Below are 288,358 nucleotides of genomic sequence, written 5' to 3'. Positions count from 1 at the left end.
TCGCAGATAGCCTAGCTAGCCTGGAATATGCGCTCCTGGAAGCCAGAGGTTCCAAGTTCGAAACTTGTCAGGAATTGGGTTATCCCTTCACCACTTGACCACCGTTCACTCTCATCGTCGCGATTAACACAAGAAGTAGTTGAAAAGCAACGTAAAGTAACCAAAATTGAAAAAGAATAACCAGTCTCGATCTTCAAATGAGTGGCATGGTCTAAAGCCCGCATTAGACGAAAGCATTTTCCTTAGCATGTTTCTTAACATTTTCGCCATGACCACAATGTTACCGTGTAAAATGAGAAATGTTATGGCATTTCTCAAGAATAGGATCGGTCCTATTTCCGTAGCATAGCCAATCAGAAGCGACTTCTAGGTCACGTGTGAATATGTAATGGCGCCCGAGTGAGATGTAAATAACGTATCACTTCACGTTTTTAAAAGCCGATAACTATTCAACCGTGAGGAATATGGTTTCCTATTAAAGGGTATTAGGTACAAAAGCAATGGCACTGCTTAAATACATGCTTTACAATGTTTATTGTACACGTATGGAAGAATATTTCAATTGTTTCAATTGTAAACATCGTGAACTCCCCACAGATGGCGTAACTCGACGTGCCATTCGTGCTGTGTATATTATACATTGTGCTTCCGTGTAAAAGTACCATCTGCTATAAGATTTTTGTAAGCATTTACGTAGCATTTATGCTAGCAAAAATGTTAAAGGAAATGCTTCTGTCTAAAGCAGGTCTAAGCCACGTCTCGGTGCCTCTCCATAGCGTAAGATAAAATAACCACATTACGAGGCACGTAAACGCTCCATTCATTGTGCACGTATGACGTTCATTTAACTTATTCACCAGCACAAGAACCCTGGCGGTTCAAGAGTCGCCCAACTCTACCCGCAAAACTGCTGCAAACGGTTTAATTGCATGCATGTGGCGTACATCAACTATGTGATAGCTCCCAACACTTCCTCCCCCACCCCCTTCCCCCTTCCTCTCCGCATGAAGTTATCCTCAAAACGGCTCCCAAATTCTACACTCTTCATCTGTACAGAGTTCTGCATTCCAACCCTCCTCTCCGCTCCTGTTTCGCCTCATCTTGAAGCTTCATTTACATAACAGCGACCGCGGCCCAACACAACGATCATAGCGCCAAATGCGTAGAGAAACAATGGTTGTTTTTTTCGGAACTAATGGAATCCTCCATTAAACCACGCTACTTTATATTGACGTGCCTTTGTGGACAAGAATTCGTTCCGGAGCTGCGTAGAAATCGCCTCATTTATCTGGAAATCTGGAGATGGGATCCAAGATTGAGGAGGGGGAGCAAGGGGGGAGGGACGTACATGAAGAGGAAGGGACTAGATAATCAGTAAATAGAAATGGAATGAAGTTAAGGTGGTGGAATGGGACGAAGAAGGAAGGAGATAGATTGCGGATATGATGAGAGGGAAAAGAAGACACACACTCAGCGAAAAGGGGAATGGCAAAATATAAGATCTCGAGGATGCAGAGGAAGGGAAGAGATGAAGATTGGGACAGGACAGTCGGTTCTGATGTGTTGGATTTCTGGGCCAAGTATTGCGACAGAAGCAGGGATGAGAATTTGAAGGACCTCTTTAGATATTGATGGATATTATTGGAGGAGTGAATTGAAGGAAGTTCGTAGAGGTTGAGTAGAACCAAGGGAGAAAATACGATGCAAGCAAAATGAACAGAGAGATGGAAGAGTATCGAAGATACAAGAGGAGAAAAGGAGGTGAAAGAAGAGGAGAGAAGAGCATACGATATAGGAGAAAGGCGCGAAGAGAGAATGCAAGCAGAGCAAGCAAAGAGATGAGGGTAAGAAGAGACAAGAAAAGGCTAGAAAATAGAATACAACAGAAAATTTTAAAGAAAAGTAAGAAAAAGATAAAACAGCATGATAAAATAGAGCTGATCAGAATGAAAGGATAAGCAAAGAAGACAAAAACCAAAGGAAAATAAACGAGAAGAAGAAAAGAGAAGAAACGGAGAAGAAAGTGAATTGAACGAGGTTCATGTAAGTTACGTGAGTCTGTACGAAGAGACAGAATGCAACGCAAGGAAAACGAACAGAAAGGATGGAAGATTATAGAAGATAAGAGGAGAAAGGGAGGAGAAGGAAAATTAAGATGAGAGAAGTGAAGAGCGCACGGTAGAAGAGAGGCGAGAAGAGAAAAAGAATGGAAAAGACTAACAATGCGAAAACAAGAGGATAAATGAGGGAGAAACAAATGATAGTATGGTAAAATGGAAATGATCAGAAAGAGAAAGAATAGAGGGGAAGGGAGTAATGGGCCTCTCCGACGGCGCAGCAGTGGTGAAAATTTAAACTTTTCTTTCACCAGCATTCACTTCCTCTATACCAAGTTTCACCACAATCCGTTGTTTGGAACGGGCTCCGAGTAGGGGAAATTTAGTTTCAAGCGCCACATTTCCACCTGGTGGTGAAAATTTCAACTAATTTTTTCGTCAGCATTCGCTTCCCCATGGTCTCTATAGCCTTTATACCAAGTTTCACCACAATCCGTTGCTTGGAACGGGCTCCGAGTAAGGGAAATTTAGTTCTAAGCGCCACATTTCCACCTGGTGGTGAAAATTTCAACTTTTTTCGTTAGTATTCGCTTCTCCATGGTCTCTATAGCCTCTATACCAAGTTTCACCACAATCCGTTGCTTCGAACGGGCTCTGAGTAAGGGGAATTTAGTTCTAAGCGCCACATTTCCACCTGGTGGTGAAAATTTCAACTATTTTTTTTTCGTCAGCATTCGCTTCCCCATGGTCTCCATAGCCTCTATACCAAGTTTCACCACAATCCGTTGCTTCGAACGGCCTCCAGAGAGCTCTGACAACTTTAAATGGGGCCACCCGGAATGTTTTATTTTGCATTGTAAAAGGGTGGGTGGGTGTTTCGTAGCTGCCGCTACTCCTCTTTTGAGTGGAGTGTTACCCACCCCACACAAGCACACAATACGAAATGCCAAGAGAAACATTTTCGAAAACTCTTACCTTAAAATACTGAGAAAAATCAATTAAACATGGGTTCACAACAGTCTGTGCTAAAATCTCTAAGAAACGGTTACGAAAACACACATGTCTCAGTGGTATAACGGTTAGAGAAACGCATTGCGAGTTTCACGTACACATACACTGATATAAACAGAAGGACGTTTACTGCAGACCACATCAAAATATCGAGATGGCTAGCCTCTAGATTTGAACATGCGACCCTCACATGAAATTCGAGGGATTGTTGAAGTCCATCCGCAATTCTGGATTGTATTGAGTTGGTGTTTTATGTCCACTTCATGCACAGTAAGGGTAATCGGTACTAGGCCTACAGTTTAAAGTGCCTCCACCGGGTATCGAACCCAGGACCACTTGTTTACAAGTCAACGTCGCTACCACAGCGCCATCGGGAAGGCCCTCCATCCGCATTTGAAACTTCAGTATGGGACATAACGCAAGGAACATAATGGCTATTGCCCCAGTCGCCAGAGCCTCGCCAGATCTCGTTTTCCCAGTTCTGAGTGTTTACTTCGAACCATTATTGCACGCGATCTCGAAATCCTATGCTGTGCATGTACAAATTCTTGTGCGTGTGCTAGATATTTCCATAGATATAATTTTCTTTTCAAAACCAGTTTCCCGGTTTAGATATAATTGCACATGTCAAATAAGATTATGCTATTTTCTTTTCAACATCTAAAACCTTGTACGGTCCCGAGTAAAGAACAAACATCTGTATTTTTTGACATTCTGTGACGGACGGTACACCTGGTCACTTCCCAGCCCGTCATGATTAACAGCCCTAATTCAATTTCAATTAAAAATTTATAAAGAGAAGCGAGTCAGCTGCAAGCTTTCTTTTAATTGCTCAACCTGGATCGAAGAACCTTGCACGGAATAACTCTCCATCCTCAATATCCAATCCAACTCTAACAACCCCCCCCCCCAGTTTCTTAAATTAGCTATAAAATGTTCATTTCCCTGCACTCGGATATACCGAAGGGAAAAATTATAAGATTGATAGACGAAGAGTCATGCTCAAATGTGAAATTTCAATCTAAGCGAAATTATGGAGAGAATTAATCTTTCGAAACGTCTATTCCGGGCATTTTATGGGACTATTACTTGTCTCGAGAAGTTTAACAGTTATAAAGTTGATATATTTACTAATATATATATATCACCAGCGCAACAAATGGTAATGCTTCTTCGACAACATGGTAAAGTTCACAGACAATAAATCATCGCTTTTGTTTTCCTTTACATTATTTGTTACTGTAGGACCAAAACCTTCAGATATGCAACAGCCTCTCTACGTATATACATCTATTTGTATCAAGGTGGATTTAATTAAAGCGAGATTTAAATCACACGATTTTTTTAAAAAATTCGCCGATTTAAATTACTTTAAATAAGTAATTTATAGAATAATGTGTATAAGGATTTTGTAGATATCACAATCACTTTTGGTGAATGTACATTAATCTCGTAATCATTTAATAGTGTTTATTAGGCTCTAAGAAAGGAAAGGAAGGAAACAAAATATGTGTACTGATGGGGTAAAGCTCATACGAAAGAAACTGTGATATGTAAACTGCAAACACACTCAAATTCTTGATTTAAAATTCAATAATTTTTATAAGCAAAAATAGCAAACATTTTGTGTAAAAAAATATAAAAAATAGTAATAAGTAGGGATAGGATATTTACGACCTAAAAACCACCAAAATATGCAAAATAAAATATGCTCTTATGACCTAAAATTTTACAAAATATGCACTATAATTTGAAAAATATGCCCTTATAACTGGACTGTTCCAAACATCAATATCTAACTTATGCTGAAATATTTTCAGATTCGTACTATTTTTATTTCACTTTACGGGCCCTGAGTTAAAATGCACAATGAATACTTTCCCTAAATTTTCAAGTAGAAATTAAAAAAAATTGCTACAGTGGAAAGAAAGAAAAACTCTCAAGTAAACATGGGAATAACAACGAATCCACTTGGAAAATGACTGTATATTTCTTGAAAATGCAAAAATATGATGAATATGACCGAAAATCCACCAAAATATGCAAAAATGGCCAAATATGTCAAAATATGCCCTTAAAAAGTGCCTTAAGTTAAGTAGTTTCTTTATAATATGAATTTATACATATTTAGGGAACACATCACCCTTGCCAAAATAAATATGCTAAGTCATGAAAATCCTACCTCTACTAATCATGTTAAATAGTGTCATTATCATTAAACTATAAATAAACATGATTGCTGATATTTTGCAAACCATCATTTAAAAAATTGCCAAAATTAGGCTTCAAAGATGATAAAAAAGTATTTTAAGTTCAATTATAGAGTACAGCCAGAATGCTTTATTTTCACTGGAAGAAAAGTTACTGCAATTATGTATTATAGTTTCATTAACACACTCAACAAACATTTCGATAGATGTTCATATACACAATATCAGATACAAAGAAATGTATATTTACAAATATTTTTTTCATTTGCTTTAATCAAACTGTTCAAATATTTTACAGGGCCGTTGTTTACTAGAAAAAGCCCATCTATAAAAAGAACATATCTATATGTATGGTGCCAAATACCATACCAGCAATTTTAAGAAAAATTTTAAATGATCGATTTAAATTTTTAAAAAATCCAATTTAAATAAACAATATCATAAAAAATGATTTTTTAAAATACAAGTCACGATTTTTATGCACTCTGATTTGTATGCAGGGGGGATTTGTCATGAGAAGCTGAAGGGGCAGATGTTACAAAGACCATCGACTATTAAAATTATGATAATGACAAAATAAAATCACATGTCAAGTCCTGTTGCTTGCATATTTCATGAATGAAGGTAGAATGGAGTTTCTAGCATTTTAATAACTTCTTACATCATAATTCTAATAATTGTTAATCATATGTGACTGTATTTTAAAGTATACAAGCATTAATAACACAGAGCATGGTAACAAGACTGTAAATAATAATAATAGTAGGCCAATGATGTTGTCAGGGCCCAAAACAAAGAATAGCTTAGAGACCCAAATTTTATAAATCTCCCCCTGTGTATTTGAATTGTACTTTTATTATTTAGAGTCACTTTTCTTCCATTTTTGTCTAACAGAGACGACGACTCATTAGATTTATTAGTGATTAATTTAGCCTAATAAATGTAACTTTATTAATTCGATTTTGTAAATATATATATTTGAGATACTAAATATGCTGACCAAGGCAGTAATTTATTTTATAAAAACATAAACTAACGTTGTATCTGGTTACTTTTGTACTTGATACAGAGTCTGATGAAGACCTTGCTAGAAGGTTGAAACGTTACGTTAGTTTATGTTTTTAATAAAATAAATTACTGCCTTGATCAGCATATTTAGTTTTTCATAATCATGGAAACAAGGCTTAATGGAGTTATATTTGAGATGGGCAAAACTACAATCTATAATCATTATCCACATTCAGAAAAGATAGAACATTCAAATTTAATATTGAAAATTATTTTTCTTATATGTTCAATGCATACTACATTCCTATATTTATACATAACATTTATTGAATATGTGTTTAGGTTTAACGCTAATCAACGCCATCTCTACTTCTTATTTTAAGCAGAGCACTGAGAAGTGACGACATGAAAGTCTGCGTTTACAAAAAAAAAACAACTGTTTTGTAAATCAAAGGTCAGACTTAAATTTTAATGATAGAATGTAAATTCTACGGTAACTTTTAATCAGTGCTAGTCCGAAATTTTCACTGGGTAAACTTCGTAAAACTTGGAAACCATGTTCCCATTGACTTTGTATTTCCATGAATACATGGCTGAAATCATTTAACTCCTTCAAAACATGCCATGTCAATCTGTGCTTATATTGAATTACCTTGCAGTTTACACAGTCTACGTGTTCTATAAGTGTGTAAACGTCTGTTTAAGATAAACGCAGATGGAAAAATACAAGTCATGCATCTTGATTCAAGATGGCGGCTTCAACTTCATTTCTTAAATGGAGAGACTAGAAAAATGGGCTAGAATTTCGCGAAGAAACACGTTGGTTACACATAAAATTGTGATTTCAAAATAAAATTAACCCTTATGCTGGTGAAGCCATAATGTTTTTCGTTGTCCCTTAGGGTAGAAACATCCGTTAGAGCAAATGTTGATGAGAGAAAACGAATAATGAAGATGGAGTCCGATGCTCACTTGTCAACATTTCTGCAACCAGTTCTGAATCTTTCAATTCCTTCGTAGGCACTCCATTGCAACAAATCAACGTTCCCGTACTGTGCTAAAGGTTTTTGATGGATTTCGGCTTATGACACACCTTCAACACACGGACATGAAACCACGCCTGGTAATGTAAGTGGAAAAACAACATTGTTGTCCGCAATGACTCAAATATAACCACATTGCGTTTAACTACTGACTCACCCTCGTATTTGGAAAATACACTAAAATAGCTTCTCCCAAAATAACGTAAATACATCAGTGCCCCTTCAAACTTTCTACATTACTGAGTAAACGCGACTCCTTGTCTTCTCAACTTACGACGCCAGTGCTCTCTATAATTTCTCTTTTCATCAATCTTGGAAAAACTGCGAAATTGTTGCACGGCGATTCGCCACCAGAAACTGCAGGTACAGACGAAATTTACTGCCGTTATATGAACGTGAAGGCTGTACATCATTCCTTCTGATGATAACTTGCGCACGCAGAAACACACCTTACGTCACGCTGAGACGAGACTAAAACCACAATCGGAACCAAGGCTCCACCAATTAAACGGCACTCTTTTCCCTCGTGTGATCCGTTGCTGCTTTCGTCTACGATTAAACAGCAATTTAATCATTGTGTGCATAGTTTCTTGAGTTTCTCACGGTTTTTGTGGGTCTTCCTTTTCATTGGAGCCCGAGGCAAGGAGAAAGTTCAATTGTTCGTTGATTATAAAAGTTGAGGGGAGATGGCGCCACGTTTGAGATATTGTGAAAGGTGTTAATTTTGAGGCCATCGTTGAGGATACAAGGATCATGTTAATTGGTGAAGTTTTAGAATTATGATGCATGCATTGGTAACCTACAATGTTGTATTTACACTCGATTTTTTTACAGATGCTATCCGGTTTATGAAAACTGCTAGGATAGTTTCAAATCATTATTCTTAAGATGGAAATGACAAGAACCTTCTTGCAACTCATCCATGTGCATAAATGGTGACAGGTCGAGTGTTTATTCCTAAGCAGTGTACGGGGAACTTCCAAATATGTGTGTGTGAGGGGGGGGGGGTCCCAAAGAGCCATATAGTAGCGAACAGAGGGTAAAATTCCACCTTTCAAATACCACCTTAGGAATCATTGTTCTAACAATAGGTAATTTTGTGTTTTTAAAGACCCACATTTTTTAAAAAAAATGGCGAAAGTTTCCATAAAGAGCAACATTTTCATCATACAAATTGCCCCATACGAAGCCTGTTTCTGTTTATATAAAATATAAAAAATTAATATCGAACATCATCGAAGTAATATTTCGATTATTCTCTTTTCCCTACAAAGAAGACACACGTTGATATTTTTTTGTAGACATCATTTCTGTTACAATTTGCGCCGCCACTCGCCATATTTTTGAACTAGCGCAATATTGCCAGTCTATAAAGAAACTTCCACATTTAACAACTTATTTCTCATCACAGACAATTTGTATTTCAATTTTATTTCTTTAGTCTGAAGTTGTCTACTTCATTTGTGTACACCCTGTACATGCATGACTAAACTATTGACCAATATGACTAAACATAAGATAACCTATCCTAAGGCTATTGGATATTATATTACCGTTATGTATATTTTTATAAATATATTGCATTCTGTAAATATACACAATTCATCTTTCATTTCAACTTTCCTCGTGTTTACGTTCATCATCATGTTACATGAATGACTTACACAGAAAAACCTTGTGGTGTATTTTATGTAACATTGAAGTAAAAACAAAGAAAACTTCATTAGCACTTAATTGCTTTTATCCCTTTGCTTCAATAATTTTCTGGAGGAAAAATAAATTTACCACGATAAATTATTTAATGCATTGCCAAACATTTCAGCTAATATTGTACTTTTCCATTGACTGTATATTCAATTTTAATTAGAAGAACGGTTCCGTTCCGTTCTTTTGTAAATTAACAGGCAGACTGTTAAATTTTAACGGTATAATATTGTAAAATTGACGGTAGGTTCTACGTAATAATGTACGGAAAATAGATAAGATTTTTTAAGTAATAAAACGGGACATTTTCCTTATTTTCTTGAAGGAAAATGGGACGGCAAAATGTACACATTTTAATACAAGTTCGTCATAATTACTTATGTTTGAAAAACTAATTAAATAAATACTGTAACTTTCATAATAAATAAATAATAAATAAGATCCTTAGAAAAATATTTGAACCTAAAAGGGATGAGGAGACAGGTGAGTGGAGAAGGTTACATAATTTAGAACTACATAATTTGTATTCATGTTCAGATATTATTAGAATAATTAAATCAACAAGACTTAGGTGGGCAGGCCATGTGGCACGAATGGGAGAGGAAAGAGGAGTTTACAGGATTCTTTTTGGGAAACCTGATGGTAAGAGACCAGTAGGAAGACCAAGACGAAGATGGAGGGATAATGTTGAGATGGACCTAAAGGAAATCGGTAGGGATGTAAAAGAGTATATATATCATGCTCAGGATAGGGACAGATGTAAGGCCTGTGTTGCTGCAGCCATGAACCTTCTGGTTTAAGAAGGCTAAAGGGTTAGTTAGTTAACTTTCATAATATGGTGATATGCACTGCACTGCAACTAAACAGTCCTTTAGAATTAGGAGTCATTCATTTTGTCGATGACCAGATCTTCTTCAGTCCATCCTTCTTTTCAAATAACATTTTGTAAAAGTTTACACACGTGTGACTAAAGTTCACCTTATTAATCAACATAGCTTTCAAAGTTTGCACTGAAAGAGCGTTCTTGACACTTGCCCACAAACCATTCACGAAATGTACGAAAGCACTTCAGTGGGGTTGAAGAAAGAGAAAACTCCAATGTTTTAAGATAATTTGAATATGGCACATTGTTGACATTGACATGAGAAATAATTTCAACCCAATAATGCCACAGTTCATGGTAATAGTAGAGAAGGTGTATTGTTGCAGTAATTCTATGGCGATAAGTCACTGTCATAAATAGAGCTCGGAAGTTGAAGACCTTTAAAAAGACCTAACAATATAAAAAAAGGACCTAAAAAAGGACGTATGAATGTGATCCAAATTAATTAAAACTTCAGTTTTAATTACATATTTAATGAATAAGAAAATAAAAAAAATTCTGGTGGTATGGAACACACAGTACGAAAAAACTGAAAGCTTCAAAACAAGAGAAAGTTGCCACTTCCAGACAACTTAGGTTTAAGGACCTTGTACCGTACCTGCTTCAGTCACCCAAAAATGTATTTATTTATTTAGTACAGAAAGGATGTTTAAGAGGTGATGAAGTGATGATGATTCGAATTGAGCATGGGCATAAAAACGTAGTCGAAAGAAAGTGAAGTTGCAAAAAAAAGCCGTTAAGACCTTAAAAAAAGGCTAATAAAGAACCAATAAGCCAAAAAACGCCGAAAAAGGGAAAAAAAAGGACAAATAAAACCCAACTTTTTCTGGCCCACAATGACCCAAAATGAACATATATTATGTTGGTCCTAGTCTTCGGACACTAGGGGAAAAAAAGACTTTTCCTCAACTTCCGAGGTCATAAATAAAGGGGGCCTCCTCGATGGCACAGTGGTAGCGTCGTCGCCTTGTAATCAAGGGGTCCCTGTGGAGGCACATAGTGGTTCGGAACCCACTTTAAACTGTAGGTCCAGTCCCGATTAGACTTACTGTGCATAAAGTGGACACCAATGATCAAATCAATCAATCAATCAAGACGAACACACACACAAACATATAAACTGAGAAATTAATTACAGGGTGTGAAAGGGTGGAGGACAATATTTTTGGTAGACAATCGTAAAGTAAAAACAGGAAAGCTGAAAAGGAGAAAGAGGTTTGTTCGTCCTCGGAAAAGAATGTCAATAGATGTCGCCAGCGCAGCATCCCGTTCGCCCAGCAATTATCCACGGTGTCCTGTTTCAGGGTTCAGGGACCCACAGAGTGTTCCCGTGCAATAAGGCCATCCAACGCCATGAGCCCACATCCGCCACAAGATATGAGACGTGCCGACGAGATGGGAGAAGAAGAACCTCCGAGGCCCTCCCACCACACCTTGCCTCTCTCTCTCCCTCTCTCTCTCTCGCACCAACATTTATTGCCGAGGCGGCATCTTCACCTCTGATAGAGTTCGGGCCGTTGTGTTATTTGATTTCCCTGCTCTTATCCAGCAATTATGTTTGTTTACGGGGCAGACACCCTTACGGAGAGCCTAATTATACTTCTCCTTCGTGCCCCCTCATCCCCCCCCCCTCAGATGACGGCAGATATCGAGGAACATCCTCGGGCTCCACGATTTCTCCCTCTATTGAGACATGGAAGAACTATAATTATAACATTGTAATTATTATTCCTTTTGATGGGTAATTTTGTACAATTACCTCCCCCCATAACCTCGGTCCCGCCAGACAATGATGGCCTCGTAGCAATGGCGGATAAAAGACCGCTGCAAGATGTTCCACGGAGGAGGACGCGGGGGAGGGTACTGCAGATGTATCTTCACGATCACTCACCTTTACGGTTGTGAAATGGCAGAATTACTCAATACATTTTTCGGCTTTGTTCGTCTGCCACAAGAGAGCTTCCAGCAAGTAGCGGTTTCCTTTGCATCGTGTTGCGATTGTTTCCGTGCTTGTTGTTTGTGCGAGTTAATGAAAGCCTTCGATGAACTCTCGTAATTACTTCGCCCAACAAACGCACCTTTATATATTCCGTTGCTGTTCGCCAGTTACTTCCTTCGGAGGTTCGTATTCCGTTACAATACTCTGACGGACACAGTTATGAACCTTCTACAAAGGATACACCGATTATGAGCTAGTTACCCACGCCACATTTCGCTATCAGTACTTAATTCACCTCTTCGTTTTGCATTCGTACTTACAAAGAGTCATCGTTGTTAGAAAAAAAGTTAATTTTCCCCTTCAGTTGTTCTTTTCAGTTCCTGCACACCTTCCGCGTTACTGACAAGTGTTCATCCACACTTACTGATCTGTTATTGGTGTCAGACCAGTTGTCAAAGGTTCGTCCACACTATCAGTGTCAGGCCAGTTGATGTCAAATGTTCATCCACATTATCAGTGTCAGGTCAGCTGATGTCAAAGGTTCATCCACACTATCAGTGTCAGACCAGGTGATGTCAAAGGTTCATCCACACTATCAGTGTCAGGTCAGTTGATGTCAAAGGTTCATCCACACTATCAGTGTCAGGTCAGTTGATGTTAAAGGTTCTTCCAAACTATCAGTGTCAGGTCAGTTGATGTCAAAGGTTCATCCACACTATCAATGTCAGGCCAGTTAATGCCAAAGGTTCATACACACAATCGGTGTCAGGCAAGTTGATGTTAAAGGTTCATCCAAATTATCAGTGTCACACCAGTTGATGTCAAAGGTTCATCCACACTATCAGTGTCAGGCCAGGTGATGTCAAAGGTTCATCCAAATTATCAGTGTCAGGCTAGTTGATGTCAACGGTTCATACACACTATCAGTGCCAGGCCAGTGGCTGGCAATGACTTATCCGCACTTACCGATCTGTTATCTGTGTCTGTCAGTTGCTGTCAAGGGTTCATCCACAGTTACCGATCTGCCATGGCTATCCGACCAACCAGTTAATGGCAATGGTTCATGCACGCTTACGATATGTTATCAGTGCCATAACACTCACTGACCAAGGCTGCACGTTCACTGATCTGTTATCGGTATTAGACCGGTCGCTGTCAAAGGTTCACCAACAGTATCTGTGTAAGGTTAGTGGCGGAAATGGTTTCTGCACACTTACCGACGTGTTATATTTATTAGGGCAGTTGCTGTCAAGGTTCATGCATACTCACCGATTTGCCAGGCCAGTTGCGGTAACTGTTCATGCGCGCTTAGTCAAAATAGTCACTGACAAGAGTTCATGCATACTTACAGATATGTTATCTGTGTCAAGCCAGTTGCTGTCAAGGCTCGTACACTCTTACTAGTCACTTACCTGTGTCAGGCCAGTAGCGGTAAAGGATTAACGCATACTCACCAATCTGTTGTCTGTGTAGGCCAGTGACTGCCAAGGTTTCATGTACACATCATACACACTTACCGATATGCTATATGCCAGTGGTTCTCAAACGGTGGTACGCGTAACCCCAGGGGTACATGAACGACTTGAAGGGGGTACGCGATCAGCTCGGAAGAAAAATGTCGAGAATATCCACACGACAACATTTTTGCCGAATTTGGAACCGAATCTCAGCTTAACTAGAACTCAAGAAGTGTGTCAGGCTATGCAGGGACATCCTTCTCACTAGAAATTCTGAGGATTTACAAAACTCCAAAATCGTGCTTGACAGCTTGTTTACAAACTTATTTTTGTTCTTTACTTTTTTTTCATAACTCTGGAAGAAACATGAAAATTAAAGTTTTTTTACATACATCTTAGCATACATGTGTTTCACATTTTTATTTTTGTAACTAATCATGAAGATTGTAAACGAAGGAACACTCAATCTTATAATAAACGTAGGATTTTAATGTTTATTTGTTTGGCATCTTTCCACATGCAGTCCAATGTCATTTTGGTCTATTGCAGATACACGCCTCCAACATATTGAAAACGCCTCACCAATGTGGCAGCCAAAAAAGTTCCCCAAAACCCACTATTCAGAGAAAACCTTTGGTGGGTGTACATTAGGCGTAACGACTAAAGGGTGCAATGAGAAAAAGGTTTGAGAATCTCTGCTATATGCATCAGGCCAGTCGCTGACAATGGTTCATGTACACAGTCATGTGACAAAATAGTCAGTAACAAGGGTTAATGTACATTTACCGATCTGTGCAAGGCCAGTTGCTGTCAACAGTTCATGCGCACTTAGTTCAGTCACTGACAAGGGTTCATACCAGTGGCGTATACTGGGTCCAAGATCTGGGCTATCTCACAATGTCATGTGGTCCTAGGGTATGAATAGAAATCAGGTTGCCAACTCATAAGATATCAGGTTGCCAACTCATAAGAAATCAGGTTGCCAACTCATAAGAAATGAGGTTGCCAACTCATAAGAAATGAGGTTGCCAACTCATAAGAAATCAGGTTGCCAACTCATAGGAAATCAGGTTGCAAACTCATAGGAAATCAGGTTGCCAACTCATAGGAAATCAGGTTGCCAACTCATAGGAAATCAGGTTGCCAACTCATAGGAAATCGGGTTGCCAACTCATAAGAAATCGGGTTGCCAACTCATAAGAAATCGGGTTGCCAACTCATAGGAAATCACGTTGCCAACTCATAAGAAATCGGGTTGCCAAATCATAGGAAATCAGGTTGCCAACTCATAGGAAATCAGGTTGCCAACTCATAGGAAATCAGGTTGCCAACTCATAGGAAATCAGGTTGCCAACTCATAGGAAATCAGGTTGCCAACTCCAGAATCAGCATCATCTCACTGATATGAATAATATTATTTACAATTTCTGATCGATTTTTCTCCTGTATTTTATTCTCTAGACTCCAGGCTTCGCACGTAGCCTAGCTAGCCTAGAATATAGGCTCCTGGTTCATACACTTTACAATCTGTGTCAGGTCCGTTACTGACAATGGTTCAGGCACGCTTACAGATGCCTCAGGCCAGTTGCTGACAGTTTCCAATGTCTTATCGGTCTCGTGACCATTGTTGAGAGTCAATTTTGCTCACTTATCATATTTTGACGTTGTCACTACCGTGCAAGCAGTTATAGACAAATGTGAATTTCTATAATTTGTACCTCATTTATATAATCTTACTTCTTGAGTGAAAGTCTACCGACAAGTCGATGAAATAAACTTCGTGAGCATGTTTGATTTACAATATTAAAATATCTGGGAATATTATTTTCAAAATTATTCTCGTCGTATTATTTTTCCTTGATAACGTATTGTTTTTACTCAGTAGCTATTTCACATACTTGGTCATCATATAGATAGAGGCTGGGTGGAACCCAGAGTTGCGCTATGCGGGTGTATTATCGGAATAATTTCACTTCAGTTCACTCACTCCAAGTATAGAGAACGGGTCTCGAAGCGTATTTTTGAGATGCCATACCAAGTGGACCCTACAGGTTATTTTGCGATGAATATTGCAGTCCCCAAATTCCAAATGGTATTTTTTGGCAGCAGAATGCAACATGTAGCTAAAAACATGGTAACAAGACTGAATACTTGAACAGGGAAACGTCACTCCGTTCTTATGTTTGTACATTGTGTAAGTTTTGAAGAAATCAGGAGGAACTGTTCACCGAACTGTGTCATCTTCTCAGATTAACTCCTCATTATTCGATTCAGTGAACTAAAAGTTTTCTGAAGACTGTTTCCCCAGCCAATAAAGTCCCTTACCCATCAGTATCTTCAGCTGTACCATACAAATTCGTCGCTGAGGATGTACACTCAGAAGTAAAAGTGGATTTTTTGCTTTTTCTTTAAGTTGTTTTTCTGCCCCTTCCCCTATAAAGGAGAGTGATTAATTGAATTGATCACGTGACACACTGAAAACAACTTGGACTTGAATCCGAAACTTTTGATGCTGAGATCGTGAATCCAAACCCGTTCGACGCCGAGAAGACACAAGTGATGCGAGCCAACGAGCGTTGAATAAGGCTTAGAGCGGATTAAAGTGGAAACAACGCCTTCTTTTGTTGACGGAAAGTGAATGCGGAGTCGCAGCGCATGCGCCGTCTGGTGAGGTAACTGCAAGTTTCGCTTCACCCTCGTATATTTACGATCAGTGATAAATTCAAGGGTGGCCCAGGGGCGAATTTTCATTTTTCCAGTCAACTTGTGAATGCGGATTCATTTCTTGCTCTATGATTGGCTGTTGGAAAGTTACGGTGCTGTGATTGTGAGAATGTCTTATTTCCTATTTTTAGCGCAAATTTGCTGCTTTCTAATCTAATCAAACCTTACCTAACCTAACCTAACCTACAGCGCAAACAAGGTATTCTCACAATCACAGCACCGTAACTTTCCAACAGCCAATCAGAGAGCAAGAAATGAAACCGCATTCACAAGTTGACTGGAAAAAGAAAATGCGCGGCCCAGGGCCCCGAAAATTTCAATAACCTGTCAGAGCATTCGGATAATAGCTGACAAATTTGGCAAACATGTTCACTTAGGTTCTCATTCATTCACTTTAACTTTCCGGCGCTCGCGCTTATTTCTGTCACATGAGTACTCGCGCCTTGTATTTTTTACAACACTCACAATTTTCAGTCATACAATTGTAATTCTTCAATAAAGTGTTTTTTTCTTAATATTTAAGCCTATTAATGCTTTATACACTAATTCTATCAATCATGAATACTAGTAATCATTGAATTAAAAGGTGAAACAAAATATGGGGATGGAATTGAAAAAAGAACACAAGAGTACAACAGAGACACATTCACTGCTTCATTCTTCTGTTGCAACTAAACGAGTGACTAAAAGAACTACATATTTAGCAGTAACTATGAGGAAGGTCCAACAAACGAATACGTTGGTGGAATCCATTGTTGGTGCCCAAGCATTTCATTTTACTTTTAAAAATTATACATTGTTGTAGTTTTTACAACAGTGCGAGTGCCGGAAGGCGTACTTTTTCTGGCTTCTTTGTAATAATAAGAACCGATTCAGTCCTCTTCATTAGTAAAAGTCAAAATAATGAACGAATTAAAATAATCGCCCGTTTTAATAACTGTTAGCGCCTCCGCAATGGCGCCATTGTAGGGTCGATACCAGGTGGAGGCACATAGTGGTTCAGATTCCACTTTATACTGTAGGTCCAGTCCCGATTAGCCTTACTGTGCATAAAGTGGACTTAAAACATCAAACCAAACGAAGCTCAATGATGGACACGTGGTGGACACGGTCAGGCTGGTGCAATGTAAGCTTCCATTGTTGTAACGAATTTCAATTGTTGCAGCTATTTTAGCGGTTAGTCAGTCAACAGTTTGATGTGGAATGGTTGTGAGGTGCTTGTGAAGTCATCGACATTTACACGTACAGTAAAACCTCGTTAATCCATACTAATGAGGAGATAAGTTGACCGGTTTAACGTAACTCCGGATTAACTGAAATAACCTAAAAGAACAGTGGAAAGTGCATTAAAACTCCGTTTATAGCAACAAAACACGTTTATTATGGTGTATTTAAAGGGCATAGGCCTAAATACACTATACAGTACAGTACAAAGTCAGCAGGAAACAGAATTTCATCAGTGGTTGACTGCCTCTTCTTCGGGAAGTTCTCTTCTTGACTTCTAGCCACATTTAAATCCTTGCATTCTGCTTTTCTTCGGAGCCACATGAAAGACTTAGTTTACAAGACACCGGTAAACTCGCAAGAAGAGCTCAGGGAGAGGATCTTAACAGCTGGTCAACACATCAAAGACACCATCACATCACGAGTTAAGAGAACGAATGTCCGTAAAAATCTGGGTGCCTGCATTCGTAACGGGAGGTGCCCACTTTGAGCAAGACGTGCAATGTTCTTTAATTGTATTGTTCATTTATTCCATTCACATGAAGATGAATGAAGTATTATTTCTTGTACACAAATGTGAATGTTACCAACATTTGTACCTTGTTGGATAGCTGATGACACAAGGAAGTAATTTAAGTAATTTGTACGTATCGTGTCATACCATTTTTGTTATTAATATGTTGCCAAGTAAACTAAGATTGGATTTTTTTATCACCACTTGTAAGTTTAGATCCACCCGTTACTTACATGTGATTGTTATTTGGGACAAACATTTTTTTAACAAACCACTTATTTGATAGCTATAACAAAACGCTGAAATATGTGCCATACAATGAGCTGTTTTTTCTCAATTCGTACTTTTATGTAGAAAATTGTTATTTAAGGGAAAAAAATAGAAATTCGATTATCTCGAAAACTACTATGGTCAAATTTATTGCAAATTGCCTCTACTTTAACCCATTTCAGGGAATACATCTAATTACAGGTCACCCTGTATATGTGTACACGTAATCTCTGCACAGTTTACATATCCTACACAGACAGTGAAAACTGCAGACAAAAGAATTGTGAAATACCGTTTTGAAGAAAAAGTGTCCAAAGGAGCATTGCCATGGCGGAGAAGCTACACTCTAAAAAATATGCAACTGAATTGCCATTGCCATCAAATGTGGTGTTCACAAAACACTCCTTTTCATTACCAAGCCCATTTTGCCATGTAAGCTCTCCAGTACCGGGTCATTTTTTTAGCAAAATGCAGAGTTTCATTTAGATGACTGTAGATCGGAGACTAATTACCCTAGACAGACGAATGATATATCGTTCTACTCGGAATGAACCATAGATTCAGACTACATACACACATTGAGTGTATATATGGATGCGGGGGGAGGGGAGGAACCCGAAAATTCCAAAATCTCTGAAGAGAAATGCCCCTTCTCCCCTCCGCCCCTGGACAACAAAGTGCAGAACATTGTCAAAATACACATGGAAATGATCGCAGGCATATTTGGAACAAGAAAATAATTGCAATATTATTATACGAGCAATAAAACACGACTTGTACCCCCAAGAGACATGTCTATGCGCCACTGACTCAGTTTCAAAGGAAGCCGCCATTTTCCCCCCTTTTTATGGAAGAACAAGACATGCAAGAGTCTTTACGGTGCAGTATATGTGTTAACAATAATATAAATTAAGTAAATTAATTATATTAATATAAATTCCAGCAAAAAATAGCGACATTATGACGTAAGAACAACGAACATGACAAGGAATCTTTTAAAATATAGTGGTATCCCGGGGGTTACAGGAACCTATCTTTTAAAAAATAGGTGGTAAACAAGAGTTTAAAGGCCTCCATACTTGGTGTGGTGTGGAGGACACCAAAATTGTGTTAATGCTGAATTGGCGTAGTTTAACACCATTTTTGTGGTCCTCCTCACCACACCAAGTATGGAGGCCTTTAACGCCTGATTAGGTGTTGCGCCACACCAAATACGGTGTTTTGATACACCAATTACGGTGTTACACAACTTTTGGTCTTTTCAGAGTGTAGACACCACATGCACTCAGAGAACTAAATTCATCATATCGATTGATGCACCAGAATGCATCGATTGATGCACTAAAGTGTGTTTTATGGCTTCTTCAAAGAATCAGACTCACATTTGATACATTTGGGTGCATTTTTGTATGTCGTGAAAGAAACACCAAAGTACATCATTTGGTTCAAGTGAGGATTTATTTCAGTCGAGATGCACTTCAATGCATCAGTTGATGCGTTTTGATGCAGCAGAATTCATCTTTTTTGATGATGCACTTAAACGTTTCGTCTGAGCTATATACACTCTGTAGCTCAGGCCAAACATTTAAGTGCATCATCATCCAAAAAGATACAGGAAGGTGCATCAAGGAACATCAACTGATGCATTGAAGTGCATCTCGACTGAAAGGATTGATTGATTGATTGATTTAGTTTATTTTACTTCGCGTTTTGTGCCTCTTGGCAAATTTGCGAAGATGGGGATGAGTGATGAAATGATGAAATTGACCTTGGCGTCGCAGCGCGATGTGCTAACCACTCGGCCACAGGGTCCGGCTCGACTGAAAGGAATCCTCAGTTGAATCAGCACTTTGGTGTTTCTCTCACGACATACAAAAATGAATCCAAATGCATCAAATGTGAATCGGACTCTTTGAAGAAGCCATAAAACACACTTTAGTGTATCAATCGATGCATATCGATGGATGTAGTTTTCTGTGTGTACTGATTGAGTTAGGTTATTTTAAGTGCCTTTCCTGCCACTTTTGGCTAATCGCGACTATGAGTGATGATGAGTGATGATCCGGGACCCTTGGTACTTGTTCTAACTACTACGCCACGGAGGTCGGCTGGGACAGTCCCTGTAAAAATAAGATAAACACAAACATACGCTAAAACACAACAACAGTCTTGCCTGCAAAAACCACAAGAGTTGAAGCCAACCTAGAAGGACAACCAAGAAACCCAGCTCTCCAATGTTTCTCGTACAAGGCTACGACCGGGTCGGCGAAAACAGAGCATCATCGCAGTCTGCATTCAAGTTGGCCAAGTATTAAAGCTTTAATTAGGGAGTAATCATGAGGCACCGACGATCATATTTCTACCTGCTCTCTTGGTAATTACTACTAAGCAACATAGTCGGCGGTAATCACAGGTAATTGTAAGCTAGCCGAGTCGGCCCTCGCTGTGGGCCCTCGCACGATCGTGCAGAAAGGTCTTTGTCTGTCTTTCCTTCATTTCTCATGGCCCAAAGTTCTCCCATTACAGGTGATTTTTGTCGGGAATAAAGCTGGGGAACAAGACTGTACAGTAACGGGACGAACTAATTTTGATTCCATGGAGGAGAGTCGTGGAAATTCTGGTCTTGGTTTCTATTTCCGGTTGACCTAATTGGCTGGAGAGTTCGAGCATTGAAGTTTCCTGTTAATTTCGGGCCAATCAAATTAATTGCTTTTGTGTTCGTGGCTATAATGCGAATTCTGCCTTGGGATACCTTGCATGACTACACTTGGGGCAGGATTTGGTGTCGCTGATAGCAGACCAGTGTAAAAATACGAAAGTCCACTTTATGCACAGATAATCTAATCGGGACTGGGCCTACAGTTTAAGGTGGGATCCGAACCACCGGGTATCGAACCCGGGACCAACAAGGCGACGACGTTACTTCCAGATTAAAGCGCCAAGCAACACGATGTGACTGGTCCAAAACGATATTCATTTATTTAATTTATTATTTACTGTTTAATTTTTGCTCAACACATATTTTGTCATATTTCGCGAATATATTAATATAAAATGTCCTGCATTTGGTCGAGAAGTCTCAGACGTCAGGCTTTGTACTTGGACTACGCAAAGCGCGCTGGTACGACTCTTCTGAGGGGAAGCTAACCACTTATCTTCCGAGATGTCGGTCTGTGTCGGCCACCGTGAGGAAATTCGGGAGCTCCGAATGAGTAGAATGATCCGATCATAGAAAACCTACAACAACAACAACAACTAGGGGTTCGTCGTGCTGACCGTACGTCGGGATTTGTTTGAGTTTGTTGTTAAGTCCACTTTATGCACAGAAAGGCCAACCGGGACTGTACAAACAAGTGGGATCCGAAGCACTGTGCCTCCACCGAGTATCAAACCCGAGACCTCTTGATTACAAGCGAACGACGTTTCAAAAGCGAGTGAGAGATAAAAAAATGGAAGAGAGAAAATGGAGAAGGGAATAGAGTGATAATGAGAGAAGTAGAGAGAAGACAAGAATAGGAAGATAAAATGATAGAGAGTTGGAAGAGTTAGATGGAGAAAGGAGAGATGGAAGGAGAGAAAGAGAGAGAGAGATAAAGAGAGAAAGAGAGAAAAGGAGAGAGAGATAAAGAGAGAGAGAGAAACAGAGAGAGATAAAGAGAAAGAGAGAGAGAGAAAGAGAGAGAGAGAAAGAGAAAGAGAGAGAAAAAGAGAAAGAAAGAGAGAGAAAGAAAGAGAGAGATAAAGAGAGAAAGAGAGAAAAGGAGAGAGAGATAAAGAGAGAGAGAGAGAAACAGAGAGAGATAAAGAGAAAGAGAGAGAGAGAAAGAGAGAGAGAGAAAGAGAAAGAGAGAGAAAAAGAGAAAGAAAGAGAGAGAAAGAAAGAGAGAGCCGAGAGAGAACAACACCCCTACCACAACGACATTAAACTTTCCTCCTCACACTCATATTCGCCTAACAGTTAAAAACGTGACAGAATCTGATTGGCTAACACCATGTAATGTTTCCTTAATATCCACACAAAAGTTATTCCTTGTTAAGAACAGAAAAAGAAACTGTGTACAATCAGTGGCGTTTCCCGACAATCAATATCAGCTTATCTATTTATATGCGATAGGAAAGCCTTCCGTTGTTTAACAGTTTCGTTGTTGCCGACTTGGGGGGAAAATGAATTTGCTTCATTTCAAGACAAAGGGACTCTGCAAACAAAAGAATAATCTCTCATTCAACATCGTAGGCTTAGAAATAAAATGTATTCATCACACAGCAATCATTGTCCGATTTCAAAGATTGTTTCTTTTCGGAATCTTATTATGAAAGACGTCTTTTCGAAGATAACGTTTCATTATTCATTAAACATCGATTGTATTACTCCTTTTTTTGTATTATTTTGTAAAGTTGTTTTCACTGACAGTGCCAGGAAATAAAAAAGAAGAGGAAGACGAATGACAGCGCCATCTAGCAGGGAATTCTGCAAACAGTTTCGTTGTTCTTTTGTTTTTTCTTCTTCTTCCGAGGCTGATTCACAAAGGGACAAAATGGCGTGCATTATTAAAACGTGTACATCAACCTAGTTGTTGGATTTGATAAATAACGAACGGAACTCGGATTAAAAAGAAAACAAAAGACATAAGATCTTTCCCTGAACACCTGAAAGATAGTGTTTGTCAAAATCTTCCCTGGCAGGAATAAGATTCATAAATCATTCACGACATAACCAAAGTACATGCTGCAAGGAGAGTAATGAGGTGGTTTCAACATGAGGCTGGGGAAAGGGATTTCGTAATATCTATTCTTTTAAAATTGTGCACTTTCTTCCTTAACTACTTCTTTAACATTAAGTCTACGTGGCGTTTATTTCTGCACCTTTCAAGAAAGCCTAAATGTGTTGTCACGTCAGAGCAGAATCGTTACCTCTAGAATTTAAACATATTTAACCGCCATTTCTGGGATCATGTGCAAACGCAGGAATTTTGTAAAACATGAACGGGATTAACTACCAAACACACTCTTTTAAATTTAATTATGAACAGGGAAAATGGAGTGGTTCGTTGCCCCATTTGCTCTAGGAAATGAAAGTCAAGAGAATATGGGGGAGGAAGGCTTCATCCTCGTATATGAGTTTCTGCTCAGGATTATGCTACAGTACTTTTTAACACAATATCAGGCCTCCCCGAAGGCGCAGTGGTAGCGTCGTCGCCTTGTAATCAAGGGGCCACCGGTTCGATACCTGGTGGAGGCACATAGTAGTGGTTCGGATCCCACTTTAAACTGTAGGTCCAGTCCCTATTAGCCTTACTGTGCATAAAGTGGACTTAAAATAACAAAACAATCAATCAATTTTAACACAATATCAGTGACAACAGCAAGGATGAAGTGAGTCTAATGTATTTGTGTAGGCCAAATTTGCGTGCGTGTGTATACGTACACACACACACAGGTAACTTTGAGTTGTTATTTTAAGTCCACTTTATGCACAGACAGGCTAATCGGGACGCGCATTTTTTTTCCAGACAACTTGTGAATGCGGTTTCATTTCTTGCTCTCTGATTGGCTGTTGGAAAGTTACGGTGCTGTGATTGTGAGAATATCTTCTGTGCGCTGTACGTTAGGTTAGGTTAGGTTAGATTAGATTAGAAACCAGCAAATTTGCGCTGAAAAATAGGAAATAAGACATTCTCACAATCACAACACCGTAACTTTCCAACAGCCAATCAGAGCGCAAGAAATGAAACCGCATACTCAAGTTGACTCGAAAAAAAAATCGCAATCGGGACTGGACCTTCAGTTTCAAGTGGAAACCGAACCACTGTGCAATATCCCTCTATCGGGTATCGAACCAGGGACCTCTTTATTACAAGGCGACAACGTTACCACTACGCCATCGGGGAGGTCCCACAAGGAACTATATGTATACATATATACCGGTTTCTATAGTATTTACTACATCATGCACTTATCGTTGATGTACCATATTAAATTTTACTGTAGTTAGGCTATATAGTAGCAGTTTATAAGATATCCTATGTACAGTCAGCGGCAAAAAAATGGAACACTTAGATCCTGAAATACTCGCTTCCCTGGAAGGTAGGCAGCACACATAACACCTTGCAGGGAAGCTACTATTTCAGGATATAGGTGTCCCATTTTTATTGGCGGTGACTGTACTTATATACAGGGTGTTTCTGTGACCGTGTTACAGACTTGCAGGGATGATGGAAGGGAAGAAACGCAACAAAATGGGATAGGGAACCCTGGTCCGGAAATGCCTCAGTCAAAAGTTACAAGCCAGAACCTTCGAAGGGTAGGCAACCACGCACAACGCGGAGGGGAACCATAAAAGATGTCTGGGGAAGTGGAAAACACACACAGAAGAATCACTGTAGTGGCTTTAATGAGTAGTAACTGCAGCCATCATTACACCAGTTGTTCAAAGTGACGACCCCCTGCCTCGATACAGGCATGACAGCATCGCAATAAGCTCTGTCGCATCAGCTCTAATATCCCAGGAGTCGTTCGGACCAGATCACAGGCTGCAGGGATTCGTTCTTGCCAAGAGTTCCTCTACATTACTCACAGGTGTCTCGTAGATAACACCTTTGACATGTCATCACAAAAAAAATCAAGTGGGGTCAGATCAGGAGAACGGGCGGGCCATGAAACAGGTCAGCCTCTCCCTATCCACCGCTGTGGGAAGGTTTGCGTCAGAATATCACGAGCACCAGCTACGAAGTGGGCTGGGGCCCCATCATGCTGAAACCACATGCGTTGACGAACGAGAAGTGGGACATGTTCCAATACCTCGGGGAGGATCTCTCTCAGAAACACAGTGTACGCTGGTCCAGTTAATCGTGGCGGTAAAGGACACGGACTCCAGGGCATGCGCGGATTCTTTCCCCCTTTCTTTTATGGTTCCTCTCCGCGTTGTGCGTGGTTGCCTGCTCTTCGAAGGCTTTGGCTTGTAACTTTTGACTGGGGCATTTCTGGACCAGTGTTCCCTATCTCGTTTTGTTGCGTTTGTTCCCTTCCATCATCCCTGCAAGTCTGTAACACGGTTACAGAAACACCATGTACAATTAAGTGTGGAGTCACGGGTCAAACATTATGAGACCACCCTGATGGCCTAGTGTTAACGTCGTCCAATTGTAACCAAGAGGTATCGGGTGGAAGCACATAGTGACTCAGATCCCACTTTAAACTTAGGCCTATTTGTGCATAAAGTCGGTTTAAAGGAAGCTCAAACTTTATGAAAAATGTTCAAAGTACTCATTTACTATTTACAAATGCAAACATTTTAACATCACTGATGTTACACGTTGACCAAAATGTGCTGTGGATTCCTTTGGACAGCTACGTATCTGTGCCAACATTGTTACAGTTCGTTATATCGGAGACACTTTTCTTCAAATTTACAGGAGAAACTACTTACGGAAACCAGTTTCTGTAGCATTGTCGAAGTTCTTCAAGGTACTTTCTTTCATCTTTCAATCTTTCAGCCGGAAATCAATTCCCGTTGCTTCAATTTAAGCGAAAACGTAACCACGCCGTTTTTTAACTATCTTTGCCTAACCTAACTGAACTTAAACTAACCTTCTGTGAATGGTCCGTGGGGCTATCCGGGAATGGTTTTTGGGACTATTCGTGGATGGTTATACGATTCCAAATGGTTTTGGGGGCTATTCGTGGATGGTTATACGATCCCAAATGGTTTTTGGGGCTATTAGTGGATGGTTATACGATCCCAAATGGTTTTTGGGGCTATACGTGAATGGTTATACGATCCCAAATGGTTTTGGGGGCTATTAATGAATGGTTATACGATCCCAAATGGTTTTTGGGGCTCTGCGTGAATGGTTATACGATCCCAAATGGTTTTGGGGCTATTCGTGGATGGTTATACGATCCCAAATGGTTTTTGGGGCTATTCGTGGATGGTTATACGATCCCAAATGGTTTTTGGGGTTATGCGTGCATGGTTATACGATCCCAAATGGTTTTGGGGGCTATTCGTGGATGGTTATACGATTCCAAATAGTTTTTGGTGCTATTCGTGGATGGTTATACGATCCCAAATGGTTTTTGGGGCTATGCGTGAATGGTTATACGATCCCAAATGGTTTTTGGGGCTATGCGTGAATGGTTATACGATCTCAAATGGTTTTTGGGGCTATGCGTGAATGGTTATACGATCCCAAATGGTTTTGGGGGCTATTCGTGGATGGTTATACGATCCACAATGGTTTTTGGTGTTATGCGTGAATGGTTATAGGATCCCAAATGGTTTTTGGGGCTATTCGTGGATGGTTATACGATTCCAAATGGTTTTTGGGGCTATTCGTGGATGGTTATACGACCCCAAATGGTTTTGGGGGCTATTCGTGGATGGTTATACGATCCCAAATGGTTTTTGGGGCTATGCGTGAATGGTTATACGATCCCAAATGGTTTTTGGGGCTATGCGTGAATGGTTATACGATCCCAAATGGTTTTGGGGGCTATTAATGAATGGTTATACGATCCCAAATGGTTTTTGGGGCTCTGCGTGAATGGTTATACGATCCCAAATGGTTTTGGGGCTATTCGTGGATGGTTATACGATCCCAAATGGTTTTTGGGGCTATTCGTGGATGGTTATACGATCCCAAATGGTTTTTGGGGTTATGCGTGCATGGTTATACGATCCCAAATGGTTTTGGGGGCTATTCGTGGATGGTTATACGATTCCAAATGGTTTTTGGTGCTATTCGTGGATGGTTATACGATCCCAAATGGTTTTGGGGGCTATTCGTGGATGGTTATACGATTCCAAATGGTTTTTGGTGCTATTCGTGGATGGTTATACGATCCCAAATGGTTTTTGGTGCTATTCGTGGATGGTTATACGATCCCAAATGGTTTTGGGGCTATGCGTGAATGGTTATACGATCCCAAATGGTTTTTGGGGCTATGCGTGAATGGTTATACGATCCCAAATGGTTTTGGGGGCTATTCGTGGATGGTTATACGATCCCAAATGGTTTTTGGTGTTATGCGTGAATGGTTATAGGATCCCAAATGGTTTTTGGGGCTATTCGTGAATGGTTATACGATCCCAAATGGTTTTTGGGGCTATTCGTGGATGGTTATACGATCCCAAATGGTTTTTGGGGCTATGCGTGAATGGTTTGTGGGGCTCGCACCATGACGTGCGTTCCGTAACACTTCGAGAAATGGCTTATTTTAATGCAAAAATTGTTTCTAATCGTGTGAAAACCATAATGGCACCTTCAAATATGTTCCGCAATACACAATTGGTAAGTACGAACCATACAAAATATCCGATTTTAAAGTGTCTCCGATATAACGAACTGGCACCTTTTTCTCTTTTTACAATACTCCCTCATCTCTTTGGAAAAATCAGCAAAAACGCAAGACTTGAACAGTAAGGACGGACATTGGAAGAACACAGGTCAGCACCAAAATTTACAAATAAGTTTTCTTTGTCACAGAATGTGGCAGGGAGAAAGGGACGTATAAAAATTGGCATGCTAATACAAGAATTGATGAATGTGTGTTTTCCAGAATGGAAAATATGGAAAGGTAAAAGTGTGGGGGAAGGAAAGCTGGGCGGAGGTCCGGAAGAAACACAACACGACATGGGAGGGCTGTCGTAATCGAACCTGAGGATGAGTCCTGCATAGCAGAACTGTTAGGGGGAAACAGAGGAGTCGTAAATGGTACGACCAACTTGGTTGCAGTATAGCAATAAGAAAGAGGGGTCACGTTGATAGATTGGACGGATTTGGAAGTTGCGGACAGAGTGGAGGAGACGAGAATTGAGGCGCACCCTGTTTTTTTTTTCTTTTTACACTCAGCACAAGGGAAGAACGATAGGGAGTGGGTATCCCGAAAAGGGAAAAACCTAAGGATTTACGCAAATGACTTATTTGCAAAGCGATCGCTGCGCCACTGTTTGGGGAAAGTTAAAAACAGGAACAATCAGCCCAGGATTTCGCCTTCCCGTTTATCTCTCGGGCGCTGAGAAACTTCCCCGTTTCATCTTCTTGTCTCCTTTTTTAACTTACAAGGGAAAGGAGGGTGGAGGGGGGGGGGCGTTTTTTTTTTGGATTATGGAAAGCCTTTCTCACCGTGAAGGCCATCGGAAGAAATTGCGCCCTACTCTTCGGTCGGTGAAAAATTGTCTCCTCCTTTTCTCTCTTTTTTTTTGTACTTTCTTCCACGGGCCAATAATTTGCGTCATTCTGATCCGAAAGCTAGTGAGCGGCGGGGTAACGGGGGGGTGGGGGCGAATCTCTGTAAATGCTAAGAGAGAAAAAAAATTGGGAAATTTGGGAGTATTGTCGAAATTTCATTCACTCCCCCCCCCGCCCCCAACATACGCCTTGATCACAGTATCGCACTAGCTTCGGGATAGAGCTATGAAAATTTACAGGGTGTGAATCAGGAGCGTATATTCTAGGCTAGCTAGGCTATCTGCGAAGCCTGAAATCTAGAGAATAAAATTCGGGAGAAAAATCAATCAGAAATTGTAAATGTTTTTATTCATATCAGTGAAATGATGATGCTGATTCTGGAGTTGGCAACCTGATTTCCTATGGGTTGGCAACCTGATTTTCTATGTGTTGGCAACCTCATTTCTTATGAGTTGGCAACCTAATTTCTTATGAGTTGGCAACCTGATTTCTTATGAGTTGGCAACCTGATTTCTTATGGGTTGGCAAACCTGATTTTCTATGGGTTGGCAACCTGATTTCTTATGAGTTGGCAACCTAATTTCTTATGAGTTGGCAACCTGATTTCTTATGAGTTGCCAAACTGATTTCTTATGGGTTGGCAACCCGATTTTCTATGGGTTGGCAACCTGATTTCTTATGAGTTGGCAACCTAATTTCTTATGAGTTGGCAACCTGATTTCTTATGAGTTGGCTACCTGATTTCTTATGAGTTGGCAACCTGATTTCTTATGGGTTGGCAACCTGATTTCTTATGAGTTGGCAACCTGATTTCTTATGGGTTGGCAACCTAATTTCTTATGAGTTGGCAACCTGATTTCTTATGGGTTGGCAACCTGATTTCTTATGAGTTGGCAACCTGATTTCTTATGGGTTGGCAACCTAATTTCTTATGAGTTGGCAACCTGATTTCTTATGAGTTGGCAACCTGATTTCTTATGAGTTGGCAACCTGATTTTCAATGGGTTGGCAACCTGATTTCTTTTGAGTTGGCAACCTAATTTCTTATGAGTTGGCAACCTGATTTCTTATTGGTTGGCAACCTGATTTTCAATGGGTTAGCAACCTGATTTCTTATGAGCTGGCAACCTGATGTCTTATGAGTTGGCAACCTGATTTCTTATGGGTTGGCAACCTGATTTTCAATGGGTTGGCAACCTGATTTTCAATGGGTTAGCAACCTGATTTTCAATGGGTTGGCAACCTGATGTCTTATGAGTTGGCAACCTGATTTCTTATGGGTTTGCAACCTGATTTCCTATGGGTTGGCAACCTGATTTCTTATGAGTTGGCAACCTAATTTCTTATGAGTAGGCAACCTGATTTCCTATGGGTTGGCAACCTGATTTTCAATGGGTTGGCAACCTAATTTTCAATGGGTTAGCAACCTGATTTCTTATGAGTTGGCAACCTGATGTCTTATGAGTTGGCAACCTGATTTCTTATTTGTTGGCAACCTGATTTTCAATGGATTAGCAACCTGATTTCTTATGAGTTGGCAACCTGATGTCTTATGAGTTGGCAACCTGATTTCTTATGGGTTGGCAACCTGATTTTCAATGGGTTGGCAACCTGATTTCTTATGAGTTGGCAACCTAATTTCTTATGTGTTGGCAACCTGATTTCTTATGGGTTGGCAACCTGATTTTCATTGGGTTGGCAACCTGATTTTCAATGGGTTAGCAACCTGATTTCTTATGGGTTGGCAACCTGATTTCTTATGGGTTGGCAACCTGATTTCTTATGGGTTGGCAACCTGATTTCCTATGGGTTGGCAACCTGATTTTCAATGGGTTGGCAACCTGATTTTCAATGGGTTGGCAACCTGATTTCTTATGAGTTGGCAACCTAATTTCTTATGTGTTGGCAACCTGATTTCTTATGGTTTGGCAACCTGATTTTCAATGGGTTAGCAACCTGATTTCTTATGAGTTGGCAACCTGATTTCTTATGGGTTGGGAACCTGATTTCTTATGGGTTGGCTACCTGATTTTCAATGGGTTGGCAACCTGATTTTTAATGGGTTTTCAACCTGATGTCTTATGAGTTGGCAACCTGATTTCTTATGGGTTGGCAACTTGATTTCCTATGGGTTGGCAACCTGATTTTCAATGGGTTAGCAACCTGATTTCTTATGAGTTGGCAACCTGATGTCTTATGAGTTGGCAACCTGATTTCTTATGGGTTGGCAACCTGATTTTCAATGGGTTGGCAACCTGATTTCTTATGAGTTGGCAACCTAATTTTTTATGTGTTGGCAACCTGATTTCTTATGGGTTGGCAATCTGATTTTCAATGGGTTAGCAACCTGATTTCTTATGGGTTGGCAACCTGATTTCTTATGGGTTGGCAACCTGATTTCTTATGAGTTGGCAACCTGTTTTCTTATGGGTTGGCAACCTGATTTGTTATGAGTTGGCAACCTGATTTCTTATGAGTTGGTAAATTTAATTCTACCAGTATTCATAGAATAGGGCCACGTGACATAGTGAGATAGCTCAGATCTCAGTATACGCCACTGGTGCAAATTAATCAGAGGGGTGGGCAAGGGTTGAACTCTTCCGCTGGTCCAACCCTGCGAGGGTTGAAAATTTGCTTTCATGGCCATCATGTTGAAGTCACTCACTATATTTAGTTGATGTAGGCATGAGAATTTTGGAGACTTTTGATATGTTACTCGCGGCAAAAATACTTGGGTACATTAATTAACTCGGCAACAATTTTCTAATTTACGTTATTTCTTTGCAAGGTGCACTTAAAATGACTGGTCTACACCATCAAAGATCCGAACGATAGTAGATGCACCGGTTTGAGTTTTAAAGTCCACTTATGCACGGAAAGGCTAATCGGAACTGGACCTACACACAGAAAACTAAATGCATCATATCGATTGATGCACTAAAGTGTGTTTTATGGCTTCTTCAAAGAATCAGATTCACATTTGATGCAGTTGGGTGAATTTTTGTGTGTCGTGAAAGAAACACCAAAGTGCATCATTTGATTCAAGTGAGGATTTATCTCAGTCGAGATGCACTTCAATGCATCAGTTGATGCGTTTTAATGCACCAGGATGCATCTTTTTTGATGATGCACTTAAACGTTTCGTCTGAGCTACATAAACTCTGCAGCTCAGACCAAACGTGTAAGTGCATCATCCAAGCAGGAAGGTGCATCAAGGAACACCAACTGATGCATTGAAGTGAATCCCGACTGAAATAAATCCTGTTTCTTTCACGGCATACAAAAATGCACCCGAATGCATCAAATGTGAATCTGATTCTTTGAAGAAGCCATAAAACACACTGTAGTGCATCAATCGATGCATTCTGATGCATCAAATATGATGCATTTAGTTCTCTGAGCATGGAGTTAAGTGCCTCCACCGGGGTATCGACGCTTTGATTGCAAGGCGAAGACGTTACCACTATGCCATCGGGGAGGCCTGAGAGTAGTTGCGTATACGAACGTAACGAACTAAAATTAACTTTAAAAAAATGTGTTTTTATTTTTGTTATTTTTCGACGCATTTCTTCCACTTTTGGCTAATCGTGACAATGAGTGATGATTAGCTTAAATTAATGAGGGGATACTCACAAAGAACGAATAGCTTATATCCGCGCTAGTGGATGTTGCTGTTTAATATTCATAACTAATTTTCATGTAATTAGAATCTATTTGCATGTATTTAGAATAAATTTGCATATCATTAGAAAAATTTACATTTATGTATTTGCATATTTATAACTTTTATGAATATATAATTACTTATTTTATGAAAAATATGTATATAGAAGGTAATTAGTGGTACTAAATGTTATGCATATGATTTTATATTCATTACTACAAAGTATGTAATGTATGAAACGATAATAATTAATGTTTATAATATTGAAAATAGGTTTTTATGGTTTATGAACCGCTATGAAGAGTGGCAATAAGTGTAGGTCCGATTTAAGTTATGGTCCCGGTACTGTAATGGTAATAATTATAGTGTACTAAGGAATAATAATAAATGGTTATAGTGTACTAAGGAATAATGTTAAATGGTATGAAAGACGGGGATCTGAGACCCTAGACGGGAGAGGGTGATCTCTGCTCTGAGGGTAGACAGAGGAATTTGGGAGATGTGCGGTCAAGGTCAAATGACATCAGAACGCCAGAACAAAGAAAGAATCTGTTTGATAACTAGAGCTCGGATAGTTATGCACTAAAAAAACGCAAAATATGCACTAAAAAGTGTAAAATATGCACTTAAATATGCACTTTAAAAACCAGTTTAATTTATAAATGATGTATACGTTGTATTATAAACTATGAAAGATTACATGCCGGGCAATGAATAGCTATGCATTATTCTGAATGCTCATTCGCTACACAGATTTGTTTCAATTAATATGGTTCTGCGTTAAATGAAACACAATACATTACAGATCATGATTGCATTTGATAACAACATGATGTCTCAAATTTTCGAACTTGAAACTCCTTCTGTATATTCAGAAAACACACTTCCCAGAATTTTGCCAACCTTCACCATTGTTGCAAACCCACTGTTCGTTTTCACCTACTGCATCCAATTTCGGTACATACACAGGATGTTCAACCTGGGCGAGGACCTCTTTAACGTCTTCTATAATTTTGATGCTTGTTTCAAGTTGTTGAAAGAAGAATGACAGATAAAAGTTAAAGAGAAGAGAAGCGAGGAGAAGAAAAATAAATACAGTATATGCTCGGTGTTGGTTGTGGATACAAAAATATGCACATCAACTTATTTTCATACAAATATGCACCTGCATATGAAATATGCATTTTTAGTTAAAAATCCTTAAATATGCATTTGCATATGCAAAATGCATAATTATCCGAGCCCTAATGATAACAATGCTCAAGATGAAGAGAGACAGAAGAAGAAACCAGAACAAGAGCTAAAGAAAGGATGAGGCAAGTGACGATAGAGGAGTGGATGGCGAGACGAGAACTAAGTCACCTTGGTAGAAACAGCTCTTAGGACTTAACTTTGGCGTTTGTTGCAAGCTGTGTGTAAATAATATTATTCATATCAGTGAGATGAAGATGCTGATTTCCTATGAGTTGGCAACCTGATTTTTTATGAGTTGGCAACCTGATTTCTTATAAGTTGGTATATTTTTTTCTATTCATAGCCTAGGACCACGTAACATTGTGAGATAGCCCATATCTTGGAGTCAGTATACGCCCCTGAAGTAAATGATAGAAAATGATTATGGAAAGGACGACATAAGACATAAGTGGCAAAGATAAGAAGTGATAAAAACAAATAAGAATAATAATGCTTAATAGTCCTTTTATTAAACTACTAAGCATTATTATTCTTATTTGCTTTAACCCCTTCTTATGTTTGCCACTTACAGTATGTCTTATCTCGTCCCTTCGATAATAATTTTCAATCACTTACTTTCTTCTTCCTGGGTGTACTGTGCACGATATTACAATCCTCATGACTACTTGTATCAACAGAATAACTACGAAAAAATAAGTAAGAGAGTAGAATATATGCTAAATAAAAAAATGCGAAAGCAATGAGTGCAAGAATATATTAACAAAACTAGAGATATGCAATAAATGAGTAAGAACTAGAGGAATTATAAAGGAAATAATAGGTAGAAAATGTACTCGAACGTAGGGAAATAACAGCAGCGCCATCTCTACGCAGCCCGGAAATACAACACTAAGATTTGGTGATTCTGATTCGACATGAAGAAAGCAATATTTCGTGTGCGGTAGGGCAGGGAATCTCCAATTCTCCTCTTGCCGCGTCGACAGACAGTGAAAAGGAGATCCCTCGCTCCTTCCGTTCCTTGTTTGGTCATCTGTCAGTTGTCAAGCTGCGACAAATGCTACAAAACACTTGTTTGTGCTTCGAGTGTCGGTGCCGCGCCAACAGACCGCCAAATAAAACGGCTCTTTCATCAATTCTCTTCGGGTGCTTCGAGTGGCTGACACGGCAACAGGGGCTATACTATACACCCGCGGTATTCATCCATGACAGCAATAACCTGGGGGATGGTAGAGGAGGGTTATGTCCGTAACATCACTGACTGTTGTGCAACAGCTTGGAAGCGAGTCATACTTACTGAAACATCCAATCAACAAGCGAGCCGCTGACGTCATCTCAGCCAAGGACCTATCGCTCACCCCGTTGCTCATGCTGTGCGCTGTTGGTAGGCTCACTAGCTGTAAATGCGCAGTAACTGGGGATGTTACGAATGTAATCTGACTCTATTTCCAGTGAACAGTGGAGCATTTACGATTTTAATGTTGAAAAATCAAAAGTTGTGCCAGTGTATCCAAGTGCCTTTAAAGGGAATTGCCCGAGGGATTTAAAAAATGTAAATAGGTAAAAGAGTTACCAGGTGCCTCGTTTGATACGTAAAACAAAAGTCCATGAAAACGCAAAGGACAGGTCGACCAGTGGTGTTTTAAAAATTCCTGGCACCCCGCGAGTTTGCCTGAGAGGTTAAGTGAAAGTTACGTTGTTAGAAAGGAAGCTTAATTTCAAGGAAATTCTTGTGTGTGGGGGGGGGGGGGTTACCATCTTATACAAAACTGACAGATTTCTTTGCATCCTTATTTGTTACCAGAGGAAAATAAATAAATTATCATACATTTTCCGTTTTCTATACTTTATCCCGAGAATCATTGGAGCAAACGAACGAAAGCAAGTTTCTGCGTAAGTAGTGACTCGAGAGCGCTTGACCAATGAACACGTACGAGGGAAGGAATTGCGTGGAGGGGGGAAGGGACTGCAGCTACCAGTCGTATGCAACGGCGTGTATTGTCTCGCTTTCTCCCCTTTTCTATCTTTATGCTCGACCTTGCTCCAAAGATTCCCGGCATAGAGTATAGTCACAATGATTTTCCGTCTATGATTTTACAATTGTATGAACAAAATTAAAACAACCTGAATAATGAAAAATAATTTTGCCACCCATTCGTAAACCGTTGACGAAACCACACACAATATTTGCTGCAAAGGTGGTTCGTAACTAAAAGACATCAAATTAGGTATCACTCGAACCCCTTTCACACTTAAAATTTTTGCAGGACCCCACCGTGGACCACTCTCATCCTAGCTGGGCACCACATACTACTTCTGGGCAATTTATTATCCTTTTCTTAAAAATCTTAGCCTGTTAAGAAGTTGGAGACTCATCCTTCATATAGGCACCATCCCAAATAAATAAGGTGTTAGGCAGATGAACCAAAGGTGGGCCTAGTTAAGCTTGTAGGGTAATTTACAAATCTCTAATGAGAGATGAATTTCTGAAATTAAAATAAATAACTCTTATAACTATGTGTACCAAATGGATAATTTGTAACAATGCTTCTAACTTTAAATAAAGTATTTACAAAACCGTTATATATGTTACCATAGGCGTAACTTACCGGGGACAATGGGGGCCTTGCTCCCCTCCCCAATTTTCGGGTTTATTAAAATTTACAAGTTAAGCGACCTGAGGATAAAAGTAATATAGATTAGTATTTGAAATTTGGTAAACGTCAAAGTTATCTAGCAAATATACCTGGACGCTTTTCTTATGCTATGGAAACCTTTTAGAGTCTCTTCCCCCCCAAGTGAAGCCCCACTTTTGATTCTACTCCCTCAAAATTAGGCCCACGTTTAAATCTGTCCCCTCAAAATTAGGCGAGGTTTAATTTTGCCCCCTCAAAATTAGGCTCACTTTTATTTCTTCCCCTCAAAATTAGGCCCACGTTTAATTGTTCCCCTCAAAATTAGGCCCACGTTTAAATCTGCCCCCTCAAAATTAGGCCTAGTTTAATTGCGTCCCCTGAATATTAGGCCCACGTTTATTCTTCCCCTCAAAATTAGGCCAAGTTTAATTTTGCACCCTCAAAATTAGGCCCACGTTTATTCATCCCCTCAAAATTAGGCCCACGTTTATTCTTCCCCTCAAAATTATGCCCACGTTTTATTCTGCCCCCTCAAAATTAGGCTCTTTTATTTTTTCCCCTCAAAATTAGGCCCACGTTTATTCTTCCCCTCAAAATTAGGCCCACGTTTATTCTTCCCCTCAAAATTTGGTTCACTTTTATTTCTTCCCCTCAAAATTAGGCCCACGTTTTATTCTGCCCCCTCAAAATTAGGCTCTTTTATTTCTTCCCCTCAAAATTAAACCCACGTTTAATTGTTCCCCTCAAAATTAGGCCCACGTTTATTCTTCCCCTCAAAATTAGGCGTAGTTTAATTTTGCCCCTCAAAATTAGGCTCACTTTTATTTCTTCCCCTCAAAATTAGGCCCACGTTTAATTGTTCCCCTCAAAACTAGGCGCACGTTTATTTTTCCCCTCAAAATTAGGCCCACGTTTTATTCTGCCCACTCAAAATTAGGCATAGTTTAATTCAGTCCCCTCAAAATTAGGCTCTTTTATTTCTTCCCCTCAAAATCAGGCCCACGTTTAATTGTTCCCCTCAAAATTAGGCCCACATTTATTCTTCCCCTCAAAATTAGGCCCACGTTTAATTCTGCCCCCTCAAAATTAGGCCCACGTTTAATTTTGCCCCCTCAAAATTAGGCCCACGTTTATTCTTCCCCTCAAAATTAGGTCCACGTTTTATTCTGCCCCCTCAAAATTGGGCTCACTTTTATTTCTTCCCCTCAAAATTAGGCCCACGTTTATTCTTCCCCTCAAAATTAGGCCTAGTTTAATTTTGCCCCCTCAAAATTAGGCCTAGTTTAATTTTGCCCCCTCAAAATTAGGCCTAGTTTAATTTTGTCCCCTCAAAATTAGGCCCAGTTTAATTCTACCCCCCCAAAGTTAGGTCCCAAGTTACGCCCATGTATGTTACCAAGGTGGTCCATGGATTCCAAGGGTGGCCCAAAGCTAATAGTTGCTTAGAAAATTATGCTTGTGCCCAAGAAAACATAATTATTCATGTTTATTCACGTTTCTACATCTTATTAGAGAACATTATTGATTATTATAATCAAACTTTTGATTATTGATATGCATTATATACAGTAACGACGAATAGCCGACCTCCGTGGAGGAGTGGTGTGCACAGTCCCTACGATGACAAGGGGTCCACAATAATTTAAATAAAATGGCTGCTGACAGCCCGAGACAGCTCGTTTTCTGCATGGTGCACCTGAGGGGGACTGGGTATGCTAAAATAGTGCCATCTGTTAGCTTTGTTAAATACTAATACGATTCTCGTAAAGTGGGCCACCTTGGGAACACGGGCTACCTTTGGCTCACCTACCTTGTTACCAAAGCTTCAATATGTTCTCATGATGATCTTCGATTTTGGAAGGATACGCTAACACTGTGGTATAATTGTTGAGCAAACATTGCACAGAAATGTTTAATAGTTGCAAAAAAGCGAATGTCGTCATAGAAACTAAAAAAAATATCAAAACTGTTTTTGTAGTTGGTAAGTCCTTCATAAAACCAAAAAGTCCTTGATGGGTAAATCTCGAGCTTGCAGAATTTAAAGCTGTAAGGAGAAATGAACGCCGACTTCCCTTTCGCCTAATGGCTGGAGTTGAGTCCCTAGACAAGGCATACGATCATTTGCACAAGTGTACAGCCGATAATCGTATCAGCAAGAAGCAAGCAGTGCAATCAAGTTGCCAAAAACAGTTGACCATCAATTAAGATGGCAAGCATTTCTATAACTTTCTAATATCTAGTCTAGCTCCGTAGACAACTGACATTGTTCTTATCTCTGGGATTACTGATCTAGGTCTGCTAGATGTAAGATCTAGGTTTTGCTTTCTTGAACAGCTAGTATATTATTGAAACTGCAACCTCCGAAACCTTAATAGCAAGCAAAGGAGACAATAAGGGTCTGCCGTGCGTTGTATAAAAGATATAGAGACATAAAACAGAACTGGAGAAAAGGTTTGGAAGGGTAGGGGGTAAGTGGGGGTGGGGGGGCAATGCTGACACGCAGTACATGAAGACACGGCCCATCTGTGCCGAGGTGTGGAGCAAGATTGTACCTGGCTGCCAGGAACCGAAGTTGGAAAGGGGAGATTGCAACCCCCCTTTCGAAAGGGAGGCGGAGAACCCCCCCCCCCCTTCCGCCCGCTCAAAACTCATAGAGCCCGCGGATCATGCACGTGGGACAATCGGATTTAGCTGGGAAATGAAAAGTGGAGACCCCGTCCAAGGATCCTCCGAGCTAATGTCTCAGGAATGATTCCTTTTCTCGTCCTCCTTTTCCATTCTCTTTCCAGTTTTCGTTTTTTTCGTCTTCTTCTTCTTCCGTTTTCATGTGGGACGCGAAGGGTGTCCAATGTCGATAGTGTCCCCTTTCCATCCCCTTTGCTCCATACATGCTTCCCCCCCGTCTTTCCTCTTCCCCCCACGGTTCCAAACCTGGTTCAATAATCCCGAAGGAACGGCGTTGGCCGGGATGAGAAGCAAATGGGATGCGGATGAAGAAGGTACACATAGATGGCGGTAGCTCCCGACCCGAATAAGATACCGGGAATCTTTCTGGATGCTTCATCGGAGTGTGACATAAACCAAGTCAAAAAATAAGAAAGAAAAAAAGCGAAGCAAGAACAGGGAGCGTTTCGACAACAATAGACCAGAAGAACTCAATCTTTCCCATTTTCTGCATATGTTGGTCTGTTTTTGTGGGATGAGTAGTTGAAATGGTTTGAATAGATTGGGACCTGAATGATAAACCTACTTTATCAAAGTTGAGAGAAATCCGAGTTATTTCTCTTTTTTATTAATAATTTCATTTATTTATTATTTGTAAAATTTAATAATATTTTAATATTAAAATTTAAAAAAATCATAACAAATACCCAACCCTTACAATCTGAGAAGTTCCATGCACTTTACACGGGGGGATTTTAGTATTTAATATAATGCAAATCAATATGTCTCAAGGGCGGTTTTGCAGTCTGCCTATTTTTTATGGTAAAACCAATATAAAAATTTACATTTCGTTTACCCGAAATTATTACAAATACATACAAAACTAAATTATAATACATGGTGATTCAAAAAGGACTTTATAACTTTGAAAGCATATAGAATTTTTAATTAAGATAACTTAAAGTCGGTTGAGGTGAAATTGAAAAGCAAAACACATCAAGTTTTGACTCACGTAGTCCATTAGTACCGAACTCACCCACCAGTAGCGCTGTCAGCATTGTTCTTGAAAATGGCTACTTTTACTGGTGCGGGACGTGCTCGCTGTGTGTTTTAGTTTCACGAGACGCAATCAGCAACTGCTGTGCAGCGTAAATTTCGTACGGAGTATCGTAAGGCGCATCCTAGTATGCCTACAATTTACTCTTGGCACCAAACCTTCGTTGAGACTGGTTGCATGGCCACCTCGCTCCCCAGATTTACTGGTTGCATGGCCTCCTCGCTCCCCAGATTTGTACCGCTAGATTTTTTCTTGTGGGGTGTCATTAAAGATGGGGTTTTTGTACCACCTTTACCTGCTGATCTTGCTGAGTTGAGACTTCGAATTAACGACGCTTCTGCAGAAGTGACGCCTGACTTACTGGTGAAAGTCTGGAATGAAATCGACTTCATGTGGGATGTATGCCGCATTACAAATGGTAGCCACATCGACCCAACATGAATGTTGTATGCCAAACTTGATGTGTTTTGATTTTATCAAATAGGATTATTACATATCGTGAATTACAAATTATAAAAAAAAATTATTATATAGGGTGGCCCTAGAAAGAGTAACTTAATTTGGTGCCACTTTATACTACTTCTTGTACAAATGGGATCCATGAAGTAGTTCGAAGTGGTTCGACCAATGAACACGTGAGAGGGGAAGTGATTGCTTGGAGGGGGAACACTACTGCAACTATTATACCAGTCGTTTGCAACAGCGCGCACGCCAACTCGCTTTTCCGCCTTCTCTACCATTATGCGCGGCCTAGCTCCACAGACCCTTGGGACAGATTGTAGGCTGTCTGGAGGGTGAGGAAAAGTGTTCTTGAGTTTTAGTGGACATTCTGGAGGTTTGGGAATTGAACTCATCTCCCCTTTACTGTAATTGTTGTCCGCATTCAGTATGCTTTCCGCACACCCCACATCAGCCCAGCGCTTACTCAGCCTATGAAGGAAATCCCATACAGCAAACAAGAAAAATACGATATATTCCGATTCAGGGCTTCCCAACTCAGGAATTCTGAGAATTTCAGTGAAAACAGTGCCATTTCAGGAACTGAAATGCGTAACAGCAACGTGTTACTCTTACAAGCAAAGTAACGGTGCGTAAATTACCTAGCTCTGATTACAATTAACGTTATTTTCGCAATATGTCATATTATTCTTGAACGTGCAGATTTTAATATTCATGGACGTAGCTTGGGGCCAAACGTTTGCGACTCAGAATTAAAAAAAAATTCCATCCCATAAAAATGGCGTCTGCTACATAATTTCTACATTTCCTTCTTTCTCAGCTTGCAAATGTTAATCAACCTGAAAATTTTTGGGGGGAACAGATGCCCCCTTGCCCCCGCCAAGATACGCCTATGCTCGGAGATCATTTTTATCTTTCCAACTGAAATTAGCGATATCTCAGCCCTCACCTTGTTCTTGAAGTCATCCATTTCCCCAGTAATGGACCTACAGTTTAAAATGGGATCCCTTCAGTAAACGAATATCTCTCACCAGCAAGGGCGTCGCAACTGGGTGGACGAGGGTGGGCTCTAGCCCACCCTTCTGTCCACCCAAATAGAATAAATATATGCAAACTGGTAAAGAATTATAGTGTACAGGACACAAAGCGCCCTTAATAATTGGCTAACATAAGTCAGTTTCACTTCAAAAATGAAGAACGTCTCTAGATTCTCCATTTCCATTTGTTGAAATATAAACATGTAAAGAAAACCCGAAGTTGTTTTCGTCAATCGGTTTGTAGTATTCTTGCGATTGTTGTTTTCTTCTCTTGTGCTTCTTAAATTAACGTTGACCGTAATTTTAACTTTGCCCTTGTGCAGGGGCGCCGACTTGTCAAAATTATTGGGGTGGGCTCTGATCACTGAAATAAATGAATGAATGACTCATTCCCTCCTTTTTTTAAAAATAAAAATTACGTCTTCGTATAGGAGTTTTTAAGCAGCTATTATATTCCTCATGCAAATGAAATGTAACATGAAAAATGTTTAGAAAATGTTTCAAAGTCTCTTTATGTCTTTTGTGTCTGCTCATTTGTTTTTTTAGATAATTAACATTTTTATTGAAAAGTATGTATTTACATTACCCCATTGTAGATCTCAAATATGTCTTTAGTTGGCGAATAGCACTGAATGACCTTTCGGCTGTGGCTGTCGTCACTGGCATAGTGCGGAGGACCATCATGAATTTGGCAACTTCAGGCAGAAGCTCCTGGAGGGTGCTGTCTTCCAAAAGAAACTTCCTTATGTCACGCATGGTAGTTAGAACCACTTTCTTCTGTTTGGCGATATCACCAAGCATGGACATGTGTAAGGAGAGCCTATCGGCATCCAAATCTTGGCGAAAGAATTCTCGCGTTTGCTGAAAGTTTGTTGTGCAACTGTTCACAGCTGAGATGCATTCTTTGTCTACGGCTGTTACGTTTTGTAGTCCTGTAGATTCATGTCCTTGTTTAACACATGATTTTGCTGTGTCACAGACGTCAGTGTATATCGATTTATAATGCTATTTTGGAGTGTAGAACTTGTGAGTTTTGGCAGCATCAGGATTTTCACGTCTCTTAGGAACGTGACGTTGCCGGGGCAATTCTGGCTCATCAACGAGGCTGGGTTTGCCCTTTGTGCATTTCTGCCACAACTGTTCAAAACTCATTCGCTTTTCTTGAAATATGTCAGTCAAGTATTTTAATTTTGATTCCACTTCTTTAGCACCAATCCGTGGAAACTGAATCTTACAGTTTACCTCTTCTATTGGACCCATCACATGGCAGTAGAGGGAGAGAAAGAAAAATGTATTGAAGTGAAGCATTGTCTCCAGGTATCCAGCACATTTTGATGCTGCGTCAGTAGAATCTTCTTCAGAAAATTTCTCAAAAAAATTGAGAAGGTTTTCATAGTTCCTTAAGATCTGTTGCATACTGGAGGCTCTCAACGTCCACCGACGAGGGCAAAGTGGTCGCAGTCCAGTACGGCCAGTCTTCTCATTCACATCAATAATATTCCTAAATATTTACATTCTTTTAGGGGATTCCCAAACAGTCTTTAACAAGTCGTTGGCTAAATTCATTATGTCTCTGATTAATATATATATATATATATAATAGTAAATAATAATTATATACTTAGTATATAGAAATAAGTCATGTGTTTTGCTGTCTCCAGTCATAGCCCCCTCAAAGTTGATGGTTTAGCGGTCTCAGCCCCCCAAAGTTGATGGTCTAGAACATTTCAAATGTGTATTTAAAGTTAAATTCATGTGGCACAATTCAGAGTAAACTTTACAAGAGAAGCAAAATAATACATTAGATCCAAAAAAAAAATAACTCCCTAGCCTTCTTAAACCCGAAGGTTCATGGCTGCAGCAACACAGGCCTCCCATCTGTCCCTATCTTGAGCAAGTTCTATATACTCTTTTCCATCCCTACCGATTTCCCTTAGGTCCATCTCAACGTTGTCCCTCCATCTTCGTCTTGGCCTTCCTACAGGTCTCTTACCATCAGGTTTCCCAACAAGAATCCTGTAAACTCCTCTTTCCTCTCTCATTCGTGCCACATGGCCTGCCCACCTAAGTCTTCTTGATTTAATTATTCTAATAATATCTGGACATGAATACAAATTATGTAGTTCTAAATTATGTAACCTTCTCCACTCGCCTGTCTCCTCATCCCTTTTAGGTCCAAAGATTTTTCTAAGGATCTTATTTTCAAATACTCTTAATTTATGTTCCTCTTTCAATGTAAGGGACCAAGTTTCACATCCATATAATATTACAGGCAAAATTACTGTTTTGTATATTTTAACTTTTAGTTTCTTAGATATTAAACGAGAAGACAAAAGTTTATGAAGAGAGAAGTAACATGCATTTCCTGAATTAAGCCTACTTTTTATTTCCTCTTTAATATAATTTTCATTTGTTAATATTACTCCTAAGTATTTGAATTTGGAAACTGGTTCAAACGAGTTGTTATCAATAATTAGATTTTGATTATTACCTAACACTTGGTTTCGGCCTGTAAGCATATATTTAGTTTTCTCTTTGTTAACTTCCAAACCTATCTCTTTAGCAGTTTTGAAAAATATTTTAGCATTATTCTTAATTGTATTCACATCATCCCCCAGTAAGTCTACATCATCTGCATATGTTAACAACTGAGTCACACCATTTAATTTTAGTCCTTCGTTAGTTTCTTTTACCTTCCTTACAGTATATTCTAAGGCAAAATTAAAGAGCAATGGAGATAATGCATCTCCTTGTTTTAACCCATCATGAATTGTAAATTTGTCAGACATATTAATACCCACACGAATTTTACTTTCTGTTTCACTGGTGCATATTTTTATCATACTAACAAGCTTCTTAGGTATTCCAAACTAGACTAACATATTATATAATTTATCTCTTTTGACCAAATCATATGCTTTTTTGAAATCAATGAATAGCTGATGGACATTTTGATTATATTTCCACTTTTTTTCAAGTGTCTGTCTGATGTGAAAAATTTGATCTGTAGTTGATCTGTTACGTTTAAATCCACATTGATAATCACCTATAATTTCATTAGGATATGGGGTTAGTCTTGTTAAAATAATGTTAGATAATATTTTATATGTTGTTGAGAGTAGAGAAATTCCACGGTAATTATTGCAGTTCATTTTATCACCTTTTTTAAACACAGGAACAATTATGGATTCTTTCCACTGTTGAGGGATTTCTTCTTTATTCCATATTAAACCAATCAATTTATGAATTTGACATATTAATGAATTTCCACCATGTTTAATTAACTCAGCTGGTATTAAATCAATGCCAGGTGCTTTGTTATTCTTTAGCCTTTTAATAGCATCTTTAACTTCAGTCAAGTTAGGTTCTGGAACTAAAGGTTCTGCTGTGTGTACTTCATTTACTTCTGATTTATCTCCTACATGGACATTTAAAAGGTCATTAAAGTAGTTCTTCCATCTATTTAGAATATCGTTTGGGTCAGCTAGAAAATCACCGTCTTTATCTTTTATCAAGTTTACTTTAGGTTGCCACCCCTTTCTAAACTCATTTACACCTTTATATAAATCTCTGATATTTTTGTTTTTGCTGTTTGTTTCAATTTCGTTAATTTTGCTTTTCAAGTAATCTCTTTTTTTACTTCTAAAGGTGCGGTTAACTTCTCGCTTTATTCTATTATAATTGCTTAGATTTGTATCATCAGAGTTATTTAATCACCTAAGTCTAGCCTGATTTCTTATTTCTATTAGATTATGACATTCATTATCAAACCATGGCTTATTTTTTCTCGGTTTATGGTATCCTATACTTTCTTTAGCTGCTGATTCTATTGCATTACGTATGTGCTCCCAATTCTTATTTAGGCTACTTCTGTTTCATTTATATTTTCATCATCATTTAAATCCTGCAAAACATCAAATCTATTTGACAGTTTAATTTGGTAATCTTTCTTAATTGTTTCATCAGTAAACTTTCCTGTATCAAATTTTATAACTTTTAGATTTTGTTGTTTGTGATTTATCACTGAGAGTCTTTCTCTTAATTTAGCAATTACTAAATAATGGTCACTGGCACAGTCAGCACCTCTATGTGTACGAACGTTAATTATACTAGTATGTCTTCTCTTATCAATGAGAATATGAATATGATCTATCTGATTATGAGTTTTACCATCTGGAGAAGATCAGGTATATTTATGGATATCTTTATGTTTAAAAGTGGTACTTTTCACAATTAAATTCTTTGAGGTTGCAAAAGTAATCAATCTTATATCATTATCATTACTTAATTCATAATTCTTTACCAATCGTGGGTTTAAATGTCTCTTCTTTGCCAATCTGTGCATTACAGTCACCTAACAGAATTTTCATATCATACTGAGAAAATTTATCAAAGACCTGTTCTAACTCTGTATAAAAATCATCTTTAGTATTATCATCTTTATCTTCCGTTGGTGCATGTATGTTTATTAAAATAATTTTACACCACCTACCCTGTAAAACTGCATATGATATCCTATCATTAATAAATTCTATTGTTTTAAGAGCCGAGATAATTCTATTATATATGAAAAAGCCTGTTCCAAAATTATGATTTTCAGTACCACCATAGAAAAAAGTATAATTTTTAGTTTTACAATTCCCTTCTCCTGGCCACCTACATTAGATCCTCTTAAGCAAAATTATTTGGGGGGCTCTGCCCCCACATCGTTAACATTGGGGGGGCTGGAGCCCCCCAAGCCCCATGGAGTCGGCGCCTATGCCCTTGGGTGGAGCAAGCGGAGGGACTGCGCTGGGAGCAGTCTTCTGGGAGCAACATCAAATTAAACTTTTAACACACGTAAAAACAATGAGAAAACCTATAAAAATAAGAAAAAAATATTATTCCAGATTTTTATTTAGCCTACTATTCCAGTAACTATGACTAAATGAATTTTGGTATTTTTTTTTTAATGTCATCAGTTGAAAATGATTTCAAACCTCGTTTGTCTTGTACAAGCACAGAGAAACTTTTCTATAACTTATGATAGCTTATTGCTCGTTATTTATATAATATTCCTTTTTTTTTTTTTTACAAAATACAGGAAATTTATATGCCGAATTTTTTAACACTAATAAAAACTGGATTGGATTGGTTTGGTGTTTTAAGTCCACTTTATGCACAGTAAGGCTAATCGGGACTGGACCTACAGTTTAAAGTGGGATCCAAACCACTATGTGCCTCCACACTAATACTAAAAAACTGCAAAAAAAATTTGTAATAATTGAATTGTATTTGTAATAATTGGCCGCGGTGGCTCAGGCTGTCAGCCTATGTGGAGGAGTGGTTAGCACATCGCGCTACGACGCCAGGGGTCCCGGGTTCGAATCCTGGCTCGGACATGAATGTTTGTAACTGTCTGTCCTGAAAAGTCCTAACGCGTCTGACTACCATGTTAAAGGTCCCGGGTTCGATCCCCGGCCGGTTCATATCCGGGAACTTTTCTAACGTTGGAAGCGGCCCCGGCGCCCACCCAGCCTCGAATGACATGGGTACTTGTGGGAAACCCTGAGGGGGTAAAGGCGGTCAGGGGCGTGATGCTGATCACATCACCCCCACTCACGACCGAATCAAGAAAGTGTGGGGCGTTACCCCCACACCCCCTATACGCCTTCATGGAGTGGTGCTAAGCACAGGGGACCACTTTACCTTTACCTTTTAATTGAATTGTAGATATGAATTTAAGGCATGAATAAGAATAATACAGTACAGGACAACGTTGATTGGGGGCCTCATGAAACGTCGCTCCATCTAGAAAAATTCATAGCGCCGGTCCTGGCCATGACCACTGAACCAGAGCACACCTAAAGATATTTTATCCACCCTTCAGACCACCCTAAGAGAAATTTCTGGCGATACAACTGCTCTCCACAGTCTGGTCCATGGCATGTCCTACTCAGCTCTCTATACCCTGTCCCAGCTGAGTGTGAAGCAAGGCCGTCAGAGAAGGGGGGGGGGGTCTAGTGGCCAGAGCAAAGCAGTGCACGCCGCTCGAAGGCTGGTAACTGCAGTCGCTTCTCCCCTCTCCATGTAATTCTGTCCCTCTCACTTGTTCATTGGTGGAGCAGTCTTGCATCACTATTTGCGCAGAGACCGGTTTCCGTTCGCCTGCTCCAGAGTTAACTGGTACAGAGTATAGAATCGTCTCTGTCCTTCACTTAAGCTCTAGTTCGTTACAGGGTTCCCTCATTGCACACTTTTTCAACACCGTATCTTTTGTCCTTTGTAAACTTACATAACATCATCGCCGTTTGTTGAATGATTTCAATTATCTATTCATGGAAAATGCAACACACTCCTTCAGGTATTCCCCTTTGAAGTGCCTATCGGCACAATACGTAACACAAACCTATTTTACCCAGAAAACCCTAGAATAGAAATTCAAAAAGGATCCATCTTCTACATCCCACCCAATATAAAGACCTCCCATCAAGTGTTGACATATTCTCCTCAGGGTACGCTTTTTGCTTTTCCATCAGATTAAATGTTCGTAAATAATATCAAATAGCTTTTTTGTGTTAAATTCTGAGTGATCATTTTTTCTTCTGTTCATGATTTCAGCGTAAAATGGTCACTTTCTCAAAATAAACCCCCATGCTGGGAACGAAATGAGAGTGTTTTGGCAAACAGTGTTTGTCAAACACTATCATATTTTTGAGAAAAACAGGTCTTATATTGTCTCAATGAATACATACGTATATATATTAGAGCCTCCATAGGCGCAGACTCCATGGGGCTTGGGGGGGGGGCTCGAGCCCCCCAATATTAACGATGTGCGGGCAGAGTCCCCCAAATAATTTTGCTTAAGAGGATCTAATGTATTATTTTGCTTCTCTTGTAAAGTTTACTCTGAACTGTGCCACATGAACTTAACTTTAAATAAACATTTAACATTTTCTAGACCATCAACTTTGGGGGACTGAAACCGCTAAACCATCAACATTGGGGAGGCTATGACCAGAGACAGCAAAACACATGTATACTAAGTATGTAATTATGAGTATTGTTAAAATGTTTACTAAAAAGAGTTTCAAAAGAAGATGTGCATGAACTAGGGTAGTGGATGGGACGTTCGGGCTACAAATGGCTCTCACATGGCATGCAGAACGAGATCATTGATATACAAGGGTCGTTCAAGGTTGACCGGGACTTTTATTTCTGCAGAGGAAATATGTAGCAGAAGAAACACCATACTATGTCAGTTTTTCAAAGTATTCTCCGTGCGCGCCGAAGCACCGTTGCCATCGTTCTGGCAGCTCCCGAATTTCTTTGGCGTAGAAAGAACTTGGTTGTTGTCGTAGCCACTGGAGGACATCGCTCCGCAGTGCTTCTTCGTCTGTCGTGAATTTCATCCCTCGCAGATGGTCTTTAAGGGGTGCAAACAAATGATAATCACTGGGGGCTAAATCCGAACTGTGGGGGGGGGGGGGTGGAGCAGAACTTCCCAGCGCATGGCGGCCAAAGTTGTTGTTGTCACATTGGCCGTGTGAGGGCGGGCATTGTCATGGAGAAGAATGACATTTGCAGACAACATCCCAGGTCTTTTCTTGCGAATGGACTTTCGTACAGCACCACTCAACAATGTGGAGTAATACTGGGCATTAATCGTGCTCCATTTGTCCAGAAAATCCACATGGATAACGCCCTTCATGTCCCAGAAGACACTTGCCATGATCTTTCCAGCGGACGGCTGCGTTTTGCTTTTCTTTGGGGGCGGGGAACCTTCATGCCGCCACTCCATGCTGCGTCTTTTGATCTCTGGGGTTGAATTGTGCAACCATGTTTCATCACACGTGATGATGAAATGCAACAATTCATCACCTTCTACTCGAAACCGATTCAGAAGCTGTTCACAGACCGTCCTGCGTGTCCACTTCTGATCGAATGTCAGCTAGCGGGGAACCCACCTTGCACAGATTTTGCGGAAGCGTAAGTGGTCGTGAATGATTGTCTTAACACTACCGACACTGATATTCAACTCGGCAGCAATATCCCGCACTGTTACTCGCCGGTTCTTAAGAATCATTTGCTCAACACTTGCGATATTCACTGGTGTGACTGCAGTCGGGCGAATGTGTCCATGCGCTTCATTTGTCACCAGCTCCCGTCCTTCGCGAAACTGCTCACACCATTCGTACACTTGTCCGCGACATCGTTTGTTCACCATACTGTGCTTGCAATCGTCTGAAAATCTCAGCTGGTTTTATTTATTATTATTAAAGTAGGGTTACAATTAAGCTTACATTTTTTTTACATTGATTCCGAACAACAAAAACAGCTTTTTGCCCTACATGAATTAATATACAGTTGTGCTATTTGTTTATAAGTATACATACAATGGAATATTATAAATTTATATAATTGAAAAATATAAGAAATAGACTAGAATAAACATTTTTTGCAGCTACGTTTTATGAAGGAAGAAATGAGGTAGAATAGGCACAGTGTCAGTATTCATAAATTAATGTCCTAATCTGTTGTTTAAATGTGGCCAAATTTCTCTCCTTTCTACAATTTACAGGCAGTTGATTCCACGCTTTACTTGCCAGTGATGACAGGGATTTTGATCCGTATCTTGCCTTGTTACATTTTGGTACTCGGATACTGTTGGTGTTGTTGGATCGCAGATTGGGATAATTTATATTACTAGATATCATTACTTTGTCCTTTAATAAGTGGTGGTGCTTGTTAATTGCCTGGTGAATTTTTAGTAGAAATGCATATTTTCGTCTGGATTCCAGCGTGGGTAATTGGAGTTCTTCTCTGCTTGCACGTGAGGTCGTGTGCGTTGTATTTCTTATGCTACGAATAGCCCAAATTTGCATTTTCTCTAGTTTCGTGGTGTTATTTCTATTAATCCCATAAAGTACAGAGGAACAGTATTCAAGTAACGGCCTAATAAATGCTTTGTAGAACGCTAATTTGTGGGCAAGGTGTACATATTTGCAGACAAATTGAAACTGCTTGATTTTAGGTGCTGCGCGTGAACACATTCTTTTTACATGTTGTGAAAAGGATAAACTTTTATCTAGGTGCATACCGAGATATTTTAGAGATTCACATGGTTTTATATTGAAATTTCCTATTTTAATGTTGTCAATTAGCGTATTGTTATTATTTTCACTGGATAGTATTAATACTTGCGTCTTAGACTCGTTCACTTTCAACATGTTAGATTGATACCACTCAAGAACTTCGGGCATATTTTCCTCAATATTTGCAATTACTTTTTCTAATTTTTCACTTTCTCCTTCACGAGAAATTTGATTACACACCGCTGCTCCACAGCCACAGACACTGCTTGCCGCCATGTTCGCTGCAACTGCTGCGCATGCGCGAAATACGTCATGCCGAGCGCTAGTTACTCGCGAAGGAATACATTACGTCACCCGCACGTTTCATTATGATCCCGCTATTCATCGATTTTTTACGTACGAAAATCCCGGTCAACCTCGAACGACCTTTGTATTAGGGAGATCTGTTTTGCGCTCCGTGGTATCAGATATTAAAAGTCGGGAATATTTTGCTATTATGGTTGATGAAACTTGCGACATATCCATCCGTGGACAATTAATATTCTGCATTCGAACTGTGAATAAAAAATTTGATATTTTTGAGGAATTCATGGGTTTTTATTAGGGGTGTGCGGGACGAGATCCGGACGGGAAAAATCTTCAATTTCCCGACTAAGTCGGGAAATTTTCGAGACGCAAAATGTTCGAAATTTCCCGAAGCTCTGAAAATCTCGAATTCTAGACGTCATTTTCACTTTAAGTGATTTCTGGATTAAAAACTAACAATTTAAGATAAGTTCCAGAAATTGACAATGCAGAAAACGTCGAGAAATGACGACATTTTTAAATGAGCATTCGGCATTTTCCGACTGCTCGGGATCCCGAAAAGTCGGGAAATCATTTCCCGAAGTCTGGATCGGGACGGGAAATTCTTTTGCCGATCCCGGTCCCGACTTCGGGATCCCGCACACCCCTAGCTTTTATGAGATTCCGAACACTGAGGCCAAAACTTATGAAAGGGAGAGAGTGAATCATTCATTAATTTATTTCAGTGATCAGAGCCCCCCCCCCAATAATTTTGACAAGTCGGCGCCCCCGAGAGCCTCCTTATATTTTAAGTGTATTCGTCCTCTACATGTCCTTTCTCAACATTGTGATTCTAATACTGTAGCTGATGCAGTCAACGATTTTTAAATTATAATTCAAGAACTGTGTTGCGATCCCCACAACAATGGTGCAAAACGTGATAGTACAGAAACTTTATTAATGCTTTGCTGTAAAAAGTGTGGTGTAAATTAACACCAAGCGTGGTCTAACAAATACCCAGGCTCTGTGTAACAGAACACTTCTTGCGGTGTTAATGCAAAATTTACATTATTCAGCGCCATCTATGATGTTCTGTTATACCATTGGCTGGCTACCTTATACCAAGTATAGAGGCTTCAATATTGACAGGTATTGTGGAAGTCAATAAGTTGCACATTTTGTTATATAAGAGCCAACACATGCAATAAATTTAGTTTCTCTATTAGACAGATTTTCACGGAGTTTCTTCACTTGTATTTTGTTATGACGGCTTTCCACAGGGGAAAAAATCCTATGTATTTCTTATTGGTTTTTCCTCGAGGTTTCGAATATTTATTATGCTGATGGATTTTGTACTTTTTTCGCTCGTGAAGAGCAAACAAATGTGATTGGATAGTTGTCACGTGAAAAAAAGATGGCAGCACATTCGACACCAACTGAAGTGGAGGCCAAACACAGCTTGTCCAAACAACAAATAATATTTAAATTGCAAAGTAATGGGCACAGTAATATCGAAAGATGTCTACCTTTTTGGGAATAGGGGAATAAAAGCTTTGCAAGTAATGATAAGTGCTGGAAAGGCGGCTCGCCAGGTTTGTTAATGGCGGGAGCTGCTCAACTTTGATTGGTCCACGCCGCTGGTCGATGATGTTTGTACAAAATTCCCCACTTTGACAATCCTTTTGTCTACCGTATGTGTTTGACGGGAGAGGCTTGCATTTAACAAAAAAAGAGGGCTCTGTGTACTGGTGCGTGCAATGTTTGCCCGCCAATAGGAGAAGCATTCGTCGACAAGAAGATTTCGACAAGTTGTAGGAGAAATGTCAACAGACCGGAAGGCTTGGTCACACACTCCTCGTGCATCTCATTGGTCGAAAGGGTTGTGACGTATCAACATGTGACATCTGCCATCATTGAATATGCATTACTAGAGGGACATTAGGCGAAAGGCATTTTGAAAAGATTTTTTTTTTTCTCACTGACTAATCACTTTGCCCAACGTAGCAAACATAGGGAAACAATTATGATAATTCACGATCGTCAATTGTTCCTCATGTCAAGAATAATAATGCGCCATAATTTCGTAATCAGCTCAAAGGGAGGACATATGGGATAAACTAAATGAGATGATTTTTTTTAATAATTCATGCATTTTGAAGAATGGTTTTAAGACAAGGTGTGATTGTTGTTTTGAAACGGGAAGTTACAAGGGCGTAGCAAGTTTGGATTGGTAAATGTTAGTAAATAGGAGATTTCCTATTGTGAAAAGACAGATGATTTTAAAATATAGAGAAAACATGACCTTATGGCATAATTGTTGATAGACTATGTGCTGTGCATGTGTCTTCCCGATTCGCCTAATTCCCTTTAGCCCAATGGCCCAGAGGCGCATTGTATCAGATTTCACATCTGAGCAAAATTTTCGGCAAAAGGGGAATTCCCGTTTGGCCAAATCCCCTTTCGCCGATAATATTTTGAAGGGAGTGAATTTTTCCTCCGCTGCCTATCACCTACATTTAAGTATACTTAAGAATTAGTAAAAAGCTGATTCCAGAATAAGGAGGGATAATAATGCATGGGTTTGGATGTCTCGCAGATGACTGTTGTCTCTGAATAATTTCAGAATACTGATTTCAAAAATGAAACCCATTTTTACCCATCACATTTAGTTTTTTTTTTTTTTTCAGAAAATAGCAAAAACTGCCTTAATTTCACAATAAAATGTGTAGTTTTATCATTTCCTCAATAGATGGCACTGTCTAGGTGGTGGTAAAATATTGGTTTTCTACAATACAAATCCTCCAATTTTGAACTATAAATGGACATAGAATAGTAAGCATTTAATCCACTTTCAATCTTTGCAAGAAACATTGACATGAAAATTGTAAACTTTGGTTACGTAAGTTTTATTTTCAAAATCCCTCATGAAAATTTCATTTACAAAATGTCTAAAATGTAATGTTATAATGTGGTGCAGTGGTTCTCAAACTTTCTTGCCTGCCTGATTGGTGGGGTCTATCTGCACGTAATGCATTTATATGTAATTCGGTGTTACACGTACTAATTTTCATTATATACAGTTGAATTGTACGTAACCACGCTACAACAATGTCACAGAAGTATACATTGCATGTCGCTACAAAAGCACAAGGTGAGCTTCAAATACGAAATAGAATAGCTGATAGCTGACGTTTGCCGTGTTCCATAATAATAATAAAAGAACAGTTCTTCCTTCATTGAATATTTTCAGTTGCTACTGATCCACCGTGGAGAACAGGAAGAGGAAAAGTTGCACGCTTGACCAGAAAATAAAATTTATGCGTGAAGTGGACGTTAATCCACATAAAACTAAATCTCAAATAGCTGCAGATTTAGGCATCGCTTACACCACACTTTCCACAGTCATAAGAAAAAGACAATTTTTAAAATTGGCTGGTAAAACAAAAAAACTATAGTGTGTACTGTAGTATTTTTGCATCAAAGTGTTCACTAATAAAGTGGCGAATGTTTTTTTTTTTAAGAATCAAACTTTTAGATTCGTTAATTTACCACTTCATGACAGAAATATCCTTATATTACATATATCTTGTTCCTCAAAATGTATACAATTACAGTATTTTAATAATGATATGACATGGTATCTCAATCTCATTTGTAAATAATTCTCAGTTAGACGTATTATTTATTCGTCACCTTGACATACGTACAACTCAGGTTCAACTGTATAAATGTATATTTTTGGGTATTGAACGTCACTTTTATACCTACCTAGCAGTGGCGTATGCTTAGTCCAAAACCTCGACTATCTCACAATGGCACGTGGTCCTAAGCTATGGAGGAAGAGAGAAGACTAGGCTCGCATGAACCCCCGAAATTATTAGACGTGGTTACACACAGTGATGTGCGTCTACGTGTAAACAACGGTAGTCTACATTCTACACATAGACTATTTTATACACATAGATTACGTAATCTATGTAAACAACATGGCGAAAGGTGATAACTTAGCAAAGGGCGCCGTGGAATTAAAAGAAAATTATACTGCGTATCAGTGGCTGATGTGTGAAGAGAACTTTTCATACTCTTTCTTCCAAGTTCGAACAATTTCTCACCTAGGAAGAAACCTAATATAGGAAATATTCTAGTGTTTTATGGTGAAAAGACCACTCTTGCCTCACAACTGCCATCTGTTGTTGATTTTTGCATACTATTTATCTTCTTCCATAGTTGATAATAGAAGAGAAGATAAATTTTGTTGAAAATAGGATTCTTTTCATTTCGTTAGGAACTAATCTAGTTGAATATGTCACTTTTCCTTCATGAAACCCTTGAAAATTAATTTTAATGCACTTTAGATTGTCTACGTAGTCTATGTAAACTACGACCCAATGTAATCTACGCGTAGATTACGTGTAGACAACGCATGTAGACGTAAACTTATAGTCTACTGCACATCACTGGTTACACACCAATTTTGATCGCTGTTTACTTCTTCAAGGAATCCACGTTGCCATCCCAACGGCAATCAGGTTGCCAACTTCTAAGAATTCAGGTTGCCAACTTCTAATAATTCAGGTTGCCAACTATCAAGAATTCAGGTTGCCAACTTCTAATAATTCAGGTTGCCAACTTCTAATAATTCAGGTTGCCAACTATCAAGAATTCAGGTTGCCAACTCTCAAGAATTCAGGTTGCCAACTCTCAAGAATTCAGGTTTCCAACTCCCAAGAATTCAGGTTTCAAACTTCAGAATCGGCATTATTTTCTTATTGAAATGGGTAAATTTGTTCAAAGTTTCTAATCGATTTTTCTTCTGCATTATACTCTCTAGGCTTCAGGCTTCGCAGATATCCTAGCGAGCCTAGAATATACGCTCCTGCTACCTAGATTAATCGTGACGAAACAGTTTTATCCGGCTGCATTTTCACTGAAATTAGATACACGTCCAGTCACAGATCTTCTTTAAGCATAGAAGGTTCAGCCAGGGCGCAAGAATGGAAGCAGAAGCATTTTCGAAGGCCCACAAACACGCTAATAAGAGAATGCAATTTCGTATGCAAATTATGGCGCAACAATAAAAGTAGTCGATGTAGCTCGAAGCAGCAATTTCCATTGTTGGCACTCGGCGATTTTAACTCGGGCACAGTGTAAATGTTATTTCAGATACTGCTCGCCCAGAACCCTATAATTACATAATTTGCTTCGTTTTACGATATGATTTATCGTGTTCAAGTACAACCTGTTTCTCTTTCCAAAAGCTCATCCGATGGGGATTTTATGTCAGTCATAGAAATTATTTTAACGACATTCAAGCCTTTGGACTCATTTATGAGGACCTATGCCGCGCATTGATTATGTGTAAACGCTCCCTGCTAGGAAATTGAAGTGAGGCTTTATCCCAAGTTAACCTCAATGTTCTAGGATGTTTTAGCTTTTTTCTAAGCAGGGCTATGCTTCTAATAGTAGATGAGCATTGCAGAAGCGGGTCTTCTTTTTATGAGTGCCTCCCCCCCTTGCAGGAAAGAACGGCTATGTTGGTCTTCTTCTATTACTTGTTACAATGAATTAGCACGTTACGAGTAAGAGAGAGTTTTTTATGTTCATTTTACGGGCCGAAGCTAATGAGTGTGTGCCTGAAGGTTTCGGTGTGCAATTAGTGCCTTTGCACAGAATCGATCTGAAACCTTCCGCCTAAAGGTCGCTCACAAGAATGGGTGTTCCATGCGCTCGGTAACAATGACCACGTTCTGTGCTCTTCGGACACAGGGAAAGGATTGAATTGTTGTAAGCAGTGGCGGCGATTAGGGGGGGCGTCCCCCCACTTTTTATCACTTTTGCTCCCACACTATGCTAATCCTTATGTACAAGGAGAAGTAAACTGTTCTTGCCCCTCTCCCCAGTTTTGGAACCCAATCGCCGACACTGGTTTTAAGTGATACCATGCTCCATCGTGCCAAAAGACGGAGGAGTTGAACTAGTTTTGTTGTTGTTGTTGTTGTTGGTTTTTGTTATTCAGCGTCACTACTTCGCTTCTAAACTGATAAGAATTAAGTTTTCGCTACTGATCAAAATATAGCATAGAAGTATCAAATGCGTGACAAAAGTTAAAGTTCCCCTGCACATAACACCGTGCCATGAAGGCACTTTAGGGAATGTGGAGGTACGGCCCCACACGTTCCCGATCTCGGCCATTTTGGAGGTGATGTGATCAACACCACGCTCCGGGTTGCTTCCAGGTACCCATTGATTTGAGGCTGGGTAGGTCCTAGAGCCACTTTATCCAGGGACAAAGCCGGAACACTTCCCACCTTAGATCATCCACCCCGGGAATCGAACCCAGGTCTCTCGCATGGCAGTCAGACACCCTACCGACTACAAGACCGCGGCTCTCTTAGTGCGTGATGTATACGAATATTTCTGGAGACAACAATAGACATTTTTTTAAAAAAAATGTTATTCTTGTATCAAGTTTCACCCAGGAATTATGCAGATCAGTAAATTATTGTTTATAAAAGGTCAATTTTGTTTCAATTCCACTTTTAGTTCAGATAGCTAAGCGGGGCTGTACCTGTAAGATGGAATCCAAAACACTGTGCAGTGCATCTCCATCAAGAATGGAACAGGTGATCCCTTGATTTCAAGGCGACACTATACTATCGGCTAGGCCCCACATCATCATTGAACAGTTATTCTCTATCAGCTGTAGGAACGAATTCGACGTAAATAAACGCACGTGGCTCCTGAGAAATCCTATTGGTTCTCCGACTGTGTAGGGATCTTGCGCTTAGGAATATACGAGGACGTATCAAAAAGTTTGGAGACTAGTGCTGTAACACGCCAACAGATGGCAGTGTAAGGCTGCACGCACAGGCACAGGGAACATCGTCCTGTGTACATCGTGAGCTGTGCAGCTGGCGCTCTTCTGACCACGTGCGTTACCACGTCTGCGATTTCATGCGTATGATAAAGCCATATCGCTCAACGTAGCTGCTATATTGAAGTTGTGGAACCTTATATTATGAGCTGTATAGATACGGAACACATAAGAAAAAGACTATTTCGCAGAAATCACATTGTTTTGTTTACATTAACTTCAATTTTGCAGTGGACTGAGAATAGTTATTTTACGATGTCATTCAACATACAACCTCTTGATTGCAAGACGACTCTCACTGTTCCATCTTTACATTAGAGCATTTTCCTTAACATTTATGCCATGACAGATTTCTAGGTTCTAAAAAGTGTGCTTTTAGGTTCCTAAAATAGGCTCTAAAAATCCTAAAAAAGGTCCTAAAAATTCTAAAATAGGTCCTAAAAATCCTAAAATATGCTCTAAAAATTCTAAAATAGGTCCTAAAAATCCTAAAATAGGTCCTAAAATTCTAAAATAGGTCCTAAAAATCCTAAAATAGGCTCTAAAATCCTAAAATAGGTCCTAAAATCCTAAAATAGGCTCTAAAATCCTAAAATAGGTCCTAAAATTCTAAAATAGGTCCTAAAATCCTAAAATAGGCTCTAAAATCCTAAAATAGGTCCTAAAATCCTAAAATAGGCTCTAAAAATCTTAAACTAGGTCCTAAAATCCTAAAATAGGTCCTACAAATCTTCAGCTAGGCTCGAAAAATCTTGAAGTAGGTTCAAAAAACTTAAAATAGTTCAAAATTCCTGAAAAATGCTGATTAGGTATAGTCACAGGCAATGAAAATACGCACTATCTTGCATAAAGTTATGTGTGTTGCCTAACCCTACGGCGATGGCAGAACTTACCTTGGAAATTTGATATTAAAATCCACTCTTCGCGGTATAGTTAGGCAACAATCATTTTTCGTGTTATCCACAGTCAAACTCCGCAATTATTTCTGTGAGGATCATCTTGTGTACTGAAAATAATCTTTCAACAAAAACATAGTCAGTGGTGCAAACATCAATGCTGTAATGTTAGTTTGCAAGGCGTGAAAAACACAAAACACCGAAGTGACGCGAAAGTGAGAAAGACCACACAGATCAGACCACTTTGGATTGTACAGGTAACAGTGACACCAGACATTTTGCTTTGTTTAGAGCTTTCAAAAATCACCATGGACTTGGAGGAAAGCAAATCGGCAGAGAGTAGGTTTCAAACACGTTCGTCATTGAATTTTTTCATGACCTAACAAAGCAAATGTCTCTTGTGTGACACAAAAATCCTGTAAAACCTTTAAAAATATATAAAAACTAAAAAAATACTTGATTTAGTAGCAAAAACCTAAAATAAGTTCTAACAAGCAAAATAGTTTTTTAGCCCTATAAAACTTCATCAGTCGTTGCGTTTTTTTAACGAAACGCTGACATAACTTATTATTTCTTACATACCTGCAAGGGAAAAAATAGGTAAGAAACCTAGAATCCGAGATATAGCCATGACCAAAAAGTTACCGTGTAAAGTGAAAAATCTTATGGCATTTCAGATGCCATGGCATATTTCATGGCATTTCTCAAGGATAGGCTCGGTCCGTAGCATTTTTCGTAGCGTAACCAATCAGAAGCGACCTCTAGGTCACGAGTGCAGTTGTAATGGCGGCCGCATGAGATGTAAACAGTGTATCACTTCACATTTTTAAAAGCCAATAACTAGCCAACCGAGAGGAATAACGTTTCCGATAAAAAGACATTAGGTACAAATCAATGGCACTGCTTAAATACATACTTTATAACGTATACAACACACGTATGGAAGAATATTTTAGTTATTTCAATCGTACACGTCGTGCACTAACCATAGATGGTTTAACTCGGTGTACCTTTCGTGCTGTACATATTATACATTCGCAAAAGTTGACGGAAATGTTACATAAATTCCTTCCGTGTAAAATATTATATGCTATAAGAGTTTTGGAAGCATTTGCATAGTATTTATGCTAGCAAAAATGTTAAAGTAAACGCTTCCATGTATAGCAGGCCTTATTCTGTTCAATTGGTCCGCGCCTGCGCACTTAGTGCTTTCTTCCACAACGCATTTCGAAATCTCGTTACCAGATCGCCACGGATCCATAAATTAAAAGCTAATGCGAATCATGCAACATAAATGCAGCGCACGTTCGCAAAGGAGCCTCTACATTCGAAATCATTGCAATGCAATTTGTCATTGATACGTACATGTGGAGTTTCTCCGCTGATATATATTAACCCGCTACACCTTCAGATGCTTCTGCGTGGCTAAAAATGTCGCTGGCAAAGATCGTAGCAGCAATTGTCCACGTCGAGAAAGACGTTTGAGAATGTCCAGACTAATTGACCAGGAACGTGAATGAGACCATAAATACGCGGAACGAATATCTGGTGTCGGCATGCTTATTTTTATTTTCCGCTATCTGCATAGTCTTTTGCAACGGTTAAAATTAATTACAAGATAGGGTAAAATAGGGGGACTGGAAGAATCTTGAACCGATGCAGGAACTCAGGTTATCGCAAGTTTTGCGCTGACTGGCTGATTGTATCGTTTCGTCTGCGAGAGCTATAACGATGCTAGCGGCATCTTGTGAGGAATCGAGAAGTCGTGGGTCTGTATGTTCAAGGTGAACTTCACTGTCTCTTGTTCAAGAGACAAATGGTTGTCCGGGGCAATTTCTTTCTATGCTTGCCCTGGTCATGAGTTGCAGGTAGGAAATGGCAATCAAGTTTAACTCAATTTTACGAGAGGACCGTTTAAATCGAAACTCCTGTAAGCAATAATGCAGTTTTCCATGTTATTATACATAGGTAAGTCAGTAAGTAAGTCACAAACGGTTATTAAAAAAATACTAAGTGAGTTACTGACTTGAAGACCGTTTTTATTTTTCAATATAATCTCCACCAACATTGATACATTTATCCTATCGATTTATCAATGCCCCTTAAAGTCTTTGGGTTGCTGTCCCAGTCCCAGTCACACCTCACCAACATCTTCATCATGCTCGAAACGTTTACCACCAACGTGCGCACACTTTCCGAAAATTCTAATGATAATGCATTATACTGTAGGTTAAACTATGAGAACACCAGTTGCTATGACGTCTATCGTCACTCGCCTGTTAGCTCGAATCATCTCCTCCACCCGTATAGTCCTCGAGAACGGTCGCCATTTTTAAACTGAGCTGCCCCTGCGTGCGTCTGCTATTTAGTGACTGATAACTGAATATCATCAAGCTGGATTGTGCTGCCACCTAATGACATCTTTAGAAACTACTCGCTACTATTTTTTAGCTATCCCATATCAGATTGTGACCTATTTAATGACTTCCCCTCGTATAAATTTGAAAAGGTCTTTGGGCTTTCGATGTCCTTTCAACAGTTACTTTAGTATTTGTAACATCTTCAGAGAACTAAATACACGAACCCCTGAGCGAGTTATGTATGCAAGACCCTAATCCAGCTGTACATGCGAGACCCTGGGCGAATTGAGGGAGCTTTCAGACCGAAGCGATAGGCGGCAAGCGGAAAGCGAGATGAAAATTTGAGAGAGCTTACAGACCGAAGCGATAAGTGACACGGGCCCTTTGAGTTTAAATGAAAAAGTTCCGCCGTTCATGCGCGAACAACAAACCGAGGACACACGATTCGGTACTGAGAAACCGGTTCAGTGAGAACGACAAGCGACACGTGCCGCTTGTCGCGTCGTTTAGTTCAAAGGGTTGCATTCATTAATGAAATGGATGATATTTAGCGAACAACTTCCCCCACAATTCATTGCGCGAAATCACGCCCTCTGCCATGATTCCGGCCAGCGTTTCAGAGCGTGTTGTAAAAACAGTTGATAAACATTGCGCTACAGTGATTGTGGCATTGATTCAGGCTACAAATATAACGACTACATGCTAAATGTAGTCCTTCGTATTTTGCTTAGTCTCGTAACAATGACCAAAGTGTCTAAAAAGATGTTATTTGCCACAAAACAACACTGTATAAAGGTATGTAACATCCGAAAGACATGTAGGACTAGGGAGCCTGTTTCTCATGGAAGTAATCGGGATATACCATAACGTAAGGCGGGTAATGCTGTCCCCTTACAATCGAAGGATCCAAAATTCTATTCCCGGTGCAGGCACATTTTTAACGATACTAGTCCATCTGAGTATAAATTAAATTAAAAACAAACTTTGTGTCGTGAAAATGATAATTAATATATATAACACCATTAAGCCTTGTTTCCATGATATGAAAAACTCAATATGCTGACCAAGGCAGAAATTTATTTTATTATAAAACATAAACTAAACGTAACGTTTCAACCTTCTAGCAAGGTCTTCTTCAGACTCTGCACCAAGTACAAATGTAACAAGGTACAAAACAGGACGATATATATACACAAACATTACTCCCCTCCAGACTATTAGAAAGTTGTTATGGAACATTCTAGCAGGTGGCTTTCCCTTGTCAACTGTACTTTCACATAAAAGGCTAAACATATTTTCTTCCATTAAACTGTGGTTGGACTCTTTATCTTACGCCCTTTTTCCTTCATTCTTCTTCCTTCTTCTCTCCTCTTTCTCTCTTGTCCTTTCCACTCTTTCTAACACCTTCTTCCATTCATTGTTTATCTTCAGTCCCCCATTCCAGTTCATTGTGTCTTCTTCCCCTGTCTTCTCTATTTCCTTGGCCTCCTTCCATTTTCTCACTAGGATTCTCTTCTCCCTTCCTATCTGCTTAGCCTCATCCCACTCTATGTCATGTACTGTTTCTCTCGTGTGTTTAAATATTGCATTTCTCTCTCTCTTAAGTCGAACATCATCCCTATGTTGTTTCAACCTGTCTTTCAGTCTCTTTTTCGTTTCTCCTACGTACACACTCTGACATTCTTTACATTTCACTTCGTAGATAATCCCTTTCTATTCCTCTTCTCTGTTTTCCTTTTTCTTGTTTGCATTCTTCGCTATTCTTAAGATGCTTCTCCCTCCCTTCCTGTAAGTTTTAATGCCCGCTTTCCTAAGCACTTTGCATATCTTTTCTGTGGTCTTCCCCATACTCCTTATTCCAAACCTCCTCTCTTCCTCTATTTCTTTCTCTTCCAAGTCTCCCCTGCCACTTTTCTTCCTTCTTCTGTTTATGTCCAGTCTATAAAGAGATAAAGAGTCCAACCACATTCCATATGGAAGTTAATATTTTTAGCCTTTCAGGTGAAAGTACAGTTGACAAGGGAAAGCCACCTGCTAGAATGTTCCATAACAACTTTCTAATAGTCTGGAGGGGAGTAATGTTTGTGTATATATATCGTCCTGTTTTGTACCTTGTTACATTTGTACTTGGTGCAGAGTCTGAAGAAGACCTTGCTAGAAGGTTGAAACGTTACGTTTAGTTTATATTTTATAATAAAATAAATTTCTGCCTTGGTCACTTTTCCGAAGTTAAAAATTGTGTACTATTTTTTTTAAGGCAGTAACATATCATTGTCACTTCTTGTTTCTGTATTGAGACAGATATGCTGAAAAGTGTATACAAATATGTGCATACTGCGAACGCATCCGCTGATTGATAAACAACATTTCAACTTTTATTTTTGTGAACACCATTTTAAGTTAAACTCTAAAGTCAAACTGTAAGAAAATTACATTAGTCAAATGAATGCACGAGATAAATGAGACTCACTGCAGGTTCTGTTGGTAGATTTTGGATTGGATTCACAAGGTCCTTGAGTGAGATGGGAATGTTTGAATGATTTATTTGGTTTATTTTACTTCGCATTTCTGCCACTTTTGGCTAATTGCGAAGATGAGGATGAGTGATGATATGATGAAATTGACGGACACTCACAAATAACACCCATGCCAGGGCCGGGATTCGAACCTGGGACCTCTTGCGTCATAGCGCGCTTGCTAACCCCTCCGCCACGGAGGCCGGCGAGGTGGGAATGTGTTTTGGATTTTCTTTGTAGATGCGAAAATCTTTAACTGTGACGCGCCCATGCTTTTGCTTATATTAAAGTTTACCTTTTCACATAAACGAGAAATTGACATGTCACTCTAAAACACACGCATGTATCTGCATTTAATACCACTACAGGCTAAACGAAAAAAACAACCTTGGTCGGTCTTCTTCACATTGTCCACCAAAGATTGAAGAGAAAAAAAACTTTTGAGCGTATGGCTTTCCTTGCTTCCTCTGAGATCTGAAGAATTTCGTTTTTGTATATGCAATGATAGTACTTTCAGTGCTTGAAGAGTGCCATTATGTACAGCTAATTACATAACAAGTAAATGCTTTGTCAAATGTTTCACAAATATTTCAAAGTTTGACTTCCTACGAGTTGATCGGGAACCATCTCAACTCAGTCTCTTTTATTTTTTAATACCACGCCCTATAGATGTCTGAGAAAATACCAAATACATGGCTTCTAAAAGGCATTGGATGTGGTACACATCTGTCATAAATTATTTAAAGATATTTTTATGCGTAGCTATGGGACTTTAATAACAGAATGAACTGGAACTCTATTAAGTATGATATATTCAATAATGTGGTTTCTATATCGAGTGGGTGGGAGATGACTGGGTTGGGGTGGCTCAAGATCCTCCTATCACCCTTTAATCTCAACCTGCATTAAAATGAATCTATCTTTGTTCGCAATTTTTATATTTCGAACTCCTGATTTTCCGTTCTGTTAAATCCAAATAAACCCAGAACGAGGTCCAGAGCTTTATATGTTTCAGAATTGTTATCTGGTTTTAAAATATGTTAAAAAAATTAAAAATTATAAGAATAGAATAGTAAAAAAAAATACGCAAATTTTACATTAAATAACAGGACATTCGTGTGTTTCTCGTTTTTATGCAAATCTTGACGATATTAACTACACGTAATGCTAGATAATGAAAGCGTGCTGTAATATCTCTATTCATTTACTATATTTTACCTATTTATGTAATAATATCAATACAATATCAATTAATTTACATATTTAATTAATAATTTGATTTAATATAAGTATTCTAATTATTATTATTTATTATGATTATTATTGCGACACTTGGTTGGACCCTCCCTAAATGTATTTCTAGATGCGTACCTGCTAGGTATATATATATATATATATATATATATATATATATATATATATATATATATATATAATATAGGAGGCCATGTGCTTCCCAGGTGAAAAGTCAATAACAGGAGCTCATGTGCCTCTCTGGTGAAAATGCAATACAGTAACAGGAGTTCATATGCTTTCTAGGTGAAAAGTCAATACAACAGGAGCTCATGTGCCTCTCTGGTGAAAATGTAATCAACAGGAGCTCATGTGCCTCCCTGGTGAAAATGCAATACAGTAACAGGAGTTCATAGGCTTTGTAGGTGAAAAGTCAATACAACAGGAGCTCATGTGCCTCTCTGGTGAAAATGTAATCAACAGGAGCTCATGTGCCTCCCTGGTGAAAATGCAATACAGTAACAGGAGTTCATAGGCTTTGTAGGTGAAAAGTCAATACAACAGGAGCTCATGCGCCTCTCTGGTGAAAATGTAATCAACAGGAGCTCATGTGCCTCCCTGGTGAAAATGCAATACAGTAACAGGAGTTCATAGGCTTTGTAGGTGAAAAGTCAATACAACAGGAGCTCATGCGCCTCTCTGGTGAAAATGTAATCAACAGGAGCTCATGTGCCTCCCTGGTGAAAATGCAATACAGTAACAAGAGTTCATAGGCTTTCTAGGTGAAAAGTCAATACAACAGGAGCTCATGTGCCTCTCTGGTGAAAATGTAATCAACAGGAGCTCATGTGCCTCCCTGGTGAAAATGCAATACAGTAACAGGAGTTCATAGGCTTTGTAGGTGAAAAGTCAATACAACAAGAGCTCATGTGCTTCTCTGGTGAAAATGTAATCAACAGGAGCTCATGTGCCTCCCTGGTGAAAATGCAATACAGTAACAGGAGTTCATAGGCTTTGTAGGTGAAAAGTGAATACAACAGGAGCTCATGTGCCTCTCTGGTGAAAATGTAATCAACAGGAGCTCATGTGCCTCCCTGGTGAAAATGCAATACAGTAACAGGAGTTCATAGGCTTTGTAGGTGAAAAGTCAATACAACAAGAGCTCATGTGCCTCTCTGGTGAAAATGTAATCAACAGGAGCTCATGTGCCTCCCTGGTGAAAATGCAATACAGTAACAGGAGTTCATAGGCTTTGTAGGTGAAAAGTCAATACAACAAGAGCTCATGTGCCTCTCTGGTGAAAATGTAATCAACAGGAGCTCATGTGCCTCTCTGGTGAAAATGCAATACAGTAACAGGACTTCATAGGCTTTCTAGGTGAAAAGTCAATACAACAGGAGCTCATGTGCCTCTCTGGTGAAAATGTAATCAACAGGAGCTCATGTGCCTCCCTGGTGAAAATGCAATACAGTAACAGGAGTTCATAGGCTTTGTAGGTGAAAAGTCAATACAACAAGAGCTCATGTGCCTCTCTGGTGAAAATGTAATCAACAGGAGCTCATGTGCCTCCCTGGTGAAAATGCAATACAGTAACAGGAGTTCATAGGCTTTGTAGGTGAAAAGTCAATACAACAGGAGCTCATGCGCCTCTCTGGTGAAAATGTAATCAACAGGAGCTCATGTGCCTCCCTGGTGAAAATGCAATACAGTAACAGGAGTTCATAGCCTTTGTAGGTTAAAAGTCAATACAACAAGAGCTCATGTGCCTCTCTGGTGAAAATGTAATCAACAGGAGCTCATGTGCATCCCTGGTGAAAATGCAATACAGTAACAGGAGTTCATAGGCTTTGTAGGTGAAAAGTCAATACAACAGGAGCTCATGTGCCTCTCTGGTGAAAATGTAATCAACAGGAGCTCATGTGCGTCCCTGGTGAAAATGCAATACAGTAACAGGAGTTCATAGGCTTTGTAGGTGAAAAGTCAATACAACAAGAGCTCATGTGCCTCTCTGGTGAAAATGTAATCAACAGGAGCTCATGTGCCTCCCTGGTGAAAATGCAATACAGTAACAGGAGTTCATAGGCTTTGTAGGTGAAAAGTCAATACAACAGGAGCTCATGTGCCTCTCTGGTGAAAATGTAATCAACAGGAGCTCATGTGCCTCCCTGGTGAAAATGCAATACAGTAACAGGAGTTCATAGGCTTTGTAGGTGAAAAGTCATGCGCCTCTCTGGTGAAAATGTAATCAACAGGAGCTCATGTGCCTCCCTGGTGAAAATGCAATACAGTAACAGGAGTTCATAGGCTTTGTAGGTGAAAAGTCAATACAACAGGAGCTCATGTGCCTCTCTGGTGAAAATGTAATCAACAAGAGCTCATGTTCCTCCCTGGTGAAAATGCAATACAGTAACAGGAGTTCATAGGCTTTGTAGGTGAAAAGTCAATACAACAGGAGCTCATGTGCCTCTCTGGTGAAAATGTAATCAACAGGAGCTCATGTGCCTCCCTGGTGAAAATGCAATACAGTAACAGGAGTTCATAGGCTTTGTAGGTGAAAAGTCAATACAACAGGAGCTCATGTGCCTCTCTGGTGAAAATGTAATCAACAGGAGCTCAAGTGCCTTCCTGGTGAAAATGCAATACAGTAACAGGAGTTCATAGGCTTTGTAGGTGAAAAGTCAATACAACAGGAGCTCATGTGCCTCTCTGGTGAAAATGTAATCAACAGGAGCTCAAGTGCCTCCCTGGTGAAAATGCAATACAGTAACAGGAGTTCATAGGCTTTGTAGGTGAAAAGTCAATACAACAAGAGCTCATGTGCCTCTCTGGTGAAAATGTAATCAACAGGAGCTCATGTGCCTCCCTGGTGAAAATGCAATACAGTAACAGGAGTTCATAGGCTTTGTAGGTGAAAAGTCAATACAACAGGAGCTCTTGTGCCTCTCTGGTGAAAATGTAATCAACAGGAGCTCATGTGCCTCCCTGGTGAAAATGCAATACAGTATCAGAGTTCATAGGCTTTGTAGGTGAAAAGTCAATACAACAGGAGCTCATGCGCCTCTCTGGTGAAAATGTAATCAACAGGAGCTCATGTGCCTCCCTGGTGAAAATGCAATACAGTAACAGGAGTTCATGTGCTTGCTAGGTGAAAATGCATTACAATAACATGAGTTAATGTGCCTTACACGTGAAAATGTAATACAGTAATAGGAGTCCATATGACTCCGTGGTGAAAATGCAATGCATTAACAAGAGTTAATGCGCCTTTAAGGAGATAGTTGCCCTCAGTTTAGAAAATGGGTTAGCAGAGAAAGAAGTAAAGCCAGCGAGAATCCAAAGCAGGAAACAGAAGACGGCATTGCCTCTTGGCTTTCCGGCATTGTCTTTCCTCGACGAGGAATGATCAATGGGAGTTGAGAATGTTGTTTTATTATTCCTATTCCCCACAGTGCTGCGGTGGATTTTGCCCGCTATTGGGGATCTATGACGCATATTCATCACAGGCATAAGCACAGGTGGTGTTCTCCTGCGCGCTGCTTGTTTGGCCGGGAACATCCATCATGGGGTGTTTTGTAATTGAATATATCGGCCAGGAACCTGCTCCCGAGGGACCAGGCAACAGGGGCGTTCTTCTCGTCGTACGCAGGGGTAATTTGCTTTTCAGCGTGCACGCCAAGGGAGGGGAGGAGGAAGGATGAGCCCCTTAAACATCACTGAAGGAATTTAGTATATTAAGAAAGATAATTCCCAAAGGACGAATACTGGGTCGCTTTGCATTCGGGAATTTCAATCAAAATTAAGTGGATACCGCACACTTAATCTTTGTCTTACTTAGCCTTGTTTCAATCTCGGTACGGATTCTTAGAATTGATTGTAATGTTGGAGCTGCGAATAGAGCACCAAGTGACCGATCGCGATATAGTAGAGGTATCGAACTAAGAGACTACTACAGGGTGTTTCACTCGCTTTAGGTCCCAGATTTTCGCTTATAATGTAATTTGGTACGGACGTGTATGAGAAGCATGGTGACGTCATTGGAGATGGCGCCACAATCTCTCTAGTCCTTGCGTCTGGGCAATTCTGCCGTTAAATACTAATCGTACGGACGTGTGCTTTCAGTCTGAGTTCTTGGCCCCAGTCAGATTCAAAGAAACAAGGAGCATTAGATAATCTTGTGCCAAATCACGGATACAAAGAAACAAAAATTAGATAATATTGTACAAAGTATCGGATACAAAGAGACAAAGAGCATCACATAATCTTGCACTAAGAGGTTGAAACAAAGCTAATCAAACAAGTGAGTGTCACAAAGAATCAAATATAATCAAGTGCATTTGGATGAAGTGTCAACAAAAGATGAAAGAGTGACAATGATAATGAAACACAGAGAAAATAAGATACAAGAGTTAAAGAGGGAAGGAATAGATAGAATAATGAAGGTAAAAAAGCGGAAGACGGAAAGATCAAGGCAGAAACAAGAAAATAAGATGGAGAAGAAACGTGAGAAGAATAGTGAGAGAGGGAGAGAAAGCAGGGCTCGAAAATTTATTTTTTAATAAGTTTTATTGAAACAAAGTATTGAGGATATGCATTTAATTCAAAAAATGTCCACTTTTGGACCATTCACGAATTTCGTCTGTTAAAATTTAAATTTAAAAAAAAAAAAATTCCTGAAACACTTGTCCAATGTATTTTACATTATTGCATGTTTATGTAAATACTTTAATATTAAATATTATTCATTTTAATACAGCGCGTCCTTGCACTAGTCGTTAATCTCGTCACTGTACTGATTAGAGACAAAATATTTCAACTCCATGTTAAGGCTGTACTAAAGATGATTTTACGGTAAAGTTTTGATAACAGATGGCAGAACCGGTGTCATGACAACCGAGTGCCATGTTGTCAGATCTACGCGCATAATCAAGATAAATGCAAACAGGTTGGTCGATCAGGGTATTTACTGATGGAAAATGACGTCAGGTTGATTAGTGTGCAGCAATGTTATTGATTTTTAAGAGATCAGTTAGATACTCTTATCAGAAAAAGAACAAGTGTATCAGAAATGAAAAGTAAAGCGTTCCGTTTCGTGAAAATTGGAACGCTGAGAGAAAGTGAGAGAAGAAAATGATAAACCAAAGAAATATAGAGAAAGATACATACACGCACACGTACGGAGTGAGAATAAGAAAGGAAAGATGGATAAGATAGGCAGGGAATAAAGATCGGGAAAGCAAGGGAAGAAAAATAAGAAAAAATAAGGCGGCAGTCATATAATACCCGGGAAGAAACTACGAATGCCGTCGCGAAATTTGCAGAGACGATATCAATATTCAAAGGCTGGGAGTCCGCGTGTGTGTAGAGAGAAAGAGAGCTGCAGACGATTCGCAGGTCCAGCGTTGCCTAGGCAACCGGCAGCTGCCAACTTAAGACTCCTCTCTTAACGGGGGGAGAAACTGACTTTGCAATATAGCGAGGGAAATATGCATAGCAGCCGCTCGTCGCGTGGGATGCTTGTTTGTCCACGGTTGGCGGTTGTATGGGATTACATTGGCTACTGCAGAACCAATAGAAAACGTGGAAACTAATTAATACGAGGATGAGTCAAATAAAAACCTTAAAAATCCGATAAAAAATTATATGACAGACTGTATACATCAGGTATCAACTGTCATTTACAAAACGACCTGAAGAGTGCAACACTGATCCAGTGAGTTTCACAACACCGTCTTCAAGATGGCGCCTCCTTCACACACTTGCACCAGTTGCCCTCCGAAAAGCCTAAAACTTATAGAAATTCTCTGGCAAATGAAAATTCAATATATTTATGCATGATTATCACGCCAGCAAGTGGTAATGCGACAATAGCCTCAGTTCGCTGGCAGATGGGTTATAAAGAACTTCGCAATGGATCATAAAGTCACTGCGTGCGCATCCCAAAGATTCTTCTTCCTGAGAATGGAGGTCCGGAAGGGGAAGGGGGGCAAGAGCGGGCCGCGGCCATCCCCTGGAAAATGAATGTCCACCTGAAAATTATATATTTCACACATAATTTTATTTCAGACACAGTAATTTATGTTAATTGTTAAAAAAAGCGTTGAACATGATAGTTTCAGACTGAAATAGTGTTTTTTGAGGAGGCATCACTATTATGGGGGAAAAAATATGCCTCCTTTGCCCCCCCCCCCTTTGCTCCTCCCTGGAAAAATCCTGCGTACGTCCATGCTCCTGAGAATAAACAGGCACTAATTCAAGACTTGAAAATATATGTGGATCAGAAATGGATATACATACTAAAATTCAACAAGCTTGTGCAACTCTACATGCAAAAACCTACTAGATAAGAAACGAAAACAAATGAAGGTTTTCGTTTCACTATCCCTTGTACGTATGTATATCTTGCACACTGCAGAAATGACTGTCTAAGACAGTGGCCCACCATGTGTGCATTTCTTTCAATGTCGTCGGAACGGGCAATGCTATTAAATAAAAATCTGGGCGTACGTAAGAGTATTAATTTCTTTCCATGTCGCAAGTGGAAGCGTTTTTCTATATCTATTATTAAGCTAGACACGATACTTGAAAAATATGATGAGTGAGAATTTTCAGCGCACCATGGAGGAAAAAGAAAATTAACTTCAAGTTGCAGCTAATCAAATGGAAGTTTCGACTTTTCCGCTGGTCAAAAGCTTCATCAAACTGCCCTCTTTCCGTTGATATCATTTTCTATGCCATCGGAAGATTGATATTCCCAAGAGAACAAATAAAATAATACTCCTATAAGTGCAATGCATTTCTCCTTGCCTCCTACGGCCATCCTGGCAGTGTTGCCAAACCTGATGCGTATAAAAGAGCTAAATTTCAGCTGAAACGGAGTTAAAACTGACTTTCAAGGAGCTAGATTTCCAAGGGGTGGGGTGCTTCTATTACCGTTAACTTTAAAATGATGACAATTTATTCTTAGTTTTCACCATCTAGATCCGGCGACATCACCCATCTCATGGTCGTATGAAATCGAAGATAAAGAATTCCTTAATAACAATATTATGCCAATTTCACGTCAACACGGAGCTATAAAAAAAACGTGCAAAATGTATAATCATGGTACAAGTTGGTCTATGTGAGCCGGAACCAGTGATTGCATCATAGTGGGGCAAGGGTGAGACGCCCCAATTCCCAGTCCAACGAGTACACGAAAGAGCCAGATCTGACTCAAATAGAGCTAAGCTGGCAACACTGCCAAGGAGAAGAACTTTGGAAGAGCCCCGCGGAGACTGTTCCGCATGCCCTTAAGCCAACAATTGTGACCAGCAAGGGTACCTGAAAGTAGGTTTCAAGCAGTTTTTCAAGTTTGCTGGAGAAAAATAAATTTACTATAATTATTTAATACATTGTAAAAGATTAATAATAATAAAGTTAATAATAATATTGCGCTCTTGTATTGACCATATTTTCGATTCATGGCATAGTCTACTTGCTAAAAGACCAAAGTAGAAAATTTAAATGTAAATTACGCAAGAAAATACATATGTAATTCACGAAGCAGCGAGGAAGGAACAAGACGAAACTTCAAAAATGATAAAGAAATGAAGCAAAAACTGGAAAAAATACAAAAAAATGTCCTAAAAGTAAAAAAGGGCTGGAAAACGCTGAAAAAAAAAAAATTTTCTGATTCTAACTGAAGTGAAACAGAGTACTATAAGATTTAGCATTGTCTTCAAGGCCCAGAAAAAAATATGAATTTTCATTGTGTAAGTACTGCAATTCTCTCATCTTACTTACAGATGGCGCTTTAAATCTTTTCAGCGTGTTGTCCCACGACCATGACAGATAGCCTTTGTAATGTATCAACGGCTTCAACATAATTAGCGGTAATTAATTTATGTTAATCATACAGTTTAGGAAAATATATTTTTGTAGAAGTTTGACTTGACTTGAGGTTGTATTGAATGAGCCCCATGTAAAAGACAGAACAATGTTCTTATTTCTATTCCCCGCAACAATTGACATCGTGCTGTAAAGGCTTTTATCATTAGATACCATAATTTTCTCTGTTCATTTATTGTTTTACCACAAGTATTTTTTTCAAGTTTTTCATTTTTGGTGTATTGAGCAGTAGCTACAAAGTGAAAATTCACAAAAGCATTATCAACAAGAAACAGTGGCGGCGATTGGGTTCCAAAACTGGGGGGCAAAGTTTATTTTCCCTCGTAGATGTGGTTTAGCATATTCCGGGGGCAAATTGGCAAAAAGTGGGGGGCAACTGCCCCCCTAATCCCCACCACTGACAATAAAATAAAATACAATAGCCCGCTCCAATCATTAATAACTGTATTTCATATTTTTTCTAAATGTTAAAACGCTTTCTCTATTGTACGTAATATGCAGGGAACAGATTTATATGTAAATACATATTTATGCTTGAAGCTGAAATCAGTTTTGTTTGTATTATTTTTGCACATCAAGGCATGTAGACTAGAAAAATCCAGTTTTTATTTTCTATATTTATACGTTAGGTTTTGGCTCATATTTTATTTCTCAACGTTAGCCTGACAAGTTAAGTCCCGATATGCGCAGATCGCTGCGGAGCAGTTCCTATTAGGTCATCCTCCCCACCACTCTTCTACGTACTAGTCTGGCCTTGAGAGTACCAGTGGTGCCAACTCAGCAAAATTAAGCTAAAACATATATGACAAACGATTTTTACTGTGTAGATTGTCGGTGCTGGCTCATATCAGTTTATCAGTGGTTCATTTGATTTAATCCGGTCTTTGAAAATGCGTGCGGTGCGCGGATTGTAAACTGTAGTATTACGCACGCGCGTTAACGTTTATAACGAAGAGAAACTACTGGGCGAATGACTTCATTTTCTGAATGCGACATCGAGCAGTGGCTTGGTTGTTTTGTTTTTTTTAAGCCGAGTGGGGTGGGGGTTATTTTGTTTATCGTACAACAATCGCTACGAGAAGGCAATCTGATAACACGCTTGCCTGTGTTCTTTTTTAAAGCACTGAAATGTTCTTGCTCTTTACTCTTGGCTGCATATTTTTGAAATGCAAAAATCAAATCATGCCGGGTCCAACGAAATCCACAATCTGCTCTGGAAAGCCCCTTAGAGGACAGGCCAGATAAATTGTTTACAATGTTGCAACATATTTGCGAAATCAGATGGAGTTACATAAACTTAAGTATAATGTTGTTGAGTCCACAAGCGCCGCCACGGCAGTATCTAAATGGATGGTTTCTCAAGTTTTAAAATAATTGGATTGGATTGATTTGTTGTTTTAAGTCCACTTTATGCACAGTAAGGCTAATCGGGTCTGGACGTACAGTTTAAAGTGGGATCCGAGACACTATGTGCCTCCACCGGGAATCGAACTCGGGACCCCTTGATTACAAGGCGACGACGCTACCACTCCTCCATCGGGGAGGCAAAGTTTTAAAAGAAGGAAAAGAGTCGTTGGCGAAAGGTGAGCTGAATTTCTGTACTCCGACAGGTAGAAAACAACCCAGGAAAATGCGAATACAAATTTCGTTGAAAATCCACAGAGCATTCCGCTCCCTCCAGGTTGCAACACTGCGAACCAACGTCGCTGCGAAGAATGGAGTGTGAGATGCGCAACAGCTATTTGCAGCGTCTTGTTTTTAAACTTGTCAAGTTATACTCGATCAAGAAAGTACATATCCCCCTGTGACCGAAAGAGTTGGATCAATTTCTTGTGAATAACTGAAAAATTTGAAATATAATACTCCCATTACTTCTTGTGATATACGAGGCTTATTCTTTAAGTAAGGTCCGTTTTGCAATAAAAACGAATTAAGTAAATGTTTTTCAGAAAAAAAACACATTTATTTTCTGAATTTACATACACTTCTCTATGTTTTTACATAATTTCCTTGCCGGTTTAAACATTTATCGTAACGAATTCCGAGTTTTTGGATACCCTCCTCATAGAACTCTGCCGCCTGTGATGATAGCCAGTTACTCACGGTCGTTTTCACTTCTTCATCAGTGTCTAAACGCTTGCCACTCAGGAAGGTCTTCAGATTGCGAAATAGGTGGTAGTCGCTAGGCGCAAGGTCGGAACTGTATGGCGGATAACCGAATACCTTACAGCCAAAAGATTCGATGAAATCTTGACTTTGAGCCGCAGCATGTGGCCTTGCATTGTCATGAATCAGCACGACACCAGCTGACAGCATTCCACGCCGTTTGTTCTGGATTGCTCGACGAAGTTTCCTTAGGGTCTCACAGTAGGAAGCTGAGTTAATTGTTGTTCCTTGCGGCAAAAAGTCCCAAAACACAGTTGCCATAATCTTGCGCCTTGAAAGTGTCTGTTTTGCTTTCACTTTGACAGGCGATGATGTGTTGACCATCCGCCATACAGTCCAGACCTAGCGACTACCACCTCTTCCGCCATCTGAAGACCTTCTTGGGCGGCAAGCGTTTAGACACTGATGAAGAAGGCTTGTTGGATTTTGGTCTTTTAACATAAATACACTGTAATTTTTCGGGACTTGACCAAAAAAAGGTACTATACATGTTTATGTCAGGCTTATGTCGCATGATAATGCAACTTTTTAGTTACAGGCATTCAATGATAACATAGATTTTCACGTTTTTTTCTGTTACAGAAAGAAAACCAGCTGTTTCTTACCGAAATTGACCTCCTGAACACGAATAGGCACCTCACTTTCTAAGATTGGCTCTTAATTTGATGTTACGGCATAATTCATGTTACCCATAAGCAATCCATTCGCGCTTATTTTCAAGATAAGCCTAATTCATGTTACATAACAATTAATCATAAACAATGTGGGCATAATTTGAGAAATATATCCAGGGCGCTCGCAGAGGTGCAGGAGGGCATCTGCCTCCCAAAGATATCTGGGAAGACTTAATACAATTTCAATTTTGAAATTATGGGGTGAAAACGTAGACGTGAAATGCCTTGAAAGGTAAATTAAACGCCTATGCAAATTATTCTAGTGCTAGAGTGCTTTATGAGAATTCTCTTAAAGATACTTCGCTGGCATGTCACAATGTAGTGCTGATATTGGGATTGGTACGTTGCCAAAGAGCCAACAGTGTTGCCACGTCGCTGCATATACTGTATATACGAAATACAGCGTGTCCACAAAAAACATTCCGTGATTATAAATGACCACAACATTTTAATTATGTATATTACGAAATTTATACCGATCCCATTCGAAAGAACAGCTCAAAGAATTTTAGCGGATGTGTAATTGTTGGCGTTAACTACAACAATACATGGCATAACAATGAAATAATGAAAAAAGGAAAAAGTAGCAGAAAAATACATTTTAGGATGTAAGAGAAAAATTAATGAAAATAGTCATGGACAATTTAATACTCGTGGATCACAATCTATGAATGAGTGTTCCAAAGAAACTTTAAATAATAATATTAAGAAGAAACGTAATGGTCGACAAGAGAGAACACACCAAAAGACCTTTCGATTGTTAATGTCTAATTGTAAATTGCATTGTTGTTAGAAGCAAGTTGTGTTACTGTTCATGTTTACTGGATGTTTATGTTTGTACAGTGGTATCTATGAGTATTACCGTGCAAATTGTCCACTTCAATAATTTTCTCTACTTTTGGATAATCTTTTTCCTTTCTTTCATTCTTTTATTGTTATGTAATCTATTGTTGTAGTTAGCGCCAACAATTACACATCCGCTAAAATTCTTTGAGCTGTTCTTTCGAATGGGATCGGTACAAATTTCGTAATATATATAATTAAAATTTTGTGGTCGTTTATAATCACGGAATGTTTTTGTGTATAACACTGAGACACTGCAAAACTGAATGTAAACTGGAATATGTTTCGGGGATCTGAAACTGCAAAGGGTGGCGTGATATATTGGAATTCGAGTCTAGTCTTGCCACCATATATACTCGAGTTGAAGTGGGTCGCTTGAATGTGCCCCCGCCCCCAATTTCCGTTACACCAAAACGATAGCCAATGGAACTTTTTTAATGCCATTTCCGCGTTCAGCATCTTCAGATTAGTAAAGAATGGGTGCTTACATTTCTTTAACAAAATATGTGTTACAGTGTGTAAAGTTACAACCAAACTGGGAAAGCAAATTACATTTTATACTCACGAATCCACACAATTATGCATTGGTATTTTGGTACTCTTATAATTTCACTGGTGAAGAGCAGGGAGTGTTAAACGGTCGGTTTAGAAACCGATAATTTATTTTATTACAGAAAAATACCTAAGCTTTAAGTTGAAACACATTCAGTAAATTCCTATTCTAGCAGAATAATCGCTCGAAAGAAATGAGTATTCTCAAAAAAGTAAGAGTGTATACTCTGTCCCAACTATCTCTGGAGGAAGCGAACGAAAACAAATCTCTGCGCAAGTAGTGACGCGAAACGACTCCAACAATGAACACGCGAGAGGGAATGGGATTGCGTGGAGGGGGACAAGCGACTGCGGTTACCAGCCTTCGCAGCAGCGTACACTGCTTCGCTCTGCCCACTCGATTTCCTCCCCTTCTCTGCCGCTACGCGCGGCCTTGCTCCAGATATAACCGAGACAGAGTAGCAAAAACTCGGACAAAACTTGACGTTTTCCCTCCTGATCCAAAAATGAATGTTTGCATAAAATTTATTAAATTTGAGAATTTTTTTCAACGTAAATTTTGTGACAAATTCCTTCTTAACTTTCAAAAACTTTCCTTGATTCGGGGTGCTAAGCGTTATAAAAAAAATATACGAATGATTCTGTTTTCAGTGTATTAATGGTTTGAAATCTGCAAAAAATAAACACCCACTAAAGAAAGTAGACTGGGAAAATAACGGTTTAAAACCGTCAATTCCTTCCAACCAACTACCGTAACATATTATCACGACCGTTTTTTTTAAAGTAAGACGAGGCAACACTGATGTTACGCAGGTAATATTGTTCGTTCGTTTGTTGCAGATTGCTACCCCCCCCCCCCCCGGATTATTACTTGTGTAGACCAGGGTGCAAAATCCTGGGGGAGACAGGTAGGATTTACCCCCACCAAAAAATTCAGGGGGGACAGTGTTTGTTATAAAAACAAAAGGCGGGCAATTATTTTTTATTCCAAATATACTTTACTAAGTTTTAGCGAAAACACACACAAACTAATGCGTTTGTGAGTGTTGCATACTTTCTCTCTCTCTCAGTCAAGAGACTATTTATAGATCTTACACCAAAAACAAATGTTATATTGATATAATATAGGGTAAAGAGGGGTAAGTTGGCGACGTTAAGGAAAAGGTTGATTTTTAACCACTTTTATTTCATCAAAACGCATAATTTTTGGCAGTGCCATAATATGGTATCTTGTCATAAAGATGACCAAGTTTCGATGTGTAAACTCATAAAGTGTCCGGACTACAATAAATGTAAGCAAGGGTTACGTTTTCGTCAACTTACCCCACCCGCTGGGTAAGATGACGAGGCATTTAAGTAATAGTTTCAATTTATTCTACTTTAAATACTTGACACGCCATTACCTTTTTCTTATGACTTTCTGTTCGATTCTAATCATTAGGAACTTTTATTGTTTAGCTTTCATTGTTGTCATTTCTTCGCTTAACAATGGGGTAAGTGACGAATTCCGATATTGCGTTGTCTTTCACTCATCTTACCCCACACCATAACACTCGTATTTTCCCCTTAACACCGTGAAAAGGCATAACGACAACAATAATGCAATACGTATGTCGAACGCTACAATCACTAAGATAGTGAAACAATACAAGCAGCAAGTGAACCTAACCGCTCCACAGGATGACCCCAGAACCTACTTGAACTTAACACTAGCACCTAACACAAACAACTATCTCTTGTTACCTCCTCTCAGTAACTACCATAGGGATGGTTAGGCTTCCAGTATATCATGCTTGTACACGTCACCACATGAGACTCTCAGCTGCTGCCATCTATGATTTTTTGGGCCAAATTCGCGACTTCGTCATCTTACCCGCTTCGCCAACTTACCCCTCTTTCCATTATTCATAATAAAGGTAAAATAACAATGCAAGGCAAATATAACTATGAAATATAATTGATTTATACTTATAGAAAGCAAAAAACTAGACAAAAACTTAAAAGATAATAAAAATAATTAAACTATTTTGTCATTTATTGATATCCTTAACCAGTCAGTATAGGAATTAGTTTGCTACTTTTTAAATATCTAATATATGTAAAAGTATTTGAATATACTTAATAATAATAATAATAATAATAATAATGTATTTTAAATCTTAATTTACTTGTATATTTATTATTATAAATATGTAGTATACGTATAAATATTTATATATTTGTATATATATATATGTGTGTGTGTGTGTGTGTGTGTGTGTGTGTGTGTGTGTGTGTGTGTGTGTGTGTGTGTGTGTGTGTGTGTGTAGCTTAAGATCTCCCTTCCCCCACCAATCTTCAATGATTTCGCACCCTGGTGTAGACACTTAAGAACCTGAACCATTTCAAAGAAAGGATCACAAGCACCATCTTTCAAATCACACCCAAACGTTCTACGCAAATGAGAGCGTCGAATTGAAGCATGCATTCAATCAGATTAGTGCTGCATGAAGAAGATTTCGCTCGAGCGTCAAATAGTTCGTGCGGACGACGCTAGATAGCGTAAGGAATTGAGAGCTTCTTCGCTCGAGCGAATAACGCTCGAACAGACAAAACGAGCGGTACACACTCGAAGCCCAGTAGTACACGTGTAACCGTAATTTGTCTGTGATATTGTGCCCTTAAATATGGATCGTGAAGTGAAAGACGCAGTGAAATTTAAACTGAAGTCAATACAGTCACTATCTCCATGTTAAAATGTAGTTTAGTCTATCTTACCAATACACAGTGATGTATGAAAATGAAATAGATGATTGTAGGCTGAAACTACCAAAGTGGACAGTGGCGGCGATTAGGGGTGGCATTTGCTCTACTTTCGCTTTGCTCCCGCCCTATGCTAAACCTTATCTACCAAGGGAAAGTAAACTGTCCTTACCCCCCCCCCCCCAGGTTTAGGCACCTTGCAACCCTAGTTTTGGAACCCAATCGCTGTCACATGAAGTCGAGCGTGGGAAACGCGAACAACTGCGAGCTAGCGAAAGTGATCCCATGCAGTACTCTAGTGCATACATTAAAAAATATATTTACAGTGCGCACAACTGCAATGTATAATCATTATCTATCAATTAATTGAAGACAAAATATCCTAATCTAAATTTAGAAGCTTCTTGCTTATATACCTCATTGTTTTTCTATACATATAGAACTATACAACCATATGTAACATGTATGAGTGCGTATATGTGTTTAATATTCCAAGCTGCAACTAGCTCCATCTTTACTTCTCATTCTAAGCTCAGCAGAGAGTAAGCAGGACGGCCAGAGACATGAAGAAACTTATGGTGGAAGAGTAAGGTCATTAATGAGATGAATGATAAGCAAGGGAAGAAGAGGTCAAGAGAAGGAAGAAAAAAATGACACACAGGAAAATCAAAAAGAGAAAGAAACAGTGACCCAGGGGAAAGAAAGAGAGAAAGCTAAAAAGAGAACTAAAGGAAGAAAAAAGAAGGAAACGCAGGACTAAATAAACTGGTACATGTGTGTGTGTCTGTGTGTGTTGACAGACTGCTTGTTTTGAAGAACTGCGCTAGAATACACACCTTTGTACCGGGGAATCAGATCGGCTGGAGAACTTTCCTTGGGTCCTTAGAAAATATTCATTCAAAATCTAGCAGAAATTAAGAAATAATGGCCAGTACAAATTTGAGATAATTATGGAAAGTTCCCAGATTGTGGACAATTTTCATAAGCATTGTGTGAAAAGTGTGTGAATTAGTTCCCATTAAGCACTCCAGGTGGCAGCACAAATGCAAAAGTGTGAAAGAAATTTTAAAATTTCGCAAACCGGTGTATGTGTGTGTGCAGAGAGAGAAAAAGAGAGATGAAAGATAGGAGTTGAGAAACTTAAGAACAAATTTATGAAGATTGAGAAAGACAGAGAATTTAATCTTGAGCACAAACTCTGCTGCAGCCCATCCGAACGAATTGGCGCCACTCACGACAAACGCCGAAAATAACCGAAGAACTTCGTTTAAAAGTATATACGGTGTATAGTCAAGAACTGAAATGAATGTAAATGTTTATAAATATAAATTGAAGCCTCGACTTCCAAACGAGACGAATACGAGATCGAGGTTAGTCTAAATTCAATGCAAAGATAAGAAACAGTTGACTGTGGAAAGTATTCTACGGGTCTCAGAGCTATGAGGAGGGAATCTTTTTTGACTGAGAGGCAGTGCATGCAATATGAGGGGATTGTGTTTGTCCTGGATGGGGTGGGGGGAGCTAGATGCGTACCACGAGCACCAGGACCGATCCGTTTGAAGCGGAACGGAATAACTTTAAACCCATGAAGAAAGCAATGGATTGCAAGAAATGCAGAAGAGAGGGGAAAGTGTTTGAAGGAGGTAGAGGGAGGGAGGATGAAGGGTGGTAGGGAGGAATCTGACTTCTCGGCTCCTCATTTCGGGGCGAGGTCAACTCAGAGACCTGAGGGGACGGATATATTCCTCTTCCGAGAACTTTTTAATATCTGACCAAACGTCTTTCGTATTTACCCTGCGTTTGTGATGAGGGATCCACAAGCGGTCTGGAAGAATTGGCCAAACGGTATTTTTCTTCATCCCATTTTCTCTTTTCTCTTATACTCTTTTCCTTGGGAGTTCTGGTGGGAGGAAAGAAACGTAGGGAGAGAGAGAATACGGAGAAGGAATCAACCTCATATTAAAATGAATGTCTAGGAAGAGTGTAATGAAACGTAGATGAATGAATAGCCGAAAGGGGAAGAGGGGAGAGAGAGAGAATTTTCTTTCTTAGAAGACGGAGGGTGTGTTTTATTCTTACTTTCTTAGCTTCTCTTTTTTCTCTTCCCTTGACGAAATCTACTAAAGAAACGAGGAGGGGGAGAAATCTAGACGGGAGAAACTAGGAACAAGGGCTGGCACTTTGAATTGGATGCTGATCGGACGGATCCTAGCCCAGAGGATGAAGGAATGCCGATATTGAATACTAAAAGAGGGCGATAGGATATGGCGGTAGCCGGGGGGGGGATGTACCGGGGGGGGGAGAAGGCACGCCTTATCCAAATATTAGCATCGCCAGTGGCGGACGGGTGGGGTTGGGGGGAGGGTTGAGATGAGGAAGCCTATCGATAAACAAAGGATGGACTGGACATGGTCGAGGACCAGGAAACAGACAATGGGAGCGAGTGTTGGGCCAAATTAAACATTCTTGGCCTCTGCGGAAGAAATGGGGGTTGCGGAGGGTTGGATGCTGGGAGGGGGGTTGTTGCTCAGGGAGGGAATTCGCGAACTTGGAAACCGGTCTCCCCGATTCAAATTTCGAGTTGGCAATCGTTCCTGTTCCACACTGGCTGTGGCTGTCAGGTGAAGGTTTGCACTTCTCTAGGTTTGAGTCCCGGGTTCGGCTTGGGCAAGGGTATTCTCTGAGAGTCTCTCTTCATCAACTTCATCATATCTTCGCGATTAGTCAAAAGTGGCAGAAAAAGCGAAGTAAGATAAGCCGATTCAATAAATACATTCTCTACACTCTGTCCCAGATATCTGTGAAGCAGGCGAACGAAAGGACGTCTCTGCGCAAGTAGACTGCTCCACCAATGAACACGTGAGAGGAACGGGATTGCATGGAGGGCCTTCCCAGCAGCGTGTGCTGCTTCGCTCTGCCCACTCGATTTCCACCCCTTCTCTGCCGCTATGCGCGACCTGGCTCCAGAGATATCTGGGACAGGGTATAGGCTTGAAATCTGGACTGAGAGAAAGTACCTTTCGTTGATTGATGGATTTCAGTTGTCTGACGTCGCATTTCTGCCACCTTTGGTAAATCGCAATGATGAGGCTGCTCACCAAACAAAAAATGTGTCAACTGACATCATGAGCGTCGGGACGGGGGGTCGCCCACTCCCAGAAATTTGCATAGTTTATTTCGTTACAAAAAAACAGAAAACTTGTTATTTTTATTGTTAATAACAGATACAAGAGTTCAGTTAGGCAGTATTCGAACAAAAAAACCTAAGTAAAAACTTCCTTAGATCGAAAAAATTAAGTGTAAAATTTAAGAACCAATATGTGCTTTCATATTCTATCATTTCATTCAAAGAATAAATAGTTCCACAGTTTTCAAAATTCCAAAAATAAGAATTTTGAGCGAGAGGTCACGCAATAAACTTTGTGATTAAAATCTACCTCTAACTTTTTAGAGCTCTTTCTTGAACGATGTTGTAAAAGTTAATAACAAAACAGAATTCATTTCACAGTTGTGCTGTGTATTCAATCGTCTGATGGATCGAGTAGAAAAATCTCATCGAGGATATAATAATAATAATTATTATTATTATATAATGTAATAATAATAATTTGGAAAAAAATTGTTGTTTTGTTATATTATAATAGTTGCTATAGTGGCCGCGGTGGCTCAGTCGGTAACGCGTCTGACTACCATGCTCAAGGTCCCGGGTTCGATCCCCGGCCGGTTCAAATCCGGGAACTTTTCTAACTTTGGAAGCGGCCCCGGAAGCGTCGAATGACATGGGTACCTGGGGAAAACCTTGGGGCGTAAAGGCGGTCAGGGGCGTGATGCTGATCACATCACCCCCACTCACGACCGGATCAAGAAAGTGTGGGGCGTTACCCCCACACCCCCTATACGCCTTCATGGCGTGGTGCTAAGCACAGGGGAGCACTTTACCTTTTTAATAGTTGTTATTGTATAATAATAATCATCACCATGACAATAACTATTATTATTGTTATTATTTTTATTATTCAGAATTTATCAATGACATTACCACCCCTATAAATATTTTTGACAGTGCTCATGACTGACGCAAGCATGTTGACTCCAGTGCGAAAACTGGTAATGATGTACTTTGGGCACATCAAATTACACACAGAAATGCATAAAAGGGTATGGGTGTTTTTTGTGAATGTATCTTCATCATGTCATCACTCATGTTCGAGATTAGCTAAAAGTAGCAGAAAAGCGAAAAAAAATGAACCAATCAAACCAAGAAACGTAGATTTACTTGTAGCTGTTTTGCCAGATATGTTTTTATACGAACAGTTTTTTTTTTTTTTTACATATTTATTGTTCAAAATAATCGAAAGATAAATAAAAGGTGTAGAATGAAAAGTATTGCATTAAAATGTTTAAATATATTAATGTTGTTTTTTCTTTTGTGGTTGAATGCTTCTCTCGTAAAAATGTACTGTTTTAGAGTTTCACTCACCGTGTATCAATAATATAGTACACAGTAGTACACAGTACTTACATGGCATTAATGTCAGTGCCACAATTCCACTCTGCAAGTCGAAAAAAATATACTCAAAAATGAAAAACTAAATATGCTGACCAAGGCAGTAATTTATTTTATTAAAAACATAAACTAACGTAACGTTTCAACCTTCTAGCAAGGTCTTCTTCAGACTCTGTATCAAGTACAAAAGTCTTTATACAGAGTCTGAAGAAGACCTTGCTAGAAGGTTGAAACGTTACGTTAGTTTATGTTTTTAATAAAATAAATTACTGCCTTGGTCAGCATATTTAGTTTTTCATAATCATGGAAACAAGGCTTAATGGAGTTCAAAAATGAAACATAATTTCTGTAACGTAGTTTGTATGTGCACTTTATCAAGTATTGCTGTTTTTTAATACCATTGCAGAACTAAATACAATGCAAGTTATGTTAATATTGGCGATATTTAAAGATAATTACAAATACTAACCTTAAAACGTATCTTTATTTCGAAAAGGATGTATTTCTTAAAATATTAATTTCATATTTTGGTTTCGCAAGAGCTGTAAAATTGTCATCGTCATGTTGATCTGACTACTATAATATCACAGTGCCATCTATTTGTCATATCCAAATCAAGATATGATAAGTGAATCTAGCACTAATTCTCTCCGCCACAGTAGTTGGTTGTCAGAAATTTATGCATTGATTGCTTGATATCAAGCAAAAATACTGTTTTTGAATTTCATTCACTGTTTATCAATAATATCGACTTCGCTTGTTCTTCACAAAAGTGCATATGAGTTCATTTTACACAATACTACATGGTATTAATGTGAGTGCGACAATTACGCTCTGCAAGTCAAAAGAATATATTCAGTAATGAAATCACGTCTGTATAATCTGTATTAAAGTATTTTCCTGATATATGGGGTGTTTATTTTTAGAGTGATAGAACTTTGAATTGAAATAAAAAATTAAGTTTGAAGCCAATTGTGTTTACATTTGAAAGATAACTTTCTGACATTTACTTTTTGAAAATAATTTCCGGCATATGTCCACCACGACTAGCTGTGATGAACCGGATTCGATGAGTCCAATTTTGAACCACTTTTTCAAGTAATTGGGGACGTATGTCGTTAATGACACGAGTTATGTTGGCTTCCAAAGAGTCAATTGTTGCTGGTTTATCAGCATAAACCAGAGACTTTACATATCCCCAAAGAAAATAATGCAGTGGCGTTAGGTCACATGATCTTGGAGGCCAATTCACTGGACCATTTCTGGAAATAATTTTGTCGCCAAATTATTATTTCAATAAATCGATTGTTGCGGTAGCAGTATGAGGTGTAGCACCATCTTCTTGAAACCAAAACTGTTGCAGGTCGATGTCATGCAAATTTGGAAACAAATAATCACTGATCATTGATCTGTAACGACAACCATTGACAGTAACATGCGAGCCGGCCTCATTTTTAAAGAAATAAGGACCGACGATGCCTCCAGCATGTAACCCACACCAGACAGTGCATTTTTCAGGATGCAATGGAGCCTCGTGTGGTTCCTGAGGATTGGTATTACTCCATATACGGCAATTGTGTTTGTTGACATCACCATTTAACGAGAATGAGCTTCGTCACTAAACACAATTTGTCGATAAAAAAGTGGATCAGTTTCTAATTGATTTAGGCACCATTCACCAAACAAACGACGCTTCTTATGGTCTTGCGGCTTCAGTTCTTGCACCAATTGGATCTTGTATGGGTGTAGACCAAGGTCTTTACGTAAAAATTTCCATGTAGTGGATGGACACAGTCCAAGTTGTTGAGAACGGCGACGAATAGACAAATTCGGATCTTCTTCAACACTATCACTGACAGTACCGATATTTTCTTCCGTACGTACACTTCTTTGTATTGTTGTTGGTGTTTCATCGAGTAGAGTAAATGTAGTTCGAAATTTATCAATAGTTCGACGAATGGACGATTATGTGCACCATACAAATTCCGAAGTGCTCTATACGTTTGGCGAACAGAACATTGATTTTGGAAATATATTTCCACAATTTGTAAACGTTGTTGCGGCGTCAGTCTTTCCATGATCATTTGCCAATGCTCACTCATCAAAACAAAACAAATGACAGCTATCACTCTAAATAGAATGCAGAATGACACATTTTCTCTCCACACGCATTTAGCATTGCTGTTTCCTTAGTACAATTGCAGAACTAAATACAATGCAAGTTATGCTAATATTGGCGATATTTAAAGATAATTTACAAATACTAACCTTAAAATGTATTTTAATTTGGAAGAGAATATAAATTTTTTATATTCATTTGATTTTTTGGTTTCACATGAGTTGTAAAACTGTCATAATTATGTTGACCTGACTACTTTTATATCACAGCGCCATCTATTCTTCATATTCAAATCAAAGTATGATAAGTGAATCTAGCACTAATTCTCACCGCCACAGTAGGAGTAGTTGGTTGTCAGAAATTTAAGGGTTGATTATTTCATATCGAAGCAAATAAAGTCAGCCAGAGTAATCGTGGCTGACTGCACAGGAGGGGAAATTCTGTGGAACAGTAGTACAGTGACGGCGCAAAAGGGGGACCTTCCCCAGCCCCCCTCGTTTCTAACTTTTCGAGTCACTAATTATGAGTGATTAATCTAATTGACATGGCTTGTCTCTTGGTAGCCGAGATTCTTCTTCAAGGACAAAGTCTTAGCTGTGGCAAGATGGAGTAATACATTCGGTACAGAAACATTCATGGACGTCCGCAGGATTTTTTCCAGGGAGGGGCAAGGAAGGTATTTTTTCCAGGGGGGGCAAACGAAGGCAAATTTTCCCCCAAAATAGTGTTGTTCCCTAAAAAACATTGCTTAAATTTGAATTTATGGTGTTCATGCAATAATTAACACATATTATTGTGGCTAAAATGAAATTATGTGTGTGAAATACATATTTTTTGGTTGACTTTCATTTTCCAGGGGGGGCTCGGACCCCCCTTACCCCCCCCCTTCCGGACGCCCATGGAAACATTACGAGTTCTTAAATAGTACCAACAGTGCTCACAGGATGGACCAAAAGGGGTAACCAGATCCCTCCAGAATAAGTAGAAATTACCTATTTATTGTTTATTGTCACTTTTGTGGTTTTTTTCTTTCCTGTTTACTTCTTCTTCGTTCTAGCTCTCGATATTTCCTTTCACTTTGCTTTGTCTTTGTTCACACTAAATTCCTCTCTCCATTTCTTTTTCAATGATTTTCCTCCTTTTCCTGTCTTATTTTCTTCGTTATAGTGTCTCTGATTCCGTTCTCTCTCCGTCTTGCATCTTTATTACTATTCATTCTCCCAAACCTCGTAGCGGAATGGTTAGCACAGGGCGCTACGATGCCAGGGGTCCCGGGTTCGAATCCCGAGCCTGGGTATGTGTTTTCTTTGTGATTGTACCTTCATCAATTTGATGTATCATCATTCATCCTCATCTTCGCGATTAGCCAAAAGCGGCAGGAATGCGAAGTAAAATAAACCAAATTAATCTCCTTTCTCTCTCTCTCTCTCTCGCTGCTTGATTTCATTTCTCTTTCACTTCCTTATTTCTATATTCTTTTCTCTATTATTTTCATATTATAGAACTTACCAAAAGAATAAATGATTCCATAGCATTCAAAATTCCAAAAAATAGTTTTTTTCGTGATGTAATGGCTAAAACTTTCGCTCTAAGTTTTCAAGCTTTTTTCTCTTGGAAGAAGCATGTAAAAGTTAATAACAAAACAGAATAACTATGCATTTCAGTGCACTAACTGTATAACATGTAAAAAGATAATGATACTGCTGATAGAAGTGTCCAGCAAGGATATAATAATAATAATAATAATTTGAAATTGGTTTGGTTTATTTTTATTAGATCATAATAGTTATTATTGTATAATTATAATCATAATTGTGAAAGTATACTCTTATTGTTTCTACTATTTAAGTTCAATAAATGGCTACCGAGTTATATCAGTTTTAATTTCGAGATTTCAAATTTGCCTTTAAAAGTTCTCGACCACTGACCATGACGTCATGGTTACTGGATTTGGGCGTAAACTTCTCTAAACCTATCACCCCCATATTCATCCCAAACCTGTGTCCGCACTTAGAATAATGGTGACATTCTTCGGAAGTTTGCAACAGCACATTAGAAGACAACACCGAACGAGACCTTGCTACACTGCAAGTCTTCTCACCTTCACTCATCCAGAATGATTGAAGCAATTACCGAAAGCATTCTTCTTTTTAATTTTTTTCTCCTCCTTGCGTAGTTCTGTGGTAAACAGATTCTCCCTCATTTTCCTATTCACTCTGCCGAGTCCATTATGACTTTCATTTTTCTTTAATTCCTGGTTTTGTTGGGATACGGCCGTGTAATTCGTTCTTCTTTTGTTTCAGTGCCAGGTGGACAAAGAACCGAGTGACAGCCAATGGGCAGCGAGATTCTGGGTCCCGGATTCACACATTCCCTCCGTATCGAAGAGTTCCTTGTAACAAAGTCGATATGCATCATTCTGAGCTAATTACTCATTAAAATAACTTCGATTTTTGTCCGCCAGGGGGCATCCATGTTGAATAGCAACAATTGCACAAAGGACGAAGTACAGTTTCTTCATTTTGAGCGTTGACTTTGAGGAAGTGCTGCTATTAGCTGCTGAAGAGGGGAAAGTCTTTGTTTTGAGGGTCATTGGTTCCACTCAAACGGCATGTTGTTGCTTTGTAATACTGTATAGCCGAATTGGTCCAACTGTAATAAGGGAATGAGTGCAAGAAGAGTAACGTAGGAAGATAACAGCAGTGAAAGTTCATGAGGTTCCGTTCCGGAAGTCTGAAACTGAAAGGTCACACCAGGCAAGAGTAGAGCGATTTGAATATTTGTGTATTTTGAATTCTGACTTTGAATTTGGTGGAGGCACATAGTGGTTCGGATCCCACTTTAAACTGTACGTCCAGTTCCGATAAATTTGATTGATTGATTTGTTGTTTTAAGTCCACTTTATGCACAGAAAAGCTAATCGAACCCAGGACCCCTTGATTACAAGGCGATGACGCTACCACTGCGCCATCGGGGAGGCCCCGATTAATTTGATTTCCTTTATTTTACTTCGCTTCTTGTGACACTTTTGGCTAATTTGCGAAGATGGGGATGAGTAATGATATGATGAAATTGATGAATGGACACTCACAAACATGCATGCCCAGGCCAGGACTCGAACCCGGAACATCGTAGCGCGATGTTCTAACCACTGCGCCACAGGGACCCAGCCTTACTGTGCATAACCTTACTTACGATTAGCCTTACTGTGCATAAAGTGGACTTAAAACATTAACTCAATCAATCAATCATTAATCCATAAGACCACATATGCATACGTAGGTGTTTGAAGTGTTCAGGACTACGCGTGTGTAGGTATTGTATAAAATTTACATTTTATGTAATATACAGATCAAAATAGACAATAAAAATCTACAAATTTGCATGTTTCTTAATCCTAACTCATATGTATTTGTCCACTGCTGCTACATTACTAAGCATCCATCAACTAAGATATTACGTCACTTCCGCCCGCTAATGGTTAAACGTTCAAGATGTTGCAGTCGACTTGAAGCTTTGTATGGTTCTCCGAACTCGGGGTGAGTTGAAATTTCCCTATCTTGGTTGTTAATTAAATATACGGTAGAAATAGAATGTCAATACGGGAGCCGTATTTAAAAATAAAAAAAAGTGCCCCATACGTGAGATCCAGGAAATCGTTTGCTACAAAGCAGTATTGTTCATTGCTAGAATGTCTATAGTTCACAATCTAAATATTCATTTACGCTATGATATCCCTGGTTCATTGACAGCTTTCTTTTGGTTTATTTTTAACCTCGTACATTTTTCTGCTCATATAATTCTTTAGATGGTTGGCTATTTTGATCATCATACTTTCTTGTCCTTGTTGGACTAGTGACACTGTGGTGACGTATGACTTGGTTAGTTTCATCTAATGTGTTATATTTGTTCATTCTTCACAGCAACTGACTATTTCATTCCCCCATCAGAAACGACCTTCTGTGTTCCTTCTTTTAAACGTGAGGAAATTAGTTTTAAGAAGGTTGTTTATGTTCGTTCTGTTATTAATGAATTATACATTTTCTCTGTTCGTCAATCGAGTCAACAACATACACTTCGTGATCGACATTTCAAGAAGTATAGTTACATAACGTATAGAAATTGATACTGCTGCCACCTTGTGGAGTAAATTTTACTTCTACTATGCCTCTATGGGGATTTGAATCTATCGCCTGTGGAATGATAACAACTACCACAGCTAAACTGGGATCATAATCTTATCATTGTGCCTAAAGCAGGCATTATGGTAGGGCTGGATATGAATAAAATGAACTCAGATAAATGAGTATGGATATTTATTATGATGTCCTAACCTGACATGTTTTCAAGCACTTTGTCACACTGGGTACAGACAATTAGAAGCATGTTCCGCGAATAGTTCAGTCTTAACCATTTATGAAAACTCCTATTATGAATTTATTGGGAAGCTATTTACTTGTGAGAATTGGAATTAAACTGTAAATTGTTACTTACAAAAATATAATGCAATTTGTTACATTAGATCAGAAATGGTATAACTGTATTACATTTTTCAAAGAATTATCTAAATATTATATCACTCTATTGGCTTTAGTGGTTTTAGGATTAAAGATTTGATCATGTATCTGTGCTGCCATCTATGAACAAAAATACAAGTCGTTAGAAACGAGCCGCTAGCAATAACTACAGCAATTTGGAGGTATATGCTAACAGCACTAAACTTGATCTGCCTAACCTACTCGAGTGTCAGCGGCGGCGCTTGAATTAATCACCTAGGGGTGCTGAAGGGATGCGGAATTAAATTTAGGGCGTGCGATGTTGAAAATAAAGAAAACATGCATTAAATTAAATACCAATCAACTTTTAGTAGGCATCTATGATAATATAGCCACCAATGAAATTGTAGAATACTATCGACTTGCTTATTTTTTGGTTGATTTTAGCAGAACAACGACGTGACTGGAAATTTGAAAGTAACCGCTTGTTCAAAGGGGCTCATGACCGGAGGATTTTTTCCAGGGAGAAGCAAGCAAGGTTTTTTTTCCTGCAAGGGTAGGATAGTGCAAAAGAGACATGTTAGTGCATGTTTTCATGTCCCCCCTAACAATGTTGCTCTCTTGAAGATAGAAAAGAAACATGAGTTTGATAGTACCATGTTCTTGCAACGCTTTTATAATAACGTAAACTACTGTGAAATGAAATTACATGTGTGAAATATATAATTTTAGATTGACATCCATTTTTCAGGGAGGGTCGTGGGGCACCTTGCCCTCTCCCCTTCTGGATTTCCATGATGACAACCCCCCTTGATTCCGCCCCTGTCGAGCCATAGTAGAATTAAACTAATCTTAACCAGCCTAACCTATTCACATGTTCATCTCTGCTATTACATAGAGGCACATAATGCTTCGGATCGTACTTCAAACTGTAGGTCCGCTCCCAATTAACCGATCTGTGCATACACTGAACTTAAATCGTGAAACGTCCAAAGGTCTATCTATAATAGCGTACATTCTTCACTCTGCTAATGGCACTTTCCTTCCTTGAAACTCCCATGTAGCCAATAGAAATTCCGCGCATGCGCATGAACCGCAGGAAGGAGACTGAATAGTCTAATTGAGGGACACCGGAGAGCGAATCGAGAGCGCGTCCCCCGGTGAGGTTCCAAAATGAGTGTTTTTCGATGAGGCCCGAGAATGCCCCCCCGCGGATCTCAACCTGCTTCTTGTTTATCGACGAGGCAGGATTCTTCCCTTAATGAAGTCCACTGGATGAGCGGGCGATCCGAGCGCTCCTGGTGGTGGAGGGGAATGTCAACCAGAAGATGCTTCTTCGTTTACATAGGGAACTTGTCACCATGACCGTAGTCGGGAAAAGTTTTCGGCGGAGGGAGGGGGGGGTCACTCATAATTGTTCTCATATGGGTCGCCAAAAATTTGATTAATAGAAATAATAACAATAATTATATAATTAAAATGCCATAATAATAAACCAATTTTATTGCAAAATAATAATTATTATCATTATTGCTATTGTTATATCCTTGAGGATATAACTCAATATAACTCTACCCTAGAACCCCCGCCTCCTCTAAATACGGACATGCTTGTCACTAAATGCATCATACCCAGGGGGCGGATTTAACATGTCACCGTCCCTGGACCAACATAAGTCCATTCTGATGATTGTGGATATGTTACAATATTAACAAGTAGGGACTATATATTTTTGAAATTACATATTTTCTTATTTGTTCGTAGCCAAATAGAGAAGACATATGTAGGTCAGTGACGTGTCCAAGATTTTCGACGTTCTTCTTTACGAATACTGAGCCAAAGGGTTTTACCCCCACCAGCCCCCTTTGCCATTGATGTCGGTATATTCACAGGCGTAACTTGGGAAAGGGCAAACGGGCACTTGTCAACCCCAAATATTAAAATTAATCAAATTAAGGGGTATTTTTGTTAACCTCTCAGACCAGAGGTCCATATTTTGAAATTTTAAGTCCACGTTAGGCACACATTGGCTACTCGAGACTGGACCTACAGTTTGATTGATTTGGTTAATTTTACTTTGCTTGTCTTCGCAAATCGCGAAGAGTACCCATGTCAATGGCAGGATTCGAACCTGGGACCCATGGCGTCTTATCGCGCTGTGCTAACCACGAAGGTCGGTGACTTGCATTTTAATTGACCTTGATTTGATTCTAATTTTGTCATTTAGCGTCGCTTATCTATCACTTTTGGCTAATCGCGAAGATGAGGATGAGTGATGATATGATGAAATTGACGAAGGGACACTCACAAAGCCCAGGCTTGGATTCGAACCCGTTACCTTGACGTCGTAGCGCGCTCTGCTAACCATTCAGCTACGGAGGCAGGCAGTTTAAAGTGGAACTATGTGCCTTTGCCGAGTATCGAACCCGAGGCTAGGTTCGCTTTCTGCCTCCCTCAAAGTTAGGTCCTAAAGTTAAGCTGCTGGGGGCATTACAATGTTAGGAATGATACGCGTGGATTTCGTGTAACCATGGAGACGAGAACGATACCAAACTCTTTGAGAGACTACCGAAACCTACTGTACGAGAATGAGACAGCAGGCACGTGTCTAGAAATATATTTCGGGAGGTGTCGAAACTTAAGTGTCTCAAAGAAAGAAAAGTTTAAATTTAAATAATTAAAATCATATTAAATTAATTTAAATAATTATAATTAATAATAGTATTAATTAAAATATTCAAATTAATTAATTAATATTATATTTGTATTGCATGAATAGGTAAAAAGACTTTATGAGGATAGTGATATAACAGCATGTATAAGGTCAGCAAAATTTGTAAAAAAGTAAAAAAAAACTGCTTTGGCAAGGAAATTAATGTAAAGTAATAATTGTATGTATTGAAAAGAATTGAATATTTATTGTACGTAAAGTTCCTGGTAATGTTTTATACATTATCGATTGATTGATTGATTTGTTGTTTTAAGTCCACTTTATGCACAGAAAGGCTAATCGGGACTGGACCTACAGTTTAAAGTGGGATCCGAACCACTTTGCATGTGCCTCCACCGGGTATCGAACCTGGGACCCCTTGATTACAAGGCGACGACGCTACCACTGCCCCATTGGGGAGGCTATTATTATTATTAATAGATCTTTCATAAATCACCTTTGGTATTGTCTTTCTAAGTCGTAGACTATGATTCCAATTAGTTCGGCGGAAATGAACAAACCTCGATTAAACAAGAAGTATATTTTAATTACTTAATTTTAGTTATTTTTATTTTATTTAGTTATTAATTACTTAATTTAGTTATTTTATTATCTCATTATATTCATTATTTAATTTTAGTACTTAGTAAATCTTTAGGGGGGATCCTGACCCCCCATGACCCCCCTAAATACGTCCTTGCGGGACGGGTGTTTTTAAATCTCTTCTCGATAGTACTCATAAAAGTCCACACACGCACGATAGAGTTTAAAGGCAAGAGAGCTTGGTTGGGCACCGTCAATCTCAGAAACGCTGTGCTGTGACGTGGCGTCATGGGAACGGGAGACAGCCCATGTGGGCCACAGGTCGAGCAATCTTTCGTTATTAGCTCCCCCCGCTTTTGTTCTTCAATTAAAGGCAATTGGGAAGCTAAAGAGCTTTAATGGATGACCGTTTCGACCAATTACTCATGGATTAAATACGTAGGGTGTGTTCCATCTCGCCTGTTGGGGAATGGCCACTGCCTTCACTTCAATAACCGAAAGATTTGAAGAAATGGACAACGTTGGTTTCGATTTGGGAGAATTTTCAGCCCTGCTTCTACTTTGGTTTAGTCACTTTTCTAGTTTCAGGTTAATCGCGACGATGAAGATGCGACGGGCCTCCGTGGCAAAGTTGTCAGCACAACACCGAGACTCGGTGATTGGGACGATTTCACTTTTGTTCGAGTCACTTTTATAACACTTTCGTGTGTGTGATGACGTGATGGAATTGTTCTCACAGAGAACATCCGGGTTCGAATCCAGGGCACTGGCGTCGTGGGGTGCGCCGTGCTAACCACTCCGCCACGGTGATCGGCACTCTCGGTCTCGTTCGAGATTTCGGTGCGATATCAAAAGATTTGCACTTTTCAGACAAATTTTCAAGGCGTACAATATGGATTGATGGATTTGGAGCGATTTTACAATACCGGACCATTCTCCAATTTCGTCCATATGTCGCATACTCACTAATTTAGGGCTCCTAATCACGAATCTGAAGTTAAAATTTGGCGCTCACGTGTTGAATTTGCAAAAATCCGTGATCGCAACCGACAATGCACGATTGCTCATTATTGTAACTATGTTAGCCTAACCTAACCTAACCTCACCGTGAATGGTTTGTGGGGCTATGCGTGAATGATTTGTGGGGCACCGTAAAAAAATGTCAGTAAATAATGAGCAATCGTGCATTGTCACGGACCACCTTTTTTAAAAAAAAGTTCCTACTCTCTAAAATGGCTTTGGGGGGTCATTTTAAGGGGGTTTTGAATTTAACACATTGGGTTTTCCCAAGTTCTTCACAGCTTTTATTACAATTTTTTTTGTACCCTCATGTTCCTGGGCCAATGCTATTGCATCAAGAACGTAAGTATTACAATGAAACTTAAAATGTTACAACAAATTCCACATAGTCAATAGGTAAGCAAAATTCCAATATGAACGAACAAAACTGGGTTTGTCCCAATCTGATTACACTATTAGGCAACGTTATTCTTAAAAACGTACAGTAATAACAATAAAAGAGTACTCACCACAACCAATCATCGACAGATGTTTTCTGGGGGGGGGGGGAGCGGATGCACTGTGAACCGACGAACCACGTCTTACTGTTTCTAGCTATTTATAGTCTTGGTTATTTTACGTCACGTTTCTACCGATCTAGTTTAATGGAACGTTGAACTGATTAAGAAACTCAATAATATATCGAGTTCTTATGAATGATTCGAACTTAGGTCCTTACGAAACTCGCACCACAATATTACAAAACTAATCTCTCGTTACTTCACGTAACGTCTGGTAATTCTGGAATGAAGGACTTCTTCTGTGTCAATCACTGCACAAGCTTATCAGTTCCAGTGTCAAAGAAAACTGGTTCTTTTTCTTCATCCAAATAACATTTGCAGCCCCATTCACTCGGTGCACACTTTCTTAGCGCCAAGGACAACGCAGCAGGCAGCAACTTGACGCACAACATCAGGAGTAGCGTGAACAAAATAACGTTAAACACTGCACCTCTACAGCGTGAGGCAAGAAAATAAAAGAATAACGTCTTTCGTTGATTGTGAGAGTTAACCTCTTTCTTACGACCATTACAAGTTTATCGAATACCGAGCACTTCCCTATGACAGGAAGGAGATACGTTGAAATGAGTCAACGTATTTCTCACTCAATGATTTCAACCTAATGTTTTGGATCACTAATAGATGGCACTACTTTGACTTTGCCAATTAACACGACAATAGTTCCTTAGTTTTAATCCTATTTCCTATAGCCCTTTGCAGAAAGTGTCATGTATTAGAAGCAGCTTGTACGATCGCAATCTTTCAGATTTGTATCAACACAACCACGAACTTTACCTACAAACACTCAAACTTGTACAGCAATGTAAACATCTGTTTGTGCCAAGTGAAAAGGTTCTAGTCTACAAGTTATGAAGAAATTATTTGCTATTTGGGGCAGTCATTACATTTTTCAGTCGGAACCACTGGTGTACGCTGAGGGAAGATGATGGGGCTACAGCCCCTTCCAAAATATTGAGAAATATGTTTTAAAAAGTTATATGAAAGCAGTAAAGAACTCGGGGGAAAAACATAGAGGTAAATGCGAACCCCCTTAAATGATCCCTGATCATTTTTGACCAGGATTGCTAAAGGTCCAGGAATTTTAAATAAATTCCGGTCCATGAGAGAAAATCAGCAAGCGTAAATGGGTTCTGGGCCGTAAAGAACCTCTATATCTTTAAAGTATTTCAATTCGGTCCAGGAACTTTTTTCCCGATCAATTTAAATACTGTCCAGGAACCTTTTTTGCGAATCAGTTTAAATAGGGTCCAAGTTCCATATTGAATTGAAACAATACGCAACTTGGATCGAATACGGACCTGACGATGAACAATTATCCACTTGTGAGCATGAAAGACTAATCCAGGTGCTGGCTGTCTCTAGAATCTAAGGTACAAGGTGGAAATGGGCGAAACGCAAAAGCTGCAGTCACGTTGCCCCATGTAGCCCCATTCTCTCGGGCGCGTTCTTTCACTTGGTTGTAGCAGCACTGCCTGCCCGTCCCTGTTGTGATATCTGCTGGGAACACAGCAGCCTCACGATACCTCATAGACGGCTCTTATTGGCTGCGGTTCCTGGATCGGACGCCGGATCAAGGCATGACGGGTTTGTTTGAACTCAATGTGACGTCACAGTAATATAGTCCATTGCGTTATGTACAGTAACTCTTCGACAAGCGAGTTTTTGAACCTGGCCCACGAGAAAACAACAGCGTTTTGATTTATTCCCAGCGCTGTTTTCTACAACCGCAGTGTCATTCCAGTGTAAACGTAATCGCGGACATTTTTAGAAGGCAACTTTTGATCGGTCAACCCTGGTCCAGGAATTGTAAATAAATTCAATCCCGGACTGGGAGAGAAAATCAGCAAACGTAAATGAGTTCTAGACAGTGCAGAACCTTTTCATATTTAAAGCATTTCAATTAGGTCCAGGAACCCTTTTTCCGGATCAATTTAAAAACGGGCCAGGAACGTTTGCTGATTTTCTCTCCTAGTCAGGGATTGAATTTATTTACAATTCTTGAATGGGTTGACCGATTAAAAGTTGCCTTCTAGAAATGTCCGCGAGTATGTTTTACATTGGAATGTCACACTGCGGTTGTAGAAAACGTGGTGCAGGTAATAAATCTCTCGTGGTATAGGTTCAAAAAGTCACTTGTCGAAGAGTTACTGTACATAACGCAATGGACTATCTTACTGTAACGTCACATTGAGTTCAAACAAACCCGTCACGTGTTTCTCCGGCATCCGATCCAGGAACCGCAGCCAATAAGAGCCGTTGATGTGGTAACGTGAGGCTGCTGTGTTCCCAGCAGATATCACAACAGGGAAGGGCAGTGTTGCTACGCGCGAGAGAGACTGCAGCGTTTGCGTCTCGCCCATTTCTACCTTGTACCTTAGATTCTAGAGACAGCCAGCACCTGGATTAGTCTTTCATGCTCACAAGTGGATAATTGTTTATCGTCAGGTCCGTATTCGATCCAAGTTGCGTATTGTTTCATTTCAATACGGAACTCGGACCCTATTTAAAATGATTCGGAAAAAAGGTTCCTGGACCGAATTGAAATACTTTACACATAAAAAGGTTCTTTACGGTCCAGAAGCCATTTACGCTTGCTGATTTTCTCTCATGGACCGGAATTGTGCTGATACATACACACACACACCTTCAGATCCTCGCCGATGGCGTTATGGTAATGATATTGTATTGTAAGTAAAGGGTTCCGGATTCGATCTCGTTCTGATTTCTTTCTCTCACTTTATTTCTACCTCTGCCTGTCTCTCTTTTGTGTTTCCCATGCAGTTTTCTTTCTCTCCTTCTCTTCATATCTATCCTTCATTTCTATTTCTCTCTCTGTCTGTCTGTTTCTCTTTTTTCTGTCTCGCTCTGTTTTCTTTCTCTCCTTCTCTTCATATCTCTTGCTATATTTCTACCCCTCTCTGTCTCTCTCTCTTTTTATACTCTCGCTATGTTTTCTTTCTCTCATTCTTTTCATATACATTGCTCTATTTCCTCCCCCTCTTTCTCTCTCTCTCTATGCCTGTCTCTCTACTATATTTCCCAATCTCTTTTCTTTCACTCCTTCATTTCATATTTCTTGCTCTATTTCTATTCCTCCCTCTCTGTCACTCTTTTATCTCTCTCACTCTGTTTTCTTTCTCTCCTTCTCTTTACATCTCTGCTTTATTTCTATTTTCTCTCTGTCTATATTTCTCTTATCTTTCTCATTCTGATCTCTTTCTCTACTTTTCATATTTATCTTGTATTATTTCTTTCTCTTTTATCTTTCTCTCTCTCTCTATTATCTTTCCCACTTTCTTTTCTTTCACTCCTTCTTTTCATATTTCTAGCTCTATTTCTATTCCTCTCTCTCTGTCACTCTTTTATCTCTCTCACTATGTTTTCTTTCTCTCATTCTTTTCATATATATTGCTCTATTTCCTCCCCCTTCTTTCTTTCTCTCTCTCTCTCTCTATGCCTGTCTATTATCTTCCCCCTCTCTTTTCTTTCACTCCTTCTTTTCATATTTCTTGCTCTATTTCTATTCCTCCCTCTCTGTCACTCTTTTATCTCTCTCACTCTGTTTTCTTTCTCTCCTTCTCTTTACATCTCTCCTTTATTTCTATTTTCTCTCTGTCTATATTTCTCTTATCTTTCTCATTCTGATCTCTTTCTCTACTTTTCATATTTATCTTGTATTATTTCTTTCTCTTTTATCTTTCTCTCTCTCTCTATTATCTTTCCCACTTTCTTTTCTTTCACTCCTTCTTTTCATATTTCTAGCTCTATTTCTATTCCTCTCTCTCTGTCACTCTTTTATCTCTCTCACTATGTTTTCTTTCTCTCATTCTTTTCATATATATTGCTCTATTTCCTCCCCCTTCTTTCTCTCTCTCTCTCTCTATGCCTGTCTATTATCTTTCCCCCTCTCTTTTCTTTCACTCCTTCTTTTCATATTTCTTGCTCTATTTCTATTCCTCCCTCTCTGTCACTCTTTTATCTCTCTCACTCTGTTTTCTTTCTCTCCTTCTCTTTACATCTTTGCTTTATTTCTATTTTCTCTCTGTGTATATTTCTTTTATCTTTCTCACTCTGTTCTCTTTCTCTACTTTTCATATATCTTGTTTTATTTCTCCCTCTTTTATCTTTCTCACTCTGCTTTCTCTCTCCTTTTCATATTTCTTGCTTTATTTGTTTGTGTGTGTGTGTGTGTGTGTGTGTGTGCTTGAGTGTACGTATGTGTACACCTCTCTCATTTGTCATTTCTCTCACTGCTATATCTCTCGATTTAATTATAAGACAATACCATTATTTCAATGTTTTTCTTCCATGTGTAGAGAAAAGTGTCATGCAAAACTCATTACACAGAATTCGATGTTGAAGTTTGCGGGAAAGAAAATCAATCTATTGAAGAAGAAGAAGTATGCAGGACCTAAGGAAAAGAAAAAAACAGTGAAAAGAGGTGATTTCAGAGATTTTTGTCGTACCGGAGTATTTCTCATCTCTCTCTCTCTTTTCTCCAGAAGAGGGGAGGGGTCGAGAGGGGAGGTGGAGATGGAAAAAGTGAGGGAGGGGGTGTCTCAGGAGATGCATCTGCGAGCACCTCCTCCGCTCTTCATCTCCATGTTGTGAGATAAGCCGGGAAGGAGGAGAATTTGATAAACAGATGGGACTTGCGACCATTCAGGCCTCGCAGCCGAGCTCTGGACCTGACAGGGTGCGCGTCATTAAGAAAATTGAATGCGGCAGTAAGCACCAGCGCGCCGCCATCTTGGTAAAAGGTCTACCGTTGTGGAGGATGGGAAATAGAATTATAAATAAAATATATTTTACTATAATCGCCCTGATGTTGATGAAGGGGAGTGGTAAAAGGAATTCGGCGGAAGGCAAGGGTGTTTCGATGCCTTAATTTGCACTGCGCGAGAATTTTGAGGTTACTGCGCCTCAACTAGCGTAAATACAGAAAAATATGTTTATCTTCTGTGAATAAACATAAATATTTTGTCACACCAAAAGTTGTCAATTCTTTTAAATAATAAAGTTCCCTCTTGTGTAAGGTACTTAAGGGTTCTGGAGGTAAGGCTTCACACGTCATTGAGCTCATGTCGGCATCAGTAACGTGTGGCAATTATCTCACTACAGGCGCAGTAATATCTAATTGCTCAATGTGAAACAGTGTTGCCACACGAAGGGAAATTTCCCACGATGAAGGAAAATTCAGGCAGAATTTTCTGCGCAAAGGGAAAGGAAGTTACTAAATAAAAAATGTCAAAATCACAAGAAATTGCGTGTATGTGTGATTAGCCAAAAGTGGTAGAAATGCGAAGTGAAAAAAATCAGTAAATGAACCAATTCCAAGCGGTGTCACAACACAGGGATGTGACGTCATGAAATAAAGGCCGTGTCCCGTTTTTGTGCATTAACAGTTTGTGCAAATTTCACAGTTTAACGTGGAAAACTGTGTTTGAATTATTGTGGCACTTACAGCGTTTATCAATTTTAGTCTTCAATTACGTGCTGGAAGGAACATGTTGTGTGCCCTTTTTCCATAGACACATTATGAAACGTAAAAAAAACCTGGGTGAGAGTAATCCAAAACACTATAGAAGTAACGATATGTATTGGAATGTACGAAAATACGCTGTAATTAACCTGAGAGTTTAAGGTTTTATATTTGTAAGAAGTTAAGATTTTAAAAATGTTTGTTACTTCAAATAATGTGCAAGTTGTCACAGACAACTATAGTTAGATTGATACAGTTGTGTTTGGAACTTGTATATATGTTTATAAATACGTCATAATCTGTTCGTGTTGACGTCACTTTCTCATCTCAGCAGAGGAAGTGAACCCACCTGAATGTTTTTCACCTGACGACAGACTCAGTTAGAAAACAGGTGAAGGTGAGAAATCAACAGAAACGTGATAACGGTTAATGGAATGCCCTAGTAGTGTAATTGGTAATTATTTTCGTTTCATTCTGGCTATACTCGGAAATAATAATTAAGTACAGAAACTTTCGTGTATTTACGTTTGTCTTGTCCAACGTTAATTCTATATGCAAGTGTGTTTAGTGATTGTGATGTGATTTAATATGCTATAGAATTGTTCCTCTTCAGGCAGAAACGTGAGCAAATCTGTACCTTGCTTGTAAGTCCACATACGATAGGAAATATAAGTGATTATAAAACTGCGTTTAACTTTGAATACTGTGTTGTGTTTCTTTTCTACCCAGCAAGCCCTGATGATTTGCAAAGAATCTCATGTCCCCGACTAAAGGAGTAGCGGACTAACTTTCTGACGACTGGTGTACACCGGGGGACGTTGCAACACCTTATACTGCTTTATTGTCTTGTATTTTTTTTTCTTCCTTGATTTGAAAAAAAAAATCTGTCAGAAAATGAATGACATGAAATGAAAGTATATGTAGCGGCATGACAATGAGATACACAAACCGGACACTGATATTACAGCGATCAAATAAATGTTCAATCCACTGCTTGTCTTCATCCACCAAAATATTGTAGAGCGATCGAACATCGTCTACTTTAGCACGATTGACTTCTGGGAACACTGCACTCTCTAGCCGAAGGGTTATCTGCTGCGATCTTTCGCGCCAAAATCGAAATGGTTTGTAAAGAGGGTTATATGTATCAGAACATAGCAAAGCTCCATCTGCTTTGATTTTGGTTAGGACGTACTTCATGATCGTAAACTGATGGACTGGAGATACAGGTTTGGGCAGGAACAAATTTTCTTCCCTTTTCTCATTTTTCCGCTGAATATATGTTTTCTTACCAGCAAATTCACTATTTTCACCACCGCTTGTACACTCCATGATGTTGTTAACGTCTAGGTGCTCCAACAAATGCCAGGAACTCAAGTAACGAGCTACTCCAACCGAAAATCAACTCCGCAAGCGTGCAAACAAACAGGTGTATCGTGTTCAAATTTTCAGCATTTCTTCTTCACACTTCTGGACATCACATAAACTGTTCTCCGGAAAAAGGGCATATACTGTAGTACCTATATGCTCAATTTCTGTAGACCGTCTCAATTGTAAAATGAGTTTCAGTTGTATATTTGTTATTCCATAATGTAATTTTGTTACATTATCCAATCAAAACTATTGAGAGACTTTAATATTTATGCCATGAAGATAACAAATAAGGACAAACGTACTTATTCTTATAACTGCTTCATAGTACTATTTGGCCTTCTTACTGCAATGACGGTATCCTCGCCAGTACGTCGTCTGGCACAGTGTTACCATTTGATGAAAAATTCCCTCAGAGAAGGGAAATTGAAGCAGAATTTCAGGTGAAAAGGGAAAAAGAGGGAAATGTTACGAAAAATATCGTAATTGTAGGAAATTTGAAGATAGCAGGACCGACGGGGAATGACAGTGACAGGATTCTTCTACCAGATCTGCATTTGACTGAGAATCGGTCAACGCATTTCAAGATGGCGGACTTTAAACTTTGTTTTATGGTACTTTCTTGTCATTTACTTTTCTTTTACCTGAAAGTTTTCGCTTCCTTTTTGGTATTATCTTTCCCTTCTTTTCTTCGATTCTCTCTCACTCTCTCTCGCAGAATGAATGCACTTCTCCTTCACTTTTCAATTTTCAATATTTTCTTGATGTTTTATTCATTCTTTCCGCCCCCATCGTCTTTTCCCTTTTACTCGACAATTTGGTGAAGTGCAAAAGAAAGAGGGAAGGAGTGGGGAGAAGAGAGAGAGAGAGAGAGAGAGAAGAAAGAGGGTGACAATGGTCGAGACAGATTATCAAAGGAAGACACGGCCGCCGTTCGCAAGGGACTGAGTGCACGGAAACTTTTCCCCCCTCCCCTCCTTCAGCCCCCCACCTTTTTTCATTATTATCCATGGATCGCTCGGAGATTCCATCCCACCAAAATTTGATCTCGATTCCTGGATCTTTCCAATACTTATTCCCTGGCAGGAACCTTTGTCTGCCGGCGATTCTTTGATCATCTTCAGACCTAGAGACCCGTTGCTTCTCCTAGCAAGAAAAGAAGGGGGGGGGGGGGGGGAAACTTATTTTGCAGAGGCATTCTGTACAAAATGGCGTTTATGCAGCCGCATTAGGACCGAAGAGGGTAAAATGAACGTGCAGCTCCGTCCCCACTTCGAACGCCGAATTTCCGTCCTACATGGTGTTCATGAAGTAAATCGCAACGGCGTGAGAACGCGCATCGTCATGGCAAAAAAACGCCGTGGATAGTTTTTTTATATATACACATTTCTGCCCCGCGCTTGCCGTAAAGTGTGCGTGGAGGGGTAAGTTATTAAATATTGTACAAAAGCCGCCAGAACAATTAAAATCAATTTGTGAATTTTGATTTCTTCAAATTTTATTACAAATTATGCGTCTAAAATAGAATGACATGCTCATTTCCACATTCACAATACTACAAGTCACAAATGTTTGTTACTTTGAATATGTAAACAACGTTATACCGTTATCAATGCCTAAATAGATTTTCATCGAATTTCCTATGTAAATTTTCAATATCTTAAAAGTAGTTGTGAATTACAAAAATAAAAATAAAATAAATGGGCCTCGTGAGAGGAAATTTTAGTTTGCTCAATTGTTCACATCAAATAAACAAGAATATCGAGCTATAACATAGTTTTCAATCATGTCTTCTTCAATGGAGGCCATTTTGTCAAAGTATTAAAAATGGTGGGTGAATAGTTTGACATTAAACAATTAAAATATACTGCGTTAACAACCGCATTTGGGCACGCCACTGGATAAAATGATGTGGGTAAAGCAGCATGGTTTGATCAGCATCCTCATGGGGAAACTCACATGGAGAAGCACGTGGGAAAGTAGTTAATATGTGTCCCCCATCCGTCACATCCATTATTATAGTTCAGAGAGATGGTGTAACTTTCTCATTCGTTTCCACCGAAACCCCCTGTTCGGGCCAGAGCGCGTGAAATCGTATGACGTCACGTTCGGAAGTTGGGAAGACAAGACCCGCTTTCCGAGGCTCTGGCTGGAATTGCAGCTTAAATTCAGATTGTTTGCTTTTCATCAGCGCGGATCTTTTTTCCAGGTCGTGTTTTCAAAACAGCACGGCAGGGAGGAGCTGAAGGGAAGAGGGGGGCTGTTGGCAAAAAAAGGGGGGATAAGGGAGGATATGTGCGCGTGTGTGCTTGCCTGCGAGGCGTCTTATCTCCTTCCAATAGATTTAGATTTGCCACTTCCGTTAGTCAACTGTCACCCCCAGGACGAGAGAGGTTCTCAAAGACGTGCGAGGCTCAATTCAAGTTTGAACATGGCCGCCGTGTAAACAATGGCTGCTTCGTGGTAATAACCTCTCACCGCAGTTTCCTTGTAATTGGTATTGTGGTAACAAGGAAGCCAGAATCAGCCTGAGAGCTATTTCAAATGTTTATCGAATATCTCAGAGTACCCCCAACCTAGTTCACCTAATATAAGGTGACCAGATGTCTCTTATTAGCCTGGACAGTCTCTCTCTCTCTATTTTTTTGTCTGTCCCGATTTTTTTCGAACGGAAAACGGGACGCCAAAATGCCCTTTCTTGTAATAATGACTTATCGACATAGAATGTTGGGTATAAATTATTTCACATTTCCATGTCAACAATGTGCCATATTCCAATTTTTTTCAAAAAATTGGAGTTTCCTCTTTGTTGACCTGGAACGAATGCCCTCACTGAAGGAACATGAATTGTTTGTGGACAAGTGACAAGAAAGCTCATTCAGTACAAACTTTGAAAGCTATGCTGCTTAATGCGGTGAACTTTAATCACACATGTGTACATTTTTTCAAAATGTTGTTTGAAAAGAAGGATGTACTGAAGAAGATCCAGTCATCGTTTCTAATTCTAAAGGACTGTTTCGTTGCAGTGCAGTGCATATCACCATATTATGTAAGTTACTTATATAGTATTTATTTATTTAATAAGTTTTCAAACATAAGTATTTATGACAAAAAAGTTTTTATAGTAAAATGTGTGCATTTTGAAATCCCATTTTGTCCCGTTTTTCCTTCAGGAAAATGTGAACAATGTCCCGTTTTGTCATTTTAAGAAATTTGGTCATGTTAACCTAGTATGAATCGGCTAGCCCAAACGATAGCCTCAAAAGTCAAGCATTTAACAGAGCTATGTCATGGTTACAAGTAAGAACATTGGTATCTTTCTGTACAACGAATTTCCATGGCTATTGTCTAAATGTGCACGAAAGTAGTGATGAACTACAGGTTCACCTTTGAGGTTTTGGAGACCCTGAAATTTTGTATAATTCCATATACGTATTTAACAGAAAGTGTGGTTCTCAGTAAGGAACTACCACTAAAGTGACTTTGTGACGACACATTTGTAATTTGTAACTTGGCGAGTGCAATAATGGTCCCACAGACATTACGTTACACTCTACCTCTCCGTTGACGTCAGTTACGTAACGCAGTAAGTAAACCTAGTGGTTCTGGAACTTCAACACTAACGCCGTTGAAAACGAACAAATTCTTCCAGTATATTTAATCCCCCCAAAACAATCGATTAATTTTCATAATTAAACAAATGAAATAATCTCTACAGCACCATTCACTGGGTCTACACGTTCCTGCCACCAGGACACTCAGCATTCAACAAACACTGCACTTCTATACATCCAATCGTAAAAGTAATAGTAAGCGAAATATTCATTACCATTTTCATTCAGTCTGTTTCCCATAATGTGATGATCATGAAAAGGAAACCCTCAATAAGCAGAGGGGTACAACTGCTTTGAATCAACAGAATTCAATTTCTTAAAACAACACAGGATGTAGAATAAAAAAGAATGAAAAAAGTGAAGGACAATTTGCCTACTTTTAAGTCTACTTTCATCGTTGATTGTACAGTGGATCCATGAGTATTACCGTGCAAATTGTCCATGACTATTTTCATTAATTCTTCTCTTACAGCCTATGTTTTTAAGCTATGGATTTTTATGTATGCTGGTGCAGAAGTTGTCAACAGCTTGTTTTGAGTTTTCTCTTACTTACTTGAAGCTCTTATTGGATGAAATAAAGTGCACGGATATGGTTATGTACAATTTTCACGGAAATACTCATGGATCCCACTGTACTACGTGTAGCAAACTAGAAACAGTTAAGTTACCGTCTGTTAAAGAGTAGCTGGTGTTCTTTGCTCAAATACCATGCAACAAAAAAAAAAAGTTAGGATGACCACCCACTACATATACGTAAGATAGTTGTTCACATTTGAGTTATATGCATAGGGTTTATCAGGTAAACTTAGTTCAATTTCTAGGACTACAAGCGAGCCTAGGTTTGAGCGATATAACCCACCTAGCTAGAAGCAGATAATAATAATTGTAACCTTCATAGCCTTTCCATGTGTTTGTTGCTTTATACCAATACACCAAATTGACATTCTCACACCGATAACCACATGGCTTTGGAAACAATTATAATATTCGTAATATCACCATCTCAGATAATCAAAAGTACCTTCCGAAAACCCTGTAAATGTTCAAGATGCCAATATTTCAAATATATCTTTAATTAACAAGTATAAGCATCTTGAGCGTATAGACACATACACACACACCTAAGCATGGTCCCATGTTCATTTTTTTTTATCTCGAACATATGTAAGCTGTTCTGGAACTCACCCAACCTCTTACCAGCGGGTACCTAGCAGAGGATACGCCAGGTGCTGATCATTCAATATGTGTAGCTCTATTTCCACATCTTCAACATCCATCATCTTGAACTGTTTGTCACGGAGCTTATCAAATATCTACTGTCAAACAATACACCGCATTAATTTGACGGTTCGGGTGGACCTTTGACCGAAGCCAGCCAAGCCACTGTCAAAATTTCGCCCCCCTTTTTCGAAAAAAACATGACATTCCAAAATCTGAAAAAAAAAATCGCTTAGAATTTCATCCAGAGAATTCAAGTAAATTTTCATGTGGCTTGCTCTAACTGTTGTATAGATATTCGCAATTGTTTATAGCTACGTAAACCTATTTCATGTCCTCCTCCATAGCCGTGCGGTCTAAGGATTTGGGCTCCGACAGCGGGGGTTCGAGTCCGCCTTGGTTCTCGGCCTGCGAGGACCTGTGGCAGGACGTGCTGACCCCAAGCCACACCATTACCGGTTGAGGATCTACACACCTCTAGGTAGGATTGTGGGAGGGAGACTGGCAGTCGGGGGATAGCCCAAGGCCCTTATGGGCTTTAGAGCCACAGGTTATAAGCCTATTTTATATAACAGCGAAAGCAAGCTACATGAAAATTCACGAATTCTAAACACATGTAATTTTTCAGAACTTGAAATATCATGGCGGTTTTTCGAAAACGGTTTCGCTGGAGTCGGCCAAAGTATCAAAATATTACTAAGGAAAAAAGATACAAACCTCATCTGTATTTTGCAATAATAATAATAATAATTGAAAAACATGTTCAGGGGACGCTCAGAATACACGTCTTATTTGGTCTTCTACTGCAAAAATTTGCAGATCTTCAAATTTATTACTTTCCAATACATCTGATGTACTCACAACCTAGGTTCTAGGTTGTGTCCCAGTCTGTGTAGATCATCAATTTCATCTCTTCATCGTTGGAATTAGTCAATAGTGAAAGAAAAGTGACGTTGAAATACAAAATTTACACAGAGACGGAAAGATTTAATTAAACTAAGTTGCATTGAGGTATACCAATCCATCATATTTCATCTTTGTGGTTCTGGCCGTTTCTGAGAAGTAACATGTTGATGTGATGGTATACATGTTACTTTTTTAAGTTTAGGTTTATTAGTATCCGATAAACAAAACTCACGCTAGTAAGTTTCCCATCACAACTTTCATCTACTTATTTTTAAATCTTATGTATTTATACTGGATGGTCATGTACTGGTGGAGTTTCAGAGAGCATCCCCTTGCTCTCCTGTTGAGTTTAGTTTCAATAACTAAACCTCACATTGTTCAAACAAAGTGAATGAATATGATGATGTACAATTTGAGAGTGCAGATATCTTTGTGCATGACTGTTTTAGATCAATGTGCGATGATGATATTCTAATTTTTCTGAATGGCATATGCATATTTGTTGTAATTCGCAAACAACATATATGTGCCATCATCTTCTAGAATGGAAATAAATTTGAGAAAAAAAAAAACAGGAACATACTACAGAAACATTTAAAATGGCTCATTCCTTTAGTTAAATTTTTAGTCCAATTTTATAGTTTTACTCATGATTCTATCTTACTTCGGATCAAATAGAAATGGTTGGAAATTTCAAGGATTTTTCTGCACAAGTCTGTTATGGCTTTACACTGAAAAAAAAAAATGTTTTATGTCTTCACTGTTTCTGTACTCATGTAATACGATATGGAACCACTGTGTTAAACATTATTGGAAAGGGATTCTGTACATAGAGAATTTGGATTTTAAATTCTAGCTTGTTTTGTTCCCAAACACGTATTCCTGGGCTTCCTTCACAATACTTTTATTGGTCATCAAGCAGACTACATGTGGCATGTAGTATAAACCTAAATTTAACTTATATACCAAAAATAGAACTGCACATATGTATTATATAAAACAATGTCTACAACTAGATAAAGTTATGGTGGTTCTTCTTATTTATTGTTCAGGTAAAAGTTTTGTGATGTGCTGATTAAGATGACTTGGACAACAACTAAGAAAAGATATAGTGTGAAAATTCACATTGAAATGTGAAACAGTAATAAGACTGAACCAACACTGAGCATTAACAAAGACAAAGGGCAACAATGAGCTAGCGCCAGTACTGATTATCTTTGGTCACAATTAGCCACAAAAAATATTATCATGCTTAAATACTACATTTCACTTTTATTTTTATAAAGAATGTTGAAATACAATACTGCTACTGCTCTTAGAAACTGATTACTGCTCTTTGTCTTTGAGGAAATTGAATATTTCTCTTTGCTGTCTCTACAACACTAACTATACAAAACCTGTTTTACAGGTTTTTCTCTTTGCTATATCACTTACAATATACATTTATAAGAGAATCAAAGAATGTGACAAGAAGAAACATATGTCTAACTGGGCCCTAAGCTTTTATATTATTATTTAATGAATTAGGAACTTCATGTGTTGAGGTAGAAACACTGAGTCAAACATGCTTGGGCCACAGCATTTGTTCGCACAACAACAGCCACAACTAAACTGGCATAACTTGAAAATCTTGAGACACTTGTTTCATTCCATTCAGTTCTAGGGTGTGTGTTTGGGTGAAAGACTGAAACAGTTTAGCGGAAAGAAAGAAAACAAGTGAACAGAATTATAGCTTAAGACTCTAGATATTGGCCAAACATGTTAACTTAATCATACTATAAATATGTTATATATATGTGTATGTATATATATATAAAACTGACATTATTTCTGATAAACTAGCAGTTTATTACCATTTACAATGTTGAGTCCAAACTGATACAATTTGGGTGTGTGAATAGTTTTATACGTGAGCCATGAAAAAATGGCATTAATTTGACCAGTGAGATTTTTTTATGAGATAAAACATACCTGTACCAGTCTCTTCCAAACATTAAAACATTCATACATATTTCCTATCGCAAAATCACAATCATCAGCAAGTACTCCCACATGTTCTCCCTCTCATTCTTACATTCTCTCTCTCATACACACAACCACACAAAAACAATATACACAAGAAATCACACGCTCATTCTCTCACACTCACATATACTCACAGGTCAGAATTTCACATGTCCTCAATGTCATGGGCCTTTACACAATAATAATAATTAATAATAATAATATATACATCACAACAGTTTTATCATGGGAAAAATAAATAATGTTCGACATTAAAAAAAATCACCCATCCAGCTATTCTACTGGTACAATGATTCAGATTTACCTTCATACAGTCTTCAGAAACTGGTGACAATTTCAAAATATTTATTATGCAGTTCGAGATACTAATTTCTGCTATTGTCACATCACTATCTTGAGGTATACTGGCTATGAAATATGCACAATAAATAAAATACACATAATGAAATAATACATGCATACCATGAAAGTGATGTAGAGCATACCAACAAAAAAATCTTTGAAAATAACATTAAATACAGATCGATTGTTCAATGAAAAATTGTACAAAAAAGTGATAAATCAGATTACGTGAAAGTATACACAAAAAGTATTTCGACAGGGATGAATACATTGCTTTGCACCTCTTATGCAGTATTCCTCAGATCTAAGTGGAGAGTCCAGCTCTTCTTTGAAAGACAACGTAGTCGCATTTATGCACAACAGAATACGGCTGGACTTCGTGATAAAGGAAATCAATGTTTATTCACGGTCCTTAGCACTCAGGACTGACCATGTGAAAAAAAATAATAAAATGCAGCAGCAACAGCAGCAATTCCTGTAAGGCAGTGAACACGTGTGTGTATGTATGTCAGTATATTTAAGGCCATCTTATAATCATTCTTGTTTAGGAACTTTACCTGTGCATATGTCCTGTAGAAGTGGGTGTATGATCAGAGCAAACGCATCCTGATGACTGCTCCATCTTCATCTATTTGAGCAGTACATCAGATTGAGTTGCACTGTACCCGAGGAGTGTTAACGTTTACATACCTTAGAGTAAAATATATCGCAGATATAGCTACAAAAGAAAAATTATATGCATGCTGTAAGAACGAAGAACAGTTGTTATGTGCGTGAATAATCACTGACATCTACATAAGCAGCCAAGCATCAAGTTGAAACCTACTGGTTATAACTGCATGCCAGAGTAGTTAAAAGTTAATTGGTAAGCCAAAAGCAGTACAAGCAAGAGCTCTCCCATATCCCTGCACAGTGTTAGTAGTTAGCAAAGCAAGTGGCGAAACTTCGGAAGTATATAAGCTGCGAATAAATTAAGCATCAGTACACATGACAGAAGAAAGGGGGAATGCTAGTCCTATTTAATAACTGTTGTATTTTGTAGTAAGTTCAGTTCATGAATTTTATACTTATTTTTCTTTTCTTTCAGTTTAAAACCTTGGAGAACACTCACAACAACAACTTTGAGAGAGGAAGAGAAAGGGGGGGGGGGGGGTTTCTACCTGCGGTGTCTATAATTCTTCTTGCCAAATAGATTTCAATCACTATATGCTTTTGCTTTTTTAATGCACTGTACCTCTTATATTTAATGTCATCTTTTTATAACATGTGAAAACTGTGAGGAAGTAGTGACCTAAATGCCCATTACTTCAACCATGTAACTGTGACACTAATGTGATGTACGAGCTCAGCTTGAAATATAACTATTAAAGATCATCAAATTATTTTCATGAATGTCAAATTCCTACACTGGCCAAACTACCTGGTAACTGGATTTGGACAATGGAAAGAAAAGAAAAATAAAACATGATAGTTATATTTTTTCCAAAACATTTATGCAAAGAAAAGTATGCTTACAAGAAGTGACTTAGCAGAAATTTGTAACTCTGATTGACAAAATATGTAACAAATCTATAAGAAATCTACATGAGATGTAAATATTTTCAAATTGAAATGTTTCAGTATGTAAAATTATTTGTTTCTGAAACAAAACAAAAAAACAAATAATACCCATGATATGATCTTCATTTACAGCTCTGTTAACTGTCCATTTTTTCATGACAACAAATGCACTGCATAGCATGGGCAAGTTTTCAACAGCGGTGCAATATAAAGAGGTAGTGTTGGTGATGGCAGTGCCCCCTGCACAATAAGTTATCTTTAAAGATATGAAATCTACTAGGAACCATAATTATCAGCATCATCATCACCCTCACACCTTCATTTACAAAAAGAACAACGAAAAAATGAAATGTTATTCACATACGTACACTACTACAATATTACTTGGGCGAGGTTTCATAATTTGTACGTTATTATTATATAGTAATAATATTATTATTATATTTGCTGTTACCACAGTCCAAGGATTCTTTTAATATATACTTGGCATTTGTCAGCTTTCCATTTTCTTATTCTAGCAGAAGAATGCAGAATAACTATAGTCATCACAACACTTCCATAGAACTATCACTGCTATTAGGAATGATATACTCACTCGGTACATCTGATACTTGACAGCAGTATTGATGGGCACTTGGTTACAACGGCTTTTCAAAGCTAGGAACCAATTTGTTGGATGAAGTCCAGTAGGATTCTTTTATAGTTTTTTTCTTTAAAACATTTTCTTGTGCATTTTCTAGGGCAAGACAGTTGCTGTATATATTACATTTATCTATATATAATTTTTTTAAGAAAGCCTTATTTTTACAATAAGAATTTCTACCAAAAATGGCACCAACATGAAGATCTTTTTTTCTTTAAAGCTTAACTCTTTTTCTTTTTAAAACTCTTTTCTAATATAAACACTTTTTCAAAAAATGAAAAAAGGAAAGGACATAGCATTGAGGAACAGTTGTAGTGATAGTCATGTGTGCTTTGGTTAGTGAGCCAACCGAGAACAGAGTTCGGGAGTCATCCAAGCTAATGTATTCTCTCACATCGTCATTTATTAAAAATTATAGAAGTGATGGTGCAAAATTTATATATGAAGGGGAGCCGTTAGTACCTACTTGTATGTTAGTGAATTAAGTACCTGAAACTCCCAAACTTACCAAACCTAATTTTTTTTACTAAGTGGGCTAACTCCCAGCATAAACAAACTAACATTTCTCCAAAACATATCACAAAAATTTATATTATGAAGTTCTTTCAAATTGCACCATTTTACTTACCAAAAGAAGAAAAAAACTACCACCGCTTGGACTCTCCCTTCCCCCACCCTCCACACACCCCAGTATTGTTAAGATGTACACCAACAACGTACCCGGCACACTTAACTAATAATACAATTAATTTCTTATTATAGAAAAGCATTCATAAACAGGAACCTTAGTAATGTTAGCTAAGATAGGAACCTTGGATGCTGGGACATGTACCTTCGCAGCATGTTGTGAAGTAATGTCTATCGTGTTCATTTTCCCACCCTTGAAATATTCCATCTAAACATAGCAGATGGCACTGTACCTGCAACAGCTTTCAAAACATGTGCTACATACCAGTGCTTCTCTTTTAAAAAAACTAACATTTCTCAATGGCAATGCACATCATCAGCATGTGGAGCCTGGCAGTCGAATTGAGCACGCCAAACCCCATGCTTTTTCACATTCTAGTTGTCCCCCACGTTAAGGTATAATTCCCTTAAAACACTACACCATAGATATAACCCACACAATCACACTGGACAGTATATGATGGATAATCATTATCATTGCCATTGATTTTCATAGCCATCATTATGATTATCATCACTTCACCTGCTCTTACTTCAGTACTATTTTTTTAACAGCCTGTTCCTGTCCCAGCAGCAGAGAACAGACTGGTGGAGTGACTTCCCTTTCTTCCCCCTTTGGAAGAACAAGGCAGACACTCCTAGGATAAAGAGTGGTCACGGAGGGAACCACCCATGCGAGGTTTAGCACACATTAAAATTATTTCTTTTGGGAGGGGTACAGTCAAGGTTTGCAGAATTCATATAACCTCGCAACCTATCCATGCTTTTTTTTTACTTCCCTCCGCACCGTACTCAAAAAACACACATTCTTACATATTGGACCCTAGCAATAGCTCTAAACAGAAAAACTCTTCTGTGGAATAACATGGCATTACAACCAGCGAAAAAGGACATATACACAAACAAAGCTAATCACTGTTATGACTTTCTACATGCCAAAAATTACAGAAAAGCAGCGAGGTGTTTCGACAGCCAGCTCTTCACTCTTCTATACTTTATAATAATAATAATAATTATAATAATAATCATATATACAGGTAGCCCTAGTTATCAAAAAGGACACTCCAACATACGAAAAATGACATACTACGTGATTTTTTCCCATTTTGTGTATGCTTAATCTGGTAGCAATAATAGCAGCACAGTTTTACCAAGTTCATACCTTTTATACATTGTAAAACGAAATTTATAGGAATATTTGATTCGGCTGCGGTGCGGAACTTGAGTGTGCACATATTAATCACCGAGCCGAGATATTGTATACACACACACGCACGCATACACACACATTCCAATAACAACAAATTTACTACACATGCTGCTGATGGGAGAAAGGGGAGGGGGAAGCTTCTTAGTTTTATCTTCTGAGCACGACGTCACAAGTCTCAACATGCCTAGCTTGGCTGGCGGTTTTTTTGTGTATAATTACAAGACTAACACATACACACATCTACACTCAATATACTATGATTCGAATTCACATCATGTAAATCTTTTTCATTAAAACACAAGATTCTTTTAAATATCTTTCTTTTTCTGCTACTAATTAATCAGTTCATAGGAATTCTTTTAAGAAATAGGAGAGTTTTTTCAGTCATGATGCCTATTGACCGGTGACAGTGGTGGCAGGTGATGCAACCTCGCATTGACGATCCAGTTTTGGGCTGTTGCTTTGGGTGCTAGCGATGGTCTTCGATGAAATGTTGGCGTTGGAGTCCGTATTCTCCGCTGCAGCTTTGGCGAGGGCCGTTATCTGGTTCACGACATCCTCCATCTCGTCCGACAGCCCCATCGACGGCGACTCGGAAGAAGGTGGCGGCGCGGACGACGCCGGGGGTTGCGGGGGTGGCGGCGGGGGTGGCAGAGCGGGACTAGGGTTGGTCTTGGTCAGCCTGGGGTGATGCTCGGCTTCGCAGTGCATCTTGAACTCCAGCAGCGTCAACATCGTCTCGCTGCAGGTCTTGCACTCGTACTGCACCTGAACCAAACGGATGGTGCCCCTGCTGTCGGATTTGCCCTGGTAGCACACCACTCGCTGGTGGCCCAAGAGGGCCGCCTCTGTTGGGAATGCGAGCTGGCACTTCTTGCATACGAAACCTGCCTCCTTGTCCACTTCTCGACAGAGTGGAAGGTCACTGGGCCGAAGCACATCAGATGGTTGTTTGGCGTCTACCGTGACCCGCACCGTGGCGACCCCCGGCTCCCCGAGCGTCGCGTTCGCTGCAACTTCCTGCAACGCCGACGGGGGGAGGTGGAGTAGAGCAATGGGAGTTCCACCGCCACCTCCGAATCCTGGCTCGAAAAGCACACCGCTTCTTCCTCCAGCTGCTGCAACGAAAAATAAGAATACGGACATATAAAACCATTGCCAACAACACAACAGTTCACAGTTTAAAACAAATGAACAAACATGTTACGAGATTCATCAGAATGACTTGTTACCCAGTGCAGTTCTACGATTAGTGTTTCTAAGAAGTAAGAGAGTAGGATAATCCACTTGTATCTTGAAGACGTGGCCATCACGTTCGCCAGATTACTTGGCCATCGTGTTCGCCAGATTACTTGGCCATCATGTTTGCCAGATTTAACTCTGAACATTCCTGCATTTGGCATACTTGTACTGTGTTCACTCAGTGCATGATTTCAGTACATTTTCAAGACATAAAACAATATGTGTGCATACTAACGGATAGGCTTTTACTATAAAGACATTCATGATTTATGTATGTTTGAAGAACTCACAGGAATATCATTACCGAATTCTCGGTACCATCCCCACTAGGGTTGCTGGGCCTCCAAGTTATGTTTAATGACCTGTGTAGGAATCGCAGTATTTGAAATATATACTCTACTGTAATGGATTTGGCAGGGCTATATTATTTGTGAAATCAACAAGGGCCTGACGTACGCAAGGTAGGGGGGTAATAGGGCTACAACCCCTCCCAAAATGGAGAAAATCAAAATCTTCAAGTGAAATCAGTAAAGAACTCTGGAAAAACAGAATTGGTAAATTCATCCCTCCCCCTAAAATTACCCTATTCCTGTCTTTGAAAAATTTTTAAAAGTAAAAGGAAGATTAAAAATGTTAATGAAATATTTTTTAACGTGTCTTGCCAGCAGAACACAGCTATGTAATATTCACCTTTACAATTCCAGCCCCCCCACACAAAAAAATGCGTACTTTAGTGAACACGGGAGAATGTTAAGTCAACCGATTTGATTGATTTATTGACTGAGTTGGTGTTTATACTTTATGCACAGTAAGGCTAATCGGGACTGGACCCACAGTTTAAGGTCGGATCCGAACCACTATGTGCCTCCAACGGGTGTTAAGTGAACCGAGCTCAAAAACGTAACAGTTGCTTCAGTCGTCCGACACAAGGGAGAACACATTCATCAATACAGCGAATTAAAAACCTTCTCAACATCTGAAATTCCAACTTACAACACTATCTGTGGAGGTTCAACGATCAAAACTCCTTCTAGCCACCACCTGCCAACCACATCCAACATTCACGTCACGCTCAAATCTCCCCCTCAAAAACCACGATGAACAGTAATTAATGCATCAAAACATGACGTCACATCCGCGTTCGTCTTGATGGTACATCCGATCCTTTTCTTCCTGTGCACAACACTTAGTGAAAAAAAATGGGGAGTGGAAGCACAGTAGGGACAATAACTTTGCTTCTGGAGTGCAAATTGCGTCAGCCTAATTCCCCCCATGTAGCCAGGCCTCTCGCGCCCTATTGCCTTCATTAATTAGGCCTTCCCTCCTCCTCCCCGCAGTTGCGTCGCGAGGAAGTGTCATTCGGAGCAAATTACTGCTAATTACAAGTTCAATTAACTATTCTAACGTAATCGCCAGTTTCCTGCTTTAAGCCCAACTGACAGTTCTCGTGATGGTCTCCTGCCAAGACCATTTCCATGGGAGAACGAAGGGAAGTGGTAGGTTTGGACTGCCTTGTTTTGGAACAAAGTTTCTTTGCGTAGAATTAATAGGAATTACAGTCTCCGTGCTACAAAACAAAATTTCCTGGAAGGTTATTGGATATTGGGACTCTCAAATCAATATACTGTTACTACTTCGGCTCTTGCCACTCTCTTTGATGACATGGTTAGCGTAGTATGATGTAAAGCCATGGCGTGCTAAGTTGGAAATCTGACTAAGGCACGTACATACATTTCATCACCATTTATGATCACTGTTACGATTCCATGGACAGCGCGTTTTAAATCTACTTTATGTTCAGATGGGCCAATTGGGACTGGAACCCGAGACAGGTAACATCGGCGCTACTTCTTCGCTTCAAGTAGTCCTCGCGATGCTCCAGCTCTGAAATTATGGGGCCAACATCAAGGACCGAACCTAGGACCTCTAGCACAAAACGGAGGGCAATACGCAATTCAGCTACACGTCTTCAACAGCTTCGATGAGATGGCACCGCGATAGCTTAGCGGCCAACGCTGTCACCTTGTAACAACGGGTCCAGGACAGTGTTGTCACAATCGGAAATAGGAATTTTGCTTTTAAGGATTCAAAATTTTCCACCTTTTCATCTAATTTTCGCTTCATCTTTAAAAACTGAAATTAATAGTTGCTATAATCAGTAGTAGCAGAACTGCTAATAAACACTCACTGTCTCACAGAAAGCATTATTTCTAAGAAACAATAGGATTTACTGAATGGATGAAGTTAGCAAATTGAAAACTTTCGAAAATCATACGAAATATTACAATTTTTCATAAAAATATGTATTTGTTGAGTTAATAAAATAATTTTAAAATATGGTAACTGGAAGGTATTAATTGTGTTCCCAAGCTGAATTTTTACACATTTTAAAATTTCCGTACGTTTTGAAGGGATAAAGAAAGGTACTTCAATCACCTTGGCCTTAATAGTGATCCGGATATCATCAATTTTGAAATTTTTACTCGAAGTTCTGTGCGCCTAGGGAAATTTTCCCTTATATGGCAACATTGCTCCAGGGTTCGATTCCTGGTGGAGGCACACTGAACACTGGTTCAGATCCTACTTAAAAACGCCAGTCCAGTCCATGTTAGTCAATACACATACACAGTACTTGAAAAACAAACAAAACATCCTGAGATCACGTTTACAAAGATTGGAAGCGAGTCAACCATTCAGCACATTACCATATACATCGAACGATTGTTTATTCCGTTTCCTATTTAGGCTACTCTTTCGCCATCTGTTATTTATAAACTACATCTCACGTTTTTCCGATGTTCCGGAGAACATTTCACTCCGAACAATAATCACGAAGTCCATGAATAGACCCTGCCGTGATATTACTGTCAAGCACGAATTGCGATCGCATATGTAAATTAAATGATGCTATCTCCGAGACAATAAAACAGGGGAAGGTGTTGATGTTGGTCTCCAAGGACAAGCGGAATATTAACGCGCAGAGGAAAGGAGCGATTGGCCTCGATAAACTCTTATTGACGCAATCGTGGGAAAGTTCTCTCTGGCTCGAGATGGATACGAGAGAAAGGTACGGTGCTCAGTGAGTGCAGTGCTAATGATCGTCTTATCTTTTTCAAGTATGGGGCAGAGACGAGACTAGACACGATCTAGCCTCGAGTTAATAATGCTTGTCTTCTTCTCGGTCTCGAGTTACAATTGATTGTCTCGTTCTCGGTCTTGAGTTACAATTGCTTGTCTCTTTCTCGGTCTCGAGTTACAATTAATTGTCTCCTTCTCCGTCTCGAGCTACAATTGATTGCATCGTTCTCCGTCTCGAGTTACAATTGCTTGTCTCTTTCTCGGTCTCGAGTTACAATTGTTTGTTTCGTTATCCGTATCGAGTTACAATTAATTGTCTCCTTCTCGAGTTACAATTGATTGCATCGTTCTCCGTCTCGAGTTACAATTGCTTGTCTCTTTCTCGGTCTCGAGTTACAATTGTTTGTTTCGTTATCCGTATCGAGTTACAATTAATTGTCTCGAGTTACAATTGATTGCATCGTTCTCCGTCTCGAGTTACAATTGCTTGTCTCTTTCTCTGTCTCGAGTTACAATTGTTTGTTTCGTTATACGTATCGATTTACAATTAATTGTCTCCTCCTTCTCGAGTTACAATTGCTTGTCTCTTTCTCGGTCTCGAGTTACAATTGTTTGTTTCTCTATCCGTATCGGGTTACAATAATTGTCTCCTTCTCCGTCTCGAGTTACAATTGATTGTTTCGTGCTCCGTCTCGAGTTAAAATTGATTGCCTGGTTCTCATGTTACAATTGCTTCTTTCGTTGTCGGTCTCGAGTTACAATTGATTGCCTCGTTCTCATGTTACAATTGTTCTCCTCCCGCCTCGGATTTACCATTACCATATTTTGTATTGTGTTATTTTGCGTAATATTTCTATCCACTTTTGACTAATCGCGACGACGAGAATGAATGATGCTGTGATGAACGAACACTCACAAACTAACACCCATTTCCAGAGCCACGAATCTGTGGTACGTGAGCTAACCATTCCACACGCTCAGTTACAGAGATAGCATCTGGCGAAAATTGTGCTGAAGAGCGAGTTGCCACTTTCAGCAGTGTAACGGCACGGTAATGGGCTGCGAGATGAGAGGCCCTGGGTTTGATTTCCGGAAAAAATTCGCAGAAGATGCAAATACAATGGCGAGGCCTAGGATGTCATAGTCATGTCAGTTTGACGGATGGCACGTGACCTCAAGACACACTAAGAGTTCTGAAAAACAGTTCAGAATATCGCTCAATGTTATACAGTAAATTCGCTGATCGAGATCTGAACCAATGACACACTGAGTTGAGCAATATCATCAGTCGCCAGAGCATCGTTAGCCTACAGTGATGCAATGTACGGGAAGGTGCTGAAGTTCTGTTTGAAACGGTACACTACAGCAGCGACCTCGGAAAATATGAGAAGTGCATGCTTCCAACTGATTTGAACATGCGACACTAGGGCCATTACAAATTGACGGGAAAATTGTGTCCGGTTGCGAACTTTTCGAACGCCCCTCGTACAAAAAATTTACAAATGCAAAGAATGCTTCAAGGAAGTACACCGACAGATCTGTATCCATAAAACTAAACATATAAATGTTAACTGGGCGACAACATCTGGGCGTGGAGACAGGACAGTAAAGAATTTAGGAGAATAGTAATTTGGGACGAAGCTGGAAGGGGGGGGGGCGCTCCACCGACGATTAGAACATCCCCCTGAGTTTACAGAAGTTCGTTGCCGTTTTTTATCTGCGAGGTCATCACGGTATAAGCTGCAGCTCATCAGAATTCTAAAGGATGCTGCGACTTGGAGTTCCATGTCACGTATACAAATCTGTCAACTTCAAATAAATGTCCATGGGATATTGTTGTCTCGCATAGACAAACATATACGTCACGGGGGCAGGTCAAGGACAGCGGCACCTTAAACAGCTACAAAAGGAAACGCCACGACACAAAAACAGTTTAGAAAAAAAAAGAACATCGCAGGCTGGTTCATTTGCATCTGTCTAGAAAGGTTGGTAATTTGCCATTATGATCTCTGTGGCAAGTGTACCCGGACACTTAATGTGGTTGCCACAAAGAGACTTAATCTTGCACCCCCATACCGCATCTCGCAAGATGTGTCACAACCCTGCAACATGCCGTTAAGGGGGGTGGGGTATGGAGGTAGACACACCTTTACAATCTCTGTCATTTTATGGAGGTGACGTGACCACCACCACGCTCTGGTCGCCTTCAACCCTCTCCGCCCAACAACGTTATCACCAGGTACCCATTATATGAGAGATTGACTGAGCCTCAGACTCGCTCTATGCAGGGATGTTGCCGAAAAAAATCCCATCCAAAATCACACGCACTGGGAATCGAACCCGGGTCTCCCACATGGTATTCAGAAGCCCTGCAGACTCGACCACCGCGGCTCCGCAAACAACACACCACACACACACACACACACACACACACATATTATATATATATATATATATATATATATATATATATATATATATATATATACACACACACACACACACACACACACACTAGTGCCGAGACGATACAGGCTGTTACTTTCCGTCGTTTTGAACATTCGCGGTGTCCGCAAAAATGGCGCGCCACATTTAGTGGACAAATTACCCTGTAAGTTAAGCAAAATTCGAAGTTCAATTGATTGTGTAACAATATTATGTGAAAAAAAACTGTATTTTGTGATTACATAGCAGGTATGTACAATATATTTCACAAACATTAATTGTTCCAATTTTCTAGCATCGGTATCGGTGTGAGTTATATATACAGGGTGTATCAGAAGTCCCTTACCACCCCTTGTAAAATCAGCAGTGATGTATTTTCACATTCAGTTGCCAATAACTTTTCACCAAATGACGTTACATGGAATCTGATTTCAGATTTGACATCCTGACGAAATTCTAGCCTATGGTCATGTATCACATGACCCACCTATGATTTTAAATAAAAAAGTTGAATTCAAGATGGCGGCCGTTCGCGTGACATACTCCACAAGGTGTCCCCCTAGGCCTATTATGTATCGCCCATATCAAATTCCATGAAAATACATCACTGCGGATTTTACAAGGGATGGTAAGGGACTTCTGATACATCCTGTATATATATTACTAGTATGTGTGGCAGAGTGGTTAGCACAGCGCCTGCAACGCCAGTGCTCCCGTGTTCGAATCTCGGTCTGGATATCAGTTCTTTGTGAGTGTCCCTTCATTAATTTCACTATCATCTTCACTCATCCTCGCGCCCTAAGTATAAAGGCAACCTAAGCACATGGCCATGAAATTAGGCGGGTGGCAGAAGTTCGCGCTGTTGCCACATCGGAGCACAACCACGTGTGTTCGGAGGTTTAAGAGAATGAGAGATCTCGTTGTAACGCTCGAACTAGGCAACACAGCCAGGTCGACGTTGCCAAACAGTGCGCGGGAACCAGCGACTTTTGTTCCGCTCTCGCTTTGCTTTTCGTACATGTGGCACCAGCGCAATTCTGTCCAGCCGCCTATTTACATGGCCGTGCGTATAGTTCTAATATATTTGATACGAGAACGCATAGGCTTCTCTTTGTCATATAAGCTGGTCTTGTACGACAAGTCAGGTTTATACAACCCCAAGCGCAAGAACCGGCTACAACGATTCCTACATAAACTGTATTAATTCGGCAGACGTCTTTGAGCCAATGACTGAATCCATCAAGGTTTCGACTTGTTCGAGGACTTGATCACGCTGTTTCGGCCGGACCCTTCGTTCTTTGCTTCGATTTTCGTGTTTCATTTCACTTTTCTTTAACTTCTTTCATCCCAGAGGTCCTTTCACGACGTTCTTTCCTTTTTTTTTACTTTTCCGGCGCTGGAAAGTGAAAAGGTGGAGATAGAGAGGAACGAAACTGAGTGGGGGGATGGGGGGACCTCTCCGCATCCATACATCAATAATCCCATAAAGGGATGCGAGGGGGGGAAAAAGGAAAAATGCATTACCCAGGTCGACTTTCAATGTGCAAAGCAAAAGACACCAGCTCCTAATTTCGTGTTCGGATCTTCTCTGAAGGTACTCGATGAATCGATGTTAACAATCTGAGCGAGGGGGATCACAGGGGGGTTCGTTACTACACACACGCTCGTGGGGAGATGAAGTAAAAGAATCATAGGGAAAGGTTTACCTTCCTTGATGCGGGAGCTGAAAAAATCGCCAATAAAGACCAAGAGCGCAAGCTAAGACAAAAATGAAGAGAAGCAGGGAGAGTACCAGGACGGGACAGGAGTCTCGTCTGTTGCCGCCCTCTGTGGAGAAGTGGTTAGCACAACGCGCTTCGATGGCTGGGGTTATGGGTTCGGATCCTAGCCTAGGTATTGGTGTTCCTTGACCGTGTCCTTTGATCAATTTCATCATATAATCACTCATCCTAATCTTCGCGATTAGCCAAAAGTGGCAGAAAAGCGACGTAAAATGAACCAATTAATCTGCGAATAAAGTCGTTTGATTGACTGATTGATTTGGTTTATTTTCCTTCGCTTTTCAGCCACTTTTGGCTAATCGCGAAGAGGGGATGAGTGAGGTTATGATGAAATTGATGAATGGACACTCACAAACATCCATGCCCAGGCCGGGATTCGAACCCGGGACCCCTGGCGTCGTAGCTCGATTCGCTATCCACTCCGGCATTGGGGCAGGCGTGAGTAAAACAAAAATTCAATTTTAATGACTCACAACAAGATATTAGAATAATTTCTTACTTCTGCTGTTCAATTTTTTGTAAAAAGCAACGAATTTGTTAACAAAATTGTATTTATGTTGTTCATGGATTTTTGGGGTTATAGCCCCACCAACTCCTCCTTTGAGTGAGAAGTTCGCATGTTCGAATCCCGGCCTCGGCGTAATTTGTGATCGTCCCTTCATCACTCATCATCGTCGTCGCGATGAGCGAAAGTGTGAGGAACGCGACGCTAAATAACAATACAAATACAAGATATTCCTTTTTGGTGACAGCGGGTTATTACTTATTTACATGTCTTCTAGCTGTAGACCCCCATGTCGGAGTGGTTAGCACAGCGCGCTACGCCGCCAGGTCAGTGTTGCCACAGAAGGGAAATTCGAACCAAATTTTGAACGAAATGGGATGAAAAATACCAAAATTCCATTGAAATTTTAGGACACCAAACTTAAAAATAGTACTGATTATGTACTATTTATTACTATTATTTTTAAAGGTTTTTAGTGAAGGAAAAACAGTGCAAAAAGGGAACTTTTGCCTCTTTGAAAGGGAAATTATGCCCTCAGATTGTGGCAACACTGCGCCAGGTGTCGCCGGCTTCGAACCCAGGCCTGCGCATGGATGTTCTTTGTGAGTGTCCATCATATCATCTCTCGTCGTCGCGATTAGCCAGAAGTATCAGCAAAGCGACGTTCAATAACAAAAATGAAATCAAGTTTTCTAGCTGCAGAATAAATTTCGTTCCGTAAACCTTATTGCTTTGTTAAAGTATGATTGTTGTAGTATAGCTTAGAATTAGTCGCAATATAAATAAATGGGAAAACGGTTATCTAGTCCGTCATATAATCTTTTTGTAAACACCCAAGGAGCAAATCACTGTTAATTTTTCCAGTATTCGTTAATTCTTATCGTCAAGGCTAATTTCACGATAGAAACCTGCAGCTAATGTTTTCAGACAAGCATCTTGGCTTACCAAAAAGCCCACTCGCTTTTCCCTTCCATTTTTCCATTCCCCCCCTTTCCTAAGGGCTCGTTTTCATCCCTATGCGTCTCGAAACCCCCCGCCTGGCGCCAGTTTTGCGTTATTTCCAACGTTATAGCCTATTCCTTTCTCCTAACGGCACGAGTCCAAACTACTTGCATTTTTAACCAACATGCAATCCCTTCCCTCGTATCGTAATTGCAGCTCTTTTAATCATAATGTTCGTCGAGTACTAATTAAAAAATGTTCATCCCGTCCGCTTCCATAAAAATTAAATTGCCTCCCTTAATTCCCTTCTCTTTCTCTCCTTAAGGCTGCGCGACTAGGGGAAGTAGTTGCGAGCTTTTCCGGTAGAGGTCTCTGAGTTTGCTTTGCAGTTTCCGGAAGCGAGCGAGCAAGGGGGGAGAGCGGACGATCAACACTACGAGATGAGGAGAAGGGGAAAGAAACGAAATGCTTCTGGCTGCTCCAGATTTTAATTAAAAATTAGGTGGTAAATTTTCCTTGAGGTGCGAGCAAAGGAAAAGAATTTCGGAGGTGTCGAGGCATTATTAACCGCCCCCACCCCCTTCCCCTCGACCATACCCAGCCGGCCTTTTTAATTTCGCACGAACACATTTCAAATCTTTATTTCTCCATATATAAGTCGAGCGCAGAGCGTGCCCTCATCTCTCCCCTTCTTTTTTGCTTTTTTTTATTCTTGTTTTTTAATGGAGAAAGAAATTGAAAAGCGAAGCTCCCCAAGAGAAACTGTGAAGTCAAGTGCAAAGATGGTAGAGAAGTTTCTCAGAACGCTAGAAGTAAAGACAGGCCGTGATGAAGTAAGAAGTGAACCTCACAGTAAGTCCATTCCCTGCTCGTAACATGGCAGTAAGTCAATCGTGCACTATGTGAAACTATATGCTCGATAATGGGGCTGTTCAGGCAAAGATAATTGCAGATGGCAGCACGATAGTTGTGCTCGTGTGCTCAATTGTCGCACACTTCTATCATCTCCCTGGTCAAGCCCAGCCCTTCGACTCATGACGTCACAAACATTGAAGTGTGATTATGCTAATAGCACTAAACTTAACATACCCAGCCTAACAACGAAAGCAATCCGCCCTTACGTCATAAGACAAAGGCCTGGGTTCACCACGAAAGGTGTTTGAGAAGTGTGCCGTCAGTTATATCCGCTTGAGACAGGCAAATGTTCTATTTAAAAGAACATGGGGAATTTGGTGCCGAGAAATCATGACGTGGTGCGCAGTGCTTTAAAGCTGGATTTTAAAAAAAAGATGACCATCAACGACAGTGAAGATAATATAACTAAAAAAAATCAAAATGTAAACGGGAGTGCGACAACTGGTCTAGTGCAGTTTCGCGTTAGTGGGCACTTCACTTGCCACATGACTCGTGACGCAGGCTTCACACAAAACTAATGCAATGTAGTTGCACCGTTGGACTGTCATAACACCAGGACAGCTAACTAACACTCTAGCCTTCTTAAACCCGAAGGTTTATGGCTGCAGCAACACAAGCCTTCTATCTGTCCCTGAGCAAATTCTATCCAATCTTTTCCATCGTTCCCGATTTCCTTTAGGTCCATCTCAACGTTATCCCTCCATCTTCGTCTTGGCCATCCTACAGGTCTCTTACCATCAGGTTTCCCATCAAGAAACTCTTCTTTCCTGTCCCAATTTTTGAATATAACACTTTTTAAAAGCCAAAACGACAATCATTTATCCGTTCGAGAAAATTTCAAGAGGGGAGTGGAGTAAAGAGTACAGCATGCCTGCAACAAAGACGCCTCACAGCTCACTTCCGAACCAACAACAATTCAATGCGCACAATTTACACGTGCACTCCCTCTGGAGCCTACACAGAAGCGAGCTGCTTCGTTCCACGCGCGAAACTTGTTAGCAGGGAAGTAGAATGAACAAGCTTATTTGCACAGCGTTGTACACCCAACCAATATGGTAAAGAATATTACTTACGAGCACAAAGACAGTGTTACTGTTTATAGACTTTTTACTGTTGTCTGTCGCCTGCGCCTTTTCTTCGCACTGTCTCGAAATCCCATTTCGCCTTCCCAACAGTTAAAAATCCTAATTCTCTACTCGTGACCTCTACAAGGATCTACATCTTACTTAAAATACGTAATTAAATTTAAGATTGCAAACACGTTCGGTGCAGGCATCACAGGCAATTTTATTAGGCGACCTTGAACAAATGAACGGTGGAAAATTTTAGCCTTGGATGCAAAGGAGAGGGGGGGGATCACGTTCCTTTAATTGGCTAATTACCAGAGTTGTGAGCCCAACATTTCACGCGTGGTGACAAGTTTTTGGGTCTTTAGAAGAGTCAAGGTTCCTTTCTTGCTGATGGACACGTTGTATGTTTCAGGTTACTAATCGACGGCTTCTCCGATTATCTCGACCTTCAGTCGATTTCGATTCGAGAGGTTCTGTAAAGTAATGATTATAACACACAACAGATGGCTCTGATCTCATTGCATGGTGTGGATGAACAAACAATTGAATATCCGAGAAAGAAAACAATCTAGCAAGTTGGTAAGCTTTTAGAAGCCAATTATAATCTGTGAACTGATTATGTTGTCCAGTGTTGCCACCTACACATACGGTCAATGCACTGTACACACAGAAAACTAAATGCATCATATCGATTAATGTACTTAAGTGTGTTTTGTAGCTTCTTCAAAGAATCAGATTCACATTTGATGCATTTTAGTATGTCGTGAAAGAAATACCAAAGTGCATCATTTGATTCAAGTGAGGATTTATTTCAGTCGAGATGCACTTTAATGCATCAGTTGATGCACCTTCCTGCATCTTTTTGGATGATGTACTTAAACGTTTGGTCGGAGCTACAGACGAAACGTTTAAGTGCATCATCAAAAAAGATGCATTATGGTGCATCAAAACGCATTAGCTGATGCATTTAAGTGCATCTCGACTGAAAGAAATCCTCACTTGAATCAAATGATGCACTTTGGTATTTCTTTCACGACTAACAAAAATGCACCAAAATGCATCAAATGTGAATCTGATTCTTTGAAGAAGCTACAAAACACACTTTAGTGCATCAATCGATGCATTCTGGTGTATCAATCGATATGATGCATTTAGTTCTCTGAGTGTATGTATGCTCAAGATTGGGAGAGGTTAAATTTCCACTAGCTAAAAGATATAAAAATTGATTTATATTATTGTCATTAATATATATATACAATATTATTATTGGTATATTATTATTATACGATTTAACGTGGTCAAGTCGGTAGAGCGTCTGATTGTCACGCGGGATACCCAAGTTCGATACGCGAGGTGGGTGATTTCAGGCAGGAATTTTCCCAGCAATGTTCCTGTATAGACCGGCTCTGTACCTGGGCAACCCGGGGAAGTAAAGACGATCGGAGTGTGGTGCTGATCATGTCGAATGCACAAATAGCCGCCTCTTAAATATGGAGTCATGATGGTGAGGCCTCCTCGAGGTTAGGTAGATTGCTGGCCGTGATAGACTTTCTTTAAGTTGGTCCGAAGGCAGCTAGGAAGGGATTTAGAACGGATTTCTGTAAAGCGATGGAACAAGATTGTTGTTTTGTGTGAAGCAACAGTTCAAGATTGTTGGTTTCCAAAAAACAACAGACTAAGATTGCCGATTTACGTAAAGCGATGGAATAAGATTTTTGTTTTGCGTAAAGCAACAGAGCAAGATTGTTGATTTCTGTAAAGTTATGGAACAAGATTGTTGTTTTATTGAAAAGCAACAGAACAAGATTGTTGTTTTATTGAAAAGCAACAGAACAAGATTGTTGTTTGGTGTTAAGCAACAGAGCAAGATTGTCGATTTCTGTAAAACAACAGTGCAAGATTGTTTATTTCCGTAAAGCAAATGGATTAAGACAAGATTGTTAAACAATGCCAAATATTAACATGGTCGAGTGCAAAAAAGAAACAACGCAATGTTAAATTTTGCTTCACAGAAACTTGACTTCGGATTCCCCACCCTTGAACCCCTACTGACGATATAATTGAAACGTAAATGGAATGCATTAATTAAAGAATTTCCTCAGCGGAGAAGGGAGCTCCGTGTGTTTGTCCAATGTCGACTTGAGTGTTGATGAATGATAGAGATTAAGTCGAAGAAGGAGATTAACTGCTCCGGCGGCCTCCAGCTTAGAAGACAATTAAGAGCGCCCCCTGCCTTTCCCCGCACGATAATCAGGGAAAGCGTTTTAAGGCTCTTATTCTAAGGTAACGGAAGTCCCTGAGACAATGACACGAATCAGTTCTGTATCTCAACCATCAATGTCTCTGAAACAATACGGCAAAATGAAGGCCAGAAAACATAAAATGTGGGCATATGTGCGTGATATTATACCAGTTAACGAGGCTCTGGTGCCCTGGAGTTACATCCTGTGGCGGGTTTATTCTCATATGTACTCCATGTCATTATACAACTCCATACTCAATCCTAAACGCAGTAATGTAAATTCGTACATGATAACTAACTAACCAACTCTCTACCCTTCCTAAACCCGAAGGTTTATGGCTACAGCAACACAAGCCCTCCATCTGCCCTATACGGCAAAATCAATCCAATCTTTTCCATTCTTACCGATTTCCTTTGGGTCCATCTCAATGTTATCCCTCCATCGTGACCTTCCTACAGGTCTCTTACCATCAGGTTTCCCAACAAGAATCCTGTAAACTCTTCTTTCCTCTCCCATTCTTACATGCATCAAAACAATTGCTGAATGAATGAAAGAGTTGAAATTTTTGGGTGCGCCGAAATGTAATGCGTTACGAGGAACAAAACCCGTTAAAAAAGGGATGTAAACAAGGGCGCCCTCAGGAAGGAGCCAGGTGTGTCACTTGCCCCCGCTGAGATTTATGGAAAGAGTTAATGTAATTCGAATGCTGAAATTGTAGAGATATTTAATAACAAAAAATTATGTTTTCTGTGACTTATAGGCCGTAATTTACAGCAAGCTTACAGTCTATTTTACACTTATTATGTCAGTATACAGTTATGCAAATTGTATATGGATATTACAAATGTATGTAATTTTTAAAAAAGATATAAGTAGTAGTAGTAGTTATAACAAAAGATAGCAACAATAAAAGCAGTAATAATAGCAATAATAATAGTTTTCTGTGACCCTGCCACCCCTGAGAAAAAATCTACGGGCGCACTTGGATGTAAAGAGCCCTTTAAGAAAGATTATAAAGTGACCAGCACAGGATGTACACAGCACGCTCTTCTCAAAAAGCTTAAAACACACTATCATCATCTTCCAGTATGAATGATGAAACAGTTGGGAAGATTAAAAGTTTCTCTGAGAAAAATGAAATCTGCATATTCAATAAGAAAATGCCGAACACTTGAAATAACGTTTCAAATCAATTAGTACACCGAAACAAATATCTCTGTATTATCGGTCTTCTTCTAGAATTAGAAAAAGTCAAAGGTTAAGGCCACGTCATGCTCAGATAGAATAATAGTGTCCACATGAAATTTCAAGCGAGGTCTTAAGTACTGTGCTCACATGGGGAATCGAACCACGACCTCCTGACTACAAGGCGACAGCGTTAACACTGGGCCGTCGGAACGGCTAGGAGTAAATAGCCTAAGAGTTGGCACACCCATAACAGTTTTAATAATGAACAAACAAACAAAGGACTAAAGGCACAAGATTCGAGACAGCAAATTGCAAGTGAAAACAATAATATTGAAAACTACAATGAAGAGTATCAAAAGATTAAGTTGACGAAAAAGTCAATAAAAAATATAAAAAGAGGGGAAAGAACGAAGGAAGTAAAGAAAAGGAAGTGTAAAGCCAGGCGAAAAAGTAGAATAATGCAGTGGTAAATTATGAAGAAGCAAAAAAAAAGTTAAAAAAGAATGAAAAGAAAGAAAAACCAGAGATTAAATTCGTCTCTAAATTTCCATATTAAATAAGTGTTAATTGGGTGTGCTCAGACAAAGAGAGAGAGAGAGAGAGAGAGAGAGAGAGAGAGAGAGAGAGAGAGAGAGAGAGAGAGAGAGAGAGAGAGAAATGAAACCCTTTTTCCTTTCCGGAAAGCCAAAAAGGGCAAAGGAGCCTGTATTCAGAGGAAACACCGCCTGTTGCTTGGCTAAACGCTCCGTCGCTAATTGTTTGGCTGTTCGCAACCACGCTCTGGTGTCTTCTCGCCTTCGCCGGATTAATTTGACAATTAATTTAAGCCCCATTAAGGGTAATAGGGCGACACAGAGGCACTGCTAAATCTCATGACGTTGTTCCCAACAAGAGCCTCCCATCATTTGCATTGAAACTCCGGAGACAATCATTAAAATGGGCCGGAGCGGCCGTGAATAATTAATATCTCTGTAACCCGTTGAAGTCTCTGCAAATTTACCCCCTTCCCTCTCTCAATATTGATCTTGCCTGTTGAAACAGAGTGGTGGGGGGCAAAGAGCAAAGAGAGCGGAGGATGGGGGCGAGAGAGAGAGGAGAAGGGGGGAGGATTTGTGTCGGCGAAAAGAGAAGGGTTAAACACGGAGGCTTAATAAACTGGTGTAACGAGAGGAGTAATTAACACGCCGCAATGAGGAGGGAGAGGCTTTGCTTGCTTTAAAGGGGTGAGGTTGAAATTCCGCTGCAAATTTTGCGGGAAGTTTAGCGCCATTCATGGAAAGCCACGAGAGACACCCTCTTTTAGAAAACCATTAAGCGGGAAGGAATGAAGAGGAAAAAAGGGCAATCAATGGTAAAATCTGTACTTAAGGCAATTGGAAAACGCCTCAAAAACAAGACGGAAGGAGGTGAAAGGAATTCTCAATGGAGGTGTCGAAGTTAAGTTTTTCCCATTAATGACGGGACGACATGGAAAGATCGTTAATTGCTTCGGTTTGGTGGAAGTACGGAGCAAACTAGGCAGCAGAGGAACATCAAAAGAGGCAGGAGGCTTATAATGTATCATACATACACACGCATGTAAGAGTTTTTAGACTAATCTTATTCTATGCAAGAATGAATGATTTTGATTATTTCACTTCGCGTTTCTTCCACTTTTGGGTAATTGCGAAGATGGTGGTGAATGGTGATACGTTGAAATGGATAGGTAAAGTGTTCCCCTGTGCTTAGCACCACGCCATGAAGGCGTATAGGGGGTGTGGGGGTAACGCCCCACACTTTCTTGATCCGGTTGTGAGTGGGGGTGATGTGATCAGCACCACGCCCCTGGCCGCCTTTACCCCCCAGGGTTTCCCTCAGGTACCCATGTTATTCGACGCTGGGTGGGAGCCGGGGCCGCTTCCAACGTTAGAAAAGTTCCCGGATTTGAACCGGCCGGGGATCGAACCCGGGACCTTGAGCATGGTAGTCAGACGCGTTACTGACTGATGAAGAGACAATCACACACACATACACACCGAAAACTAAATGCATCATATCGATTGATGCACCAGAATGCATGCACTAAAGTGTGTTTTATGGCTTCTTCAGAGAATCAGATTCACATCTGATGCATTTGGGTGCATATTTTTGGATGATGCACTTTTACGTTTGGCCTGAGCTACAGAGTGTATGCAGCTCGGACGAAACATTTAAGTGCAACATCAAAAAATATGCATTCTGGTGCATCAAAACGCATCAACCGATGCATTGAAGTGCATCTTCACTGAAATAAATCCTCAGTTGAGTCAAATGATGCACTTCGGTGTTTCTTTCACGACATACAAAAATGCACCCAAATGCATGAGATGTGAATCTGATTCTCTGAGAAGGGCCTCCCCGATGGCGCATTGGTAGCGCCGTCACCTTGGATTTTTTGCTGAATGTTCTGCTTATCAGAACCAGAAAAAAATCCAAATTTAGCAAATAAAGCATCTAAACCTCTAAACACACAAGAAGCGACAAGAATTGAACAAAAATTCAAGTAATTAAACACGCAGAGGACGTAGATATTGAAAAACATCCTTTAAGACTATTGATTTCCTTAAGAAATGCCCCCGAAAGCCTCCTCTTCACCAAGTCTTTGATCTTTTGTTCAATGCGCCCCCTACGCAACCCTCACGATAATTCAATTACAAAGTTTGATATTTCCTCCTCACAAAAAAAAAAAAAAAAAGATATCGACTGGAGAATGAGACGGCTTAGCCCCGTCCCACAGTGTGTCCCGCTCTTGGGTAATCAAATTATTTTTGTCCACGGCAAGAAAAAGGAGACACAGAAATGCTATGGATGGAAGAACTGCAAGAAAAATAAAAGGAGGAGGATACGAACTGGAAAGAGAAAGATACAAGGCTTATATGTTTTTTTTCTTTTCCGAGAATAATGTGGCGAGCTTTAGAGAGGGGTAGGGGATAAGGGAACGAAACTGATTTTGAGTCTGAACTTGTTAAATGGATGCAAACATGATTTAAAAGTCAACTTCGATGCATGTTAATATATTGTATATACGAGGGCGTGTCAAAAATTCCAGGAATGGCGCTGGTGTGCTCCTACAGGGAGATGTGGCAACAGTGCTTTACCGGTCGCGGCATGTCTCCGACGCGTGTCACGTGTGTATGGTGGAATGTTCCAAGTAGGGTAGAGTGACAGAATATCAATCTTCTGGCTGAGAAACACATACCGCTGGTGTAGCAGGCATCTTACTGGCTTGATCTTGCACTTGCAGAACTTTGGCTCTCTCCTGCGGACCTCCGTGGAAAAAGGTTAGCAAAGTGCGCTACGTCGACTGCTGTTCCGGGTTGGAATCCATGACTTGACATGAATGTTCTTTACTATTGTCCCGTTCACTCATCCTAATCTTCGCGATTAGCCAAAAAGTGGCAGAAAGCAAAGTGAAATTAACCAAATCTATCAATCAAAACCCTACTCCCAAGAAGAGCCTTTGCGGTGAAGTTTCTCCAACAAATACATCGAAGAAAATGCGACAGCTATTTTGCAGTCAATAACAAAGCAGGCGTTTCAGACCCCTACTTCGATAATTTCTGGCGATGATCAAGCCAAACACGGCCTGTTCTACCAAACGGCCGTTCAAGACAGTTTCATCAATGGCGTGTTCAGAATTTTCGAAAGGGGGGGAGGGGGTCGTATACTTTCTTTCAGTAGTCGGTCCTCATTTTGGAAACTTTTCTCCTATCTTTGATATTCTTTTTGAGGGGAAACACTGGGCCAAAGCGTTGGGTTGTGACCCCTACCAACCCCCCTCCCGCCTTGGTCACGTCACTGAGTTTCATACAAAAACCCTTGTACGATTTACAACCACGAATCCATAAACCTCAAACCTAAATGCTATGTTTATGCCCTGTGGCTTGTAGAGGGAGATTATTTCTGTAACATCTTTGGCTGTTATGGATTTGAAGCATCGGAACGAGTCACAACCCTCGAAGCGGCCAATTAACCAAGCGAGACGCTGACGTCATCTGAACCAGAACCTACCGCTAAGCCCCTCGCTCAGGTTCTACACGCCCACTAGGCCCGCTAGACAGACTCGACCAGTCCGCTGAAGATGTTCCGAAAGTAATTCGACTCTACTCTACAAGCAACAATGTCTACAAACACCTATCCTACTAAAATCCGAAAAAAATATAGGTATTACCGTTCCACATACTTAAACTGGTAGATGCTCTTCCGTTATCTTATTGCATGTCAAATGATGACAGGTCCGGGGGCATAACTCCACACAGCTGAGATCTACCATGAAACTATTAGTTAAAACGGATGAGCCAATGAGCACAAAGTACGCAGCTTTCAAATGTTTTGAAAATGCTGCAAATTTTTACCCTAAAGCACTACCCTCGTATATCCGCATCACAGCTGCTTCAAGGGTTGCCTACGGCACAGGCAATTTAATTAGAGGAGTTCCAATTTGTCAACGATTACAACTGAGCAGACAAGTCAGCATCACCAAACAAAATCAACATGGAAGCTCACAGACTCGTGTGCTTCACTGAGGTTAATTTGGAAAGTTCATCTCAAAATACAGTGTCTAGCTTCGTTTCAAAGTACTATCACACAATGGTACCGTGTGAAGTAGAGAGTTCGATATCTGGAGTAGGCAGATGTTCCGTTCTGATCAAATATAACGCTTTGTAACGAGAGATTGTTCATTTCTGTATAGCGATAGAACACGATTGCTTAATTCTGTAAAGCAATGAAACAAGATTGCTGGTTTCTGTAAAGCAATAGAGCAAGATTGTTGGTTTCTGTAAAGCAATAGAGCAAGATTGCTGGTTTCTGTAAAGCAATAGAGCAAGATTGCTGGTTTCTGTAAAGCAATAGAGCAAGATTGCTGGTTTCTGTAAAGCAATAGAGCAAGATTGCTGGTTTCTGTAAAGCAATAGAGCAAGATTGTTGGTTTCTGTAAAGCAATAGAGGAAGATTGTTGGTTTCTGTAAAGCAATAGAGCAAGATTGCTGGTTTCTGTAAAGCAATAGAGCAAGATTGCTGGTTTCTGTAAAGCAATAGAGCAAGATTGTTGGTTTCTGTAAAGCAATAGAGCAAGATTGTTGGTTTCTGTAAAGCAAGAAAACAAGATTGCTGATTTCTGTAAAGCAATAGAGCAAGATTGTTGGTTTCTGAAAAGCAACAGAGCAAGATTGTTGGTTTCTGTTGGTTGTTGGTTTCTTGCTCTATTGCTTTACAGAAATCAGCAATCTTGCTCTATTGCTTTACAGAAACCAGCAATCTTGTTTCATTGCTTTACAGAAACCAACAATCTTGCTCTATTGCTTTACAGAAACCAACAATCTTGCTCTATTGCTTTACAGAAACCAACAATCTTGCTCTATTGCTTTACAGAAACCAGCAATCTTGTTTCATTGCTTTACAGAAACCAGCAATCTTGCTCTATTGCTTTACAGAAATCAGCAACTCTTTCACCTTACTTAAGGTTCTCTCTCTCTCTCTTTCTCTCTCTCTCTCTGAATTATTTCATTATATATCTTATATCTCAATCGAAACGTCAATAATATCTCTTACAATTGCAATATCAGCAAATGTCATGACTTAACATTCTTCCTTTTCATTACACGCATTCATTTGGTTGAAATTTAATTCACATTGTGCGTAAATATATGCTTCTCTTGAACTTGAAGCAGGAGCGGTGGGTTCATTGCATTCATTGTTCTGTTTCATAGTGCGGAGAAACACGGAACAAAGCACATTTAAAGCAGAGGGTCTCGAACCAACGTCCTCAAGTACACTAGACTGGCAACCCAACTTATACTACTTATGCGGAACAGGAACTATGGCGCGTGATGCTACCCACCTCACAGCCTCAGAAAAGAGACGAGAGACAATTATTTTCGAATGCGACCAAGAGGAGGAGGCAGTCGGGTGGTTATGTCGGTATAAATCCATCGTATGAGCCATACGGAAAAGTGTTTACGACGCTTTAAAAACACGTCCAGCCTCCGTTTCCCAAGCGAACAAACTGCGCTGCTGTCGTCTCCACATGCCCAAGGCTTCGTCCCTTGCTTTTTTTTTAGAAGGGCCAAGGGCTAATTCTAAATGCGCAAGGGATACAATTAAGGAAGGAGTTGCTGCAGTTTACCTCAGTAAAAAAACAGTTACTGCATCTTCCTCCTATACTTTCTTCAGGTTGCTGCAACGAGGTTTTGGCATCTGTGTGGCCGTGTTCTTGGTGTCGCTCTATAGCATGGAGATTATAGTTCTCAGATGCTTTAAGTTTTGCTTCGTAAAATTGTAATCAAAACAATTTACAACTTGTTAAGGCTGTTGTGTATTTTGTTGTTACTGGAGAATGTTGCAAGATCAGATTTAGAGATGAAGTTGCTCTGAGACGCGTACTAACAAGGTAAACCCGTGAATATCGTTTTGTCCAGGGAGGATACAGGAGGGTAGACCAGTGTTGCCACATGAAGGGAAATTTGGAGCTAGTTTTAAGTGAAAAGGGAAATTCGATTAAAAATAGCGAATTTTCAGGGAAATTTTAAGACAGAGATTTTTTTTAAAAAAAAAAATTGTCGTATACTTTGTTCTGAGAGGAAGGGTGGAATTTGGGTTGGTCCACATCTGGCTACCGTTTGGGGCTGGAAGTTATTGACCATTCACCCTTATGTTCCGGCTTTGGGAGTGGGTGGCTAGTTGCAAAGATGGGGATGAGTGATGATATGATGAAATTTATAAACGGACACTCATAAACAGCCATCCCAGGCCGGGATTCGAACCCGGGACCACTGGCGTCGTACAATTTCAAAGTTAAATTGTTTAACATTTTATACATACAAAAAGGGCAGAAAACAGACTTAAGATAACATAATTCAATCAATCAAACAAGACAGATACAAATAAATGTGTAACAAAGTCAACAGAACATAATATAAGCACGGGAAACAACGGAACAGAGAAAATAAGGCAAATATGAAATGAACATGGGTGTAGAATTTTAAAAAATGGGTTTCTTTGGGTAAACAAACGTCATGGTAGAAAGAAAAACTGGTTTGTTCCAATTTTAAGAAAGAGGTGATGACGTATCAAGAATTTCAACTTCAACCAATCGATCTGAATCTCCCACTACAGTGCTGGAGGAGACAAACCCCCCCTTCTTTTACTTGTTCCCTTTAGACTTTCTACGCCACTGATTTTCGGCTACGCACGTTGCTTTTTTGTTTCCAATATGATTCCTCCTGTGGACCTGCTACTTGCTTTTGTCACAATTATTATAAACAACTGATGTGGATATGCTATCATTTGTTAGTCACACATGTCAACAAACATTTGTTCACTAGACCTTATTTCTTGCTTGTTCCCAATATGCATTGCTTTCTGTGCAAGGTGTAAAGAAGTTCGAAAACTTTACAGGGATAAATTTGCTACCTGTTTTCGCTCTCGCCTGTTTGAGGCTCGGTGGAGCTTCTGAGAGTCGATGCAAAGAAGAGAGATTAATGATTTTAAAATTTGTCAACAACGTCAGATGAAACTAATCGTTCCTCGGGTTGTTATATTCTGCGTGGTCTTATTTAACGGGCTCTTATAAGGGCTATTTAACGGGCTCTTATAAGGGCCAACAGTGTCAAAATGTTCACTGAACGTTCCGGAGAAAAAACAGTTGAATTTTTTTTTTTTTTACTTTCCTTCTCCTGCACATTACAAGAATTCGTGGAGGTTCACAGATATGCAGGGTGGTATTTGTAGGAGGGATGGAGGGATTTCCCCCCTCTGGGTACTTGTGTCCACCCCTCCGCTTGATAAATTGTATGCATGGGGGGAAATATTATATGGCTTAAATCATTATCTGATGCTGTCCCTAGACAGCCATTAGAATTTCCCCCTCATTGGAAATTTCTTAAATACCACACTGCAGATGTGTGTTCGTGGCTGCATACATTCACGATCTTGGCTAATGTGGAGGTGATGAGGACAGCACCACACTCCAGGTGCCCATTTAACTAGAGGCTAAGTGAACCGCAAAGCCACTTTGTGCGAGAACATTGTCTGGAAAATACTCCATCTGAGATCCCCTACACCAGAAATCAAACTCAGGTAGCCTGCTGAGCGTGATAGGTAAAGTTCCCCGTGCATATAGCACCGTGCCATTAAGGCACATTTAGGGGATGTGATATACATACACACGTACATATATGAATATATAATGGCAATATTTGGAGGAGGTGAGAGGGAATTCCCCTCCCAGCCTGTTTGGGACTTGCGGAGGAAATTGTACGTATATTTGACTGACCGATTGATTTAGTTTATTTTACTTCGCTTTTCTGCCACATTGGGCTAATCGCTACGATGAAAATAATGAAATCAAATTGATGAAATGGAAATCATACACACACGTGGACAGGACACGACACGAGTCCCACAGTGAGTCAAGACGCCAGAATCTCGTTGGCATGCAAGACTGTAGTTACCTAGGTGCAGTACATTTATCCACAATCTTCCATTTGCGGGTGTAAGTTCGTGTTTAGGGGGTGTAAGGATCAATTTAGAGACAAAATGACCATACCTTGGGTCTTCTTGAAAAATTTTAAGGGGGTGTTGGGATTTTTTTTGGGGGGGTGCTTCGTGAAGAAGAGCTTGTCATTTGAGTGTCTTCAAAGGTCACCCCCTTACACTCCTGTATAAATGTGTGTGTGTGGGGGGGTGTGTTTGTGTATATATACAGGGTGTTTTTCAATGACCTTGTTCCAAACTTGCAGGGTGGATGAAGACTGACCCAAGTACCAATATGAGATAAGGAACCTCTGTCCGGAAATGCGCCATTAACAAGTTACGAGCCAATACTATTTGGGGCTTTATACTTGTAGATCTAATATGGACGTTACTACAGTGTATGGTAGCACTCTACAACGAAAACGTTACAGTAGGTGTTCAAAATGGCGGCCTCAAGCGTCGAAGAAGCTCTGTCGCATCTGCTGTAACATCCCCGGTCATTCTGACGATATTACAGGCAGCAAGGGGCAGGAGGCAGTGGCGTATACGGAGTCCAAGATCTGGGCTATCACTACGTCACGTGGTCCTAGGCTATGAATAGAAATAAGGGTAACATTATCGTATGAGGGAAACGGATTCCTTCAAATTTACAGGAGAAAGTACTTACGGAAATCATTTTCTTTAGCGTTGTGGAAGTTCCTGAATGTAGATTTGATCCATTTTAATGTGAATGTGTGTTGTTTTCTGCGAAAATCTCTGTCCGACACGCTGTTTCTGCTGCCGCCATTTGCTTTCTGCACGAGAGTGCAATGTTCCGTGTGTTAAGATGATGCAACCCCGTAGCCAGTGTTTCAGCCTCGCCGTGTTTTCACTAGAACATGACGTGTCGAGTATTTTTTTTCACTATGCTTGCCTAAGCTAACTTAACCTAACCTTACGGAAAATGGTTCTTGGGGCTAACGTGAATGGTTTTTGGGGCTAACATCAATGGTTTGTGAGGCTAACGTCAATGGTTTGCGACGTATTAGCATAATTTCAAATCCGGGCACGAAAGTAGATATTTTCCGGTGAACGAGGTTGCAACACTGCATAAATCGACAAAACACTCTCAGAACGCCCCCTAAACCAGTACGCTATCACGGCCATAATGTGTTACAGATTCGAAACAACAAGTAACAGTAAGTACTAGTAAATCTAAGAAATAGACATTGATATGAATTATCTCACTTAGGAAATGTTCCACATTCGAAAACAACACGTTAGCAATGTAAAGAAGTCCGAAATATATGATTCGTAGGTGTTTCCCTCATACGATAATAGTACCGAAATAAGTTTACCAACTCCTAGGAAATCACGTTGCCAACTCATAGGAAATCAGGTTGCCAACTCATAGGAAATCAGATTGTCAACTTATAGGAAATCAGGTTGCCAACTCATAAGAAATCAGGTTGCCAACTCCAGAATCACCATCATTTCACTGATATGAATAATTTTGTTTACAATTTCTGATCGATTTTCCTCCTGTATTTTACTCTCCAGACTTCAGGCTTCGCCGATAGCCTAGAATATACGCTCCTGCCAGGAGGGGATGCAAAGGGTGTCACTCGGCTCAGCATCCAATCGTCAACCGTTTCAATGAGGACGACCTGTTGGCAAGAATCCTTGCTATATCGTCAGAACGACTCCAGAGCGGATACGACAGAGCTTCTTTCGACGCTGGGGACCGCCATTTTGAACACCTACTGTAACGTTTTCGTTGTAGAGTGCTACGATACACTGTAGTAACGTCCATATTAGATCTACAAGCCGAATCCTTCAGTTGTCTTATTCCACTGTTATATAAAGCCCCAAGTAGTATTGGCTCGTAACTTTTTAATGGTGCATTTCCGGAGAGGTTTCTTATCTCATATTGGTACTTGGGTCAGTCTTCATCCACCCTGCAAGTTTGGAACAAGGTCACGGAAACACCCTGTATATGCGGACACACATTCCCGATAATTGAAGAAAAGGTAGATGCTGGAATTTCTCACTGGAAATTTTATTAATGTCACATTGCATACTCACACATACACAAAAGATCCAAAATTCAATCGTAAATACTAGGCTGCACAGGGTATAACCAAATGCTACGCGGCAGTCGTGGGTCAAAGCGACTTTCAATGATTTCCTGTGCAATATAGGACAGAATATTTAGCAAAGCCCTCACAATCGCCATTTCTGCAGTTTGACGCAGCTGACAAAAATTGCGGAGGAAAAAAGAAACGGGTGGGGGGATGGCGACTGGTTTTGATGCAGAACGGATATGACTAAAAAGGGAGGAAGGCGCGACCATTGCTATGAGCCCGCCGCGACAACCCCCCCCCCTAAACTTCCTTCTTTCATAAGAGGAAGAGAGAGAGAGCAGATCGCGTTAGCTAATTGAATTTCTATTTTTATTAAAATGGCACGATTCAATGGCTGGATGTGGGTTCGAGGCGCCCCCCAGCTGATGCCCTCCGTATAGGCTCGCTCGCTGGCTCTTTTGTTCGCTTGAAAGGATCGCACACATTCGTCCCCCTGAACCCTTTGCACGGTGTGTTTTGCCAATCTCCTGGAATTTGGTCGTCCGCTTGTTCCTGCGCTTTTTCTTGTCTAAGCGAAATCTGGTCTCAACGGTACGGTGTGCGAGCGAGCGAGAAAGACAGAGAGGAACATAATCTGCCACAGCTAACCTTTACCAGAAGTCATTGTCCCCGTGTGTCTACGTATTCCTTCACGAAATGATGGTACCGATCGGGTTAAGGAAGAAATCGCTAAATTAACAATAAAGCACGAAGTCTTCGACGCTACAAATGTGCGAAATTATTATTTATACACTAAAAATATTTAAACCATGTCTTAATCATTAGATATATGCAGGGTCAATGAATTTCATTAATATTTTCACTTTTATACCCCCTGACAAAAACGTGTGGTACAAAGTAGTACCAAGCTTGGTTTGGTGTAATAAAACACACCTTTTGGTGTTACTGGCTTTGTTCAGCACCATATCTGGTGTCTTTTTACACCGTGTAAGGATGCAACTAAAATTAAATCTGACCGGAAAAGTTTAATGAAAATGATACAATTCAAATATTTCAATGCAGACAGTACAATCCGAACAGTTTAATGCAGATAATTCAATTTCGAACAGGTTGATGCAAAAAATACAATCCGAACATTTTAATGAAGACGGTATAATCCGAACAGTTTAATGCAGATAATTCAATTTGGAACAGGTTAATGCAAAAAATACAATCCGAACATTTTAATGAAGACGGTACAATCCGAACAGTTTAAAGCCTGCTTTAGACGAAAGCATTTTTCTTAGCATTTTCCTTAACATTTATGCCACGACCAAAAAGCTACCGTGTAAAGTGAGAAATTTTATGGTATTTCAGATGCCATGGCATATTTCATGGCATTTCTCAAGGATAGGCTCGTTCCGTAGCATTTTTCGTACCGTAACCAATCAGAAGCGACCTCTAGGTCACGAGTGCAGGTGTAATGGCGGCCGCCTGAGCTGTAAACAATGTATCACTTCACATTTTTAAAAACCGATAACTATTCAACCGAGAGGAATAACGTTTCGTATAAAACGTTATTCGATACAAAACAATGGCGCTGTTTAAATACATACTTTACAACGTTTACTGTACACGTATGGAAGAATATTTTAGTTGTTTCAAATGTAAACACCGTGCACTCAGTATAGATGGTGCAACTCGACGTGCCTTTCGTGCTGTATGTATTATACATTGTAATTGAAACAGCTAACCGAAATGTTCCATCAAATGCTTCCGTGTAAAGTACTACCTGTTATAAAATTTTTGGAAGCATTTACGTAGCATTTATGCTAGCAAAAATGTTAAAGGAAATGTTTTCGTCTAAAGCTGGCTTAAGACAGAAAACACAATACTAACAGTTTAATACAATCCGAATAAATTAATGTACGAAGTGCAGGTGAAACAACACCAAGTATAAATACCTTTAACACACGATTATGTGCTGTGTTACACCAGGAGTGATGGCTATTTAAGAGTGGACAATAAGAAAAACGAAATTCAGTAATATGTCTTTCCGCAAATATGGTTTGATTTGATTTGCTTTATTTTACTTCGCTCTTCATGCCACTTCTGGCTAATTTGCGAAGATGGGGATGAGTGATGATATGATGAAACTGATGAATGAACACTCACAAACACCCATGCCCAGGCTAGGATTCGAACCCGGGACCTTTGGCGTCGTAGCGTGATGTGCTAACCACTCCGCCACGGGAACCGGCACAAATATGGAGTGTAGAAAAATATAACTGGAGCAGCTAGGTGAGGTGATTACAAAAACAATAAGCTTTGTACTTTTGTCAAAAAACTAACAGTTGGAAGTGGTAAGCTAAATCTTGTGTATAACTCTCGAACTAAAACAATTAAAGCCTTGTAATCAAGGGGTTCCGGGTTCGATACCCGGTGGAGGCACATAGTGGTTCGGATCCCACTTCAAATTGTAGGTCCAGTCCCGATTAGCCTTATTGTGCATAAAGTGGACTTAAAACACCAACTCAATCAATCAACGTATCCTATAACAATTAAAATATGGCAACTATAATTAATTTTTCGTAGCCGCAGTAATGCTGTAGGCTACCCCATTGTATCCCCACGCCAGTGCTTTGATAACTTTAAAAAAAGGATACGAAAATATTTATATACTTTACTCGAACAATACAGAAAACTAAAATTAACAAATGCAAATTATTTGTTGGTATTTGTTACTAAATAAAATAAACTAAGGCTTGCATCAAAACTAAGTTTTCTCGCAAAGCTTGTTTTTCACAGTACGAACCCGGTAAACCATAGAAGGTATATATAGAGAGGGGATAAAAAAGAAGGGAAAAAGAAGAAAAAAACACTAAATTCCCGTGGGTCCTGTAAAGACGCGTGACTCATCCTCCCCCCACCACCCACCCAGAAAACCCCACGGCTTCCGCCCCCCCCTTCCCCCCATTCTTTCTAACATCCCATCTCGCCGATGCAGCCAAACTTGATACCCAGTAAGAGGAAAAGCCGCCTTCTCCCCATGGGCGAACGACACGACTTGGGCCCTTCTTCCACGCACCTCAGGTCTAGTTATTTTTTATGAGTTCTCCAAGCCGCGGACTCTTGCATATGCATTCGGAGTGGGGTGGATAAATGCAATGGGAACCTTTTGTTCATTACGAACGATATAAAGCTCTACGCGTTACTTCGGCCCGAAGTCATAAATAACCCCGCCCCCCTCCTCTCTCCCCAAAATTTTTAATACCTTACTTAGACGGGCAAAACTTTCCATCCTACTCAATTTACTGGCATCATCCCCCTGTCTCCCTCATCACCACCCTTAAGTAGGGACTGTTTCGTTATTACACCCCTCTATCTTACTGAAGACAAAAAGCAAGTTTTACACAAAAGTGTCCGAGCTCTTTTCAATCTCGCTTTATTCAGTTCAACAATGTTCCTTTAAGAACATCCAGTGAAGATTTTACTTCTTGTCACGTAAACAAACATAGCAACTACAATCCTGCGTGTAAGGATGCATCTACAAATACAATCTGAATATCTTAATGCAGATAATACAATCCGAAAAGTTTAATGCAAACAATTCAGTTTGAACAGCTTAATGCAGGAAATACAATCCGAACAGTTAAATGTACAAAATACAATTCGAACAGTTTAATGCAGTCAGTACAAAATAATATTCGAATAGAGACAGTACAACTCGAATAATTTTATGCAGAAAATTCAATTTGAATAGTTAAATTCAGAAAATACAATCCTGATATTTTAATGCCGTCAGTACAAAATAATATTTTAATGCAGTCAGTACAATAGCATATTGAAATGCAGACAGTACAACCCTAATAATTTTGTGCAGAAAATACAATCTGTATATGTTAATGAAGATAGTACAATCCGAGGAGTTAAATGCAGAAAATATGATCAGAATATTTTAATGCAGACAGTACAATGGGAATAATTTTGTACAGAAAATTCAATTTGAACAAATTAATGCAGAAAAAAAAATCCTAACAGTTTAATGCGCGCAATAGAGTAAAATTGTTTAATGCAGACAGTAACGGTGTAACGCAGAAAATACAATTAGAATAGTTTAAGCAGACATTACTATCCGAACAGTTTACTGCAGGCAACATAATTAGAAACAGTTTAATGCAGACAGTTAAATCCGAATAGCAAAAAATACAGCCCGAACGCTTCTAAAACAAATATGAATGAATCAATTTTTAAACTATGGTGTCATAGAACCAACCAATGCCATCGAGATAATGCAGTCCAACGATATTCTTTAGTAAATGCTATGATCTCTTGTGATGTCATTGGTTGCAAGTTGACCACACCATTGGCACACCCCAGTGGAGGCACATAGCGGTTCGGATTCCACTTTAAACTGTAGGTCCAGTCCCGATTAGCCATACCGTGCATAAAGTGGACTTAAAACACCAAATCACTCTATCAATCAATCATTGGCACACCGTCTCATTAGATTATGAGACTCAACAGAATGTGAAAGGATGCCCAGATAAGACAACCGAACATTTTTTGTCTATTATTATTCCATCACTTGACAATCAATCCACAATCTTTTTCATCTAAAAAACATCCAGTCCGACATAAACCTCTAGGCAACTTTTCAAATCTACACTGAAGTATTAAAATATTACTTTCCTTGTCGCAATTTGAAACCAACTGCAACTTAGATCTAAGGATGGGAATTGTGCCAGCGTCTAGATTACAATAAGTTAAAATAAGTGTCAGAAAAAAAATCTGAAGTAACAGAAGCAGTATAAATGACCAAAAGATTCTGACCCCAACTTTACTTGCTTCTAACGAAGATCACAAGAAGTTAGGCAGTGAATGAAACGCTAATGACCAGAAGAAAAAAAAAACACTTAAGGTTACTCGGTTGGGTAAAAAAAAGCATTACAGACACAGCGACGAATTTACCTACTCTGCCGTAGAATTTGCTGCGTGGGAATGGACATATAGAAGGAGTCACATGAGAATATCAATTAAGGAACATTACCAAGGTACAGTGCAGAAACACAACTTGCACTAATGCGACACTTGTTATCATCAATGGGAGTGATGTGATCTGTGAAGATCTTGTGCTAAGCTACTTTAGGTTCTGTTGGATCCTGGTGTGTACCAGCAATTATATATGGGGAAGATTAATTCGTTTTCCAGGAACCACACACACATTAAAAATTCTGCAACATTTCATGTGTTTGGAATACCATTCGTGTCAAGTTTCTTGTGGATGTTGTCTGTCTACGCACAAACAATCCAAATTTGCCCGTACACGATGTAGACAGTGTTCGAACTGAAGGGGGAAACAGGGAAATCACCTCCTCCCAAAAAAACATCTAAATTCCCAACTGTGGAATGGAAAAATCCTTCCCTTCGATAATAGTAATAATACTATTTTCATTTTAAAAGTTAATTTAAGGCGAGGACGTCATAATTTTAGTGGTGCTACACCAAGTCTTTGCGGAAAGAATCAAAATCCTTACACAGTAGTTATAATTATGCATTTTTTCACTGAATATGATCGCATCATTTCACAAATATAACTTAAATGCAATGTAGTGTTGCTAGTGTTATTGCCATGTCAAAATTTTAAAATTGTTTTCTATTAAAAGGGTCATACGGCATTCTCAAGGAATGCTGAAGGACGTGAAAAAATTCCAACACTACATCTTCTTCAATTCGAATACTGCGTGTGGATTCTGCAGTGTAATTGTATTGTAGTGCCATACGTTGACTATATCAGTCGAGGAAGTGTGAGAAGTAGGCATGTTATTATTTTTTACAATTGCGAACAAGTTTTTGGTATAGCACACGTGGTATATGATATATTCTCGTAACTCATGGAAAATACATACTACTTTAATCTGAAGATTGTCATGTCTCTTATGTTTATAATTTTCTGGCTTTGCAAACGATGGTGCTTGAAAGGGAATACGAGATTTCTTCTTGTTGCGAACAGGATTGTTTTCAGCTGGATTCGAACAAATGTTACTAAATGCAGCACTTGTAGTTTTTGTGCATTTACATTGTCCGAGTACTAGGCAAACTACAAGCCAATTTAATCTGTGAGTAGAATATGTGTACATGACACATTAAGATGCAGATTTATAAAATCTATGATATATGACTGTGGATATTACAAATATCTGCACAACAATTGTTAGCATTTTCACAAGACTTGTCGTGAATGATTTAGAAGGAATTCTAAACACGTGTAGTGTATTAGAATTTAAAATATAAATGTGGTTCTACAAAACGAGTGTCATTTCCCAAGATGTTGCCGTTCAGTCAAGATAAAGCTGTTAACTGAACTGGATATTACAAATATCTGGACAACAACTGATAGCATTTTCACAAGACTTGTCGTGAATGCTCTAGAGGGAATTCTAAGCACGTGTAGTGTTTTAGTATTTAGAATATAAATGTGATTCTACGAAACGAGAGCCATTTCACCAAGATGTTGCCGTTTCAGTTAAGACCAAGCTCCAACAGAACCTGAAAAAAAGTAAAAACTATACATATCTCATGCAAAAAAAAAAGTAAGTTTACTACACACGCGACCCCGGTTTATAATTTACATGAAAAGATTCTCTGTACCAACCTTGACGGCAGAAGAAATCCCGTAGTCGAAGGAGGAGGTAGAGGAATCGCACACTGGAATATGGAACAGAGCAGGGACATGTATCACTCAATATGGCAAACATTAAAAGGGCGTTGCGGTCTGAAACACGGCATTCCTGAAGTCCCTGGATACGAAACCGGGGTCGGTGTGAAGCACAGTAATAATAATTAATAGTAATAAGAAAACAATACAGGCGGGGTGGGGAAAAAATAAGACAACTGGCAAGCACAACACTGAATTGGCTGAAGGCAAGAGTTGTACACGGTTGTGTGAGCGAGAAGATGGTTGGAGAGTGCTCTTTACCTGATTTTTTTTAACGCAATTTAACTGAACTCCTCACACAACTTTACAAATATAAACGACCACCTGTTTTCTTGTCTCCAGTTAGTTTCAGGCCGTGTTTGAGATCCAACTCAATAATATTACAGTACTACTGGCACTATTTGCTTTTTTCTTGAAATAAAACACATGAAAAAAAATCACTTTAGTTGCATGCACATAGGTTTATAAGTATCGGTTGCATAAATTGGGGATATGTTGTGGGAAAGTGTTCCTCCCAAGTACTTGGGAAACACTTAGTGTCTAAAGCCGGCCCCTGTGGCGGAGTGGTTAGCACATCGCGCTAAGACGCCAGGGGTCCCGGGTTCGAATTCTGGCCTGGGCATGGATATTTGTGAGTATCCATTCATCAATTTCATCATATCATCACTCATCCCAATCTTCGTAAATTAGCCAAAACTGGCACAAAGACGAAGTAAAATAAATCAAATCACAAATCACTTAGTGTCAAAAGCGCTTTGGCGAAAAAAAAAAAAGATTGTCCAATTTGCATCCTTTGTAATTTTATTTTTCGTCGCTTTTCTGCCTTTTTTTTTTTCCTAATTGCGATGATGAGGTTGAACAATGATTCGATGAAATTGATGAAAGGACACTCTCAAAGGAACACCCATGTCCAGGTTGCGATTCGAACCCGGAAACCATGAGATCTGAGACAATCATTCAACTCACTTGGCGATCGAGTTTGGCGTTTCCAAATTCAGAGAACAGAAACGAAAAGATTGCTGGAACACGCCCAAGGTCCAGTAAAATATTAACTGTGCTACAATTCACAAACCCAAGAACCTATCACATTTAGTCCGTGATGCCCTATTGAAAGTCATATTAACTGCATGTTAAACCGCGACAGGAGTTCTTAAAACGCAACAGAGGTTGAATGTTGGTCAAGACATAGATGGACAACAACGGTATTCTCTAGATAATTTACAGAGAGAAGACTAAAGTATGCATGGGCAGAAATGCGACCACCAATAGGAAAATCCGAATTGCAGATCTGAAGTTTCAGCTGCGTGTAAATGATGGGAATGAACGGACACGATTGGTTGAAAAGGGGGAGAGAGGGACGGCTTTTGTCCAAAACTGAATTGGAGTGCAGCATATCACCGTGGTATATAGTCTATGCCCTTCCCCGAATCCGTGTAATTCTATATCTTACGAGACTTTTCATTCACCTCTGCATCTTTTGCAGAAAGCGGGCGATTTGGTCCGCGCAGGGGGGAGGGGGGCTAAATAGAGCCCTAAGCATGGCACTCCAGAAGAAAAAGAAAGGGCCCTTTGTGTTTAAGGGCACCAACAACGGTTGGTGAGAACTGAGACAGTGGTTCCATTTCACATTGTTTAGTTTGCTTCAAGGTACCAAAAAAACCAGTAGGGTGCAAGTTTGTGTTGGTTATGAATAACACATGACCTTCTGGCAAAAGGGTTGGCGAATGAACTTAACCAAAGGAGGGGTCGGGGGAATGTTAAACATGCGCACGCGGGTATACAATAATAAAGAAAAAACTGACAAAAATAAATCGATCTCCTTTTTTCTGAAACAATGATAGGAGAGTTGAAAGTTGAGAGGAGATTTTGGTACGGTTCGCTGTTTAAAAGCGATCCATATTTCATTCTTTCGTTTGGGAAAAAGAAGCGTGTGTGACCTCCACTGGCGGGACGAAGCGCGGCCCCGTGGCCGAGAAAGGGACACATATATTCATTAGCCGAAGCGTGCCGAAAAACCAGGACGATATATTCACTCCACAGTGTTTCTGAAATCAGTCTGTGGCACTCCATGTCACAGAACCAATGAATCTCAATTTTTAAAATTAAATAAAATGCTGTAACTTTGTGAGTTAACAATCTAAAAATGTCATTTGGATAAAATTTCAAGTATTATACATTATTAAGTTAGAAGATAGATGGTATTTTGCATATTGTTAGTTTAACTTTTTGACCCGTGACACCAAAAAACAATTAATTTATCCTTTAATTGTTACATTTCCCCTTTAACTCCACTAGAATATTCAAAGGTCAATTACCTTCTCTCTTTGTCTTAAATGATTCATTTTTCATAATTTGAAAATTTCACAAAAATTAAAATAAGTAATATTAAGTAAAGTTGCTAAAATAAGTTTCGTATTAAGCAAAGTTGCTAAAATAAGTTTCCTATTAAGTAAAGCTGCTAAACTAAGTTTCTTATTAAGTAAAGTTGCCGGCCCCCGTGGCGGAGTGGTTAGCACATCGCGCTACGACGCCAGGGGTCCCGGGTTCGAATCCTTGCCTGGGCATGGATGTATGCGAGTGTCCATTCATCAATTTCATCATATCATCCCTCATTCCCATCTTCGCAAATTAGTCAAAAGTGGCATAAAAAAGCGAAGTAAAATAAAGCAAATCAATCAATATTAAGTAAAGTTAAGAGGCAGTGTTTTATCCCACCCGTGACACAAAATTGTTAAGTTACCTATAGCTATAAATCTGGGAAAGTATTTTAAGGGTAGTAATGTTTAATCAACAGTGTTTAATTTCATGATTGATTGACAGAAACTGTACGAAAAAAGTTAATTAAGTGGCAATATAATGCCCCGTGTATTTCGCCTGGTAGGCTGCAACACACTGTGCATTGTCACGTGATTTTTACACAATGACAGAGCATATATACTTGCTGACAATTTAACTTCACAGTGACTTAGGAAGAGAACTTCCAAACCTGGCCTTTCAAAATTTCCATTTTCATCGTAAATATTCCTTCCAGTGGCCATATTCAAGTGTTTAATGACACTTAAAGAGTCTTCACGGTAAATTTTATACATATATAGCCTACTTTAATGAGTGTGTAGAGAATTTATGGGGGGAAACGGTAGACTTTGTAACTACACTCTCATAAGTTACCGTAAAATTCACAGTTTTCACCGTTAAAATTTAACAGTCTGCCTGTTAATATATAAAAACGGGACGCAACCGTTTTTTTCATGAGCGTAGGTGCATTTATAGCGCCACCTCTCTGTGCTGTGACTAGAATGAGAACATCGATAACTGTTTATTTTGAATATTTAAAACAGATACACTCTCCTATTCCTATGTACAGTGGGATGTACAAGTATTACTCGTGTCCATAACTATATATTTTTCTCTTGGATCCTATATGTTTACAATGAATGTATTTTTAAGTATGTTGGTACAGAACAGGTTGTTTAGTGTCTGTTTCAATTTTTTAATCTCTCATTGCGTAAAACAAAGTGAATAAGCATAGCGATAGACAATTTGCTTGGTAATACTTATGTATCCCATTCTACAGTAATAAAACATACAGGAAAGCTTTCAAATTTGAACCAAAAAACAAACAACGAAATCTATAAGTTTTTAAATGAAAGGATCTGACTACTACTGTGTATAGTAGAAAATAAAAAGACCATTCTACTCTACGTTATCTACAAGGCTCCGAAAATATATGATTTTGCTTATCAGGTTCCGAACACTGCCATGAGACTGGGCGTTTTGTAACAACAATCCCTTTCCATTGTTGTTCGATCTAACAATTGAACTTATCAATTAGAAAGATCTCACTATTCGGAGAATTCGAAGTCATGCATGAACTGGGATGCATTTTCCAAGAGCACGAGTTGCAGATTGAAATTTTCACGGAGGTTCCACTACTCCTTCAGCACACTGATGACGCAGTGATGACGCGGATCCCATGAACAAAAAAAAAAATCAATTTGCAGATGATCCGAGCTTCTTGCGTCAATACCTGGCGAAGTCTCCATCCCCTTAATGCCAACCAAGCCCTACCTACCATTTCCACCTCAAATTCATTTGTTGTTTTCTACGGGGCGAAGGTTTTGCTGCAGTCTTATAATGGCGGACCGTGGTGTGATTGGCAAGACGCCCCCCACCCTCATCCTCTCCCCGCCCCTCTTCAAAAACCATCTCACCCTTCCCCTCTTTCCTCAAGCTCTTCGGAATATGCCAGCCCCGATCAGCCACCCCAAGGTCCTATAACGGAGAGCAGTTGACAGAGAACTGGAAATTGAATTCAGGAATAGATTTTTCGGGACAGAGAGGTTGGGTGGGCGCTAATAGATTCCGCAGGCTTGGGGACCGGTATCTTGGCCCTCCCAATCCCTCCTTTCCTCTTCTTCTTTATTGATTGCGAGAGAAAAATATTTTCCTGTGATGAGGTTTGACGTGGAATCTCAGCTCCAAAAGCGGAGCCAGGCTTCTATGTACGACTCTGAAGAAACGATGGTGGTTGAAACGGATGTAATTGAACAACAGTCGTGGAGGTGATGGCAAAGAAGAAAATACTAGTCTTGAAAGCTTCAACGGCTGTAGCACAAGGCGCGTTCGGTTCATACAATTAAGACATGAGAATTTACACTGATTTCTTCAATGAAGACAGTTCGTGTTCAGAGATCTTACTTTGACACCCACACACCTCATGTGTCGAATCTTAAGTACAGAAAGGTCAATTACCTTCTCTGTCTTAAATGATTAATTGTTCATAATTTGAAAATTCACAGAAATTATAATAAGTTTCTTATTAAGTAAAGTTGCTAAAATAAGTTTCTTATTAAGTAAAGTTGCTAAAATAAGTTTCCTATTAAGTAAAGTTGCTAAAATAAGTTTCTTATTAAGTAAAGTTGCCGGCCCCCGTGGTTACCACAACGCGCTGCGACGCCAGGGATCCTGGGTTCGAATCTCTGCCGGGGCATGTGTGTTCTTTGTGAGTGTCCCTTCATCAAATCATCACTCATTCTCGTTTTCACGATTAGCCAAAAGTGTGGCAGAAAAGCAAAGTAAAATAAGCCAAATCAATCAAGAACAGGTCTCTAACACAAAACTCGGGCACTTTATGCACCTCAATCTCGGCTCCAAAGATGAACAAAACTGACTACCTGTTTTTTGCCTAAGTATTTCCCTAGTGTCAATTTGTGTGTGTTTCAAGTGCGCTAACTTCGGGAGTACACTATACGGTACTAAGACCGTGATGTCTAAGGCGGTCTAAGTTCATGACATCGTTTTCAACTTTAGAAATTAGAAATGACAATCATGTTTTTTTTCCCAGTTCCAAAACGTTTCCATTGGAGTAGCCGTAAGGCCCATCGTCCCCTTTAATGCATCAATAATGTTGATGATAATACACTTAAAACAAGCGTGTGCAGTACTGTAAGTTTCTATGCAATTTGGTTTCTTTACAGTTGTAAGATCAAAGTTGTGAAGAAAGAACTAATGCCCAATACGAAGAAGTACTATCTAAATACCATTGCAAATACCAGAAGCTTCATTACAAGCCGTTCTAATATCTGGCTCAACAATAACCAGTCGATCAAACACGCATGATTATTTCATATACTTCACTTACAAAATACCACAAGCATTTACATGGCCTGTGTCAAGCAATTCCATAAAGACAACAGTAATTTTCGAACGGATTATGGCTTATTAACTACCACCCATGAATACTGTGCTCTTCTACCACTTCTTTTTGGAATTTCCTGAGAGACAGAAGAAACAGTACCATTACTACACAGAACGCCACTAAGCATGCCGACATTCCTCATCAAAATCATGCAAATTCACGGAGCCAGAGGATAAAGCAAGATTTTTGGGAGTTTTTGAGAAACCAAAGACCGGAAGTGAGAGAAAATTTGGGATATATTAAAAACGAAACGCTTCCGGTGCTTTTTAGAAAGATACTTTACGAATCCCTCCCGGAAAGAATATTTTGCGTCTTCCGAGGAAGTGGAGGGGCGTGTCTCCCTTGCAAGAGGGTGGAAGGATCACTAGATCCCGAGTAAACAAGATTTGCCATATTGATCAGGGCTTTTCGAAGGAGATGATACCATGGAGGATCTGCCAAGTTATGTAGATTTAGGAAGGGACAGAGACGCATACAGCTGCAAACGAACTCCTATTTGAACTTAATACTAGAGTTACATGGCAATTTTGCCCACACCAAGGATTAGAGTGAGTACAAGAGCAAGACGTGGAACAGCATAGCGGAACTGTGTTTGCGTTTGTAGATCATTTGGGTTTGGCTTTTAGAAGTTGGTGAGGCAAAAAGAGATTTATATTGCAAAATAGTAAAGAATCCAAGCTACTATATGCAATCGTCAGCAAAGATTGTGTTTGATGGATCCTAATCAATATTGTGCAAATTATCCGTTGGAGTTAGTTGGAGAAGAGATGTAGAACTGACTTGTGTTGGGAGGCAGAGTCTGAACCGGTGCTTCTGGTTGCTTGTCTGTCAGCAAAGGTCATAAAAACGGAGGGATTATTGACAATGAGTATAACTCCTCCTTACTCATTATTTGCACCAAGCACAGAATAGCACACAAGACGGTACAACTCAAGATTCTGTTCCACGGTACCTAAAAATCACACACTTCTCTCCAATCTAAACTTTTTTTCCTTTGAATGAAGCTATTTCATTTAGTACTGTTCTGCAACCGTCTTTCTACACACACCAGCACTTCAAAGGGTGCCTTCCACTTCTGATTCAATTGATGCAACAGTTGACCGTAGACCACACACCTAACTTGCCTTTCACCTCGAAGTACATTCTGAACATGCCGTATTTCCACACCTCTGTCAACATTATATATGTCAAAAACAGTGAATTACTTGCAATTAAATAAAGGATCAATGTTTCTTCAATTGTAAATTTCTGCTAGAATTCATGCCTGAGCCTCATTGCAAGCATCTTACCATTTACGACTTTCACATTACAAAGGAACCCTTTCGCTTTACAAGTTTCTTGATTCAGTTATTGTAATGAACTTAAACATCTTTATCGTCTTGGTTATTATTAGTGTATTCGTTTTACTAATTTCTCTAGGGGGATTAATTTTGAAAATAATTTATACAGAGATATGTGGATGGTTTTGTGTATCGTCGACACAGATTAGGTATGAATGAATATCCACAAAAATCAATTTTGAATACGAGATTCTAGTTTACCTTATTCTGAGCTGATAAATAGTTAGCATCCATATATAAACCACTTCTTCTAATCTTGTTTCAACTTTCACACAAGTATAATTCCATTAACTTCTACAGCTGGCACATGGCAACAGATAACAACTGGCATGATTCTTCGATCAGAAAACAATTGATTAGTCAATACAACATACATGATTTGTGTTGCTCTAACAATAACTTCCTCCTAGATGGAAACTACTGCCGTTTCAAAACGTCATTGTTGTGGAGTAAATCACGAACTGTAACTTGCTATGAACTGGTTGAAGAATGCAAGATGTTACATTATGACATTTCGGAGTAAGACATACATAAAGGCCATTATTATCAATATGGACTGAAGCGTACAACTGAAACGAAATATTTGTTTGGGAGGTACCGTAAAAAATCTGTCATATTTTCGATATTTTTCAAGCTCACCTTGACATAGGCTTCGCACATACATTACCATGAACTCTGCCAAGATGTTTCTTGCAGTCTTTCCTTACCTTTCATATTAATGTTACGAAACATCACAATCTTACTTCGGTTTAAACATTTTCATAATACGAAACGAATGAAGTTTCAAAAATTCGATGAATTTCTTACATTTTGATGTTAATTCACGTTCAAATCCTCATGATGCCATCGGGAAGTCAAATTACTTCTTTACAATTTCCTATAACGAATATTTTCCACAACCCAACCTTCAAAGAGAAGGAAAAAAACATACAGCAAGCTGCACCTTTGTAATGGGGTATTCTATTCTGGGCTTCCATACAAGCAAATATGATTTTCTTTGGAACACTGACGGGGGAGGGGGAGATTGCCCCTTTAGAATTCTCCTTTTTGCAGAAACAAGAACGATAGCAAATTATTATTGTGCTCAGTGTATGGTTGTTATTGAAAATCGAACATTCGTCGCAAAGAATAAATGGTAGCTGCCTCCAATTTTGCGATATAATAGGATGTCATGTTATGAAGCTTAGCGAAGGTTGTGTACACTTGCGCAGTTCAGTCCGTGGCATATGTCGCCTGTTAGATTTCAAGACATAATCACACGACGTCCCTTTACCATTAAAATTCTAACATACGGCGTTCTTTCAGATAAACTTAATGATGTTATAGTAACATTTACTTGTGAGGATACACTGTGTAATGTAATTCGAGCTTTCAATTATACTGCGAGTGGAGAGAAGTTGGGCCTAAGACCGACGAAACAGTTATTACACGGTTAGCTTAATTATGTAATTTTAATGGTTCAATTTTTAAAACAGCTCCTAATCTTTGAAAGAACAGTTTTGAGGAAGATATTTGGAGCGAATAAGATGAAAGTTAAAAACTGGACGGCAAGCAAAGGAGAGAAAGCAGTGGCACAATACCGTTGAGTTAGCCAAGACTCACAAAGACTTGTAGCGCCATATAAAGACGTTTAAACAACATATATGTGGTCCACTGCTACTGAAGAAAACAAAACAAGAGAGTATAAATTTCTCCACATGTTGCAAGTGGAGGCGTTTCTTTTTAAAGTTGATTATTAAGCTAGATGAATAAGTATTTACAGAATCCCGTAATGGACAAACAACTTACGGCTAATCAAATGGAAGTTTCAACTTTTCCCAACGCAAACAAAATCTTCAACCTGTCCTCATTCCGTTCATGTATTTTTCTACGCCATCGAATGTTGATATTCCCAAGAGAACAAATAAAATAATACTCCCATAAGCATAAGGCTGGGTTTTCTCCCCTTCCTGCAACCATCCAACGCACAGAGCTCTCTTTCTCTATCTTGCCGCGGGGAGAGGTCTGTGAGGGAAGAGTTCGGGTCCGATTGATCCTCTGTTATGAGGAGAAATTGTCGCACTTGCTGAAGTAATTTTTGCAATTAGAGGAACCCAGGTCGTAAGGTATTCTCGTATCGCAACAGACTAGCATGCAGAGAAGACGCCCATGAAACCACCTCTAAAATTCGCTCCCCACCCTTCCTCTTCAACATCCTTTCTCCACTCTAACTGAAAGCCTCCCGTCGCTTCCCTCAGTCACCCCCGCCCCCTCCCCCAACTCCCACTTTCCATCGCACACAATCTATTCTTGAAACTTCATCTCCCAAGGCAAATATTTGTGCTGCACATGCGGTACCTTCTCGTTATAACTGCCACCGAAAAATATGTACTCGATTACCTCGGTACTGGCGTATCCAGCGGAGGGGGAAGGGGAGTTGAATTCTGTATCAAGCATCTCGGTCTGTCCTTCTCGAATGGTATTCGAAGCGGGTGATTGGAGGAATCAATCTTTTCCGTCGCCATCTTTTTTCTCGTTTCTTCTTCGTAAAATCTTCCACCACTTGTCGAGTTTCTTCTTTTAATCAAATGTGGAGTGACAACGTTATACAACGCAGAACAGGTTATAACTTTGCACATAAGGGTATAAATGTTCTTCAAACATTAAAAAAATCATGTCATGAAAAAATAACATTTGACCATTTCCTACTTGACAAGATATTTTAACAAATTTTCAGTCATATTCAACATATTTTTAGCCTTTTCAAGGTATATATAACTTTCTTTATACGCTAGCTTGCTTTGTTAGTCGAAGTAGAAAGAATATGTTTTCAATGACATTTGAAAAATTTCACAAAGTAGTCAACGTACTCTGAAACTCATTATTCATGATGTGACTACCAAGAAATATGTAAAAATATCACAGCAATTGGTACTGATATTTGGAAGAAAATAAAGAGTCCTACATACTTTAAAATTTCATAGTTTTCTGTTTTTTTTTTAAACTTTGAATAATTTATTAATTAGTAATTTTATTGTTAGTGTATTTTTCAGTGGTTTAGGGCACAATTTTGGAAATTTTAGACCATTAGTGCATATTTGGTTCTCCACATATGATTTCTTAGGTCATAAAACTCTTAGTCCTACAAGGCGTAATTTAGCAAACAATTGAAAGAAACTTTCAGCTAAACATGTAAAATGGCGCAAATATATACTTTGGAAACAATTAATAATTATTTTACATTCGTGGTCTAAATTTCTGGTGAACTTAGTGTTGGAGTTGGGGTGTGGGGAAAGTTGGGATTTTCATATCAAAGCTGTGCATTTCTAAAATCCTCACCAAACGGCGAAAGAAATTTCCTCCATTATGAGAACATCTGTACTCTCACAGTTGTATCTTATTATTCAGCAATAATATTCCACATTAGATGGAAAAATGATAACTTGTCTCTGGAGTGCCAAATATTTGTGAAAAGAATGAAAAGTGTGGACTCTTACAGAAAAATTGTACATTCTGAGTAATTCTGTAGTAAACATCAAATAGTACACTTTGTTACAATCATTTTTATTGTGTGAGATGCCTTTATGACGACTAACATAATGAATTTCTTTTACGTTCGTATTTTATAAATTATATTCACATTCCGGTGTATACATTACATGTACGTGTGTTGTACGAGTTACAGGAATTTTGTAAAGAACGAAGATGAAAAATTTAATATTATGTATTACTTAATCGTAGTTCAGTAAAAATAGATAGTGTGACATCGAATATGATGCACTGTTATTGTATAAAGTTTCGTGATTGTTTTAATTTTAATTATCGTAGCCAATTGAGAACGACATGGGAAGTGGAAATTGTAACAATTTTTCAACTTAGTTCCATTAGGTACGTGATGTTTCGAAAAAATAAAAATGTGGAACAAGAATACTCACAACCTCTATATATTCGTTCAATTCTAGCACTGTACAGTGGGATCCATGAGTATTATCGTGCAAATTGTCCATGACTATTTTCATTAATTTTTCTCTTACATCCTGTGTGTTCTTAAGCGATGGATTTTTATGTATACTGGTGCAGAAGTTCTCAACGCCTTGTTTTAAGTTTTCTTTTAAATCTTGAAGCTCTTATTGGGTCAAATAAAGTGCACGAACATGGGAATGGACAATTTGCACGGTAATACTCATGGATCCCACTGTACATGTATTCAGCAAATGAATTTAAGGGAGTAGTAACTAATGAAACAATTTCTTACACAAAATTACGGATTTTAAAGCATACATGAAGGTTTCTTTTTGAAAAGGCTTTTATTACCACAGTACACGCACGATTAAGCCAAAGTTTGAAGTCAAAGAAAGACTGAAGGTGCACAACGGAAATTTCATTTTCCAATATTCTTATGCCTTTGTCGAGAGGATAAAATTTAGTACATGTCCATCAATCAACTAGACTTTCTTTTTGTATTTTTTGGGGTAAAAAAAGTGGAAGTTATTCGTGTCCCTTCGTCTAACTTTCCAGTTATGATTCTTCCGAGGCCATCAACGACTTCTGCCCCAGTACGAAACGTTGTCTTCCTATCCCATTCCGCTCTCGATGTCTTTGGCGAACTATGATTTACTGATATGGCGCATTTAGTTGGGGAGCTAAGCTTGGCGACGAATTCCTTAGCAGCTTGAGCGAGAGAGAGAGGTGGGGAGACTGCTAGCAATTGATCGTTAGCTCCGGAAAAGGCAGCCAGCAACAAAAATGTATTTCTCCTGCTTCCTATTCTTCTGTTCTTCCTCGTTCAGGACTACTTGTGTTTCATCCGAGCGAAAAGCGAGGATCAGAATTCCATATCCTGATGGGATCAATGGGAGATCAGACAATGAGGGCCAGTTCTGGGTCGCGTTGTTTCGCACTTCCTCCAAAAACTGGTTCCCGTTAATGATTTGAGCAAAATTCGCTTCACAAAAAGGTCTTTAAGAAGACTTGCAAGTTTCCGATCTGAAGAATGGCCTCTCTCTCTCTCTGAAGGGAGAGATGAATGTTAGGAAATAAGAGAAGTATACGCGAAAAACCTGCTCCGCTCCGACATGTTTTGTGAGAAAATGAAGAATGGGGTCTCTTTTCTCGCTGGGGTTATAGTGAACTATGAACAGACTGCATTGTGACACGCTACCCCAACTGACACCTCGCTTAACTGATGGCTCCGACAAGAACAAAATAAGTCCAACTGGGGAAAGCCTCATTGTCTATTTCGCCTTTTCTTCAACGTTCCCTCCTGCCTGTCCACTTCGGCGTTTAAAAAAAGGTATTTACACCGGCTACCATAATTCTATTAATGACCCCAGCCTTGATTTGGCTCCCTTTTCACGACTTCCCGAGGAAGAGGGACACCGTACCTGGACCCTGAAAGACTTTCAACAAAGATCAAGGCTTGGATGACCCTCTGGACTATTCAGATCGCCGACCGGACAACGGAGGAAGGAGAGCGGAGTTGATCCTCAGGACAAACCCTAATTACTTGTTCCAAGGGAACGCGGTTGAAAGTTGAACCAAACAGCGTGAAAAGAAACCAGAATATGTACCCCGACTACCCTCAAAGCCAGAAATTGAAAGAAACGAATATGCACCACCAGGGAGTGGAAACTCGAAACTGGCCAAGATACAAATGAACCAATCAAACCATTACAAACCAGCATTTTGAAAGTGAAACTGTGATTTCAATTTTAAAAGAAACTATTATGTGGCATCAAACATCTTCATAGCTAGGCATGGAACATCTTTCTTATTGAGCACACAAGTAATACTTCATGAAATCAAGAAATATTTTTTTTGCATAAAAACTGTGGTGCATAGCAACATCAAGCATGACCTTAACAATACACTTCTTTTGGTGTTAATGCGGATCTGACATTGTTCAGTGCCGTCTTGGGGTGTCCCGTTACACCATTGGCACAGTCGAACAGCACCACAAGGAGCGTTCTGTTACAGTAAGTGTGGCAATTTTAACACCAAGCTTCACGTTATTTTGCACCACATTTTTTACAGTGTTGCAAAACATTTCATTACAAATATACTACTGACTGGTTTGGTTTATTTTACTTTGCTTTCCTGTAACTTTTGGTTAATCGCGAAGATGAAGTGATGATATGATGAAGTTCATAAAGGGACACAAAGAACACCCATGCCAAAGCTTGGACTCGAACCATGAACCCCTAGCGCAAAAAAAAAAAAACAGTAAGTATTCAACATGTAATCTAAATCCTGTAATTATTATAACCAATATTTCTCATTCGTGTTTACTTATTATAGTGGGAGTCAAGTAGTAAACACCATTTGAATGTCTTTAGCACATTCAAAACAGTGTTACTAATACTAAATTAGGTAACATTACAGTATAGGGGTGACGGATTTCTTCAAATTTACAGGAGAAAGTACTTACGGAAATCATTTTCTGTAGCGTTGTGGAAGTTCGTGAATGTAGTTTTGATCCATTTTAATGCGAATGCATGTTGTTTTCTGCGAAAATCTCTGTCCGACATGCTGTTTCTGCTGCCGCCATTTGCTTTCTGCATGAAAGCACAGTTCCCTGTAGTCAGTGTTTCAAACTCGCCGTGTTTTCACTACAACATGACGTGTCTATTATTTTTGTTTTTTTAACTATGCTTGCCTAACCTAACCTTACGGAAAATGGTTTTTTGGGGCTAACGTCAATGGTTTGTGGGGCTAACGTCAATGGTTTGTGGGGCTAACGTCAATGGTTTGTGGGGCTAACGTCAATGGTTTTCGTGGTATTAGCATAATTTCAAATCCGGGCACGAAAGTAGGTATTTCCCGGTGAACGAGGCTGCAACACTGCATAAATCGACAAAACACTCGTACAACGCGCCCTGAACCAGTACGCTATCGCCCGCCATAATGTGTTACAGAACCGAAATAACAAGTAACAGTAAGTACTCGTAAATGTAAGAAATAGACATGTTAGTTAGAAATGCATTATTTCACCTTAGGAAATGTTCCGCATTCCAAAATAGTACGTTAGCAATGTAAAAAAGTGCGAAATATATGATTTATAGGTGTCACCCCCATACTATAAGAGTACCCTAAATTATTATTGTTAAGTATGCAAGATAATCAACAAATATGGCCAAGGAAACACGAGTCTGGGATTGTTAAAACTACGACTTGCTAAACGTGAGCCCTGCAAATCTAAACCACCCATGAGCGTACCAAATCTGGGCCAAATGAAGGTTGGTGAGACTCGTGATTATTCTAGACTGCCTATACGAATTGCAACCAATTAGTTCAATTGAACCGATATTAAATCATAGGCACTCTTTCCGATAACGAGAGTTAAATGAGCTGCCACTTGACTGACAGTGCTCGAATCACAAAAAGACATTGGAAAATACTCGACTCTCCTTGGTTATCATGGACAATCAATATTACCTGTCAAGTGGCACTCAAGTTCTTGAGTGCGCGGTGCTTGACGGGACAAATCATACGCTTATGGTAAGAGTGAATTCAGCGTGTACATTCTGTACGTTCTGTGACAGAATTACCCTTGCGAGTACGGATAACAGCAGACACTTGCGTCCACATGCTTTTAAAAGGCAAAAGCCATGTTCGCAGACTTTGGGGGGGATGTGGAGCCAAGTCCTCCTTGCATCCCCAATATACAATCGTAACTAATATGTTAGCACATGGTAATATTTTAGAATCCTTAGTGATATATAGAATACAGGGTAATCCAAAATGAATGATGCAACTTTACAAATAATAGAAAATCAAAGCATCAATATACAGAAAAACCCTGGAAGTTTTACTCACATGACTCACATTATAAAGATTCAACATAGGAACCACGTGTAACGTGGAAAAGGTTCAAACAATAATGAAGTACTTGCTATGCACGAGACAGTAAGTTGATGTCAACGGTTTCGAAGGCACTAACAATTCGCAGTTGTAACTTTGGCAAATCTTTCTGAAGGGTAAAACATATGCATTTCTACCGAAAAGCAAGCGGGAATGTTTATGCACCATTGTGATTGAATCAGTTCGACAGCTCCAACACACAATACGCCTTCTAGTAGTCATTAGTCATTTTGCGACACTGGCGATCCTGGTTGAGCATCGGCTAAGCATCTGATTTTCTATCATAAACAGTGACGTCATAATAACTGTGTAAAGTTGAACACTTCATCTTGAATTACCCTGTATTCTATATATATGCAGGGTGTCTCAAAAGTAATAGCGCAAACTGTCACAGGTGAAAGTACACGATAATAGAAGCAAGAAAGTCTCAGTAAACATGGGTCGGCAAACGAGCAGTTTTCGACAAGCCGCCACTGACTTCATTGTTTGTAAACGTCGTCCTAGTTGGTAAAATGCTAATAATATGTGCGAATGTGTGGGTACAAGCCGTACCACCTCTCGGAAATGTTCTGTTTGATTGCAATGCCACCTCTCGGAAATGTTCTGTTTTGTAAACAAAGAGCAAACCTCGAACCGTGCAAGGAGTAAAGCACTCGGTGTTTACAAAATGCAATCAATGACGGCTTGTAACCACACATTCGCACACATTATTAGCATTTTACCAAGTAGGACGAAGTTTACAAACAATGAAGTCAGTAGCGGCTTGTAATCACACATTCGCGATTATCTCGCAAAACGGCTCGTTTGCAGATCCATGTTTACTGAGACTTTTTTGCTTCTATTATCGTGTACTTTCACCTGTGTCAGTTTTGCGCTATTACTTATGAGACACCCTGTACACATCACTAAGGATTGTAGTTTCCTTTACCTTGACTATGTAGTTACTAAGATATTTACATCTGTAATGATATCATTTTTTTAAAAACACACTGTATATTGGTGTGATATTACCATTCCGTCAAACCGAACTGGTTCGGCTGTAGGAGTCGAAACGTAAAGAGTGACAAAACGGAATTCGTCCACATGAGAGAAGCACAGTGTTCTGACAATATATTCTTCCAAGACCAGGCATCTTTACTAATTGATACCTTAGGCAATTAGGCCTAAACAAAGCCCATTTCGCGCATCCCGTAATTACAGCCTTATAGAATCACCTACGACACTCCACGGTCTTGTCGAGAGGTAGGTATCGAGGCGAACTGAACCGTTTAAAATTCTCATCACAAATTAGATTTGCATATCGGTTTCATCGAGAAAAGATGATTACGGGTCATAATGACCGTTCCTCGTGAGTTTTAATTACACGAGGTCGTACATCACGGCGGGGACGAGGGGGAGGAGCCCTACGTCAGGCAGGATGGCACTGATTATCGCACGCCCTCGGATCATATTTTCGGAGGTCAAACATGACGGCAGGTCCATGTTAAGTAAGTGGGCGGATGAAAATTAAGTAACCTGAATGAGTATACATTTTAAGGGGGGACTCATATTGTTCACAGGTGGTGATTAATTGTGTATTAAGGTAGACACGTTGGGATTTTATGACATGTTGGTCGGTAGGGCGTTTAAGGAATAGTCAAATTTGCTTTTAAGACCACTGTGTAATGTCTCTAGCCCGGAAATCGAACCCGGAACCTATCGGTTACAAGGCAGTACCATTAGACTGTACGTTATCGCAGGGTAGTATGGAAATTTTAGATTTCACCTGTCCCCACCTTCTTAACTTTAGGTCGCTTTTCTACAACTGTTGGGTTTGAGTTCAAGTTCTTGTTTTTAGTCCACTTTATGCACAGATAGGCCAATCGGGACTGGACCTACAGTTTAAAGTGGAATCCGAACCACTATGCGTGTCCACCGGGTATCGAACCTAGGACCCTTTGATTTCAAAGCGACAACGTTACCAAAACGCCATCGGGGAGGCCAGGCACGTAGCTAGGGGGAGAGCTTGAGGGGCTGAAGCCACCACCCGAAAACTTTCAAATATCTAATTAAAATAGTGTATGGTGTAAATTAACTTTACGTCCACTTCAGGATTTCTACCCTCACTTTTTCACATTTAGACGGCAGCTGCTGGTAAGAGATGAGCCCCTCCCCAAATATAATTCTGTCTACGGGCCTGGGGGAGGCCCTGCACGTTCGGATAATCGCGACGACGAGGATGGATGATGATTAGATGAAACTGATGAATTCCACATAAAAGATGTTAGTAATAGACATTCAAAGACATTGACGACGTCAGATTTAGGTTCGTTTATACAGAAAGAGTAGGACTGGACCTAAAGTTGAAAGTGAAAATTGGAACCACTATTTGCCTCCACAGGGAACCCGCGACCCGTTGAATAAAAAGCGATGACGTTACCACTACGCCATCGAGGAGGCCCTACCATACTTCTCATGAGAATGGGTACACTATACCTGCCGCAAAATTAGTTTGGTATTGAGAGCTGAAGGAACACGCGTCACGGTGTTGCCATATCATGCAGTGCCCTACGGTACAGTACGGTACGCAGGGCAGCCGTCTGACGCTGTGTCGAGGAAAACGTGTTATGAAAAGGAACAACAATGATGAGATGTGTTATTGTTTTTCGAGGAAAACGGAATAACAACGATGACAACAACAATGATGAAATGTGTTATTGTTTTCCCTCTTCATTTCCATTTCCCTTACAACATGAACGAATTAACGAAACGAGCATTGTTTACAGGTGACCTTTTCAATCCATTCTGACAATACTGAATATATACACTTGCAATAACCATTTCTTTCCGAAGTTGCCGTTAAATTCTGCCCATCTTTCAATTAGACCGCAAATGAATTGCACGAAGTCCAGTTGGTGAGGCGTCTGACTTTCACGCGGGAGACCAGCGGTGGTTTGTGGAACTTTCTCAAATATCCCGAGTGGCTACGGGGTCGATTCAGCCCAAGTGAGTACCTGGGGAAAACCTGGGGTAAAGGCGGTTGGTGAACCACTTCACCTCATCACCTCCATAATATGGTCGAGGTCGAGAATGTGTGGAGCCTACCTCCACATCCCCATATGCCTCCATACTTTACTTTATTTTGCGTCCATTAAGTTTTTTGTATGAGAATCCCAGAGATTTTATGACTGTCCTTAAAGATGTTTCCCCACCTTGAAAAAGTCCCGAATCTTTCAACGAAACGCGCAGTTTCCCTACAGTGGGATGAACTTTCCTCCTATAATAAGAGTAAATATGGCGACGAATAGAGTCTTGCTGAAAGGTATCTAAATTTGTCACGCATTTACTGATATTCCTTTTCTTTCCTGGTTTCCAGTTTTGAAGCCTCGCATTTATTTCTTTATTTCTACCACATTATATTTTTCTTTCCCTATGGTTGTTCTTAGACACGCCGACAGCAACAGCAGTCCTGTCCAGAACTTTATTTACAGAAATGATTGGACCCCCATTGTTTTTCTCTTGCTCAAATTATTTGCGCTCAGAACAAACCATCTCCCGCGTTTGGCCTTTGAGAGGAATTCCATTTTCTTTTAGTGCATGGCCTCTTTGGTACATTGTCATCTCGAGTATTGTCTCCTGTGCTTGACATTCTTCACACAAGCACACCACATACTCAAGCAGAAAATTATGTACAAAAAAATAACACACTAAAACAACACGCTATATACAACAAAGAATACTCTAAATTCAGTAAACACCAAACAAACGGACCGGTTAAAATATCACAGCAACGCAACAAACACACACGTTCTCACCCAACAACATGAAAACTGATCTCAGGAAGAATCGCCCGATAAGCGGCAACACCGAGATAAACGTTTTCTGTTGCTAGGTAACCAGGGCTTGGGTGAAGCACTGGGAAGATTTTGATTGGCTCGCATGCCACAACCCACCCTCCCGCAGTGACGTAGACCCGCTTTTTCCACGTGCTTCGCAAGTGTCAATACCAAACTAATTTTGCGGCAGGTATAGATGCCTGTCTACATCCTCAAATAAAAATAGTGTATTTTCCCAATTCGCATTCTTACGTTTAAATGTTATAGTCAAAACACATTATACAATGTCAAGTCTGGCATTGCAAATTTTAGGTGCACAGCTCCATGGTAGAGGGAATATTAGAGCGCCTTGGAAACCAGAGGTCCAGTGTTCGAATCTTCTACCATGCACCATTATATTAAAAAACACACTAAAATGCTGACTACGGCAAAATTTATTGTAAAAATACATTATAGTAAGGTTTTCTTCAGACTCTAAACCAAATTCAAAATTTGCCTTGGTCATCAGAATTTTAGTGTTTTATTGAACATGGAAACAAGGCTAAAAGTGTTCCTATTATATTCATATTTATTTTTCTTCACTTTCATTTTTTGTGAGGAAATTTTCTTCAATTTAATTTTTTGTGAGGACATTTTCTTCACTTTCATTTTTTTTAGGAAATTTTCTTCGCTTTCATTTTTTGTGAAGAAATTTTCTTCGCTTTCATTTTTTGAGGAAATTTTCTTCGCTTTCACTTTTTGAGGAAATTTTCCTCACTTTCATTTTTTGTGAGGAAATTTCCTTCACTTTCATTTTTTGTCAGGAAATTTGTGAATTACATTTTGAGAGGGTGGGTCCTGGCCCCCCTCTGTTCAAAGCTTGAATTACCTTGGATGAGGGCGGAAGCGCTTTAGTGAAAGTACACGTGCTAGATTTAGTGCCGGGGTAAGAAGTACAAACGAAAAAAAATCTTACATCCGCTAATCGAAAATCGCAGGACAGCATTTGGCTTTCACCCTTTCCCCCAACCGCCTCCCCCAAGTCGCTGTTGACCTGATAGCGCGGAGGGGGCGCGGGGGGGGGGGCACATCCCGGAGAGCAGAGAAATCTATGAGATGCTGGCGAAACCTCCAAGACAAAAAAAAGAAGTCCGAAGGATGCGAGCGGAAGAGGGGGAACACATGTCCACGCATTCTATGACGTCACAGATCTAAACTTCGCCTTTCTCTTCTTTAACCCCTCTCCTTCTTTATTCCCCGCCCGCCCGCCCTTTCCGATCGACCCCGATGGAACTAACGAATGCCGCCATTATAGTCTTGGAGCTCGAATACGAATGACAATGAGATGCGAGGGTGTGCGGATAGACCAGGGTTGTTTCATCTCAGGGAATGATTTCTCCATGCATTAATCTGAACCAAGTGATCTCCTCCCCAGCATCTCTCTCTGATCTTATTGTACTATGCATTTACATTTTCTTATCCTATCTTCGTATCTAGCGCCCCCGTGTAGTTATGGAAAACGATGCAAGATAGTCAAACCATTCACCGTAGAGGCCACAGAAAGGAAGAAACTCGGAATAAAAGAAAGCCGAAGAGAGAAGAGAGAGATATATAAGTCGAATTCTATTTTGAATCTCAAAAGAGACCTCGCCCTTTACCACAGAGGCCTGTCTTTAATCTTGTAAATAAGTTTTAAGTACAAAAGGAAAGAAAGGAGCGGAGATTGGGACCAGGAATTCATTTGCAGCTGCAAAGAAGAGAAAAAGAATTCTTTATCTTTATCCGTTTCCTTTTGCTGTTTCTTCCGTATGAAAAGCAGGCACGAGTGATGAAAGCATAATTATCTGCTGGCGCGAATCAATACCGTCCTGTTCTCCCGGTTACAGAACCCGGACCCGTTGTTCTCTTTCCGCAACAATGACTCCGTGTTTTTGCCCGAAAATCGCATCTCCTCGGTGCGGGGGTCATTAATTTCCGGTGCACAAAAGAACGTTCAAGAACGCAGCATTATTAACCGCTGAAACCGTTAGGAAATGGCAGTTGGCACCACTGACGAGTAGGCTACAGCGCATGCCATTGCGCATCCTCCTCAGAGACCACGCTCCTCCCACTCACCGATATCGCTGTTCTGTGCAGTCGCAGAAGACTAGTGCGCACGTCACTGCGCATCCTTTACCACGCTGTCGTCTGCAAACAGCTCGCTATTTTCCGTCCAGGATAAGAATGTCGTCAATGTACACAAAATCAGGTGACTTGTGCTCCTTATCTATTGGCAACACAGCTCGTCCAGGCTGGGATCGAACCCGGGATCCCTGGCGTCGTAATACAGTGTACTAGCCAGTACGCCATATGAGTGGCTCCAATATGGAAACAGAATTTAGTAGCAATATGAAAGTGGGGTGTAAGGGGTGACCTTCCACGTAGGCGCCCAAAAGTCAACCTCACTTCCACGTTAGTACACCCTGGACTGAAGACTAACGAGGCTCTGGCGACTGGCCCCATGGTCAGTATAATTTTGTTTGTATTGTCCTGTTCTTTTGTCCTTATGTGTGCTGAGTGCCCCTTTACAGCCTCAGCTTTTAACGATAGTTAAACATTTTAATATTTTATGATTTTAGTTCTGCAACGATAGAGTTGTTATTTGTAACGATAAGGGACTGGACCCCGTATAATGTGACGGGTGCAAAATAGCCTTAGTGCTGACGCACCCAAAGTTTTAAATTCAAATTCAATATGGAAGTAAGTTATATCCTTCGTCGGTATGCAATCGGATGTACAGTGCGAACACATTTTGGTCTCAGACCGTACATTCAACGCCTTCAGAGGACAAGCGCTGCGCAGACCTTCCTTAGCATCTTGGACAGAATAAGAAGGGAGGGGGAGGATATGGAAAATAGGAAGTGGAAGAAGGGAGACGGCGTTAGTCAAAGGGGTGGGGATAGGGGGTGAAATGAGAATGTCAGTCACCAGAAAATGTTGAGTCGAGTCTTCATTTCATGCTTCGGCACCCCGCGCCGAGCAGTTGGGGAAAAAAAAGAGAGGAGTGGGGGAGAGAAGACACGGAATGGAAAAAAGACGAGGGGGGGGGGCTCATCGCCACTCCGGAGGAGAATCACGGACAAGAACGTTGTCATCAGGAAGCATGATTTCCCTCAAGCGACACGGGTCATTCTCATATTCGACGCAGGTTCATCTCCGCTGCTTGGTGGCGCATCGCATCAACCCCCGAATCAGCAGGATTGGGCTGCTTCCTTAATACATCTCGGTGCGAAATGAAGGCCAGGGCTTGGATCACACACTTGCGCTTTTACGATGTGTCTCTCCGTGGAGAAAAAAATAGGAGTTTTGTTAGCGCCAGACGCTAACCTATGGACGCTCTCATTACATTGAAATGCCGTGCGGCGATATATCTTTATATTAATCGATATACGTTCTCATAATAATACAGGGTTAGTCAAAATTATGTTAACACTAATGGATTGGTTTGTCCCATTTAATGTTAACATAATTTTGACTAACCCTGTATATACCTTCCGCTTCGGACTTACTTTTTCAACGTTCTCTAGATATTGAGCTTCAGTTTCCGTTTATGTACAGTCAGGCTAATCGACACTGGACGTACAGTTTAAAGAGGAATCCGAACTATAGTGTAACTATACTACTCCCGCGAGGAGGGGAGGGGGAGAGTGGACCATGCTTCCTTATGGCCCGAGCTGAACGGAAGTAGGGAAAGCTGCACGGGGACTTTTCGTCCAAGGTTTTCTTCCTTGTGGTCGCTCTATACTATACCCTGTCTCAGGTATCGCTGGAGCATGTCCGTGCATAGCGGCAGAGAAGGGGAGAAATCGAGTGGGCAGAGCGAAGCAGTACACGCTGCTAGGAACTGAAGTCGCTTCCCCGTCCTCGCAATCCCATTCGATAGATGGGACAGAGTGTATATGCCTCCATCGGGTATCGAACCCAGGACCAATTGTTATTTGGAGTCGCTTTTCTACTACTTTCGACCAATCGCAACGATGAGGATAAGTGATTTGAAACTGATGATTACCACTCCGCTACGGGGAACGGCGGGGCCCCTGATCACAAAGCGATGACGTTACCACTACGCTATCGGAGAGTCCTTCCAGATATTCTTATACCAAAGATTGTTTCAATTGGTTGATTGAGTTGGTGTTGTAAGTCTACTTTATGCACAGTAAGGCTAATTGGGACTGGACCTATAGTTTAAAGTGGGATCCGAACCACTATGCTCTTACACCGGAGATAGAACACAGGCCGCTTTATTGCAATGTTGCACGTTGACCACTACGCTATCAGAGAAGACATTTTCAGAATCCACACCATTCCGTAGTGTTTTAGTCTAATGTTAAAACATACGTTGCAGTCATGAAAGAGAAGCCATATTTTTCATTTTCTTTCCACATGAACACCTACATAACAAATATGGTTTACATACATGCAGGTTATATTAAATACGCTAACCCTGAAGTTACCCAAAATAACTTGCAAGTGTTTCTATACAGCACAATAGACCTCCTAGAACGATATGTAATACGCTAACTAGCAGCGTGATGTGGGTTGCCTAAATGCAAGGAGTTCGCATGAAAAAATCCTATTTAGATCCTAAATGCAGCTCGTGAGTAGTAATTTAGCACTCAACTTACACCACGAGCACGCACGTTCGCATACACTGTAAGGATGCGAGCGATAATGGAGCTGGAGGAGTGATGCGATTAGTAATTATTACCGCAAGAGGCCGCTTCTGATGCCGACTGCACAGTCAGCGGCAATAAAAATGTGACACCTAGATCCTGAAATATTGCCTTCTCTGCAACGCGTTATGCGTGTTGCCTAACATGAGGGGATAAGTGGATTTCAATAGCAAAATTTTCAATGTCACCGCCGTAGGGTTAGGCAACACACATCTCCTTGCAGGGAAGAGAGTATTTCAGCATGTAGGTGTCCCATTATTATTGCCGGTGAGTGTACATCATCCGCCAGTCTGAAATGTATTCAAGAAAGGGGAAAATAACGAAAGAGAGTAGAGCTTGGAGGAAGATGGAAGAAGGGAAATTTAGGAGCGGTACTGAATGTAGGAACTTCAGCAAACAAGAGCTAAGGATCTTTTTTCTGCAAAAGAGAAAAGGGGGGGGGCGTCATTGCAAGGAAAAGATGCACCACGGAGGTGCTTCATTAAAGAACTCAAGAAACCAGCGAAACGTTCACGAAGGAGAACACAAATAATGAAGGGAGGAATAAGAAAAAGTGGGGGGAGGAGAGGGGACTGTCAATTATGGTTGCCATGGGCATCCCGTGTGTCAGAGTGGGTCGATGTCTTCTGATTGGGTCTCCGCCTACTGATTCTCCTCCGCCTGGCACGGGATAGCTAAGATGCCGCGCATGCGCAGTGAGACATGGATCCTCTCACGGGGTCAAAGTAATTTGCATACGTCACGAGGATGACCTGACTGGGGAGAATTCCTTCGCTGCTGCCGATCGCAACGCTACTTCCTTGCATATCGATATGGCGGCGTATGCAAGTAAATATTCAAATCAGGAAGGGGAAGGGGGGAGGTGTACACGGGAGAGGGTAAATGCACGTAGGATGGAGATGGTGAATTGGAGAGGATGGGTTTCCTCGGAGAAGAGAGGGATGTGTTTTCCCTCTGTGCGTTGCTGAAATGAGTCCATATCTCGCTTTCCGGACTAAGCTGCATCCAGACATGTATTTCCTTCAGAATGCAAGGGAGCCCGCGGGTTTTTTCTCAGAACTTTTATTATTATTATTATTATTATTACTACTACTATTATATGGGTGTGAAACTTGGTCCCTTACATTGAATGAGGAACATAAATTGAGAGTATTTGAAAAAAAGATCCTTAGGAAAATATCTGGACCTAAAAGGGATGAGGAGACAGGTGAGTGGAGAAGGTTACATAATTTAGAACTACATAATTTGTATTCATGTCCAGATATTATTAGAATAATTAAATCAAGAAGACTTAGGTGGGCAGGCCATGTGGCACGAATGGGAGAGGAAAGAGGAGTTTACAGGATTCTTTTTGGGAAACCTGATGGTAAGAGACCTGTAGGAAGGCCAAGACGTAGATGGAGGGACAACGTTGAGATGGGATGGAAAAGAGTATATAGATGTTGCTCAAGATAGGGACAGATGGAAGGCCTGTGTTGCTGCAGCCATGAACCTTCGGGTTTAAGAAGGCTAGAGAATTAGTTAGTTAGTTACTATTTATGTTTTGTTTTTTAAATTACATACATTTGTGATTTCCATAATCTGCGTATCTATGGCCAAGTCCGAAAGGTGCAAGACTGTACTTGAAGCGAGCATCCTCCGAGTATGGTCTTGGAGTGCGGTCTTCAAGTCGTGGACTGGAAGTGAAAGTCTTTCGAATTGCACTTCGACTGCAGCGCCAAATACGATCAGTAGATACAACTGAGTATTCGTTGTTTTCCTCGCGTTTTAAAACACTTGTTTTTCACCATAGAAATCACATAGCATTTTCAAATGTTCGTACACATAAATTTCCACACATTAGAAGAACTTTAACAAACAACTTCTTGGCCCATAACGTATATTCAACCTGCGTTGCTGCCTTTCTACCTCCGTGATTTTAAACAAATGAACAACGAGTGCGGAAATCACGTGAACTAGTCAGCTCCTATCTGTACTGCGAGCTGTGCACTTGCGTACTTCTGTTCTTGGCGCTTTCGAACTGTACTATGTGACGTCACTTCCGCCAAGACCATACTTCAAGTCTATACTGTGTACCTTTCGAACAGAGCCTATGTATAATTTGCATAACTGTATACTTAACATTAATTCATGTAGGACAAAAAGCTGTTTCTTTTATAATCAGTGTAAAATAGACTGTAATCTACTTACGGCCTGGTAAGTCTCAGAAAACAATAATATTTTGTTATAAAATATCTACAATTTCGCCATTCGAATTACACTAACTTTTTCCGGAAATCTCATGGGGGGGGGCAATGTCCCCCTTCGGGTGGGCGAAGGGCTTCCATAATTACATCAATGCTACTATAGAGTGGATTATATGCAATAACTTATATGAATTTTTAATTTGCATACATATTATTCGTGGTTTATTTTACTGCGCTTACTGCCACTTTTCGGTTAATCGCGACGATGAGGATGAGTGATCGTATGATGAATTTGATGAAGATACACCCAGGCTGGGATTCGTACTCGTGACCCCTGGTGTCGCAGCACGTTGTGCTAACCACTCCACCAGAGGGACAGTATTAACTACATAAAAAGTGAAAAATTTATATGTGCGTGTGTATCTTAAGCCCAGCCATGTGAAACTTAGTTTTTAAAGGGGCATTACATTATTAAACTATCAACACTAATAATAATAATGTAGTACTAATAATACAACAGCAAAATTAATATCAGTTATGGCAGTATTGAGTACATACACATATTTGTAAAGATTTTAAAAAGGCAAAACTCTCCCTTGTGCATTGTATCCCGCCATAAAGGTTCTTATAACCCCCAAAACACAGGTTCAGTTTAAAATTCCTGCAACGATTTCCGGCAGAATTACTTGTAATTATCGGCCATTTATAATATGTAATTAACGCCAACATCTAAAAGTGAAAAGAAATTCACCAGGTGAAGAAAAGATGAGAATCAATGGATTTTGCTTGTGAAGTGTGGAAAACACAGAAATTTTGTGGGTGAAAAACTATAATGCTTTGACTGTCAAAATAAGGCTCTTAAATTCTCATGAAGCAATCCAAAAATGCTGGGAACACAGTAAACAAAACTTATATAATATTTTTGCTCGGTTCTTGTAATTATCGTCGCGTTATGCACAAAGCCAAAGCACGAAATGCTACGTCTATGTCATGAACGGAGTGATTTAAGACCAAACATAGTTAAAGGTGAAGCCAGTTGGCAACAGTTACACAGCCGCAAAGGCACACAACGGTTTTTTGTGTCACCTCACCTAACAATGCTCATCCACTGGTTTACCTGTGCTCATTGTCGTCCAGTGTTGCCATATAAAGAAAACTTTCCCTCCGAAGGGAAATTCAGGCGGAATTTTTTGGTGAAAATGAAAATTTCATGAAAAATTATAAAATTGCAGGAAAATTTGAAAATATCCGGCTCACACATGAAAGTCAGGCTCATCGAAGTATGCAACTTATATTGCCTTTCTTTTGTTGCGTAATTGATCCCCAAAACAAGCCAAAATTAAAGTAATCAATTTGGATTGGGAAAATAATATCTTCCCAGTTTAGGTTAATGTAATAACGCCGCAAGTATGAACTTAATGTTTGTGAAAACTGCCATATTTCCCATATTATTCACAACGTGCAAAATTTGTTAACCATAATCTTCATTATCATCTGCTCTATGTAGTAAGTCCTAGAACTTGTCAGAAACAATTATTTCTACGAGACAGTGGAAGGGATAGTACAATAATTATATAAATACTACAAACAAGTATTCTTCTACTGTTAATAATAATATACAATAACAACAATAAAGTTTTGTGACCGTGATTTCAATATTTGTAATCAAGGTAAATTATGTGAACAAAGGGAATTTTTCACGTCCTAAAGGGAAATTGAATTTCTGGTTTGGAAACACTGTTGTCATCGTGTGAGTCATTCTGCCCACACATGTAACACACGTTTCTTTCAGAAATTACGGGTTGATGTTCCTTGATGTTTTTCTCTTTGCATAGGTCTTCCTTGTGCACCGTCATGATAGATCATCGGATATATGCTCAAGGTATTAACTTATGTTTTAAGCTCTTTGGCAGCAAGACGTAGATGAAGCGCTGTTATAGCCAAGTTATACAGTAATTTCCAACAGCGGCAATGAACACAACTACTCTGTTCTCGTGGATTAGTGTTACCAAACTTTGTGGATTAGTGTTACCAAACTTTAAGGCCTACTCTCTCAACAATACAAAATTTAACATAATGACTAGGGAAGGGATTTTAAGGTGCAGCACTTTTTCAAAAATATAGCTGTTTTCATATCGATCGTTTGAGGTATGTACTTTAGGGCATGAAATCAAGTAAAATGAACACACACTGTTGCACCTTTTCGTGAGTTTAGCACATTTGTCCCAGTGGCGTATACTGAATCCAAAGTCTGGGCTTTCTCACTATGTCACATGGTCCTAGGCTATGAATAGAAATAACTTTACCAACTCTTAAGAAATCAAATTGCCAACTTATAAGAAATCAGGGTGCCATCTCACAAGAAATCAGGTTGCCAACTCACAAGAAATCAGGTTGCCAACTCACCGGAAATCAGGTTGCCAACTCACAAGAAATCAGGTTGCGAACTCACCGAAAATCAGGTTGCCAACTCAGAAGAAATCAGGTTGCCAACTCCAGAATCACCATCATCATTTCACTAATATGAATATTTGTTACAAACTGGACAGAAAAATAAATGATTTTCACTCTTCTTGAGCAGATATATATAAAATCCCATACTCTCATTTTGTAGAGCAAAATGAGAGCTATAAAAATGGTATAATATAATCATTGCAGCCCCACTAGTTCCAAAGATAATGCAGTTTCTCCACATATAAGGATCTCCTGAGCTCGAAGTGTCAGTGACTTACATTCGAAAAAATAGACATGTTGAGCGTAATCCAGTGTAACAAGTTGGTTGAAACCCAGTAAATACCACGTTTACTTCCTAAATACTGGTTACTTTATGTTATTATTAGACTGATTATGTTATTTGCTACACAGTACTGAGTAAAGAATGTTAATGTAATTTGTTTAGACCTGAATAAAGGCATTTTATTAGCACCTTCTTAAAAGCATTTTCAGAACTTCTATTTCCCTTTTCCGATCATGACTTTGCAGCTTAAAATCATTTCCCTTGTAATGACACCTCGTAGTCATAGGAGAGGAACTTGGCGACTTACAACCAGTACTGGATATCAAGTCGCAAAATAAACTAAAGTCAGTGCCGCATCAACCCACTGCGGGCTGCGAGAAGGCTTTTCATTGCATGACGACGCGTAGCCAGCGCATAGAGTCCCATCGGCGCTGTTGCTTTCAAACAGCTTCCCAATTGTCTTTACGATGCTGTGTCAACGTCGAATTCTTTTTCATAGCTCCCACCGGGGATCGAACCCGAGACCGCTTGCACTAAATGCAACAGAGCTTTACTTTCCGTTAACTAGATATAACATCCTTTTTTAATATTCAATAAATATTCAATTCTTTATTTATTTGACATTAATATCCTTGATTTCTTTTTATACAAATTTCCATGGTCTTGAATACAAGTTAAGCTAGATAATGAATACAATGTACTAATTTAACACTTTATTAAAATTTTAATTATAATTTATTATTATTATCATTATATCTGAGACATTGGTTCCGACCCCCTCCGAAATATATTTCTAGATACTCGCCGGGGGGTATTGTGCAAGACACTTGTTCACACTGTATTGTTTGTGCGAAGAGTTTCAAAAGGGGAGAACGAATTTTTGAGGGTCTGTGGTCACCTTACCGCTAACTCTAAAGCAGAACAGAGGCGAAGTGTGAAAATATTTACTCTCGAAGCATCATCATCTTCCACGCAAGACGCGAGAGAGAAAGAGTACACCTTCGCACGGGAAGGTAGAATGCAAACACGGTAATTACTGCCAATGGTTAATCCAAGAATCCCATTGGCCCAAGGAAGAAGAGGAGAGCCATCGCTTCTTCTTCTAGGCCCAAGTGTTTTCTTTCGGGAGAAGCGTGACCCGGAGTCTCGCCATGTATAATTCATTGTAGCTCATTTGCATCAATATAGGCTGCTGGACAGTGTCAGGGGTCGGTTCGAGAGGATCTACTTTCACCGCAGTGTTGACTGTAATATACGCGGTACATTGTTATTTCCTTTTTAAAAACTGAGGCTTCTTTGGGAAGATGGCACGACGTGGTGTAATTTATGTGCGCGTCTTCGCATAAAACCCTGTGCTTATCCTGCAAGTATGTGTATACAATCATGGCCCCTTTTCCTGTTACAAGGAGGGGAGGGGGGAAGTATCCTTATGGAAAGTGAAAATGAGCGATATTTTACAACGCCGCCATGTTGTGCTTCGGATGGCCGAGGTATAGTTGATCCTTCGAGTCACGACATAATGTGCTGCGTCTGATTCATGGACACGGATCCGTACTTGGGTTGCTCGAAGAGGTCAGATGTCCGGAATTCTTTTCCGGGGCATTTTATTTCTGCCGATTTTCAATCTCCACATAAGACTAACACGCTCGTCGATCCCAACGTTGCATTGCTGGAATCATCATTCTCGCACTTTTTCGCGGTGGCCAAAATGAGATGGTATGGAGACCCGCAAATACGTACATCTCGAAAGGGTGACGAAGATCAATATTCAATAGGAAGATTCACCTTGAGGACAAATCGAAACCTGATAGCAGTCCATTTTCCTTCAGTTAGAACAAGAAAACATTGTCTTTATTTTGCTTTGGGGGGGGGGGGGGGATAGAATTTTCGGCCTTTTTTCTCATTTAGGTCATTTCTCAGTAATTTTGATCGTTTTTGTTGAATTTGTATCATTAATTGTGACATGTGCTTCCCTGACGTATGAACAGACTGTTAAAGTACACCATCCCGCCTGATAGATATGAATCTTGTTGCTGGAAGTTAATGGAAGTGCATGTGATAATTTTTGTTCTGCTGTTAGTGACTTTTAGTGCGTTTCGTTATGATGTACAATTTTCTTAATTGCATAATCAAGATAAATCGATTCTGAATCTATATGTTAAAACGTAAGTCCTGAGTTTTGTTTCTTTTACTGCAAATCTTAATGTTTTCCCGTGCCCTGAGAGGTGTCTCATTTGTATACAAATATAGAGTTTCATGTTGCTCATTCTCAAGTGTGTTGAGATCAATATATTCTTATGGCAATTAATATCCTATGGTTGAACAGGCATGACAGTGTCAATTGAAAATATGGTCAAGGATTTTTAACTGAAATCTTTGGCAATAGATTAAAAATTACTTGTGGTTTATTTTTCCTCCGGTAAACTTAATATACTATAGGTGAAGTCTACCTTGAGGTTCCCTTGCTGGCTTCCATTATCGCTATGATTTGCGGTTTTAAAGTAAACAAACAAGTCGATCGAGAGTGCACATCGAATAATATTAAGTACAGCACCTGGAGGCCTACCTTATGCAGAGACTGGCATATTTGGATTGGACCTACAGCTTAATGTGATATCCCAATTAATGAAACAGTGTAACCATCAAGAATCGAATACGGGACATACTAATTTTAAGCCATGCTCTGTAGGAAATGAAAGCCACTTGAAATACTTGCCTTTCAGCAAGTGGATAATTTTGAAGAGAACTAATACGTTCAGAAAATGTCTGCTAATAACTCAAATTATATCTACAGGGTGAGGCAAAAGTCTGGCACCACCCTTTTAATTTGAAAACGACTTGACGGAGGGCGATGAATTTCGGATATGGGTAATTGGGGTGGGGACACACCAGATGGGGCTAGTGTGTATCATGACGGCCATCTTGAAAGCCGCCATCTTGGAATTACATTCAGATTTTCAAATTGGAAGGGGGTCATGTAGCATATCATTTTACATGTGCGTTTTCTCGGAAATAAGAATATGCAGTTATTTTTCCCATATTTCTGAGAAAACGCACATGTAAAATGATATGCTACATGACCAGCTTCCCATTTGAAAATCTGAATGTAATTCCAAGATGGTGGCTTTCAAGATGGCCGTCATGATACACACTAGCCCCATCTGGTGTGCCCCCACCCAAATTACTCATATCCGAAATTTTTCATCGCCCTCCGTCAAGTCGTTTTCAAATTAAAAGGGTGTGCCGGACTTTTGCCTCACCCTGTATTTCTGATGGTTTTGCTTGTGACTATAATAGATATGTTTTTTTTAAAAAAATATCATGACACACAGTGTGATTTGAATTAAATGTCCAACTGCAGTAGCCAACACTAGCATATTGCCCCGTCCCAAATTTGCAATTTAATTTATTTTTTTATATTTAACGTCGATTTTCTGTCACTTGGCTAATCGCAACGATGAGGATGAGTGATGAAGGGACACTCAACAACAATGCCCAAGCCGAAATTCGAACCCGGGATGCCTGGCGTCGTGGCGCGCTGTGCTAACCACTCCGCTACGCACGTCGGCACTTGTCCGACTTGTTCAGTTTCGTGCGAATCACAGTACAAATGCAGATAAACTCAGTGTACAAGTCCTTCCAAGTTGTGTCGCCCCCCCCGCCCCAAAGTCACCGAAGCCATAAGAAACGGTACCTAGGGGCTCCCATGGGGGCTTCAAGAATGTTATGACAATGCGCCCAGTTGCTTGCCGTGCTGTCAAAATATCTCCAGACCGTTAGGAAAGGGTTCTTTTCCTGCCGTTGACACCAAACAGAAGCATCTCTCGAGTTAGCAGCGTCGCCTGTTGTTCCTGCCATGCGGTGACTTGCAGAACCTCAATCCTCATTCCAGTCTTGGAGTGACAGACAATCTTGCATGAATATGAAACGTCTGAACTACTAAGACCAAACATCCACGACAATACTCGAGCATTCTGGCCAGGCACATAGCTACAAATATATTTCGGGGGTGAGGGTGGTCCGAGCCAAGTACCTCAGAAATAATGATAATAATATTTAAATTAAAATACATTTAATAATATTGCAATCTTATTATAACATGAATACGTAAAGGCCCTCCCCGATGGCGCAATGGTAACGTTGTCGCCTTGTAATCAAGGGGTTTCGGGTTCGGTACCCGGTGGAGGCACATAGTGGTTCGGATCTCACTTTCAACTGTAGGTCCGGTCCCGATTGGTCTTACTGTGCATAAAGTGGACTTAAAACACCAAATCAACCAACCAACCGTGAATACGTAAAAATATGTTATAAGAAAGATACAACAGCACATATTTATTACCTAGCTTGTGTGTACTTAAGATTACCAAAAATGTGTATAAAAACAAAGAAATTAATGTCAAATAGATAAATAATTGAATATTTATTGAATAATAAAAATGGATGTTTGATCCAGTTGATGAAAACTGAAGTCCCTGATTACTATTTATGCATAATATCATAAGTAGTAGTGTGCATAAATCTTCTTAGGTACATTGAGATGCATGAGTATTACTGTGCAAATTTTCCATGACTACAGTATATTTCTGTTGTGTATTGGAACACACATAGATCGCACTCAAGGTGTTGAATAGATTATAAAAGATAGGCATCACATAATCCAACATTATTTAATTGACATCAAATTACCATTTAACAAACTATAACGAACTCCATTTATACAAGACAAAACACAATCTGTTTAATACCCACATATCGATAATTTCAAAGGTCTTATAAACCATACGGTCTGTTTACATAATCAGCGTCACACACATGACATTTTCATTAATTTTTCTCTTACACGGTGAGTGTTTTAAGCGATGGATTTTTATGTATACTGGTGCAGAAGTTGTCAACAGCTTGTTTTGAGTTTTTTTTTAATTCTCGAAGCTCTTATTGGGTCAAATAAAGTGCACGAACATGGTGGTGGACAATTTACACGGTAATACTCATGGATCCCAATCTACTGTCCATCAAAGCAGTATGATCACAATATAATAATCAATAATCCTTGCCTTTTCAGAGGAAATAATAGGGTGCGATAACATTTAAGACTGGTGGGGGGGGGAAAGATCTTAATCTACAACCCCCTCCCCACAAACATACATATAAATTATACGATATACATATTTATAATGTTATTAATAAATTAATAAATTTGCTACTTTTTAAATATATCAGGTATTATATAGCAAACTACATCTTTTACTAACTGGTTAAAGATGTCAATAAATTACGAAATAGTTTAAATGTTTTTTTTTATGTATAAATTATCTTTAGTTTTGGTTTATGTTAATATGAGCAATTAGATTTCATAGTTATTATTGTTTTGCATTCTGGTTTTACTTTTATTGTGCATATTGATGTAGATTTGTTAACGATCTCTTGAGAGAGAAAAAGCATTGAATATTCACAACTCTCGTACACTAATTTGTGTATGTATTGGATATTATTCTTAGTACAGTATATTTGAAATTAAAAGTGTTTATCTTTTGTTTGATGTAACAAAAGCTCCTCCCCCCGAAAATTTTTGGTAGGGGGGATTTTTGAGGCCAAGATTGTTGGTGGGGGGAAATCCCCACGTCCCCCCCCCCCACGATTTCGCACCCTATAAATATAACCATCGATTATAGTACAACAAATGCGAAAAAGTACGTTTACATTATTTTATTTTAGTATTTGGTAAGTTTTTCGAGGGGTCCGGACCCCCCGCTCTAAATACGTCCTTGATTCTGGAGGAACTTATGACATTTTTCTTTTTTCTGGGACGAAGACATTATCTTAGTGGGATGGAAGATTTGTTGAAAGAGTGGTTGGAGATCTGTACAGCAGGGGACGTGAAGAACAGTCCAGAGAAGGAAAAGGAAAAAAGACAAGGAACGCTACAGTGACTTTTATATTCTTAGGTTAATTTATATCCCGAAACCCTGCCTCGCTGGCCGCAAACTTCGCTATAAATGAGCAGTCCCACCTACGTCTCTCCTGGCCAGACTAGAGAGATACTGTTGCCTAAGCATAATAATGGGAGACACGGAGCATAGGCGACTACAGTAATTAATACGGAAAGGATTTTAAGGTGCAAAATTATGCTCGGGAAAGGGGGGAAAAGTTCCGAAAATGTGTTTAAAAAGGTGCTGATGAAATGCCTTTATTCAATGCCATGTTTTTCTGCGCCTTCTGTATATAATGCGCGCGGACCGCAGAGAGAACTGTGGTTCTGCCAAATAGCTTTGGTTGAAGTTTGTGTTTTCTCTCGCGGGTTTTGCTACATTATCTCGGGAGCTATTGGGGCTGCAATGATTATATTACACCATTTTATAGCTCTGGTTCTGCTCTACAAAACGAGACTATAGAATTTTATGTAGCTGCTCAAGAAGAGTGAAAATGATCCGATTTTTAACAAAACATGAAACATTGATTGATTTGCTTTATTTTACTTCACTTTTTGTGCCACTTTTGGCTTTTTGCGAAGATGGGGATGAGTGACCCGGGACCCCTGGAGTCGTAGCGCCATGTGCTAAGCACTCCGCCACGGGGGGCGGCTAAAGCATGAAAGAAAAGGGTGCTCAAGCATCAAAGAAGGAGTGAAAAGAGGATAAATGTGCTAATCTCACGAAAAGATGCAACAAAGTGTGTTCATTTTACTCGATTTCATGTCCAAAAATACATATCGGTACGAAAACAGCTTTTGAAAAGGCGTTGCACCTTAAAATCCGTTCCCCAGTAATTAAACACCACGAGGTGGTAGTGTGACACCGTGCTGGTACGCAGATTTTCAGCGCCTTGGGCGACTAGTGTTGCCTTCACAAAAGATGTCCCATTAGAGCATGCATAGCGCTTCCACCGTTCGAAAGGGGCGGGTTTGTAACCACCTGCGTCCACTTTTTTTTTTTTTTACTTCCAAGACAGTGAGAGCGCTTCCTCTCACCTACACTGCACGCCAGGCACGTATTCAGCGTGGTTTTATATGCGACGTACGGACAATACAAATCTTTCCATTTGCGAAAACAATGGGTCCGGTAACGAGTGCGGGGCATTAATCTGTCCGGGGGCGGCCATAAGTCAAAAGACCCCAAAGAATGTGTCCCTGCCCACCTCCACATTAAGGTCGCCGGACAGGCAAACTGCCGGAATCCAATAAACAAGGTGAAGACCTCCCCAACCTGAACAAAAGGTGAATTATGGCTACTATGCCGAGGAATGCTCGAATGACTCCGAAAAGCCACACTTGGAAGGGGGTTGGAGGAAGACACCGGAGGTAGAGGGAGAGGGAAAACGCTAAACACTCAGCAAAACACTCGTTAAATTTCCTCTGCCGAGCTCGACACAGTTTGAATCCTTAAAAAGAAATAAATATCTTCTTTCAGGTGTGGTGGTTGTGGTATTCAAATGTCAGGCCGTGAGAATACTGGAAAAGATGGCCGTCACTGGGTGTATTCATCTCTTCCTCAGGAAACTTCTCTTTTGTTCGTGTGGGAAACGAAGACCGGGGGGGGTCGCCGAAAAGAACCTGCTCTGAGGAAATTCATGAATGCTACAAATACGTTACTGACTCTGTCTCAGCAGATCGAGGGACGCAGGTGTCCATCTTGAAGGGTTTCACGAACGGTTCACTTTCACGACCTGTTCGTGACAGACCAGTTCACTGCATTCAACAGTTCGCGTCCTATTTGTTTAGAATAACTAGGTTACAACCCTAGAACAACTAGGACCAATTTGCTTATAATTACTAAAAAATGTAAAAAATACCAAATTCAGAAAATGCACAAATAGGCTGACTGAAACTGAGGCTTGACCTACTTGACTTGGAATCCGAACCAATATGTGCTTTACCGGGTATCGAACCCGGAACCAGGGTTGCTAAAGGCCCAGGAACCCATAAATTCTAATGGGTTCTATTGAGTTCCGCTGCAGGATGCGAACCTTTTCTTCTCGCACAATTTAATTTCGGTTGAAGTTGTGTATTGTTTCATTTCAATACCGAACTTTGACCCTATTTAAATTCATCCGAAAAAATGTTCCTGGACCGTATTTAAATACATCCGAAAAAATGTTCCTGGACCGTATTTAAATTCATCCGAAAAAATGTTCCTGGACCGTATTTAAATACATCCGAAAAATGTTCCTGGACCGTATTTAAATTCATCCGAAAAAATGTTCCTGGACCGTATTTAAATACATCCGAAAAAATGTTCCTGGACCGTATTTAAATTCATCCGAAAAAATGTTCCTGGACCGTATTTAAATACATCCGAAAAATGTTCCTGGACCGTATTTAAATACATCCGAAAAAATGTTCCTGGACCGTATTTAAATTCATCCGAAAAAATGTTCCTGGACCGTATTTAAATTCATCCGAAAAAATGTTCCTGGACCGTATTTAAATTCATCCGAAAAAATGTTCCTGGACCGTATTTAAATTCATCCGAAAAAATGTTCCTGGACCGTATTTAAATTCATCCGTAAAAAATGTTCCTGGACCGTATTTAAATACATCCGAAAAAATGTTCCTGGACCGTATTTAAATTCATCCGTAAAAAATGTTCCTGGACCGTATTTAAATACATCCGAAAAATGTTCCTGGACCGTATTTAAATTCATCCGTAAAAAATGTTCCTGGACCGTATTTAAATACATCCGAAAAAATGTTCCTGGACCGTATTTAAATTCATCCGTAAAAAATGTTCCTGGACCGTATTTAAATTCATCCGAAAAAAATGTTCCTGGACCGTATTTAAATTCATCCGTAAAAAATGTTCCTGGACCGTATTTAAATTCATCCGAAAAAAATGTTCCTGGACCGTATTTAAATTCATCCGTAAAAAATGTTCCTGGACCGTATTTAAATACATCCGAAAAAATGTTCCTGGACCGTATTTAAATTCAGCCGAAAAAATGTTCCTGGACCGTATTTAAATTCATCCGAAAAAATGTTCCTGGACCGTATTTAAATTCATCCGTAAAAAATGTTCCTGGACCGTATTTAAATACATCCGAAAAAATGTTCCTGGACCGTATTTAAATTCATCCGAAAAAATGTTCCTGGACCGTATTTAAATTCATCCGAAAAAATGTTCCAGGACCGTATTTAAATTCATCCGTAAAAAATGTTCCTGGACCGTATTTAAATACATCCGAAAAAATGTTCCTGGACCGTATTTAAATTCATCCGTAAAAAATGTTCCTGGACCGTATTTAAATACATCCGAAAAAATGTTCCTGGACCGTATTTAAATTCATCCGAAAAAATGTTCCTGGACCGTATTTAAATTCATCCGTAAAAAATGTTCCTGGACCGTATTTAAATTCATCCGAAAAAATGTTCCTGGACCGTATTTAAATTCATCCGAAAAAATGTTCCTGGACCGTATTTAAACTGATCCGGAAGAAAGGTTCCTCGTCCGAATTGAAATAGCCTACTTTAAACATAAAAAGGTTCTTTACAGGCCAAAAAACATTTACACTTGCTGATTTTCTCCACTGGACCCTGCCTCTGAAGCGCACGATTCGTAGGAACCGGTTCATTCCGAAAACCGTTTCGGTGTTTCGGCCCTGGAGGCATCAGGAAATTCCGTGTTCGAGTCCTGGCGGAGCCCACACATCAGTGCTTCGAATCCAACATTCAAGCTAGAGATTCCACTTTCAATTAGCTTTTCGGACTGTCTCTGAAACACCTTGCGAACTTTTATTTTCAGAGACCTGCATCCACAAACCTCCCCTTGAACACGACACCGATGCACACACATGACTCACTATACTCTGGTGCAACCTATCTTGACAGTGACGTAGTAACAGCATTGCAAACTTCCATCGTTGATACTTTCACTGTCTGCACTAAGAAAAAAGACAAACAAGGGAAAGAATTTCAATAGTTTGAAATGCAAGGGAAGGAAGTCCAACATGTCGCGATGCGAGGTTTCTTTTAGAATGGAATCATGTAAAATAAAGAGCAATTAAAACGAGCACGATGTATAAATACAAGAAAATGAACGGAATCGGATAATGAATACGAGATGGCAACGCGCCTTTGAACGGAAAGTTCGCAAGGCTTGAGCACAAAAATATAGTTCCTTAATGAAAACACGTTACAGCGTATACAGAGCATATAAATGTGTTAAAAATATTAGGTACTTAAAAACTTGTTGAAATGTAGAGTGTTCGGCACGATTATTTTGTTACAAGTCGAAGTTAAAATTATATATACTGCTCAGCAAAGAAGAAAAAAACCTCGGAAAATATGCGAACTAAAATCCACCCCCACTTGTTTCTGTTGCGGTGAACGGCAGCAGACGAGAATATGGGGGAAAAATCTTCTCTTTCTCTGCTCTCAAATGGCACGCTGTTGCCACGATGCCTCACAGCTGTTCTCTGACAGATGAAATTCTGGCGGACCTGCCGCAAAACACGACGTTCAGGAAGGCGCGGTCAGTGGTTGAAGAAGTATGGATAGCGTTCGTGATGATTCCCGATTTAAATAATTAATGACAATAAAATCTATTGTCATGGTTGTGATTCTTACTATGCGAAAAAGTAAATATTACCATCTAAGAAACAGATTTTATCTTCAATTTAATTATTAATTATAATTATATCCTTAGAGACAGTGGCGGCGATTGCAGGTACCAGGTCAGAGGCGCTAACTTGTTTCGCCTTTACTTTTCGCAAGACCTTTTCCATTCTTCTTTGGGAAAGTTCTGAAATTCTTCTCTTGCAACTTCCAGTACTCTGCCCAAATTACGATCCACATTTTGTGATGCAATACGACCCTTTATGATACCCCAAACATACTCAATAGGGTTTAGATCGCAATGATAAGGTGGAAGACGAAGTACGGTGTGGTCGTTTTCTGCTGCAAGAGTGTCGACCCGATATTGCGGGGGATTTTTGTTGGTTTTGATTAGCTGATATAACTAATATATAATACTATATATATTATATACTATATAATATATAATACTATATAATCCTAAGTCATTGCAAATAATGTTGCGAAGAGTTTCACGACTACCCCGAAAATTAATTTCTTTCTTTAATTTCGAAAGCACTTTTTTTTTACTGTTGGCACTTCATGTTCAACCGTATAAAAATTACCAATAGTTCTTCTAATCAAACACTTGTCAAAGTCGTCTACAACAATTCTATGCTTTTCGGCAGACGTAAATTTCGTAAATTTGCCCCCGGAATTTCCTTCCTTTCTAATTTTCTTAATGAAAGTGTCCGACATTTGAACTGCAGCCGCCGCACGCTTTGTAGTTTGATTGACCGGAAACGTGTAACATCCTTCTCTCGCTTCGTTGTCAAGAAATTTAACAACATTCGAAATCACCTCTCGGCTCTCACTATGTACGGTTTTTCCCTTCATTTCGGTACAAACAACAGACGCACTCGAACTCAATTGACCTTTCGTCCATGTAAGTTTGGCAACATTGACAGGGTGTCAGAAGTCGAGCAGTCCTTGCTACCCCCCACCTCCAACCCGACCCAACCCTCGATCAGCTGTACACAAAAACGTTCCGTTCTCCTGTGTGCTTTCTCTGCGGACTCTGAGACACAACTGTGACAGAGAGAATCTTTCATGCTCTGCGCGGAGTGATACAATGGTTTCGCATCAACCTGTAGTGCGGTCCCAGCTGACGTCACTGTCAAGATAGCTTGCACTTTAGTATAGTTCCGTGTGGAAGGAAACGTGCAATTAAAACACACACGCAACCGTAGTTTTCATGCAATTTACCTCCACACTCTGGATGACGAATTTGACATTAAGAGCGATACCGTGAGAAGTTCCGAGCAGAAATCTTGATTTTTGTAGCTTAATAGTAGCTTACAACCCTTTCCAGGGGAGAAAAAGATTGACTGTACGTATTAAAAACCTGAAATGAAGCTACATTGTCACAGCAATTGACAATACCGAAACAGTAATGGATGACGCATAATCACCTAGCAACGTGACTCGGCGATTACTTTTTTGAAAAAGCACCCGTGTTAGAAGTTGTGTGTAAAATCTACAACTATCTGGGCTCATTGGGAGGTAAGTTATCACGAAATCTACATACTTAATTGTTGCAGAGGTAGGCAGATTACAATCGCAACACCTGCTTCAAATCCATCGTTCCTCGCTTTGAAGATGCTATCCTCGATGACAATTATGTCCCACGCGAAAGCGGTTGTTTATGAAGGGAGAGAAGCAAACGGTAATTATGCCAATGGGGCGATAAGGATATTAATGCATGCCGCTCTCGTCGAAACAGACCCAGGCCGGGATATTAGTGTCAAAACCGTGTTAGATTTGCCCGGCTGATGAGCGAAACCTAACACTCTATCCCGTCTTGCGCATGCGCTGGCTGTACCATACGAGGAAAGTCCGATTCGTGCAATTATAATAAGCTTCTCTTGCCGACGTGACATTGTAAGATCGGTATCAGCGAGCTAATCATAGGTGCCGACTAGTAAGAGCTATAAGTTCCTCGTAGAACAGTTTTTGTTGTCTCTAACGCGCAAGCCGGTGCAGCAATTCACTGCTCTGCCCAATAATAATAATATTAGAATGAGTTGGTATGACGTCTGACTGCAATGCTGAAGGATCGGGTTTGATTTTCAAGGTGGCTTATCCCCGGTAGGAATATTTGTTCTGTCCCTGCGCAGACGGTTGCGAGCCTTGCCTGGCCTCAGAGTAATGCTCGAAGTAAAGGGGGTGTAGAGGAAGGTCCCCAGTTAGGAAAATTTACACAAAGCATCCCCCCGCTGCCTCATTGTCACGATGTTAAGAGCATTGGAGAATCTTCAAATGTTTCGAAAAAAAAAAAATCTGGTAACTAAACATTTGTTCAAGTGGCAAGCAAATTATAAGTAAACGTACAATTTTCTTCGTGTTTATGGACATCAAGAAGCTTAAACAAACGTGTTTGCTTGATTCAATTTTATTAATTAAATCAGTCAAATGTTAATGAGATACTGCAAAGAACACCATATTGAAGATAATGTGAGTATCGACAAACATGTTAAATCTACAACGAATCCAATCCGAATTAAATGTAATTGAACTCTAAAACATGTATTCCAACACTAACGTAAACTTTAAGCATTCGTTCATCAATGTTCGCAATATTAAAAAGAGACATCTATCGGGAAATCTGTTATACACAAAAAATACAATGACATTGGAAACTATCAACCTGAAAACAGATTTCGACACAATTATTAAATTATTAAAAGTTTCCGTAAAGTGTACAATACTCTACCCTCAAAATTTAGTAGTCTGTCACTGTCAGTTAATTTACATAAACGAGGGGGTGACCTTTTATTTGTGAGCGCAGGCGCATGAATGTCGTGACTTCTTTGTTCTAGAATGAAAACTTAAAATGGCGTCGATAAAGGTTTGGAATATTAAACACAGACAAACTACACACACCATACATATTGTGTATATATACGTATATACACATAAACACAAACTCTTATAACGAAAACAAAACGTTTCAAATCAGAATTTGAAGATTTCATCTTGCATTAAGACAAATAATGACTAAATTGTAGATGTTGTGTGCATCGTGTTTTTTTAACGGTCACGGTAATTTTTACGGTAGTCTCCGGTCAACTTTTTTTTTATAGCTACGTGTACTTGAAATATACGAGAAACCATGTCCGCCATCTTGGAAATTTCATCTAGAAGGAGAGTGGCTCAAAATTGGAATGTCTACCACAGAAAATTTTGAAGTGCTAATGCTTGCACCATATATATGTACGTATATAAACACATATACATGTATATATATATATTAGGGAGGTATTTTTGTGGATCCTAGTAGGAACTCAATATGGTTCATTCATTACCACAGTTCGCAGTTATGGCTCAATGCCGAGGAAAGTGTGGGGGAGAAAGAGCGCACTAGAAAATAGGAAGATTATACATTCAATTCACAGTCACAGCTACCGCCTCGGCCATTTGTTCTTCGGCTATAAAAAAGAACTGCTAAGAACCACTCACGTCCAATAAGCACTTGGGCCTTATCTTGAATATGAAAAGAGGCCACGCATGGAGTTCAACACGGCCATCCACGTACACCTATGTTTAACGTTGCACTTAGTGTTGTCACCTTCGAGGGTGACAAAACTGGAACCTGTCAATTAGTGTCGCAGGCTGTAACGTCGAGCTAATTGGCTTCTCAGACTCATTTCCAGCGTTGCCAACTGGCGATTTAGTTACTAGCATCCGCTGTTATCTGATATGGTGATATCTTACGTTCATTTTGTATCGTAAAGTTTGCCATCTAAGGTAAAAAAAAAAATGACTATGACCGTTTTAATTACAAAATTCTGTATTAAAAGGACCTCCACGATGGCGTAGTGGTTACGACTTCGATCCCCAGTGATCCCACATTCCCAATTAGCCTACCTGAGCATAAATGAACTTAAAACAAGCCTTTGACTTATAATGACGTAAAGACATCAACAATTATAATTATTACGCGAGTTTATTATTTTTTATTATTTCTGGCTACTGTAGATCCTATGATAAATTAGTTGAGTTGGCGCAGTTTACAGTAAACATCAAATAAATCGAAATTTTAAGAAAAGGGTTGTAAAATCATATCTAGCATGTCTAAAGAGAGTTATTTATGATAAATATTTTAATTCTAATGAAACAAGAGGTGAAGCATTATCCTGCATTGAATCCCGGGCTTAAATACAGAATGGTTCCGCTTCAGAAACTGAAGTAAATGTACTTTCGAATACTTTCATTCAAACAATACTGATAAATATTGCAAATGCGGACCAGCAATTATTAATCTAGTGGGATGGAAACACTGGAAGGAGAGCGGGTGAAACATTGTACGATTGGAGGCCCCCAGCTTTCGAAAAAATTAGCACCCAATTGGACGCTAACATGCTAATTACGTCTTCCTGGCCAGAACGCACTTTTTCCATTCCCCAATTTCATAACAAACACTGTCAACATGGGCGAGTTAAAATGGTTTTTGATTCTACCGTTTAGCGCTGAATAAATTCAGCTACTTAAGATGACACATCACCTTATTCGTTACCTTGGCTGTGTCTTCAAAGTCGTCTTGTGTTCACTGTTTGGGAACAGCGTCACGTTTGTCACGAGACGATGTCAACATTGCATTAGACTTGCTTTAGAAAGTTTTCACAAAGACATTCTCGCATCCTTCTATTCGTATACAAATGCTATTCTCACAAGATACAGTATTTAGTTATAAGTTGAGTACTAAGGATAGGACTTTACTAATATTCAGACTTCCCTTTCGTACTTAAGAAATTTTATAATAGATACACCAATTGATGTATTAGTAAAAACAAGACCACGATTATTAACTCGATACTACATTGATGACACACAAGTAATTACTGAAATATTATTACAAGAGTCAAATTAAAGCCTTAAATGTACAATAAAAATTGTAGGGCATATTGTATACAGTTCAAATTGACATGATGCATCAACTGTTATTTACAAAACGACCTCAAGGCTGCAACACTGATCAAGTGAGCTTCAAAACGCCATTTTTGTTATTTTAAAGATGGCGGTTTCTCTACAACACTTGCACCAGTGAAGAAGAGTGGTTTCTTTCCCTCTGTCAGCCTAAAACGTACAGAAATTTCTCGGCAAATGATAATTCGATGTGCATGCTTAGCACACCAGCAAGTTCACTAATGGAGGAGAAAGTTCGTAGGCAGATGGGTGGAAAGGCCTTCGCGGTGGCTCATAAGTGACTGCACGTGCACCTCAAAGACTTATTCGTCTTAAGGTATACAGGCACTAACTCAAACTTGAAAATATATGGTTAGATCTGTACTAATATGCAGCAAACTTGTGTAACCCTACATACAGAAATGTACTAGATAACAAATAAAAACAAATTAAGGGTTTGCTTTCAATCTCCTTTGTATTTAGTCTTGCTTCGGGAGGGAATCTGTGTTTTTAGGACATAACTTCAGTTCTTGATATTTCACAATGACTGATCAATAATTACAATTGCTGTGTTGTAGTCTGGAGTAGTCTCTGCTACACTAGCAAAATGTAGGATATAGACTGTAGAGAAGATTAAATTATATTAGGTTTAACATTAAATTTAACTTACATAACTGTACATCGAGTTTGTATTGCCATTCCTGTTCCAACCTAATTTCCATCTTTTTTCACAACTCAAGGTACAATAATTGTTCATAACTTTTATCAAATATATTTTCGTATGACGTTCATCCTCCTTCACTTTGTGCCGGATACATGCACCTTCACAAAACAATTTAAATTTCAACGAATGTTGCAGAGAGAACAATGTAACAAAGCCTGTGTTACGACTTTTCTAGCTCAACTTACTGACGCCAACAGAAATTGGAAATCAAGTCTTTGATTGTCACCATGCTGCGCTGTGTGGACATTGTTGACAGAAACGCGTTTGCTAATAATAGAACAATTCGCTTTTATTTATTCTCCACTCAAGATATTGGACAAAAGAAACGGTCTGACATTACAAAAGTTTAGTCTCCTAAAGAGAAATGCCATGGCTGAGAACAACATTCCACACATGAATAGTCAGAATGAAACATGTCGGAGAGAGCGGGAAACAAAATGGCGGCATTTAATAGGTGGGGGAGTCTTTCGAAGCTCTGCACATAAATTTGAAATAATTTCGCGCAAAGGGAGGAAAAAAACTTTGCGGGAACTATTTTAAGCTGTCTCGACACCAAGTTCCGTAGCAATTTATCGCTGCCGACTGCAATTATCAATTTCCGGGAGCGCCCTTCGGTGTGAGTAAGGTCCACGCTCTATATCCATCCTCGGCCAGATTACGGTTACGATTCCCTTATCTGGAATGCATTTGACGAAATAATCTTGAAAATGCGAAAAAACTAGACAGGGTGGGGGGTACTGTCGAGGGAATGCGAAAATTCGCGCGCGGTTACAATGGGATGACTGTGAAAGGAATTCTGGGGTTGGGTCACGAGAATTCTGGTTGGACGAATCTGACACACACACACACACTGCCGCCCCCTTCGCGAACCCTCCCTGCGATGAGAATAATCTTCAGTCCGAGAAAGATTTGTTTGCGCCAACAGTGAGCGCCCCCCCCCCCCACTTTCCCCTGGTCGAGATCCCTCCACGCTTTACAAATTTATAGTACTGCTTCGGAGACATATTAAAATACAGGAGGAAAATTTCTCACCCACCCACCGGCTCCTTCCGCCCCTCCTCATGTGACGCAGTTCCAAAAACGAAAAGAGGTTGCATATAAAACGGGGGAGTGACTTGAAGAAGGGAAAAACAGAGGGGGGGAGCAAAGTTCCGATACCCACGCGGGAGTGCCATTAATGCAAACTGTTTCTATAATTTACAAGAGTTGGCCGTGCCGCTTTATCTATCACAATGATCGTTAAAAAAAAAGAAAGGCAGCGCTCGCGGGGGGGAGGAGGGGGCAGACGAGGCGGCTATAATGGGTCGGATTTGAGAGCGCAGAACGCATTTATCTGGCTTGTAATGAGAAATGTGCTCGTTGGACTTTGTTATCATTGGCCATTTGGAAGGGAACGAACGCTTGGGAGGGAGGAGTGGGATGGAATGGTGATTCTTGTAGCTCCGTTCGGAGGAGCCTCGTCACTGTCCTGGCTCTCATGTCCCTCTCTCGCTCCAATCACCAGTCACCGATGCAAACTAGAGCGTCGCCAGTGTTATTTACTGCAGTGTGCGCCGTCACCTTCCCTCCCCTACTCCGTAGCTACGAATAGGGCACAGCCAGAAACTGGGATATTGCAATATTACCGAAACGTGATGCTGTACACACTGTTTAAAATTCTACGAGCGTTTATTGCCTAGTATACTTATTGCTATTTGTAGGTAATTAGTGGCCCCCGTGGCGGAGTGGTTAGCACATCGCGCTACGACGCCAAGGGCCCGAATCCTAGCCTGGCCATGGACGTTATCATCAATTTCATCATTCACAAGAAGCGAAGTAAAATAAAGCAAATGAACCAATCAATTTGTAGGTAATTAGTGCTTGTAGAACGTGATTGCTGTTTCTGCTTTGTACTTCTAATGTTGTGCCTCCCCGATGACGTAGTGCTAACGTCGCCGCCTTGTAATCAAGGGGTCCCGGGTTCGATACCCGGTGGAGGCACATGGTACGGTGACTTGGATCGCACTTTAAACTGTAGGTCCAGTCCCGATTAGCCTCTCTGTGCAGACTTAAAACAACAATTAAAACAATCAAGTGATTATAAAGTTTTATTACGTCATCATTACCATCCTCATTGTCGGCGTTAAACAAGTAGAAAATTTAAAAAAATAAACAAAATACAAATAGCATACATCTTGAAAAAAAAATACATGTTTATTATGTTTTTCATGGCATAGGTAAAATGAAAAGTACGTTACGATCATTAAAAACTAATTCCACAGCACAAGAGCCCTTTGAAGGACAAGGGCTGCCAAGCACCTTTACACTGGGTGAAGCGTGGACCATCGAGTCGAGGCATTCCATCGTCACGGGTGGAACACGCAGGATACATTTTTTATATTAAAGTAAGAATTTTACTAACAGTTAATCAACATTTTTTTCTTACAGTTTGAAACTTAACAGTACCAACATAACTACCCTTAAAATACTTTCTCAGATTTGTGGCTGCAAGTGAACAATTTTGTGTCGAGGGTGGGACAGCCGAAACACTGCCTCTTTACTTAATATGCGGGCGGGACAGACGAAACACTGCCTCTTTACTTAATATGCGGGTGGGACAGACGAAACACTGCCTCTTTACTTAATATGCGGGTGGGACAGACGAAACACTGCCTCTTTACTCAATATGCGGGTGGGACAGACGAAACACTGCCTCTTTACTCAATATGCGGGTGGGACAGACGAAACACTGCCTCTTTACTTAATATGCGGGTGGGACAGACGAAACACTGCCTCTTTACTTAATATGCGGGTGGGACAGACGAAACACTGCCTCTTTACTTAATATGCGGGTGGGACAGACGAAACACTGCCTCTTTACTTAATATGCGGGTGGGACAGACGAAACACTGCCTCTTTACTTAATAAGACATTAATTTTAATTTCTGGGAATTTTCAAACAATGAAAAATAAATAATTTAAAACAGAGAGAGAAATGTAACAGTTAAAGGAGAAGTTAATTGTTTTTGGTGTTACGGGTGGTCACAATACAAAACAAAACTAAATCAAAAAGTTAAAAATAAAGGAACAATATGTAAAATACATTTTATCCTAATGACAACTTTAGATTGTTCACTCACAAGATAGGATAAGGTTAAAGCATTACATTTAATTTTAAAAATTGAGGTTGCCATGGAATCTCACATGGAATGCCCCAGTTCTATCACCGGAGTCACCAACATCTTTTCACGTAGCTCCTCTAGTTACTGAGATCAAAATGGCTACTTAAAGTGATATAATCCTTATCATGATGTTCAATATTGCTTTAGGAGTGAGGTCTATGATGCGTTGGTCTTATTATTATTATTATAATTATTACAGTTAAGACTGCTTTACACGTAACTCAGTTCGGCATAATTCTGTTTTATACGTAAATTACTAAAGGTCCTGGCAAAATATAATTTAAAAACGTGTTAATTATACCTTATTTGTACGTAATTCGGTGTTATACGTGTGTTATTCGGTGTACGGAACCAAGCGACAACAATGTCACAGAAGTGACAGTTTTCCGTTGCTACTAGTCGGCCATGGAGAACAGAAAGGGGAAAAGTTACACGCTTGACCAGAAAGTAAGTTTACGCGGGAATCTACATAAAACGAAAACTGAAATAGCTGCAGTTTAGGCATCACTTATACCACACTTTGCACAGTCATTAGTAAAATAAATGCTATTTTAGACGATTTTTTTAAAAACTGGGTAGTAAAACTATAGTAAGCCCATCTACTGTAGGATTTCAGCATTAAAGTGTTCACTATTAAAGCGGCAAAGTTGCTCAAAATAGATACAATTACAGTATTTTAATAATGATATGGCATGGTATCTAAATCTGATTTGTAAGTAATTCTCAGTTGTACGTATTATTTTGTCTTCACCTTGACATACGTGTAACTCAGGTTCAACTATATTTAATTTAGTCCTGTTATTATTTTGAAGCTCGAAACGAGAATGTGCTGACTCAGGTCTCGGTACCACCCCTCGCACCTACTAACACCACGTATGATGGATGACCAACTATAAGCTTCGATATAGCTCTATGACATATGGACAATCACTAAAGTTACAATTTTAACTATCATCTGAATATTCTATGAAGTACTGGTGTGCAATCCGAATTCGCAAATTGCAGGAAACTTAAATTCGCATAAGAAACTACGAAGTATCATCTGATATAATCAGAAAAATTATCTTGTGTATGTTTCGACAGTGGGTCGCTATCAACATATCAGAGGTGGTTAAAGTAATCATTCGTTTTCAATCCGTTTTCATTTGAGATGACAAACCGACGCAACTCTCGGATGGTTAGATAAGCAATTCAGCCTTGACTGTCCTTTAAGGTAACCAAAACTGCTGTATAAAGGTTGTGCTAATTTCGACGATTTTGGGAACATCAGCTTAGCTTCAAGTACTGATCAACACGCGTCTGTTGGTTCATTTTTAGCTTCTACACCAGTGGTTCTTAAACTGTGGTACGTGTACCCAGTGCGACTTGATCAGCTCGGAAGAGAAATGTCGAGAATACCCACATGACAATATTTTTGCTGCAGTTGTGTAGAGAAGACTTCATTGTTTCAGACTTCATAGTTTTAACACTCAACAGGAAAATAAGGCTGGTTTTGTCACTGACACTCTTATCTTTGTTTCAATTGTTTTGAAATAAAATACTCGTTCGAAATCTATAATAGACTAAATTTGGAGCCAAATCTCCGCTTGAAAGTTTCAAGTGCACAACCAGACATCAAGACACTGTCGGGCTATGCAGGCATGATCCTTCTCACAAAAAACTCTGAGGATTTACAATAAAAACTAAAAAAAATGTGATTGACAGTGTGTTTACAAACTTATTTTTGTTCTTTACTTTTTTCAATAACTCTGGAAAAATATATGAAAATTAAAGTTTTTTTATATACTTCTTACACATGTTTCACATTTTTATTTTTGTAACTAATCATTAAAATTGTAAACGTGGAATTCCAATGTTTGTTTACCATATTTCCACATACACATGTCGTTTTGCTATATTGAAGATACAAGCCCCCAACACATTAAAAACGACCCACCAATCAGACACACAAAAAATCCACAAAACCACTATTCGTAGGCGTAGACGTTTTGTTACGACCGAAGGGTACAATGAAATAAAAGTCCGAGAACCGCTGTTCTAGACATTATTGTAAACACACCATCAAATATATAAAATTCTTAAATGTCCTACACTCTGGACAGCAGATATTGCAGTGATCACAGTAATGCACCTTTAGCAAGTAGCAGGAACAATGTGTTATTTGTCACCTTTGAAACATTTTCAACAACCCTCCAGGTCCGCCATTTTGATCTGTTCGGCAAAGGGAACTTCCAGATTCGATACCTTCATATTCTGGGGAAGAACCCATTGAGACAGGGAGAAAGAGGACAAAGAAGAGAAGAAAAGGGGGAAGGAACTAAAATGAAAAAGGAATACCAATACGGCTAAGGGGAGGAGAAGAAAGCCGACCGGACACGAATCGAGAAAAATTTGCCTCACGTCCGGAGTCCATATTTACCAAGTTGGTCCCGCGGGGGCTGTAAATAAGGACACAATACCTATTTTTACGATATGAATTCAAATCAAGCGAATTTGGGTCCGTAATAGAAATTACGTGTCCGGGAGGGGGCGGTCTTCTTGGGCGGCATACAAAGCGTCCAGGAAGAAGTTGGAAAAATTACAACTGAGAAGGTGTCGTCCTTTCTCAGAAACTACTAATCCAAGATTTTAAGAATTCATGTCATCGGCCGGTCCGGATGGAACACCCACAACCCTCGGCTGCCGGTATTACTACTATAAAAACGGCGCATCCACCGGAGGGGAGTGTCTCTGGAGATGAGATGCTCGTGATAGGAGGAAGCTGTGTGATCCCGCGAGAAGAATTAACGTCAAACTCAGCCAAGCTTCACGTGTCCATCCCATCTTCAGCGCCCGGGAAACAGGCCTCGTTATCTTTGCAGCCACGTACCATGGCACTCTCGCCGCCGTCTCCTTCCACACACACACACACACGAGACACGGAAGAAGACACATGAACGTATTTCCTCTCTTGGAAAGAACAGTTCTCTGCGAACTGGTTCGTAAGACTCGTTCCGCTCATGTGGTTGGCGCTACTTTGAATATCAGTACGATTCGCTAAGGATGACAAGGGCTTCATAGCTTCAAGTTCACATCAGGAACAACTGGGCACCGCTTCTAAGAGTTTACAACAATGGGTATCGCACCAGAATGCACTTCAGAGTATGTTACAACAATCACTACAACAATTATTTTAGTATCGCGCTTCATAACATTCATTAGTTGAAGCAGAGGCTAGTCTTAAGTCCATTGTATACACAGATCGGGTAATCGCGACTGGGCCAACAGTGCATAGTGAGATCCGAAGCACTATGTGCCTTGACCCGGATATCGAACACGGCACCCCTTGCTTACAAGGCGACGACGTCACAACTACGCCATCGGGAGGTCACTGCCTCCAACTACTTCGTAACAATGTGGCTCTATATCTTGAAATGCATAGCAATGCATTGCATTCGCGAGGATCACAACAATGCTTCATCGCATCACAATGACTGGGCATTGCCTTGAAGTGCATCACAATAATAGCGTATTGCCTCGAAGCTCATTATAACAATAGTCATTGCTTTGACACTTAATACAATAACGACTGGCATTGCCACGACATGCATAATAACAATGATTGGACATTGCCTCGATGAGCATCACAACGATGATAGGGCATTGCCACAAAGGCCATCACAACAATGAACATTGCCTCGAATCGCATCACAACGACGATAGGGCATTGCCACAAAGTGCATCACAACAATGAACATTGCCTCAAAGCGCATCACAACGACGATAGGGCATTGCCACAAAGCGCATCACAACAATGAACATTGTTACAAAGTGCATCACAACAATGAACATTGCCTCGAATCGCATCACAACGACGATAGGGCATTGCCACAAAGCTGATCACAACAATAGCCACTGCCTCGAAGCGCATCACAACAATTTCCATTGCCTCGACACGAATCACAACAGCGATTGGCATTGCCTCCGCGCATCATAGCAATGATTGGTCATTGACTTCACGCGTACCACAACAATGACTGGATATTGCCTCGAAACGCATCAATACAATGAACCATTTCCTCGAGGGACATTAGAACAATGTCTGCTCAAAGTTGGAAATCAGAGGCTGAAACCTTCAAAAATTGTCTCGACTGCTTTCATAGATATGACCTTACAGCATCCCCAATTCGGGACAGTGCTTCAACCCTTCCAGTTGTTACTTCGCTGGAGGTACAAAAAGGGCAAACAAGATTAGGTAACGATACGCAATGGCAGCGCAAGACGATGCTATTATTGTCCGCTGTGGCATGAGGGCTGCGTCGACGTCTGTGATTATATAATTCTTCCCTTTTTCTCCTCTGCGGAGAGAGAGGCGAATTCGTTATTCTTCCTATCCATTCTCTCTATCGATTTCTTCTGTCTTCTTCTCTCAAGTAATTTGTATCCTTTGAGCGAGAGAGAGAAGCGAGGGGAAGGGGGAGAAGATAGGGAAATGTTGGGCGACAAATGCAAAGTGTGCGAGAGAGAGGGAAAAAGACCCTTACGAAGGGAAATATCTTTTCCGTAAGGCCCTTTTTTCCTTTTTTGTCCCTTTGCCTACGTTTCTCTTCTTTTGGAAGAGAGCCCGATACAACAATGTGAAGCCAGTCCACCGATAAATACATAAATGGAAATTACTTGGACTCCGATCGATCAAGTCCAATACCGAGAGTTTTGGGGTAAGGCCGGTCGTTTTCCTTCTCTTTTTTATTCTTTTCGTCAATCACATACGCGAATTTGGCGCATTTGAAATTTTCGCGAGCGCAGAAGGATAATACCCTTATTTGGGGGTGTACACTCGAGGCGTTCCCGGTTACCAACGATGTAACCAGGGTTGCAAGTACGCCCACACCTACCCGAGAGGGTGCAACGGAAAACCGAAATTCTTCGGAGTGTTTGTCAAGACCCCGCCAAAATCAACCCACGGTGGAAAAGACAGCCAGGGAGGGGACGCAGATTTGCTTTACGGTCTGGATCCGCAGCAGGCGACAGAAAGTTTGCGATTTACAAAAGCCCGCGCTTGTTTTAGAGAAACGGAAGCCGAGAGGTGGGGGGATAAAAAAAGGGGGGCTGGATGAGCAAAGGCTTCGCTCACAGACAGTTCAGACCACCTTTAGCGGCGCAGGCATTAAAAAAATAAAGATAGGGGGAAAAAGATGAGGGGTGGAAAGACGAAGAGACTACTCTCATAGGAATTGAACGTGTCAAAACCAGACGAGGCAGACGGACTAGACAGAGTCTTCTCACAACTTGGAAAGATTCCCTAAAAACGTAGTCATTCACGCAGTCCCTCTCTCCCCCAACACTTTTTTCAATCTCATCAAGACTTGAGCACCTCATGCAGTAAGACACTACGGTGCACTCACTCCATGAAGCACTACGATGGAGTTCTGGACCTAAGACATACAATCAATCCTGTAGGAGTACGTATACTCCTTCAGGTCGGCTACTACTTTGATCCTATGAAATATTAGATATAAACTTTGAATTCTCATATCTGTATAATTACTCTTACGAAGATGACAGAGTCGAACAACATCTAAATTATAAGCAAGGTGGTATAACATACCCTGAGACTTGAAGGAACATCGCAAACCGTAACCAACGGAAGACTAGAAATTAAGAAACCACATTGGCAGGCCCATGAGCAAAATGCAGGAAGAAACTGAGAAATGCAAGTAAGAAGAACGTAAACTAGTTCAACAGCCGAACTTCTGTAAATACGTTCATATGGCAAAGAAAACAAAGGAATGAAGAATAATAATAATGGATATCGAGAAGGAAATAACGTCGCTTTGTCAGAATATTGGGTACGAGAGCGTCGCTTTGCCAAAAGACAGGGTAACAGATCGTCGTTTTGCCAGAATACAGGGTAACAGAGAGTCGCTTTGTCAGAATACAGGGTAACAGAGAGTCGCTTTGTCAGAATACAGGGTAACAGAGCGTCGCTTTGTCAGAATACAGGGTAACAGAGCGTCGCTTTGTCAGAATACAGGGTAACAGAGCGTCGCTTTGTCAGAATAGAGGGTAACAGAGCGTTGCATTGTCAGAATACTGGGTAACAGATTGTCGCTTTGTCAGAATACAGGGTAACAGAGCGTCGCTTTGCCAGAATACAGAGTAAGAGAGCATTGTTTCTTCATAATAAAGAGTAGAGGTGGGTCGATCAGCCAAAACAGCTGGTATTGAAGGGTTGATCAGTCAGAAGAAAGGTTACTGGAGCATAGATCACCCACAATATGGAATACAGGAAAGTGGATCAGTTGGAATAAAAAGTATGAGAGCACTATTTCGGCTCCGCTATATTATGAGTACTGCAGAAATAGAAACGTGACCCCATACTATGATGAAAATACAGGTTAGACACACAGTCTTACAATCTACATTTGAACTGAGATCTGCGCTGGTAACTTTACGGAGGAGAATGAATGCACCGTAGTCTTATTGGCTGCGAAGGAACTACAAGTTCACCAACCAACCGGAATCGCAAGAAGCTGTGACGGCTGTCGCACGCACTCCCTCTCAGCATTAATTTTATGTCGCAAGCAACGGCGGAAGTTGTTATAATGCTTTGTTTGTGCCATGGAGTTAACAAGGTCGTTCCACACAATTAACAAACATACGCCTTTTGCAGGCGAACCGCCCTGGCCCGTGACACGGAGTAAATTATCTGCTGGGCGATGCTCCGGAGAAAGTTTGTGCTTCAAGAGTTGAACTCAACGAGAACTTTACATTCTCGATGTGTGGAGCGAAATAAAGCGGGTAGCAACGTTTCAAATGCTTTACACAAGTCGAGCAACGGCGTGATTTTGTTTTCTTTTTTTGCTTGTATAAAATCCATTGTGCGAATTAAGCTTTTTTCCTTTCTAGTATCGAGTTCAAATTTAACATCCATATCACCTCTCTCAAGTTTCTTGTGAATACCTTAATGCATGCAAAATATCAGCACTATGGCATGAAAACTTGAGTGGAAAACAGTCTGCTGTTGCCTCGGCTCGGTGAGGTTGATCAGTTGTCCTTCGGCAGGGAAATCTTTGATGATTTTTTCAATTGTTTTGTTACATACGTAGTTAAGAAATGGTATACTATGTGCTTTCAAATCAATTTTCTTTGAGGGGGTTAAATCCATCCCTGGCAGGGATAAAAATAATTTTCTTTTGCCGGGAATATTTTTTTGGGGTGGGAAAGATCCCCGGCATTCCCCCCGTTAATTCGCACACTGATGAAATGTATCCGATGCTCGATTCAGCCGTAAACAGGAAATGCATATACATTGTCCAAAGACTTCCAACCTTTCCTGTGGTAACAATGGTACAACTATGACATTTAAAAGCATACGTAAAGAATCAATCCTTTCCTACCACGAGTATCTTTCCGGTACATCACCTCTTCCGTGGCCATCTCTGCTTAACTGCATTTTTTTTTTACTTTAATCATTTGAATTCAAGCCCCTTTCTCCCTTTCCGACGACACCAAAATGTGCTAACCACTACGCCACGGAGGTCAGCGAGCCTGCCGAAAAACAGCTCACGGCAACATCAATCATCTCGATCAATGTGTCTAGCCGTGAGAACAACAATCTAAAGCGATTTGTTGTTATCTTAGGAACTAGTACGTGTGAAGATCTAAAACTTTCTAGAGTTACAGATCTTGGAAGTGTAAGTTTAACGCGGCATATTTCATTTCATTGCTCCGCCAGTGTGCCTATTGAAAAGAATAGTTTCATTTCATTTTAAAGTTTTTATATACCGAGAAACTTTCATGGAAAATTCAATTCAGTCTTGGTAGCTCGCCCTGTATTTTCAAACGTGAGACTTAACTCCATCTCTCGAGCGATACTGTCACTTCTGAGCAGGATTCAAGCTTTAGAAAAGTAGTAATTTATGTTCATGTAGCTAAAGTGAGGAGAAATAATTTTCCTCGTGAAATGAGGTGATGTCTTGTTCAGTCCCTTACTTGTATAAGCCGAGAAACCAGGACCTCTGCTACCCCATTAAGATTCATTAGCCCACCTTGATCTTGCTGTTCAGAACACACACACAGAGAAACGTCGGTCCCTTCTCCCCCCATTGTTGCAAACACACGATACAGGATGCCGTGACTAAGATCACCTCATCGCACCTGGCCGATTCGCAATTGTTTCATCTTTACGCACCAGGGGAAGATGTAGTGTATGGAAGGCGTGGCGGGGGGACCCTCCGTGAGAGAGGACCCCGTGAATGGGGGCATCGAAACCGTCCCCAATCTGCAATCCTTTTCAACTCACCCTCCCTACCTCCGACAGTCAAAGGCAATCCAACTCTCCTTCGGACGTACATTCCGATTGAAAAGGGGGGTAAAATATCATATAGTAAAAAAAAAAGGAGAGAAGAAACTGCACAGAAAAAGACCCAAATAACGGTCCACTTCCCTCCTGACTGATGCATCAGGTAATATTTTAAATCATCGACGAATGCCCCGAGCTTCAAATGAATAGTTTTTTTCTACCCATAGGTGAGGGGAGGTGGGGTTGAAGGGGGTTCCGGAAAGAAGGAACGAAATAACGTCTGAAACAATCCATTTCCTAACTACAGCCGGTGACACATTTCTCCACATACTGGCGATTTATTAGCCCCCCTTCTTTTCTGACATTCGTCCCCTTACGGGTGGAGAGTATTTTCAGTGTTAAGTCAGAACAAACTGTTAACACGCCAGAACGGGACCTAAAGCAAGTACCAACTCGGTAATGATACTTGCTTAACGAGCTCACTGTAGAACTTGTGAAACAGTTCCAGTTCCACCCTTTCTCGTTTCAGTACAGGTTCCCTAAAAGCGACTGAATTCCAATACATGTTCCCTAAAAACAACGAATTCCAGCACATGTTCCTTAAAAACCTATGAATTCAGCCACACCCTTTGAAGCTTATGAATTCCAGTACATGTTCTCTAAAAAGGCAATTAATTTCGCATGTTCCGCCAAAATAGAAATGAATTCCAATATATGTTACCGATGAATTTTGACATGTTGCCTTAAACCTTATGAATTCCAGCACACGTTCCTTTAAAAACAATTAATTGCACCGCATGTTTCCTAAAATGAAAATGAATTCCAGCACACGTTTCCTAAAATACAAATTAATTCCAACACATGTTCCCTAAAAGAGAAATGAATTCCAGCAAATGTTCCCTAAAATACAAATGAATTCCAGCACGATCCCTAAAATACAAATTAATTCCAGCACATGTTCCCTAAAGTACAAATGAATTCCAGCACATGTTCCCTAAAATACAAATGAATCCAGCACATGTTCCCTAAAATACAAATGAATTCCAGCACATGTTCCCTAAAATGCAAATGAATTACGGTAAATGTTCCCTAAAATACAAATGAATTCCAGTACACGTTCCCTAAAATACAAATGAATTACGGTATATGTTACCTAAAAAATAATAAATACCAGTACACGTTACCTAAAAAGAAAAATGAATTGCCGTTCATATCCCGTAAGAAAATAACTAAAGATTGTTATTGGAGCTAAATCTGTTTACCGCCACTGCAAGAAATGATAGGACTTTACAATTTTGTCCCCAAATGTTAAAGAGTATGTGCATAAAACATAAAACAGTATCAGACACTGTGGGAACACACAGTGATATACTTTTCTCAATACAGAGCATATTGTTATTATTATTATTAGTGTGTAATATGTGACAATTTCCCTCAGACATACTCAGTGCGTAATGAAATGGGAGGCGGGCAGTGTCCCTTTTTATCTCCGTCACAAAGAGCAACTTACACTCCATAATTTCCAAGAAGGCGTAACAAGATAGGAGGAGGAATAGCGGCCATTTTGAAGTGACGCACTACATCCTTGGAGGAAGAGCGAAGGAACTGGTGCATGTAGGTTCATCTCCCGGTCTCATTGCTCCATAAGCTATGCATGAACCAATTACTACCTCATAAACAATGCAGCATACAATTTTTCTTTTACGTTTCAGTGAAGGGAGGGGAACGGACTGAGCGAGATGATGAATTTATTGTTGTAAGGCAAAAATCTTCACGTGCCATCCCAGTGGACAAAATGGCGGGGGTACATGCATATATTAACAGGGCATGTCATAAAAGTAACTGTAATTATCTCTCCTGAAACAGGTTATGACAAAAGGTCACTCTCCAATGTGATGGTAGAAACAATGGAAGAGTATATGTATACTCTGTGTAAATTGGTGGAATGGTGTAGAACAGGTTATATGTTGGGAAGGTTCATCTTAGGCTGAAGGTTCAAATGATGTAGGAACAGAAATCTCAATCTCTCTCTCTCTCTCCATCTATCTACCTCATCCATTATTTTTTCTTCTCTCTGCCGTCTCTCCTACTTCTCTCTACTCCTATTTCTTTATCCCATTCTACTTTCTCTCTCTCTCCACCTTACATTCCTCTTTTTAGTCTACTCCTATTTTCATATCCCATTCTGTCTTCTATTTCCTCCTTCTACTTTCTCTATTCTTCTTCTATTTTTCCTAATATTTGTTTGCCCCTCTATTTTCGCTAAAATTTTGGTTTATTTTTTCAGTTTTTTTTAAAAAAAAACTCCATCTATCCTCCTTCTATTTCACCCCTATTTATCTTCTCTCTCTCTCTCTCTCTTTCTCTCTCTCTCCTCCCTTGCTTGTTGCCTAAGTATTTGAATTTAGAAACCGATTTACATTAACTGTTATCTATAATTAGGTTTTGATTATCTGACACCTACCTTCGACACATGCTAACTTCCAAAACTTATTTTCGAACCTCATCTTCAAGAAGAAAAATGTGCAAAAAAAATTTAAACTACTACTTTCTTCCATAGAGGACAAAAGAATGTATAAAGTACAAATTTTCTGTTTCAGAAAATAGTAATTCCTAAAAAACTGTTACAAATGTCTGACAAACTCGTTCTGCAAATCATACCAAAGACTACTAACCTTTTCATTTAACATGCAGATGGCGACAAAAAAAGGACCCTTCCTACTGGCAAAATTACATGGCCACGCGTCCCGAACGATTCAATAAGCATATTCACGGGGGTTAAGATTCAAATTAACACAAAAGCAGAGGGTTTAATCTTGTTGCTAAGAAAAGAAGTCTTTAGAACCCACCTAGACTAGCCTCGCGAAACAGCAACCGCGAAACCTTCATTTTATTAATGATGCCGATCCGAAGAAAATGTCGTCTGCATATGAATAACATTGACTTCAGGACAAAAAAAATTGTAAAGAGAGGCTAAGAAGAAGAAAGAAGAGGAGAAAAGGAGGCGATTGAACACAGGGACTTTAGAGCAGAAGTGTTTACCAAAGGTAAAGAGAAGGTTGTCTTGCACACGCGGCTAGTTACGGGTCTCGACCCTATACATGCCACGTGTCTCTCATTTGCATGCTCATCACACATTCATAGTGGATCCCTCAGAAGGGTGTGCGGAACAAGTTTGCAGGTCCCATGCACACGCATGTCAAAACACGTCCGTGCGACTTTTAATTTCCAGCCCCCTGTCCTTTGCTCTGCAGGTTACACACAAGGCTGCGTGTATTCTATAGTCCAATTGAAATATGTATATTCACTCCTCAATTTTTGTGCTGGAGGTAGATTTTGCATGTACTCACATGATAAATTGTACTTAGAATTTCATTTTGAGTGTCATATAACAGATTTCTCAACAGAAATGGTTGACATTATTATTACATATTACGAATGTAATGTTATGCACTGGAATAGGCATGCTACAAAGAAAGACGAGCCCAAATTACTTTGCTCGCATATAATACACAAATAAACATTTGGGGACATGTTGATGGATTCCTCAAACCCAGTAGACTTCTTAACGCGTATACACATCTGTTAGTGATATGATGTATCAGAAAAGTATAGACTCCAATGTACTCGTAATTAACTGTTTTCCCATGCCGATATTTAACAGGAAAATGCTGTACAGAATTCTGTCTGTGTATTATAAATATTATCTTTATTTGTACTTGCACGGAAACAATTTTGACAAATTTATGAAAAGGAATAAGTAGTTATGAAATCGACAATTATCACAAGACGACAAAGCTACGAAAGTTTTTCCCCTTGAAGAAAAGACTAGAACAATGGACTTCATGAAACTTCCCAAAACAATATAAAATTGTTCTTTAGGATCAAAATTTTGGAAGTAAGACATTGAATATCAAATCTCTTCACATATAGATTCCGAGACATTGGATACTTAGAATGTTCGGATTAAAATACAATACTGGACGTCAATTCTAGTTTTTGAAGCAATTCTGTAATTTGACAGTGGTTATAGACTAACCTTTAGGTTTACGGTTACTGAGAGTTTGGTGTTTGGACTTTTAAAATTGTGTGTACCTGGGAATTTTGATATTTAGTGGCATTATTTCGTTTTGTGAAATTTTGACAACTATAACTGAAGAAATACTTTTTTTCGGTATTTCTTCTAAGGGTGTGTTTATGAAACTATTCGTGGTAGCAAGGTTTACAGCTGAACGAGAGAAACAATGTACTGTAGTGTGGATATTTAGAGTGTTGTATCACATTCTCTGTAGTTTTCCTAATGTCTGAGTTGGTCTTGTAATAGGCCGTTTAAGTCTCATTGTTCGCGCTAAGGCATCAAGGGTAATGTATCAAACATTAATGTGCGGCTGCATTGCAAGCAGAACTACATTGCAAAATTTTCAACTACACCTTGCTGAAGTAGAAAAAGCAATGCGATCACGCTTGACAGAGTTCTTGGCGTGGCTTTTATGAATCTGTGAAGACGCTATCCAATTGTTGGGGAGTATAAGAAACGGCCATCAATGTTCACATCACCAAGCACGTTGCACATGGGTCAACGTTCGGCCGTCAGCTATGGAATTTCGTTACATCGGAGAGATGTTGACGTATGTGAAAAGATTCCTCCGAAGTTTCCAGAGTGCCGTGGCTAAGGAAAATACTTTGAACGCAAAAGGTACCCTTTTCTTCAAGAAACTGGCGGGGGAAAAAAGGGCGCTGATTGGTACCAAACAGACGAAACAATGCAGGGCGTGCTTTAAGCCAAGAAAAGGAAACCATTCTGCCTGGGAAATGCACGTCAGAAGGCGAGCAAATCGCTCCATCAAGCCTCACCGAGACAACAGTGTCAAACGGTGGTTCTTCTGGTATAAAGCGACTCGAGCATCCAGCAACAATACAATACAAGGCTTTCAGGCACCTCTATTCATAAACCCTATGCGCTTTTTTTTCGGTCATCTTATCCTTTTTATTCTCTGAAGTCAGATTGCTGGAGCTGAGAAAAAAATCGGTGCTCCACTGGACAACGTTCCCGACGACAAATACGTAATTAACCAGAAGAATGCGGCTTGCTATTACGGGGCTTGGGAGCATAAAGACGTGAAAAATTCAAAATGGAGGAAACGACAAGTGGTAAAAAGAGAGAAAATAAAAATTGAAATTATTTCCGAGAGCGCCAAACAATGGAACGATAGAGTTGTGCTCTCCAAGGGTACTGTAATTCTTTTTTATATTAAAAAAAACTCATTCCTTTGATCACACTGTGAAATTACTAAATCGTTTCTCCGCTACCATCACAGTACTTGGTGAAAGGCGACGAAAAACATTAGCACGTCTCTTTTCACCCGCACAAAAAAAAGGTACAGCAATCTTTTTTATATACACACACAGAGCGATTGCTCATAACTTCACCAACGTGTTCTTGTCATACAGAAGCTCATTTTGAGCAAGTCATTATAAGAAATCGCTCGCATTGTTTTCTCGAGCAAAAAAAAAACAAAAGAAAAACAAGAAAAAAAACGGGAGTTCTCTTGTCGCCAGGCTAATTTCCCCGCATCAAGCTTAATGCAAAAGCTGACTAGGGCGACCAATTTGCAAACGCTTCCTCGTTGTTATTTCTGCACAACATGTGGAGTTGTGAAAATAGGAAGTGATTTGGGAGAAAGACATGACTCAGCAGGCCTAGAGCGACCCAAAAGATAATTAGACGCTCTGTGGAATAGTGGAAGATCTTGGGGGACTTTTTCCCTTCCTTTGCAAACGCATAGAGACAAAGAGGAGTAAATAACGATTTCTACTTGGAGAAGCTCGAGGATGTGAATATATGAAATATCCAAACGACAAAATGCCCTTGGTTAAAAATAAAATGGTGCATCTGCTAGTTATCTTCTTTTCTCCGCCGAACAGCAACCGAGCTTTATCCAATAGATCAATGACACTTCTACAAAAGGGAACAACAAGAATTCCTACCAAAATTAAAAGAGATCTCTGGATTAATCGACAACTCCAAATTATATGATATTTTACAATGATAATGCTTCTATAATCATAAAATATGTTCTTTATACTAGGCATCAAAAACTCAAATGGGTTATGTTACTACACTATCTCACCTGCATGCTCCTAATGTCCCAACGGCCTTGCAAATAGTCCCATACCACATAACCAAAGTTAAATATACAGAGGTGGAACCGTCGGATATTCGTTGTGACGAAGCGCTGTGTAATAATGAATGTTATGCCACATGAAAATTCCACTACCCATAACTTAAACAAACACACCTTTTAATTCAATACCTAAGAGCTGATATTATACATGGTGTGAGCCAGGCAATTCACAAACATTACTTCGAGAATCATCTTAATATACTTAAAGGGGTATCTGAAACACTGAAACGTGCACCTAGATAGAATCGGTTGCAGGATTTCTTGAAAGCAAGTTGACAAACGCACTGCCGTCCTTTCGCAAAGGGTGAGTGTATATGGCGAAATATTGTTCTAGATATTGCGAAAATTTAATACATGAATAAGCAAATTTTTTGTAGTGTCTGAATATTGACTGATATGATAATATTACATATGCAGGCATACATTAAACCATTGTGTTTTACGTGTTGATTGTCGATAATGACATAATGTCAAATGAAAATGACATCACTGCTCTCTATGTTCTATTCGTGTTTTATTATTTGGCCTCTGGAGCCGGGGAATTTTATTTCTATGTTGATGACAAAGTTTCACCAATCTACGTGCTGTAGCTCTGAGTTACCTATCATTGCCCCCACGATACTTGGTGCGAAAAAGCAGGCCTGGCGACTTGGTGGTCATCAAGTAAAACATTTATCAAGAAAACTTTACAAAAATAATTTAAAATAGATTTTTCACTCACCGGCAGCTGAGAGCATCGCAGGATGGAGAAACAGGTTGCCTTGCATCCCACCAGGAAAGCCAGCGAGGCCCAAGCCGTACAGCTGATGAAGGAGAGCCATGTCATCAGCACCAGGAAGCACCGGCGTCGTGGCTGCGTTGCCCATCAACCCTTTGGTATCCTTCGGCTCCACCTTAGTGGTGGCCGCCGCCGCTGCTGCCGCCATCGCAGGCGCCGACAGGGAGTTATGCAACCCGAGACCCGAGGCTGCCATTTGCAACATCTGAAGCTGTGCTAGCTGTTGTTGTTGTTGTTGCTGCTGCTGCTGCTGTTGCTGTGCCGCCTGCTGCTGCTGCTGCAGATGCTGAGCGTGATGTTGTTGTTGTTGCTGCTGCTGCTGCTGCCCGGAGTTGGAAAGCCCAGTCGACATGTCTGCGCTGCTGGACCCTGGTACCGGTGGGACCGTGAAGGAACCGTCCGCCTCGTTCTTCCCATTCTCTATGTGCGCCTTGACGTTGTCGATATGCTTCTTTGTAAAGATATGATCCTGAATGGAGTACTTGTGGGAATACTTGAAATTACAAAGCTTGCATTCTTCCGGCGGTCGTGGGGAGTCTGGCTCCTGCCCGAAAGCCTTCTGCACGGCGAGTTTGTTCTTCTTCTCCTTCGCCCTTGCGTTCTGGAACCACACCTGAACAACCCTCTTGGGAAGTCCGATCTCACGACCCAGCATCTCGCACTCGGCCATCGTCGGCGTCTTGTAGTCCGAGAACAGAGATTTCATCACCTTCACCTGCACACTGCTCATCTGGGTTCTGAATCGCTTTCCGCCACCGGCGTGGTGCCTCTGACTTTGGGTGCTCGAGGCTGGAGAAGTGGGGTTGCTCTCGTGAGAAGCTTCGTCACCATCCATGTTCTCCGTCGTTTCCGACATGCTGTCCGATCTTGCATCGTCACCTCCACTTCTTCCAGACCCTCCGCCTGTCTCTTCGACGCTTCTTTCGCTGAGATCTGTAAGTGGTCCGTCGAATAGAGATCGCTCGTGATCTGTGGATACTTTGACTGGTCGGCTCAGATCAACTGGTTTACTCAGATCTAGAGGGGCATCGTTGCCCTCTGTCACCTCCTGCTTGATCTTCATGCTGAGGTCGGTCGGGCCCTGAGTATCTTTTCCGTTTTGGGCATGAGATTGGAGCTCGTTTATATATCGTTTCATAGATTCTTCATAATATTTCTTCAAAGAATTCTCAACATCTGAATGTGTGCTGAAAGGAGGGAATAAAGGAGGCATCATATTAGGAGCACCAATTGTACCAGTTGTACCAAAAGTAGTAGGAACTTTAGAACTATCACCCATCTGAATAGAGGAATCCATACTGAGTTCCTCATCTGGAAGAGCATCAATGTTGATCTCTCCACGTGAACATTGGTCAGCATGCTTTGTCGCTAGGTGCGACTCTAAAGCGGATTTCACTTTGAATAGCGCTGGACAGAAAGGACAGCGCTTGTTAATTACCTGAGCATGAGCCCTAAACTGGCCTTTTCGTTCTCGAGCTCTCGTGTTCTGAAACCAAACTTGGACCACTCTCTTCTTTAGCCCAACCTCCCGTGCTATGTTCTCCAACATCTTCCTGCTGGGGTTGCTCTCAATTTGATATTTCTGATACAGATAATCAAGCTGTTCGGGCAGGATGGTGGTTCGCAGACGTTTGTCCTTCGGCTGGTCGTCTCGATCATCGTCGTATTCGTCGAACTTCCGCTTTGGTGGTGGGGCCCCAGCGCTCAGCGGCGTGCTTGCTCCGGAGTTTGAAATTTCCGAACAGGGCAGTCCTGGTGTTACGGCCGCCGCTGCACCAAGTTGCTGCTGCTGCATTTGAGCATGTTGCTGCAGAATACCGAAAGGACTATCCGGAGGATACGTTGGAAACAGATTCGGGTTCATGATGTGCACTATTTGATGTTCTCGCCACAGATCGAATCTAGGAAACACAAGATTGCATTTATCACATTGGAAGGTCCCTTCAGGCGATGGGCATGGCTTGTTCTCGCTAGGACTCGGAGATGGAGAAAAGAGAGCAGGATTGTTTGGAGTTGAAGGATTGTTAACAACTGAAGAAACCACTGCAGCTACAGCTGAGGATGAATTAGATTCTGCCATGGTGCTGGAGTTGGAATCTTCCGACGACAGTACCGCGGCAATCTGTGCTGCTGCTGCTTGCGCCTGCGCAGATCTCTTGGCATCCTCTTCCTTGAAACAGTGTGTTTTCTGATGCCTTATAAGCTCGTAGTACCTTTGAAACACAAGGAGGCATTTCTTGCATTGGTAATTCAGACCTGGGGTGCGCTGAAACCTGCCGGACCCATCATCATTCGATTCGACTGGAGGTTGATTTTCATACACCTTTCTTGCTTTCTGCCGTGCATTTTGAAACCAGACAACGATTACACGAGGACTTAGATTGAGCAGTTTAGACAAGTATTCGAGATCGTCATCCTTAGGATAGGCATTGTTCTCAAAAAACTCCTGTAAAACTTTGATCTGGTAGTCTGTAAAACGGGTTCGGTTTGCTCTTTTCCCCGAACCGCCAGAAGAACTACTACTACAACCACTGCTATTATTGCCATTACCGCCGCCGCCAGACATCGACACCGATGCAGAGGTGAGAGAGAAACAGTCAGTTCTACCTGGACTGACGCTAGTGATGGTGGAAGATGAAAGAGGTAGTATGCTTGAAGTAGGAACTTGACTTGGAGATGCAAAGTTAGGTGCTAGCTTCGGCGGCAGCATGTTGGAATGTGATGACGTTGATTCGGAACCAAGTTGCGAGGCAATTATTGAAGTCAATGTAAGGCTGCCAGGGGAGGAACTGCGTACAGAAGGAACTGAAGTCACATTGTTGCTTGAACTCAGAGGACTCGAGCCCAAAGTTGGCGTGCTACTGACAATAGGCCGAGGCGGCTCATTCGTGTTGTGATGGTGATGATGGTGGTGGTGATGATGGTGTTGCTGCTGATTTGAGGAATGAGCTTTCGCGTTTTTTTCATCTACACTATTTTCAATCTTATCATTCTCCTTCTTGATGTCAATATCCAAGCTGCTGTTAAATTTTTCAGGGTGTGCAGCGGTTTGATTTTCATTTTCTGTTTTTATCACCACATCTGTCTTTTTGTGCTCTGATCTACAAGAAAAATCCTTCGATTCATCTGAACCCAAGGGCATTACTTTAGCTTCCCCCGTCTTCTCGTATTCTTCCAAATTCAATGTCGTTGATGGAGGGTTGTTAAAATTGTACGGCGAGTCTTTATTTCTTTGCCTCTCCTTGAACAATGTATTCCGAAACCAATGTTTGATCACTTTAGGTGGCAGGCCACTCTGCTGAGCCATTTCATTGATCTGATCCTCAGACGGTGAGTTGTTAATATCGAAATGCGCTCTCAATATCTTCAGCTGTTCGTCTGTAATCCGAGTCCTTGCTCTCTTCTGCTGTGCAGCTGTTACAGCTTGTTGTTGTTGCAGCAATTGTTGCTGTTTCGCCAACAAAGATGGATCAAGTGCAGGACTGAATAACGGATTCTGGGCTTGTGCCAATGCACCTAAAGGATCGAACGGTGGAGGCATCATCATAGGAACTAGAGGTGGCTGCAAATTCATCGCTGCCAAAGCTGGCATGTTCAAGCCCAACGGAAGTCCCATTCCCAAACTGGCCATTCCCATCATCATAGGGTTAAACTGCAGCTGCTGAAGTTGAGATGCAGCCATCACGTTCAACGCTGCCTGCATCTCGTTCATCTGCTGTGCCAAAGACATAGACAAATTCGGCATTGAACCTGGAACAGGTCCTGACAGAGTAGCTGGAATTGAATCTGTGCTGGAAGCAGGTGTCGAAGAAGCTGTAGGAGTACTTGGAGCTGTTGAAGTGGTCACGTCAGGTGGTTGAGATTGTTTAGACGTTTCCTTGTCTTCGACATCCTTTTCTGGGGAAACGTCAGTGCTAGACGTTGTACCATTGCCACTGTTACCGCTAGTATTTGAACTCGAGGCTCCCAGTAGATGGTGTCCACTGTGAGAACTAGTATTAGCAGTAGGCGTCATTGGGTTGACTACAGGTGCTGTTGTAGAATTCTTCTTCTCATACTCAGACTTAAACTCCTGGGCGTATTTTTCTAGGAACTCTGGAGGAACAAAGTCTCGATGAATTTCTTCACAGTGGGCCTTCAAAACCCAAATACTTGAGAACTCTTTCTTGCAGTGTTGGCAAACTGACTTTGCCATTTCAGGTGGATCTTTTCTACTTTCATCCTCTGTAATTTCAGACTCTTCATTTCCTTCTGAAGCCGCGGGTCCGTCTGCAGGCTTCTCAGGTTTTACATCATCTTCTTTTCGCTGTATCTTTTGGTGGTATTCGTTAAATTGCATCACGAGTTCAAACCCATAGCTTTCCAAAAGATGTTTATAGATCTGTGACGATTTCTTTGCAGGCATGCAGAACTTTGAAAAGGAATCGTCCAAATGAGGCGTCGGAGCTGGTGATGGAGGCTTTGTGGGAATACTTGGCGTCTGAGTCTGCTGCTGCATACTGGAAGGCTGTGGAGAACTGCGAGGTTGCGAATGAGCCATTCCTGATGCGCCAGGCGCAGGTAACGGTGGAAAGAGTGACAACGGGCTTTGGAACAAACAATACAACTGTTGGTGTTGAACCAATTGATCCTGACTGACAAAGATAGCGCTACATCTCTGACAATTGTACATATGCTGGGACGACATTGGCGGTGGTACTATCACAGGCTGTTGAGCAGTCGAGTTGTTAGTTGTCGCCTGCGATATCGATGACGAAGACGACGACGAACTCGGTTGCGTATTTGTTGTTGTACTTACATTTGATAAACTAGGAACTGAAGGGGTTGTTGATTGAGGAACTATATTACTGCTCAAACTTTGAGCTAACGACGGCACTTGCGTAGAAGCCGAAGACGATGGTGAATGCTGCTGTTGCTTTGGCGATCCGAGGATATCTTGCATCATTTTCTTGTGCTGATCCTGGACTTTGTGTGGTTCAGGTTGTTCAATGAGTGGCTTGCTAAGATCAAGCTGGCCTGTCATAGCCAAATCTTGCAACTTAGACGCTCTAGTTTGATGCAAAACAGATCTCATATGAATGTCCAGCGTAGATCCTTGACTGTAAGCAACTTTACAAATGTTACATTTGTATGGTTTTTTATCATCATCATCTACCTTTGGAGTGAGACTAGTAGCCAAAGAAGCATGAGGCGATACTGCAGTAACGCCATTATTTTGTTGCTGGTGCTGCTGATGCTGTGCTTGCTGTTGTTCTTGCATTGCACGTTTGAGTTTATGCAGGTGACTGACAGAATTGTAATGCACCAACAAAATATTTTTCTGAGTAAAAGACTCTTTACATACGTCGCATTTGTAAGGGCGATTTGGATCTAGATACTTCTCCATCGGATAACTCAATTTCTCACCCTTTCTATGCAGCAATGTCTTGTTGTGGCTTGTTAAGTAACTCTGCCGAGTAAACGCAACTTTGCACCTGTGGCATTTGTACTTTCTGTTCGGATCATTATAACTGTCCTCTGCAATCGCTTGGCTGTTGAGATAGTCTTCCAAAAATTGCTGCTCTTTGTAGGTGGAGTCGTTACTGTTTTCTCCGTCCCCTTCAGCTCCTCCTTCCACTTGAAGAATGCAGTCATCCTGGTCTTTTCTTTCCACGTCCTTCATCTCGTCATCAAATTCGTCATCTTTCAAACTCTCCTTTCTGAGAAGGTCATTGGTGGATGGATCTAACACTTGACCACTAAGGCCCGCGAGCAGCAAGGGATTATTCATCAAGCTTTGTTTATACTGTCCCAACTCATCTTCTGAAAGTTCTGAATGCGAGGTTTCAACGTGTTTGTGTAGCGCTAGAACAGATCGAAAGCTTCTTCCACAGAGCACACACTTAGTAGCATCTCTTATCAGATGGTATTGAGAATGAAGCTGGAGTTTCTCCAATGTTTTGAAAGCCAAACTGCACTGGTTGCAACGATACTTGTAGACGTGTTTTTCAGACACAGCCATTTGATGGCTTTTCGCATGGATTTCCCGGAAATGCATCTGCAAGCTGTGAGCCGACTGGAAATATTGATTGCAACCTTTCTTCCAACACAGGTAGCCGGGACCTCCAGGAGTTTGTTTTATCTCCAAGTGTCCCAACTCATTCTGATGAAGACAAAGCTCGTCAATGTTTTTGCAGCTCTTGAAGCACGTTTGGCAGCGAAACTCGTCCATATCTAAATGATCATCTAGATCGCCATCTTCTCTGTCTTCGTTGCAATTCACTTCCGCCTGTTGCTGCTGGTTCATCGCAGTTTTAGATTCGCTTTCCCTTACGCTGGACGTGCCACCACTACTACAACTCGAAGAAGGGCTATGCTGGTTATGTTGGTGGTGATGGAAATGGCCCTGGTGCTGCTGCTGTGAAGCTGGGCTCTGCTGCGAGTTGTGCTGTTGTTGGTTCACGTGCTGCTGCTGTTGCTGCTGCTGTTGGGGACGCGACACTGCATTCAACCAATGTGACTGGTCGACCAGAACCAAAAGCCTTTGCAAGCCTTCGGCGTTAACACTGTGAATTTGCATTACGTGGCGCTCCAGCTGGGGCTTGTCCCGGAAGCTGTCTTGACAGAGCGGACACAGGAACTCTTTCGGCTCTTGGGAGTGCTGGGCCAAAACATGGGCTTGGATTCTCATCTCGGAACCACTAGTGTAGTTGCAGTAGGGACACATGTGCACAGACTGATCATTGCTTAAGTTTGCAACATCTTCATTCTCTCTGTAGCAGGAATCTTGCTTCTGTTGCTGTTGTTGTTGCTGGTGCTGTTGCTGTTGCTGTTCTAATGCGAATTTCAGCATGCTCTCGTCTCGAGGTTCAACTTTGATGTCCTTACGTTCCTTGCGATCTGAAATTAGAAGACGCAAATCAGCATAAATTTTGTAAACTCTTTTAGCATTTGCATATCCCATACATAATCAATATTCTTACAATGTATGTTACAGAATATTCCTCATATGCAGTTATGTTGCTAAAAGTAGAGAGAAATTATTTTCATTACACAACTGAAAGTTACATTGAAGGTTCATTGATTAATTAATTTGGTGTATTAAGTCCACTTTATGCTCAGTAAGGCTAATCGAGACTGGGCCTACAGTTTAAAGTCGGATCCGAACCACTACGCGCCCCCACCGGGTTGGTGGTAAAGAAAACGGGGGATGGATAAATAGGGATAGAACATGAAACTAAGAATAATCTGAATTTCTGTAATGTGTCTCTCAAAGAGTGCCATATCTCGCATTTGTTCATTACAAAATGATATTAACAATTATGTCTCCTCCTTGTCTTCAGTTATAGTTTTCAACAAAACTGAAGAAGATAGTACGGCAAATTTATTAACGTTGGAGTAAAATTTAATAAAAAGTGTAGAAAAATTTAGATAGTGAGTACGATTGTTGTTTAATGTTTGTGTCGTACTCATCTGCAGTGAGTTAATATTTTTCTTTATTATTTTGCGTCGTCGTCGGTTACATAATCGCGAAGACGAGAATGAATTATGTTAAAGATGAGATTCGCATTCCTAAACCCGAAGGCTTATTGCCGCAGCAACGTAAGTATTCAACCTCTCCCTATACTGGAAAAGATCAATCCACTCTTCACCATTCTTATCTATTTTCTTCAGGTACATCGTAATACTGTCATTCTATCTGTCTTGGTTTTCCGACAGGTGTCTTACCATGGGGTTTCCCAAGAACTCTCTAAACTTGTCTATTCCCATGCGTGCTACATGGCCTGTCTAACATTAGGAGATGAATCTTTTAGGTACATATTTTTCTCAAGAGTTTATTTTCAAACAATGTTAACTTATGTTCCTGTATATTCTAAGGAACTTCATTTCGCATCCGCGCAAAACTCCAACCATAATTACTCTCTTGTATAGCTTAACTCTTGTCGCGCACCGTGGCCGTGCTGTCTAACGCGTCAAGCTTTGGGCTCGGGTTACAGGACGCGCGCTTGTTCGGGGCGAAGCGTAACAACTTTTCCCCTGAGATTTCGGCCTGTGTATTGGACCGGTGGCCACCAACCACTGGGGAGCTAGAATGACTAGCGTAACCCGCTCATGGAAACCTACAACACCACCTGAGGGTTCGTCGTGCTGACTCCGTAACTGGTTGGATGATTGCTCACCTCTGCTAAGGCATGCGCGAGTGAGGCCGAAGGTTGCAAGGTAGACCCTGGCCATCAGGAGCTGTTGCGCCAAAAGGGGAAAAAATAACTTTTAGGTTGCTTGGTATGAGACGAGAGTGAAAACGTTACCAGCAGAACAGTAGCATCCTCAATAATATCGTTCCCGTTTGTTAATATTACTATATTAAAATACGCGAAATTGCGAAGGTGTGTGTGTTCCATTTGGTTTGATTTTTGTTATTTTAGCGTCGCTTTTTCAGTCACTTTTGGCTAATCGCGACGATGAAGTTGAGTGATATGATGATTTGGTTTTGGTTTGATTTGGTGTTTTAAGTCCACTTTATGCACAGTAAGGCTAATCGGGACTGGACCTACAGTTTAAAGTGGGATCCGAACCACTATGTGCCTCCACCGCGTATCGAACCCGGGACCCCTTGATTACAAGGCATCGACGCTACCACTGCGCCATCGGGGAGGCCCTAAGTGATATGATGAACCTGATGAAGTGACTTTCACAAAGAACACCCATGCTCAGGCCGGGATTCGAACCCGGAACCCTGGCGTCGTAGCGCGACATGGTAACCACACAGGTGTGTGTGAAACCAATAATTGTGTACGCGTATATAGTAAAGTGCCCCCCTGTGCTTTCCGCCACGCCATGAAGGCGTATAGGGGGTGTGGAGTTAGGGCCACCCACTTTCTTGATCGCGGTCGAAGGTGAGGGGTTTCCTCCAGGTACCCACTTTATACGATGCTGGGTGGACGCCGGAGCCGCTTAAACAGAATTATGTACGATGTCATGTTGCGCATGGGAAAGAGGGCACTAAGTCCAGTGGGAAATTGTCATGTCGCACCCATAACAACTTCATCTTCCAAAGGTAAATGAAAAACCTCGCCTGACACGGCGAAAAAATAAATAAAAGCCATACAACCACACGCCTCTGTCAGGGACCGAACACATCACTTGCCAGGATTTATCGCAAATCTTTCGCATCTCGGAAAAAAAAAGAAAAGGCAATGCCCTACAGAGAGAGAGCGATTAACATAAGAGTTTCGGTAAATTCTCACCAGATCACCCAGCATTCCGTGCGCTTCTCAGCCAATCTCCATGCGGCGGCTACCGCACGCCTTCCAAACACGAAGCGCTATAAAATGTCTGATAGCCCAGACAACACGATCCTTCTTAAGTGTTACTAACCGGCCAAGTCCGAAACTTCCAACGAATTCTTGAGAGATTTTCTCCAATACGTGGCACGTTAAATGTCTGGAGAAATATGAGACTTCCTTATTGGCCACTATTATGGTCTCGTTTTCAAATATGCATCGAATTGTGATGGTTTACAGCTACAACTATGGATCGATTGTTACGGAAGGTTTACGTGCATCTTGGGGAAAATTAGCAGCAGGTAACGCCCGTTCAATACCCTTTCCTTTTGTACAGATCTACCTGATGTGTATCTCAACAGAAGACACGTATAAAGGGTTAGTGCAGCATGCTTTGTATAATGTTCCTCTTAGGTGTGGAACCAAGCCCCAATGCATTGGAGAAGCCGAAATCAAGTAACACAAAGATAGAAAAAGTGATGGATATAATCATGGGCGTCCAAAGAAGAGGTCAAGTGTACGGATCGTGGGCCACTGCAAAATAATTTGAACGGGAAGGGTGGAGATAATGGGTCAGATAAAATAGAGATGTCTTAATACAAGCAGAGAGAGGGGGAGAAGCTCGAACTGAGAGATACAAGTAAAAGAGGAAATAAAATAAAGTCAAGAAATAGAGTGAGCAAGAGAGAAAGACGCTAAAGACACAGAAAATGATAAATTCGTAAAATAAATAATCAATGACAGAAAATAAGCTGAAATATATCTAGGACGCAGGAAACTAAACGATAATCCAGATATAGAAAGAAAGACAGATGAGAAAAAAATAATCAAAATTAAGCAACTTTTTACATACGTATTCCAAGATGATTAAACTACACCTACCACCGCCCTTCCCAATGTTCGCCCAAGTACATATCATCGTGTGTTCTTAGTTTGAATATTGGATATGTAATCACTATTTGACTGATTAAATAATTGGAAAGAAGCAGTAATGTTATGTTTCTCTTTTACAATAAGAATCATTTGAATATAGTTGAATTCTTCTCCAGTAACACTTGATAAATTATTTAAAATACGCGAGAAACGAAATAACTGTCTAAAAGGCTATAAAACAAACACACAGAATGACAGAGAAAGATAGTCCAGACACGTATGAAGAGAGAAATAAGAGATATGACAACGAGAGAGAAGACGACAAAGAGAGGAGCAAAAAGACAGAAAAACAAGGTGAAACAAATCGTGAGTAAAGCCAAAGAAATACAACAGAGTAAGAAAGGAAGGTTACAATTAATGAAAACGCAAAAAAGAAAAGGCAAAAGATATGATTGAAAATAGAGAGAGGAAACAAAGAACAGACAATGAAAAATGTTGGAAGGAAAATTATGTAAAATTTGAATGGTTACTAGACCCTCCATGACATGACAGAGATCAGGAAACTGTCAATGAATATAAGATATCTCAATCAACAGAAAAATTATGCTTCAGGCCCTCTTCCCGTACCAAACTAAGAATTTACAATAAGTGAACCAATGTATCCCCGACCGGGACAAATCAAATTTTTGTTCATTACAAAATTATGGTGCTAATAATATAAGGGACGAGAGGAAACAAATGAACATGGACGAAGAAACATGAATATGTATGGAATAGATCAAACAACAGATAAATTGACACGAGGGGTGCAAATAAATTGGTCAAAATCAAATATATATATATAGCAAATTAAGAAGTCTAGAAGCAGAACCCATTACAACTGAGCATTACTTTAATGCGATTTCAAAATAAAAGTCCAGTGCTTTTCATTTTCCAAATGAAATAGAAATGCAGCTTTAGATATGTGTGTGTGTGTTTCAATACATACAATTTACTGATGATATGAGTGCAAAAGAATATTAAAGCTCTCAGCACACAACTGAGTCAAGAACTTTGAGGACACTACATAACAGTTGTATGTTGTGGTTAGTAACGTAAGCCTATATTCGGAAACAAGTGGTTTGAGCTCTGCTTTAGCTACAAAATGAGCGACTAGAGACAATAAATCAATTCCATTCGCATGCACTGTGTATATGACACGAACACTGTCCCAGTTTATTAATTTGTCCTATTTGGAGGAAAGAAACAATAAAGTATGACGTAATGAGCGGTGTGACGTTCCTTTATATTAGGTAGTATCCACCGTTCTTTTCAATACGACTCGTGAACACAGACTTTGCTAACATCGAATTGGTACTTTTACTATAACTTTGCACGTAAGGAGCCTACAAGGGGATTCGATCCTACAACTTCTGGCACACTACAAAGACTGGTTAGAAACAAAATATGGTATTTGACCCACGTATTATGTCGCTGTTCTGCCACTTTTGGCTAATCGCGACTATGAAGATGAATTATGGGTAATGATTTGATGAAGGAACATTCACAATGTCACCTTTGCTCTAACCAGAGCTCGAACATGAAGCTTTCAGTGTCGAGATCAGTGGACTTTTAGTACGTGAAATCATAGATGTCAGGTTAATTGGAATCCGAGCCACTGTGTAATGTGCCTCCTTCGAGGATCGAACTTGGGACCCGTTGATTACACAGGGATAGAATTACCACTACACCATCAACAAGGCCCTATCCGGTCCGTATGTTATGGGAATTCCAATAATTTAATACGTCGTTTATTGCATGTGGCTTTCGGCAGGTATACATAATAGTGAATGATGAATTAGATAAGTAGGGATGGTACGGAGATGAGGCCGAGATGGCCTACAACAAATTCGCTTTACTATACCACTTGTTCAGACAACATATCTATCTGATTTGTTACAGATAAGTTATATATTTTGCTTATGGCAATTGCGAACTTGTGCTGATGTTCAGGATAAAAGCCTGTTTCTCGAGGGCTCGTAAGTTCGAAAGTAGCCGTCAAACAGGAGAATTACAAAAAGTTGGTTGCTTCAATGCGCCTTATAATGATGTGGAAGTTTGTGCGGTGACACCCTATGCTGCTTATACCTTATATTTCGAGACTCGATACGAGATCGAGAATTATGTGTAGTTGTTTTGAATCTGCTGTACGAAATGATGTCAATATGTAAATTAGTCCGAATCACAGAGAAGGAAAATAATGGGGGAGGGGAACAGAGAACTTTTGTGCCACGGAAGCTGGAATTCTTCTAGTATAGTGATTTTCAGTGGATCCGAGTACACATTATATACACACCCCTGTTTAGTACAGCACTGTGATGGAATGAGGTTTTTCTTTCTCAGACTGAACTTTGATCAAGGCTTTTGCGCTTATGACCATCCCTACAGATTATGGAAGAAACACGCTCATGTCTCGCTCAGGATTCGAATCTAGAACCACGTGTTTCGTGGCGTGTTTGATAACCAATTCGCCACAGAAGCTTGGCCGAGCAAGTTGTTTCACCATGACCCCCGTCAAATCCTTCTTGCAACCCAGAAAAAGTTCCCATAAGTTCACTCCTAACATCACCACAGAACATTGTGCACAATAGGCTAAATAAAAGTTTTAACTTTCACTAGGAAATTCCATTAGTAGCTTTTCGTTGTTGGCAATGTTTGACACAGAAAAATAATTAACACATTTCAACGCCAAGGTTTCTGGTCGCAGATCGTGTCCACTTAGGGGCACGCAGCCTTCTCAAACACAGTGAAAGGAGCCATTATTCCCAAGAGATTCAATTCTCTTCGTGCAATCGATCTAACGAGGTGAGGAATTGTTTTGGGAACTGGCTCGCCAATAACTTCTTGGTGCGTTGCGTATGGCTGCCTCAGCGGTGTAGTTGTAGTATAAGCCTGTTGCAAAGCTGGGCAGTGGTAATCGGTGATTGAAGTGGAAAATGTTAGCGGTGGGGAAGTTTGGTCGAGCCTTGGGGTTAACTGGGGGATGCCAGTTATACGGCACATGACCGTATATATACAGAAATAACGTAAGGGGTTCAACTTTCAGCAGCCCACGAATAGTAAAACTGTAATAGTTATAGACTGTAATAACTATTAAATTATCAAGATCATTATTCTTCATTACCTACGTCTATTCTACCAGTACATATTTCTATTTTCAACTTTTTCAAAAAATATATCAAAATATGACTAAATTTTCAATTTTGAGACTACATACAATTAATTATTGCCAATAACAGTATATGTTTTCCACAACAAATTATGAAACATGCTTAGGTAATGAAGAAAAATATTATTGTTATTAAAGAATGTCTGACCATGAATTATAAATTAACCATATTTTTTTCCAAAATTCTTCGAGGTAATATAATGAAATTATTGTTGATTTGATCATGTAATTAATGCAAAATGTTTACTAAAGCAGTGGGTGGGGTTTGGACCGTTAAACCCCATACCCCCGTATTTTCTCACTTCGAGCACTCATGGTAATGGTTTTACTTCGTAGTGGATATTGAATTATTTATACTTACACCAATTGCAAGACAATTTCGCTTTGGCAGTTGGTTTGACATAGCTTGTCAATTTTGGAGTCAAAAAAATATGGTCCATAGAAATTGTTTGCTATTTGTGTCAGGAGAAATCAGAGTTTTAATGCTTTTAAGTTTGCACAAGAGGAAAAAATATACAAAAGGAACACACGGGAGGAAAAACATTTAATACATGTGCGTTTGGTCGTAGTTACTAGTCATTGATACCAACAATCACGATAAGAAAAAACACCAGACATGTGCTTTAGCGTAACTGATGCTGCTTGGGAAAAAAATGTTCTGCTTGAGGGAACAAAATGAAATTCCTAAAACGTTTGCTGAAGAATGCATGGAATTACCAGGATGGCAGACGATTTACCGAAGAAGAAAAAAGCGATGGGCTTCAGTGTAAAGAGAGCGTGAAACCGAACACGGTGTACGATCCCAAATTCAGCTGTACGGAAAAACTATAATTATTCGCAAAGACGATACAAAATTGAGAAATGGTTTTTATGTACAGGGGAGTAAAAAGAATCCCAATACAGAAAAAATATACTTAAAACCCCAGTCTTTTGAGGGCCAATGACAAATGGCTTGTCATGGGGTGACGCGTGCCCATGGGGAGTCCCATCGCTTATGTTATCCGTCTTAGACAGGCGTCGCTACTTTTCCAAATAGCTTCTCAATGCTGAGGGCCATACCGAAATTTTGGAACTCAAGGAACGTTAATCATTTGGAAACACAGTAGTTCCCTCAACTACATAAAGTCATGTACGCAATTAGCACTTATCCAAAATTCTCCATTCTGAAATCCTTCCGCTATAAGGCCAATTGATTAATTTTATTTTACTTCGCTTTTTTGCCACTTTTGGCTAATCGCGAAGATGAGGATTATTGGTGATAAAATGGAAGAAGGGGTATTACAACAAGTATGGACGACAAAGCACAAGCATCACAGAGGATTATACAGGCTGAGTGTCCAGGCGCCAGTGCCTTACTATTTTTTAAAAAAAGTTTTAAGTTCACTGTATGCACAGAAAGGCTAATCAGGACTGGACCTACAGTATAAAGTAGGATCCAAACCACTATGTGCCTCCACCGGGTATCGAACCCGGGACCCTTTGATTACAAGGCCCTCATAAGTTTGCAAAATGCAGTCCAGGCTGTACTACATGGAAGGGTGGTTGACATTTGGGGTCACCACTTAAACCCCTAGGGCTAATACAGATTGTGTCCCTAGCAAGACTACTGTTTAATAAAAACACATATTTGTGGTAATGTGTTTCTACAATCTCAATGTCGTAGGTATCTCATTACAAAATGTGAAAGAACGTTGCGTACGACTGAAAATTTGGGATATTTTATGCGGTATAACAAAACACAGCTAAATATAAGTAGTCACATTCTCGTCTTCGAAAATCCCAGGACACGGTTCTAATTGGCCCTCCTCTTATGATCATCCATTTATTAATAATATACCTACTTAAAATTTGTTTCCCATTATATGTTGTTTCTTATTTATATCTTACATCGAACATAAATTAAAAACAAAACACAAGCACACAGTTTTTTTCATTACTGCATATCTACATGGGTAATAGCTATACACATTTAATTTGATGATACAATTCCAATAGCCTTCGAATAATTTGATATTCTTGCAAAGCAATCACGAAACTAACATATCAAATGCCAAACTGCTAAAATGAAAATGATATTCCGTATTTTTTTCCGGAAAGAGCAAGCAGAGGAAAAATTAACCACAACTATGACACATTAATATAGACCCTCTGGTCGCCATATTGACAGCCCATTTTTCGAGAAATGTTGAAAGAACATTATTCGTGCACGCCGATTGTGTGCATATTTTACCCTTGCACGTTTCAGAAAAGAATGCATTCCAAACTATAATCAGCATGTGCTGTTTTCTTTCAGAACAATAAATTGACAGAATTTAGCCATTCGTGCCTGTCAATAACAATCAACTTTGAATATACTAAACGTCCTATTTTACCTACGTTTCACGAAATATTCGGGAAAAAATTACACGAAAGACAAACCATATTTTTACTTTTGTATCAAAGCTGTAGGCATGCGATTTTGTACTCTTAAATAAATTCACGGTCAGTTTTATAATTAGCTTTCAGAGAATATTATCAATGAACTAGAGCCACATCAAACTTCAAACTTATTCTTCTGAATATTTATTTTGTGCATCTGTGTATGTATAATTCATTAAAGCATGGCTGTCTATTTATTACGTCCATTATTGATTGTAATTCAAATGTTTTACAACGGGGAAAACTGTGGATCATATATTTCCAAGGCAAACAAATGTTCCAAACTGGTTGGTGTTATTTTATTTTTATGTCAAGATATTATTTTATTCCTCGTCCGCGTCATATGTTCGAAATTCGTGAATTCCTAGATTTGTTAGCAACAAACTGATTAAAACCTAATATTTGAAAATGTGTCAAATGCCACTTTTATTCATGGCTCGGTGAAGAGAGAATATTTCACTCACGTACATTCTGATGTAACGAGTCTTTTTTTTTACAACCAAATGTATGTCCTGGGAAATCCCTGAGGAAAAAACACGTTTGTTTGCAGTGCTAATGACTTGTTTGTCAGTGTAATTTTAAAGAAATTTTGACCACATCCGTCCTGTTTAAAATTACCAAACATGCGAGTTTTAATAAAATTAATTAAATTTAGTAAAGGCTGCAATGTACTCGTGTACCTTTACCAACAGCTTCTCAAAGCAAATAAGCTTGTTCTGTGTATGGAATTTAAATCTTAGATTAGTTATTGAGTAATTACTTCAATACTCCCACCTTAACACGAAAGCAGTGTTTTAATGAACTTGACATTTGTTTCATAGTGGTTATGGATTTTATAGTGAACTATTATTATGTTAAAGAATATAAATTGGGTTATGGTAAGGAAAAGTAAGCAAGATCATATAACTTGTGCTTGTGACACTGGAAAACTTTCACTTGTATCTAGAACAAGATTACAAGCATGGCACGGAATTCTTAAAACATACAAAATGGAAGTTAGGGATGGGTGTGATTACTATTTCTTCAAGGGTTACTTCAAAAACCTTTTTTGAGAATACATTAGATTGGAAACTTGACACATTTTACATTATTGTAGATTCAATGACTACAGGGTGTATCAGAGTGAACAACTTATCAGGTTAATTGTTAAAAAAAATATCTGTTTTCATGCGCAAGACTTTTGTAAACACGGTCTTGTGTAGTGTTAAAGAATATGGTGACTTTTACAGGTCCCCAGACCTTACACCCCTAAACTTCTGCATTTGGGGCTTTGTGAAAGACAAAGTTTATGTACCACCTATGCCACGGAATGTGCAACCGAAACGCACTTGCTTTGATGGACGAGTTCTTGGGAAAAGTGTGGCAAGAACTCGAATTTGGATGGGATGTGTGTCGTATAACTGGTGGAAGCCACATTGAACATTTGTAGCCATGTTACCGATTAATACATAACAAATACTGTTTAGTCGAATTAAATTCTTAAAGTTGTTTACTCTATTATGATACACCCTGTATATGATAATTACGAGCTGCTTCTTCCTTTCGAATAATATGCAAGATTATGCGAAAAGATGAAAAAATCACTCACTCACCTGCATCGTTTTCCTGCTGGTTGCCTTCTAAGTCAGACTGGTTGATCACCTGGAAAACTTCCCCGATGTCCGTCTGGAGGTCTTTCCCTTCGCTCCGCCTCTGGAGCTGGTGAAGTTGCTCCATCTGGAGATGCTTCATGGAGCGGACGTGCTGGAGAAGTTGCAGCTTAGCCTTCGTGGAGAAGTTGCACAAGGAGCAATGATACAGCCTGGCGTCTTCTCTCATCCCGGACTCGCAGCTCTGAAGATGCCGGAACAGGATGCAACTGACCTCGTGCCTCTGGTTGGCCGCGTGGAGCTGGAGTTTGTGCGTGCTGTTGGTGTAGTAGTCGCACGCATTGCAACGCACCTGGATGGGGTTGGAGACGCTCAAGTACTTTAGCTTCCACTCGTTCCGAGGTCCACCCTCCTTGATATGGTTCACGTGCTGCAGACGTTGCAAGTGCTTGTCGGTCTTGCAATGGAGTTGGAAGTTGGCCTTCAGGTTCGTCTTGTAGGTACAGAGCTTGCAGATGTAATTGCCCGCCACGATCATCAAGATCTCTTGCTCTCGCAGTTTGGTGCGATCCTGCGTCAGGTGGTGAGATAGCGCCTCCAGACTGTCAGACGCGAAGAGGTTGCACACGCAGCACTGGAACAGGTAGCTTGGATTCGGATCTGGAGGCTCGGGAGGTGGTTCCATGGTCTCTGGATTGAGACCCATGTCCATGTGGGGGGCGAGCTCCGGCGGGATGTGCGGGGGTAGCTGCCCACCCGTCATCATCTGGATCAGCAACGCCTGGTTGTAAGCCATGTCTGCAAGGGCAGCCTCCGTGTGAGGGGGCGGTTTCTCCCCCGGTAAGGTCAATCCTGGATGAAAATGGAGGATGGACGCCGGGTCGAAGCTCATCTGCGTCTGTGCCTGCAGGGCGTTCAGCTGTTGCATGTGCTTCACGTTCTGCTGGAGTACCATCATGTTGTGTGTGTGCTTCTCGCTAGTCATGTGAATACGGAGATTGCGTGCGACGTTAGTCTCGTAGTTGCAAACGTCGCAACGGAACGTCGGTTTAGGCTTAGGATTAGGTTGGGCGCTCGGGCTAAGTGAGGAGGCCACGAGACCCTTATGGGACGGCGGAGGCGGTTGCTGAACGCTCACCGCCTCCGAAGTAGGAACTCCACCGTTCTGAAGCTCTTGCATGTTATTTAGATGCTTATCCGACTGCATGTGTATGCTAAGATTCCCTTTCGTAGTCGTCGAATAGTTGCAGACTTCGCATCGGTAAGGTTTGTAGCCGCAGGTGTACGTCTCCCCACGGGCCAGCCTCGGGTGAGGTTGTCCAGCTATGCAGTAGATGCAAGACGTCTCGTTCTCGGGGTGCTTCTCCTTCATATGAATCTCCAGCGTCTCCTGATACTTGTAGTGCCAGTTGCACTTGGGACACTTCAGCGTCTTGCAAGAATTGCGAGAGTGCATGCCGGATAACCCACCGAGACGAGAGGAACTTAGTATGAGCTCGCACTTTGAACACTCCACCCCGCTGGGCCTGCCGCCGATATGGTCTGGGCAGACTCCTATCGTGGTGCCGGTGAGAAAATTGGGCGGCTGGGTGATGGTGGGATACGAGGGGTGGTTGGAAAGTATCGATGCCGTTGTACAAGTGCTCATGCTCGACGGACTTACACTGGCTCCCGGCGAGGTACTGCTGCGTCCGTTGCCCACCGAGGATGTTATCGGGCTTTTTCGCGTCAGATCCATTACTCCTCTTGTGCTTGTGCTACAACTATTGTTGTGAATGCTGTTATTATTACTATTACTACCATTGTGAGGTAGGGAGACCGAAGTCTCAGGAACATGTGAATGAAGTTGTTGGACACTAGGCCTGTCGGAGTCGTGTGACCTTCGACGACCTTGATTCCCTATATTGTCCACTTCCTTCCTCGCTACACTATCACTCATCTTGTCTTCGCCTCCACACTCGGACACACTAACAGAATCGCTGCGATGATGGCCAAGCGAACTAGGTACTCTCGGCGAATCCTGTCCACCTACATCACCGCCAACGACAACCCCGGAACTGTACAAAAGTTTCTGGTCCTTAGGAACAAGCTGAGCGGTGACCGTGATGCCGGTGGAGGATATCGGGGCGTGGGTGAAGGAGCTGCTGCTGCAACTGACGGCGGCCATCAGATTCTTCATTGCCGTGGTGGTGCACGTTGATGCCGCGCTGCTGTAAGCGGCGGACGAAGACGAGACGGTTTCCCTCCTGTTGGATGATGTCGGCGGTGGGGACAGTGGTTCCAAAAACGACACCAACGGTTCCTTATCCTTTCCCACGCACTGGATAATAGCTGAAGCATTCTTATGTCCAAGTATATCCTTCTCGTCTTCCAAAAGAACCACATTGTGATCTCCCATTGCATGGGCAACGAACGATTTTGCATAACCAAAGGAAAGTTTACATATAAAACACATAAGGATGGGTTTTATTGGAACAGAGGAACAGTCCGACGCGGAGTATTTCGTCTTGTCCTTCGCAGCATCGCTGCCACCACCGTTCGACTTGCCACCGACAGTCGCATTTCCACTATCATTATTGTTGTCTTTCCTTTCACTATCACCAGTTTTATTATCACGAACAGTATAGACCCTGTAACTATGCATAATCGGAACTTCAGGAACTATTTTTTTATCTTGCAAAATGTTAGCATAGGCTTGACCATAAAGGGCACTGTAGAGAGAGGGGTTCCGTGACACGTAAAACGCGTTCGCTATTTGCGGAAACACCTGGAACTGCGAAAGGCTGACCCCGCGACCATCCACAATGCAACCGTCCAGTTGAGGCAGGTCCAGACTTGCGTCATCGTCACTAATCTCACTGTCTTCGATGATGTAGGCAGAACCGTCCGGATTGTACACTATCTTCCCGTCGAACTTCTCTACGTCGCTCGTGGAGTCGAGAGCAGAATCCAAGTCTCCAGTCTTTTTGACTTCCGGAAGAACGGACGATGGTCTATTCTCCTGCTTCTGCTGGTCTTTCGTCTCATCTTCCCTTATATTCCTGAGATTCTTCGCTTCTTCCACCAGCAGAGCAGCAGTCTCTTCTGATTTCTCTCCGCTGTTGTCCGCTGGAGAGTTGGATTCTGCCAAAATCATTGCCTTCGATGGTGCCTCTTCCCTCCCAATGATAGGAGACGACGTTGCCTCCTCTTCGGGGCTCATGTCGTGTTCCTGGATCCCCTCCCTCTGGTTTCCCAAGGAATTGGACTGGTCAGTCACAGAAGATGCGAGGTGTGTTGGCCCGTTGTTGTTTCGTTCATCCTGCAGCAGGCTGCCGCGGGCTGGACTACACAAAGGATCCTCTAGCGATGCAGACGAGCCCGAGTCGCCGGTTGGAGTTGGCATGGCGACGGACGCTTCCATAGCCGCGCTTCAACCATCACATGCTGATAGCTGATCGGGCTTCGATCTGGAAAGACAAGAAAATATACATTAGCGAGAATGTAGGAGGAAATTTGAACAATATATACAAATGCTGACAAGGTTGAAATGAAATCTAATATTCGCAAACGTTGGACACGTTTGTGAAACTCAGAATCACAGAGCAAGGCTGCTTGACAACCGTACACATAGAACTGATATGTAAGGCAGCAAAAAATACACCGTGTCCCAAAATGATTATCGGGGTTTCAAGTAGTTGACAGACGAAGGTGAATGTTTATATCGTGCATGTACGATAAGAACGGGTTTGGGTGCCTCCCTAATGGTGTAGTGGTAGCGTCGCCTTGTAATCAAGTGGTTCCTGGTTCGATACCCGTGTAGGCAAATAGTGCTTCGGATTCCACTGTAAACTGTAGGTCCAGTCCCGATTAGCCTTTTGGGTACGTTAGCGCTTAAGGCTATTTGCCCCCTTCATGTTATTCGGGGAAATCCCGTTATCTAAAAACCACACCTAAGGTTTAAAGAGACATGTAAAAGGAACTCAAAGAGTGTGTATGGAAACATATTATAAAGCTGTGGGAATAGTAAAGCATATCCACAAGACCAGGCACGTAGCCAGAGGAAGGGCTATGGGGGCTGAAACCCCCCAAAATCCTACAAAATATCTAATTTAAATGTTGCTTTTATTGGTAATAACAGAAATAACGTTATAACCACAGTAAAACGAAAAAAGTTTAGTTTATAATAGAGGAACCAGATTATATTTTTATATTCTACCATTTAATCTAAATAATAAATGGATCCACAGCTTCCAAAACTTATAGTTTTGTTTGTGAGAGGTCACAGAATATAAACTTCATGAGTAAAATTTACCACAAACTGTTAAAGCATTTTTTGAACGTTTGTGTGAAAGTTAATAACAAAATGCAATAACTATGATTTTCAGTACACTAATGTACAAAATAGGTATAAGAAAAATAATGGACAACAATTGTGTTACTTATTCACTGATACGGTGGATTGAGTAGCAAAATCTATCCATTTATGTAATAACAACAGTAAATTTGGATTGAAATTGGTATATTTTTAATAACTTATAATACCCGTAAAATAACAATAATTATTATTGTCATTATTATTTGTACTAATCAAGTTTTATCTATGACCTGACATCCTCTACAAATATTTCTGGCGACGCACGTGCTGATAAGGGATGAGCCCCCCGAAATAATATTCTGGCTACGGACCTGCACAAGACATTGTGAAAACGTAGTCCTTTTTCAAGAAATAAAACTGTTAATTATAAACACTGCTGCCGTCTCCCAAATGGAAAAATAGATCGAACACTATACGCCGGACAGTTAAAACATGACAAGCTGAACGCAATTGATGTCGATGTTTGAGACGGCAGTGCTCCAATGAGGAAGAAAAATTCCTTCAAGGTACCATCCCAGCATACATCTACACCGTAAATCGCGACTGAAAAACAACTTCCTTGGTGTGTTACTCATTAAGAAGTTTTGCGTGTGGTGAAATACTGTGAAACATAAATTTACATTCACACCGGAGATTCCCACAAACGAACAACCACTATTTGACACGAGCGTGTAATTTTGTATGCATTACTGCGCTTTAAGACTCAAGCCCAGGCTTCCTTATCGTGCGGCAGACTGCCTCAACTAAAAGAGCGCATTATGCGGACTTAACAAAGCGTGTCACTACTTAAATGGTAAACACGTCATTAAGACAATTAAGGCGCTTAACATTTCGCTTAACTTCTCGAGCTTCGAGACGATAAAAAAGAGAGAAGAGGAACTTGGTGACGCAACGGATGCGTGTGGTGGAAACAGGTGTACGACGAGAGATGCAAAATTCATTACCAGTCTTGGGCGATATCAACTAGGCGATATATCGTTACGATATTTTGAGGATATATATCGTGTCGGCGATATATCGTTACGATATTTTGGCGATATATCGTTACGATATTTTGGCGATATATATCGTGTTGGCGATATATCTTAACGATATTTTGGCGATAAATATCGTGTCGGCTATATATCGTCACGATATTTTGGCGATATATATAGTGTCGGTGATATATCGTTACGATATTTTGACGATATATCGTTACATTTTGACGATATATCGTCACGATATTTTGGCGATATATCGTTGCGATATATTGACGATATATCGTTACACTTTGACGATATATTGTTACCTTTTGACGATATATCGTTACGATATTTTGGCGATATATATAATGTCGGCGATATATAGTCACGATATTTTGGCGATATATATTGTGTCGGCGATATATCGTCATGATAGTTTGGCGATATATATAGTGTCGGCGATATGTCGTCGTGTATTTTTGGCGATATATCTTAACGATATTTTGGCGATATATATCGTGTTGGCGATATATCTTAACGATATTTTGGCGATATATATCGTGTTGGCGATATATCTTAACGATATTTTGGCGATAAATATCGTGGCGGCGACATATCGTCACGATATTTTGGCGATATATATTGTGGCGGCGATATATCGTCACGATATTTGGGCGATATATATCGTGGAGACGATATATCGCAGATATCACAATACCATATTTTCTTGACGATACATCAAATTTCCGATATAGTCCATCCCTGTTCACTATCTTCCTTGAGTTCTTCCATTAAAAGATGGAAAATGCAAAACTCAATTCTCACAGGGGAAAACTTGAAAAACGTTTTCTTCAAAACAGAAAAATAAAAAGACAGTTGTACTCAGGAACGATTTCCCTCGGTCCGACATCTTGGAACATGGCCGTCACGCAGTATCGCGTTGTTCCCACGCACAAATCTTATTAATTACCCCCGGCTAGCGTCAGTCTCCCCTCTCCCCCCTTACCTTTCCTGGGAGATCATACAATAATTATCACGTGCTTCGTAACGGGGGCCAGACGTGAGGTCCTGCAAAGATAGGAATTCATACCTTCTCGATAATAACCCATCTTTCTCAGAATGGCGGAAAGGAGCAAAGATCGACGGGAAGAAAAGGTTAATAAAAGAGGAAAAAAATAATACGGAACGATAGAAACACGAGAAAATAGTTCTGTAGTATTAATCCGCGAGCAAATGCCTGCAGACACCAATTACAAAACCACCGAGAGACAGCCGCAACTGTCGATTACCTATGACTGGCTGGGGGATATAATGAAAGGAGACGCTACACGAAGAGGAAAATGTAATTATGGAGGGCAGCTCGATTCTGCCTGCTTAGAACTTCTCTGCCTGTCCACTCTTGCTCGTTGAGCAATCTCACCTCTTCCTTTCCCACTTTGCGTTTGCCAGCATTGCACCTCTCTTCGTCCGCTGACCACCCACCATTATTAAGCCACGGATGCCAACAGCACTGACAACAATGAACTAATGTAACGCTTCTTGCTGGTGTCGGTAACAAGAAGTCAGTTTTTGACAGTAACGTTCTTACTTTTTTGAATAACTTCAACAATTACTTTTGATGGCGTCACAACAGTAGCTTTAACAGTTTTAAATAGAGAAATAGTTAAATTTAACAGTTATTTTTAAATAGGACTATTAAATTTAACAGTTACTTTTAAATAGGAACATTAAATTTAATAGTTACTTTTAAATAGGAATGGTAAATTTAAGTTACTTTTAAATAGGAATGGTAAATTTAATAGTTACTTTTTAATAGGAATGGCAAATTTAACATTTACTTTTATGTATCTTATGTTAAATAAGTAAATCCAAAGTTACTTTTAGATAGAAGTAGCGAACTTAACATTCACTTTTAGCTACAGCCATAGCAAATTTAAGTTACTTTTAAATGGTAAAAGTGCATTTAACACTTACTTTTAAATTGTAAAAGTACATTTAACACTATCTTTTGGTAACAACAATATTTTTAAGTTACTTTTAAATAGAAACATTTTAACAGTTACTTTTCAACAATAAAGGTGCATTTAACAGTTTCTTTTAACAGCAACAATGGTTTTTAACAGTTGCTTTTAGATAATACGGTAAATTTAACAAGTTACATTTGCACAGCTTTTGTTTTATGGCATACAACAATTCTTATTCTGAGTTAACTTAAAAAGAACAAGATCTCTGGTTGAAGATTCAAGATACATCTTGAGATTATTCCTCTTGGTTAGATGACAGGAAATGACAAAGTTTTGTAGTTTGTGCGGGGAAAATATAATCCATTTTAACCTTCCAGTACGAAGAGAGACTTGCAGTATTCCACAGTAAGGAAAGTATGGATATTTTTTGAATTACAGACAAGCGCAATGTTGATTGAATGATGTTGAGTTTGGAATGACGTCTGCAGAGAAAGGTGAATCATAAATATAAATACTTGATGCGGTATTTGAAAAACCAAGCTTCGAAAATCGTCACACCAACTCCTAAACTGTAAGAAATTACGATCCAAGACCGTCACATTTCTCTGCCATCCAATTGCAGTAAAAATAATAGTAATGACAGTTTTTTTAGTATTAACGGCTATTGTATAGTTAATCTAATGTCACAATGATGTGCCTAGAGTATAAATAACATTCATAAGTGTGTATGTGTTTAAAATTCGAAACATTTTCCGAAGCATGTGAGTACTTCTCATCTTATCCACGGCGCAGAGATGGTTAGGTTAAGATTTATCCACCCACCACCAACCTCACTAAAAAAAAGCATAAAAGCCTTATTGATGGACATTTTGCCTAAAAAATTACCCTTACACTCCATTAAATACGAACTCCCCCCCCCCCCGCTGGAAAATTCTGGATAAATACCCTGACAAGATGAACGAGTCAGCATCCTATTTTTGTACACTCACCAGCGATAAAAATGGGACATCTAAATCCTGAAGTACTCTCTTCCCTGCAAGGCGTTCTCTGTGTTGCATAACTATACGGAGATAAGTGGATTTTGATAGCTAAATTTTCAACAGCAACTTCTACCACCGAAGGGTTAGGCAACGGAAGCAAGTAGAATCTATGTGCCCCATTTTTATTGCGGGCGAGTGTACATTAACATGTAGATTGTTGAGTTTTACGGCGAACAGTGTAGGTTTTCGGGGGCTATGTTGTGTGGCTGTGGACTAGCCAGCAGGCTGGGAAACTGAGTACCATTCTCACAGAACCCTTCTGTTTAAAAAACGCAATAAATAAATTACAAAATTCTTGCATTTTCTGGCAAGAACACCTCGTTCCCATGAGAAAGAACTGATTAGCAAACGAACACCGTAAATCACGCAGTCATTGGGCTACGCCTATGCCGATTCGTAAAGCACGCAATGAGGCAAGTCAGCGACTTTTCCCATGCATGCTACGCTTTAATGGTTCGCTCGGCGACATCACATACGAGCCCATATCTACTTTACCTCTGTCTGCAAGGAAGAGACGAGTGTATTTATCCATGTAAATCAATTAAAAGAGAAAGTTACGTGACACGCTTCCAGCAGATGGGACTTAATATAGTCTTACCAAAGCCTCTTGTATAAACCAGTAAGGAACTTTCACATACACAATAATAGATGGCGCCGCTATACTGTGGACACCTGTAGCTTTCCGGAAGTATTTAAAAAATGTTCTCCGTGAAATATGGTCTGTACAAGAATAACACAGGTATTCACGCTATCAAGAAGTATGGTGAAGTGTGAAATCGTCCACTAACAACACACTGTAACGAGGGAAGTGTGAAATCGTCCACTAGCAACACACTCTAACCAGAGTTTTTCATTTCCCGTGGGTCATTTCGTATTTGATACATCTGGCATATCTCATTTTTTTGTCGCTTTTCTGCCATTTTTGGTTTATCGCGGCGATGAGGATGAGTTATGATATGATGAAGGAACATTCACAAGGAACATCCATGCAGGGATGCGAACCCGGGAACCGTGGCTTCGTAGCGCGCTCTGCTACCCACGGATGCCGGCCCATGTGCACTATCGTCTGATAACAGTGGGTTCATTACGGCCAAAAAATGTTCGTTACTGTACAATTAATGTTGGTACTTTGAGGGTGTTTTTTTGGTTAATATCCAGAATTAGGCAGTAACTGTAAACATTCTTCCGGAAAAAAATTGACAAACTGAACCTTTGCATTCTCGGTGGACAACGTACTGCACTTAGTGACGCGCCCTTTAAAAGTACAGAAAATGGAACGAATAAAAACCATGCCTAAATATAAGACTACTTTTTGAGAAAAGAACGCATAACCTCCTCTTAAATTCAAAACAGGATGTTCCAAAAGTAACGTATCATTAAACAGCAGTTCACATGATATGCTCCGTCGTCGCCTTGTAATGGAGGTGTCCCGGGCTTGATACCCTGTGGAGGCACAGTTATTCGGATCCCACTTCAAACTGCAGGTCCAGTCCCCATTAGCCTATCTCTGCATAAAGTGGGACTCAAAAACAACAAATCAAACATGTGCATGCCGTCCCTTACACTCCAAAAATGTCAAGTGCTGTCATCAGACATACCTACCTCCAAATGAAAGCTGCTGCTCCACATATAACAGAATTTTTAAGCGACCCCACAGATACAAATTCAGTGACGTAAGGTCGGGGCTGCGTGAGGACCATTTTACACTCCTTGTTATGTCCTCGAATACATTCAATTTTTGCCCACGGTGTGTGTGACTTTTGGTACACCCTGTAGTGAAGCCAATGATTTCTAGACAATTATCGCAATTTATAGATTTGCCAATCCGTAAGCAGATAGAAAACATTGCAAATTCATGACAATTCGTGTAAGAAAATATGACGGTGACAAAAATTCCTGAAAAAATTTAACCATGACCACAGCTGGCAAAACACGGTTTTGGTTTACAATTAAGGAACTAATTCGATTATTACAAATAGAAAACTTCCAACATAGCAACGGTGGATGCTGAGTTTCACAAGAGACACTGGATGACTCCCCCACGCAGGTCCTTTTGAAGACAACTCACCAACGCGGCGTACCAAAAGAGAGAACCTGCAGACAAATGCACATTTTTCAATCAAAATCACGACGATACAACTGCCGGCAAACAATATACCACCATTAGTAGCCCTTTCTTTTCTACAACAACCCATCCGACACTGATTGCATGCAGTCGTCCGCCTGTCGCTTATGTAATTAATGGCCGGATATGTAAATAAGCGAGGAACACCAGTGGATTTGAGAAATCGCCCATTGTCTTGGTTCTACGTGCACGAACCAAGATTTTTGGTCAATCTTGCACAAGTTACAACCGGGACATTAATTGAAAACATGTCCGTCTATTTCTCTGTTTGGTGGCTCCAAAAAAGCCAACAGACCGGTGCTGGTAATATATGGCAAGAAACAGCTTGCCAAGTTGTATCAATACACGGCCGTGGATGGAAGGAGGAATTAATATCATCTACGTCATTTCTCAGTGGCTATTACGCAGCACTTCGTTTTGGCGGTAAAAGGTACGTGTTGGGCAAATTTAAATTGCATGCGTTGCCAGGTTTTAGCTAACTTCTTTGTCAACATCCGTGGCGGAGTGGTTAGCACAGTTCCGGGTTTGAATCCCGGTCTTGGTATGGGTGTTCTTTGTGAGCGCCGTAACCTTATCAATTTTGTCACGTCATCCTCATCATTAGCCAAGAGTGGCAGAAATGCGAAGTAAAATAACCGAAATCAACAAAACAATTCAGCTAACATCTCCCAGTTATGCATCCTCTTTGGCTACTTGCCGTCATAGGCGTGCGCAGAACGTCTGACTTGGGGGTTAAGGGGGGGGGGGGGCAAAAGGCTAAATGAAAGTTCAGTCAGGAAAGAAAAACCTCATTCCATCTCAGTGTTTTAGTTTTCTGTGTTAGGGTCGGCACAAAGTCGCTTTCGCCAATAAATGAAGAAATTAAATATTTGGGAAAAGCGACTTTTGTGACCACTCTGTATATATACAGGGTGTCTCAAAAGTAATAGCGCAAAATGACACAGGTGTAAGTACACGATAATAGAAGCAAAAAAGTCTCAGTAAACATGGGTCTGCAAACGAGCCGTTATCGAGGAAATCGCGAATGTGCAAGCCGTACCACCTCTCTGAAATGTTCTGTTTGATTGCAACGCCACCTCTCGTAAATGTTCTCTTTTGTAAACAAAGAGCAAACCTCGGACCGCGCAATGAGTAAAGCAGTTGGTGTTTACAAAATGCAATCAATGACGGCTTGTAACCACACATTCGCAAACATTATTAGCATATATATTATTATTATAATTTACCAACTAGGACGACGTTTACAAACAATGAAGTCAGTGGCGGTTGTAATCAAACAATCGCGATTATCTCGAAAACGGCTCGTTTGCAGATCCATGTTTACTGAGACTCTTTTGCTTCTGTTATCGTGTACTGTCACCTGTGTCAGTTTGCGCTATTTTATATATATAAATTAAATGCTGCAACATAGAGGCAACACGTGAGAATGTAAATAACAAGAAATTAGTCCGAGAACGAAGCGGGATTCAATTACGTAGAAAATAATGCTCCCCTTTCGCATCGTAGTTGCTTTGAAATTTCAAATACTTCATTTTCTTTAAGAGTATAACTGTGATAAGATACCTCTCCACTAAATTTCTAGATGAAAGTATAATAATATGGAGCATGGACGTCGGAAAGGGGGACAAATATGGCCACCCCCGCCCTTAGAAAAACAATGTCAACCTACAAGTACATATTTCAGACGTATCATTTGATTTCAGTCACAATAATTTACACTAATTATTGTAATGCAGATGCAGGAACGCGATAATTAAAAATTCAGGTGGTTTTTTTGTTTTTTTTTTTTAGGAGGGCAACACTATTATCGGGGTTGTATGCCTCGTTTACCCCCTGGAAAAATTCCTCGCTTGCCCCTCCGTGGAAAAAAATCCATGTTTCGGGGGCAATTGCCCTCTCTTGCCCCTAAGTGCGCACGCTTATGCTTGCCATCAGCCAACGTAGTTAGTCGATATGGTAAGGAGCTACTCAGCCAGGCACGTGTTTGTTATCGTTCATTTCATTTGCACATATTTCATTATCATCGTCGCGATTACTCCGAGGCAGAAAGGAAAAGTAAAATAACTTAATTCCCTGACGTCGCCTTGTAGTCATGAGGATCCGGGTTCGATACCCGGTGGAGGCACGGAGCTGTTCGGATCCCACTTTAAACTGTAGGACAAGTCTCACTTAGCATGGGTTTTCATGGTAGCTTCAAATGATTGGTTACATTTATTTTACTTCGCCTTCCTGCCACCTTTGATTCATCGCGAAGATGCTGATGGGTGATGATTAGGGAACGGAACTTTATGTGCTAAAAAACTCAGAAATATTTATTTTTTATGTGTCATAAATGTTGAAAATATGTGATAAAAACAGGAAAATATGTGACAAAAATAAAAACATTTGTTAACAAAAACAAACTATAACATGCATTTTAAACACCTGAAATTAGTTTCTAAATGATTACCTCTTAGCGAGCTATTTTTTGGAAGAGTTACAGTGGATCACCATAGTTTTTTCCATTCTCCAAATTTCCATTTTCCAAATTCTCCATTGTAAATCTGTGACGATTATCTCTAAAAAGCATCTTATATTGTGAGAAAGATCGCTCCACGTCACAAGAAACAATTCTTGCATATTTGAATCACGAAATGTCACTAACGCTTAAGTTTTCCAAAGCTTCGTCTTCCTCTACTTCACTTTCCAAAACACATGCAATTTGGCACAAAGTTTGAAAACCTTGGTTTTTCCCAAAAAATTCTGTACATTTAGACATTTAGATCCAGTGAGTTCTTGCAGTTTCGTTTCTACTATACGGACTTTACCAATGGAAGCTGCCAAAGTGTTCGCGCACGATTCAAGCTTTCATATGGAATTAGAGAGAATGGACAGGTTTTGTTGAGATGTATGCCAATTCGACTTTTAAGGAGGGCTCCATCAACAGTTCTTGCAGAATTCTTCTTTGTCGAGATCATTTACAACAGATGCAATTTTTTCAAAGTTCTGGGCATAACATCTGCATTCAACCAAGTGCCCCATCGCGTAACTACAGGTGTAGGGGGAAGGGGAACCTCAGAACATTTTTGTTTAAAAATGTCTATTCTTCTAGGCGACTTCATAAAAACTTTCTTCCCATTTGAAACCAGTTTATCGACATTGGGATAAAGAGCTCTTATCTTTTCACATATTCTATGCAACGCATGAGCCACACATTTAACGTGCACCATTTTGGGGTAGCTAAGGGCAAGGCCTACTGCAGCTTTTTTCATGTAAGCTGCAGCATCTGTCACGAGGAGAAGAACATTGTCAAATTTTATGCCTTCCGGCCACAATAGCTGCATTGCTTCATTAAAAAGCCTTGCTATCGTTACGTGTAGCCAGCCCCAGCTACTTACAGCTATTTTCTCCCAATAGGATCGTAGGCGAGGTGCCAGAAGTCTGGCAGCAAGGGTGTTCAAAGACAAAACAAACCTAGCACTCTCGATATGAAAGAGGTGCAGATTATAAACATTTTTCCTTCGAAGATTTCGAGGTAGATGAAGTGAATGAGCGATTTTATGTATTTAAAATGAAAATACGCAAAATATGTATTTACATACGGAAAACTGGAAAATATGTGTTTTTATGTAAAATAAAATTTGCTGTGTTGACATATAAGGCTATGATCAGAATTTTGGCAAAAATGAGGGTCTGTATCTTATCGCAGAAAAAAACATTTATTTACCTAAAGTTCCTTTCCCTAGTGATGATATGATGAAACTAATACAGGGACACTCAGAAATGCTCAGGCAGGGACTCGAACCCGAGCCCCCCTGGCAGCGTAGCTCATTGTTCTTCATGGTACAAATGGTTTTCCATTCTGCACTAGCTTGCCATGTGTTTTTCTTATTATCCTTACGACAATTTTGCCTGCATCTATTTCACATGACCCCCCCATTTTGATTTTCTTTGTAAGTACATAATGCCTTGCGCGTCACATATTTCTGTGTAGCAAAAAATGGAACAAAAAAAACTGATATGGCCTTTAGCAAGGTGGGCAAGGAGTTATACTTCATGAAACAATGTCAACAGCCAGTGATCGAACGCCCCTTACCCTCTCAATGCAATTATAACTCATTGTCATTCGGTTTGGAGTACTTGGCCTTGCGAAAACAGAATAGACCAGAACGCGAACGCAACAATTAGACCTCGGGCACGTACGCTATTCATACCATTTAGCTGTTGTTACAGTTTAAGCTTTTTTTCTTAAAGGATATAACAGGTGTTTAAAATCGTCATGAAAGACAGCAAGAACAGAACGCGTCACGTTATGCTCATTTATATTTGCTCTTTGTGCTTATGCCCATCGCCGCCTGGACAGGGGGGGGGGGATACAAGGAAGTAAGAACAAGCATCCTACGGGCTCAGCCCCCGTCCCTTCGAAACTTCATTTTAACCACATTTGGGTTCATGCATATTTTATTGTGCCCGGATAGTCATATTCCACGCCGATCTCAAAATGGCGGTATCATTATGACTTCTCCCCCCCTTCGTCTTCTCTTGCCCCCCCTCCCCCCTCGAGGCAAGATTGTTCTTCCTAGCTCTGACGTTGATGTAATTTTACCTGGACTGCCAGCCCCGCTTCCCCCCGCGCGCCATGCTCAGTTTTGATTGGGCGCCATTTTATGAATTCAGAGTTTTTCAGGGAGAGAGCGAGCGAGATCTGTAGGAAGTGAAAGAGGCAAGGGGGGGCTGAGGGGGGAGCATATATGGGGAGACTCCATCCAGGTCCAAAAAAAAAATAGAAAGAAGCGCGAGCGGTCTTCAAGAATTCAATTAAGTTGTGGAAAGAGTTTTGAGGGTGGCTAAGAAAAGGGATTCGGGGGGAGGGGGGTGGTTTCGAGCGTCGTAAATAATGCAATGTAAACTCATAACATGCTTCCCTCCCTTAGACTTCTCCAGCAGGATAAGATAGTGCTGGCACATACCGGGACATGGCTATCGCACTGGTAACTACAGCATCGCACTTTGTTGTTGCCGCTGTAAAACCGCACGCAGTCACAAAGCACGCGCAAACACCGAGAACGCAAAATTTCCAACCCAAACTGAATCAGGTGCGTCGCAGTCGGGTGAGAGACGGTGGGCACTAGCCCGCCGTGAAATTAGTTTGGCTGGAATAAATAGGCTACGTCGGAAACTAGCTGTGATCGCACTAATCGAAAGAGAAAATGGGAGATAGAAAAATAAAAGAAATACAGAAACAGGCGAAAATGAAGATGGAAAGAAAGAAAATGATAAAAAAGGAGAAGCAGAAGAAAAATGAAAGCAAAACAGACAAAGATAAGGAAATAAAGTAACAATGAAAAACATAGAAGAGAGGAACGAAGGTAGGATATAAGAACAGAGGGAAGAGGAAGAAACAGAAAAAAACAAAAAGGGAAACAAATGAAGAATGACAAATATAGAGAAACAGAGGAAGAAGAAAATAACAAATAGAAAAACAGGAAGAAAGAAAGAGGAAATAGAAAACAGGAAGAAAGAGGAAATAGAAAAACAGGAAGAAAGAGGAAATAGAAAACAGGAAGAAAAAGGAAATAGAAAACAGGAAGAAAGAGGAAATAGAAAAACAGGAAGAAAGAGGAAACAGAAAAACCGGAAGAATGAGGAAACAGAAAAACAGGAAGAAAGAAAGAAATAGAAAAACAGGAAAAATGAAAGAGGAAATAGAAAAACAGGAAAAATGAAAGAGGAAATAGAAAAACAGGAAAAATGAAAGAGGAAATAGAAAAACAGGAAAAATGAAAGAGGAAATAGAAAAGCAGGAAGAAAGAAAGAGGAAATAGAAAAACAGGAAGAAAGAGGAAATAGAAAAACAGGAAGAAAGAGGAAATAGAAAACAGGAAGAAAAAGGAAATAGAAAACAGGAAGAAAGAGGAAATAGAAAAACAGGAAGAAAGAGAAACAGAAAAACCGGAAGAATGAGGAAACAGAAAAACAGGAAGAAAGAAAGAAATAGAAAAACAGGAAAAATGAAAGAGGAAATAGAAAAACAAGAAAAATGAAAGAGGAAATAGAAAAGTAGGAAGAAAGAAAGCGGAAACAGAAAAACAGGAAGAAAGAGGAAATAGAAAAACAGGAAGGAGGAAATAGAAAAAACAGGAAGAAAGAGGAAACAGAAAAACAGGAAGAAAGAGGAAATAGAAAAACAGGAAGAAGGAGGAAATAGAGAAACAGGAAGAAAGCGGAAACAGAAAAACAGGAAGAAAGAGGAAACAGAAAAACAGGAAGAAAGAGGAAACAGAAAAACAGAAAGAAAGAAAGAGGAAATAAGTCTCAATAATAAATAATTCACAATATTCACACATTGTTGAAATACAAGTACATTATACACCGGCCTCGAATATGTTGCTTACTTGTCACTAGGGAAGAAGAATTTAAAACAATGGAATGTGACATCCATTAATTTGATTCAAGCTTGAATTATTTTCTTTCCATATCAACCCTTCAAGCTGATTGAACAACTAATAGTATCAAACAACTATAATAACAGAATTCAGTCTCTATTGTTTACGAACAAAGTGGAACGATAATGTTACTAAATATTTGGATCAAGCTCGAGACAAAGATCCCGTCTCACAAGCCAGAAAATAACGGCGTCCCAACGAAAGTCAGCTCTGAGTGATTTGTTTGCGCCCACACACACGTTTTCAAAAGGGAAAAATTGCATTGCATGTTTTAACCAGTGATATGCGTCTACGCGTAAACAAGGATAGTCTACATTCTACACGTAGACTATTTTATATACGTAGATTACGTAATATATGTAAACAACATGGCGAAAGGTGATAACTTAGCAAAGGGCGCAGTGGAATTAAAAAAAATTATACTGCGTATGAGTTACTGATGTGTGAAGAGAACTTTTCATACTCTTTCATCCAAATTCGAACAATTTCTCACCTAGGAAGAAACCTAATATACGAAATATTCTAGTGTTTTATGGAGAAAAAAAACACTCTTGGCTTACGACTGCCATCTGTTGTTGTTTTTGCATACTACTTATCTTCTTCCATAGTTGATAATTAACAGAAGGGAAGATAAATTTTGTTGTAAACAGGATTCTTTTCATTTCGTTAGGAACCAATATAGTTGAAAATGTCACTTTCTTTTCATGAAACCCTTGAAAATTAATTTTAATGCACTTTAGATTGTCTACGTAGTCTATGTAAACTACAACCCAATGTAATCTACGCGTAGATCACGTGTAGACAACGCATGTAGACGTAAACGTATAGTCTACTGCACATAACTGGTTTTAACTCTGGCTCGGACACCATAAAAACTTCCTGACCAATATCTATTTTAATATTGGATATTTATCCAAGTATCTCCGCTTTCAGTTTAACGGTACAAAAAGTAATTGAACAGCAAATCGGTATAAGACTCCAGAAGCAGCATACCCTAAAATACGTTGCCAGCCCCCGTGGCGGAGTGGTTAGCACAGCGCGGCACGACGCCAGGGGTCCCGATTACTCATCCGCATCTTCACGTTTAGTAAAATAAACTAAATGAATCTAAAATTCGGTAAAAGCATCTGAATGATGAAATTTAAAAGCTATAATTTCTTTAACAAGCAGAGTATAACGGAAACACTGATAGTAACAAGAATGAACCTATATTCTATTGTTGAAATACATTACAAAACAACCTCGAGTATGTTGTTATCACTAGGTAAGACCATGCCACAAAATGTAATGAACATTACATGCTACTAGTGTAATTTGTTACTATATTAAGTTTGAAAACTTTTTCCAGTATCATCAAAGCTAAGTTAAAAGTGAGGAAAAAACAATAGACTATAGGGCGTTATTGCCTTCGCTTAGCATAAAATTTCCACCTCGAAAACTGTTCTACTTTTTCAGACATTTTTGTCAATTCCAAATGAAAACCTAATAAATTCCACAAGAAAGAAAAGCGATAATGTCGAAACTGTTAAGTAGACAAAATCCTAATGTTTGATTGGCTCTTTCCAAGAGAGTTCTCTAATCTCTCTCCACACAAAAGGTCCTTCATTGTGACAGAAAAAGAACTCTTAATGTGAAAGCATCTCTTATGCACGTATCAAGGATGTACTTGTAGGGGAAAATATTATCTAATCAGCAAAATACTGAACAAATGCACTGAAGACGTTAAAAAAACCTACGTTGTTCGGTTTCTGTTACGTCTAGCTAACTAATTTCATATTGATGATGGTTGCACCTATACAATTTCTTCTTTGTACATTTTTTTAAAGTATTACAACACTGTTATAAGTTATTGTATTTTCTAAAAAACGAGACTTCAATTATTTTTCTTCTGTTCTATGAAGTGACCGCACATGAATCATACAACATGGCATTGAGACATGCAAGGACAAAACTTTCAAATATAAATTTCACTATTTTATGTGTACGTAAAAAACTGAACAATTAAAATTAATGAAATAAGTTAACTGGGCATTGATATTTTAAAACGGTCATGATCATTTTTCAATGGCAGTTAAGTGGCAGCGTAAAGTCACTAAAGTAGCTATATTTATTGTGCACTCAACTGGAATATATAATCATTGTCTATTTTATAATCATTGTCTATCATCATTTTGCGTGATAACATAATTGATTTTTTTTAAAAAAAGAACGGTTGCGTCCCGTATTTGTAAATTGACAAGTAGACTCTTAACGCTAATAGCGTAAACAACATCAAAAGTAAACAATTTGAAACTGTTTTCATTGTTAATTTGTATCGTTGTGAAGGAAAATGAGCAGTAAATAAAATATTTTAAAATGTTTAGTTTATTTTGCCTATTTTTTCATATTCAAATGCCATTTTACATATTTTGGTTTACACAAATATCGGAATGCACTTCTGTGTTTTAGCAATTGCATTTGAAACTTATTTGAGCCATAATATGAAGGAAACTTAGTTAAAAATTTCAACTTGAACGACAATCGTGAAATTATTGACGTACAATACCGAAATTAGTGTGTTAGATTACACCACCTTAGAGAATAACTGAAATTATACTCGTCTACATAATTCATGTCACAGTTCTCACAGCTAAACAAGCATGTAAGAAATTACACCTATGGTCATTAAGTCTATTACGTACGCCCACTAAACGGACACTTTATCTTAAAGTGTGGGAATATTATATGCATAATCAATGTTGAAAATTTCTTAATTGTGATAACGTTCCATCCCGTTAAAAATCACAATTAAATAAAAATTGTACTTATTCAGTTATAATTAGTACTGCAATGCATGCTTTTGCATAGCATGAAGATCTATTATTGCTGCTAGAATATAAGATAATCTCCAAAAAGGTCTATGGTGTAGCCACACAGAGAAAAGTAACGTAACGCGAAAAAGTGCACAAAGGCTATAGCTTCAAGCAGTTGTCCAAATGGATCAGATGTTGAATACGCGATAAATATATATCTAATTTTTATTGCTTTTTTTAATATTATTTGTGTCATATTACCCGACTCAATTAATTGTGACAACTATTTTGTAAATTTACTTGCAAGTAAGTAATTTTGAAGACTTGAAATAAAATTAGTACCTACCACTGATATATCCACACGCCCCACTTTCTTCTTTTTAAACAAAGGCCTAATGTATGGTCATTTTGACTATAAATTTATCCTTACATTCCTCCTAAATACGGACTTAAACCCCCAAATGGAAAATTCTGAACAAACCCTTAGCCGTTCTTTATTGTTTTCTTTTTGGAATTAGGAAAAAAATTATTTATTGAAAATTATATTAAATGTTAGTCATTTTCAATTTACAGCTTGACGGAACTATCTCTTTCAGATCCTTAGCAACGCATTAAGTAGAATAATTTCAAATAATAAGAATAACAGATAAAATATACATGGAAAGTAAACCAGTCATTATATTAATGATGCATAAATGCAAGAAAATGCATTAAATTTTTATTCAAGTACAAAAAATGCATTCCAATATCAGTCTGGATTCATCTTAGCATCCCATTATCTCTTGACGTATTCAAATGCATTGGGTCAGAAGATTCAGTCAACCAAGAACCAGCACATGGATATATTAATTGATGCATTTGGGGGTGCATAAAAAAATTGATGCATTCTCTTTTTTGCGTGTAGGTCTCTTTCAAGAACTAATTTTTCGAAGTGTCTCTCGTTTCAATTAACCATACTTATATTGGAATTTTTTAAAGAGATCCGTTTAGAATTCCTCTAAAAGCGTTTAGAAAGAGTGAAGTGTCGTAAATATTTCCAGATTTTTACTAGCAGTTTTGTAGACAAGTAAGCAACATACTCGAGGCTGTTTCATAACATATTTCAACAATAGAAAAAAGTTTGATTCTTGTTACATGATGTTGCATGATACATTTCCGACATATGTACTCTGCTTTTTAAAGAAGTTGTAAATTTCAAATCATTAATCAGTTTTATACCGATTTGATGTTCAATTACTTTGCACAATTAAACTGATAGCGGATACATTTGGATAAATATCCAATATTAAAATAGATATAGCTATGCTTAGGCAGCTTCAAATCATAAACACCAAGCATTCTGAGACATAATTAGCAAGGCCTGGTTTGTTATGTAGCCAAAACATGCGAAATAATACGCCGATAAAACGAATCAATGAAATACGCCAAAATATGCAAGTATATTAAAAATATGATATATATTAATCGCACATTAAAAAAATATGCAACCGAGTTACAACCAAAAGTGGGCAACAAGACGATCTTTTTTGTGTTAATAGTAAATTGGCGTTGTTAAGCTTTTAGCACCATCTATGATTTCTTGTCAAACCACACCAAGTGGTGTTCTGTTACACCATTTAGGGTGTTACATCACTTTTGGTGCCAATACAGTCACATTTCGGACATTTATTTCCTATATGTGCTATTTTTTTTTTAGTTTCCGAAAGTTAAATGTAATTTAATTAGATTAATGTATTAACATATATTTTAAAAAAGTTATATTGAAAGTAAAGTGTCATGAAACTGGAAAATTGGTGAAATAACTGACAATAGTTTCGTGTACATTTCAGTAGGGTGGTGTGGGGGATATTTTGACGGCAAGCATAAAACTAGTATAAAAACTAGAGAAATGGTGCAGATACCGCATTGTATGTGAAAAACAGAAAATATGTAACACCTTAAAATATGTAACATGAAAGACAATTGAAATCACACATGTTAAACAATTGGACATAGATTGAACAATGCATAAGATTTTTAGCTCATGTAATTTGCTTTCTCTGTAGGTATTTGTATGTGAATGTGTGTGCGTGTCCACATATAGAAACTGTATTGCTTTTATTTTTAATTTTACGCTTCAGTTATATTTTCATTGTATTAGTAAAAAATAATGACCATTGTAATTAATGGTTAATACACGGTATGACTCCTCGTATGCAAACTGTATTACTGTAATTTAATTTTTATTACTTTATTTTTCATTTTTTAATTGTAAAGAAAAACAATTACCAAGAAGACATTAATGCATTAACTTCGCCATGTGAACAAAGTCGTAAATAAATAAAAATAAATTAAATTCATTTATACAAGTTTTAACACCATAATTCGATAAAACAGGAAAGAAATCAAAATTCTTAAGCGGACTTCATCCCCCAACTGTCGAAAAAGGAGGGGGGGGAATTCCACATATCTAAAAGAAGAAGAAAACAAGTGAGCAACACATGGTCAACAGCACCAGCGCCTCAGGCCCTTCTGTCCATTTGTTAAAAGGACATTGGCTACAGGCTGGACGCCACTGACCATGTGTTGTAGTTTAATAGCGATACATTTTTTTCTCGCTTCAAAGATTGACCACAAGCGATGAAGCATAAAGGGAAATAATTTAGCGGAAGTTCTTAGCAGCAATTAGAACAAGGCAGTGTGCCGTCTTTTTAAAACTTTAATTATGCAATTTAATGCGCTCTTTACACACTCCATTCGGTCAGTGTTTTACACGCATGCGCAATTACATGTACGCAGATGATGAGGCCAAGGGTATTATCTAGACACCTGCTGATAGCCGGAGAAATTATAAATATTTTAGAACAAGTATTCAGGCATTGTCACGGCACAAATCTTATGATCTCGATGCTTCCTAGATGTGGAACAAAAGCAATAATTATACAATGCACAAGTTTAGTGATGAAACACGTCTTATACTTGTACAATTAGTAAATCAAATTACGTTCCGTACAAAACATTTCGGGAAAATTATTGTCCGTAATTCTATTTGACGTTAGTATGAGAAAAAACTATTAAGTTCAGTACAAGAATAAAATTCATTGTAAACAAGGTCACATATTTCGTAGGATGTAGTTACTTTCTCATTGGTTAATTCCTAATATGGTATGTGTGTGTGGCATATGTTGAGTTTAAGATGTGGAATATCTCGCGCTTCTGTAATGTTCGAATTGAAAAAAAAATGTGCTGAAATCCCTAGTTCCTGTTTGGGATTAAATATTGAAATTACAAATCCAATAATAATAATAATAATAACTCACATTTTCTTATGTCTCCGGGCTTCGGGCATCACAGAGCCTAACTAACCTAGAATATACGCTTGTGATTTACATATAAGGCCCCACAACCTCACTTGGTTGTAGAAGTGATTTTCTAATATGGACTATATTCCTCCGCGCAACATTCGTACGAAAGAGTTGCCATCGGAATCAACCAATAGACTCTCTCGAAAGTCACGTGGTTTTGTTTACATTGAGTGCATTCTTAAAGCCCAAAGGTACTATTTTGTATCATGTCAACGGCGTAGTTAATAAATACGGCTTCAGTCACAATTTCCGTAATGTCCTCAACAGGAAAATATATTATTTAACGCAAATCAGTCCTTAAAACTTAAAAATACTTCCTTTGGTATGTAAATATTCCTAAGATACAATCTCGGTGGCACAAAGAAACACGTATTTGTCTTTAAAACGAGCAACAGCTTTATACATTCAAAGTTGAATAATTATTTGATTTAATGGCCAGTCTTTTAAATTAAATAAACAAAAATGTTACTTAAAAACGTTCGTTCGTTCGGGAAGACGCACGTTAAGTCTCAAACAGCTACTTCCGTTGTTTTCATATAAGTCACACCGACACTGAGTCAATTAGAGAAAATATAATAAGCAGGGTAAAAAAAGCTAAAAATACTATCAATATTCCCATATTCTCAGAAGACAGACTTTGTAAATTATTATTATTATTATTTGCAAATACAGGCCATGAAAGCTATGAATCCAACTAAGTTATAAGTGATCTTAAAACATCTAAGTTATTAATTAATACATGACTGGATTAAACGTAATTAATTATTGCGCCGGAGTGACCTTCCTAAAGAACACACTACTTGTAACAACATGAATAGCAATGCAATATATTCTAATATATGACCGAAAATGTATGATGGCACACACGAACATTAAAAAACACATACTGTAGTCGTTATTTTTAAAAAAAAATATAATGAAAATTTCTGTAAGTGTCGAAATATATGTAAAAAGTTAGAACTAAATTTAAAATTTTTTAACTCCCGATTATAAGTATATTTTTATATTGGGCATGTAACGATTCTAAATAGTGATGAATCAACATGCACATATCATGTCAGTAATGTTTTCAATTTAAAAGAAAACTGTCTGCTGTAAAAATTACATCATTTTGACTTGTTTTTCCCAAACAGTCTAGAATTGTTGCACGAAAACTGCATCAACTTCGCTTTGATACAATTCGAGTTTTGTGTGATTGCCATTAATGCATTATAAGGAAAACCAAGCTTTTTTCACAAAAGAGAGGAAAGTCATGTCATCTTTCAAAAATTTCAGTGCGTCCGCAGAATACATTTGATTCCCAGCGGAAACGAGATGACTGTATTCAGCAAAACCAGACATGCCATGTTTCGTCTGGCTAATCACGCCTAACCACGTAACGTCCGTCATCCTTACCTTCTCCTCGTGGCACAACCGTAAAAGAATATCAACTACTTGCCCCACAATGGGAGCGTTCCGGTTATTATGAACGCATCACATCTGACAATTTCAAATTATTCGTGGCTTGCGTCACGTCAAAATTTGTACGGCAGCGAATTACAAGCGAGAGTTGTAAAGTTCAAGAACCAACGAAACGTCCACGAGCAAGCGGCAAGAGCAACTGATGCAAGTCGACTGCAAGACACGCCCCAGACAATGTCGGCAGTCTTAACCACTCAAACAATGTGCGGATTCGAACCGTGAATGTGGATGTCACTCATATTCCTTATGCAGAACAAGGGGTAACCGGCAATTAGTGAGCAAGATGCGAGGAAGATGGCGGACATGCACATGTGCACGAGTTGGTAAAGCTGGAATTGTAATACTTGAGGTTACTTCCGTGTAAGAAAAGGAGCGTTGAGTTCGGTGTCCAAAGATTTCACATGTAAAGAGGAACGATGAAATATTAAAATGTCAGTAATGTATAGGCCTACACACAATGTTGATTTTTGCGAGATGTGTCAATAAACAAATAAATGAGCCATTCCATGTGAAAGTGGACAACCAAGGTTAATTTATTTGTATTAATACAAACATTAATCCAATGGCTTTTAAACAACATATAGTTTCAAACCAATTATAGTTTACAGTAGAAGTGGGAATTTATGTGTGGTGTTTCCACTAAATTTATCTTCATTATGATTTAGTATTAAACCATAAGAAAACTAAATTAATTCTAATTTCGTTCTAACCGTCTCATTTCTTGTTTCTACATTATAAGTTCTGAAGTATCCTGCTTCATTTCTGAAAGAGCCTTAGTTTGAAGAATCTATTGATGATAATTTTTATAGATTTTGCATTGTTCCAGGTTCCTTAATGTGTATGATGTCACACCAGTCACAAAATTTGTCACATGCAAAAAATGTTCATAAAAAAAGTATGTAGTAATATTTTTTTAAACTAAAAGCATCTAAATGTTGAGTAAATTTGCTTTGTGAAAATACAATAAAATGGTTTCAGTAAACCCATATATTTCACAGACTGAGAAAGGTCCTAAAGTTATGTCTCGGAAGTGTCATTCTCGTCACAATTACAAAAAACTTATTTTCTGTAGCTGAGATGAGGGAGGAATATTCTGAAATTAAATAACTTTCATCAAGGAAAATAAAACTACATGAACTGATGAGAGTTACATGTTTGAAGGTGCTAAGAAATTATTTAAAAAATGAATGTAAATTTGTCCGAATGTCACACACGTCACAATGGAATTTCCCAAATACAGCTTTGGACTTTTTTAGAGTGCGATGCATAACTATTACAAGGCAAATTGCCCATCACAAATTGTATTCCCCTTATTTTACTCAATGGAACAAAAAGCCGAACGAGTTGCTAACAACCTCTGTGCAATTATAAGTGGAAATCCAGTCTTTCGAAACATGTAGGATGCAAGATAAAAATTAATGAAAACAGTCGTGGACAATTTGCCGAGAAATAATTGTCCATTTCACTGTACATACCGTTCTTAGGGTGGCACAAAGGACCAGTACAATTTTAACTTGCATATACAGTGTAATATGATATACAATTTTGAGTGCGTTTGAAATTTTGACACTCAAAAGTTATTATGTAGGCTTAAAGTAGGGAAATAAAAGTAGTATAATAATCTTCAAGCAACCCTATTCTGGTCGCAACTATTGGCGTGAGCTAGAAACGAATCAATTTCTTTATAGCTGAGCTTCAGAAGCACTTGTACATTTAAAATTAATTAACACATTTTCGTCTACATGTCGACAACGTTGACACTACCTTGCAACGATAAATTTGAACAAATCACAGTTCCGCTTTGAGATAGTGACTTATATTAAAACATATAATAAATTATTCCGTAAAAAAAATAGAAAAAACAAGAAAGGAAAATTTCGTAGCTTTACTAACTATATTTTAGCAAACGCTCTCAAGCAACGCTTACAAAGTATCTTCAATGATATTATTTAGGAACAATAGATTAACGTTTGATAATATTCAACGATTGTATTACAATGCGACATACTCTAAGCATGTGTTTCGATATTTTACGTCTCATATAGTGTTCTCTGCGCTAATTGCGACAATGAGATGGAATACCTTTGAGAACAAATGCAAATAAAAATCTAAGCCATCTAATGTAACTTTCCAGCTCGCAGTACACTTACACTTCAGAGAAGTACCAAGCGTACCCGAAAAAAAAAGTAGCACGAATTATTTAAAACATATCAGTTTCAGATAACAATTAGATTACGCTAAAATTAAACTTGCTGTGGAGTGTGTTAGATTAACATTGAAACAGTTATTCCAATTCGACTGCTGTTAAAAGCAACGATTTTTCCGTGCAAAACTAAACGGAACCTTTTCTATCACCTTTTCAAGTGATAAAATTCTGGAAACAGAAATGCAGAAAGACTTCATCCTATGGATTGTTTTGAGTTCAACAAACCAAAGCACAATTGTTTAAATCCACAATTTACGAACAATCTTTTACATGATTCGGGAAATTCAGTGAAAATGAAGAAAATGATAATAACAATATTCATATCAATATTCTGAATTCACTCATGGGTGCAAAATTGTCGGGAAAAAGTCAATGCCCAACTTGTATAATTATTATCCCCCTGTCGGTAATCTTACAAAGAATTAGCACACTAATAACTGTTTGCCATCTTGGCTGTGTGTTACTTTTTCAGAAAGTTACCTACTTTCGCCTGGAAATTTCCGTAATTATGGCACATGCGCTATAACCTTATAATTTCATTCTTGAATGAGCAGGAATAACCTTTCACACTGGCATTGATTGTTGTGCAATTAACGCTCGAAGACCTAGCGAGCGAGAGAAAGATCTGGCAACACACTTCGTTCAAAGGTTCCATACGAGCACATTAGAGACATTTCTTGCGAATTAAAATAGCGCTGTTATAATGTTTATGGTTAACATCAAGCAGAAGAAAAATAAAATTATTAATTCGATTTGGGAACACGACAAAATGCTGAGAATCGTCCGAAACATAAATATGCGAAAAGGAAGAAAATGCTAAAACGAAAAAAGTACGTAAATATTTCAAACAAAACGCGTGGACTGAAAAATGCACGGAAAATATTAGAACGCACTACTAAAAACAAAAATATTAACAAAACAAAAAAATAACAGCATGAGACAAATGTTACCCCAAAAATCCTAAAACGTAACTACCACGGGCAGGTATTGATAAATGGAAATAACACTGCATGGACAAAAACTACAAGATCTTCGTATGTAGATTACATTTTCTACAATCGGATCTTTTTTTAAATTTTCTAATTTTACTTAATCATTTTTCCACATGACACTTCTTTTCTTGTCAAATATTTTTACTCTTTCGTTTTTGTTACTGCATTGACTTTTCAGGAATAACTGACAGGTTCGGTGATTTTCGGTTTTCACACGATATTTCAAGGTGGTCATTTCGTATGACCTCTTGTCTATTCTCCACTTTGATACCCCGTTAAAAATACACTGAAACTATAGTTTGGGTTTGACATACACGTGCGAATAGTTTACCTCTCAATAAAATGAACTGAGAACTGCCAGAATTGTTCAACATCTGACAAAAATAAAATTCATAAATCGAAAATACAGATATCTGCTTTTTAAAAAATTCTGACTATTTTTATCAAGATTCTCTGACCATTGTGCCAAAACAAATTTCCTGATTATTTTTCAGGTATTTCGATAAATTTTGAAGTCGAATTGTAGCATTATAATTCGCTTTAGCTTGATTAACAATACTTTCTCAGAGTAAAAAGAGAGTAGTAGTTTTTCGAAGTATTTCTTTCGGCCATATTAAACGCTACTCAGTATTCATTTACATGTAGTAAATTAGTATTTAGAAATATGTAAAAAAACTCACGGCATACACAATTATGTTTAATATTCTGTGAATTTGCCAAGATTTTTTATGAAACTTCCTGATTTTTTCAAAACTTCCTTAGATATAGGTAGGTTCCCTGACAGGTGTTTCGGGATTCTCAGATCAATGCGAACTATGTTCGAAAAATATCTAAATAAATAAATATCAATATACTACACATTACACTGATTCAACATTCAAATCTTAAAATGCATTTGGTTGATGATTTCTTGATATATCGGATAATATCGACATGTAACGCGATGTCTTGATACTTCGGTATGTGTGAGTCGATAAGGCACCCCCCTACTTCCTGATGTCGTGGCTGAAGAGTGTGCGTTGAGTCGAGCACGTGTTCGCCTGACGCTCGGGAGATGGCGTGGGTGCGTGAGGTGGACACATGGGCAAGGATCCGAAACCCCCGCATCCCCCCCTTGGGAGTAGGCTTCATGACGTAATAGATTCCCCTCGCTCCACACAGGGACACGCAACAACAGTCAATGGTGGATTTGGTGGTCTACGGGATGGGATTTCTGTCTGCGGGGGTGGGGGAGGGAACTAACTCACTGACCACTGGTCAATCAATCACTCGCCGAGCCAACCCTTTTGCTGCGAGGGTGCCGAAACAGGTGCGGTATTCTGAAAGGCACCTCATACCAAGGAATAAATGGTCATAAAAGTAGCAGAAATATTAAGTTCCAGTGGGAAATATTTAACAAGAGTATTAATTTAACGTAATAATTTCTTTTATCAACAAGTGTGTGGATTTTAACTATATAGCCCCGTTTTTCGTGAAATTCACACTATACTCGTGGTTCCAGTTCACGATCCCAACATTCGTAGCGCGTTTCCATAAACACACATGCTAACTTCGTCAACAAAATGATCAGTAATTGTTACCGGTAATTTTACGCCATTCGTAAAAGCAAGATAAATTCCAAATTTCAATTATTGGACAGTAAAAAAAAGTATTTCACTCATAATTAATAACGTCATTCCACACATCTAGTTACCTTCTTATAAGTGTCAATCCATTTCCTACAAAAATGTTGAAACAAATCTCATTTGCAAATAATTAAATAAAACCAGGAAAATTTTATTCACACTCAAAATGTCACGTTACACGAAATCACTTTCTCTTTCCTTTCTGCTTCATGAAAATATTTTTTTAAAAAATGTTCGACGTTGAATTGTCCCACGTATAATTAACTTGAACAAACTGTGTGATAAAGTATCTTTCTACACTGAACTGTTCAACGCAGTAAAAGTGAATACTTATTCCTTCACATTCCATAATACACAGTCATACTTTCTTTCATATAGGCACAAAATGTATGACGTATAAAATAAACAGCAATTATCCTTGGCATCTTTTTATCATTGACGATTTTGTAGAGTGAAGTACAAGCATGTTAATATCATAACGGTGAGTGTGTCGCGACATCGCTATTAATAACTGCAAATGTTGAGATCACACACGTGTATACATCCATAATTATTCTGGACTAGTTACGCCAGGTAAATTACGAAGCAAATTCTGCTGCATATAGTTTTCTACTCCCTTTCTAACGTATAGAATGTCAGCAGAAAGAATAGTAAGTTCTGATAAACAATTATATTCATAGACGAACATAACACCGACTCAAACAACACGGTGGAATCAAAGAAAACATGTTAATACCGAACTACAGATATCAGGTGGAATTATGCATTTAAAAAAAACAACGATCCTTGTACACTGACGAAATCTACACAAGTCAGACAAAAGGATTTACGGTGTACAATTCAAAGTAATCAGCCTACTTTATACATAGTACTGTGATGAAGCAAACGGTACAAAAACTAGCATCACCACTCAATCGAGCGAAAATAAATTATTATGCTCGTTCTGGGGTCCTTCCTTGGATCTCGATAACGAAGCACGATAATTTTACGTTTGAAGTTAAGAAATCGAAGGTGGAAATATCCCTGTTTACGTTTAAAAAATTCCCACTCGTTTAACACAATGGGAATTCTGTTCTTGCACAATCAGGCAGCCACTCCATCTACTGAAGAGCGTGACAGCTTTTAGCATGCAAATCCCTATTTCGGCGCCTATCAAGACACACGCATATCGTTCACCTGGGAGAGAAAAATTGCCAGGAAGCACAAGAAAATGGCGACGCAAAGAATTCACGAGTTTCCATAAGCGAGCGACGCGTGGAATGCCATTTCGTTAGTCTTGTTTTAATATTCACACGTTCCACAAACATTTATTGTTGATCGTTCCAATCTAGCTGTTAATAAACTGTGACGAATTTGAAGTATTAGTAACAACAATGGTCATGTCTGTAAGACGCATTCTGATTTAAGAAACCCAAGCTTACATTTAAAACGTGTATCAACTGACAGAAGATTCTGTTCAGTTTGTTACATGAAACATGCAGCACTGCTAAAAACTATCGGATTCATCTGTAATATTTGGAAATATAATATGCCGGAGTAGTTAAAAATTACAAGACTACAGTGTACGGAAAAGTTTAGTGTTTACGTACATTGCATTCATGTATACAATGCACATTAAAATGATACAACTGTCGAAGTTACTAGCGGATGAAAATATTGTCTTTCAGTGAAGCTATAATGTGCAAGGGCTTACGATGTGAAATTCGGTTAACGATATAATGGGATATGTATAATGTAATCCAATATGTTGATGAACTTAATCAATAAAGTAATATTATTAATACCTAGTTTCGTTGTTTGGGTTACATATGAAGGCGAGCTATGTCATTAATTCAGGTATTTATATGAAGCGAATCTACAATTTACTGTGTTCTCAGTACAGCTCTACGGTACATAAAAGAAAGATTTGGATCGTACAGTGAAAAAAAGTCTCATTAAAGAAAACACAAGAACCTGTGAAAGCATGTTTGTCGAACCGGCAACGGGTGAAGTAACGGTTTCATTTCTAACAATTCGAGTAAATTTCATAAATGAAGTGTACGTACAGAAACGCTTTTTTACTGCACTTTTAGAACTCCTGTAACAAATCTTGTGCAAGGGTAACACAGCAGAGCATGCGTTTGCGCCAAGACTAAACAACATTTGCACGAAACGAAAAATTCATTCCAGAAGAAACGGACTCTTCGAGCGAAATTAATTGCTGCTTTGTTGAGTCAACACATTAATGCATGCCAGGCCAGTTTCCCCCTTTCTACTCTCAAACAGGTCGGATTTAATTTGGATTCCTTGTCCTTCGACAAATGGATAATTGAAAGTTTCAGTGAGGATTTCGTGATTGTGTGCTGGATATCTTGTTGTCAGGATCCCCTGTTCAAGGACAGTGAAAGACAGAAAAAAGGACTGGAAAGGGTCCTTCCCCCCCCCCCCCCCCAAGGGTTACTTGGGAAGGGGAACACTGTCGGATTGTATGGGGACAAGCAGTTTCGGAAACCGTGGTCTACAAGCTCAGGTAAACTCCTGATAAATATAGAGATAAGGGTCATCCCCAGAGTCGACTCAAGGCTTTGCCTTCCTTTTTTCTTCTTCTTTCTTTCCCATTCTCCCCTTCCCCTATAGTTCTTCCACAGGCCATCTTGCATGGTTGTCGGAAAGTTGGAACAAAACTAGTGAAGGGGAGGACACAAAACCTTGACTACCACAACCTACTGGTTCTCGCCAACTACAGCTTTGTGACCGAAATTCCTAACCCAACCAGGAACGCGGTGTTTCCAAAAACAGCACATCGTGCAGCAAAACGTTTTGCAAAATCAGTCAAAGCGTAAATTTACTGCGCTAAAAAGAATGCCCAACCACAGCTATGCTACCGAACGCCATATTTATTCGACAATGTTCTTTGAGATATTCACGATTTATTTTCCAGTTAAATCGGTTTAAAAAAAAAAAAAAAACATGCCGGTGCACGAAATAATGAAGAAAACGTGAATCAATATCCATTTTAAGGCATTACTAATACCATATAACATTTAACGAAGCTAAAGTTAATGAGTGATAATATGCAATTTCCCGAAACATATGTCATTACACAGTTCTGAATTAGTTCGTAGACTACGATAGTTAATCATGTTAAAATGCAACTATACTGAACAAAATATACACGATGTCACATATATCTATTCCTATACGGCGCGAATATGATCAATGTTCATTACCGCCACGTATTGACGTGAAAACTAAACTTCCAAATGAGCCGTTATTATTGTATTTCTTCCATAAAACTTTACTACAACACACTGGAAGATTTGTGTACGAGGACAACAGAGAATGACAACACTAACCCGTAAAAATATGTAATGAAAATCAAGCAGCAAACATGGAAGTGCATGCAAACTTTCCTTCCTTCAGCACCGGGAGAGATCAACTTTCAAGTTATCGGGGAGGTAATCGGTTACCTGCCGCCATATCTTGTGCTCGGCCACGGACATAAACGACAACACGAAAATGCATATTTTTACAGAAATGTACCTCACTTGCACAACGCTTAACTATAAATTCAGGACGTGAGAAATATTAAGAGAAGAATTTTGAACACGTTGCCAAGCGTACATATTATCAACTCACCGTATGTTAATTTTTCTGCTCGTGTTTCTAATTATAAGTACTGAAATGTCGGACCTTACCTTATTGTGCACTAATAATAATGAATTGTGCGGAACATCCTTTAGATGCAAATATATTCCGTGTCAAAAACAGGCGATCTTCACTTTTCACACTTCCGTAGTTGTAATAAAACTCATATAGGGGGCGCTTTTCATTAGCAAGTATAAACATGTCCTTTCGTGATTACGTAAGTGGCACTATTTTTTAAGGAAATGTAAAAAACAAAGGCACAATTTCAGCATACATTACTGAGGTACGTGGGGGTACGTAACTTCATTCTGCACACACACACACACATACACAGACATACACACTCACGCTCACACATGCTACCTCTCTCTCTTTTTCTCTCGCTCGCTTCCGAGATACATGCACACACACTGACACATACACACACACACACACACTAGTGTAAGTACAGCGCGCTGGACGACCAATTCACACACACACGCGCGTCACTACAATGTGATGGCGTCCCGTGCCAACTTTTCCCCCTCCTCCTCCACACTGTCACTTCTCACACGCAGAAAAAAACGGTAAGGGAAAAAAAAAGAAAACACTACATTCACCACACACAAGGAGGGAGGAAAAAAAAAAACACTGAGGTATTCCAAGAACGAAACTTGCTCCACCACTATGTACCTGGTTGTGTATAGTCCATCACGTTCCGACACAGCCTTCCCTGTAGCGTGTCTCACTCCTTACTACCATGCCGCTGCATAAACTTTGCAATCAATTCGTCTGGCAGGCCGGGAAGCGGCAACTGAGCACTCTCCTAGCTCCGTCTCAACTGAGCTGATACTCTACAAAGAGACGCGCGACCCAGGCATCGTATCTGCCTATGCTCGCTCGCTTCCCCTCATATTAATAATTAATGCTATCAAGTCCCTCTCCTCCTCAGCTTTGTCTAGAACTTAATCTTGCTCCCTCCCCTACTTTACCCCCTCCCCCTTCGCGCTTCCCGGAGTTCCTCCATTCTCGATTCAGAAATGTAGGGGAGGGTTATGACGTCAGGTGGATAAATAGCCAACGCGAAGACTTGGCGCGTTTTAACGGAGGGGAGGGAGCGAAGAGGGGAGGGGGGCAGTCATGAAGGTGTTAAAGGAAGGATGTGCAGCTAGCGAAAAGACGAGACATGTCCGTGCAAAGATTTCAGCCCTGCTTAGACCACACGCGCACTTTTTTCGCGGCTGGAGAAAAGAACACGATCACAAGACTTACCGTTGGACATTCAAATCGCATCCTCTTCACTCAACACTCTGCACCAAACTGACTGAGACTTCCTCGTGGCATTGCGAAAGCGGGAACTGGCCAGTAATTAAAGACATTGAATACAATAGCTGCGAGTCCCCAGGAGGGAGGGGGGAAGCAAGGACAGAAGTGGCAGTGGTTCCAGAGAGGGGAAGTTAGGGGTACGTCAGAATCACTAGGATCCTTCTCTGAATTGATAGCCCCCTTGTAAACCCCTTTAGTTCGCTTTCAGCACAAGATTTCCAGGACGTGGCCATGATGCATGGAGCAACCGCCCCCCTTCACCTCGCGTTTCTCCATCCTTGACGCCACTCCTGGTAATTATGGGTAATTAAGGAAAAAGGTGGGAGGGCGTGGGAGGGGAAGAAGGAATACCCCAGGCCATGGTCCGTGTACACAAGCCTGACCCTACGTGGCGGGAAAGAACAGGTGCGTCCATGTATGCTTGGAAACGGGGGGAAAAAAGTTGGACGGGCACGTGTTCGAATCCTTGATTTGTTTACCACTCATGCATTTGTATTTTTATTTCACGCTGCTTTTATTCCCTTAAGCTAATCGCGACGAGGAAGACGCCAGGACTCGATCCCAGCAGAAACATTTTGATTGATTGGGTTGATTACTTGTTAATACTCTACGTTAATCGCCACGATGAGTTTTCCTTTTGAGTCCACATTACGCACAGAAAGGCTAATCGGGACTGAACCTACAGTTTAAAGTAGGATCCGAACCACTATGTGCGTCCTCTGGCTATCGAACCCGGGACCCCTCGATTAATCGCGACGATGAAGATGTGTGATGATACAATGAAACTGATGGGACACACACAAGAACTTCCATGCCCAGGTCGGGATTCGAATCAGGGACACCTGGCGGAAATTTTTAGAAGGAGGCACAAGACAAAATTTTCATCAGAGAAAGCAGAATGTACCTTTTCCGATGAGAAATTTCTGTAGAGAGATGGCGTTGTTTGTAAAAAAAATCATTGATAAATAGTAAGTATACAATAATAGCTATTATTATTATTATGAGTTATTAATAATAAACTTGGAGCAATTTCTAATATTATTTGTCCGCTGTAGAAACAAAGTCAATTTACATAAATGTACGTGAATTTTGAGAATTTCTATTGGTTATTGGAATGGCAGCTGTGCAGAATTCTTCCGCGTATGAAGCCATAGCACACAACATAGTTGCCATATTGAAATTGTAGGACCTTGTACGCGTATTATGACCTGTAGAACGACGACCAATATGTTCATGGGTAAATCAACACCAAACATACGTGAGTAACTATTTTGAAGAAGTAATGTGGTTTTGTTCAGATTAACATCGTTCTAGCAATGAATTGAGAATAGAGATTTCAAATGAGTGTTTTTACTTTTACTTCAAATTCCAAACCATTAATATACAGGCACATAGATATTTTCAACGTTACAGTTTCTTAAAACTCGAAATTTGTGAATTGATGAGAAATTTTAGGAAATCAACTTCCAAGACTTCATTATGAATGTAAAATTTGAAATCCACGGAGGGGGAAATTCCCCCCCCCCTCGTCTGCCCCTGCCTGCGGACGCCCTTGTTTGTTAATCCAGCACTCAAGAAAATAAGAGACTGACTGCCTCCCCTCACCTGTCAGGAATACGCAAAAAATTATTTCCGGCCACGAAATGTCATTTAATTAGGCGACAAACAAATTCTTTCAGAAATCGTGCTCATCTCTTTATAGATCAAATAGACGAAAAACAAATTATTATTCACTAGAACCAAATACATTTGGAAATAGTGCACTTTTCTTTATAGTTTAAATGGGCGAGAAGCAATGATTATTCATCAGAACCAAAATCTTTTGCTAGGCTACTAGGGCACTTTATTTATAGTTTAAATGGGTGTGCACTTTTGTTCATAATTTAAATAGGCGACAAACAGATGACGCAGTGGTAGCGTCGTCGCTTTGTTAGCAAGGGGTCCCGGGTTCGATACCCGGTGGAGGCACATAGTGATTCGGATCCCACTTTAAACTGTAGGTCCATTCCCGATTAGCCTTACTGTGCATAAAGTGGACTTAAAACACCAACTCAATCAATTGATTATTCACCAAAACCAAAATAATTAGTACTTGTGCCAGTAATTCTGAACTGAATTTAAACTCGATGTGCACTTCTAACTAATCTTTGAGCGTGTATTGTGCACTTTACAGTCAGGTCCTGCTTAAAGAAATGTTCACTCAATATGTGCGTAAATAGCAGGTTCAAGATTCGTTGAGAGCCCTGAGGTAAATGCAAGTAGACTTCGTTTCTAAACGTACAAACGCCCCCTTCTTTCTTTGTCTCCAGTTTGAAGAACAGGTATGCGATTTCCAATTTTCTTGTCCCTGCTTATTTGGTCACGTGCTCTTCATTACATTTTTTTTACCCCATCAAAGAGCAAAACTGCAAAAAACAATCCACACCTATCAGTGTAGGACAAGTTGTGGTACGTTCCGAACTTTTTTCCCCCGCTTTCCAGAATGTCGGACGAATCTTTTGGCAGGATTCCACACCGTGGCAGCACAAACATACGTAACCTGCGGCAACACACGGAACAACAAACGGTTCTGACAAACCGCGAGGACCTCTTCCGCTATAGTTCCCGAGTTTGCCGCCCGAGGGCAGGCCTGCAGTGTTGGTGAATTTGTGAACCACGTGATACGGAGATAGCCGTGAGGACCATCGACATGGGCAACATGAATCACCACCTGGCGCGAAGTGCTACACCGGACAGTGTTGCCAGATGCTACCAGATTATCGTGACATTCACCCTGCCCTTCGAACATGAATGATTGCATCAGGTTGCGCAAATTAATGACGTCACTGCTCTGTAAAAGTCTTGCGGACACCATTTCTAATTGAAGGTTCTACATCTGGAGGCAGATTATAAATAAGCGTATTTGAGAAATCCTAAATAGAGAATGAATATATTTTATATCACGATGTCAACAATGAATAGAAAAATAACGTAATAAAACAAACAGAACAACAGCAGCGCCAATAAAACTAGTACCAGCTCCGTGCTAATACTTAGTACTATTAACTCTTCCCAGAAGGTGTCTATGAAGAAGTGACCTTTATGCTAAGAAAAACCTTGGAGCTTTTGTGAAAAAAGAAGCAGCATTTACTATTAATGTGTGATGCGGATATGGAAAAACGGCAAGAATTCACTAGTGAACGGATCTGAAGAGAAACAGATCTGAAACTAGACGCCAAAGAAAAAGAGAGACAAGAATTTCATGTTTGGGTCGATTTGTAAGAGCCTGCCATCTATGGTTGACCAAGTTTGTCTGCTCTCTTTATATTGCTCTCAGAAGCCCCGGAACGAAAACAAGAAAGATACTCAAGAAGGGGATAAACGCACGTTGTGAAGTGGGATTTGACGGTTCTTGTTGATACACTATTAGGTTAATCGCGACGATGAGGATTAATGATGAAAACTTGGATGAAAACAGAAACACACGACAACGGTTGTTTTAGAACTGCCTCATGGTCCGATGGGACAATCAGAAGTGCATCAGAGTTGAAATCACTCGTATTGTTGTTATACATAACCTTTCTGTTATGAGGCTGAATGAGAGCAGGAATAGAAATCTGAACCTTGGGTGACGAGACCATATGTCGACCACTTAATGCCTCCGAGGCCGGGAGTCAAAAGCGGTCCCGCATAACAAGGTCGCAGAGGTAAACACCACGAGCATAGGCGGAGTTCTGGAGGGGCCAGAGGGGGCCTGCCCCCCAACTTAAAAAAGACTAAAAAATAGCACATGATTAAGTTCAGTTACTACATTTTTGTTATGAAGCCACACCGCAAATCTTGACGTTTGGCATGATGCGGTAATTGCGCCGCAATAGCGGGACTTAGACGATTTGATTGATGTGTACAGTTTGAAGAAAGGAAAACGTAAAATGACTTTGTGTTGAGTCAACAGTTACTGCTGAGGCATCAAAAGAACTTTTCAATTTAATTTTTCTAAAATTTCTGAAGCTTACTTTTGTACCGTAACTTTTTTAAAGTAATACGAGTATTGTATCAAGAAAAAAATAATGAAATGCAAAATGCAATAATCGTACTGTTTTGCTTCTTTTAAAACTGACAACCAATATACTAATTAATATTTGTTTACTTAAGAGAGGAAATTTAACATTTTCAAATCTAAAAGGCCTAAAACTAGGTGTTTTTAAGTTGTTGTTTTTTTTTTTAAATTCCGGTGGAAGGTCTCCGGACCCCTTATAAGCTAGGGGATATTCAACAACCCTCAGGTACATCATATGCTTCTCCAAGACTCTGCCCCCCCCCCCCCAAAGCAAAAGCTCAAACTCCGCCCATGACCACGAGATCAGTGGAACGAAGCACCCGTGACCTGCGTTAAAGGAACCATCCCAGCATTCGCTCAGAGTGGCTTTGGAGGAAAGGATACCACTGATTTGCACAGAGATGCGAACCCGCGATCTTCAGAACACAAGTAACGTGAAATGGATTCAAAACTGTGTAACATTTTATGCAATTGGCAGGTTTTCTGACGTCATCTAACGTGATAAACTCTTTTCCATCGCCTATACCCTGTCCAAGCTAACTGTGGAGCAAGGCAGCGCATACCGTCAGAGAAGCGAAGCAATAGACGCTACCCGAAGGCAGTCACTTTCCTTCCTTCACGCAATCCTGTTCCCTCTAACGTGTTCATTGATGGAGCCATCTCGCGTGACTACTTGCGTCGTTCGTTTGCTCCAGGGATAACTAAAACAGAGTTTAGCAATAGGACTGGACTCTCGAACACAACCCACCGTTACTACACGACACCGAAAAGGACAAGAAGGGGGGGGGGGAGGAGAAAGAATGAAGAAGCCACAGCGGAAAAAGACATTGTCCGTATTTGGACGCAATAAAGTCCAGAGATAAATACCCACATTTCACCTTGGCTTAGCTAATGAGTCATAAGGCCCTTCGAAGCAATTAAGGAGGAAATACAGGGTCATAGCAGAACCGAGATAACATCGCGCTGGTTTCGGGATTCCAAGCACTCGAAGATAACGAAAAAACTCGACGAAACAGGTTTACAACAGAAGCCCGAATCTCATTCACAACGAAGAGACGGTTGCTGTTCACGATTGCTTGCTTATCGACAGTAATATGTCGAGAGCTATTCGTAGAATTCTTTCTGGGCAAGACTTGTGTGCACGGTTTCGGTGGCTACTTAAACGCTCTTTAGATTATAAACTCTCATAGTCGTGTGCACAACTCCTGATTTAGGTGGGAGCATAAACCTTGATAAAAGTCAGGGAATGAAAAGCTACAATACAACCCCTCTGTATTTCAGAGCCTAATTCACATATCAACATTTTTCCATACGAAATAATTGATTGGTTGATTTATCAATTGCCCCCTCCTCGATTTTCCATTTTGACCTCGCGCTATACTAAATCTTATCTACCAAGGGAAAGTAAATTGTCCATGCCCCACCTTGCTCCCACCCAATTTTGGAACCCAATCGCCGCCACTATGTATGAGCGATTAACTCTGCAGCGAGATGCATTTTAACACCACGCTAGTCCATTTACGTAAGAAATATTATCCCTCCCTTGTTGCTTGGAACTTTCATGGGTTAAAAAATGCTTCCTCTTTATTTTAAGAGTATAATATTGTTTAATAACGACGATTAATTCCTACTACAGTAAATTTCCAAGTGAAAATATTAAGGAGGCCAACTACCCCCTCCCCCTTCCCGATGCGCACACCTATGCTTTCTCTCTTACAAAAGAATAACATACAGCTGTTTTTTTTCTACATCTGTAATGCAAGTGTTGCAACAACATACATTGCATCGGAGTAATGAAGCCCAGTTGGATATACACAGAGAAAAAAGTGTTTGGAACAACTGATCCAAAAAAATAGTTACTTTCTGCTCGCTAAACATTTACTGAAATAGGCAACTCGGAAACTAATTTTTCTAGTGATCATGCACGTTGGTCCAAATTATAAAATTTAGTATAAGGACACCACTTCTTTAATCACTGCCCACGGGAACACAGAGTTCGAACAGCGATTGTACACAATATTGAAGTTATATTTCTTATGAACTCGTCGAGTTATTACTCCTTCATAAAGAGTTAAATTTAAACTCTAAAATGTAATTTGGAAAACTAAGCACGCGCTGTATTTTGCTAAGCGTTTTACGCATATATATCAATGGTCAAAGCGTATAAAATGATGATTAACTTAACGTTCTTTCACGATTTCTGAGTCAAAAGAAATTTGACTATATTGTGCTGCCATCTATTAACGAAAAACGGAAGCTTGTTATCCTTATTAATATTTTCGTTGCCAATTAAGAGCTGGCTTATGTATTAACAAATTTTCAATAGAATTTCATCCATTAGATTAAAATGAGTTGTGTTGATATAGGCAAGGGTTTAGCTCAATGCTAAGTATGAATAAGACCAAATATGTGATTACTGCCCTAAATTTGTGGTGTCTGATATTTTCCTTATTCAAATCTTGTGCAGTTTTGGCTTTATAATTATGAAAGCAGCCAAGACAGATGAATATTTGACTTTGCTGTCACTGGGATAGTCAAACATAGTTCTCACAACAGACGTAGACACATAAGCCATTTCAATGAAGAAAATAGACAAGGTGAGAACATAATAACATGAGACATATTTGCATTCTTTTTATGTGAAGTCGATTTTTCTGCCATGTTTCGCTCCTGGCGGCGATGAGGATAAATTGCTGAAGAAACAGACACCCAAAACAACCATGCCACACCATAGAACCTTCGGTGTCAAGAGTACTGGTTGAACACTGTAAAATTATTCGTTAAAATATGGTAACCTTCAAAATGTCCATCTAGTAACTTTTCTGAAATTCGGTTTGCAACACTGAAATCCGTTTCCGCGGTTTCCCCGTGAGCGACTAGATGGAGTTCCCGTCTGCGAATCTGAACGCGCGACAGACAAGAACAGGAGGGAAGGAAGAATAAAAACAGGGAATGAAAAAAAAATCGTATCGTGTAACGTTCAGAAATCAAGAATCCCCGTAAACCGGTAGAGAGCGTGGTTTTTAATCCAGTGGCGAGCGCGTCGTACTGGGGCCGGGGGTAAATATTATGCACTTACGTCACTCTTATAAAGAAATCATTTAAATTACACAGTATTTGAATATCTAGGTGTACCATTTTTATTGCCGCTTATGTAGTCACGCACACCTCTGGGTTGTAACGACCCTGTTGAAAGGCAATGGATTTGTTAAAACCCAAAAATGTCCGTGACTGTACATATGCATATATGTATGACACGTTATCATTCTTTTCACACTCACTATCTTGACAAAAAGACAAGAAAATTAATGTTGATGCACCATAAATATATTTTAGATACTCTCCAGTCAATTACTGACAGTGTACACTGACGCACAGAAAAAACTAATTTGTTTCAATTGAAAAAGAATTAAGCTTTTTTGGTAAACTTCATGTAATAATAACAATAATAATTAATTTACATATTATTATGAATAGACTTATAAATTATATTGATTGATTGGATTTGAAATTTTGGGTGAGCATAGCACTAAAGCTATTTTGCACCCGTCACATTATATGGGGTCCAGTCCCTTACCATAACTGTAATGTCGGACGACTAAAATATTCTTACCTGGGTTAAAAGCTGAGGCTGTTAAGGGGCATTCAGCACACAGGACAACACACACACAGCCCTACAAACTATTATATTGGCCGTACGTCCAAACGCCAGATCCTCGTTAGTCTGCAAAATGCAGCCCAGGTTGTACTACGTGGAAGGGTCACCCCTTACAAATTATCTTAACGTATCAATTTTAACATTAGGGAGCGGAAGTTGATGACCTAAAATGTCCTAAAAAATGGGGAAAATGACGTGAAAATGCAAAAAATGACCATTAAATTTGTTAGTTTCAGGTTAAAAATTGACATGGAAAGAAAATTGAACAAAACGCAATCTTGCTTTAAAAAAACCGACACAACAAAGGAATGTCACCAGTTCAGCATTTCTTTTGCTCGTAAATTGCAATCCTGCGAGATATAGTTCACCTTGGTGAAAAAAAGACTCAAGAATATTACCAAAATGAAAGAAGGGACAAAATATGACGAAAAAATACACCGAATATTGCGAAAAATGACGGGAAATGCCGAAAATCGGGGAAAATGACCCACAGCCTGAAAATTGGCACAAAAATTCACTTTAGAATTACCTTTTTTGGGTTCTAGACGAAGTGTAATATTGTGTAGGGGGCATCGTGTCCGAGATGTCAGAAAAAAGATGACACTTCATCAACTTCCGCTGCTTCATAATGAACAATCATTTGTTTGTCGGTTATTTCAACAATTGTTTTGATTCTTCGAAACAAACGTATTTCTCTGTGTAGCAATTCCAGACCGGAAACGAGACAGGCATCTATAACTTGTGGCCCCGATTACAGATGTAGCCAAGACGCTGTGCAATAAGTAAGCACCCTAGAGGCAGCACCTTGTTCGGCTAATATCGCTTCAAGTCGATTGCTTCTTGCATACGAAAACTCAAATTAAGACGTGCACAATATACAAGTACCGTCGTCATTTACGGAGTAATGAATTAGAACTTAATTCACTGGATGCCACCCCCCCCCCCCCCAAGGTTCTGGAGGAGATCTCGCCCCCTTGCCTTGAAGAGAGAACTTAAAAATTTTCTCCTGTAGGTTCTTAGCTCTCGAGAACGTCTCCACGGTGGAGAAAGCTTCATCTTTTTCCATCTTCCCCGACTCTTGCCTAACAAGATTCCCAGATCCCCCTCCCCTCCCCTTCCGATCTGCTCCTTTATTCTGCATCAAGCATCAAGAATGGCAGCCGAGTGCGGGAGACTAGGGGGAGGGGGCACCTACGGTTAGGTTCGCTTCCGAAAAAAATCCCTCAAGTCAACAAAAATTTCCCTTTAAAAATTCCCTCACCAAAAATTTCCCTCATTTACAGAACATTTTGCCAAAAGCACAAAACAATAATAATAAATATTACACTTCCTCCAAATTGAATGAATTTGTGTTTTGCTTATTCTTATTTTTTTGGCATCGTGCGAGAACATTGTCTCACCTGGACGGAAATTTTCTGGCCTCGATGGAAATTTCCTTACTTGAAAGAAAAAGTTCTCAACTCGATGGAAATTTTCCTTAACTGAATGAAAATTTGCATACTTGGATGGATGCCAATTCCCTTAGATTGAAAATTTCTAACCTGCATGGAAATTTCAGGGAAACCTGATGGTAAGAGACCTGTAGGAAAGCCAATACGAAGATAGAGGGATAACGCTGAGATGGACCTAAAGGAAATCGGTAAGGATGGAAAAGATTGGATTGATCTTGCCCAGGATAGGCACAGATGGAAGGCTTGTGTTGCTGCAGCCATAGACCTTCGGGTTTAAGAAGGCTGGAGAGTTAGTTAAGTTGGTAATTGAAATTTTCTTACTTGGACGGAAATGTTCTCAAGTCGATGGAAATTTCCTTGATTACACGGAAATGTTCTCAAGTCGACGGAATTTTTCCTTACTCGGACGGAAATTTTCTCGACTCGATGGAAATTTTCTCGCCTCGATTGAAAATTTCCTCACTTGGATGGAAATTTCATTGACCTTACTTTCCTTGCACCGTAATCTTCAAGACGGGAGGGAAATTTTCCTCGGAAGAGGGTATTTTCTTTCCCCTGCTGCTAGGAGAGAGGAACAGGAGAGTGGGTGGTGGCAGGTGAGGAGCGTGACAGGAGGAGGGTCTAGTGGGAACACTCCCTACCTGCAAGCCTCGTGTATTTGCAGCAGCGAACAATTTCACTTTACAGCACTCGCTTCACCTGCCGTTTCTCTCTCTTGGGCTCAGGATTTTTTTATTTTTTCACATTGACTTCTGTAAGTTTGAATTCAGCCCCCCCTCTCCCCCGGCGCACACACCTTCCTCCACATCCCTCTCCTCTCAATTGTGACAGCTTCAGCTGATATTGAAATGATATGGATTCGAAGTCTCTGTACAGCCGACGAAAAAGTGTTTGCAGATTTTATAACAGTACGCCTTGCACGTGCGCAACCTGGCACTACTCAAGTGTCGATCGTGTTGCTTACCGTTCAGGATATAACGCGTGCTTTGCACAGAGACTACGCCGGAAATTCATGTTTCTGCTTATACTAGGATGTTACTCGATCACCTTACGTTTCAGTTAGAACATGTCTATGAAAATTCCAAATGAAGATTTGAGCTAAGAGCATTTTCCGTGCAATTTCTTCCCGTAACTTGCTTAATTTTTCTATCACAGATGTTAAACCCTATCATCTTGTAATTAAATTGTCCCTGCTTCAATAAGCGATGGAAGCTTTTAATCTATGGACCCAGTCCTGATGAGCCTGTGCACAAATCAGATTTACAACAATGAGTGTAATCTACACTCAAACTTAACCACACGTAACTCGTATTAGCGGTATGTGGTTAAGCACTTTTTCTTGATAGACAAGACTCAGTATTAAGGCCATAGTACGAGAGCAACTGCTCCTAATAATCACCGCCACTGCACCTGAGTGTCAATAACTGCTATTATTGAAGAACTTTGTTTACAGATTTCAGCTGTTTAATGTTCTGTTTTGTATCCTTACGTCATTTGCTAGTTAACACACTTCCGCCGGTTGCTTTTAGATTTTACCAGTGTTTAGCAGGTAAACGTGCAGTTTTCAGTCGGCTAATAGGTCAACCCTTCAGTTTTCAGTCGATTGTGTTCTGTGTTCAGTTTCTTCGCGTTTAAGACCTTTCATCTTTTGGGTGGTTAACATCATTCAGTTTTCAGCCGGCCAACAACCTTCAGGTTTGAGCTGGTTCAGAACCTTCAACTTTCAAGTGGTTAACACCTTTCACTTTTAACCGGTTAACACACTTCAGTTTTAGTTGGTTAACGAACTTCTGTTTTAGCTGGTTAACACCCTCAGCTCCCTTCAACTGTTATCTTATTAGCAACATATCCTTTTATTATTACTACCCTAACGGATTTGTTTATGTAAAAATATGATCGGGATCACATTACTTCCCCTTGGTCGTTCCATGCAAGACAAATTTAATTCTACCTTTCACTGCCACCAGTACAAGAACATTGATTACGGAGGAACGCAAATACAGGCTTAATTGCAGTGCATGTTGACAGCGAGAGCCAGCATCGATCTTACGAGGCAAATCACTTCGTTTACACATACGTCATGTTGGACGGTAGATGACTTCCAGATAGATCAAGTAAGACAACACCAAGAACTTCGATTGCTTAATTAGATTAATCGGCGGCGAAAGCAAAAACATCTGTTAGCTTGCTAATGATATATTCCCGCTTCAAAAATCAATATCGATATACATTAAGGAGCATTAACAACGTGGTAACATATCAAATACCGGTCAATTTTGTAGCTTCTGAATTTATGACTGAAATTATTTCGCGACCAACAGATGGCACTACCTCCGCAAGCAAAGATTCGGGTTCCGTATGTCTAATAGTCGAGTCATTTCAGATCAAGATTTTTCTATTAGCCCTAAAATAAAACTATTATAAGTAAGGGACTTTGTAGGTGGATGAAATACTCACAGAGCCAGCAACAAATCAAATCCAATTCCCCTTCTCCTTCATCAACACCTTCATTTTTAATATTCAATTTCAGATTTTATGAAAAAAAATTGTGAACGTTTTTCATTTGAAACATTTTTTTGAAAGCGTGGATAAATTCATAGATAAACGTGAAAAAGAAATAATATACCTTTGAACTCAAAAATATTTATTATCTCTTTTTCACATTTATCTGAATTTATCCACGCTATCAAAAAATGTTTCAAATGAACAACGATCACAATTTTTTCATAAAAGCTGAAATTAAATATTAAAAATCGAGGTTTTGTTATAAAAGGAAATTGATTTGATTTGATTTGATTTGACGCTGGCTCTGCGAGTGAAGATTCGGATTGTGTAAGACTAATACACAAAGTCCCCCACAAATAAAGTTGCGCTTTGGTCGCCATCTTGGAAAATGGCGTCAGAAATTTTCTTTCCTGTATATCTCGGAAACTATTCATGCTATCAAAAAAATGTTTGGAATGAAAAACATTCGCCAGAACATTGTCTACACTTTTGGTTCCTACATTTTTTCCATAAAACCTGAAATTAAACTTGAAAAATCAAGGTTTTGCTACCAGAAGCAATTGTATTTGATTTGACGCACTTAAGCTTGAACCAGAAACGTTGCGCTTTTGTTTGTTACGGAAACACAACCAGTTATGTGTCACAATCGAGTCTCCAGGCGTGGTATATGGCGCTGGGTGTACCTGTTAATCGCCCAGCGCAAATAGAGCGTGGCCGTGTGAGGCAGACTGTTCCGACGAAGCGTGATGCACGAACTCGTCCATTCACGGCTGCACAAGACGGATAACCGATCGCGATATCGTTTATGTACTATAAAAGTTACATGCTTCTCGGAGATGTTTTCTCCCCCGTGAGCAAAGCGAAGGGGTGGGGTGGGGGTGTCTGCCCTTAAGAATTGCACCGAAAAAGGGTCTGGAAGAAGAAATACAAAAAGTAAGTCTGGTGTCTGTGAGTGTGGAGGTCATGAGAGGGTTTTTCCTACATAGCGTTTTTTCTCCAGACTACTCGAAAATAATCGATATAAAGTTAGGATCAAAGAAACTATTGCATTTGTGAGCAGTGATATGCCGTAGACTATAAGTTTACGTCTACATGCGTTGTCTACACGTAATCTACGCGTAGATTACATTGGGTTGTAGTTTACATAGACTACGTAGACAATCTAAAGTGCATTAAAATTAATTTTCAAGGGTTTCATGAAAGGAAAGTGACATTTTCAACTATATTGGTTCCTAACGAACTGAAAAGAATCCTATTTACAACAAAATTTATCTTCTCTTCTATTATCAACTATGGAAGAAGGTAAATAGTATGCAAAAAAAACAACAGATGGCAGTCGTGAGGCAAAATTAGTCTTTATTCCATAAAACACTAGAATATTTCCTATCTTAGGTTATTTCCTAGATGAGAAATTGTTGGAATTTGGAAGGGAGCGTATGAAAAGTTCTCTTCACACATCAGCAACTGATACGCAGTATAATTTTCTTTTAATTCCACGGCGCCCTTTGCTAAGCTATCACCTTTCGCCATGTTGTTTACATAGATTACGTCATCTACGTGTATAAAATAGTCTACGTGTAGAATGTAGACTATCGTTGTTTACGAGTAGACGCACATCACTGTTTGTGAGTCACGTTCATCTCAGGTTACGGGAACCAATGGACGATTATAATTTTTGAAACTAAACCCCTATTGAAGTATTGTAAATGTAGAAATGTATGCAAAAACATCAAGGTAATAATACCACATTACTTACAACTGGCGTACGCGGGAGAACTGATGGGACTGCAGCCCCTCCCGAAATATTTGAGAAAATCAAGATTTTCAAATGAAAACAGAAAGTGAGCTCGGATAAACTACAGTGGTAAAGGCAAATACTCTTTTAAATGATCCCCTACTGTCATTTTAAGTGAAAAAGTTCCAAATATTTTATTGTGTAACCCGCCTTCTTCGCTTAGAATGCAGTCCCCTCTGAAATAACAATTCCATGTACGCTAGTGTTCTTTAATGCTGCTCACAGCTCTAGTAAAAACAGTAAAACCTTCTGGCGCTGTTGTGGTTTCAACTGCAAGAGAGCGGAGGAAACGTAGGGCTATGCAATCAGCTGCTTGCCTTGTAATCCTGCTCCTGCGTTGCCAACATGTCAACACAACGTCGTCCCCTTTATTCAGATCCAAATGTTTGTATCGTCATGAAGAACAACCGTCTACAGCGAAACCAGACACGTATTTTATTGTTGAATTTTAAACAACGAAGCAGAGGAGGGCAATTATAAATATGGCAACACTGGGGCACTCGGGCACAAGCGAAGGGGAAGCGAGAGAAGAAAATTGAATGCGCACTTTAATTCGCGAGTTTGCGGGGTTATTCGCATCTTGGTCAATACATACTTGAGTGTGGGTGTCGACTGTGTGGCCTTTTTAATATCGCTATTGAAATTCACGGATTCGAATCCCAGCCTGGGCATTCTTTATGGGTGTGCATACATCAATTCCATATATTCATCACTCATCCCCATCGTCCCGATTAGCCAAAAGTTGAAGAAATGCGACGTTTGGAGTTTTTGTTCGTCAAGTTCACTTTTATGCATAGGACAGGACCTACAGTTGAAAGTGAGATCCGAACCACTATGTGCCTCCATCGGGTATCGAACCCGGGACGCCCCCTTGATTACAAGGCGACGACGTTACCACTACGCCATCAGGGATGCACTATAAATGCGACGTAAATAACGAAAATACAATACAAACGCATTACGTCACACCAAACTACACACACTCGTACACGTAGGGAAAAAAAACTAGTAAGCCAGTAATTGAAGTTAAGCATACTGATCGAAATAAGCAAGTTAGCAGAAGACTTGCAACGGAAACGAATGCGAGAAACAGCAGTATGGAGTGAATTCTGAGAACCCTGATATCACAAGCTGACAAAAGGGCCATTTTCCTATGGTAATCATATGCAGAATTCGACCTTATGGGTGTGCACCATCGCTCATAAGAGGACTTGCACTTTTGAAGCGTTTTCACCCGTTTGGTTGTTGGCTGAACGCACAGGTCTAGGAAACTCTACTACGAAGAAAAACGCTTAACGCCAATTACACCTTCGAAAACACTTCCTCCTCTCCCCTCCCTCCTCTTTGGAACCCATTTACTTTCTTCTTCTGCCCTCTTTTTTCCCTTTCGGGGCTTTGGCACAGGGTACTGCGTTCTACCCACGGCAACGTTGGCGATTCCTATAAAGTTACCCGCTACCCTTCATGAAGTGAATCAAATATTGGTAGGTGCCACTCCTTTTTTTCCCCCCTTCCTTCATCTCTCCCTACGTTTTTTCCCTTTCTTCTTCTTTTTTTTTTCTTTTTTTTTACAGGAGCGTGTTTCCTCGGAATTGCTAACTAGGATTAAAAATCAATACATCCAGCGCTGCGCGCCAAGTCGGCTCTCTTCGCCTTTCTTCCCAAGCATCTTCGGCATTCTTCGTTCGCTCTCGCATACTTGGGACGGAGGGGAGGGTGCATAGGAAGACAGGTACGGGGGTGGGGGGAACGAGGCTACACTGACATGATTGGGAGCGCCATCTATCGACAGTTCCTAGACGAGACAGCGGGCGACGTCATCGAAGGAACTGGAATAGATTTTTAAAAAGGGGGAACACAGGAAGAAGCTCTGTGGATGTTGTTACGCCTGGCTACAAGGAAGCTTATAGCACAATGTATGCGTATTTTGATGTTGTCGAGTACGCTCAAGAATTATTCAGATTTGAGGTAGTGAGAAAACATGTCCATAGTTAGACAGGGGCTGGGGGGGCTAAGCTCCCTTTTGTCTGTTTCAATGTTCCAAATATTTCCGTCAATATTATTCGTTCAGTTGTTGACACACGGTTACAGAAACTTAAAAACTGCTGTGTACAGTCACCGGCAAAAAATTAAACACCTAACCCATGAAATATTCGCTACTCAGAAGCGTGCACACAGACACATAATTATCTTTATTTCCCTTCTGTGAAATTTATGAAGAAACAGCTGTGCCCTACCCCATGTTGGGCGCCAATTTTTCTAGGGAGGCGGGTGTGTAAAGCAGGTTGCGGATTAATCTGGAATGCAGGGGGTTCTCCCCAATAATAATATAGTCACGTTTTGTAGTCCTAAGCATGATGCAAGTATCATTTGGTGATTTCAAACATCATTAGTTCAGTAAGTTTGATTCTTTTGAAACTGTTACTGTGAACTCAGCTTATTATCACCAACAGTACCCCCTAATGTAAGTATGTGCTATGATTGGTTTGAAAAGAGTGTTATGTTAATAAATTTAGTGTTATAAGACGGGAAAATCTGCCCCAGTGATTAGAAAACGCATCTACAATTCAAGGGAAATAATAATCTATGTAGACCAACAGTGTGATAGTAGCTACCGTAAGCGTTCGGAAAATGTTTCCATATTAATATTAATGAGATGTTTCATTCAGCCTTTGAAAAAAACGGGTTTTCTTCAAATATATGCATTTCACTATACCCCAGTGTTTGAAAGTAACTAGTTACAAGTAACAGTTACTATTTTTGAAGAAATGTAACAGTTACTTTGCGACACTAAATTGTTATTATGATGTAAAATATTGACAATTTGGCTACTTTTTTTCTCTTCGCCATTCATTTGTGTTGCCACACTTTCCTGTCAGATAGTTGGAAGCTGTGTTCGGCGAACACAGCAATACCCTATTTCTGGAACTGCCCAAGTGGCGTCAATGCATCATCACCCCCTGAAGTGATGTTCAAGGACAACCTCCCCTCATCCCTTTTCTCTGTCTATGTAATTTGCCAGAAAATACACAATGAACGAGTTTCACACTCACAAACATCCATGCCAAGGCCAGGATTCGAACCCTGGAACCCTTGCGTCGTAGCGCGATGTGCTATATATTGGTCATAGCTTTACAGCTTATAATATAACATCTCACAAGATACAGTAGCTTCATTGAGCAGTATGGTTTCGTTACGGGCACTACATCTCTACGCGCAAGATTTCTGCACGGTCACTATTGGAATTACATTTGATTCCCACTTATTATAGTTACTTCGTTCGTACAGCGCAAGTAGTCATCGGTTCCTGAAAATACTTCGGCTACACGGGAGTCCACATGAACAAGATTCTCTGAAGAATTAACTGTTTTGCACAAATTCATTACAAAGATAATCTTCAGCTCTAGTGACGTCTGCAATCTCGCTTCAGTCCAGACGCACCTATATTTCTTTCTTTTGCGCCGTTACGACAGAAGAATAAAGAATAGGCTCGCACACAAGCGAAGATGGAAACTGTCCCGGGGCAGAGCGAGTCAGGCTTCACCTTCGCCCAATCACGACAAGGACTTGTATGATTATCACGGAAAGATAATGGTTTAGTTATCAGATTATCCAATCTAATTGCAGAACCTTTAATTGTGCCTAACAAAAGGGTTGAAGGAAGGGCCATGAGCGTTAAACAAAGGAACATATCGCGTGTTTTGGAAAGGAGAGACTACGCGCCTCAAGGTACACGAATGTGTTCGAACCAAAACGCAGACGTCGAGTGTGAGGGGGGGGGGGATCCTGATACTGTGCTGTTTGCCGTGGCCAAGGGTTTTCAAATTTAATTATCTCCGTACAACAGGAGAGAAACTTATGAATATGTATTGGTTAGGATTGCTTGGAGTGGCTCAGTCAAAAACCTGTTACCCTTCTTGAAAACCACATTTTGATCTTTCCTTAACGGACAAATGAGCTCGTTGGAACTTAGCTGTGGTGTGTGATTTGAAAGTTTCAGCTTTCTTTCGCTAGGTGCGCTACTGTACGGTAAGAACTAGGGGTTATGATTTTCATGACTTAGCATATTTTTTGGGGGTAAGGACGATGTCTTCCCTAAATAAGACATTCATATTATGATACGTGATAGAGCATATTTTGATAAATTTTCGGTCTTATTCAGCATATTTTCGCTCTTTCAAAGAATATACAGAAGTGGATTCGTTCTTACCCCCATGTTCACTCATGTCGTTCAATTTTTTTACAATTATGCGTCCCAGTTTATTTCCTGAAAGATGGTGAAACAATTTTTGATTTCTTCCTGTTGCTATAGCTGCTTTGGAACAATCAGGAGTACCACTAGTCGACCAGACAGAAATTGTGAATAAAACTGTGAATAACTCACATAGTGCTTGTGGTGAAGTGGGACAAGAAGTGTCAACAATACTACAGAACTTGAACCGAAATACATTGTTTACTTTAAATATGCTCCTCTTGTGTCAGCCGAATAGGCAATATTTTTTATTTGAAATTTTACAGAAAGTATTCATTGTACATTGCAAGTCAGGGCTCATAAAGCGAACTAAAAATAGTATGCGAAAATATCTCAAGCATGTGGTAAATATTGATGTTTGAGTTCAGTTGTAAGGGCATATATTTTTAAATTTTAGCTCATAAGAGCATTTTATATTTTGCAAATAACTAACACTTGGCATCATATTTATATGTTTGTTCATCAAACCAAAGCACTATTTACTTAAAGCCAGATAGATCAAGGTAAAGAAAGTTGTGCAAGTACTTCGTAGAACTACAATAAATAAGTAGTAATTTAGTACATTACCAGCACGTATCAGAAACTAGCATTCATGTCAGTAATTATGAAGCTAATAGTTAGGTACAATATCAGTTGGTATCAGAAATTAACATTCATAACAATAACAGGTGTGTTCGTTAGTCATTTTGTATACATCTCCGCAAAATATAACCATATCGAGATGTATAATGTACACACAGCCATCTGTTGACTTTCTATTGTACTAATAACCCAACCCCATGGAAAAAGTTTATCACTTCTGCGAGTATATTTTTAGTACCTAATTTTTGTTGTAACTATGTTTCTCATGACAGTCCAGGCAAGGGCGTATTTAGGGGGGTCCAGGGGGTCCGGACACCCCCCGAAAGACTTACCAGTACCCTACTTAAATAATGAAAATATGCTTTTTTAGCATCTGTTACAATCGATGGTTATTCATTACAGCCGAACTTATTAGAACGCGAGAAATTGGAATCACGCAGCTTCAAAGAGCAGTTCCAAAGATTTATGCACACAATCACATATGATAAATGTAACGCATAAAATAATAATCAGGAAGTTTAAATTTCCTCAATTGATTCTAACTCCTATCTTTGTTATTCGTGCCTGAGTCCAGGTTATTGTATTTGCAAAAATATTGTTTCTGTGGTACTCCGTGTGGGCCTGTACTGCGCAACACGAAAAAATAAGATGATAGAGTTAGATTATTTTCGTAAAGCCTTTTGGTTGATTGAGTGAGGAAAGCCAGCTAGTCTATAAAACTACAAGAGAACAAACGATAGGTGCTGGGCGGAGCTGACGTCAGGAATCACGCCATTCCATAGGATACAATGGACAGAGTAACTCTCACACGAGCTTTTCCAAAATGGTAAGAAGACCTTTGCAAGAATAATCCTACTCTACATTACTGGTGATTTGCAGTGTTATGAAACCTCGATATTATTAATCGCTATTACTACTACTGTTACGAGTGAGAAAGATTTGTGACGGGGGTAGGCTTCAGTTAACCAAAAGTATAGCTTGTTCAAAGAAGTAGTTCACCCCTTGGAAATACAGATGGCACTGCTGTTGTACCTCTGGAGTTTTTCTGTCTGAGGTGGTCCCAGTGTCTATGTTGCAGAAATAAACAGGAGTTATAGTGCAGTTACAGTGCAGCTGTTTGGCTTGTGGGGAGGAGAGGACGAAAGACGGGCGAAGGGGAGCAAAGAGGAAAAAATGCAACGACCTCATAAACAGAACATAACGTGAGTTACGTCACATTGAAGACGACGGTGATGTGAGGCGAAGTGAGCTACTCCAAACCTTTAGGCCTTTTATGGATAGCGTCCCGCGCAGGTATCTATATGCTTTTCGGTTGGTAAACGATTGAGTCCAGTTTCAGTGAAAAATTGATTCCATCAACGGTGTATTCTATACAGGGTGTCGTCATACAACTAGGACAAACTTTCGCGTCGAGGACATCAAAATGCAACTTTAAGGTATCCTTTCGCTTGAAATGTTTCTCTATCCTGTACGTATGCAACTGTGCGGCACACTGCTGCAAACTCCGAAAATACCAGCCTGTCACCTTGTAATCGTTCATCGAATGTGGAAGTGTTGAATTCAACTTTGATATCAACTCCCGGACTAAAAGGCAACCAGCACATCCGTTAAGAGGTATATGCATTGGGTTATTTTGCTTCAATTCTCTGCCACTTTTGGCTAATCGCGAAGATGAGGATAAGTGATGATTTGAAATTGATGAAGGGGCACACACAAAACACCCTTGCCCGGCCAGGATTCGAACCCGGGATCCCTGGCGTCATAGCTCGCTGTGGGTGTTCTTGTCCCTTCATCAATTTGATCCTCATCTTCGCGATTAGCCAAAAAGTGCACTTTCAAAAGAGCGGAAGTACTGAGGGTTGCAGAAATTAAGGATAAGCGTCCAGTTTTATTCAAAACTAGCTGATTCCCCGGCGTTGCCCGGGTATTTATTTATCCCAATCTTGTATTAGACAGGAAAATAATAAATTCTAACTACAGCGTAAAATGTAACTAATTTTAAATGTGATCGTCAATGTCACCAATCAGCTTAGCGACTCCGAAAACTGTGGATTCGACACTAATCTAGGTCATTTGTGGCATTTTATTTTTCACCCCCTCTCACCCTCCATGCCGATAGGTGATGAAGTTGAACCGCATTGGGAGTGGCACGAAAACTATGGATTCCATTCGCAACACAGCCTGAATGTTAGACAACCCGAGAAACACTATCGTTGTGCGGATTGCATAGAGTCACGGGTGTCTGTTTGTGCGGAATTTAATATCGGTGGTTCTCCATTATTTTTACATGTCACCCCTTCCCATCCCACCCCTAGGGGTGCCAGGGGTGTCTTAGCACCACACTATTTATATCCAGGTTGCAAGTTATACGCGTACCAAGTTTGGTTGAAATCGCCCCAGGTGTTCGAGAGTTATTGCCGAACAAACATACATACATACATTTTTATATATATAAAATAGAGATGTGAGCAACTACGGGTAAACCTGTACGAAACATTCTGTTCTATATCCCAACGATCTTTATTTGAGCGAAGAAATCTAGATTACTATCCATAAGCATTTTTCCTGAAATAGCTTCCGTGATCAACCCCCTTCGCACAAGATAATTACATTTTCATCCCAGCGGAATGATTTTCTCCCTTTCAACTTTTATCTTAGTTCATAATAGCGGAAAACTCGTAATCATCTTCTTTGGAAAAAAAAATCCTCATTAAGAAGAAAGATTTCTGATGGATCAGCACCTTTTAAAAAAGAAGACCTTTCTTCTTTATTTTCTTTCGTATCTTTTTCTCTCTCAATCTCGCTGTACTTTGCGTTAAAAAAAATTCTTAATTCCTTTTTGCGTTTAATTCACATAATTACACCTCATAAATGTTCTGTCCCTTCTCTTTTCCTCCGTCGCTTTAATGTTCTACGGCAATTTTGTTATGCAAATGAAATTAGAGATCATCTGAAGGAATTAACCCCTTGACATAACATTGTGCGTTTTGCTAATTGACTTCGTTGTACGCAGGAAAATCTCCTCATCTTCTCTTTCCGCTGAGATGAGCAGCGTTGCCAGGAGCTGAGAGTTAAAAAATACGTTTCGAAAATTCGTTTATTTAATAAGACCCTCGCTATAGAATTCAGCAGAGGTTCTCGAACTATTTTTTTCACTGAACCCTTTAGTCGTAATGAAACGTCTAATGTACCATATGTTTCTTCCGAATAGTGGGTTTAGGGGAAATTTTTGGCTGTCTGATTGGTGGGGGCGTTTTTGATTGGTGGAGCGTTTTTGATCGGTGGGGCGTTTTTGATATGTTGGAGGCGTGTATCTGGAATAGAGCAAAATGGTATTTGGGCTGTATGTGGAAAGGTGGGAAACAAATAAACAAAATCCCACGTTTATAATCTTTGATTGATTGATTTGCTTTATTTTACTTCGCTTTTTGAAATGTCGTGAAAATGTAAGAAATATAACTGACCATCTGACATAACTTGGAGTAAAAGTTAAAAACTAAAATTATGTAATGGGTTTGCTATGATATTACCTCAGGATCTGTTCTGATCAATATCGTCAGAAGATAACTTTCTTTTTCAATTCTGAAATAACAAGAAATGGTAGTGTTAATATTAGCCTAGAGATGGCGGCACTGTAAAAAGTCCCTGATGATATCGTATAAATCCATACGATTATTCATTATTTTAACTTTCTCTAAGCTTCATTTCACCTAAGTTCATTCCCTTGTTTGCACCAGCTGTCCAGTCCTCTCAAGTATTTGAATTATACACAGTCGAGTGTTAAGCAGACTTCCTCTTCCTGATATATTGAGGTTTACAACAGGTAAACAAGGAGTAAGCAGCTTACAATAATAGGAAGGTAAAAACTGACTCATCAGCGTATAGGAAGGCTGCAGAGAGAGGTGTTGAGAGGGGCGGACAGACTGGGAAGGGACTCACTTTTGGTTTTGATCAGAGACAGGCAAACAGCACTTTGGAAAGGGGAGAAGGACAGTCTGCCTCAGTTAGGTGAACTACCTACGAAGCCTAGAGAGAGCTTAGTTTTATTTTTACTTTACGTGATCAATTTTATTATCATTCTTCTAAGTGTAGACAGGTAATTATCCTAAACATAACATGCATGATTCAGGTTCAAAGGTTCACAAAATCAAACGAGTGACTATTTGCCATTTCTAGTTGTATAGTTAGGTATTCTATTTCGGTTGTACCTTTCGCAGCCAAGCATCCTACTTGTCATGAGGACAAGTGGTCTCATCATTAATGGAAAATGTAGCTATTCCAGTGACGTATACTGAGTCCAAGATATGGGCTATCACTATGTCGCGTGGTCCTAGGTTATGAATAGAAATAAGTTTACCAACTCCTAAGAAATCAGATTGCCAACTCATAAGAAATCAGGTTGCCAACTTATAGAAAATCAGGTTGCCAACTTATAGAAAATCAGGTTGCCAACTTATAGAAAATCAGGTTGCCAACTCATAGAAAATCAGGTTGCCAACTCATAGAAAATCAGGTTGCCAACTCATAGGAAAAAGTGTTGCCAACTCATAGGAAAAAGTGTTGCCAACTCATAGGAAAAAAGTTGCCAACTCATAGGAAAAAAGTTGCCAACTCAGAAGAAATTAGGTTGCCAACTCAGAAGAAATTAGGTTGCCAACTCAGAAGAAATCAGGTTGCCAACTCATAAAAAATCAGGTTGCCAAATCCAGAATCAGTATCATCATCTCACTGATATGAATAATTTTATTTACAATTTCTGATCCATTTTCCTCCTGTATTTTATTCTCTAGACTTCAGGCTTCGCAGACAGCCTAGCTAGCCCAGAATATACGCTCCTGCTATTCACCATTCATCCTCGTTAATGATGAGACCACTATTGGGAGTGGTTGGTTCGATCCCATCATTCTGGTAGGATGATACGATATGAAAACATTTAACAAGACCTTTAACATAAACACGAAAACAAAACCGAAGTTTCTGTTAAAATCGAGACTACTGGCAACCCTGCAGAGAAGACACAAAACCGAGCCAGCCACGGCGGCGGCTTTGCATGCCAGGTCTCCAACGCCACATCTTAAAAACAATACGCTGTGATTCTCCCTCCTTCCCTCATCCTCTCTCTCTTTCTTACTCCTTTTCCGCCGCCTGCAAAGCGGAAGTCTCAGCCCCCCACCCCTTTTCCTCTCGCCGTCGGTGGAGCTTAGTCAATTAAAGCAGCCCTTGGGGACCGATTCCTTCATTAATTAGACGTGTTAATTGGAGCCGTGTTCTCTTTCGCTTTGCATTAATTTAGCTAAAAAGGAAGGAAGAAGGGAGGTATTTTACTCGCCTCGGCGGGCAGACTTAAGTGACTTGCTTTAATGCTGCTTTGGGGTTGTTTGGATTTCAGCGAAACCTCTAATTATGTTGATGTGGTTAGAGATGGTTTCGCGCCCGGGAGGAGAGAGAAAGACAATGAGAATGGAATTGAAGAGGTTAAGACAGAACACTGTACAGTCGGCGTAAAAAGTGATTGCTTTTTTTCATACGGTATACCGGATTGCATAACTTCCCAGGGGACGGCTCGTTGCAGTTTAAGTAAACGGTATTGGATGGTCTGCACTGACTTATTATGAGGACTGTACTTTCCGATCTGTTTTTCTTCTTTCTTCGCTTGTCTCTCTTTATTCTCTCCTCTCTCTTTTCGTAATTATGTCATCTTCCTTTCTTCACTTCATCTCTCATTCTCTGTCTGTTTCTTTTCACCTATTTAATTCCCAATTTCTATTCTTTTCTTACTCTCTCTCTCTCTCTCTCTTGCTTGTGACTCTTCCCATTTCTTTAATTTAGTCTCTCTCACTTCAATTCTCTCTCTCTCTCTCTTTCGCTTTGGGCTCTTTGCACCTCTTTAAACCCATATCGCCTTTTACTTCAATTTCTCTCTCTCTCTCGATTCGGTTCTGTCTCTATGTTCAACTTCTCTTTTCTCTGGTTTCTGTCCTATCCCATCTCTTTCCAAATTTACTTCACTTCTCCTTATCTTTATCTGACTTTCACTTCACTTTCACCTCTCGTTTCTGTCGTTAGAGAAAGTAAAATAGAAAGAAATTAAAGGAGAAAGTAGGAAAGCAGTAAACGTAGATACAGAAGACATGGACGGCCGCAGGAATTTCTCCAGGGGGCAAACGAAGTATATATTCCCTTATAACGTTGCGCCTTAAAAAAAACACTTCTTCAGTTTGATGTTATCATGTTCCTGCTAATACCATAAATTACGAAGACACTCATTTTCCATTGGGGCGTGGCCCTCTTGGCCCCCCTTTCGGACGTTCATGACAGGAGACTGTGAAATCTTTCTTTCCCTCACTCGCCCACGTACTGTCTAGTACTAGTCACAACATTTATGTGTTAAAATACCAGTGTTGCACACAGAAGACACACAGCAGGCCAAGTTAAAACTCCTACACATTTCCCGTCTACAATGGAGACATCAATTTTAGAAAACCGGCTGGAATGAAACAAGCCAACTCAACCCTCCTTGAAATATATAAGTCTTATGAATGAGCAAACGGGTTCTTCTGATGGAAAAATGAAAGTGGACGGTCGCAGCGCCTCCTGTGTGATGGAGTCAATTTCGTTTCCTCCTTTTGCATATCCATTTGTAAAAGTGGGGAAAATCGAAGCGTGCGTGAGAAGGATTCAATGTGGAGGTTCACCCACAGGAAATTGGTAATTGTGAGGAATAGGACACGTCAAATACCACGACATGGGGACGAAAACTTGATATTGCTACTTCGAGGAAGATTATGAGTCTTGTGCAATGGTTATCGATATACCTCAGCGAGAATTAAGATCTCGTTGACCACAGGTCACCAATGAAAAACCTCCAGGCAGGTATTGGCTATTTAGGAACTTTTTGCACAACGTAATGCACTTTTTGTGCAGCATTAGGTTTACCTATATTCAATTCCCGCCACTTGGTCACGTGAAAGATACAGCCGACACACTTGCGCCATCTGTTGTTGCCGCGGGAAGGTAACATGTTCCTTTCTAAGTGATCATTCATCCATTCATTTAAACGTCGAGACGCAAAATACACACACTTTTGCAGTAGATTCTACGAAATAGTCAGCTACTTGATCTTGATTGTTGAAGAGCTTTGTGATGGGAAATGATAGCATTTGCTTTTTTGTTAGGCTCTACAATGGATGCCGGAAGAACACGAAGACTTCCGAAACCACACGAAGATAGCCGGAATCATACGAAGACAGCCGGAACTACACGAAAGCAGCCGAAACCACACGAAGACAGCCGAAACTACACGAAGACACCTAGAATGACACGTCAACGTATTAGGAGACGCCGCAGGTGGGGAAAACCTTTCTAGAAAACTTCTGGAATGGAAATTCCACAAGCCGCTCCCGCGCCCTCTCTCTCTCACAAGCAGAATGGCTTTGTAATCGAGGAAATTGCGCGAAAGAACACACAGAACATAAATGCGTCGATTGAAACCTGTATGTTAATTCCAGCGACACACGAAAGTGCATAAACTGCAAATGATGCACTTTTGGCGCATCAAAATACATGCCAAAGGGTATTTTTATCAGATACGGTTCCGTGTGAAGAACTAAAAACGCGAGATCAGACACAATTGCTTCAAAGAAACCAAAACCTACCGTTCAACTGAGCCAATTGATGGAGGGAGACTTAGGGAGCGAGCGGAACTCCAGCGGGAATCGAACACTGGACGCCCGCACCATTACACAGCGCCGTAATCTCCTACATTACCGGAAACCCGATCCCAGCATCCGAACTCTGCCTTCCCGTATTGTCCCATTCCACTTTAATCGTCCGAAGATTCCTTCTCGACGACTCAATGGCTTCAAGTGGCCGGTCTCCCTCTCTGCCATTGTCTCTTCCGCCCACACTCACACCAGGGGCCATTGTCTCCCCCTCCCCCTCCGAATGTATCGGCGATCTTGGCCCGTCCGAATCGCGTTGATCCCTTTGATCCACTCTCGCTTCTTTTTCTCCACAATTGGCTCCTTTGGTGTCGCTTTCCCATCACAATTTGCTCAGCCGCACCAAAATCGTTGGACCGTTCCCTGCCAAACGCCGGCCGCTCGCTCCGCTGAGAAGGGGGCGACTGATAAACTATTGCAGGAGTCAATTATGAGGAAGGAAATCTTACGACTGCAAGGAAAGGCTTTTTTTCTTTTTCACTTATTTCATTCTTTTGTTCCTGCCGCTGTGTTGTTCCCCTGGAGAAACTTCCACCACTTTATTTTTTTTATATATACGAGGTACAACTAAAATATAAGTCACAGAGAAGTCCCTACATCCTTTAGATATACATTACTATTATTTAACATATGCACCCGATGGCGCCGTGGTAGCGTCGTCGCCTTGTAATCAAGGTGTTCCGGGTTCGATACCCGGTGGAGGTACATATTGGTTCGGATCACACTTGAAACTGTAGGTCCAGTTCCAATTAGCCTTACTGTACACAAAGTGGACTTAAACACCAATTCAATCAATCAATCAATATGCATCCGTACTATTACATTATAATATACTTGCGAACTTTACAATACGTCACCATGCCAACCACGAAAACGAACTCATTCCCAAGCAACCGAATTCCGGCAATTTTCAACACGGTCGAAACAGCACCCATGCAAGTAGGGGTACGGGGACTTTTAGAACACCGCGTATATTGTGTATTTGATTTGACTTTTTTAGCGTCGCCTCTCATCCACTTTTGGCTAATCGCAACTATGAGGAGACGTGTTCATATGATGAACTTGATTTTGGGACACGCACAGAGAACGCCCATGCCCACGCCGGGATTCGAACTCAGGACCCGCTTATTAGTAGGTAGGTACGTATTTTGAT

General features: G+C 39.8%; 1 protein-coding gene across 2 annotated transcripts; it reads right to left on the bottom strand.

Moving 5' to 3' along the window:
- Positions 1-110,231: 110,231 nt before the first annotated feature.
- On the bottom strand, positions 110,232-260,697 carry zfh2 (Zn finger homeodomain 2). Of its 2 annotated transcripts, XM_083143612.1 has the most exons (5): positions 260,570-260,697; positions 226,981-230,426; positions 209,570-216,505; positions 146,657-146,709; positions 114,892-115,175 (listed from the first exon to the last, which is right to left on the bottom strand). In XM_083143612.1, exons 2-5 carry the CDS (start codon positions 230,378-230,380, stop codon positions 115,017-115,019), a joined length of 10,548 nt encoding a protein of 3,515 aa, XP_082999738.1. In that variant the 5' UTR covers positions 230,381-230,426; positions 260,570-260,697; the 3' UTR covers positions 114,892-115,016. The 2 variants fall into 2 exon arrangements, with proteins under 2 accessions (XP_082999737.1, XP_082999738.1); XM_083143611.1 differs by lacking the exon at positions 146,657-146,709 and having other exon boundaries at positions 110,232-115,175.
- Positions 260,698-288,358: the final 27,661 nt, after the last annotated feature.

Source organism: Lepisma saccharinum, chromosome 22, assembly GCF_977018435.1.
Source record: "Lepisma saccharinum chromosome 22, izLepSacc3.1, whole genome shotgun sequence".
Classification (NCBI taxonomy): Eukaryota; Metazoa; Arthropoda; class Insecta; order Zygentoma; family Lepismatidae; genus Lepisma; species Lepisma saccharinum.
This window is presented reverse-complemented; position numbering and strand designations above follow the sequence as displayed.

What these genes read in the sequence shown, in the direction of transcription:
- zfh2 (XM_083143611.1), bottom strand. Translation starts at nt 230,380, where the DNA reads ATGGAAGCGTCCGTCGCCATGCCAACTCCAACCGGCGACTCGGGCTCG. An exon ending in CCAGCAGGAAAACGATGCAG is followed by an intron (nt 216,506 to 226,980) that starts GTGAGTGAGTGA and finishes TTCTAATTTCAG; the next exon opens with ATCGCAAGGAACGTAAGGAC. An exon ending in TGCGATGCTCTCAGCTGCCG is followed by an intron (nt 115,176 to 209,569) that starts GTGAGTGAAAAA and finishes TTTTCGTTGCAG; the next exon opens with CAGCTGGAGGAAGAAGCGGT.